This window comes from Oncorhynchus tshawytscha, linkage group LG03, assembly GCF_018296145.1.
Source record: "Oncorhynchus tshawytscha isolate Ot180627B linkage group LG03, Otsh_v2.0, whole genome shotgun sequence".
Lineage (NCBI taxonomy): Eukaryota > Metazoa > Chordata > Actinopteri > Salmoniformes > Salmonidae > Oncorhynchus > Oncorhynchus tshawytscha.
Window position 1 is genome coordinate 48,800,296 of NC_056431.1, and position 268,630 is coordinate 49,068,925.

The window sequence follows — 268,630 nt, forward strand, 5'->3', positions numbered from 1 at the left end:
CAATATACTTCGATAATATGCTAAAATACTTATTGTCATGAATTATAGGATCAAATGTAGGCCCACGGTAGATGTTTTAACTTGGTTTGAGAATAGCTATGGGATGGTTAAAATAATGCTGAGTTATTTGCAAATATCAGATTTGACATTAAAACCACTTTAAATCCACTCCACAGTTGCCTATCAACTTAAAACATATCAGCGCTATCATGGACGTCCCTAAAATGAACCACACTGAATATGGTATTGATATCTAAAAAAACAAGGAAACTATAAAGCACTCATTCTTTGCATATTTAACGCTAATGGTCAAAATCATCTTCTCCTCATGAACCATACATCATATTCACTCCAGATGTTGTATTTAGACTCATGATTGCACATAAAGAAGATAGTTCCTACATGATAGAGCGCTTGCTTTGATATCCAACTGATCTTGTGTCCTTTATGTCATCCTGTGAACCCCGTTCATTGCTTCTCACAGCTATATTTTTAAATACCATTTTCTGCATTCTCCAACAACACCATTGAAATGTAATAACAGTTTGTAGGCATTTTGACACGTTTTGAGCTCTTCCAGGGAGCACATCATTACAGCTCAGGGCCTGAATCCCCATTCCTACACTAATCAATGTTTTTCTGTCAGTAATAATGCATGAGAAGAGTGATATACACACCATAATTACCCAAAAGTCTTATGCTGGTGAAACCCCAGATTTTTTTTGGAGCGCAGGCCAGTAATCCAGCATTCTCTATCCATCACATTCACAATGACAGGTTTATACATTTTCTCTGCAGTTCACGTGCACTTAAGGACACACACACACACACACACACACACACACACACACGCACAGGTTTATACATTTTCTCTGCAGTTCACGTGCATTCAAGGATGACACACACACACTCTCTCACACACACACACACACACACACACACACACACACACACACACACACACACACACACACACACACACACACACACACACACACACTTCAATAAAGACTTCAGCCCCCATGCCATTGACTGTTCTCGGTGCTACTGTCAGGTAAGCGATACAGCATCAGGTCTCGGACCAACAGGCTCCGAGACAACTTCTGTCTCTAAGAAATTAGACTTTTGAATAGCTAATCAACGGACTATCTGTGCAGACTATCTGACTATCTGAGATCAATGTACACTCACAGCAGGTCTCTATCAACACACACACGCGCACACGCGCACACACACACCCATCACGTATCGCTGCACATTGATATGGTTTTGGTAGTGCCTGAGGCAGACTCTGTGTCTGCGCTCTGCGCTCTGTGCATAGGACCCCACAGCCACTAGGGGGACCCACCCAGTCGTAAATCAGTCGGGGTCTCAACTTAATTTAGAAATTTGCTAGTGCATCAGCAGTTTTTCTCTTGTTATGTCAGTCACTGACAGTCACATAATTAGCCCATGTCAGCTAACATTTGATAAGATTGGTAGGTAAGTCAGTATAGCCAGCTATCTAAACCTTGGATGGCTGAATTAGCTATCGGGCACGAAGGGCATGTGCCCAAATCTCTCTTAGGGCCCCGAAAGGCTAGAGGTAGGTCTGGTTATTGGTACCCCTTGTATATGGCTTAGTTATTGTGTGTTCGTGTATGTTTTGTTACTCTTATAATTAATTTTTTAAAATCTGCATCGTTGGGAAAGAGCTGATAAGGTCACCTGTTGTGTTTGATTTGATTTTGACACACACACACACACACACACACACACACACACACACACACACACACACACACACAGTAATATGTCTAATTTATAACAGGCCCTATTAGAATACTTAACAAATGCAACTCTCCTTCCTTGAGGGTGAGATCACTGATCGGGTTTTACTGGGTAATAACTGCTTTTACTTACTGGTCTTTGAGGCTGGTAATTTTGCTTTTCACTTACTGCACTTAATGCAGAGGTAGAGGCAAAGTATGCCTCCTCGTGGTGAAGTTTGTTAGCTCGACCCGTATAAAAAAATATTCCAGCAGACTATGATAACAAACGTGAATTATAAAAAAATAGGCTATTTTACCCCTATGCAGTGTTTGATATTCTTACAGCTTTAACACACTACTGCATTTAGTAAATTAGTGATTAGGTATTAACGTAAAACTGTCGTAAAACGTGCTGCAAACTGCTTTACTTCGTTTTGCTAACTTTGGTCCTGCAGCCCTTGCATAGATCTATATGGCATGTGAGTTATCTTGTGAAAGCTTTATAAAATGTAACATTGTCTGTTAATATCAGTATATTTGTCAGTATATTTGAGTTCATATAAAAGAGTGTGTTGTACTGTTACAAATTCCTCACTTGACTGTCTGGCAGTCATCCACTACTATCGTCCTTCATTGAGTGCTAGCCATACTAGCTAACCAACCATTTAGCTAATCGACGAATTACACACCTGGATTGCATTTTGGGTTTGACCAACAGTGATACAAAATAGTGCATATTTTTGCCAATTGCAGTATTATCGCGCGACAATTTCTTCTGACATAACGGGTACAGTATATTACCACCCATGCACACAGTGTTGTTGTCTCAAGATGATTGACAATTTCATAATAGCAAGTCCAGAGGTGATCCGGATGGGGACTCGGACCTCATACTGTACATAGAATCCTTAAACCATCATGTGTAATGCCATGAATCAAAAAGAGGATGTATTCATAAGACGAGTTGGTCTACACTTTTTGGGTCTTATTTCAACTTTAATTCACCAGTCAGCCGGGTCAAACCTCTTGCGTTTGATTTTCTGTTTCTAGTTAGATCAATCCCTCTGAGGTCTGTAGCTAACAACCAAACCAACTGATGCCATGGCGTCTCCGTTTCTGAAGTATGCTGTGATGGTACAGAAGTATCCCCGCCGCACCCGAGTACTTACAGGAAGCTGTACCAGGCCTGGAACAAAGGAGAACCAGCCAGAATCTCTGACAAACTGGAGAGTGTCTTCCAGCAGGTCCTGTAGGAATCTGATGTGGGCTCCCCGGGCGGCTACAGTGCCTTTGCCTCATTTGGCTTCCACCCGGTCGGGCTGGCATGCCCTGGCTTCCCTCTTGTGCCCAGATTGGCATCGCTGCCAACTTTAACAGCACGCTAGACGACCCGGCTGGCATTACCAACAGCACCATTCTCATCAACGGCAAGGAGGTGGAGTGGAACAGTGACATTGGCACTGCCCTCAAGGACGCGCTGGTGTTCTCTCCAGAGGCTCAGAAGTTTGCCATGGTACGGGCCATTCTGCTTGGCAGGGGTGATGGTCTACAGGGTGACCCTGAAGCAGATCTTCAGGCTGCACACTGGGCTTGTGGTCTTCAGGGGCGTAGTTAACATAGTGGCATTAGAAGCATGCTCCCTACACCTCCAGGAGGGATGACATTGTGGGTCAACTCAAGGAAGAGAATAGCTCAAGTGGACATTGGAAGCCCACTAATTTCTGCACAAAGAACCAAATATCACGTGAGCTTTGGCCTCTCGAGTTACTTGTAAAGTCTGACACGAGACTAGAAGCCCACTGCTGTTTGTACTAGTTTTTAAACAGGTAGTATTTATGCAATCACAATTACAGTAAGAAAAAGTGAATTTCAACCACATGTGACATTGCCTGAATAATGGCAGTCATCCCTAAACTTGAATGCTTCCTTTCCTCTTAACAGTGACCTCAATTTTACCTTTGCCTAAAATGAATGTGAACATTGGTTTGGATGTTATACATGTGATAGGTGGTCTATATGTGCACCTGGAATTTTTGTGCTGTTGTAAAACACATCAGGGCAAGGTACAATAAAAAGCTTTCATAAAAAGCCACATTTAACAAAGTCTGTTATAATGTTAAACATGTACAGCTGACTTGTGTAAGATGGAAATGTGTTGTGATTGTTTTAACCAAAACAAATAAAAAAAGACAGCGAGGTGTGGGAATCAAGAATCTGTTTGGTTTAAAGAAAGTAATCTTTTTAAAGTTGGTTGCTGGTGAGAATGATTTTAATATACAGCATTGAATCTCCTGAGTCTACACGTTTAGTTGGTGGCCATTTAGGTTGTCTGCATATTAAATGGACAACTTAATTAATAAAGTACTTTAATCACATCGCACACGTATCAAAAAAAGAAACAAGTAATTAACGCTTTGACAGCTTATGTTGAGAAAAACTGAAGCTAGAGACTGTCATTCTCAAATAAAGGTGTATCTCAATGGCACATTATTCCTGGCAAAATCTTTGAGCCAGAACAAAATACACAGCATTGACAGCTTCTTTATAGTCTTGATAGAGAGGCTTTCCTGGGTTATAAGAGTGCTCTGTGTATGTGATTACAAACAACTCCCCTGATCTTTTTATGCAACGGAAAATAATAAATTGTAACTAATTACTGTACTGGGTAAACACCAATTGTACCCTCAGCCTGGGTGAAGACGACATGGGGTAATTTGACAATAGGCGTAACACACACTTCTGCAGCACCAAAGCTCAAGCTTTCTTAGCCTCATGGCAAAATGTGTGGAATAGCAGGAAATTAGCTGAGATTCTTGAAAGGTGGGACAATCCTTGTCTGACAGTGACACTTTTTAATTTTTAATGTTTATTTTTTTATAGTTGATCAAATTGATTATGTTGCATTATTTGAGCTTAAAATGTATATTTAGGGGAATCTTATAACTCCAAAAAACTATATTTTCCCTTTTCTAAATACTTTCAATATGAATTTCCATGTCAGCTCTATGCCTGGAAATGCCCTTGTCCTGAGCAAAGGATCACAATTTCAAACTCCCCAAAAATTCTAAACACAAATAATGGATATTAATTGAAAAATTATTGTATGTAGTTTCTTGCAATAGCCCTCTGACACTTTAAAAGATATTTCTATGTCCAGAGATTTGGTCAACTCTAAAATCTTAAATTAATCAAGAATGAGCAGGGTCAGCAATACCATAAGGATCCATTACTTCAGATTTTTATTGAACCTTTATTTACCTAGGCAAGTCAGGTAAGGACAAATTCTTATTTACAATGACGGCCTACCCCGGCAAACCCTAACCCGGATGACACTGTGCCAATTGTGCACTGCCCTATGGGACTTCCAATCAAGGCCGGTTGTGATACAGTCTGGAATCAAACCAGGGTCTGTAGTGACACCTCTGAGATGCAGTGCCTTAGACCGCTGCGCCACTCGGGAGTTACATTTTTATTGATTATTGTTCTAAATGTATTGTCAGTCTTTATTATACCACTTTGCCAGTGTCAGTAAAATATAGATTTTCATCATCCCTTCACATTATTGGACACAGTTGGGGGACGGACTATTCTTTTTTTTTTAACCACATGATGTCGCCACAGGCCATTTGTAAATTGTAATCTACAGTCCCATTGTCAGGCCTAATCTCCACTGGTATCGTATTGTTATAGTCACATTGACGGACCTAGGTATTTCCTGAATTTAGGGCAATGATAAACTAGTGTGAAGTAATTCTGACCAACAATGGAAATGTAATATCCAGTGGCAAAAAATACTTTAGGAAATGACTAATGACTCCTCGCCTAATGACTATTCTGCTCCACACGTACAAACGTGATGCCAAATGCAGTTTCCACACTAACCTACATTTTGTAGACCTACATTTTGTAGACCTATAAAACGGGCAAAATACCAATTACTATGGCATGACAAATATAGATTGCAGGATTGCTCACCCGCGACTTCACAAATGAAAACCACGCCTCCCTATCCTGTGACTCCACCCCCGTGCACTGATGGCGCTGCGAAGATTGCGCCATAACGTTGCTATGCTGTTGCCTCTGCTGCAGCGAGCGAGCCTTGACGACGGACTCTGCAGTCCGCTGAGAAGTCAGAGACCGAATAATCCAATCCCCCCCAACATTTATGTCGCTCATACCATCGCATTTACAAATCAAAGGAATTGTAAATATCATTCACTCGGTCTGAAATTACTGCTGGTTAGCTGTAGCCAATGGTTGCTGTGTCTTGCGTGTGGATTATTCGTTGCCGAGCTAGTCCGAGATTCGACCCAGGAGGGCCCGCATTTGAATGTGTATGAAGCTGAAGGCTCGGTGATAAAGATGAGGTTTTGTCGGAGTTCGCAGCGGGTGAACTGAACTTGGATTTTCAGTCCCTCACCCTAAACTAATTTCCCGCTATAAGAAAACCATATTACTTAAAAACTGGACCCCCCTGGAACTGTTTATGACGGTAAGATAATTTACCAACTAGCTAACAACCTTTTTACTGAAAAGTAATGCAGCTTGCTAGCGTAGCTACTGTAGCTAACTAGTTTGCTAGCTGGTTGTGCTAACTTTAGGTAACCTAGCTAGCTAAATTGCTAACAAGCTAGCTAGCTGTTTGCTCTGACGTTTGCTCTCCATAAACCTAACCAATACACCATTGTTTTGGTAACTACTTAGTTAAAAACATTTACTGTCCCATACTCAGGTCAATTAAACAATGTAGGCTATGCCTTTAAGTTATTACTGGAAATAAGCTGTACCCTGAATCCACTACTGCTATTTCAGTGTAACGGTAGTCACAAGATTTCAACCACACTTTTCTGTGTGGAAGCCTCTGAAGCTTGACAGATGATGGCAGGAGAAATATGATAACCGTATTTAGTAATCCAATTGTGGATGTTGTAGGTAGGCATTTAGCTAAATATTTAGATTTTAATTACGCAGTTAAGTTAATCCTTGCAGAAATAGCCTATAAAGTATCATAGGTGGTATCCAGTTACAGTATCCATGGCCCACAATATGAATGTACTGACAGCTGCATCAGTCTTGTAACTTGCTGGTCATTTTGAAACGGAATTAGGAATTACTTTAAGTCGAGGGTTTCCTTCTCTGTGATATTACTCAAGGTTGTTTTCAAGTGAGTAAATCGATAACTGATCTGTGCTTTCTGAATTTAGACAATCATTTAGCTAATGTGGTCAGTTTTAACAATGACGTAATCCTCAGACATCGTATTTGTGGTGGTGGAAGCCCATCGTTCGAGAGTAGCTACCTGGACTGATTTCAACCTGCGTACTCACTACGGGAAAGCAAATTCAATTACACATATTTTTTGGTGTCATGGCAGTAAACAAAAATGTTTTGGGTGGATACTTCCACTTTACTTCCACAACTCAATTCAGTTTTTTAAATTGAGTGTAGTTGCACTGAGCCTACATCACCACTCTCGTCTCCAAATTGTAGGCTTTCTCAGGTCCCCAAATCTCATTCAATCAAACCAACTAGGACGTTGAATGACCAGCTTCTGGTTAGACAGAAGAGGACCTCTGCACTTTCACATGTCCTCATTTCATTTACCTAATACGGCACCCATAGATAACTACTTTGCATCACATAGCCTAATCCTACTGGAGAGGGTCATGTCAGAATTGTGAGAAATCAGATTCATGCCTACGAGACTGTGGCTGTCTTTGCCAGGAGAGAGTCCTCTGTCTAAACTAGAATAAAACCTGTTTTAGGGGACTCAGCTGGTAAAGATGAAATGGCCTGTGGAGAGAGTCCTGGCTTAATGGGTTGTGCACCTGAGCCAGGCATCCCTGATTTTGAAGTGGAGTGTGGGTGGGGTTTTGGGAGAGGGGGGCTCAGGTGCTGGAATAATTGGGATAGACTGCACCTACTGACATGAGCATTGGTGAAGCCTGTCGAACATCTCATTCCAAAATCATGGGCATTAATATGGACTTGGTCCCCTTGCTGCTATAACAGCCTCCACTCTTCTGGGAAGTCTTTCCACTAGTTGTTGGAACATTGCATTGCGGACTTTCTTCCCTTCAGCCACAGTAGCATTAGTGAGGTCGGGCACTGATGTTGGGCGATTAGGCCTGTCTCGTAGTCGGCGTTCCAATTTATTCCAAAGGTGTTCGATGGGGTTGAGGACAGGGCTCTGTGCAGGCCAGTCAAGTTCTGCCACACTGATCTCGACAAACCAATTCTGTATGGACCTCGCTTTGTGCACTGGGTCATTATCATGCTGATATAGGGAGTGGCTGGAATTCCCTAAATGGTTTTCACAGTTGAAAGCACAGAATTATCGATAATGTCATTGTATGCTGTAGCGTTAAGATTTCCCTTCACTGGAACTAAGGGGCCTAGCCCAAACCATAAATCAGACCATTATTCCGCCACCAAATCTTCCAGTTGGCGTTATGCATTGGGGCAGGTAGCGCTCTCCTGGCATCTGCCAAACCCAGATTCGGACATCGGACTTCCAGACGGTTAAGCATGATTCATCACTCCAGAGAACGCGTTTCCACTGCTTCAGAGTCCAATGGCGGTGAGGTTTACATCACTCCAGTCGACTCTTGGCATTGTGCATGGTGATCTTAGGCTTGTGTGGGGCTGCTCGGCAATGGAAACCCTTTTCATGAAGCTCCCGACGAACAGTTCTTGTGCTGATGTTGCTTCCAGAGTCAGTTAGGTACTCTGTAGTGAGACAATATTTATGCACTTCAGCATTAGGCAGTCCCGTTTTGTGAGCTTGTGTGGTCTACCATTTCGTGGCTGAGCCGTTGTTGCTCCTAGACGTTTCCAATTCACAATAACGGTACTTACAGTTGACCGGGGCAGCTCTAGCAGGGCAGACATTTGACGACCTGACTTGTTGGAAAGATGGCATCCTATGACTGTGCCACTTTGAAAGTCACTGAGCTCTTCAGTAAGTCCATTCTAGTGCCAATGTTTGTCTATGGAGATTGAGTCAATCAGTCAATAAATGTGGCTACTCTGAGAGGGCAGCAGTTCCAAGATTGATGGCTGTGTTGACTTGGCTCAGGAGTACCTCAGACAGCTCTTAGCTTAGGAGTAACCGGAGACAGGTCTTAGCTTTTACAGTTTCTCTCTGGTTAGTAAACCCCTGCACTGAAAGCCACACACACACTGGGTGTTCCAACAGTGTTATGTGTGCAGGTCTAGGGCACCATGTCAGCACCCCTTGCAGAGACAGCATGTGGCAATCCATAAGAGTGCCGGTGGGCCAGCCTTGCGGATATCACATCCATTTAAGCAAAATTCCAAAAGTCTAAACACAGCTGTGTTTACTCTCCTATCTCTCCCAGCCTCACGACTCCGAACCAAAGGTGTTTTGGCTAATCTTTTAATTTCGTAATTCTGTTATTGCTGGCTTGCCAGTTAAGTGAGTGGTATTCATCAGCTAAGGCAACATGGTGCACAGAGGAATGAGTAGGGCTCTAAAGTGCAACCATTTTGATCGCATGTGCTCTAATTTGCTGTGCCACTTGTGCCACGTTTTATATTGAAAGTGTTTATTTTAAATTTTTCTTCAATAGTGATCAGGGATGTGCAACTAATAGTTTTATTTCACAGAAAATTTGTCAAACGCATTCGGCAGAAAATACATTAATTTTCATCAAATGACGACAAAGTGCAATGCTTTTTGGCGGGCACACACAAGTAAATTCTTTCAATGAAAAAGCAAGGTTTTTTGGCAAAAATTATGCATTGCCATCATATTTCAATTGTTTAGGCCTATAATTGAAAGAATTTAGCCTGCTACATTTCCTAATGTTTTGCTTAAAGTTAATCTTTCATTTTACCGGAGGCTGGATACACAGAGAAAAGTAGCTAAATATCACCTGTTCGTGAATTCTCATCCGAGTTTAGAAGTGCAGCTGAAGCACAAAATTAGTCTGATGCCGAGCAGAAATTACAATAAAAAGTATTTTAGATCAGGGTTTACGAAACACAGCAAATTAATCACATTATGTGGATATATTGAAGCAACATCTCAAGACGTTAGTCAGGAAGTTCAAGCTTGGTCGCAAATGGGTCTTCCAAATGGACAATGACCCCAAGCATACTTCCCAAATTGTGGCAAAATGGCTTAAGGACAACGAAGTCAAGGTATTGGAGTGTCCATCACGAAGCCCTGACCTCAATCCCGTAGAACATTTGTGTGTGAGCAAGGAGGCCTGCAAACCCGACTCAGTTACACCAGCTCTGTCTGGAGGAATGGGCCAAAATTCAACCAAGTATCTATAATAACACATTTACCTCTTACTTGTATAAATTTGTTTTATAAACAGTACAATGCGTGCTCATCCTTTTTATTTATTTTTTGTAGTTATGGCAAAAAAATAATTTGACTGGTAGATATTTTTTAAATCTACCTGCCACAGTGGCTGGTGGACCAAAAAGGTAATTTCCCACCCTGATCTCGATCAATAAAAAATATTGTGCTCCTAGATTTTATGCTGTTCGCCTAACTTTTTAAAGTTGTGCGCACCAGTGCTACTTGTTAATTTAAAGCCCCGGGGATGAGTGAGCTGTTTATTCACGCTCCTGTTTGTACTGGAATGTGCTTTGAAATGAAACATTTTGCACTACACAGTACAAGTTAAATTAAGTGCTTCGAAAGGCTTGTCATGGCTCACAACACTATCATCCCAGACACCCTGGACCCACTCAAAGTTATATACCGCCCCAACAGATCCACAAGCGGAATCTCAATTGCACCCCCCACTGCCTTCTCCCACCTAGAAAATAATACCAGTGAGGATGTTCATCGACTACAGCTCAGCGTTCAACACCGTAGTCTCCTCCAAGCTCAGTACCCTGGGACGGAACACTTCCCTCTGCAACTGGATCCTAGACTTCCTGGCGGATCGACCCCAGGTGGTGAGGGTAGGCATAAACACCTCCACCACACTGGCCCTAATCACGGGGACCCCCTAGCGTTGCGTGTTTCGCCCCCTCCTGTGTACTCCCTGTTTACCCACGACTGTGTGGCCATGCACAACTCCAAGTTTGACAACGGTGTTTAGCCTGATCACTGACAGGATGGAGGTCAGAGAGATGGGAGTGTTGTATCAGGACAACGATCTCTCCCTTATCAGCAGCAACACTAGGGTTGCACATTTTGGGGAATATTCAGCGGTGGAAACTTTCCATGGGAATTAATGGAAATATATGCAAATTAATATTAATACCATTTAAAATGTAATGTTTTTTTGCATTGTGATTAACGTCCTTTGGAAAATTTGCGTAAATCTTCCAGAAAGTTTCTGACCCTTTGCAAGACCAAGAAGCTGATCGTGGACTACAGGAAATAGGGGGAGGTTGCACATCTGAACACCCCATCCATATGGACGGGGCCGCAGTGGAGAGGGTCAATCACTTTAAGTTCCTCAGCATCCACATCACTGAGGACAACATGGTCCTCTCACACCAGCGTAGTTGTGAAGAAGGAACAAGAGCTTTCCCCCTCCCCATGGCCCTTTAGATTGTTAGATGTACAGTCGTGGCCAAAAGTTTTGAGAATGACACAAATATTAATTTCCACAAAGTTTGCAGCTTCAGTGTCTTTAGATATTTTTGTCAGATGTTACTATGGAATACTGAAGTATAATTACAAGCATTTCATAAGTGTCAAAGGCTTTTATTGAAATTTACATGAAGTTGATGCAAAGAGTCAATATTTGCAGCGTTTACCCTTCTTTTTCAAGACCTCTGCAAGCCGCCCTGGCATGCTGTCAATTAACTTCTGGGCCACATCCTGTCTGACGGCAGCCCATTCTTGCTTAAAAATTTAAAAAAAAATGTATTTAACCAGGTAAGCTTGTTGAACAAGTTCTCATTTACAACTGCGACCTGGCCAAGATAAAGCAAAGCAGTGCGACAGAAACAACAGAGTTACGTATGGAATAAACAAACGTACAGCCAATAACACAATAGAAAAAGTCTATATACAGTGTGTGCAAATGGCATGAGGTGGTAAGGCAATAAATAGGCCGTAGTAGCAAAGTAATTACAATTTAGCAGATTAACACTGGAGTGATAGATGAGCAGATGATGGTGTGTAAGTAGTGATACTGGTGTGCAAAAGAGCAGCAAAGTAAATAAAAACAATATGGGGATGAGGTCGGTAGATTGTGTGGGCTATTTACAGATGGGATATGTACAGCTGCAGCGATCGGTTAGCTGCTCAGATAGCTGATGTTTAAAGTTAGCGAAATGTAAGTCTCCAGCTTCAGCGATTTTTGCAGTGCTTTCCAGTCACTGGCAGCAGAGAACTGCAAGGAAAGCTGGCCAAAGGAGGTGTTGGTTTTTGGGGATGACCAGTGAGATATACCTGCTGGAGCGCGTGCTTCGGGTGGGTGTTATCGTGACCAGTGAGCTGAGATAAGGCGGCGCTTTACCTAGCATGGACTTATAGATGACCTGAAGCCAGTGGGTCTGGCGACGAATATGTACCGAGGGCCAGCCGATTTAGAGCATACAGGTCGCAGTAGTGGGTGGTATAAGGCTATTTGGTAACAAAACGGATGACACTGTGATAGACTGCATCCAATTTGCTTAGTAGAGTATTGAAAGCCATTTTGTAGATGACATCGCCAAAGTTGAGGATCGGTAGGATAGTCAGTTTTACTAGGTTAAGTTTGGCTGTGTGAGTGAAGTAGGCTTTGTTGCGAAATAGGAAGCCGATTCTAGATTTGATTTTGGATTGGAGATGCTTAATGTTAGTCTGGAAGGAGAGTTTACAGTCTTGCCAGACACCTAGGTATTTGTAGTTGTCCATGTATTCGAGGTCAGAACCGTCTAGAGTTGTGATGCTAGTCGGGCAGGTGGGTGAGGGCAGCGAACGGTTGAAAAGCATGCTTTTGGTTTTGCTAGTGTTTAAAAGCAGTTGGAGGCCACGAAAGGAGTGTTTTATGGCATTTAAGCTCGTTTGGAGGTTAGTTAACACAGTGTCCGAAGAAGGGCCAGATATATACAGAATGGTGTCGTTTGCGTAAAGATGGATCTGGGAATCACCCGCAGCAAGAAAGACATCGTTGATATATACAGAGAAAAGAGTCGGCCCGAGAAATGAACCCAGTGGTACCCCCATAGACTGCCAGAGGTCCGGACAACAAACAGGCCTCCGATTAGACACACTGAACCCTGTTTGCGATGTAGTTGGTGCTCCAGGCGAGGCAGCCATTTGAGAAACCAAGGCTGTTGAGTCTGCCGATAAGAATACAGTGATTGACAGACTCTAAAGCCTTGCCCAGGTTGATGAAGACTGCTGCACAGTACTGTCTCTAATCGATGGCGGTTATGTCATTTAGTACCTTGAGTTTGGCTGAGGTGCACCCGTGACCAGCTCGTAAACCGGATTGCACAGTGGAGGTACGGTGGGATTCAAAATGGTCAGTGATCTGTTTATTAACTTGGCTTTTAAGGACGTTAGAAAGGCAGGGCAGGATGTATATAGGTCTATAACAGTTTGGGTCTAGAGTAGAGTTCGACCGATTAACTTCTTGACGCACCCATCCCTTTAGCGGGATCATTTTCATCAACACCCGCTGAATTGCAGGGCGCCAAATTCAAATTAAATTACTAAAAATATTTAATTTTCATGAAATCACAAGTGCAATATAGCAAAACACAGCGTAGCTTGTTAATCCACCTGGCATGTCAGATTTCAATACAGCTTTTCGGCGAAAGCATAACAAGTGTTTATGTAAGAACATCTCTCTCAGTAGACAAAATATTACAAACACTAGCAGCCAAGTAGATTGGTCACGAAAGTCTTCTGACTTATAGATTTACTCGCTTACCTTTGATGATCTTTGGATGTTTGCACTCATGAGACTCCCAGTTCCACAATAAATGTTCCTTTTGTTCCATAAAGATTATTTTTATATCCAAAATACCTCCATTTGTTTGGCGTGTTATGTTCAGAAATCCACAGGCTCGAGTGGTCACGACGTCGCAGACAAATTCCAAATAGTATCCATAATGTCCACAGAAACATGTCAAACGTTTTTTATAATCAATCCTCAGGTTGTTTTTAAAATACATTATCGATAATATATCAACCGGGACTGTCGCTTTTTCAATAGGAGAGGGAGAGACAATGGCTACCACACTCTGTTGCTCAAGCAAAACTCTGCTAACACCCAGCTATCCACTGACGCAATGTGATCTTTCTCGCTCATTTTTCAAAATAAAAGCCTGAAACTATATCTAAAGAAGCCATAGGAAAAGGAATCTGGTTGATATCCCTTTAAATGGAGTCAAGGCATCCAATGGAACAGAGAGCTTTCAGGAAAAACAGCACTTCCTGGTTTGATTTTCCTCAGGTTTTCGCCTGCAATATCAGTTCTGTTATACTCACAGACAATATTGACATATTTGGAAACTTTTAGAGTTTTCTATCCTGATCTGACAATTATATACATATTCTAGTTTTGGGCCTGAGAAATAGGCAGTTTCAAATGGGTACTTTTTTTTTAGCCAAAAAACGAAAATCTTGCCTCCTACACTCAAGAAGTTAATCGGAATGGCCGATTTTTAATTAGGGCCGATTTCAAGTTTTCATAACAATCGGAAATCGGTATTTATACCGTTTATTTAACTAGGCAAGTCCGTTAACCTCTTGCTCCTACTTGAGACACAGACGTCCCAACTAGAGCTCTGGAAATGCAAATGCGCTACGCTAAACGCTAATAGTATTAGTTAAAACACAAACGTTCATTAAAATACACATGCTTGGTATTGAATTAAAGCTACACTCGTTTTGAATCCAGGCACCAAGTCAGATTTTTAAAATGCTTTTCGGCGAAAGCATGAGAAGCTATTATCTGATAGCATGTAACACCCCAAAAGACCCGTAGGGGATGTAAACAAAATAATTAGCATAGTCGGCGCTACACAAACCGCACAATAAAATATAAAACATTCATTACCTTTGACCATCTTCTTTGTTGGCACTCCTTGATGTCCCATAATCAATACTGGGTCTTTTTTTCGATTAAATCGGTCCATATATAGCCTAGATATCGATCTATGAAGACTGTGATAAACGGAACAAAACAGCGTTTCATAACGTAACGTCATTTTTAAAAGTTAAAAAGTCGACGATAAACTTTCACAAAACACTTCGAAATACTTTTCTAATGCAACTTTAGGTATTAGTACACATTAATAAGCGATAAAAATCATCAGGAGGCGATGTAAATTCGATAGGTGGTCGTCTGGAAAAAATGTCCGGAAAAAACTCAGCCAATACATCAAGTTGGAGGTCGGAGGGAATCGGTTCCCTTGGGTCGGTTCTACCAAGAATCAAATCCGAAGCAAATGAGAAGACTCTATACATCCTGTGGAAGCTGTAGGTACTGCAACCTCGGCCTCATTTAATACGGTTCACCTTTAACAATGGGTTGAAGTGGCGCATGGATATTTTTTTCCACTTTCAGTGATCAGATTTTCCTGCGCTTTTCGATGAAACAGACGTTCTGTTATAGTCACAGCCGTGATTTAACCAGTTTTGGAAACGTGAGAGTGTTTTCTATACACACATACTAATCATATGCATATACTATATTCCTGGCATGAGTAGCAGGATGCCAAAATGTTGCGCGATTTTTAACAATGTTTGAAAAAGTAGGGGGTAGGCTTAAGAGGATTTATGTACATAAGGATATATGAATGAGTGATGGTACAGAGCAGCATAGGCAAGATACAGTAGATGGTATCGAGTACAGTATATACATGAGATGAGTATGTAAACAAAGTGGCATAGTTAAAGTGGCTAGTGATACATGTATTACATAAGGATGCAGTCGATGATATAGAGTACAGTGTATCCGTATGCATATGAGATGAATAATGTAGGGTAAGTAACATTATATAAGGTAGCATTGTTTAAAGTGGCTAGTGATATATTTACATCATTTCCCATCAATTCCCATTATTAAAGTGGCTGGAGTTGAGTCAGTGTCATTGTCAGTGTGTTGGCAGCAGCCACTCAATGTTAGTGGTGGCTGTTTAACAGTCTGATGGCCTTGAGATAGAAGCTGTTTTTCAGTCTCTCGGTCCCAGCTTTGATGCACCTGTACTGACCTCGCCTTCTGGATGATAGCGGGGTGAACAGGCAGTGGCTCGGGTGGTTGATGTCCTTGATGATCTTTATGGCCTTCCTGTAACATCGGGTGGTGTAGGTGTCCTGGAGGGCAGGTAGTTTGCCCCCGGTGATGCTTTGTGCAGACCTCACTACCCTCTGGAGAGCCTTACGGTTGAGGGCGGAGCAGTTGCCGTACCAGGCGGTGATACAGCCGCCAGGATGCTCTCGATTGTGCATCTGTAGAAGTTTGTGAGTGCTTTTGGTGACAAGCCAAATTTCTTCAGCCTCCTGAGGTTGAAGAGGCGCTGCTGCGCCTTCTTCACGATGTTGTCTGTGTGAGTGGACCAATTCAGTTTGTCTGTGATGTGTATGCCGAGGAACTTAAAACTTGCTACCCTCTCCACTACTGTTCCATCGATGTGGATAGGGGGGTGTTCCCTCTGCTGTTTCCTGAAGTCCACAATCATCTCCTTAGTTTTGTTGACGTTGAGTGTGAGGTTATTTTCCTGACACCACACTCCGAGGGCCCTCACCTCCTCCCTGTAGGCCGTCTCGTCATTGTTGGTAATCAAGCCTACCACTGTTGTGTCGTCCGCAAACTTGATGATTGAGTTGGAGGCGTGCGTGGCCACACAGTCGTGGGTGAACAGGGAGTACAGGAGAGGGCTCAGAACGCACCCTTGTGGGGCCCCAGTGTTGAGGATCAGCGGGGAGGAGATGTTGTTGCCTACCCTCACCACCTGGGGGCGGCCCGTCAGGAAGTCCAGTAATCTGAGATGACAGTGTTGTTAACAAAAGGCTAAGCTTGAGAGCTAGCATATTAATTTCATTTCATTTGCGATTTTCATGAATAGTTAACGTTGCGTTATGGTAATGAGCTTGAGGCTGTATTCATGATCCCGGATCCGGGATGGCTCGACGCAACAGGTTAAAAGGAACCACCAACTTTCATATGTTCTCATGTTCTGAGCAAGGAACTTATACGTTAATTAAATGAAAGCAATATATTCACTCACAAGCTTAGCCTTTTTGTTAACAACACTGTCATCTCAGATTTTCAAAATATGCTTTTCAACCATAGCTACACAAGCATTTGTGTAAGAGTATTGATAGCTAGCATAGCATTAAGCCTAGCATTCAGCAGGCAACATTTTCACAAAAACAAGAAAAGCATTTAAATAAAATCATTTACCTTTGAAGAACATCGGATGTTTTCAATGAGGAGACTCTCAGTTAGATAGCAAATGTTCATTTTTTCCAAAAATATGATTTATGTAGGAGAAATCGCCCCGTTTTGTTCATCACGTTTGGCTAAGAAAAAAACAAACAAATTCAGTCATTACAACGCCAAACTTTTTTCCAAATGAACTCCATAATATCGACAGAAACATGGCAAACGTTGTTTAGAATCAATCCTCAAGGTGTTTTTCACATATCTATTCGATAATAAATCATTCGTGGCAGTTGGGTTTCTCCTCGGAAGCAAATGGGGAAAAATACACGCAGCTGGAGATTACGCAATAATTGCGACGGAGGACACCAAGCGAGCACCTGGTAGATGTAGTGTAAAATGGTCAATCTTCCAATGATATGCCTACAAATACGTCACAATGCTGCAGACACCTTGGGGAAACGACAGAAAGTGTAAGCTCATTCCTGGCCCATTCACAGCCATATAAGGAGACATTGGAACACAGCGCCTTCAAAATTGGTGGGCACTTCCTGTTTGAAATTTCATCTTTGTTTCGCCTGTAGCATCAGTTCTGTGGCACTCACAGACAATATCTTTGCAGTTTTGGAAACGTCAGTGTTTTCTTTCCAAAGCGGTCAATTATATGCATAGTCGCATCTTTTCGTGACAAAATATCTTGTTTAAAACGGGAATGTTTTTTTTATCCAAAAATTAAAAGAGCGCCCCCTATATCCAAGAAGTTAAAATAAGTGTTCATTCAGTATTGTAATTGTCATTGTTACAAATAAATGTAAAAAATCTGCCCGATTTATAATCGGTATCGGCGTTGAAAAATCATTATCGGTCGACCTCTAGTCTAGAGTGTCACCACCTTTTGAAGAGGGGCATGACCGCGGCAGCTTTCCAATCTTTAGGGATCTTGGATGAAACGAAAGAGGTTGAACAGACTGGTAATAGGGGTTGCAACAATGGCGGTGGATAATTTTCAAAAGAGAGGGTTGAGATTGGCTAGCCCAGCTGTTTTGTATGGGTCCAGGTTTTGCAGCTCTTTCAATACATCTGCTCTCTGGATTTGGGTGAAGGAGAAGCTGGGGAGGCTTGGGCAAGTAGCTGCGAGGGGTACGGAGCTGTTTGCTGGGGTTGGGAAAGCATGGCCAGCCGTAGAGAAATGCTTATTGATATTTTCGATTATCGTGGATTTATCGGTGGTGACCGTGTCGCCTAGCCTCAGTGCAGTGGGCAGCTGGGAGGAGGTGCTCTTGTTTTCCATGCACTTTATTGTCCCAAAACCTTTTGGAGTTGCAAATTTCTGTTAGGAAAGCCAAGGCTAGCTGAACAGTTGCATATTGCGGGGACTCTTCGATGCTATTGCAGTCCACCACAGGTTGTTTTTGTGCTGGTCAAGGGCAGTCAGGTCTGGAGTGAACCAAGGGCTATATCTGTTATTACATTTTTGAAAGGGGCATGCTTATTTAAGATGGTGAGAGAATTACTTTTAAAGAATGACCAGGCATCCTCGACTGACGGGATGAATTCAATATCCTTCCAGGATACCTGTGCCAGGTCGATTAGAAAGGCCTGCTCACAGAAGTGTTTTAGGGAGCGTTTGACAGTGATGAGGGCTGGTCGTTTGACCGCGGACCCATAGCGGATGCAGGCAGTGATCGCTGAGATCCTGATTGAAATCAGCAGAGGTGTATTTGGAGGGCAAATTGGTCAGAATATTATCTATGAGGGTGCCCATGTTTACTGATTTTTTTTATTTTTTAAGGTTGTAACTGGTAGGTTCCTTGATTATTTATGTGCGATTGAGGGCATCTAGCTTAGACTGTAGGACTGCTGGGGTGTTAAGCATATCCCAGTTTATGTCACCTAACAGAACAAACTCTGAAGATAATTGGGGGACAATTAATTCACTTATGGTGTCCAGGGCACAGCTGGGAGCTGAGGGGGTCTATAACAGGCGGCAACAGTGAGGGACTTATTTCTGGTAGAAGCTCGAACTGTTTGTGCATAGACCTGGAAAGTATGACAGAACTTTGCAAGCTATCTCTGCAGTAGATTGAAACTCCTCCCCCTTTGGCAGTTCTATCTTGATGGAAAATGTTGTAGTTTGGTCAGGTTTTTTTTTTTTTTGGAGAAGTCCAGCAGGCATCAGCTATGTAGCCAAGCGATTACAGGGTCCAGTCTGGTGCCTGAGCAGAGGGTAAAGGCTGCTAGCAGTGACTAACAATGACAAAATAGCTAGTAACTTAGCTAATTAGCTGGCTACCTTCTGATTGAAAGTTTTGGCTAAAGTTTGAGGCGGGTTACTGGAAGGCATATTTAATTGAAAAATAAATTGGAATATATACAAAAAGTAAACGAGAGGACAACACCATGTCTGCACTGCTACGCCATCTTGGCGTAGCTACACCATCTAATCAATGCTAAGAGTTTGTCAGAATTTGTGGGTATTTGTTTGTCCATCCGCCTCTTGAGGATTGACCTCAAGTTCTCAATGGGATTAAGGTCTGGGGGTTTCCTGGCCATGGACCCAAAATATTGATGTTTTTTCCCCCGAACCACTTAGTTATCACTTTTGCCTTACAGCAAGTTGCTCCATCATGCTGGGAAAGGCATTGTTTTTCATCAAACTGTTCCTGGATGGTTGGGAGAAGTTGCTCTCGGAGGATGTGTTGGTACCATTCTTTATTCATGGCTGTGTTCTTAGGCAAAATTGTGAGTGAGCCCACTCCCTTGGCTGAGAAGCAACCCTACACATGAATGGTCTCAGGATGCTTTACTGTTGGCATGACACAGGACTGATGGTAGCGCTCACCTTGTCTTCTCCGGACGCCCCAAACAATCGGAAAGGGGATTCATCAGAGAAAATAACTTTACCCCAGTCCTCAGCAGTCCAATCCCTGAACCTTTTTACAGAATATCAGTCTGTCCCTGATGTTTTTCCTGGAGAGAAGTGGCTTCTTTGCTGCCCTTCTTGACACAAGGCCATCCTCCTAAAGTCTTTGCCTCGCTGTGCGTGCAGATGCACTCACACCTGCCTGCTGCCATTCCTGAGCAAGCTCTGTACTGGTGGTGCCCCGATCCCGCAGCTGAATCAACTTTAGGAGACGGTCCTGGTGCTTGCTGGACTTTATTGGGCGCTCTGAAGCCACAACAGTTGAATCGCTCTCCTTGAAGTTCTTGATGATAAATGGTTGATTTAGGTGCAATCTTACTCGCTGCAATATCCTTGCCTGTGAAGCACTTTTTGAGCAAAGCAATGATGACGGCACGTGTTTCCTTGCAGGTCACCATGATTGACAGAGGAAGAACAATGATTACAAGCACCGCCCTCCTTTTGAAGCTTCCAGTCTGTTATTCAAACTCAATCAGCATTACAGAGTGATCTCCAGCCTTGTCCTCATCAACACTCACACCTGTGTTAACGAGAGAATCACTGACATGATGTCAGCTGGTCCTTTTGTGGCAGGGCTGAAATACAGTGGAAATGTTTTTTGTACTATCACCATCTGTAAATGGCAACTGCTCCACCAGTGACTGCAAGGCCCTACACAGGGTGGCCCAAAAGGCCCAGAGCATCACTGGGGTAGAGCTTCCAGTCATCTTAAACATTCATGCCAGGCTGTGTCTGAGAAAGGGCAGAAAAACTAACAAGACTCCAGCCACCTGAGCCATGGACTGTTCTCTCTGCTCCCATCTGGCAGGCCGTACCGGAGCATCGGGTCGCGGACCAACAGGCTCCGAAAAAGCTTATTTCCCCAGGCTTTTAGACTGAATAGTTAACAACCTCTGCCCTGCCTCTCTCCCACAGACTAGTTCCACTTATTACCTGCACAAACTCTATGCCCATCCTCGGGTCTCCACCACTCAGCCACACATGGATACACTGACACTCTTCACATTCTTACACCAATGCACCCATGCTCACTACTGGCACCTCACATTGATTTATATTACCATTCGTTGCTGCTATATTGTTTATGATTATTATTACTGTGTAGTATTTATCCTGCTACCAGCCACTTTTACCCCTCTTCTTCAATCACTCCAATCCCTCTGCACATTTTAGTAACAGTACCGGCACTGCAATGACCTGTATACCATATAACTTCAATGAAACAAGTCTCAAATAGCTGCCTGTCCCTTTATTAATAGCTGTGCAACGGTACACATTTCAGCAAATGAACGCCTGTTTCAAATAACCGCTGGTTCTAAATGAATGTTTGCTTGTTTTACTGTTTGATTTGATGCATTAAATAATTGCCATCAAGTTCTCGTTAATACTCAATCATTTGTTTTCATCGCCAGTAAGAAACTGCTAGCCATTGGCAGCTAACAGCTGAGAACTGCTAAGTTGCAAGCACATAAACAGTCAACATCTTTGGGAGGTCAGACCCCCAGAAATCCCTTTCTAGCGGCGAAAGTAAGCACTGCCCAAAATCTACAGTCAGAGAAGAATACTTATTCTATCAAATAGAGGCATACTAAAACAAAAGAAATGTGACTGTGTAAATGATAACACTTTAGTGCTGGAAGTGAAGAAATGTATTAAAATGCTGGAAGGGAATACTGGAATTCAACAATTAACTATGCATAAGAGCAAAAGCTGTGTGTATTAAGGGAATCGACGCCTGGCTCAAATAGAAACCGGTCTCTAGTAAGCTTCTGTTGTGTAAAGTGATTTTAGCAAATAAACGCCCAGGATATTAATTGAAGTTTTACAGTATCTGCGTTCTCCGTGTTTTGTTTTATTTCCCCCACATTTCATGGATTATTTCTTATCTATATTACTTCCTCGTGAGCTCTATTCCAATAACGCACAAAAGTTAAACATTTCACTAATGTTTTACACCTGTATCATGAGTATTTGACAAATTTAAATCCACAACTTGCTTGGACTATTTTGCCATTCTTACGTCCCAAAATCAACTAATGTACTTCATTCAAGGCAGAAAGACCCAGAAAATGTCTCCTTAACCTCTCTGCACTCAGTGATATCCAATTCACAGAACCACATTTACCCAGGGCCAATGATGACGGGCTTCACATTTAATCTAAGTTCCTAATTGGAACTATTATGGCCTTTGAAATGTTAGCTATTAAAATCACATCCAACAATATCAAGGGGCTAGAAATCTAGGGCTTACAAACAAAGATGTCATTGTACGTTGATGATTCGTGTTTTCTTTTAAATCCACGATTTGGATCCCTCCATAACCTCAGAGGATTTAGAAATTTGTTTCTAACCTCTCTGGATTTACAATCAAATTATGTTAAGTGTGCTATTACATATTGGATCATAAAAAACATTACTTTTACGTTACTGAGATTATCACTACAATTAAATAGATAAGATCTTGCTACCATGGAAAGGAAAATACCTATTTGTGGAAAAATCTCCCTGATAAACTCTTTAGTCATATCCCAGTTTACCTATTGGTTTATGGCTCTGCCTACACCTAATGATATGAGCAAAACATATTCCTTTTTATTTGGAATTAAATGAGCATTTTTATGAGTATAAATTCAGAGGGCAGAAATAATAAAATTATTAAAGCATTAGACCTCTAACTAAAGGCTACAATCATACTAAAGCTGTACTTAAGTCCGAACTTGTTCTTTAGCAGATTAGTAAAAATGGCTCACCTCCGTGTTCAGGAATGGCCTTTTACCCTTTATTCCGATTTTATAACCTCTCACTTTATTTGAACATTAAATCTCATATCACTATTTTAAAACAAGCCATAGAAAGTTAGTTGCAAATTCAGTTTAATCTACCAGAAAACACAAAACAAATATTAGGGTTTAACTCAAAGATACTAATTGATAAAATAAAAAAAGTTTTGGAGGGGATTTTTTAAAAACCCTATAATCTTTGTAAATTATATCATTAAATGGGGCTGGGGGAGATATGTCACAAAGAACTAGCAGACATTTCCATATATTTTTGTGAATTACTGTAAAAATGGACACTGCAAGTGGAAGGGGGAGAAAGTAAGGAACTTGATCGACCAAAATTGACTAAAGAAAATTGTGATAAAAAAAAAAAAGTATACGTGTTTCATTTAAGGACCAAACTGACCTCTGTACCATACATATTACAAAATAGTTGAGATTTTTGATGTACCGATTCCATGGCACATGGTTTATGAACTGATGCACAAAACGCCAGATTGAAGTCGGAAGTTTACATACACATAGGGTGGAGTCATTAACTTGTTTTTCAACCACTCCACAAATTTCTTGTTCACAAACTATAGTTTTGGCAAGTCTGTTAGGACATCTACTTTGCATGACACAAGTCATTTTTCTAACAATTGTTTGAGAGATTATTTAATTTATTATTCACTGTATCACAATTCCAGTGGGTCGGGGGTTTACATACACTAAGTTGACTGTGCCTTTAAACAGCTTGGAAAATTCCAGAAAATGATGTCATGGCTTTAGAAGCTTCTGATAGGCTAATTGACATAATTTGAGTCAATTGGAGGTGTACCTGTGTGTATATTTCAAGGCCTTACCTTCAAACTAAGTGCCTCTTTGCTTAACATCATGGGGATAATTAAATCAGCCAAGACCTCAGAAAATAAATTGTAGACATCTACAAGTCTGGGTCATCCTTGAGAGCAATTTCCAAATGCCAGAATGTACCACATTTATCTGTACAAACAATAGTACGCAAGTATAAACACCATGGGACCATGCAGCCATCATACAGCTCAGGAAGGAGATGCCTTCTGTCTCTGAGAGATGAACGTACTTTGATGCTAAAAGTGCAAATCAATCCCAGAACAACCGCAAAGGACCTTGTGAAGATGCTGGAGGAAACGGGTACAAAAGTATCTATATCCACAGTAAAACGAGTCCTATATCGACATAACCTGAAAGGCCTCTCTGCAAGGAAGAAGCCAATACTCCAAAACCGCCATTAAAAGAGCCAGACTACGATTTGCAACTGCATGTGGACAAATCACATTTATTTATATAGCCCTTCTTACATCAGCTGATATCTCAGTGCTGTACAGAAACCCAGCCTAAAACCCCAAACAGTAAGCAATGCAGGTGTAGAAGCACGGTGGCTAGGAAAAACACTCTAAAGTCCAAAACCTAGGAAGAAACCTAGAGAAGAACCAGGCTGAGGGGTGGCCAGTCCTCTTCTGGCGGTGCCGGGTGGAGATTATAACAGAACATGGCCAAGATATTCAAATGTTCATAAATGACCAGCATGGTCAAATAATAATAACAGTAGTTGTCGAGGTTGCAGCAAGTCAGCACCTCAGGAGTAAATGTCAGTTGGCTTTTCATAGCCGATCATTCAGAGTATCTCTACCGCTCCTGCTGTCTCTAGAGAGTTGAAAACAGCAGGTCTGGGACAGGTAGCACGTCCAGTGAACAGGTCCGGGTTCCAAAGCCGTAGGCAGAACAGTTGAAACTGGAGCAGCAGCATGGCCAGGTGGACTGAGGACAGCATGTAGTCATCATGCCAGGTAGTCCTGAGGCATGGTCCTAGGGCTCAGGTCCTCCGAGAGAGAGAGAAGGAAACAGAATTAGAGAGAGCATACTTAAATTCACACAGGACACCGGATAAGACAGGAGAAGTACTCCAGATATAACAGAATGACCCAAGCCCCCCGACACATCAACTACTGCAGCATAAATACTGGAAGCTGAGACGGGAAGGGTCAGGAGACACTGTGGCCCCATCCGAGGACACCCCCGGACAGGGCCAAACAGGAAGGATATAACCCCACCCACTTTGCCAAAGCACAGCCCCCACACCACTAGAGGGATATCTTCAACCACCAACTTACCATCCTGAGACGAGGCTGAGTATAGCCCACAAAGATCTCCGCCATGGCACAACCCAAGGGGGAGGCACCAACCCAGACAGGAAGATCACATCAGTGACTCAACCCACTCAAGTGACGCACCCCTCCTAGGGACGGCATGAAAGAGCACCAGTAAGCCAGTGACTCAGCCCATGTAATAGGGTTAGAGGTAGAGAATCCCAGTGGAGAGGGGGGAACGGGCCAGGCAGAGACAGCAAGGGCGATTTGTTACTCCAGAGCCTTTCCGTTCACCTTCACACTCCTGGACCAGACTACACTCAATCATATGACCCACTGAAGAGATGAGTCTTCAATAAAGTCTTAAAGGTTGAGACCAAGTCTGCGTCTCTCACATGGGTAGGCAGACCATTCCATAAAAATGGACCCATAGGAGAAAGCCCTGCCTCCAGCTGTTTGCTTAGAAATTCTATGGACAATTAGGAGGCCTGCGTCTTGTGACCATAGCGTACGTGTAGGTATGTACGGCAGGACCAAATAGGAAAGATCGGTAGGAGCAAGCCCATGTAATGCTTTGTAGGTTGGCAGTAAAACCTTGAAATCAGCCCTTGCCTTAACAGGAAGCCAGTGTAGGGAGGCTAGCACTGGAGTAATATGATCAAATTCTTTGGTTCTAGTCAGGATTCTATCAGCCGTATTTAGCAGTAACTGAAGTTTATTTAGTGCTTAACCAGGTAACTGGAAAGTAGAGCATTGCCCGAGTCTAACCTAGAAGTAACAAAAGCATGGATTAATTTTTCTGCATCATTTTTGGACAGAACGTTTCTGATTTTTGCAATGTTACGTAGATGGAAAAAGGCTGTCCTTGAAACAGTCTTGATATGTTCGTAAAAAGAGAGATCAGGGTCCAGAGTAACGCCGAGGTCCTTCAGTTTTACTTGAGACGACTGTACAACCATCAAGATTGTCAGATTCAACAGAAGTTCTCATTGTTTCTTGGGACCTAGAACAAGCATCTCTGTTTTGTCCGAGTTTAAAAGTAGAAAGTTTGCAGCCATCCACTTCCTTATATCTTAAACACAGGCTTCTAGCGAGGGCAATTTTGGGGCTTCACCATGTTTCATTGAAATGTAAAGCTGTGTGTCATCCGCATAGCAGTGAAAGTTAACTTTATGTTTTTGAATGACATCCCCAATAGGTAAAATATATAGTGAAAACAATAGTGGTCCTAAAACGGAACCTTGAACACCGAAATGTACAGTTGATTTGTCAGAGAACAAACCATCCACAGAGACAAACTGATATCTTTCTGACAGATAATATCTAAACCAGGCTGAAACTTGTCCGTGTAGACCAATTTGGGTTTCCAATGTCTCCAAAAGAATGTGGTGATCGATGGTATCAAAAGCAGCACTAAGGTCTAAGGAGCACGAGGACAGATGTAGAGCCTCGGTCTGACGCCATTAACCTCTCTGAACTACCGATACCGGATCCGGGAGTGTGACTACACCCTCAGGCTCATTACCATAACGCAACGTTAACGATTTCTAAAAATCGCAAATGAAATGAAATAAATATGCCTGCTCTCAAGCTTAGCCTTTTCTTAACAACACTGTCATCTCAGATTTTCAAAATATGCTTTTGAACCATAGAAAATCAATCATTTGTGTAAGAGTGTTGATGGCTAGCTTAGCATTTAGCGTAGCATTTAGCACATAACATTTTCACAAAAACCAGCAAAGGAATCAAATAAAATAATTTACCTTTGAAGAACTTCAGATGTTTCAATGAGGAGACTCTCAGTTACATAGCAGATGTCCAGTTTTTCCTGAAAGATTATTTGTGTAGGACAAATCGCTCCGTTTTGTTACTACACATTTGGCTACCGAAACAAACCGAAAACTCAGTCACCAAAACGTCGAACTTTTTTCCGAATTAACTCCATAATATCGACCGAAACATGGCAAACGTTGTTTGAATCAATCCTCAAGGTGTTTTTTCACATATCTCTTCATTGATATGCCGTTCGTGGAAGCATGGTTTTTTTCTCAGAATCCCATGGAAAAATAGCAGCACCTGAGTTTTGCGCACCAATTTCCACGCAGGACACCGTGCGGACACTTGGAAAATGTAGTCTCTTATGGTCAATCTTCCAATGATATGCCTGCAAATACGTCACAATGCTCCAGACCCCTTGGGGAAACGATAGAAAGGGTAGGCTCATTCCTGTCGCATTCACAGCCATATAAGGAGATGATGCAAATCGGAGCCTCAGAAATCCTGTTCATTTCCTGGTTGCAGAAACATCTTGGTTTCGCCTGTAGCATGAGTTCTGGGGCACTCACAGTGAAAATCTTTGCAGTTCTGGAAACGTCAGAGTGTCTTCTTTCCAAAGCTACCAATTCCATGCATAGTCGAGCATCTTTTTGTGACAAAATATTGCGCTTAAAACGGGAACGTCTTTTTATCCAAAAATGGAATAGCGCCCCCATAGGCTCAAGAGGTTAAAAGGTAATTTACCACCTTCACAAGTGCAGTCTCAGTGCTATGATGGGGTCTAAAACCAGACTGAAGCATTTCGTATACATTGTTCATCTGCAGGAAGGCAGTGAGTTACTGCGCAACAGCCTTTTCTAATATTTTTGAGAGGAATGGAAGATTCAATATAGGCCAATTCGTTTTTTATATTTTCTGGGTCAAGGTTAGGCTTTTTCAAGAGGCTTTATTACTGCCACTTTTAGTGAGTTTGGTACACATCCGGTGTATAGAGAGCTGTTTATTTTGTTCAACATAGGAGGGCGAAGCACAGGAAGCAGCTCTTTCAGTAGTTTAGTTGGAATAGGGTCCAGTATGCAGCTTGACGATTTAGATGCCACGATTATTTTCATTAATGTCTCGAGATGTAGTACTAAACTTGAGTATCTCCCTTGATCCTAGGTCCTGGCAGAGTTGTGCAGACTCAGGACAACTAAGCTTTGGAGGAATACGCAGATTTAAAGAGGAGTCCGTAATTTGCTTTCTATTGATCATGCTCTTTTCCTCAATGAAGTTCATGAATTTATCACTGCTGAAGTGAAAGCCATCCTCTCTTGGGGAATGCTGCTTTTAAGTTAGCTTTGTAAAAGTATCAATAATACATTTTGGATTGTTCTTATTTTCCTCAATTAAGGTGGAAAAATAGGATGATCAAGCAGCAGTGAGGGCTCTTCGATATTGCCTGGTACGGTCTTTCCAAGCTAGTCGGAAGACTTCCAGTTTGGTGTGGTGCCATTTCCGTTCCAATTTTCTGGAAGCTTGCTTCAGAGCTCGGGTATTTTCTGTATACCAGGGAGCTAGTTTCTTATGACAAATGTTTTTTGTTTTTATGGGTGCAACTGCATCTAGGGTATTGCACAAGGTTAAATTGAGTTCCTCAGTTAGTTGGTTAACTTTTTGGCGCACCTCTCTTTAGCGGGATCATTTTCATCAACATCCGCTGAATTGCAGAGCGCCAAATTCAAATTAAATTACTAAAAATATTTATTTTTTGGAATCATATGTGCAATATAGCAAAACACAGCTTAGTTTGTTAATCCACCTGGCGTTTCAGATTTCCAAAAATCTTTTCAGCGAAAGCTATCCAAGCGCTTATGTTAGGACATCTCTCTCGGCAGACAAAACATTACAAACAGCTAGCAGCAAAGTACATTGGTCACAAGTCAGAAAAGCAATAAAATGAATCGCTTACCTTTTGATGATCTAAGGATGTTTGCACTCACGAGACTCCCAGTTACACAAATGATCCTTTTGTTCAATAAAGATTATTTTTAAATCCAAAAACCTCCATTTGGTTGGTGCGTTATGTTCAGAAATCCACAGGCTCGAGCGGTCACGACGGGGCAGACAAATTCCAAATAGTATCCTTAAAGTTCGTAGAAACATGTCAAATGTTTTTTTTAATCATCAATCCTCAGGTTGTTTTTAGAATAAATAATCAATAATATTTCAACGGGGCAGTAGCTTTTTCAATAGGAGTGAGAGAGAAAATGTCTGCTCCAAGCTGCTCACGCATGCAAAACTCTGCTGGTACCCAGCCATCCAATGACGCGATGTGATCTTTCTCGCTCATTTTTCAGAATAAAAGCCTGAAACTGTCTAAAGACTGTTCAAACCATGTGGAAGCCATAGGAAAAGGAATCTGGTTGATATCCCTTTAAATGGAGGGAAGGCATGCAATGGAACAGAGATTTCAGGAGAAACAGCACTTCCTCGTTGGATTTTCCTCAGGTTTTCGCCTGCAATATCAGTTCTGTTATGTCAAAATATTGTCTGTGTATATTTGGAAACTTTTAGTGTTTTCTATCCTGATCTGACAATTATATGCATATTCTAGTTTCTGGGCCTGAGAAATAGGCAGTTTCATTTGGTTATGTATTTCATACAAACATCTAAATACTGCCCCCTACACTCAGGTTAACTGATTTTTGTCCTCTGACGCCCTTTGGTAGGCAGACTGAGTCTGGAAGGGCATCAAGGAATCTTTCTGTTTGTCTGAGAATTTATAGCATGACTTTTGATGCTCCTTGGTTGGGGTCTGAGCAGATTATTTGTTGCAATTGCAAACGTAATAAAATGGTGGTCCGATAGTCCAGGATTATGAGGAAAAACATTAAGATCCACAACATTTATTCCATACGACAAAACTAGGTCCAGAGTATGACTGTGACAGTGAGTAGGCCCAGAGACTCCGAAAGCCTTTTGGAGTGGGTCTGTTGACTTTTCCATGTGAATATTAAAATCACCAAAAATGAGAATATTATCTTCTATGAATACAAGGTCCGAAAGGAATTCAGGGAACTCAGTGAGGAATGCTGTATATGGCCCAGGAGGCCTGTAAACAGTAGCTATAAAAAGTGATTGAGTAGGCTGCATAGATTTCAGGACTTGAAGCTCAAAATACGAAAATGTATTTTTTTTTGTGTAAATTGAAATTTGCTATCGCAAATGTTAGCAACACCCCCGCCTTTGCGGGATGCACGGGGAATATGGTCACTAGTGTAACCAGGAGGTGAGGCCTCATTTAACACAGTAAATTCATCAGGCTTAAGCCATGTTTCAGTCAGGCCAATCACATCAAGATTATGATCAGTGATTAGTTAATTGACTATAACTGCCTTTGAAGTGAGGGATCTAACATTAAGTAGCCCTATTTTGAGATGTATCACGATCTCTTTCAATAATGGCAGGAATGGAGGTCTTTATCCTATTTATATTGCTAAGGCGAACACCACCATGTTTAGTTTTGCCCAACCTAGGTCGCGGCACAGACAGTCACAATGGGGATAGCTGAGCTGACTACACTGACTGTGCTAGTGGCAGACTCTACTAAGCTGGCAGGCTGGCCTGCACCGTATTTCATTGTGGAGCTAGAGGAGTTGGAGCCCTGTCTATGTTGGTAGGTAAGATGAGCACACCCCTCCAGCTAGGATGGAGTCCGTCACTCCTCAACAGGCCAGGCTTAGTCCTGTTTGTGGGTGAGTCCCAGAAAGAGGGACAATTATCTACAAATGCTATCTTTTGGGAGGGGCAGAAAACAGTTTTCAACCAGCGACTGAGTTGTGAGACTCTGCTGTTGAGCTCATCACTCCCCCTAACTGGGAGGTGGCCAGAGACTATTACTAGATGCCGACACATTTTTTTAGCTGTTACACGCTGAAGCTATGTTGTGCTTGGGGACCTCTGACTGTTTCATCCTAACATCGTTGGTGCCAACATGGATAACAATATCTCTATACACTCGCCAGTTTTAGCTTTAGCCAGCACCATCTTCAGATTAGACTTAGTGTTGGTTGCCCCCTGGTAAACAGTGTATGATCACTGGATGATTCGTTTTAAGTCTAATACAGATGCCACCAGTATGCTACACTGAAATTACCCTTGCCTAATGATTGCGTATGAAGCTGGGCTTGCAGCACAGCTATCCTCGCTGTACGGCGATCGTGCTCCTGTATATTATGAGTACAGCGACTGCAATTAGAAGGCATCATGTTAATGTTACTACTTAGCTTCGGCTGTTGAAGGTTCTGACGAACCATGTCCAGATAAAGCGTCCGGAGTGAAAACGTTGAATGAAAAAAAGTTGAGTGAGGGAAAATTATAAACCGTAATTAAAAAGTAAACCTTAAAGTTGTCAGGTAGCAAAGTAAGGTTGGCAACCAAATGCACAGCAACACGTAAACAAGACAAAGATTGTGATTTTTGGAGAAATGCCCTCTGCTCTGATGAAACACACATTTTATGCATTTTATGAAGGAACATCTCAAGACATAATCAGGAAGTTAAAGCTTGGTTGCAAATGTGTCTTCCAAATGGACAATGACCCCAAGCATACTTCCAAAATGGTTGTACTTAAGCCATTTTGCCACAAAGTCAAGGTATTGGAGTGGCCATCACAAAGCCCTGACCTCAATCCTATAGAAAATTTGTGGGCAGAACTGAAAAAGTGTGTGAGCAAGGAGGCCTACAAACCTGACTCAGTTACACCAGCTCTGTCAGGAGGAATGGGCCAAAATTCACCCAACTTATTGTGGGAAGCTTGTGGAAGGCTACCCAAAACATTTGACACAAGTTAAACAATTTAAAGGCAGTACTACCAAATACTAATTGAGTGTATGTAAACTTCTGACCCACTGGGAATGTGGTGAAAGAAATAATAGCTGAGATATAATTATTTCTACTGTTATTCTGACGTTTCACATTCTTAACATAAAGTGGGGATCCTAACTGACCTTTTTACGAGGATGAAATGTCAGGAATTGTGAAACTGAGTTTAAATGTATTTGGCTAAGGTGTATGTCAACTTCTGACTTCAACTGTCATTTTTCAATTTAAATGATCATACAAAATTCTTGCAACCACTAGAATGTTCCAGTGCATTCAGAAAGTATTCAGACCCCTGGACTTTCCACATTTTGTTACAGTAAAGCCTTATTCTAAAATGCATTTAAGAAAACTCAGTCTGCACACAATACCCCACAATGACAAAGCAAAAACAGGTTTTTAGACATTTTCTTTCTCCAAAATAAATAATGAAATGTCACATTTACATAAGTATTCATACACTTTACTCAGTACTTTGTTGAATCACCTTTGGCAGCAATTACAACATTCTTGGCGATGACACTACAAGCTTGGCACACATGTTTGGGAAGTTATTCCCTTTCTTTTCTGCAGATCCTCTCAAGCTCTCAGGTTGGAGGGGGATTGTCACTGCACACCTATTTTCAGATCTCCGGAGATGTTCGATCAGGTTCAAGTCTGGGCTCTGGCTGGGCCAATCAAGGACATTCAGAGACTTGTCCCGAAGCCACTCCTGCTTTGTCTTGGCTGTGTTCTTAGTTGTTGTCCTGTTGGAAGGTGAACCTTCGCCCAAGTCTGATAACCTGCTTCAGAGCGCTCAGGACATCATCAAGGATCTCTTTTGTACTTTGCTCTGTTCATCTTTGCCTCGATCTTGACTTGTCTCCTAGTCCCTGCTGCTGAAAAACATCCCCACAGCATGATGCTGCCACCACTATGCTTCACCGTAGGTATGATGACAGCTTTCCTCCAGATGTGGTGCCTGGCATTTAGGCCAAAGAGTTCAGTCTTGTTTCTCATGGTCTGAGAGTCCTTTAGGTGCCTTTTGGCAAACTCCAAGCAGGCAAGTCAGTTAAGAACATTCTTATTTACAATGACGGCCTATCCCTGCCAAACCCAAACAATGCTGGGCCAAATGTGTTCGCCACCCTATGGGACTCCCAATCACGGCCCGATGTGATACAGCCTGGAATCGAACCAGGGACTGTAGCAATGCCTCATGTACTGAGATGCTGTGCCTTAGACCACTCCCCCACTCTGGAGCCGAATTTCCAGTCGTGGGCAAATTTGATGTGGCCTGTGATCGTGAAGGTACAGACTAGTGGAGCTTATGCATGGTCCGCCAGGCCCAATACCAGTCCACATACCAAGTGTTGTCATCGATCCTTGTTGAGACGCCACACTGCTGCTTTTGTCACATGGGATGGCAGCAGCTTTCCACCAAAGTGTTTGTCCTGGTAATACTATTGAGTTATCCTCTGCGTAGTTGTTGATCATGATCACCACTCGCTGCAAGTCCTCATGCTTCAGTTGTAACCTGTGCTTGCTTGGGCCAGCTCTCTTTTTGATGGGAGGCATGATTAGACCATTCTCCTTGTATGACTGGTGGAGTTGATTCAGGCGTGATCTACTGATGCCGAAAGACAAATTCTGGATACATATATTTGAGCGTTATTATACAATAGATGCAAAATGGCATTCTGAGAACATCACTACACACTTCGTACACAATGTTAGCTAGCTAGCCAGCCGTCTCATGTCCACTGGCTAGCTAACAGCAAGCTTTAACTAGCAATACAAACTGATTGTCATAGCTAGCTAAAGTTAACCAAATAGGTTCCATGTTAGCTAGTTAGGCTATAACTAGCAATGCGAAATGGCATTCTGAGTGAACATCACGAACGTTACACACGCTTCATACATGTAAGTTAAATGTTAGCTAGCAAGCCTGCCATCTAAGCTCCACTGACGTTAGCTAGCTAACAGCAAGCTTTAATTTGGTCTTTTGTTTAGACATGTAACGTTAGCTACCTAACAAATGAAATAAAATCCCAATCCATATAGTAACGTTACTAGCAATACAAACCGATTGTCATAGCTAGCTAAAGTTAAGCAAATAGATTCAATGTTAGCTAGCAAGCCAGCCATCAATCTCCAACTGGCTATCTAACAGCAAGCTTTAACTTGCAATGGAAACAACTTTCTGACAAAATTAAACTTATATCTGAAACTGTTGTTAGATTCTTACCTGTATACATGGATGAAAGCTTCACGGTTGACTGCAGCCTTTTTTAAATTACATTTTCATAGTCCACATGATACAATCGTCCTACAGAAAGTAGTCCAACTTTCTCCCCACTGACCTTTGTCGATAGCTCCTGATAAATTCAGGGCAGCAATGGTATTGAGAGCAGTAGCAACATATTTGCACTTCTCCATGGCTAACGTTATATATTTTGAAAAAACTACAGTAGAAAGGATTATCTAAGCATAACGACCAGCTCATTTTAGAGACACAAGATTCTACACCGCAGACCAATCCAAACTCATCTCTCGGCATGTTCAGCCCATCTCATTATCTCAGCCAATCATGGCTAGCGGGAAGGTTGATGTCTTTCTGTAGCTAAACCAACTAGGCTCATAATTTTAACTATTTTATTCGTATTTACAGATTACATACAAGCTTGTTATTAAGGCATGTACATGTTAGAGAAGGCATTTCTGCCAAAAAGCGCATTTTGATCATTACATTTTCTTTTACAGTAACTGCTCTCCTGTGAAGTCGTGACTTGCGACATATGCCTAGTTTGCTGAATCGGGCCACACTTATGATTTCAGAACAATCTAAGATGGTGGGTGTCAATCCTCTTTCTTGGGCTTTTTCAGGTGGAATGGCCCCAATAGTGATAAAGGGCTTGCAACTATTTTTCTTCACACAAAATTAATGAATGCAACACATTCGGACAAAAAATAGCTTGATTTACATCAAATGATTTCTCATGTTTATCATAGGAAATGTAGCTGACAACTATTTCTAATGTTCTGCTTGAAGTTAATCTGGCATTTTAAGTTGCTGCCAGAGAAACGACACCAGAGAGAAGTACACATCAGTCAGAGCACTGTCTGCTGATCATGCCTGTTGGTGAATGCTATATTTTGATTGGTCAAGATGAGAGCAAAGATATATTTTGAGTGAAGTGCAACTGAAGCACAACATTTTTATTTTTACATTTATGATTTGGAGCGAACTGTGACTGAAGCTGAGCAGAAATTCTAAGAAGCATTTGTTTTTAATCATCATTTAGAAAGCAAGATTTATTTCCTCTGCAATTTGTTTGAGGAAGTGGATAGCCAGGCCCCCCCCATACCAGTTTTTATTTATTTTTTAAATATTTTTTAAATATAAATTTGGTTGGTTGAAGTGAGCACGATCAGATTAATCAGTGATTTTGATATCATTTTGAGGGGAAATGGTGGAGTAGCTCAGTGGCAGGGCCGCCAAGCAGGAGCTTGGGGACCTGCCATTCCTACATTATATCAGAAGGTCACAGCAGTCATCAGCAAAATGTGCTGCTGAGTCTATTAGATCATATTCTCAGCCCACTCACTCACGTGTGTGTACAGTGTTTTTTTTTGTATGACACCCTGAAAGCATTGTTGTTGCCTACAGTACAATTACAATAAGAACATGCTAAAGGCACTCCATCTCCAAGGTGAACATGTGCGTACAAGACAATTCATTTTTATGCCTTCTATGAGCAAATGTTGTGTGTGTTTGTTTGCGTGTGCACTCAGTTGACGGTTTTAGATGTTTCGAGGCAGAAAAAGGCCCCTTTTTATAATGGAAAAAGATTCAAGTTGGCCTGTGTGGTTTCTCAGAATGTTTGTCTGTTCTGTGACTCTCCATTTCCTCTGAGGCAGAGAGAGGACTCCACACTGAAACCATTAACCTGACTGTCCTGCCACTTATGCACCCCTTTTTAATTTCCCCTCTTCTCTCTTCATGGGTCAGAGCATAATTAGCAAAAGGACTGGGCAGATTAACAATAATCTTCAATTAAAAGCTAATGGCACAAATCTGAATGTGATAGAAGGATTAGGCAGAATCAAAATTGTGGGCAGTTTCCTTTTAATAATATTGGTATTTCCCTTCTCGAGGATCATCTCCACCTCTGATCCACCACCTACTGTGATTCTAGGAAATAAGCATGTCACAACTGACCGACATGCACCCAATTGACTGACAGCAGTTGCTGGTCAGCTCCTGTCCACATGCCAATAGCCCAATAGTATTCTAACACTCAGTGGTTGCATTAGTTTTCAGAAATCTACATTTTCAAAATGCAGACGGACAGAAAATCTGTTGTAAACCATTTCACCTGTGTTTTATATTGAAAGTTTGTAGCCAGCTACATTTCCTAAGTTTTGCTTGAAGTTAATCTTGCATTTTAACTTGCTACCAGAGGAAAAACTACACTGGAGGAAAGTACTGGAAAAAAGTAGCCTACACCAGTCAGAGCGCTGTCTGGTGATCTAATGACCAGCAACGATGGGCTATTGCATCTGATTGGAGAAGTGCAACTGAAGCACGAAATTAGTCCTTTTACATTCATGATTTGGAGTGAACCCTGACTGACACCAAGCAAATTGTACAGTAAGAAGCATTTTAGATGTGTTTACAAAACGCAGCAAGATATTTGTCTGCGGTTTTATCTTTTCTGCATGAAAAATGCAGAATCCTGCATTAATGCGACCCCTGGCTGACTGAAGTCTATACCATTTTCCAAGACAATTCAATGTCTGGTTGTGAGTTAGGACTTACTGACACATGCTTTGACTGTGTTCTTAGAAACACAGCCTGAAGAACAGAGGGTCAGTTGTGTGTCAGTAATTCACTCTACCCACACCTCCCAGGATTCTCTCAATTTTAGAACCTGGCAGTCATGGAGCCCACAGAGGATGTTTTTGTCCAAATCAAAGCAATGCATCGGCCAGACTTAACTAGTAGCTACCTCCAGCAGCCTGAGCACCTCCTGGGGCCTTTTACAGCTCCTCTAATGAAGAGGCTGATTCACTTACAGCCTATCGATTTCCCTGGAACTCCCTGGCTTGTTCCCCCTGCCTGCTGCCACACCTCTCCTCTGGAGCTAGCGGACTGTGAGCTGCCCGGCTGTTAGCTGCCTATCAGGCCAGGCGTGAGGCATGCTGCCTTGGCTTTAGTTGGCTGCAGTGTTAACCGTCAACGCGTTGCAGGAGCAGCAGGGGGTCTACTCCATGGCGCACCTGGCCTCCCCACTGCGACAGCTGCCAGGCAGGAATGTGCAAGGTCGAGGTGGATGTGGGTGGAAATTCGCAGCGTGATCAGAACACGACCCCCTAACATTTAAACCTGCTAATGTAAGCGCCAAAGAAATCAGGGGAATGTGCTGCTTTAATCAAATGTATGTTTCTCTTTCTGGAAGTCCTGAGTCTAGTGTGATGGGAGACTAAGTGTCTCCTGTTTTGAACTGCTCCTCCTGAATGATGTGTAACCAGTTTCCACTTTGACTCACATCACTGGATGACTGATCTGTTAATCATGCCAGACTTGGAAATTTAGTGGTTTTAATAAATTAATCATAATGTATTTTTAATTGACCAAGAACCTGTAATAGACTGTAGCCTTGGCCGTTCTGTACCACAATATTTAAGCAGATTTAGTTGCAGTGCACGATTACAATGACCGTTGAATAGTTACTGCAGTATGCTGTTAAAATGATGAACTCGGCCCAGAACTAGCATCTTGCTGTCCCATTTGATAGTTAAGTCGGTGTAGAATAATGAATGTTTTATGAGTGTACATGTTTACCAACTATTACTAGCGAATGCATTCTTAGTCTTGTTTTGCTAGTGAGCTGGTTAAAAATAGACAAGCCGTGTGTGTTTCTCAAGCCTGTGGTGTGTGTGAAGTAGAGCCATGATCCCAGGCAGAGGTCACAACAGTCAGTCATGTCATAAGACCTCATGAGGACACTGACCTTCCTAATGCTTTAAGTTGAGGAAATAAGTCTGGTGTCACTCAGTCTCAGCTGAGATTCATAGACTTCCTGATGTTAACATCATTTCAACACACTTTTATGATCATGGGATATTGATGGCTCCAACTGTAACACATATCAATGTAAAGGGGTAAAGGCTTCACATATTCATCCTCAACCTTATTTTAATCAATTTACAAGTTAATGTAAACCTTTTGAAATGCCCAGCATGCTCATGCTTTGACAGCTGCACAGTTCATACAGTAGCTTAACAGAAGCGCAGTGTGCTTTCAATTAACTCTGGACTGAGCTGATGGCAAAGCAAATTTTGCCCCTACCGGGAAACACACCAGTCTTAAAAACCTTCACAGCCGGAGCCCTGTAAGCGTCTGGAAATTAAACGGGTGGGGGTCAAAGTTGTTTTGGCCAGAGGAGGAAAGTGTACAATCCTGTGTGCATTAATTTGACAGCTCAACCCCAGGAAGCAGGCCTGTAAAGGTCATGGGTGTTGAGGCTGGCCGGGCAGTGCGACAACGCCATGGCCGCCGCTGGGCTCAGCTAACTGACCTTTGAGCAATGTTTGTGCTCAGAATACGTTAAAGCTGATGTTCTTGGAAAGGAATGGAGTTCTCTTGCGTAAAACCCTAAGTTGTAAACTGCACCTTCCCCTCCCCTGTTCTCTCCCCTCTACACTATCCCCTAGCCTCCACCTCCTGTGGGCTACTGGCCACTCAGCTGTAAGCTAGCCACTGACTCTCACACAGGTTCCAGTGAACTCTAGAAACATGTATTACTACAGAAACGTAAGAAATCAAGTTTTTCCAATACAAGCAGTAGACCTCCATCAGGGAACAAACCTCAGACACCACTCCTTAGAGAGCGACCTGAAATACAGTTGAGATACAATTTATTTTCTAAGTGTTTATCTGAGGTAGGGGTGTGAATGTTTTAAGTGTTTCAACGAAATTGGTATCTTCAACGTTTTTGAAGAAAATCCATGTTAACTGCACTGTGGAAAAACAGTTTTAGTTTTTATCGCAAAACTACCACTAACAGGTCCCCATCATAAATGGAACAATACAAATTGTACAAATACCTAACGCAACAATGCTTTAACTTTCGTAGGAGGAGATATGCATCTTTCAAATGATTTGCCACAGCGCTCCACACATCGTCATTAACTGTTGGAAAAATGGCAGGGTGAGACATACGACAGCAGTGAAAGTCCTGTATGGCAATACTTTAAATGAGAATGTGATGAAATGAAAACTTTGCTTGGTGAAATTAAGCTACAGTGGCAGTACAGGTGATGCTTAACCATCTGAAAGGGAGGCACCGTGAGACCCAAACTGTTGCTGGCAGCGGGCGCAGGTCCGCAACAGACGCTAGACAGGCTTTTCACGCGAAAGTGCGTTAAGGGACGTAGTGATGAAATGCCACCTGATTTTAGAAATGATTGCGGTTGATTTGCAGCCATTGTCAATGGTGGAGGATGTCGGCTTCAATGCGCGCTGATGGCATATCTAGAACCAGACTACAAGATTCCGTGTCCCATGTCGAACAACAGTGACTGCCTGGATGGAGAAGTTGTACTCTGCAAGTACAACGCATGAGCTCTCAAAAACCCGATACGTGGTGTTAAGATTTTTGGACGTCTATGAACAAGCTGTTATATACGGGTCGCGTTAGAGTACTGAAATGTTTAAGTGGACCATGATAATCTGCTTTTTAAACTTGCGTTTTATATTTAAAGTCAAGTGTTTTCTTTGCTTCAGTAGAGTAATCAGGGGTGTGCAACTATAGTTGTCCTTCACAGAAAATAGCCAACCTTATTAGTGCAACATAGTCTGCAGAAAATAACTTAATGTAATTTGGTAAAAATGAAGTGCAACGGTATTTGGCTAGCAGCGACAAGTAAATGATCTTCAAATGAAGAAGCAAGATCTTTATTTCTGTTTAGGATAAGTAGCTTGCTACATTCTATGATGTTTTGCTTGAAGTTACCTAATGGAGAAAAGTAAGCTACACTGAGAAGAGAAGTACCGGAGAAATGCTACAGATCAGTCCGAGCACTGTCTGCTGATAGAATGCCCTTCTGTGAATTCTCATCCTGAGTGGAGGAGTGCAACTGAAGCCAAACGTGAGTCTGATGTCAAGCAGAAATGACAATAAGAAGCATTTTCTTATGAGTTTTATATTTTTCTCTCCCCCAAATGAAAAACACAGAATTCTGCGTTAACGCAACCCCTGCATAGTGGTTCCTCCTTTTAAAAGTTGCGAGCTTACGCCGCGGGACTTAAAGGTAATTTGTGGTTTTGTACGGTACCCTGTGTCACCACCTCATTGCTCCAGACCAGACTAGACCTTGAGGTTCAAGGCAGGAGGACAGGGGGCACGGGATGGGCCGCAGAGCCGGCACAGAAGACAGACTTGGCCCATGGAAGGGAGGAAGGGAGTTGAACCCCACCACGACACACTGGCAACACTTTAATGGGCGTTGCACTAATAATGGCGCTGACTAGGGAAACGTTCCCTCTGTTCTGTTCTTAGTCAAACTAAAAAATGTAACTAATAATGGGTTCTTTATGCTTTCATTAATAAAATAATGATAAAAATAGTCTGTTTATTTAGCTATGGACCCATAACGAATTACAATGGGAATAAATATCACTGAATTACAGAAATATCCTCAATGTAATTATTGGCGGAGAGTCACTTCATATTTTTCAATATACTGTAGGCCTACCATAGGCGACATGAGTCTCTCTAGTGTTGAGTAATGTGCTGTTAATAGTGGTGTAGGTCTTATTTAAAGAGCATATTGAAGTGAGCAGCAGTAGGCATTTGCTTCAAATCCTATAACTATTTTAGCATTGTTTCGTGCTTCTCTGAGACAAGCATGGGGACTGGCCTTGACAAATCAATGAGGTTTTTATTTTCACTTAATTTCCATTTGTGTATTAGACTAGAATTAGAAAATTAGGGTGTAGAAATGTTATGCTCATATACCCTGATTAAGACAGCTAGTCGGTCAACGTTGGTTATTAAATTATTGCCTCTGAGCTCCTAGAGCGGGCGGCTCTCCTTTAATTTTTCAAGTGTTCCACTCCTCTAGCCAAAATTGGTGTGCGTTTCTTTCGCCTCTAGATACCCTTAGTGTGATCTTTATTTAACTAAGCAAGTCAGTTAAGAACAAATTCTTATTTACAAGGACAGCCTACTCCTTCCTCCCCGTCGGGGAATTGAACCCCGGGCTTCTGCATGCCCGCATTCTCTAGTACAGCCACTATTGAAGGCTATCAAATGCTTCTCAAAGATGCCCTCTGGTGGTCAAACTAGCACTAACTAGCATTAATGGTACCAGTGGTTCACACTCAAATAACGTGCCATAGAATTCTGCGGCACCATGCAAGCTGCCCGCAGTACTCAGCAGAGAATCTAAAAACAGCATTAATTACCATAGTTGCTGAGTGGGTGGGGGACAGCATTAAGGTGAGCGCCGTTTGGTAACCAGCTGCGGTAGATGGAATTGCATTGCCACCTAGGGGTTATACGCAGGAAAATATCTGCACTGTGAATTCACATGCAATTGTATTTTTTTATCATTTAAATGCAACAAAACACATCTGTTAAACATTTAAGGAACATTTTACATTTGTCACAGCCCTACTTTGAGGAGTTGATGATTTGCATAATGGCCTTGCTTGGGAGTGATGGGCTGAATTTATTCTAAAAGAGTAACATAAACAAACCAAACATTTACCCACAATGGGAGGAGTGGAGACTGGGAGAGCACGACACAACTCTGTGCTATTCGTGTGATTGTAAAAATGTATATTTTTATGAAGGTCTGAGATGATAGCTGTCCGGAACACGAAGTACCTGCTCACTAAGTCAGAAATGGATTCATTGTAGCTTATGTGCTGTCACAATGCCTTCACTGATCTTATTCTGATTGTATAAATAAAACATTTACAAGTGTTTTTTTTCAGTTGCTGGTGTCCTGTTACAAATGCCAGCTGGGATATTTGTTTCCATTGCAAGGTGTTTGGTAAAATGATGACACCAGCTCAATATGTTTAAGGTCAATAGTGCAACAGTGTTGAATGTCCTCCAAAAACAATGACCAGAAAACAAACTGCTTACCTTCATCATAAATATGGCTATCCTGGGACTAGGATTTGTAGTGTTGTCCTTTTTGCTGAAATGAAATGAGGCGTAACAGTGCTCTCCAGTTTGGTGTTGCTGTTGTGTTGAATGTGGTTGTTTTACACCAGCCTATAGAATAGGCCTAACCTATGGATTGGACATGGGAACAGACCTTAAGTGATATTCATCAGTCAAGGATAATTTATTCACTATGCGGCCAGTGGAAGTGTCACCAGGAGTCCAGGGAAGCTTGTGGTAGAGTGAGGGTATGGGTATTGTCCTCATAGCTACAAACAGTGGCATTTCCCTACTAACATTGTATGGTTTTACCCCAGGCATCCAACATAATAGGTAGTGTCTGGCTATCCAGAAAGTCAATGGTCAAATGCTACCTACAACCCCTGAACACCCTTTCTATGAAACAAGCATTCTTCCCACTCTGTTGTCTGTGAGCCCATTCTCTGTGCTGTCCTAGATACTAGTACAGCAAACCTGTAGTGTTGTTTTTTCTTGTACTCAACCAAGGGAGGGTAGTCCCATGCTGTTTTCTCAAACAAGCCTCTATTCTTAATTGTATTGTCATCCTTGAGTTGTCACATAGCTGGCGATCTTGGCAGGAATTCTCTTCTAACACCACTCTCCAACTGTCTTTTGATATCACCCCACATGAAGATGAAACGCAAGTCTCTACATCTGTAATTGACCACCTGTTTCTCTGTGGCCCAATTTTGGCGAACAGTGTACAGTATACTACTACACGTTACTGTAGCAGGGAGGAAAGGATATCTTCAGATTCCTCTTCGCTTTTCTACTATCCTCTGGTCTGCATTGTGGCTGACCTAAGCTTTGGGATGCATCCCAAATGGTAACCAATTTCCTATATAGTGCACTACTTTTGACCAAAGCCCACAGGCCTCTGTTCAAAAGTAGTCCACTATAAAGGGAAAGGGTTGCCATTTGGGACGCAACCTGAGTATTTGTTGTGAGGACACATACTGTACATTTCCAATGGGTGTAACTGTGGAGAGGGGTTTGGCCGGTGGAGGATTGGGAAGATGGGGGACAGAGACGGGAGCTGCTGGGACGTCTGTTTGTTATAAGCCGAGAGCATCGGAGGAGCCCGCTGGGGTCATTAGGCTTGACACACACACACACACACACACACACACACACACACACACACACGTCAGCCTAGGCCCAGTGTTTGGAAGCTCTGCTGACTGGAGGAAGCAATAATGGAAGCATTCTTGCGGAGTGATCCCGGCTGAGCGGCCAGCCGACCTGCTGGATCGCTAACTCACTGGCTTTGTTCTCCTCTCATTGGGATGGGATATGGAGACTAATTACACTTATTATATACACACACACTGCTTTTGATTTAGAACTGAAATCGTTTGTGAGAAGTGTGTGATGTATTTGGTATACAGTTTTTATATTGTCATCGTGAGTAGTTTTAATCTCTTATTACAGCTGGTAACCTTTGCGTCCGTTGAATGATAAAAAAACAACAAAAAGCCTTTTGGCTCATGGTTGTCTTAGTCTCCACAGCCTAGCTGAGAGGCTGAAGGGAACAGCTCGCAGCTGTGTGTCACTGAGCTGCGGTGAAGGTGCTTCCTCATGACTTCACCTCATCGCTGCCCGGCGTACCCGCTCCATCCACTCGATGTAGAGCCCCACATGTATGACACCAGGGTTGTGAGGGCAAACACAGCCGCTGCATGCCTGGGAGTCTGCCGGTTACAGAGATGACATGTTTTCACATTGCTGACACTGCTCGTTTGATGTCAACTACAGTGAACATGATTCAACTTGACTCTGGGAGATATTGAAGATGTGATGTTTGGAAGGTATTCTTAAAAAATATATATTATTGTACATGTGCATCTTATCAGATTCCTCTTCCCATACCGTATGCGTGACTAGTGAGCTGTAAGTAATCGCCCCCCCAGGGCCTTTCTTAAACACTAAGATAATATTTTCCAAGTACTGTATCTCCTGTCCTAAGAGCACTTTTGCCATCACTGCATTAGCATACGCCTGAAGACATTCATTTTGCATTTGTCATTTTAGCAGGCTCTCTTATCCATAGCGACTTAGTTATTCATCAACTACCCATCAGACAATACCCAGAACCTCTATATGACAGGTTAAAGACATATCTGGGAGTTGTAGAAAGAGATGGACAATGTGGTATTTATCCGGGAGAGCTGGTACCCCCTTATAGGAGATTTTACATTCCCAGAAATACTAAGTACATTAGGGCAGCAGGCAACGTATGTTCGTGGAACAAGTGCTCTCGTGACTCTCCACGGCACACTTGATTTGGTCCCTGGGGTCCCCTGCTATGTCTGTTCAACTCAGCACTTCTGCACACACAGGCAATCTCCTCCCATTCAAATTCATCATCGGTGATGCCTCCTGATATTTTGTGACAACCACTCAAAGGCAAGGAAAAGCCTTCCATATGGATCCATCAGGTTTAAATGAAGGTGCCTTGACCTCCGTTGCTGCAGTGTAGCCGATCCCTAGAGGTGCAATTCTGTCAGAGTTCACATGGAGTTATACTCAGCATGTAGGCTGCTATACTCCCTATTCATTTGAATTCTTGTCAGATGGAGCACTTGTTGCCCCCTCTGCGTGTGAAGGCTTGTTAGCGTAGTGCTGATGTCAGTAGTACTGTATGATAGACTTTGCGGCCCTCTAACTCATTCCCAAAAGAATGCATTTCAGAACTGTCATTCTGTATGAGTGTTGCCAGACCGACTTGACAAGAAAAGTGTACCTGTCAACTCTACAGTAATCTGTGCATTGGCCAGGTTGTCAATGTCCGCTTCCTTAGTCTCTCTGTCTCTGTTGCAGACCCTGGTTGGACCGTAATGACCGCACGCTTCCGGTTGCCTGCTGGCAGATCTTACAATGTCCGGGCGTCGGAGCTGGCACGCGACAGCCAGCACACGGAGGTGGTCTGCAACATACTTCTCTTGGACAACACCGTCCAATCCTTCAAAGTTAACGTAAGTATCACAACAAACTCTAGTATATTCATGTTTGTGTACAGTATGTTCCTGATCCACTGTAATGTGTTAACCATGTTGAAAGCACTAAATGGCCATGTCCCAGAGTAGTACAGTATTGCAGCCCTACTCTACACACAAACTGGCTCTCCAACTATCGAACACTGTCCTCTTGCGGTGGTAGATCTTTCAGGGCTATTTTGGCGCCAAGATTGTGCAACTCTCCCCTATAAAATGTCCAGGACTGTTAGACCACAACATGTTCTTAATCTAAGATGAAAATGACCCCCAGCTGTTCCTGACACCCTCTGCAGGGTGGAGAAGGATGGGGGTTTAGGCCAGGGCTGCAGCCCTAGCTCCTCTCACCATGAAATGCCTGACATTCCTACTCAGAGGAGCCTCCCCAAGTGCTGCCCATTTCAAGTACATACTCGCTCACAGGCAGCATCTTTCTAGCTACACATACACACTACACACACTGGGTGCCAATCAGGGACAGTAAATCATAGTGTTCACTGTCTTGATTGCAACACTATTGTTTTCCCTCCTGATAGAGAGCAGTTGCTGCTGCTGCTGCTAGGTTATTTGAGCGCGGCAGCCAGCCACAGAGAAAATGTTCACCGCGGGACATTTCTCTCGATGTTGTCATTGTTCAGAAAGATGGCCACAGAATCATATTTAATGTCAGGGGGAATATAAAAGCGGTTGCACAAAGTCACAAACTGTCCCCACATGTTATATAATAGTTATTATGGAACTTCTGAGTTGTGTTTTTATTTTATTTTTATAATCTCCAGCTGTTTCCCCGGTAGCCCAGCTTTAACAGGAGCTCATGACTGGTCTTGGCCGAGCAGCTTAATGAATCAAACTCAACTTTCCTGATTTCCTCCCTCAGTTTCACAGCGATTTGTACTATACGGTTCCTGGAAACCCAGCCGTCCCTGGCGTAACGAGTTGAATTGATCAGATTTAACCAAGCCTTGTTATGACTTACATAGATCTTTTGAATGTGAGTGGAAATTCATAATCCAAGATGGAGAGTTGAGAGCAAGAGAAGGGAGGAGGAGAGAGGGGGATGAAGGGGATAGTGAGGAAGGGCCTGAGTGATTGTTGGTGTCAGACAGGTCAATGTAAATATTCTCATTCCTGGTTGTCTGGGTGGGTGTAAAGTGGGGAAAGGTAGGGCATGTGCTTAACTATACGCTCATGCATGCATACATTGTGAGGTGCTTTCTGGACAAGCTTAAAAGGGTGTGCGAGCATGGTGTTGTGTATCGGGTGTGAGTGTGACGCTCGACTGTGTGTGTAGCCCCATGCCATATCCTCAGCCCCTGGCCTCCCACTTTAGAACTCCCCACCCAGGGGACCACTCAGAGACTCCTCTCCCTGCCTGCCCCCTTCTCTCCCTGCCGGCCTGTGTCCAGGTTTAAAGTTCTGTCACTGCGACGGATTTCCGTCCTATGAATTCTGGAGAGTTCGTTTAAAAATGCTGCTTTGGAGATGAGACTGATACAGAATTGTCTGTTCTATGAAATACATTCCCAAATAATTGTTTTTACAAATAGACTTACGCTGTGTGCACTGAACTGACAGTGATGTTGAGATGAAGGGATTTAAATTAGAGGTTGACCGATTAATCGGAATGGCCGATTTAATTAGGGCCGATTTCAAGTTTTCATAACATTCGGAAATCGGTATTTTTGGGTGGCGATTTATTTTTTAAATATTATTTTTTATTTTCTAAATATTTTTTATACTTTTTTATTTAATTAGGCAAGTCAGTTAAGAACACATTCTTATTTTAAATGACGGCCTAGGAACGGTGGGTTAACTGCCTCGTTCAGGCGCAGAACGACAGATTTTCACCTTGTCAGCTCGGGGGACCCAATCTTGCAACCTTACAGTTAACTAGTCCAGCGCAGTAACAACCTGCCTCTCTCTCGTTGCACTCCACAAGGAGACTGCCTGTTACCTTGGCTTACTGCATTTGCGTAAGTTGCTAGCTAGCATTAAACTTATCTTATCAAAAACAATCGATCATAATCACTAGTTAACTACACATGGTTCACAATATTACTAGATATTATCTAGCGTATCCTGCGTTGCATATAATCTGACTGAGCATACAAGTATCTAAGTATCTGACTGAGCGGTGGTAGGCAGAAGCAGGCGCGTAAACATTCATTCAAACAGCACTTTAGTGCGTTTTGCCAGCAGCTCTTTGTTGTGCGTCAAGCATTGCGCTGTTTATGACTTCAAGCCTATCAACTCCCGAGATGATGCTTGTGTAACTGAAGTGAAATGGCTAGCTAGTTAGCGCGCTAATAGCGTTTCAAACATCACTCGCTCTGAGCCTGCTTGTAGTTGTTCCCCTTGCTCTGCATGGGTAACGCTGCTTCGATGGTGGCTGTTGTCGTTGTGTTGCTGGTTCAAGCCCAGTGAGGAGCGAGGAGAGGGACGGAAGCTATACTGTTACACTGGCAATACTAAAGTGCCTATAAGAACATCCAATAGTGAAAGGTTAATGAAATACAATGCTACAATTCACTCATGCTGCCAAACATGCCCTTGTAAAACTGACCATCCTACCGATCCTCGACTTCGGCGACATCATTTACAAAATAGCCTCCAATACCCTACTCAATCAATTGGATGCAGTCTATCACAAGCCATCCGTTTTGTCACCAAAGCCCCATATACTACCCACCACTGCGACCTGTACGCTCTCGTTGGCTGGGCCTCGCTTCATACTCGTCGCCAAACCCACTGGCTCCATATCATCTACAAGACCCTGCTAGGTAAAGTCCCCCCTTATCTCAGCTCGCTGGTCACCATAGCATCACCCACCTGTAGCACGCGCTCCAGCAGGTATATCTCTCTGGTCACCCCCAAAACCAATTCTTACTTTGGCCGCCTCGCCTTCCAGTTCTCTGCTGCCAATGACTGGAACGAACTGCAACAATCTTTGAAACTGGAAACACTTATCCCACTCACTAGCTTTAAGCACCAGCTGTCAGAACGGCTCACAGCTCACAGATTACTGCACCTGTACATAGCCCATCTATGATTTAGCCCAAACTACCCCTCCCCCCACTGTATTTATTTATTTATTTTGCTCCTTTGCACCCCATTATTTCTCTCTACTTTGCACATTCTTCCACTGCAAATCTACCATTCCAGTGTTTTACTTGCTATATTGTATTTACTTTGCCACCATGGCCTCTTTTGCCTTTACCTCATCTCACCTCATTCGCTCACATCGTATATAGACTTATTTTTCTACTGTATTATTGACTGCATGTTTGTTTTACTCCATGTGTAACTCTGTGTCGTTGTATGTGCTTTATCTTGGCCAGGTCGCAATTGTAAATGAGAACTTGTTCTCAACTTGCCTACCTGGTTAAATAAAGATTAAATAAATAAATCAATTTTAAAAAGTAGAGCAAAACACAATTTTGTGTAACTCAAAATGGGTCAAAAGTCTACAAAGATCTAGAATAAAGGTGTTGTGCATTTCAGTTAAAATAACTCCCATGTTTATATCCCAGGACAAATTAGCTAGCAACAAACAGCAAGCTAGCTAAATGTCCATGAATGTTTTTGTGTATTTTTACCTGTCCCCACATTTTAATATGGTTGGTTCAGAGTTGGTTTTGTGATATTTCAACCAACGTGTCCTAATTGTCTCTGGTGTGGATGGACAAAATCAGTATGTGGACACATTCACATGCCTGGTTTTGTCAGCATGTAAGGCTGTACCTGCTTTACGTTAGTTTTAAGTGGCCAAGTAGGCACTGTGGCTTTTTGATCATAATGTAGGCCTACCAGAGTGGTCAACCATCAAAAACTTTGAGTACATCCATCCTATAACATTTTAACATAGAACAGCTATTTCCATCATTCAGCCGACAGTGGTGTTCAATGTAGGCATACATACCATGAGACTTTTGAAATTAACCTGTTTATCCACTTGTTCCTCAGTCATGGTGACTGAAAATGTTTGATGCAAAATACGATTCATTATTATTCCCATACCATTATTAGAGAATCAGACAAATTATGCTACGCTCTGCCTATTAGCTACTTAGCTTATTCAAGACGTATCAAAATACAACACTGTCCCTTTTAAAACAAACTTGACTTGCTTTTCAAAGTTGGCTAGAAATGCATACATTTTGTGCTCTTTTTGGAAGCAACCACTCAACCATTTGACTAGAAATGAGCTATAACATGGTTAATAACGCACTAACTAGCAAATTTTATGAACAAATATGCACATGTGGCTACATGTAGCTTTCGCTTTGATCTCAAAACATCTATTCGCAACTGCTCATACTGTAGCCTTAACACAGTCTAGTTCAAGATGAATGGCATAGATCCATTTGGCAGTGGCTATTCCCATATAGGCCTACTTCAGCTCTGTTTGGTTATGGGGCACCGGTCTATGGAGAGTGTGGGCCTGAGTCGTGCCTGTCCTACTCCGATGCGCTCTGCCTACAACAAAATCTCTGGCAAAGTTAGTTTTGTATATTATGTCTTGCATAGTTTTTGTTAAGGTATGCTACATTGAAAGTGGCTAATGCGTTGATTCGATCACAATTCCCACAGCAGAGTGAAATGTTGCTAGTGTTAACTAAAGGGGAAAACTAGAAAATTGAGTGAAGTTCAATCTAGTGCTTCTCTGCAAGGCAGTTTAGAGAGAACATTGTCCAAAAGTTCATCTGACTTGGTAAGTAGTTAAAGGGCCTCTTTGACAAAATCCCAAACTAATTATGATTTCCCCTTAAAAGCATGGTCATTACTTTTTTACATGAAAGGTGAGGTTAACTTGGCCCCCGACAATAGATCAGAGAGCGACAATCAAGCTGATTTTATTTTCTACATTTTCTATTTTCTTTCTGTATCTGTTTTCTGCTGCTCCTGGACAAGCTGCCTCATGTCTTTCCACATTTCCCTCATTCCTCCAGGCTTAGGCTCTAGCAGTGCCCCAAGCCTCTTTTTAAAGACTTTACTAGAGATCCGTCTAGCTTTATGTCTTATGATTGCAACCATGTACACAGTATGTTTAAATGTGAATACTATATTGTGTGTTTATGTTCATACTTGTTTTCTCACACAGACTTCTGTGCATAGACACCACATCTACTTTAGAGATCTTTCATTCAGACCCCTGGCCTGCATTGACTCTAACATTCCCCCTCTCCTCCCTCGCTAGTCCAGTCCTCACCATCTCAGGCGCTGGCTCACAGATAGAAGTGTGACGATTGAAGATCAGCACAAGACTGGTTGTTTGGCCCTGCCTTCCGAGTCATTCACCCCCCCACTCACCCAGTCTTCAGTGGGGATCTCAGAATAGGCCTATTGCCATTCTCCTCCACAGATGGGCTAGCCCTCTAGTCAAGTTCTCTCAAGTTGCCTCCCAGATAACTGAAGTATCTTTCAAGACATGTGTTAATCTAACTTTCCCATTCATTCTAATTACCTCAGTGTCCACCCAGTCTTAAGATAACAACATTGAGACAAACGTCAGCAAGTTAACTAGCATGCAGTGAGAAGATAAGAGTCGTGTAAATTAACCTCCTTCCCATGCTTCAGAGTGCTGTCCTATCAATGTGTGAGTGTGCGTTTGTTTGGCTGCATTTGCACATTTGTCCTGAGGCTTTTAGAAAGCCAGCGAGGAGGAGACGGCAGCCTGAGATCTTGCTAGAGTAACACAAAAGAAAGGGCCCACATCCAGTCAGAACAACCACTTCAGACAGTCAAGGAGCAGCAAATAACACAGAAGTAAAGCATTGGAATAGATTAGGAAATGTCACAATTCCATGCTGGCTGAAAATTATTTTCGTGATGTGAAATTTAGGCTCCAAAATCCACAGTCCTCTACTCTCGGCAGTGGGTACTTTTTTTAAAAGAATAACCGACAATGACCTGCCTTATTATTATTATTCGACCATGCTGGTCATTTATGAACATTTGAACATCTTGGCCATGTTCTGTTATAATCTCCACCCGGCACAGCCAGAAGAGGACTGGCCACCCCACATAGCCTGGTTCCTCTCTAGGTTTCTTCCTAGGTTTTGGCCTTTCTAGGGAGTTTTTCCTAGCCACCGTGCTTCTACACCTGCATTGCTTGCTGTTTGGGGTTTTAGGCTGGGTTTCTGTACAGCACTTTGAGATATCAGCTGATGTACGAAGGGCTATATAAATAAATTTGTTTTGATTTTTTTACCAACTTTTTGACTTGGCGCAACTAGCCTACAGCTGAACATTTTGGTTTTCTGTAAGCCTGTGAGAGACCATTTCTGTGGTGCCTAGCCTATTGGTTGTAAAGCACAACAACCACACAGTTAATTGGTCTCCATACTACACACCGAGCATTGAATCAGCTGTGTGAATGTTGAATTCCATGCTGCTACAGTACCCAAGATATATGTCAGAGACACAGTCACATCCCCCAGGGTGACGTGGAGATGGTGTGTGACTGTTTGCCCTCCATGCGACGTCTGGCTCAGGTTTCCATGCATAACTTTACCAGTGTTTTGTTCTCAACAGAGACATCTGATTGGCCCACTGGCGAGGGTACCAGGGCACAGGCCCCAGGGGAATCCTAGACTGTCAGGTGGCGCTCCTCACCGCCGCCGCTGCTCCTCTCCTCCGCCGCTGCTCCTCTCCTCCTTCTCCCACTACACCTCCCACTACCTTTATTATGAATCATCTTCGTATTAACTCTCATATCACCTCTAGAAGCAACGGCAGCGTTATCTTTCTTGGGAATTTGAAGAGCTCCTTGTTTGGCTTGTTTTCCGCCTAGATTAGAACATGAGAGGAGTAGAGATGCTGAGTAAGGGTTGACGGGTTCACATACCAGTACTCTTTATTGAAAGTATTTAGACCATGATTTATCATCACTTAGTTGAAGGGAAAAGTATTTTATATCATATTGTACAACAGCTGATAAAACGAACACTGTAAAAGTGATTAGTATTCTTTCCTGTTACTTGCTGGTTGAAAATACAATCTTCGCAGGACTTTCTAATCAGCAGGGTTGCATGGGTGTGAATTTTGGCTTTTCGTTGTGATACACCGATGCGGTAAATTTGTTAATAGACCAATAGGAAAGCGTTCCAGGTTGGATAAATTAAATATTTAAGGGGACTATAAAAAGTCACCATCACTCTGTGGTCTGTCTCCCTCTCATTCAGATCACTTGATTATATTGACCTGGTGATTTAGAAAGCTGAAGTCACCCCCAGCTCACAGGGACCTACTAATCCTGCAGTGGCTAACACTGCAGGGTCAGTGCCAGCCAGAGGGAGAGAGGGGTGTCGCCCTCTGGTATCCTCTAGCCAGGGTTGAGCGCGTAATTGACAGTCAACAGCCAAGAGCTGCCAGTCTGCTGCCTGGGACTGGGGCTGTGACATGGACCCAACAGACACTGCACTCTCAGCTGAGACTGCAGCTCTGTGTCAACACCACCACCATCCACTCACTGGCACAACACTGCTGTGATGTGAGTCTCAGGCGAAGCAGGGGGAGGAGAGGGCAGAAGGGAGACAAGTGGTTGTCACTGTCCCTAATGGGACTGAGCCAAGGTAGACAGACAGTGCAACCACTCCGGCCTGGCTGTCATGGAGACTTGTGGCATGTGGATTTAACTTCGAGACGCGAACACAGTCTGACCCCCCCCCCCACAAATCTATGCATAGTCACTTTACCCCTACCTACATGTACTAATTACCTCGACTAACCCGTACCCCTGTATATAGCCTTTGTTATTTTGTTACTTTATTTTTTTACTTTTAATTTATTTGATAAATGTTTTTTTTTAAACTTGAACTGCATTGTCGGTTAAGAGCTTGTAACTAAGAATTTCATGGTATGGTCTACCTACACCTGTTGTATTTGGCACGTGACAAATAAAATTTGATTTGACATACACTACCGGTCCAAGGTTTTCTAAAACCTACTCATTCAAGGAGTTTTCTTTATTTGTACTATTTTCTACATTGTAGAATAGTAGTGAAGACATCACAAATATGAAATAACACATGTAATCATGTAGTAACCAAAACTGTTAACCTCTAGTGACACCCCATCCCGTGAACAGGACCGTTGTCATCTGACACTAATTAGCATAACGCAACGCACATCTTCCTAGAAAATATTCCTATTCATGAAAATCACAAGTGAAATATATTGGAACACGGCTTAGCCTTTTGTTAATCACCCTGTCATCTCAGATTTTCAAAATATGCTTTACAGCCAACGCTAGACAAGCATTTGTGTAAGTTTATCATAGCCTAGCATAGCATTATGCCTTGCTAGCAGCAGGCAACCTTGTCACGGAAATCAGAAAAGCAATCAAATTAAATTGTTTACCTTTGATGAACTTCGGATGGTTTCACTCACGAGACTCCCAGGTAGACAGCCAAAGTTGATTTTTTCCCAAAAGATTATTTTTGTAGGCGAAATAGCTCCGTTTGTTCTTCACGTTTGGAAATCGCCCGGAAATTGAGGTCACCACAACGCCGAAATAATATATTCCAAATTAGCTCCACAATATCGACAGAAACATGGCAAACGTTGTTTAGAATCCATCCTCAAGGTGTTTTTCTCATATCTATTCGATAATATATCCGTCGGGACAATTCATTTTTCCCCTGGAACGATTGGAGTAATGGCTACCTCCTGTATTTTACGCGAGAATCTCTCTCTAAGAGCCACCATGTGACCACTTACGCAATGTGGCCGCCTACGGCTATTCTTCAACAGAAATGCGTAAAACTACGTCACAATGCTGTAGACACCTTGGGGAATACGTAGAAAGCGTAAGCTCGTTGATGGTACATTCACAGCTGAGTAGGGAGTCATTGGAACGCAGCGCTTTCACTTCCGGATTGGATTTCTCAGGCTTTCGCCTGCAACATCAGTTCTGTTATACTCACAGACAATATCTGTACAGTTTTGGAAACGTTAGTGTTTTCTATCCAAAGCTGTCAATTATATGCATATTCTAGCATCTTTTCCTGACAAAATATCCCATCAAAAACAAAATTTTTTTCCAAAAATGAAAATACTGCCCCCTAACACCAACAGGTTAAACAAATCTAAATATATTTGAGAATCTTTAAATATCCACCCTTTGCCATGATGACAGCTTTGCACACTCTTGGCCTTCTCTCAACCAGCTTCATGATGTAGTCACCTGGAATACATTTCAATTAACAGATGTGCCTTGATAAAAGTTAATTGGTGGAATTTCTTTCCTTCATGCGTTTGAACCAAGCACTTGTGTTGTGATGACAAGGTAGGGGTGGTATACAGACGATAGCCCTATTTGGTAGAAGACCAAGTCCATATTATGGCAAAAACCACTCAAATAAGCGACAGTCCATTTACTTTAAGACATGAAGGTTAGTCAATGCGGAAAATTTCATTTACTTTGAAAGTTTCTTCAAGTGCAGTCGCATAAACCATCAAGCGCTATGATGAAACTGGCTCTCATGAGGACCGCCTAAGGAATGGAAGACCCAGAGTTACCTCTGCTGCAGGGGATAAGTTCATTAGAGTTACCAGCCTCAGAAATTTCAGCCCAAATAAATGCTTCACAGAGTTCAAGTAACAGACGCATTTCAACATCAATTGTTCAGAGGGGACTGTGTGAATCAGGACTTCATGCTCGAATTGCTGGAAAGAAACCACTACTAAAGGACACCAATAAGAAGAAGACTTGCTTGGGTCAAGAAACACGAGCAATGGACATCAGACCTGTGGAAATTTGTGCTTTGGTCTGGACTCCAAATTGGACATTTTTGGTTCCAACCACTGTGTCTTTGTGAGATGTGGTGTGGGTGAACGTTTGATCTCTGCATGTGTATTTCCCACCATAAAGCATGGAAGAGGTGTTGGGGGTGCTTTGCTGGTGACACTGTCGTGATTTATTTAGAATTCAAGGCACACTTAACCAGCATGGCTACCACAGCATTCTGCAGCGATACGCCATCCCATCAGGTTTGGGCTTAGTGGGACTCATTTTGTTTTTCAACAAGACAATGACCCAACACACCACCAGGTTGTGTAAGGGCTATTTTACTAAGAAGGAGAGGGATTGAGTGCTGCATTAGATGACCTGGCCTCCACAATCACCTGACCTCAACCAAATTATGATGGTTTGGGATGAGTCGGACCGCAGAGTGAAGGAAAAGCAGCCAACAAGTGCTCAGCATATTTGGGAACTCCTTCAAGACTGTTGGAAAAGCATTCCAGGTGAAGCTGGTTGAGAGAATGGCAACAGTGCGCAATTCTGTCCTCAAGGCAGAGAGTGGCTATTTGAAGAATCTCAAATATAAAATATATTTGGATTTGTTTTACACTTTTTTGCTTACTACATGATTCCATGTGTGCTCATAGTTTTGATGTCTTCACTTATTCTACAATGTAGAAAATAGTAAAAGTAAAGAAAAACCCTTGAAAGAGTAGGTGTTCTAAAACTTTTGACTGGTAGTGTGTGCACACACACACACACACACACACACACACACACACAATCAGATGTTTCCCATGAGTAATTATGTTTCTCCTTCCCCGCCTCTCTCCCCCTCTACAGAAACACGACCAGGGTCATGTCTTACTGGATGTAGTGTTTAAGCACCTGGAGCTGACAGAAAGGGACTACTTCGGCCTGCATCTGGCCGACGACTCCTCAGACAGCCCGGTAGGTGCCAAGGTCAGACTCTTAGTGTTGACTGAAGTTGTTTCATCAATCACTCTCATTTCCTACAGTCTCCAAGTGTCACTGATTGTAGCTTTTTCTGCTCACACCTACATGTAATTGTCTGTGCCTTTTTGGACATCTAGTAGTATAACAGTCATGGGTAAATGTAGTCTGTAGACTATTGTGTTGTGGTGAGATGGAGATGAATTAATACGGCTAAGATGGGGAGGGTTGGAGTGAGTCAATTATGTTTAGAACCAATTCTTCTACATACAGTGCCCTTGGAAAGTATTCAGACACCCTTGACTTTTTCCACATTTTAAGTTACAGCCTTATTCTAAAATGGAAAAAAATGTTTTTTTCCCTCATCAATCTACACACAATACCCCATAATGACAAAGCAAAAAATGTTTTTTAGAAATGTTTGCTAATTTATAAAAAATATATATTATATTTACATAACTATTCAGACCCTTTGCTCAGTATTTTGTTGAAGCACCTCTGGCAGCGATTACAGCCTAGTCTTCTTGGGTATGATGCTACAAGCTCAGCAAACTATATTTGTAGAGTTTCTCCCATTCTTCTTTGCAGATCCTCTCAAGCTCTGTCAGGTTGGATGGGGAGCGTTGCTGCACAGCTATTTTCAGGTCTCTACAGAGATATTTGATCAGGTTCAAGTTCGGGCTCTGGCTGGGCCACTCAAGAACATTCAAAGACTTGTCCCAAAGCCACTCATGCGTTGTCCTGGCAGTTTGCTTAGGGTTGTTGTCCTGTTGGAAGTTGAAACTTTGCCCCAGTCTGAGGTCTTAACCTGCTCCATAGCGCTCTTCATCAAGGATCTCTCTGTACTTTGCTTCCCTACTGACAATTTCTTCGACCTCATGGCTTGGTTTTTGCTCAAACAAGCACTTTCAGTGGTGGGACCTTATATAGACAGATGTGTGTGCCTTTCCAAATTATGTCAAATCAATCGAATTTACCACAGGTGGACTCCAAGTTTTATAAACATCAAGGATGATCAATGGAAAAAGGATGCACATGAGCTCAATTTCGAGTCTCATAGCAAAGGGTCTGAATACTTGTGTAAATAAGGGATTTCTGTTTTTATTTTTTAATACATTTGCAAACATTTCTAAAAACCCGGTCACTTTGTCATTATGGGGTATTTTGTGTAGATTGAGGATTTTTATTTATTTAACATTTTAGAATAAGACTAATGTAACAAAAGGGGTCTGAATACTTTCTGAAGGCAATATAATCCAATCTACAATTCATCTGTTAGCCTAAATCGTGTTGGAAGCCTGTATGTTAACGGGACACATTGCATGCCACTACACACTACTACACCACAGCTTGCTGCTCAATGACCCACACTGATGCAGTGTTAAGATCAACACGCGGTGTTGGCAGAGTCCTCATCACCCCTCCATAAATGCTGTGTACTGTCACTACGGTGTGGTCAATTTGTATTTAGCTAGTATCTAGCTACAGATCAACATGACCCTGCCTGCATTTACCTTATGGAAAGCAGAGGTGGGATGAGGTAAAGTGAGAGGTGGAGGGGGCTGACTAGTGAATAATTGAGTGAGCAGGGTTGCTGAGGAACTTGTCTGAGTTTCTCCTCATCTATATTTTACAGAGGTGGTTGGATCCAAACAAACCCATAAGGAAGCAGTTAAAAAGTAGGTGAACATTCAATCTACTGCTCAGAAATTGATGGATTAACAGGGAAGTGGTTGTTTTTAAAGTGGAAATACAATAATCTGTCTCATTGTACATTTTATAGGGGGATCGCCTTATAATCTGAGCTTCAGAGTGAAGTTCTTTGTGACAGACCCAAATAAACTTCAGGAAGAGTATACTAGGTAAGGATACTAATAAAGAGTACACTAGATAAGGACAACCTGCCATGTCATGCCCATATAAGGAGACAAATTACACAGGGTAACTGTTAAACTATAGGCCAGTATTACACTAACCAAAGCCCTAAACCGCTAATCGTACTAATGGGGCTGAATAGATTAAACTTGTTAGGAATAGGTCCTGCAGGGTTTTAGAGATTGCTACCAGTTAAAGACTAGAATCAACATGGTACATAGATTAGCCAAAAAAATGACAAATTGCACTGCTGGAAGCCTTTCACACAGCTAGTCATAAACAGGGGAGTAGCATGCCATGGATGCACCTTGCCTCTATTGCTGGGTATTCCATACATGGTCAATAGAAACAGAGTTACAGTCTGGATACTCCAGTGTTTAATCAATTTATGCTCTCAAGCATTTCCTTGCTCATCCAGCCTTATCAAGTGAGTGTACCACTTTGTTTATCTAAGATACAGAGAGGCATGGATCTGTTCTGGATGTACACTATTGATTCCAGACACCACACAACAATGCTGTTGAGCACTCACACTATGATGAGATGAATTCAGTATTAGTTACTCACAACACAGTCGACAAGTTAAGTCATAGAAATGTAGCCTAAGCAATAAGCATCAGAGAAGCTCCATGTGAGTGGGTCCTGTTCAGTCATTCTACTGTAATTGGATTGTGGATTATCCAAATGTGTTCTATTGCCCATAATCATAGAGACATCTTTATCACGTTGTTGGTGTAACTGCTCTCCTTACTTATTCCACTAGGTACCAGTATTTCCTCCAGCTCAAACAGGACATCCTGACAGGAAGGTGAGTTGGCTGTCCTTATTTACACTGATTCAGCAGCACGCTCGCACACTGCTCTAGTGACCTTACAGATTCTACCTGCCCAGCACTTTGACACGCTACTCTAATAGAGCTGCCATTGGTAAAAGCTTTGATTTTCATATTGATCCAAATTAATCAATGTCATGACTAGTGCGTTTGTGATTTGTGGCCCACAGACTGCCCTGCCCGCACAACACTGCCGCGCTCCTGGCGTCCTACTCTGTTCAATGTAAGTTCCAATCCCCAGGCGTGCTTCCAGAGATGCACACGATAAACATAAATAGAGATATGTAGCTACTGGTAGTTAGTTTACCCATTTGATCTCTGTTGTGTCATATGAGGCTGCACAGTGTTTGGCCACTAAGTGACTCAAATGCTTTTAGTGTGAGGGGGCTAGTAAGATTTGTGTTGAAAGCTTTTAGCTGAGGGTCAGTGAACTCAGCAGGACTTTCCAATAGTCACTTGTCGTGTGCCAACTTGCATAACATTTTACGGCGTCAAATGTATTATTTAATTATCTCGCCTAAGGCTGTGGCGGGCATGAAATTTCGTCAGCCGGTGATTGTCAAGCAAATAACTGTCGCTCTCACGATAATTGACCGTTAATTAACATAAACACATTTAGCATCTCCTGGCTTCCACACACAGCCTACAAGCCAAGAAGTCTAGTAGGGAGGGAGTGCGCACATGCGGCTATTCTGTGTTGAGCGGTTAACAAAGAAACAGTTACTCCTATATGCTTTGTTTAGAGGTTATGGAGCTTTAGTTCTACAAACGTTGGGCAATATGTTTAGATTTTTAATATATTGTAAGGCTGCATGATGAGAATCTAATGATTTGAAAAGGCAGAGCTCTGCTTTGTCTTTTGCGCAGGCTGTTGTCTCTCAAATCAAATGCTATTGGTCACATACACACGTTTTGCGAAATGCTTGTTCCTAGCTCCGATAGTGCAGTAGTATCTAATAATTCAATACACACACACACACACACACACACACACACACACACACACACACACACATATCTAAAAGTAAAAGAATGTAATTAAGAAATATATAAATTTTAGATTGAGCAATGTCGGAGTGGCATTGACTAAAATAGAGTAGAATATAATACATATGAGATGAGTAAAGCACTATGTAAACATTATTAAAGTGATTATGGTTCCATTATTAAAGTGACCTGTGATTCCATGTCTATAAGACAGCAGCCTCAAAGGTGCAGTGCTGTGTAACCGGGTGGAAGCCGGCTAGTGATGGCTATTTACAGTGCCTTGCGAAAGTATTTGGCCCCCTTGAACTTTTGCCACATTTCAGGCTTCAAACATAAAGATATAAAATGTATTTTTTTGTGAAGAATCAACAAGTGGGACACAATCATGAAGTGGAAAGACATTTATTGGATATTTCAAACTTTTTTAACAAATCAAAAACTGAAAAATTGGGCGTGCAAAATTATTCAGCCCCTTTACTTTCAGTGCAGCAAACTCTCTCCAGAAGTTCAGTGAGGATCTCTGAATGATCCAATGTTGACCTAAATGACTAATGATGATAAATACAATCCACCTGTGTGTAATCAAGTCTCCGTATAAATGCACCTGCACTGTGATAGTCTCAGAGGTCCGTTAAAAGCGCAGAGAGCATCATGAAGAACAAGGAACACACCAGGCAGGTTCGAGATACTGTTGTGAAGAAGTTTAAAGCCGGATTTGGATACAAAAAGATTTCCCAAGCTTTAAACATCCCAAGGAGCACTGTGCAAGCGATAATATTGAAATGGAAGGAGTATCAGACCACTGCAAATCTACCAAGACCTGGCCGTCCCTCTAAACATTCAGCTCATACAAGGAGAAGACTGATCAGAGATGCAGCCAAGAGGCCCATGATCACTCTGGATGAACTGCAGAGATCTACAGCTGAGGTGGGAGACTCTGTCCATAGGACAACAATCAGTCGTATATTGCACAAATCTGGCCTTTATGGAAGAGTGGCAAGAAGAAAGCCATTTCTTAAAGATATCCATAAAAAGTGTCATTTAAAGTTTGCCACAAGCCACCTGGGAGACACACCAAACATGTGGAAGAAGGTGCTCTGGTCAGATGAAACCAAAATTGAACTTTTTGGCAACAATGCAAAACATTATGTTTGGCGTAAAAGCAACACAGCTCATCACCCTGAACACACCATCCCCACTGTCAAACATGGTGGTGGCAGCATCATGGTTTGGGCCTGCTTTTCTTCAGCAGGGACAGGGAAGATGGTTAAAATTGATGGGAAGATGGATGGAGCCAAATACAGGACCATTCTGGAAGAAAACCTGATGGAGTCTGCAAAAGACCTGAGACTGGGACGGAGATTTGTCTTCCAACAAGACAATGATCCAAAACATAAAGCAAAATCTACAATGGAATGGTTCAAAAATAAACATATCCAGGTGTTAGAATGGCCAAGTCAAAGTCCAGACCTGAATCCAATCGAGAATCTGTGGAAAGAACTGAAAACTGCTGTTCACAAATGCTCTCCATCCAACCTCACTGAGCTCGAGCTGTTTTGCAAGGAGGAATGGGAAAAAATTTCAGTCTCTCGATGTGCAAAACTGATAGAGACATACCCCAAGCGACTTACAGCTGTAATCGCAGCAAAAGGTGGCGCTACAAAGTATTAACTTAAGGGGGCTGAATAATTTTGCACGGCCAATTTTTCAGTTTTTGATTTGTTAAAAAAGTTTGAAATATCCAATAAATGTCGTTCCACTTCATGATTGTGTCCCACTTGTTGTTGATTCTTCACACAAAAATACAGTTTTATATCTTTATGTTTGAAGCCTGAAATGTGTCAAAAGGTCGCAAAGATCAAGGGGGCCGAATACTTTCGCAAGGCACTGTAACAGTCTGATGGCCTTGAGATAGAAGCTGTTTTTCAGTCTCTCTGTCCCTGCTTTGATGCACCTGTACTGACCTCTCCTTCTGGACGATTGCGGGGTGAGCAGGCCATGACTTGGGTGGTTGATGTCCTTGATGATCTTTTTGGCCTTCCTGTGACATCGGGTGCTGTTGAGGTCCTGGAGGGCAGGTAGTTTGCCCCTGGTGATGTGTTGGGCAGACCGCAACGCCTTTTGGAGAGCCCTGCGATTACGGGAGGTGCAGTTGCTGTACTAGGCGGTGATACAGCCCAACAGGATGCTTTCAATTGTGAATCTGTAAAAGTTTGAGGGTTTAAGGTGGGACCACGAATTCACAATTTTGCAAGCACTTGATAATGCCTCGAATTTCACGGCGGCATCCCCTTTGTGTCACTGCGACAACTGTCAAAAGACGTATCTAGTAAATTCACTCTGACTATCTACTCCGATTTCAGAGCGCTCTCGTCTGAGTGTGCCAGAGCGCAGAATAACTGATGAATTTACGAACACTCAACACCCGTTGAATATGGCCGGTGTCAGTAAACGTTGGCAAAAAGTGTAATTAAATTGCCAGCAGCACAGTTGCAGTCACCAACGCTAACATAAACGGCCTAACCAGCTCTACTAGGGTGAGTAAAATGGTCAGAGTGAGCTGTTCTCTCATTTTTGTCTGGAAGTAGCTAGCCAATGTTAGCTAGTTAGTTTGGGTGCTTGACTACTGCTGTTTAGTCAGAACGCTCGGATTAACACTACTCCTCGGCCAGAGCGTCCAGTAGTGTGTGCGCTGAACGCTCTGAGTGTGAAATGCTCTGAATTTACGAACGGACAATCTTAACAACACTGAGTTTACGAACACCCAGAGCACAATCTGGCACTCCAGATTCAATTACGAACAGACCATAGTATAAACCAGCCTTTAGTCTTAATCTTTGGTCGTTTAGTACATAGCTTCACATGTTAATCCTTAAAGAGATGGGTGGGGCTAAAGCTTAAGAGGGTGTGAAAGATGCTAAATGGGTGTAGACAAAGTAGAGCTCTCCAGTAGGTCTACCAAATTATTCAATGGCCATTTTCTCAAAAGTGAGGTTCCAAGTTTATCAACTTTCAAAGCAGAATTATTTTCCCATTGTTCCTCAACTGTAGTGTATGATATACCATTTTCTAGCTCTGAGTCGCTACTTTTATCCAATGTTTTTATTGGACTGTTGTGAGTATCTGTCAGCTCTGTGGCTTGTCAACTCCTGTCACTGATGGCTAAACCCCCTTTAGATACATTTTTTTTTGTCAAACCCCCCCAAATGTAATCACTGTTCTGCAACATAGCAAGCACTTGAATTGTTTAAGCATATTAGACCTAAGGGATAATGTTGGCTTTATAAATGTTGTTTTATGTACTAAATTTAGAAGAACATACCATGCTTAAGAAATTAGCCCTGGAGATTTGAATTGTGCATTAAAACAAAACAAAAAGAAGTTAGGAGATTTGTATTACATATTTGATTAATCAAATGTTAGAATTAAACAATCAAGGCCTTTTTACACACTTGGACAATTGTAAGAACTAAATGGCCTTTATTGGGTCAGATTGAGTTTACAACAATCAAGTTAGTTGCATTTGATAAAAAATAAATAAATAGGTTCCTTTGCATGGTGTCAGCTGATACTTTAGTCTACCAAATAGATATTTCAAATGTTAATCTTTCAAGAATCCCTGAGCTCTAAAACTGCAACATTTTCTCTCATCCTCATGACAAAGTGTAAAAAAAAGCATGAGATTATCTATAAAACTGCACATTTCCTCTGCTTGGACCTTGAGGGGGGCCCTAGGAAACTGTGCTACGCCACTGAAGTAGATAAAATGCTATGTTGCAGAGTACTGCTGCTGCTCAGCCTTGAACAGACATGTCCAGAATACTGTAGCACAATATAGCCTTTTCAGCTCAGCTCAACTCTTCATGGGAAAGAATAGCCGAGTCGCCCAGCAGCTCAACTCCGTAACCAACATGCTATCTACATGTTAGCCTAGCCTAGTGGTCTACAGCTAGCACAGAGCCACATTCTCCAATTGTAGTGGGCCGTTAGCCTGAGGAGTGCATCTTGTCAACTTTTCATCAGATTGACCTTAATAATGACTCCTGACGGATTGCAGGGGAGAGGGTTAGGGGTATGTTCCTCATTGTCTGTCCCATTTCCACTGCAGCGGCCCGCTGAGGCTTGCCTCACTCTCCAGGGCTTTTCATTGGGAGTCTCACTGCTATATAGGTCACTGGAGGGATTTGAACTGCACCGCCATGTAACACAACCATTCCATGTCCAGACACTTACTTAGGCCTATATTAGCTCAATGTCTCTACTCATGAGAAGGGTTTCATGCTATTTTAACCATGGGGTTAAGGGTATGAAACATGATGGAATGCTGCTGTTAATTTGGGTTAGTTTTGCGAAATCGGTGAGGCTGATCAAATTCGATCAAGAAATGCACTCCTGCTGAAGCCTCTGGCGTTAGTGCTGTGTAGATATTTCTTTGCATAAATCCATAGGCAATTTACTGTTTAGTTTGAAGGTTGTGCTTTTTTCTTTCTGGTGATTACATCAATAACTGTGTATTGAATTGATGTGTTTGTCAGTGATAGTCGTGAGCCAGTGGTTTAGAGGTCCACTCATATGAATTGAGGCCCTTTCGCACACGACCGCAAGCTAATTGATCTAAGGTACTTAGCTACTGTAGAGGTGGTTGGAGCACCAAAGGCTACTCAACCACTTGTCTCTTTCATTAATAGACATCATAACCAGGCTTTTGAGGTTGTCTTCTATTCGTTACTGTATTGATAGGCAATGGTTTATCTTTCATATACAATATAAGCCTGCTGTTTTCTGCGTCATATAGGGAGTTGACTTGACTGTCTCTACTATTTGAATTTATTTGAGACTCTCTCTGCACTGTGTAGCTGAGCTGGGGGACTACAGTGATTCGGAGCATGCTCCTGGTTACCTCTCACAGTTCTGCTTCATCCCCAACCCACCCCAAGGCTTCGACAAGGAGGTTACCAAACACCACCAACAGCACAGGTAGGGGCCCATCTTCACAAGACCATGCATACTCTTTCTGATCCAAGAAACAAAAGATGGCGCCGACCAACAGTCACCCTGTTTCTAGCTCCTAGTCAACTTTGCAGTATTTTTTATTTATTTGCTCAGAACAGTTCTAGTACTATTACCTACATCCAAAAATAACTTGTCTACTGCTGTACTAAGTTTGTATTGTGTAGTTTAACATTTACAGCATTGATTGATAGGAACTAGGAAGATGAGCCTTTCGCTGCACTCACCACACCTGCTAAACTGTGTACGCGACCAATACAATTTGTTTGATTTTGATGTTCATACACAGCTGTATACTCGTTTTACTTGTCTGCACCAGCTTTCATAGCAGAGAAGGTTTCCATGGTTTTATTGAGTGAATTTCCGAGGAAAAGCGTGGCCTCACTGTACAGCTCCATTTTCTGTGCATGGGTTACTAGCTGTGGAGTTTGAGGCACCTTCCCTCTCTCATGCATTTCTCGGTCTTCCTCCTCAGTGGCCTGTCTCCGGCCCAGTCAGAGTTTAATTACCTGAACACAGCAAGGACACTGGAGCTGTACGGAGTGGAATTGCACTATGCAAGGGTAAGGCTATTCCCCTGTGTGTGTCTGTGTGTGTGTCACTGCTACCGCATAAAGGCACTTTTCATAGCACCACTGACACCAATGTTTCATACAGCTGTGCCTTAGATCTAGAAAAGCCTGTGCTTTCTAACCCAGCAGGTAGAAATGTATCGAGGCAGATTGAAGGTTGAAATATGCGTGTACAGTAGTATATCATTCTAATGTACCGTCAGCGTGTTCCTCTGGCCCGTGCCGCCAGGGCCTCATGAAGTTAATGCTTTGGATTCCTGTACAGCTGAGGAACAGCAGAACCACTGAGCCTCGACGAGCCGTCTGTCTGTGTGTGTGTGTCTCTGTGAAGAAAGAAAGACTAGCAGGGCAGAGCACTCCAGTGTCAAAAGGCCTTAAACTAATCCGCAATTGTACAGAGATTTCCCTCATTGTCCGATTAGACAGGCTTTTCTCTTTGCCCCAGAATGTGTCTGTCTGCATGCTTTTATGTGCTAGTTTGGGTGTCTTGGTGTGTGTCTGTCTGACTGTCTAGGTTTGCTTGTTTTTGTCTGGATAATAGTTTGGTTCATAAGACAGAGCAGGTCACGTAGACAGTCCTGGTACAATGAGTCAAAGGCAGATCTAAAAAGAGGCCCCAGCCGCCATTGTCCATCCAGCAATTTTTTTTCTCTAGAATGATCACCACACTTTGACAATTACAGTGGAGAGTATCAAGTTTTATATATACAGCACATTTCAGACATGGAATGTAACACAATGTGCTTTACAGGAAAACAAGAATAAAAAACAATGTAAATAAAAATGGAACTATTTACTACACAACAAACATAAGATACATTTTTTTTTTTTTAAGAATGACACAAAAGAGTGGTTGTGCCCCATTTTTAAGCTGCAGACAATGCCCGCTCCCCCCTACTGATATCCGTCCCTAGCCACTAAGCGACCACTAGCGCGTGGGGGGGGGGTCCCCCCAACCAAAATGTAGCTTAGGGCTACCAAAAGGCGGCACTCCCCCCACCCCTGCATTAGGGGGAAAGGGTCTGTATACCAGCTCCCACCAGGCTTTGCCCACTGTCAGGGTACTTAGACTCTTAAGCCACCAATGTTTCTTGTTGATTTCCTTCCTTCCGGTGTTTCTTCATCCCAATCTTCCTGTCTCGCTCTCTGTTCCAGGATCAAAGCAACACTGAGATTTTAATTGGGGTGATGTCCACAGGGATCGTGGTTTACAAGAACAGGGTACGAATCAACTGCTTTCCCTGGTGAGTGACAAACTGAAGACTTGATTCTGATACAAGATGAGGCGATTTGTGAATCAGAGAATGAATTGGATCGCAGCTACAAGAGGATTGTTTGTGATCACAAATAGCATCCACTTTTGTAGATTGTGTTAGAAATTGAAATGTTCACTGTTTGTGTGTGAGAGTAGGAAGAGGATATGTTTTGTGTTTTTTCAGCTATATATCATCGACTTCAATCATCCAGGTTGCAGAAGCATTCAGAAAAGTGTTGAATAGGATTCTTCTTAGCACCTCACATGAGTGCTTTACATATTAATCTGTAAACCGCACATGATCATTTCTAGGATCTCCTCTGAGAGCGGACTCCGAGCGGTTTAGGCTTTCATGTGAATTGTCTGAGGCCCAAAGCTTTAATTCTTATAAATTCAGCCCTGTTGGTGGGGCTTCTGGAAGTGTGTGCCAGGGGTGGGATAGCATAGCCCAAATCCTGACCAGACGAGTGATAATCCAACACACGGACACACACTTCCCAACCCCCACCCCCTACAAGCTCCTCACAGCACACACATCCCCATTCTTAAAAGCCAGCTGCTTGATGTAGCACATACAGCTCATTTGAAAATATATGGGCTCAGATGCTTTCCAGTCCGGGTCAATTTAGGGCTGCTAACAGTGGCACGTTTCACAACAGCTGTCGGCAACTGTCACGCAAAAAGACTTTCTCCTATCGGCCACTCCCTCTCTGTTTGGCTCGCCTGCCCCTACTAGTAATAGGTGATGCATAACGTTACTCCTCTCAGAGAGCAGATCAGAAAGCATAGCAATCCAGTCACTCGGAACAGAGATGGATCAGAGAGTGAGTCGTGTGGATTCTAGCCTCGCTCCTATTTCTGTCTACAACGGGCTGACAAATTAGCTTTGCTTAGATGGGGCATGACTCACTGCCTTGGAGAGAGAAAAAGAGTGTATGTGTGTGTGTGTGTGTGTGTGTGTGTAAGAATGTAAAATATATTTAGTTGAGCTGTGAGTCATGTAGAAGTGGGAAAAGGGCTGAAGGGGGAAGGGAGGGTGAGGGAAGAGTGAGGATGGGAGGAGGGAGGGAGGGGATTAGTCTTGATAGGGAGACATTTTAGTCAGCTTCTCTCTGCAGTGGCTCTAATTTGAGCCATGAAAGAAGAGGACCCTCAGCAGTGACACACATTGACGCATTTCTGTGGGTTTCTCTCCCCTCAGGTTGAAGATTGTGAAAATATCGTTCAAGTGCAAACAGTTTTTCGTTCAGCTCAGGAGAGAAGTGGTAAGTATTCAAGCCGTTGTTTCCACTGTCCTTCTTTTGACAGTAAAATGTGAGATTGGATCTACCAGCAGCAATGTGTGTGGAGTCAGCGGAGTCTTTTACCCAGTGGACCACACTTTGTACTGAATGCAGCCCCTAGGTTCCTATAAGCATGTGTGACCATGTTTCCCTGTCATAAGTGTCACCAGACCGGACCCAGTTCTCTGGCTCATCAGGGTGGAAACTGGATTGACTAGAGTTTGACTAGACTAGCTAATACTGCTAATGGACTTAATGACCATCTACCACTGATCCAGGCCCTCCCCACACCATACCACAGGCATCCATATCAATCTGAAACAACTTCGCTTAGACATTAACAACACACTGCTACCTTCACCCAAACCCAGAGTCCATATTTGTTTATTTGACTAACTCGCATGCTGGCATAATCACCGGCCTGCTCCGCCACTGACTGTCTCTGGAATCTGGGCCAGCGAGACAGGAAGAGCTTGTTAAATGCTTATTAATTATGAAGAATAGATTTGTGGCAGTGGGAGGCGGTGAGCGTGATCTAAAACTGATTCGAAAGCTGCTGGCTCCCTCTCCATCTCCCTCCTCTCCTCTCTGTTCCGTTAAGCCCCATGATGGAACCATGGAATCCCAGGAAAAGATCCCCATCCACTCCCTCTATTTCCCCATCCACTCCCCTCTTCCCTGGTTCAATAATGGATGTGGTGTATTTCCAGAGCAGTTGAACTAAAAGCACTGCGGCCGTCAGCCAGCCTCCATGGTGTCACTCAGGCTGTATAATTCATGGGTACATCCCAAATGGCACCCAATTCCATATTTAGTGCACTACTTTTGGCCAGGGCTCTTCCCAAAATAGTGCAGTATATAGGGAATAGGGTGCCATTTGGGATGCGCCCATGGACAGATGGGTAAGGCTGTTCACGGCCGGTCATGTGAGCACGGGTCACAGCACACCCTTTAAAAAGCAACAACAAACCAGGAAATTAAATTGCCCCTTTTTTTTTCTTCTCCTGGACTAGTGAGTTGTCTCCAGTGAGCAAGAGAGTAACCCTACTTTATCTGACCTCACGGCGAGGCTAGGTGACCTCTAGTCTAATGTACATGATGATGGGGTTGTTCAGAGAACCTGCTCTTCCTTGAAGTTGTTTCAAGATGCAAGTGTGGATGGTCAGCAAACTCGCCTTTTCTGTTAGTACCCAAGTAGGACCACCATGTCTTCATGGCTAGTGGTGTGTGACATCAGGAGACCCTCTGGCGGCTGAGGGAGGGGTATGGTGATGTTTTGGCAGCAGTCAAGGATTAACCCCCTGCTGCCTGTCTCCCCCCTTCTGTGACCAAGACCTTGACTCAACACCTCCTCACTTCTGCTACTTGAGTCTCAGGCATGCTAAACACACAAATACAGACTCCAACCCTAGGTCTCAACGAACAAGGAGAATCATAGTACACAGTAAAGCCTATGGACTGAAAAAAATGTAATGATCTGTGGGATGGCGGTTACATACCAGCAGCTCAAACTGTATCTCATTTGTCATTATTGTTGTCACTCACTGTCATTCTCTTTCCCTCCCTCCCTTTACAGAATGAGACCAGGGAGACGTTGCTGGGGTTTAACATGGTAAACTACAGAGCCTGTAAGAACTTATGGAAGACCTGTGTAGAACACCACACCTTCTTCCGTCTGGACCGGCCCGTTCCCCCCCAGAAGAACTTCTTTGCCCACTACTTTACCCTGGGCTCCAAGTTCCGTTACTGGTAGGCGAAAATCCCCATTTCCACCCATGAGCATCTGCGTACACACACACACACCCTTGCCAGCCGCAAAACACTGTAATTGAAATGTCAACACAGGTTTGCTAGGTCACAATGACAAGTTCCATCAATCATCAGTGTTTGGGGAGTTACATTAGCTGTTGGCTATCGTGCTCTCATCTTGGAGAAAAGTAGTTGAATTATTAACCATGCCCCAGAACTGAGCTTGTTTTTCAAAATGCTTTTTATTTTGGGGGGAAAAGGGAGTTCTTCTATTATTCATTATGGACTCATTTCTCAGATGTAGTTTAGAAATGGTACAAACAAATGTAAACTGTTCACTGTTGAAATTTAAATACTTGAGTATTTGCTCTGAGCTGTGCTGTGAGTGGAGGTGATGAGGGGGCTAAAACTTCTGAGTTTCATCGTTCTAGATTGTGCTGTGACAAATCGGTTTTGGAGAAAAGTCTGAGACATGGTTGAAACAGAAACATGAAGTGGAGCGGAGTTTATGCATTATTGAAGCGCATGTTGGGAAATAAGGTGCAGCACAGCAGTTTGTAATATGAGGCTGAATGGTATTAAATGATCGTTGGATGTTGTTTGAACGTTGTCTCTGCAGCGGGAGGACAGAGGTGCAGTCGGTGCAGTATGGCAAAGAGAAGGGGATCAAGGACCGGGTGTTCGCCAGGTACGTAATGCACCACAGCACTGTACTGTCTGTACATGTATATGAACAGATGCATTCTGAATGTATGTTAGGCCGCGTTACTGCTGGTAGGTCGTATAAGAGTAAGACAGCCCTAAATCTGTAATGCCCAAAGTCAATATAGGAAGTGATGGTGAACGAGCACCAACCTAATTAGTGTTCATTTACTGCCTTATTATTGCCCCTCTACCCAGAGATGATGTAGGATGAATTAGTGGTGTTGATGGGCCAAACATAACATCCTAGTCTCACAGCTTATATCTTTATTTCTGAGCTGGGGCCTCAGTCAGCATCATCTGGGCTTAAGTCTGGATTGTTTCATATCTCTGGCTGTGTCTAAGATGGCATCCTATTCCCTATTTAGTGCACTCTATGTCGGACATGGTTAAAGGTAGTGCACTAGTAGTAAATAGGGTGTATTTTTTTCCCCATCTCCTTTACCACGCAGTCCTCCATCCCATTGGTCAGCAGTATCACTTTCTCCTTGGCTCGGTCATGTGATTGATTGTGTTTCCTTTCTGAGTAGGTCTCCCAGTAAGCCCCTGGCCAGGAAGTTGATGGGCGGCACAGACTGGGAGGCTGTGAGCCGGAACAGCTTATCAGACGAGAGGCTGGAGACCCAGAGCCTGCCCACACGCTCCCCACCCGGAACCCCTAACCAGTAAGTTCCTGACAGCATGTCCTAATATAATGCCCACATATCATGACCTTCGAGAGGGCGAGACAAACTGTGCATTTGGGAAGTATTTAGACCCCTTCCCTTTGACCTAATTTTGTTGTTACAATTTTATTCTAAAATTGATTAAATTAATTGTTTTACTCATCAATCTACACACATTACCCTATAATGAGAAAGCAAAAACAGGTTTTTAGAAATTTTTACAAATGTATTACAGTAATACCTTATTTACGTATGTAGTCAGACCCTTTGCTGTAAGACTCGAAATTGAGCTCCAGTGCATCCTGTTTCCATTGAGCATCCTTGATGTTTCTACAACTTGATTGAAGTCCACCTGTGGTCAATTCAATTGATTGATTTGGAAAGGCACACACCTGTCTATATAAGGTCACACACTTGACGGTGCATGTCAGAGAAAAAACCAAGCCTTGAGTTCAAAGGAATTGTCCGTAGACCAGCAGCTCAGTGATGTTGATGGTGCTTTGTGAATGTTGACCTGTTTTAAAGGTCTTGCTCACATCAGCTACGGAGAGTGTGATCAGTCGTCCGGAACAGCTGGTGCTCTCATGCATGCTTCAGTGTTGCTTGCCTCTAAGTGAGCATAAAAGGCATTTAGCTCATCTGTTAGCTCACGTCACTGGGCAGATCGTGGCTGCGTTTCCCTTTGTAGTCTGATTTTTTTTTTTTTCAAGCCCTGCCACATCCGACGAACATCAGAGCTGGTTTAATAGGATTCAATCTTAGTCCTGTATTGACACTTTACCTGTTTGATGGTTCGTCTGAGGGCATAGCAGGATTTCTTATGAGCTTCTGGATTAGGGTCCTGCTCCTTGAAAGCAGCGCTAGCCTTTAGCTTGGTGTGGATGTTGCCTGTAGTACATGGCTTCTGGTTGGGAAATGTATGTACGGTAACTGTTGGGACGTTGTCGATGCACTTATTGATGAAGCCAGTGACTGAGGTGGTATACTCCTCAATGCCATTGGATGAATCCCGGAAGTCTGTGCAAGCAAAACAGTCCTGTAGTATAGCATCTGTAGTATAGCATCAGTGTTTTCTGACCATATCTTTGAGTGAGTCACTGGTACTTCCTGCTTTAGTTTTTGCTTGTAAGCAGGAATCAGGAGGATAGAATTATGGTCAGATTTGCCAAATGGAGGGTGGGGAAGAGCTTTGTCTGCATCTCGGTGTGTGGAGTAAAGGTGGTCTAGAGTTGTTTTTCCCTCTGGTTGCAAATGTGACATGCTGGTAGAAATGAGGGAAAACGTAGTTAAATTTGCCTGCATTAAAGTCCCCGGCCACTAGGAGCGCCGCTTCTGGATGGACATTTTCTTGTTTGCGTATAGTCTTATACAGCTCGTTGTGTGCGGTATTAGTGCCAGCATCGGTTTGTGGTGATAAATAGATGGCTATGAATAATATGGATGAGAACTCTGTTGGTAGATAGTGTGGTCTACAGCTTATCATGAGGTATTCTACCTCAGGTGAGCAATACCTTGAGATTTCTTTCATTTTATACATTGCACACCAGCAGTTATTGACCAATACACAACCCCACCCCGTGTCTTACCAGAAGTAGCTGCTCTGTCCTGACGATACACGGAGAATCCAGCCAACTCTATATTATCCGTGTCGTCGTTCAGCCACGTCTCAGTGAAACATAAGATATTACAGTTTTTAATGTCCCATTGGTAGGATAGTCTTAATTGTAGACTAATCAGTTGGTTTTCCCGTGATTGCACTTTGGCCAATAATATGGAGGGAAGTGGTGGTTTACCTACTCGTCGACACCTCATCCAGGAATACGTCTTTCCCGAATTGAATCCTTTGTTCGTACCCCCGAGGGCAATTGAACTTATTCCAGCGGCTGCTCCAAAACATCGCCGGTGGAGAAGAGGTATTTGGAGTGGACTTGTAGTCCGACTCGGGAGGCGTGCATACTATCGAGTATATTACTTGCTAATGTACAGTCTCTGGATAATAAAGTATACGAGTTCAGGGTGTATATCTCCTTCCAGAAAGACATCAGGGATTGTAACATACTCTGTTTCACAGAAACATGGCTCTCTCGGGATATACTGTCCCCGTCCATACAGCCGTCTGAGTTCTCAGTACATCGCGCAGACAGGAATAAAGAACTCTCCGGGAAGAAGAGGGCGTGTATGTTTCATGATTAACTTCTCATGGTGTCATTATGGTAACATACAGAAACTCAAGTCCTTTTGTTCAACCGACCTAGAATACCTCAATCAAATGCTGACCGTATTTCCTCCACAAGAGAATTCTCTTCGGTTATAGTCACAGCCATGTGTACGCCCCCTCAAGCCGATACCACGACGGCCCTCAAAGAACTACACTGGACTTTATTCAAACTGGAAACAACATATCCTGAGGCCACATTTATTGTACCTGGGGATTTTTAACAAAGCAAATTTGAGGAAAAGTGTACCAGCGTTCTACCATCACATCGACGGTTACGGTTCAACAGGAAGTGTATAGGAGATTTTGTACCCAATGTGACTTTTAAAAACATACCCAAACCATAAACTGTGGATAGATGGCAGCATTCGTACAAGAACCACTGCATTCATCATTGGCAAGGTGACTGGGTATATGTCCGAATACAAACAGTGTAGTTATTTCCTCCATATATCAATCACAGGAAAAACATCAGTACAGAGACCAAGTGGAGTCACAATTCAACAGCTCCGACACGAGACGTATGTGGCAGGGTCTACAGACAATTACGGACTACAAAGGGTGTCCGCGACGTGGCTGGTTTTCCGTCTTGCTTCACCCGCTTTGAGGGTAACACAGTGCCACCGACGAGGCCAGCTTCTAAGAACTGTGGGGGCTCATTCTCCATGGCCGAAATGAGTAAGACATTTAAGCATGTTAACCCTCGCAAGGCTGCCGGCCCAGATGGTATCCATAGCCGCTTCCTCAGAGCATGCACAGATCAGCTGGCTGGAGTGTTTACGGACATATTCAATCTCTCCCTATCCCAGTCTGCTGTCCCCACTTGCTTCAAGATTTCCGGTATTGTTCCCATGAAAGCAAAGGTAACGGAACTAAATGACTATCACCCCGAAGCACTCATTTCTGTCATCATGAAGTGCTTTGGGGGGCTAGTTAAGGATCATATCACCTCCTACTTTACCTGACACCCCAATCGATTCACAGACGATGCAATCGCCTGCACACTGCCCTATTCCATCTGGACAAGAGGAATGCCTATGTAAGAATGCTGTTCATTGACTATAGCTCAGCATTCAACACCATAGTTCCCTCCAAGCTCATCGTTATGCTCGGGGCCCTTGATCTGAACCCCGCCCTGTGCAACTGCGTCCTGGACTTTCTGACGGGCCGCCCAAGGTAGGAAAACGCACATCTGCTTTGCTGATCCTCAACACAGGGGCTCCACAAGGGTGCGTGCTCAGCCCCCTCCTGTACTCCTTGTTTACACATGATTGTGTGGCCACTCATGCCTCCAACTCAGTCATGAAGTTTATAGACGACACAACAGTACTAGGCCTGATTACCAACAATGAGGTGGCGAGTGCCCTGGGAGAGTGGTGCCAGGAAAATAACCTCTCAACCAACCTCAACAAAGCAACGTAGCTGATTGTGGACTTCAGGAAACAGCAGAAGGAGCACACTCCTATCCACATCGACAGGACCGCAGTGGAGAAGGTGGAAAGCTTAAAGTTCTTCGTCAGTGATGTGTACACCGATCTGAAATGGTCCACCCACACAGACAGTGTGGTGAAGGTGCAACAGCGCCGCTTCAACCTCAGGAGGCTGAAGAAATTTGGCTTGTCACCTAAAACCCTCACAAACATTTACAGATGCCCAATTGAGAGCATTCTGTTGGGCAAAATCACCACCTGGTACCGAAACTGCACAGCCCGCAAGGTTGGTGCGGTCTGCTCAACGCGTCACCGGGGGCAATCTACCTACCCTTCAAGACACCTAAAGCACCCAATGTCACAGGAAGGCCAAAAAGATCGTCAAGGACATCAACCACCCGAGCCACGGCCTGTTCACGCCACTATCATCCAGAAGGCGAGGTCAGTACAGGTGCATCAAAGCAGGGACAGAGAGACTGAAAAACAGCTATCTCAAGGCCATCACACTGTTAAATAGCCAGCTTCCACCCGCTTACACAACACTGCACCGTTTCTGCCCTATATACAGTTGAAGTCGGAAGTTTACATACACCTTAGCCAAATACATTTAAACTTAGTTTTTCAAAATTCCTGACATTTATTCCTAGTTAAAATTCCCTGTCTTAGGTCAGTTAGGATCAAATCAAATGTATTTATATAGCCCTTCGTACATCAGCTGATATCTCAAGGTGCTGTACAGAAACCCAGCCTAAAACCCCAAACAGCAAGCAATGCAAGTGTAGAAGCACGGTGGTTAGGAAAAATTCCTTTGAAAGGCCGAAACCTAGAGAGGAACCAGGCTATGAGGGGTGGCCAGTCCTCTTCTGGCTGTGCCGGGTGGAGATTATAACAGAACATGGTCAAGATGTTCAAATGTTCATAAATGACCAGCATGGTCAAATAATAACAGTAGTTGTTGAGGGTGCAGCAAGTCAGCACCTCAGGAGTAAATGTCAGTTGGCTTTTCATAGCCGATCATTCAGAGTATCTCTACCGCTCCTGCTGTCTCTAGAGAGTTGAAAACAGCAGGTCTGGGACAGGTAGTACGTCCGGTGGATCGCCACTTTATTTTAAGAATGTGAAATGTCAAAATAATAATCTAGATTGATTTCAGTTTTTATTTCTTTCATCACATTCCCAGTTGGTCAGAGGTTAACAATACACTCATTTGGTATTTGGTAGCATTGCCTTTAAATTGTTTAACTTGGGTCAAATGTTTCGGGTAGCCTTCCACAAGCTTCCCACAATAAGTTGGGTGAATTTTGGCCCATTCCTCCTGACAAAGCTGGTGTAACTGAGTCTGATTTGTAAGGCCTCCTTGCTCGCACATGCTTTTTCAGTTCTGCCCACAAATTTTCTATAGGATTGAGGTCAGGGCTTTGTGATGGCCACTCCAATATCTTGACTTTGTTGTCCTTAAATCATTTTGCCACAACTTTGGAAGTATGCTTGGGGTCATTGTCCTTTTGGAAGACCCATTTGCGACCAAGCTTTAAGTCCTTCGTACATCAGCTGATATCTCAAAGTGCTGTACAGAAACCCAGCCTAAAACCCCAAACCGCAAGCAATGCAGGTGTAGAAGCACGGTGGCTAGGAAAAACTCCCTAGAAAGGCCAAAACCTAGGAAGAAACCTAGAGAGGAACCAGGCTATGTGGGGTGGCCAGTCCTCTTCTGGCTGTGCCGGGTGGAGATTATAACAGAACATGGCCAAGATGTTCAAATGTTCATAAATGATCAGCATGTTCGAATAATAAGAAGGCAGAACAGTTGAAACTGGAGCAGCAGCACAACCAGGTGGACTGGGGACAGCAAGGAGTCATCATGTCAGGTAATCCTGGGGCATGGTCCTAGGGCTCAGGTCCTCCGAGAGAGAGAAGGAGAGAATTAGAGAACGCACACTTAGATTCACACAGGACACCGAATAGGACAGAAGTACTCCAGATATAACAAACTGACCCTAGCCCCCTGACACACAAACTACTGCAGCATAAATACTGGAGGCTGAGACAGGAGGGGTCAGGAGACACTGTGGACCCATCCGAGGACACCCCCTTTACTCACCTCATATGTAAATACTGTATTCGATTCTGCTGTATTTTAGTCAATGGCTATATTTGATATATTTCTTACTTACATTCTTTTACTTGTAGATATGTTTGTTGTTGTGAATTGATAGATACTACTGCACTGTTGGAGCATTTTGCTACACCCGCAATAACATGTGTATGTGACCAATACAATTTGATTTGATTTAGAGCCCTGAGACAGGATTGTGTTGAGGCACAGATCTGAGGAAGGGTACAAAAAAGTTTCTGCAGCATTGAATCCCCGAGAACACAGTGGCCTCCATTTTTAAATTGAAGTTTGGAACCACCTAGAATCTTCCTAGAGTTAGCTTCATGGCCGATCTGAGAAATCGGGGGAGAAGGCCCTTTGACAGAGGTCCAGAGTTCCTCTGTGGAGATGAGGAACCTTCCAGAAGGACAACTGTCTCTGCAGCACTCCACCAATCAGGCTTTTATGGGAGAGTGGCCAGACAGAAGCCACTCCTCAGTAAAAGGCACATGACAGCCCACTTGGAGTATGCCAAAAGGCACCTAATGATTCTCAGACCATGAGAAACAAGATTCTCTGGTCTGATGAAACCAAGATTGAACTCTTTGGCCTGAATGCTCAGCGTCACGTCTGGAAGAAACCTGGCACCATCCCTAAGGTGAAACGTGGTTGCAGCAACATGCTGTGGGGATGTTTTTCAGTGGCAGGGACTGGGAGACTAGTCAGGATCGAGGGAAAGATGAACGGAGCAAAGTACAGAAAGATCCTTGATGAAAACCTGCTCCAGAGCGCTCAGGACCTCAGACTGGGGTGAAGGTTCACCTTCCAACAGGACAACGACCCAAAGCACACAGCCAAGACAACACAGGAGTGGCTTCCCATCCAACCTGACAGAGCTTGAGAGGATCTGCCAAAGGTGCATCAACAAAGTATTAAGTAAAGGGTCTGAATACTTGTGAAAATGTGATTTTTATTTTGAATACATTTGCAAAAACCTGTTTTAGCTTTGTCATTATGGGGTATTGTGTGTAGATTGAGGGGATTTAATCCATTTTTGAATAAGGCTGTAACGTAATGCGGATGAAGTCAAGGGGACTGAATACTTCCCCGCTGTACATTGAGGGAATTCTAGTTCCAATACCTTCGCTAATGGTACTGACACATTTCATTGCATGAGTGAAAGGAATTATACACATTTAAGTGTTTCAGAGAGCCGGACAGAACATCATACAATCCAAATAAAATAGAAGTTTTCCAACTGTGGATAGCGTACATTAATTTGCTTTGATTACACACAATCTTCCTAACCACTAATTTGTGTGTGTGCGTGCAGCCGGAACTCGTTTGTACAGGAAGGGACGAGGATGCGGCCGTCGTCGGTTGGGCACCTGGTGGACCATGTGATTCACGCCTCGCCCAGCCTCCCTGTCTTCTCCAATCACAAATCCGCGTCCTCTACCCAGGCCAACTCCATCAGCCTCGACTCTTCCCCGTAAGTCTGCTGCCACACTCTCACTCCAATCACGAGTCAGCCTCATCAGACTGGACTCCACTCGTAAGTCTGACCCCTTGTGGACACTGGACACACTGCAGTAGTGAGGAAGATGAGAGAGGTGGTTATGAGTAGCCCTGTTGACATGACTGCATGATCTGACCAGGAACAACTCTGGCCCCTAGTTATAGCCCGGTACAAGTGACTAGGCCTACACTGAAACAATATGTTTGTGCTCAGAGAAAGACTGTCAAACATTATAATGGAAGATCTCTCACCAGCTCACTCCCAAAAGAACACCACTATATAGTTGTTAATGAGGATGAAAGTTGGTGACGGTGCATAGATTCCACTGTTAAAGTCCCCACTAAAGCCGCTGTCGAAAAAGTCTATGGGAGCCACATTAAATTGGACTTGACAGTTCCAGTGCCATGCTGTCTACGCCGACTGCTGAAACAGCTGATTTTTAACGGTTAGCCTGTGGTCTGTGGCTTACAATTACAGTTCACACCCTTTCCCAAATGTCATTTAATGTTCTTCAATGGAAACAGAGACTTTGAACACGGGCTGTAAAAAAAAAAAAGTGAAGTGTTTACAGCTCTGGGGGCATGGAGGGGGTTCGGCAGGGCTGGGATGGAGCAGGATGGGGGTGGGGGGTGATCAACACAGTACTAGTAACAATAATAATGCCTTTGTCCTGTCTGACTGGGATCCGTATCACCCTATTAGGTCAAAATGCCCGTGGCTCTAGTCTACTGCAGTGTTGGTCCACTGATATCTGAGAGTAGCCTAACCCCTAGTGTCTTTGACTTAGAGCCATATACCCCTCTTAGGTCAAATTGTCCTAATGGTTCTGTTAATGCAGTAGTGGTTCACTGACATCTGAGAGTAGCCTAACGCCTGGCCTACTAGGGTTGGGTTGCCCTGATGGGTGGGGCTATGTTCAACTTGTAAACCCAGCTCTGGCCTCACCCTGTCCCGCTCCCACCCTCTGTCGTCCCTCTGCTCGACATCCCAACCTTCAGCCATCCTGTACTCCAGTTCCTTTGGCTGTTATGTTCTTCGAGATGCCTTTCAGAGTTCCAGTAACTGTTTATTATTAGGCCAGATTGGGTAAGTGCCACTAGGAGTGGAGGACGATTAATAGCCTGTGTCGGAGTCTCTCCATATGTTACTGTCTTATCTTAGAGCAGGAATGTTTTTTTATATGTTCTGCTGTGTTATCTTACCAAGAACTATGTCACCAGCATTAGTACAGATACTGCACCTGTACTGGGAATGGAGGGAATAGTTCTGACATGTACATAATCCCTATTTAAGCTATGCATATGCACACAAACATGCCTGCACTCACCATATATACTTTCCCTTCCCATTTCACTCTCATTTCACTTCTGCATTCACACACAAGCACACACGTACATGCACACTTGCACGCACCCACATTCCGTGCCAAGCCATTTGCTCATCTCTTTTGTCACTGACCCAGAAGATGACATAACCACCTGCTCACTATTCCTGAGAGATCACACATCATTGCTATATCCAGTGACACACACACACACACACACACGCGCACATAGATTCTCTCTCCTGCTCTCTCAAAAATAAACATAAAAACAACCATATTCCCTGTCACGTAGCCTTAGCTCAGTGAGGATAAGGTTTCAGGCGGTTGAAACCAAAGCATAGCAACCAGGTCATGTAATACCTCCCCTTCTACAACCTGATCTGTAAACCAGGAAAACATCCCACTACACTGTCACTTGAAAGGCGGCTGACCCTAGACTGTCCTTTAAAGAATAAAGAGAATATTGAACTTTCCCTGACTTTATAGTCATTGTGAAAAAGGTCCGCAATTGTAGCGCGTTATATCTTATAGTCTTGATGTAATTAGCAGAATACACCAATCTGTTTTTGTAAAGCTAACTATCCAGCATTTCAGACCAAAATACTCTAGCTTAAACTACTATTTGATAGTGTGTTACGTTGCGTCTCCCTGTGGTCAGTGAGCAGTAGTCCTGCCCGTCTCTCCCTCCCCCCAGCCCTGTGGCTGATGTCAGCATAGTGTCTGTTTATGTTGGAGAGGCCTGTCTGTCCTTCCTGCAGGGTCCCCCTCCGGACCAGGCCAGTGTCTCCTGTGTTGTGACACCAGCCCGGCATACAGGACGCTAAACAAAGACAATGTGCTGTGACTGGCCATGACTAGCCTCTACTCCCTCTGGGCCTCCTGCGAATTCTGTGGTTGAATGACTAGGATGGTTAGGTACACTATAACACACCCCCACTGTGACTAGGTGGGTTAGGCACACAAAGAGCCATATACTGTATATAGAGTTCAGCCAGGTTTTAGCACGGCTGCCATGTTGGAGGCTTTATTCTTTAAATGTTTGTGGTGAAATTCTGTGGTTACCCGCTTTAAACAAGCACAACATAGCAGCGTATTTAAGACATTTTTATTGCGTTGCTTTTGGGATAATGTGCATCCTAGTCTGTACTGTGTTGTGGTGTCAACAAATTGCATATCTGCATTTAATGGACATCTTCATAGGTTTTGAAAACGATAAGAAATAACACCAACGTGGAAGCGGCAATTATCACTTAGCAACGACTATCGAGAAAGTGGAGGACAGAAACCGCATTGGACCAACTCTGTGTGTGTGTGTGTACAGTTGAAGTCGGAAGTTTACATACACCTTAGCCAAATGCATTTAAACTCAGTTTTTCACTATTCCTGACATTTAATCCTAGTAAAAATTCCCTGTTTTAGGTCAGTTAGGATCACCACTTCATTTAAAGAATGTGAAATGTCAGAATAATAGTAGTGATTTATTTCAGCTTTGATTTCTTTCATCACATTCCCAGTTGGTCAGAGCTTTACATACACTCAATTAGTGTTTGGTAGCATTGCCTTTAAATGGTTTAACTTGGGTCAAATGTTTTGTGGAGCCTTCCACAAGTTTCCCACAATAAGTTGGGTGAATTTTGGCCCATTCCTCCTGACAGAGCTGGTGTAACTGAGTCAGGTTTGTAGGCCTCCTTGCTCACACACGCTTTTTCAGTTCTGCCCACAAATTTTCTATAGGATTGAGGTCAGGGCTTTGTGACGGCCATTCCAATACCTTGACTTTGTTGTACTTAAGTCATTTTGCCACAACTTTGGAAGTATGCTTGGGGTCATTGTCCATTTGGAAGACCCATTTGCGACCAAGCTTTAACTTCTCGACTGATGTCTTGATGTTGCTTCAATATCCACATTTTCTTCCCTCATGAAGCCATCTATTTTGTGAAGTGCACCAGTTCCTCCTGCAGCAAAGCACCCCCACAACATGATGCTGCCACCCCTTTGCTTCACGGTTGGGATGGTGTTCTTCGGCTTGCAAGCCTCCCCCTTTTTCCTCCCCCTTTTTCCTCAAACATAACCATGGTCATTATGGCTAAACAGTTCTATTTTTGTTTCATCAGACCAGAGGACATTTCTCCAAAACTTAAGATCTTTGTCCCCATGTGCAATTGCAAACCGTTTGCTGCTGTTCTGAGATTGATTTGCACTTTTTCGCACCAAAGTACGTTCATCTCTAGGAGACAGAACGCTTCTCCTTCCTGAGCGGTATGACGGCTGCGTGTTCCCATCGTGTTAATAGTTGCGTACTATTGTTTGTACAGATGAACGTCGTACCTTCAGGCGTTTGGAAATTGCTCCTAAGGATGAACCAGACTTGTGGAGGTCTACAATTTTTTTCTGAGGTCTTGGCTGATTTATTTAGATTTTCCCATGATGTCAAGCAAAGAGGCACTGAGTTTGAAGGTAGGCCTTGAAATACATCCACCGGTACACCTCCAATTGACTCAAATGATGTCAATTAGCCTATCAGAAGCTTCTAAAGCCATGACATAATTTTCTGGAATTTTCCAAGCTGTTTAAAGGCACAGTCAACTTAGTGTATGTAAACTTCTGTCCCACTGGAATTATGATAAAGTGAATTATAAGTGAAATAATATGTCTGTAAACAATTGGGGAAATTACTTGTGTCATGCACAAATTAATGTCCTAACCGACTTGCCAAAACTATAGTTTGTTTAACAAGAATTTTATGGAGTGGTTGAAAAATGAGCTTTAATGACTCCAACCTAAGTGTATGTTAACTTCCATCTTCAACTGTATGTATGCATGTATGACTCTGGGTACACAGAATAACACACACCCACTGTGTCTCCCTGTTGGAGAATGTACTGTAGCAGCTCTGCTTTGCTATTGGCCAATGGCCACAGGGGCAACTGGCGTCTCAGCTAAACCAAAAAACTCTGATTCGCTCAATGGCTTACTGAGTTCTGTTGGATTTTAGGAAATGGAACATGTCTTGTCTTGAAAAAGGATCAATGACTTCACTGACTGACAGACAGAAGGTACGGTACCATTAGCTAACACTGTCTCTCTCTACAGATCCCCAGAGACAGTAGATGGTCAGCCCCCGGCCCTGCCTCCCAAACAGTCCAGGAAGAACCTGAGCCAGATCATCCAGGACCACTCCCAGCAGAGTCTCCTTGACAACCACATCAATGAGATGTATGACATCCCCATGGCATCCGACAAATCCACGGTAAGACCACCCATACATAGACTTACAGGTAACTGCCAAAATAAAGGTAATGCCAACATAGGGCCACCACAACCCAGAACAGCTTCAATGCACCTTGACATAGATTCCACAAGTGTCTGGAACTCTCTTGGAGGAATGCGACAGCCTTCCACATGAAATTCCATAATTTTGTGTGTTGATGGTGGTGGAAAACGTTGTCTCAGGCGCTGCTCCAGAGTCTCCCATAAGTGTTCAATTGGGTTGAGATCTGGTGACTAAGAGAGCCATGGATTTCCGGTTTACATCGTTTTCATGCTCATCAAACCATTCAGTGACCGCTCGTTAGTACCGAGCGATAATAAAAAATAAAAAAAACGTATTAACTAACTATTAACCAGCTAACCAATTTTTTTTGTGTTGAAACAACTAATTGACCAACGTCCGTTCAATTATTTGAATTCCATTTCGTTAGATTTTTCTCTGTGAGCTCGATGTGCAGTTTCTGTAGCGATAAGTCGAATGAAGCCTGAACTGTGCAATGTAGTTGGGAATTCCAACAGGCCAATATTCTACAGTTTTGTGCAGAAAACTTGGTAATTAACTATAATGACCATGATCCATTGCGCGTCTGCTTAAACTTATCTGGTCTGTGCGGAGTAGAAAGAGAGACGAAAGAACGCTTGATCGAGAGGGATAGAAAGCAGTTGCTTTGAGCTTGAAAGTACATGATCTAATTGATTTGATAGTTTGTATTCAGCAGTCATAAAAGTATGCCTTATTTGAAGAACTACTGAAATAGTGATTTTTGTCAGACATCATAGGCAGCAACTCTATAGAGATGACTGGGAATGAAATAAGTCATCAAATAATCAAGTATTTTATTAAAGTGTATAAGTCATGTAAATAAATAATGGTTAAGTGATGAGCAGTAATAGGCAGTCACTACCATCATGGGACTTTTAGTAATTGTTTTATTCAGTGTTACAGCATTCAATCCACATAATGCAGTGCATTTAAAGTGGAACTGACAGCGTTGAAATATTTTGCAGATATAAAAGACAATCATAATATCAAGTCAAAAAGATCAAATTCCCAGTTTGTGGTACTAAACTACCTGAGGTTTTTAAAATCAGTTTAATAAGACTCAATGCTCCACCTTCCAGAAGGACAACTGTCTCTGCAGCACTCCACCAATCAGGCTTTTATGGGAGAGTGGCCAGACAGAAGCCACTCCTCAGTAAAAGGTAAATGACAGCCTGCTTGGAGTTTGTCAAAAGGCACCTAAAGACTCTGAGAACATGAGAAACAAGATTCTCTGGTCTGATGAAACCAAGATTGATCTCTTTGACCTGAATGCCAAGTGTCATGTCTGGAGGAAACATGGCACCATCTCTACGGTGAAGCATGGTGGTGGCAGCATCATGCTGTGGGGATGTTTTTCAGCGGCAGGGACTGGGAGACAAGTCAGGATCGAGGGAAAGATGAACTGAGTAAAGTACAGAGATACTTGATTAAAAACCTGCTCCAGAGTGCTCAGGACTTCAGAATGGGGCGAAGGTTTACCTTCCAACAGGACAACAACCCTAAGCAGACAGCCAAGACAATGCAGGAGTGGCTTCGGCACAAGTCTCAATGTCCTTGAGTGGCCCAGCCAGAGCTCGGACTTGAACCCGATTGAACATCTTTTGAGAGACCTGACAATAGCTGTGCAGGGATGCTTCCCATCCAACCTGACAGAGCTTGAGAGGATCTGCAGAGAAGAATGGGAGAAACTCCCCAAATAGAGATGTGCCACAAGCTTGTAGTGTCATACTGTTACGGTTGTATTTTCTTTCCGTCTGCCCTAGTCACAGGTGTCACTCATCAGAAGACACACCTGCTTTCCCATACCCAATCACATCCCCTTTCTCTTGGTTTAAAATAATCCCAATCAGTTGTCTCTGCAGCTACTTCTCTTTTTGTTTTTGCACCTACATGTCACATTTGTCCATTATTATGTGAGTATGTATTGTTATGGTGTATGACTGTTCGTTTGTTGGTGGGAAAAGGGGGTACAAATCCAAGTCGCCCATGGGCATACATTACCCGTAGGAAAACTTTGTCTTAGAACCCTAGTTAGAACTGGTTGGACCGCCCACTGTATTTTATTGGTTAGTTAGCTAGCGATTATTTAAGCAAGTAAGACTAGCTTAGGGGTTTTTGGATATTTATTAATTATTTTCTTGGGTCCAGCTCAGCCCTCCCATTACCATGTGTTTAAACAATCAACCTTAAGTGTTTGACTGTAGATTTAGGTTTTCTGTTGTTTTTAGTTCTCACTTTTCCTTTTCACTGTTATGATTTGCATGAGATATGTTACGGGTCTCGTTTCCATCCCCCCTAGACTGCAGGGCCAAAGGGTTCGTAACACATACCCAAGAAGACTCAAGGCTGTAATCGCTGCCAAAGGTGCTTAAACAAAGTACTGAGTAAAGAGTCTGAATACTTATGTAAATGTGATATTTCAGTTTTTTTTATACATTTGCAAAACTTTCCAAACCTATATTTGCTTTGTCTTTATGGGGTATTGTTTGTAGATTGAAGGGGGGGGGGGTGTATTTAATACATTTTTGAATAAGGCTGTAATGTAACAAAATGTGGAAAGTCATGGTCTGAATACTTTCCAAATGCAATTCCCAAATATTTAAGAGTTTATGATGATGTGAATTACCGTATTTAAGAATTCAGAATTCTTTTGACAGTGTTATTCTTCCTGGGGGTGTATATGAACTGATTTTAGTCAGATTTATTGTGGTTAAAATGCTGTACATTCCACTTTAATGTATTTTTTTAAATCAAAACCAAAATCGAAACCCGCGATAATTTAAAAAAAATACTCGATCCGAAACCAAGCCGACCTTACAAAAGCACTAATCGCTCAGCACTACCACTCGTTCCCTCTTGATGTGGGCATTTTCATCCTATGGGGGCGTTGCCATGGTAGACAAAATAATGGTCTGCCCACCATTTTTTTCATGACCCTAAGCATGATGTAATGTTAATTGCTTAATTAACTCAGGAACCACACCTGTGGAGTGTAGACCCTGCTTTCAATATACTTCTCATATTTCATTATTTTCTATTATTCAGCAGTTAACTGTAGATATGTCTCATCATTATGTGATCCTTAACCCATAGCAATTCCCACCCACTTGACTACTTCAAAATGGTGATAGTCCTCAATGGTGCTACCCATGCTAAAACAGGCTTTTGGGCTGTAAGCCTATGAACCACCCTGACTGTCTGCCACTTTTACGCTTCATGGTTTTCATGATGTTCCACAATGGGTTAATTCAGTTGTACGGAAATGATTTAAAACTATGGCCAGGAGGCTTTTGTGACCTCTGAAGAACTCTAGGCCCTTCAGAAGCTCTTTGGGCTGTGATAGCCTTTCCAATGTAGACATGTATTAACGCATCTCTGTCTCTTCCTCTACAGCTGAACGGTGTTGTCTCTCACGACAATCTGGTTTTGCTCAAGATGAGGCCGGATGACACTGGACGATTTGGCTTCAATGTCAAGGTGAGACCTCTGCCTACAGTAGATCAAATCAAATCAAATCAAATTTATTTATATAGCCCTTCGTACATCAGCTGATATCTCAAAGTGCTGTACAGAAACCCAGCCTAAAACCCCAAACAGCAAGCAATGCAGGTGTAGAAGCACGGTGGCTAGGAAAAACTCCCTAGAAAGGCCAAAACCTAGGAAGAAACCTAGGTTGCCCTTAGTAGATGCCCTTATATAAAATTATATGCTGTAACATGCTCCCAGAGGGTAATCTCCTGGCCCTACTAATACTGATCCTATATAGGGCGGCAGGTAGCTTAGCGTTTAAGAGTGTTTGGCCATTAACCTTAAGGTTTCTGGTTCGAATCCCGAGCCGACTAGGTGAAAAAACTGTTGTGCTCTTGAGCAATACACTGAACCCAAATTGCTCCTGTAAATCACTCCGGATAATAGGCAGATTATTTACCTCTCTCCATTTCCTTGGTTTTAGGGTGGAGCTGATCAGAAGATGCCTGTCATTGTATCTCGTGTGGCCCCTGGGACATCCGTATGTTAACCACCCATCACTAGCAACACCCCATATATTTACAGTACACATACTCATGTTGTACTCTCTGAGATAATCAAACAACCTCTCACTTGTTCTATCACTTCCGCCCTCTCACTCACACTGAATTTCTCACATTTCTTTCTCTATTTCTCGCTCTCTGTATATCTGCCCCTCATCTCACTCTCTTGCTATTTCTCTTTCTCCTCCCTCTCGCTCTCTCTTCCCCCACTCACTCTCATTCTGACTCTCACACACAGCATATGAAACATTCCATTGTTTGGAGTAAACTCACACTTGTGCTGTAGCTCAGTAAATGAACTGGTCTGATTTGACGTCACTTAGCAGCAGTCCATTCACAGCTCCGCTAACAAGGCTTCAGGATGTTACTCTGGTGTTGATGAAGTCAAAGTGATCCAACAACAGTTAGTCCTCTTTGTTGTAATTTACCACAAGCTATTGCTACGGGCCCCATATTCACAAAGGGTCACAGAGACCGAGTAGGACTGCTGATACAGGATCAGCTTTGTCTTTTAGTTCATAATAAAGGTTGATATGGACAGGGCAAACCTGATCCTTGATCAGTACTCTTACTCTGAGACACTTACTCTATGAATGCAGGCCTAGTATTGTAGTCTATCCTCCCCAATATGTCTAACCACTTGACCCAACTGTGTTCTGACTGCATTCTTCTCCAACCCTCTACAGGCTGACCTGTGTGTCCCTCGTTTGAACGAAGGTGACCAGGTGGTTTTGATCAACGGTCGTGATATCTCAGAGCACACCCACGACCAGGTGGTCATGTTCATCAAGGCCAGTTGTGAGAGCCACTCAGGAGAGCTCATCCTATTGGTCAGGCCCAATGGTGAGGAGAGGATTTGTTTTGTTAAATTTTTACACTTACATTACTAAGTCATCTCCTTGGGTTTATTATTACAATGCTCAGGTTAAAACAGGCCAAATCTTCCCAGTACAGGTTCGAAGAACCGGTGACCCCAAACAAAAGTTAGGCTACCTTCCAATATCAACACTATAGATTTCCAATTAGAAAAATGCGTACCTTATAAATTGCTTACTACGTGGTTTGCAGGTATGAATATTAAAACTGAGCCGAGCCATAGACTTGTACATTAATAATATAGGATGCCGTTCTTCTCTTGACACTGTTCTAAACTAACCGTGTTGCTTCCCTATGTCCCCAGCCATCTATGATGTGGTGGAGGAGAAGCAGGAGACTGAGCCAGACTTTCAGTACATCCCAGAGAAGTCTCCCCAGGACCCCTCTCAGCTGGACCAGGATGCCTGGAGGGATTCCATTAACACCCTGAAGGAGGGTCTGATCAGCGGGGGAGTACTCACCCAGTTTGATGTGAGTCCTCCCCTCACCTACATATTAAAAGCTTTTGTTAGCAATACTCGTATAAATTTTTCCTAATATTATTGTGATTTTTGGTTGCACCTCGATTCATATTGGTCTTGTTCACTGCTCTTTTGTCTTTCTGAGGTGACTGGATGTGTGATGAGAGCAATAGCACCCCCTAGTTTCTGCTCTATTGTTTTGACCTCGAGGGCACAAGGGAGGTTACCACTTTCTGGAGGGAAATTCAGCGTATGACTGTTACACAAGTTTTACAATATCAACTTTATTGATGTTTTACTTTATTTCAAGGCACAGAAGAAAATTACTTATGCTATCACTGTGTGAGGAATAATCGCCAAGTGAAGTAGTTTACAACAAAATGCTAATTCAATGATGCGTCGACTGCTCGTTTAATGTGGTGTGGAACACCAGTTGTTTAATTTCTTCTCTGTATTCCGATAACTTCCTCTCTTTCATCAGGCCCACTTAACAGCTTCCTTTTTCTCTTGCCTTTTGAGTTATTACACTATAATAATGTAAATAATGTGTGGGGGGGCAAGGGAAATGCGCACACGCACACAGACCGAATATACCGGCATGCACTGAGAAAATGTGTGGGTTTATCCACATATTTTTGTTTTGGTCTTTATCTGCTATTGCACTTCACATACAATGTATCAATGTATGTTCATTTGAAAGATTAGCGGCATCTTATGAATTCCACACACAGCAGGTGGAAGCAGCCTCTGCAAAGATGTGGGCCTATAAGACATAGCAAGCATTCTCAGACCATTTTTGTTGGACAAGTTCGCTCACAACCAACAGAAAGTAACTTCCATCTCACAACATGATCAATTTTGTTATGTTCCCATGCAAGAAAACAAAAAATGGAAGCTCAAACAAAAAAGGGAACTAACAAAGAGTCACTAACAGCCAAAACAAAACAGGTGGGGTTTTAGGATAGGTTCTGAAAGACACTCATGGGGTGTTCACTGAAAGTTGACCAGCAACATCAATTGGGACCTAAAAGACAACTAAAGGTGTTAACCCTCCACATCTCTCAAGACAATTGGTGCACTGGGCCAGCCACTCTTAAATATCACCTGCGCCAGCACAAATGAAACACTTTCCCACTAACAAGATGACAAACCAGTACCGGTGTAACATACTGACTAAAGGGGTTGACACCAATAGGTACGTCCCACGTTCTAACGTCCAACCACGAAATATGAAATAGGAAAACCAAAATCTGTAACAACATAAAAATAAGCCCGGTAGTAGCCTGCCATTCCCAAGAATCGGTGCAGTTCCTGGTGAGGAGCTGGCACTGGAAGATTTGATGGCCTCCACTTTTGCCAGGACTGGTCGGACTTCCCCTTGCCCCACCACCTTCCCGAGATCACGATAAAAAAATATATATATGATCATATATATTCTTTTCTCACAGCAACTTTACCGGAAGAGGCCTGGAATGACAATGTTGTGTGCCAAATTACCTCAGAACATTTCCAAAAACCGCTACAGAGACATCTCACCTTGTGAGTATCAAACACACAGTTCACTCTACTTTTCTTAGTTAATCTGTGTTAAGACTGTTAACCCACCATTTCACACTCCACTCCTTCTTTCTCTCTCCCCTCTCCTCTTCTGTTTATAGACGACGCAACGCGGGTCATTCTGAAAAACACAGATGACTACATTAATGCAAATTATATCAACGTGAGTGCTGTTCGCCTCAGTCCACCCACACCAATCATGCCCTTTTTGTTCAGCAGGTCTATAATAGGCTTTCTATCGGCCAAGATGTTGTAGTCTCCACTCCAAAGACTGAACATGGACACATGCTTGCATACCCACACACTCTTGGATTTATTAACACACAACAACACACACCACAGAACACTCACCCAACATACACCCCTACACACAGGTTTTATTCTTCTCTACTCCTCTCTGTACTCTAGATGGAGATCCCGGCGTCGAGCCTGATCAACCGGTACATTGCGTGCCAGGGCCCGTTGCCCAACACTTGCCCAGACTTCTGGCAGATGACCTGGGAGCAGGGCTCCTCCGTGGTGGTCATGCTCACCACTCAGGTGGAGAGGGGACGGGTACGTGTCATACAAACGACTTTGCGATTGAGAGACAGCTGTTTCTCTGTATGTTTGATTATATTTTTGGATAAAGACGTATGTATTTATCCTCTTTTCTCCCATTGCTGATGCTCCTAAGCTGAGGCTAAAGGCTTATGTTGCTCTATACCAACAGGTGAAGTGTCATCAGTACTGGCCCAACACTGACAGCACTGCTACGTACGGCCACTTCCAGGTGGCCTGTCTCACTGAGGAGGGCAACTCTGCTTTCCTGGTCCGAGACATGACCCTTACACACTTCGAGGTAACAGTATGCTCACAAGTCATTGTTTTTTCCCAATGACCAGTGCTAATGTAATCAACGTAAACATACAGAAATGGTTGTTCACAGCTAGTCCTCCTCAATACAGTAGGCTATCTTCCAGGTACTAAAATTATTAAAAGCATTACAAACACACAGTGGGACTATCGCTTTAAGCGTTTAAAAGATGAGAGCGGCAGCACTGAGTTGCCATGGTGACTTGTGTGGGCTGTTCTCTTTTCAGTCTCATGTGATGGATGTAGCATGTTGCCATGGTGACTGGCCTCTACAGCCATGATGCTTCCAGTATTAACATGTAGCCTGTGTGTTACCATGGTCTCACTGATAGATGTTAAAGGGGAAAACACATTTTGTTTTACGCCATGTAACGAGATCACGCATTTTTCTCCCCTGTTGTCATGGTAATGTTGCACTGACTTTACTGTGTGTTGCCATGGTGACAGAGCGAGGAGGTCCGGGAGTTGACCCAGATCCAGTATGTGGCCTGGCCGGACCACGGCGTCCCAGACGACTCATCAGACTTCCTGGACTTTGTCAACCTGGTGCGGAGCAAACGAACCGGCAAAGATGAGCCCATGGTGGTCCACTGCAGGTAGGGAGCATAATGCCTGACACACATCTAAGACACACACATCATTTGATACAGCAAGAAACACTCAAGGAAATCAAGATGAAAATGTAATATTTTTTTCACTAAACCACTCTGTGTTCATTGCAGTGTCCCTCTATCTGACTGTAGACCCAGTCTCGCTCTCCCTCAAATTATGCAACTCCTCTCCTGCTTTGTGGATCTGTTTGTCCTACTATACTGCTACATAGTGTTTCCTCTGGCAAAATTTGTAGCAGTGGTGAAGTTTCTGGAAGAGGGGCCCCTCCCCTGGACAATTCATGTAGGACTGAGAAGCTCAATTCTGGTGACTTTTTGAAAGCACATTCTACTCCAAAATGAGTGAGAACTTGGGTAACTTGGTGATTCTCCACCTGGGGTAACACCCCCTGCCCGTACTTCTTACAGAAACCACTTCATGGCAAAAAAAAATGTTGCCCCAACACTTTCCCTGGTTGCCCCTTCTCTGTTCAACTAAAACGTTTGTCTGCTTCATCACAATTTTAAGTCACTCAAAAAGTGGTAGGTAACGTACTTCTGCTAAAAACTCTGAGTTTAAAACTTCTGTCTTCCCCGCGATTGCAAGAATTATTGTGCTTTGACTGCTTGTCAGAATGCATGTTTCCCTCCCTATGGCACTCGTAACTTGACAGAAATATTTGAGGCGCATTCATCTCGCGAGGAACGCGCACAGCAAGCCTACTAGGTAAATAGATCAACTGTTCTACTATGGGGTTTAATGACTGAAGCGGAAACACTACACCTACACACTGCTGTAGTGCACAGAACGCTCCGCATAGAACACCTACACGCCTTCATAAATCCACATCTCAGGCCTTTACTCAAGCCAAGTTATCGGACTCAGCCAAGACATGCCCCAACAACACACTGGAATGAATGCAGTACTGTATAGCACCCAGGGATAGGGATATTTCTGTATTCTAATCTAGCTTTAATTCCATAAACATATCGTTATGTGTGTTGCTATGTGCAAGGGAAATATTTTCCATTGTTTTAAAAGGTAGAAATGATGTCATGAGTTTATGTAGAAACTTCTTCTGCCCCTTCCTGCCCCCCCCCCCCCCCCCTGCTGTGTCATCCTGCAGCGCGGGATTGGCCGAACAGGAGTTCTCATCACCATGGAAACAGCGTTGTGCCTGATGGAGTGCAGTCAGCCCGTCTATCCATTAGACATAGTCAGAACCATGAGAGACCAGAGAGCCATGATGATTCAGACACCTGTAAGTCCTGCACTCTTCTCCACGTCCTCTTCCATCCCTCTCTTTATCCTCATCTCTCTCTTCCTCTCCCGTCTGTCTGTTTCTCTTTTTCTCTTATCTTCCTCCTCTTCATCTTCTCTAGGCTAACTAGCCTCCATCGCCTTATCCAGAATGGCGAGGTAGAATAGAAGGAGCACAGTGTAGTCTTGTACGGTGTTACTAATTGAAAGGAGAGGATAATCCTACTGGTATGATGCCTCTTATTCATCCCTGTTGTACTGTCCGTGGTAGACTTTCCATTGTTACAGTCTACCAGTGATAACCTTTTGTGCCATGACAATGCTGTTGTCTCTCCAGATTCCCATTTTTAGGGTAGGTGTAAGGGTTTTGTACACTTGTTGAGATTTACTTGTCTGGGCTACAGTATATACAGTGGGGTCTGAAATTGACCCCCTTAATAAAGATGAGCTATAAAGACTATTAAATAAGTAATTTAAATGCTGCGCTATATTGTGTGCAATTAAAGGGAAATTATTTTATACAAATACAATTGCTCTGAGAAAGAGTGAAACTTTTTTCTGAAAAACTGTTGACATCCCTAAAGATATGTAAAAATAGAGTAGTCAAACATTTATTATTGGTCCCATATTCCTAGCACCCAATGATTACATCAAGCTTGTGACTCTACAAACGTGTTAGTTGCATTTACATTTGGTTGTTTTTCAGATTTGTTTGTGTCCAATGAATGGTAGATAATGCATTGCAATTTCAGTCATTGCACTTTTATTGCAATTAAGAATAGAATGTTTCTAAACACAATGTGGATGCTACCATGATAATGTATGATCCTGAATTAGTTGTGAATACTGATAAATTATAAAGTTGAAAGGTGAAAGATCACACCACCAAGACATGCTAACCTCCCCTGTTATTGGACATGGTCAGTATTTACATTATTACATGTTCATGCATTTTGGAGTAGAATGTCCTTTAAAGTCACCAGAAGTGGCCTAACAGTCATTCAACAACAACAAAATCATAGAACACTGGAGAACATTACAAAATCATGGGCATTAATATGGAGTTGGTCCCCCCCTTTGCTGCCATATCAGCCTCTACGCTTTCCACTAGATGTTGAAACATTGCTGCGGGGACTTGCTTCCATTCAGCCACAATCATTAGTGAGGTCGAGCACTGATGTTGGGCAATTAGGCCTGGCTCGCAGCCGGCGTTCCAATTTATCCCAAAGGCGTTCGATGGGGTTGAGGTCAGGGCTCTGTACAGGCCAGTCAAGTTCTTCCACAATGATCTTGACAAACCACTTCTGTATTGACCTCGCTTTGTGCACGTGGGCATTGTCATGCTGAATCGGGAAAGGGCCTTCCCTTAACGGTTACCACAAAGTTGGAAGCACAGAATCATGTAGAATGTCATTGTATGCTGCAGTGTTAAGACTTCCCTTCACTGGAACTTAGGGGCCTAGCCCAAACAATGAAAATCAGCCCAAGACCATTATTCCTCCTCCACCAAAGTTTACAGTTGGCACTATGCATTTGGGCAGGTCGTCAAACCCAGATTCGTCCGCCAGACTGCCAGATGGTGAAGTGTGATTCATCACTCCAGAGAAGATGTTTCCACTGCTCCAAAGTTCCATGCCGGGGAGCTTTACACCACTGCAGCCAACGCTTGGCATTGCGCATGGTGATACTTGGGCTTCAATTTCATGAATCTCCGGACGAACAGTTCTTGCGCTGACGTTGTTTCCAGAGGAAGTTTGGAACTCGGTAGTGAGTGTTGCAACCGAGGACCGATGATTTTTATGCACTTCAGCACTCGACCGAGGGGGGGGACCAGGCCGTATATAACCCCACCCACTTTGCGAAGCACAGCCCCCACACCACCAAAGGGATATGAACAGACCACTAACTTACTACCCTGAGACACGAAGATCTCCATCGCCACATGAGCCAGAGGCAGCACAAGACCGGACAGGAAGATCGTGTCAAGGCTCTGAAGGCGAATAATGCCTGAAACGTAAGCCGATTTGTTTACTTGTTCTGTCAATAAATCTATCAAATGTATGCAGCAGCAGTGCTTCTTTTTCTTTGTTCTCCCAGTTCGTCACCAGTTTAAGTATCTTGGGGTAAGGAATGTTTTTGGGGATTTTCAATTCCCTCAGTCGAGCACCGGATTTCCCCTTTTTCATTTTAGCTTTGCTGTAGCGCCTTTGTGTATACCTTCTTTCCGTCACGTCAGTGACTTAACCCACTCAAGTAGAGTATAGCGAAAAAAGCCAGGCATGACGTGATGCACCCCTCCGAGGGACTGCATGGGAGAGCATGAGCAAGCCAGTGACTCAGCCCCCATAATCGGGTTAGAGGCAGAGAATCCCAATAGAGACAGGGGAGCTGGCCAGGCAGAGGCAGCAAGGGTGGTCACTCCCAGAGCCTTGCCTTTCTCCTTTGCTCCCCTGGGCCAGACTACACTCAATCATAGGACCTACTGAAGTGATGAGTCTTCAATAAAGACTTTTGAGACCGAAAGCCTTGCCCATTCCATAAAATGGTGCCCGATAGGAGAAATCCCTGCCTCCAGCTGTTTGCTTAGAAGTTCAAGGAACAATAAGGAGACCTGCGTCTTGTGACCATAGCACACGTGTAGGTATATACAGCAGGACCAAATCGGAGAGGTGGGTAGGAGAAATGATTTATAGGTTAACAGTAAAACCTTAATCAGCCCTAGCCTTAACAGTAATCCAAGGTAGGTAGGTTAGCACTGGAAGTAATATGATCAAATTTGTCAAGATTCTAACAGATGTATTTAGCACTACCTGAAGTTTATTTAGTGCCTCATCTGGGTAGCCAGAGAAGAGACAAAAACATGGGAAGTTTCAGATTTTTGCAATATTACGAAGATGGAAAAAAGGTGCTCTTGAAATATTTTGCATTTGTTCGTCAGCCATCCACTTTTGTCTAAAACACAGACTACCATTCATCAATATGTACAGATGTGTCGTCTACATAGCAGTGAAAGTTGAGTGTTTCCGAATGACATCACCAAGAGGTAGCATACACTGTCGTCAGGTACACCCATCTAGTACTGGGTCGGACCCCCTGAATTCCTCGGGATGGATTCTACAAGATGTGGTATTCAAATGTTGCTCAATTGGTATAAAGGGACCTAGTGTGTGCCAGGAAAACATTCCCACACCATTACACCGCCACCAGCTTGCACAATTCTTGCAATTCTCCTTCAACCTCTCGTCAACTAGCTGTTTTCACCCCCCCTAGACACAGTCAAGCATGAAAAGCCCAGGAGGCCGGCATTTCTGGAACCGGCGTGCCTGGCACCGATGATCATACCACACTCAACGTAGCGTAGGTTACTCGTTTTGACCATTCTAATGTCCAATCGAACAGTATCTGAATGCCTGGCTGCCTGCTTTATATAGCAAACCACGGCGTGACCCGCTGTCTGTAGGAGCTAACCATTTTCCTGAACGGGGTGGTGTACCAAATTAACTGGCTGAGTGTGTGTATATAGTGAAAACAATAGTACTTGAACGGAACATTGGGGACACCGAAATTGACCATTGATTTGTCAGATGACAAACCATCCACAGACAAACTATCTTTCTGATAGATAATGTCTATACCAGGCAAGAACTTGTCTGCGTAGACCAATTAGGGTTTTCAATTTCTCCCCAAAAAATGTGGTGGTTGACAGTGCAGATTTTGACAAAGGTCTAGGAGCACAAGGACAGACGCAGAGCCTTGGTCTGACGCCATTTAAAGGTAATTTACCACCTTCACGAGTGCAGTCTTAGTACTATAATGGGGGTCTAAAACCAGACTGCAGCGTTTTGCGTCCATAACGGAAGACAGTGTATGGCTGAGCTACAGCTTTTTCAGTTTTCTTTTCTAAATGAATGGGAGATTCAGTATTGGCCGATTTTAGTTTTAAAATAATTCCGGGTCAAGTTTTGGCTTTATCAGGAGAGGCTTTATTACTGCACCGTTAGGGAGTTTGGTACACATTCGAAGGACAGGTAGCCGTTTATGTTCAACATAGGAGGGCCAAGCACAGAAAGTAGGTCATTCAGTATTTTAGTTGGAATAGGGTCCAGTAGACAGCTGGAAGGTTTAGAGACCATGACTATGAAAAAAGGGTACTGTTACATCGCTCCTTTGTGTTCCATTTTAATCCTCTGAATTTTTTTGTTTAGCTCAACATTAAATTACTTCATCAATCGTGCAGTCCGTCATTGAAAATAAGAATTTGTTCTTAACTGACTTGCCTAGTTAAATAAAGGTAAAATTAAAAAATGCAATGCGGATAGAGCAGCTTGCTATAGAGCGGGCAAGCTATAGCTCAGTGAGTTGTTTACATGTGTGATGAAGGGCAAGTGTAGGGCACGAGATGCAACTGAAATTTTGCGGTGTGGAGAAGGAGAGAGAGAGAAAGAGAGGATGGATGAGGCTTGGCTTGGAGCGCTGGGCATCTTGTGATGACATGCATTATCTGAATTAGGACCACAGAATTATACCTACAAAGGAGTGGCTTTTATGGAGGAACTTCAAAGTTGGCGTAACTTTGGACCAGAGAAGCTAGATAGCTAACAAGCTTGTGTGTGCAGTGTGGAATGCTGTATAGGTCCAGGAGGCCTGTAAACAGTAGCTATAAAAAGTGATTGAGCAGGCAGCATAGATTTCATATTTTGACTAGAGCCTCAAAATACCAGTGTGCAGTCTTTTTTTTTTTTTTTTAAATTGACCTTTTCCTTTGTGGGATCCGCGGGGGAAATATGGTCACTAGTGTAACCAGGAGGAGAGGCCTCATTTAGCGCAGTAAATTAATCGGGTTTATGATCAGGGATTAGTTCATTGACTGACTGCCTTGGAAGTGAGGGATCTACATTAACATTAAGTAGTCCCATTTTGAGATGTGAGGCGTTATCACAATCTCTTTGATTAATGACCGGAATGGAGTTTTTTTTATTCCAGTGAGATTGCTAAGGCGAACACCACCATGTTAAATTTAGCATGACCTAGATCAAGGCACAGACCGTTCTCAATGGGGAAAACTGAGCTGACTGTGCTAGGGGCAGTCTCCACTAAGCTTGCAGGCAGGCTAACAGCATGCTGCCCGGCCTGCATCCTAGCTCATTGTGGTGCTAGAAGAGTTTGAGCTTGTCTATGTTGATAGATAAAATGAGAGCACCCCTCCATCTAGAATGGAGTCCATCCTTCTTCAGCAGGCCAGGCTTGGACCCATTTGTGGGTGAGTCCAGGAATGACCAATTATCTACAAATTATATATTTTGGGAGGGGCAGGAAACAGATTACAAATTGCGATTTGAGTTTTACAATTTGGCTGTAGAGCTCATCATCCCGCTAACTGGGAGAGGGCCAGAGACAATTACTTATGCCAACATCTTTCTAGCTAAGTTAAACGCTGAAACTGTTGCGCTTGGTGACCTTTGACTGTTTCATCCTAATATCGTTGGTTCCTACATGATAACAATATCCCTCTACTCTACACTTGCCAGTTCTGGCAATATTCAGATTAGCCCCTACATCGGCAGCCCTGTCCCCTGGTAAACAATGTATGATTGCTGGGAGATTATTTTTAAGTCTAATATTGCGGGTAATGAAGTCGCCAATTACTAGGGTTTTAAATTTGTCTGAGCTAATGGTGGGAGGATTCGGCGGCTCATACCCCGTAACGGGTGGGGGAGAGACCTGCGAAGGCTCAGACTCTGACCAGTTGCTTGTGGTGAAAACCAGTTGAAAGTTTCTATCGGCTGAATGAGTAACGCCGGTTGAGCATGCCGACAGCATTTCTTTCCAGAAGCCATGAGAAAATTGTCAGGTTGTGGGGACTGTGCGGGGGGATTAACACTACTAACTGTACAGTCGTGGCCAAAAGTTTTGAGAATGACACAAATATTCATTTTCACAGTCTGTTACCTCAGTTTGTATGATGGCAATTTGCATATACTCCAGAATGTTATGAAGAGTTAACAGATGAATTGCAATTAATTTCAAAGTTCCTCTTTGCCATGCAAATGACCTGAATCCCCAAAAAAACATTTCCGGTGCGTTTCAGCCCTGCCACAAAAAGACCAGCTGACATGTCAGTTATTCTCTCGTTAACACAGGTGTGAGTGTTGACGAGGACAAGGCTGGAGATCCACTCTGTCATGCTGATTGAGTTTGAATAACAGACTGGAAGCTTCAAAAGGAGGGCGGTGCTTGTAATCATTGTTCTTCCTCTGTCAAACATGGTTACCTGCAAGGGAACACGTGCTGTCATCATTGCTTTGCACAAAAAGAGCTTCACAGGCAAGGATATTGCTGCCAGTAAGATTGTACCTAAATCAACCATTTATTGGATCATCAAGAACTTCAAGGAGAGCGGTTCAATTGTTGTGAAGAAGGCTTCAGGGCGCCCAAGAAAGTCCAGCAAGCGCCAGGACCATCTCCTAAAGTTGATTCAGCTGCGGGATCGGGGCACCACCAGTACAGTGCTTGCTCAGGAATGGCAGCAGGCAGGTGTGAGTGCATCTGCATGCACAGTGAGGCGAAGACTTTTGGAGGATGGCCTGGTGTCAAGAAGGGCAGCAAAGAAGCCACTTCTCTCCAGGAAAAACATCAGGGACAGACTGATATTCTGTAAAAAGTACAGCGATTGGACTGCTGAGGACTGGGGTAAAGTCATTTTCTCTGAATCCCCTTTCCGATTGTTTGGGACATCTGGAAAAAAAGCTTGTCCGGAGAAGACAAGGTGAGCGCTACCATCAGTCCTGTGTCATGCCAACAGTAAAGCATCCTGAGACCATTCATGTGTGGTTGCTTCTCAGCCAAGGGAGTGGGCTCACTCAAATTTTTCCTAAGAACACAGCCATGAATAAAGAATGGTACCAACACATCCTCCGAGAGCAACTTCTCCCAACCATCCAGGAACAGTTTGGTGACAAACAATGCCTTTTCCAGCATGATGGGGCACCTTGCCATAAGGCAAAAGTGACAACTAAGTGGCTTGGGGAACAAAACATCGATATTTTGGTGGGTGGGTGGACACACAAACCCACAAATTATGACAAACTCCAAGCATTGATTATGCAAGAATGGGCTGCCGTCAGTAAGGATGTGGCCCAGAAGTTAATTGACAGCATGTCAGGGCGGATTGCAGAGGTCTTGAAAAAGAAGGGTCAATGCTGCAAATATTGACTCTTTGCATAATTTCATGTAATTGTGAATAAAAGCCTTTGACACTTATGAAATGCTTGTAATTATACTTCAGTGTTCCATAGTAACATCTGACAAAAAATATCTAAACACACTGAAGCAGCAAACTTTGTGTAAATTAATATTTGTGTCATTCTCAACTTTTGGCCACGACTGTACTTACTGGTGGCACAGACGTGGTTTCATCCTTTCCTACACCTTGCGTACGGATTTTGTCTGAAGCCAACTCTGCTATTCTCACCATAATTATTGTCTAGAATATTATGAGAGCAGCAACTGCAATGAGAAGGTACAATGGTAATTAGTTTCAGCTGGTGGAGGTCCTCCAGATCCATTTCCAGATAAAGCGTCCATAGGTGAACATTTGATTAAAAAAAGTGAAGACAAAACTAAGATGTTAGTAAACGTATGAAATACAGAGTTTGATTAAACTGTTATTAAAAGTAAAAAGCAGGTAGCAAGTAGCAATAAAAAGGCACAGCAGCACAGACTAGAGGCTATACTGTATAATGTATTCCCTGCTCCATCCTAACCAGCTATAATTTATAATATACGGTGCATTCGGAAAGTATTCAGACCCCTTTACTTTTTCCACATTTTGTTACGTTACAGCCTTCTAAAATGAATTCAATAGTTTTTTGCTTCCTCAACCTACACACAATACCCAATAATGACAAAGCAAAAACATGTTTTTATAAATTTTTGCAAAAAAATAATAATATAAAAACTGACATTTCACATTTACATAAGTATTTCGACCCTTTACTCAGTACTTTATTGTAACACCTTCGGCAGCGATTACAGCCTTGAGTCTTCTTGGGTATGACGCTATAAACTTTGCACACCTGTATTTATGGGAGTTTCTCCATTTCTTCTCTGCAGATTCTCTCAAGCTCTGTCAGGTTGGATGTGGAATGTCAATGCACGGCTCTTCTCCAGAGATGTTCGATCGAGTTCATGTCTGGGCTCTGGCTTGGCCACTCATGGATATTTGGAGACTTGTCTCGAAACCACTCCTGCGTTGTCTTGGTTGTGTGCTTAGGGTTGTTGTCCTGATGACAGGTGAACCGTCACCCCAGTCTGAGGCCCTGAGTATTTTCATCAAGGATCTCTCTGTACTTTGCTCCGTTCATCTTTCCCTCAATCCTGATTAGTCTCCCTGTCGCTGGGAAATATCCCCACAGCGTGATACTGCCACCACCCTGCGTCACTGTAGGGATGGTGCCAGGTTCCATCTTGGTGTCATCAGACCAGAGAATTTTGTTTCTCAAGGTCTGAGAGTGTTTAGGTGCCTTTTGGCAAACTCCAAGCGGGCTGTCATGTGCCGTTTACTGAGGAGTGGCTTCCATCTGGCCACTCTCCCATTTTAGAATGTAGGAGGCCACTGTGTTCTTGTGGACCCTCATTGCTGCAGACATTTTTGGGTAACCTTCTCCAGATATGTGCCATGACACTTGGCATTCAGGTCAAAGAGATCAATCTTAGTTTCATCAGACCAGAGAATCTTGTTTCATGTTCTCAGAGTCTTTCCACATCCAACCTGACAGACAGTTGTCCTTCTTGAAGGTACTCATAGGGGGAACTATAGAGCTCTGTCAGTGACCATAGGGTTCTTGGTCACCTCCCTCACCAAGGACTTTCTGCCTTGATTTCTCAAGCGGCCAGCTCTAGGAAGAGTCTTGGTGGCTCAAAACTTCTTCCATTTAAGAATGATGGAGGCCACTGTGTTCTTGGGCACCTTCAATGCCGAAGACATTTTTTGGTAACCTTACCCAGATCTGTGCCTCGACACAATCCTGTCTCGTAGCTCTACGGACAATTCCTTCGACCTCATGGCTTGGTTTTTGTTCTGATATGCACTGTCAACTGTGGGATCTTATATAGACAGGTGTGCCTTTCCAAATCGTGTCCAATCAATTGAATTTACAACAGGTGTACTCCAGTCTAGTTGTAGAAACATCTCAAGGATGATCAATGCAAACAGGATGCACTGGAGCTCAATTTAGAGTATCATAGCAAAGGCTCTGAATACTTATGTAAATTGGGGGGTTTTTTCATACTTTTTTTTATAAATTAGCAACAAAATAAATAAACATTTTAGAATAAGGCTGTAACAATGTGGAAAGTCAAGGGGTCTGAATACTTTCCGAATGCACTGTATATCCAGGTACAGGGTTGTATCTGGAACTGCATGTTGAAGATGGAAATAAAATGAATAGCAAACACAATGTCTTATACTATTCCAATCTATCTGACAGTCATATTTTATCTACACAATACATTTGTGTGAACATTCTGTAAATATCCATTGTCCTAATTGTCCATTGCCTCAGGTGTACATAATCAAGACAAACCAATTAACAAATATTGTTTTAAGATACTGTATGACTCTTTCAAAATGCCACTGAAAGGTTCAAAAGCTGCAATTAATTTAATGATACCTGAAAATACTGCAGAGAAATTCAAATCCATTTGCAAGCATTGTGAAAAGCAAGTTGGATGCTTAGCAATAACTACTTCGGGCCTCTGTCCATCTGAAGGCAGAGTTTTTGGTTTCAAACACACAAGCATCTTTTAAAGGGATAGTTTAGTCAGAATACAAACAAACATGATTTTCCAACTCCATTGGCTGTAGTTGATTCAAGAAGGCAGTTTTGGGATATTTATTTTCCTTTCGACACTTAATATCCATATTTTGTTGCTGTTAGCATTTTCAGTAACACTTAACATTAAACTTCTTGTGCCTATGTAATAAAACTTGAATTAATTTTGGAGCAACTTTTTTATTAGTATGTTACTTAATACTTTGGTAAGTGCATTCGAATTGCATAATGAGCTGAGTATTTAAGTACTGTACACAAGGAATAGTGACTTCCTTATTCCATTTACGTGAACTTCATTATTATGTAAATCAATTTCCAAAGTCCTATATAACAACGTTGCTATTGTAATAATCACAAAGTTACTACACAAGAACTTGATGTCAAGTGTATGCCTCACTCATTATGAAAATATATATGTTAGTTGTTTTGAAGCTGCAAATGTGGTCCACTCTAGTTTTGAAGTGATTCCATGTCCCTCATGTATTTAATTCTAGGCTATATTAAGATTCATATCTGAGAGCCCTCCAAACCATGTGCTAATCGTAGTTTTAGACTAATTCAACTGTTTTTGGTTCTTCATCAAATATTTGGCAGCCATCAAATAAATGTTTTTTTGTTTTCAAATAACGTGTGTATGTGTGTAGTATGAAGTTTACATACACTTAGGTTGGAGTCATAAACTCGTTTTTCAACCCCTCACAAATTTCTTGTTAACAAACTAGTTTTGGCAAGTCGGTTAGGACATCTACTCTTTGCATGACATAAGTAATATTTCCAACAATTGGTTACAGACAGATTATTTCACTTATAATTCACTGTATCACAATTCCAGTGGGTCAGAAGTATACATACACTAAGTTGACTGTGCCTTTTAAACAGCTAAGAAAATTCAAGAAAATGTCATGGCTTTAGAAGCATCTGATAGGATAGTTGACATCATTTGAGTCATTGAAGGTGTACCTGTGGATGTATTTCAAGGTCTACCTTCAAACGCAGTGCCTCTTTTCTTGACGACATGGGAAAATCTAAATAAATCAGCCAAGACCTCAGGAAAAATAATTGTAGACCTCCACAAGTCTGGTACATCCTTGGGAGCAATTTCCAAACGCCTGAAGGTACCACGTTCATCTGTACAAACAATAGTACACAAGTATAAACACCATACCGCTCAGGAAGGAGACGCGTTCTGTGTCCTAGAGATGAACGTACTTTGGTGCAAAAGGTGCAAATCAATCCCAGAACAACGGCAAAAGACCTTGTGAAGATGCTGGAGGAAACGGATACAAAAGTATCTATATCCACAGTAAAACGAGTCCTATTGTCATAATCTGAAAGGCCGCTCAGCAAGGAAGAAGCCACTGCTCCAAAACCGCCATAAAAAAGCCAGACTACGGTTTGCAACTGCACATGGGGACGAAGATCGTACTTGTTGGAGAAATGTTCTTTGGTCTGATGAAACAGAAATAGAACTGTTTGGCCATAATGACCACTGTTATGTTTGGAGAAAAAAGGGGGAGGCTTGCAAGCCGAAGATTACCATCCCAACCGTGAAGCACGGGGGTGGCAGCATCATGTTGTGGGGGTGCTTTGCTGCAGGAGGGACTGGTGCACTTCACAAAATAGATGACATGAGGGAGGAAAATTATGTGGATATATTGAAGCAACATCTCAAGACATCAGTCAGGAAGTTCAAGCTTGGTCGCAAATGGGTCTTCCAAATGGACAATGACCCCAAGTATACTTCCAAAGTCGAGGCAAAATGGCTTAGACAACAAAGTCAAGGTATTGGAGTGGCCATCACAAAGCCCTGACCTCAATCCCATAGAACATGTGTGGGCAGAACTGAAAAGCGTGTGCCAGCAAGGCGGCCTACAAACCTGACTCAATTACACCAGCTCTGTCAGGAGGAATGGGCCAAAATTCACCCAACTTATTGTGGTAAACTTGTGAAAGGCTATACAAAACGTTTGACCCAAGTTAAACAATTTAAAGGCAATGCTACCAAATACTAATTGAGTGTATGTAAACCTCTGACCAACTGGGAATGTGATGAAAGAAATAAAAGCTGATATACAACATTCTCTCTACTATTATTCTGACATTTCACATTCTTAAAATAAAGTGGTGATCCTAACTGACCTAAGATGGTATTTTAACTAGGATTAAATGTCAGGAATGATGAAAAACTGAGTTTAAATGTATTTGGCTAAGGTGTATATAAACTTCTGACTTTAACTGTGTGTGTTTGTGTGTGTATATGTATATAGCAGATGCTTTTATCGAAAGCAACTTAGTCATCAATCATACATTTTACATGTAGGTGGCCCCGGGAATCAAACCCACAACCCTGGCGGTGCAAGCGACATGCTGTACCAATTGAGCCATACAGGTGCAAATACCTTCAAATATTATTTGGTTTTCTGAGAACCCTATTTGAATATCAAAGTAAATGTGCTTTTTAACTAAAAACTCTATAGAAAATATATTTGACTACCTCTGGTATTAACTACAAAATACAACTATTTTCTGCCCAGGTCTGGCAATTTCTCATCTAGACCCAGAGCCCAATTGGCCCTGTTCAAGTGTAGTGTACTATATAGGGAATACGTGTCATTTGGGAAGCACACTTTATTCTCTCTCTAGAGAACACTGCATGAGTGCCATTTGGCCCCGTGCTCAGCCCAGAAACCCAGGCTAAAGGAGGTAGAGATGATGATGCAGCTGTAATTTCATTAGGATGTGCTGAGCTCTAATGAGGCTAGCACACCCTCAGGGTCTGGGGGGATAGGGGAAGGATGTGGGGGAGGAATGGTGGAAGATGAGGGGGTTGTTAGAGACCATGCTAATGAGACTAGGGAAAAATCAAAAAGTGGCTTTCATGCATTTCCTTCCTCCAGTCATACATGCTGAACTAAGTGTGTGCATACACAATAATCTAAGTACACATGTTCTCACTCACTCACCCCCTTTCCCTAATGCAAATACACACGCATTCAGTGGGTACACACATACAGTGCATTAGGAAATTATTCAGACCCCTTGACATTTTCTGCATTTTGTTACGTTACAGCCATTATTCTGAAATGGATACCATTGCAATTTTTTTTACATACAATACCCCATAATGACAAAACAAAAACACTGAAATATCACATTTAGATAAGTATTCACACCCTTTACTCAGTACTTTGTTGAAGCACCTATGGCAGTGGTTACAGCCTCGAGTCTTCTTGGGTATGACGCTACAAGCTTGGCACACCTGTATTTTTTGGGAGGTTCACCCATCCTTCTCTGCAGATCCTCTCAAGCTCTGTCAGGTTGGATGGGGAGCATCGCTTTACTGCTATTTTCAGATCTCTCCAGAGATGTTTGATCGGGATCAAGTCTGGGCTCTGGCTTGGCCACTCAAGGACATTCAGACTTGTCTCGAAGCCACTCTTGCGTTGTCTTGGCTGTGTGCTTCTTGTCGTTGTCCTGATGGAAGTTGAACCTTTGCCCCAGTCTGAGGTCCTGAGTGTTCTGGAGTAGGTTTTCATCAAGGATCTCTGTACTTTGCTTCTGTAATCTTTCCCTCGATCCTGACTAGTCTCCCAGTCCCTGCCACTGAAAAACACCCCCACAGCATGATGCTGCTACCACCATGCTTCACCGTAGGGATGGTGCCAGGTTTCCTCCAGATATGACACTTGGCATTCAGCCAAAGAGTCCAATCTTGCTTTCATCAGACCAGAGAATCTTGTTTCTCATTGTAAAAGAGTCCTTTAGGTGCCTGTGGCAAACACCAAGTGGGCTGTCGTGTGCCTTTTTAACTGAGGAGTTGCTTCCATCTGGCCATTCTAGCATGAAGGCTAGAATGCTGCAGAGATGGTTGCTGCAGAGATGGTTGTCCTTCTGGAAGGTTCTGCCATCTCCACAGATTAACTCTAGAGCTCTGTCAGTGACCATTGGGTTCTTGGTTATCACCCTGACCAAGGCCCTTCTCCCCAATTGCTCAGTTTGGCCTGGTAGCCAGCTCCAAGAAGAGTATTGGTGGTTCCAAACTTCTTCCATTTAAGAATGATGGGGGCCACTGTGTTCTTGGGGACCTTCAATGCTGCAGAAATGTTTTGGTACACTTCCCCAGATCTGTGCCTCAACACAATCCTGTCTTGGAGCTCTATGGACAATTCCTTCGACCTCATGGTTTGGTTTTTGCTCTGACATGCACTGTGAACTGTGGGACCTTATATAGAGTTGTGACTTTCCAAATCATGTCCAATCAATTGAATTTACCACAGGTGAACTGGATCAAGTTGTAGAAACATCTCAAGGATGATAATTGGAATCAGAATGTACCTGAGCTCAATTTCGAGTCTAGCAAAGGGTCTGAATACGCATGTTAAAAAAGGTATTTCTGTTTTTATTAAAACATTTGCTAAAAATTCTAAACCTGTTTTTGCTTTGTCATTATGGGATATTGTGTGGAGATTAATTTTAAAATAAAGCTGTAAAGTAACAAAGTGGAAAACGTATGGGGTCTGAATACTTTCCAAATGCACTCACCACTGCTTCCCACCTCAGAGAAGTTGGCTTTTCATGTTTATTCATCCCTGGCTGCCTCTATCCCAATCACTGGCTGCTCTGGCTTGTTTACTCATGTCTTGCCATTAGCTCCTACTGTTACTGATGTTCTCTTCCTTCCCCTCTTTCTCTTCTGTGTCCTCAGAGCCAGTACAAGTTTGTGTGTGAAGCCATCTTGAGGGTCTATGAGGAAGGCATGGTCAAACCCCTGAAGTCCAACCTATACCAGAGAGAAGTAGAAGAAAATGGAGAAGAGGAAGATGAAGATGTTAGCATTAGCATTAGCGCTAGTGTGACCAGTGTGACAAGTGAGACCAGCGTGACCAGCGAATGCCCTGAAACCTAACCTCTAATCCCTTGGACCTGACCTGGGTTTGTAGTGAGATGCCCAGCACCATGGAGGAAGAGCCCTGGCTACCATGGGTACTGCCGTGGGCCAAGGAGAGAACAAAGCACTGTTGCACTTTATGCCGACAAAAAACTGAAAATCATTGACAAATGAATCCATTTATGTTATGTAGACGGACATGCCTTTTCTTCAATGTCCCTTCGGCCGATCGAGAGACACCGTATCTTTTTCAAGTAGTATTTATTGTGTTTTAGTTTGTCAAACCCTGTCCACTGAACAAACGTTACTGCGAGTCCTAGCTTCATGCTTCCCAAATGAAATCATAGGTAGTAAAAAGTAGTGAGGATTTTACTTTATAGTGAGTGGTTTTTATTTATTATATTCTTTGCTTTTCTTGTCAAGTTATGACAATAGACACACATCGGAGCACTTTGTCTAACCCTAGCTAACCGTGTGGCTGTCGTGTCACTATGCCTTGGTTTTTGCATAGAACGAACGAGTCATTGACTGACGTTGATTGGCATGTTAAATTGTCCAATTTGGCAGGGTGTGGATCTACTCTAAGCTACAGTATTTCATAGAATCCCCAGTCACAACATGGCAAATAAAGCTATCAAATGGGAGACCTTAAAACAACCTTTTTAAGTTACATTTCTCGCTGTCTTTGTGTGTCTGTCGAGATTTTAAGCCAACAATACTAAGATCATTCAAATATTCGTAATTATATACCCCCACATTTAAAAATATATATTTAAATGGTACTTAGAGGCTTTAAGGCACGTTCTTTTTATTGGAAATGATAATCACTTAAGGGTGTTTTAGGTGCACATTGCTGGGCATTTGTTGTAGCCAACACAGTTATAACATGTTTTGTAAAAAAAAAAATCAGGGTGCACGAGGTGTCCTTTTCAAACTGGTTCAACTGTATTGTCATTTTCAGCAGTTCTTGTATTGGAGTTATCAGCTTCTTTATAGTTTTAGCTACTCTTCTCATGGAAGAGGCTGTTTCTTGCTTTGTTTCATTGGTTGCTGCCATCTTGGCACTGCAGGTAGTGGCACCTTCTCCGATGCACTATTCTGCACAACCATGTGTATGTTTAGAGTGGATGTGTGTGGGACCGTCAGTGTAGTTATGTGGTGTGTCTCTGTGACTCAGCAATTTTTCTTGTGTGTGTATATTATGTCCTGTCTCTGGTGCTGCTGTGGCTCTGTCTCATGGCGTCATGCCGTGTAACCATTTGCTAACCCCTTGCCATTTCACCATAACCTGGCTGACACTCATTACTAACTCAATGTTAGATGTCTGGGGTGAAGCCTGCTTGTAAACTTATTTGCCATAGTTTTTTCCATCTTCTTGACCTGAGGTGACTGTGTGATGCATCTATAGCAATTACATTGGAAATAAATACATTATGACCACGCTGTGAGAAGCCCATGAAGTAAATTGCTCCCTTTCACCTGGCTTGCACACAGTCCCCAATGGTCGATCATCAACCCACTGTGTGGAATCCACAAAACTGTCATTTTGATTATTTTAATTTTATGAAATCATACATGGAATCCGGCTCATTCTGTTATGCCTGAGAATATTATGATGACGGATCATAGGAGCAAGACTACAGAATGCCACATTTTCACAAATATCCAGAATTGAGCTTTGTTCAAAGTGTTATGATAGCGTATCAGGGTACTGTGGGGTGCTGTTTGGAGGCAGGAGGGGAGGGAAGCAGGGTGGGGTAGGTATGGGAGGGTGGCCGTGTTGTAGTTTTGTGAAAGAAACGGTTCATGCTTCTTGAGAATAGACAGCACTTTGCAGATGACTGGGTAGCCATGCCTGCTACTGAATATGTCAGAAACATAAAATGGTGTTTACTTTTTATTTATCATTTTATTTGTTTTTAGACACCTGTAGGGAACAAAAACTCAAACCTACAGTGATGCTTATTTTTTTTTGTAAATATACTCGACCATGTAAATACAATGTTGTATATTTAAAAAAAATCTTTAAAATAAAAGGGAAAACCATTTGTGAGTTAAAATGTTTTTATATAGAGAATGACATGTGACAACTTGTGTTTAAAAATAGAAGAAAAATTGAAAGCTTACATTTCTTTCAACTCTCACTCCATTAAGTTGATTTTACTTCTGTTTCAAACACTTGTTTTCAGTTGCTCTGTGCATTGTGCTTTGTTTTTTCTTTCTGATATTGTCATTTGACAGTGCTTTGAATATGTTTATAAGATTTATTAAAAACGATTAAAACTTGTCTGAAAGCATGAAAAAATTGCTTCATTTCACGTTGCTTTTCCACACTGCAAAAGTGAGGTCAATGCAATGTTTTGATAATATTGTCATGGTACATATGGATTTCCTCAACCACTCTTCTGTCTTAATTCACACACATACCTGTATTCCAAGTTCTACATTCCAGAAATACGACTGATGCTTAAAATTATTTAGAAAGTAGCATCAATGTAAGAAGCCTAAAACATAGCATTTCTGCTCGTATGTAATCAACCTTGCAAGTTCCAACAGCCTGAGTTAGACTCCATGCAAACAATGACATCTGTCCAAGAGGCTCTCTTTAAGTAGCAAGTATGTTTGAAAGAAGTGCACAGGTACGGACGGTCTGGTCTCATCCCTGTCAATCAATGGCAGGAAATACTATAATGACATCATCAAGACCAGACAGGTGCCATCTACATGACCAGTGAGTGGCGCTGTTGCTAAATGGAGAAGATTCAGTAGTTCATACAGTAGATCTTTCGTCTGATTGAAAAAAAAATTACACTGACTACCATAATGCCGTTTAAAAATGTACCGTAATCTATTACTGAATGTACCGACTCGAAAGTATCTACTTGTTTGTTCAGTCCTTATATCGGCATAATATGACACTATGATAATACATACTTGGGTATATTTATTTGTTATATTTCAAGTAATGCTTTTCATAATTGGCTACATTGTAATCTCATGATTACTACTACAGAAACACCCAACAATATAAATATAATTATATTTCTATGCACCCAACCAATGACCGCACTCAACACCCTAATGTCTCTTTAAATACAAATAGCTGTGTGTTTGGGATTTATTTTGACGTCATTTCCTGCGGGAAATCTTGCCTCCCTCTTTTCTTGGGACTTGTGGAAATTATCTCGTTAGGGTATCGATCGAATAGGAAATACAGTAGAATACTTATCAACCATGGAAACATTCGTTTTCATTTGTTTGTAAAGTGAACAATGCACGTGGATTGGTTGTTATTTTAGCCAAGTCTTTCGTGAGTTGCTATTCCTTTAGGACTTTCGGATCTACAAGTGGCCATCGGCGACAGCAGCAGCAAGTGTATGTCGCCTGATTTCTTTCATCTGTTGCTTCAGTAACGCGTCGTTATCACAAGAGGTAGCTTGCCTGCTAAACCTGTTGCTCTCGCTCATGATGTGACTAGTCAAAGCCAATTTTGTCGAGTTATTCTTCAATAGTTAATACTTGAATGAAATGAAATTAAGATCGAAATTAATACAATATTTATTCGGGCAAAGCTTCTAGCTAAGTATCTAGTTGGTTGGTTAGTTAACGTTACCAGGTAGCTAACTAGCCAGCAAATTAACTAGCATAACCTATTATCTGGTACCGCATAGCTAGCTAATAGCATAGTCTGTACTATCTGATAGGAGCAGTCCAAATGTTCAGTCTAAATTGCTCTGTAAAATTGTTATCATTAACTACAGCCCTAATGTATGTAACAAATGGCTAATAATACACTACCCAATTTAGCTAACTACAGTGTAACGTTATGGTTAATACAGCAAGTGTTTATTCACAACTTCATTGCTAGCCGTTTCGTTTGGAACAACCATTGGATTATTGTGGGGAGTCTACAAACATTAGCGGACTAAAACTCCACTCCATAGTGAAGAAAGTTAATGAACTTCTTTCACCAACAAGTTAAATTCATCATAACCTTCCTTCACCATGGATTGAAGTTTAGTCCACTACAAACATTGTACACACAGAAAAGCCCAAAAGTAATACCTAGGCAGATAAGAGCACTTAGGTTAGATGTGGTGATAAGTCACACCATTTTGATTTGCATACTAATATGGCTTGTCACAGCACATTATTTAATAGATTGTTTTAACATCACAGCCCTCTGATTGAGGAACACGACAGATTGTATCAGTAATCCTTCCTCGCACATGTGCAGTTAGTGTTCACTAGGCCCCCACCATGCTGAGTTTCCTCCGCCGGACGCTGGGCCGGCGGTCCGTCCGTAAGCATGCTGAGAAGGCCCGGCTGAGAGAGGCCCAGCGGGCCACCACACACATCCCTGCTGCCGGGGAGGCCAAGTCTGTCATCACCTGTCGTGTGTCACTGCTGGACGGCACTGATGTCAGTGTGGACCTACCGGTGAGACTTTACACACAAAAACATTATTTCAACTATTATCAAGGCATGCCTCATGAGAAAGTAACAGGTGGCTGTTTTGTATAGGGTCATCAAAAGATATTTCAAAAGGAAGGAGGACAGAGGTAGGAGCATTTTTGGCATGGCAGGTGCCCTGAGGCTGAATATCTCTCTCTCTCTCTGTGTCTGTGTTGGTTGATTCCCACATATAAGGTTCTGCTGTATAGTACTTGCTGACTAGCTCCCACAATTTCATTTTTTTCCATTTAACCAGGTAAGCTAGTTGAGAACAAGTTCTCATTTACAACTGCGACCTGGCCAAGATAAAGCAAAGCAATGCGACACAAACAAAAGAGTTAGACATGGAATAAGCAAGTGTACAGTCAATAACACAATACAAGAAAAAAAGTCTAAATACAGTGTGTGCAAATGGCGTGAGGTGTTAAGGCAATAAATAGGCCGTAGTAGCGAAGTAATTACAGTTTAGCAAATTAACACTGGAGTGATAGATGTGCAAGTAGAAATACTGGTGTGCAAAAGAGCAGAAAATTACATTAAAAACAATATGGGGATGAGGTAGGTAGATTGTGTGGGCTATTTACAGATGGGCTATGTACAGCTGCAGCGATCGGTTAGCTGATCACATAGCTGATGTTTAAAGTTAGTGAGGGCAATTTTACGTCTCCAGCTTCAGCGAGTTTTGTAATTCGTTTGTAATTCGATCCAGTCATTGGCAGCAGGGAACTGGAAGAAAAGGCGGCCAAAGCAGGTGTTGGCTTTGGGGGTGACCAGTGAGATATACATGCGGGAGCGCGTGCTACTGGTGGGTGTTGTTATCGTGAGCTGAGATAAGGCGGAGCTTTACCTAGCATAGACTTATAAATGACCTGGAGCCAGTGGGTCTGGCGACGAATATGTAGTGAGGGCCAGAGCATACAGGTTGCAGTGGTGGGTAATATTTGGGGCTTTGGTGACAAAACAGATGGCACTGTGATAACTGCATCCAGTTTGCTGAGTATAGTATTGGAAGCTACTTTGTAAATGACATCGCCAAAGTTGAGGATCGGTAGGATAGTCAGTTTTACGAGGGTATGTTTGGCAGCGTGAGTGAAGGAGGCTTTGTTGCGAAATAGGAAGTCAATTCTAGATTTAATTTTGGATTGGAGATGCTTAATGTGATTCTGGAAGGAGAGTTTTACAGTCTAGCCAGACACCAAGGTATTTGTAGTTGTCCACATATTCAAAGTCAGAATCGTCCAGAGTCGTGATGCTAGTCGGTTGCGTGCAGCGAACGGTTGAAAAGCATGCATTTGGTTTTACTAGCGTTTAAGAGCAGTTGGAGGCCACAGAAGGAGTTGTATGGCTAGTTAACAGTGTCCAAAGATGGGCCAGATGTATACAGAATGGTGTCGTTTGCGTAAAGATAGATCAGGGAATCACCCGCAGCAAGAGCGACATCATTGATATATACAGAGAAAAGATTCTTGAAGAATTGAACCCTGTGGCACCCCAATAGACTGCCAGAGGTCAGGACAACAGGCCCTCCGATTTGACACACTGAACTCTGTCTGAGAAGTAGTTGGTGAACCAGGCGAGGCAGTCATTTGAGAAACCAAGGCTGTCGAGTCTGCCGATAAGAATACGGTGATTGACAGACTCAAAAGCCTTGCCCAGGTTGATGAAGACGGCTGCACAGTACTGTCTTTTATCTATGGGGGTTATGATATCGTTTAGTACCTTGAGCGTGGCAGAGGTGCGCCCGTGAAAAGCTCGGAAACCGGATTGCACAGCGGAGAAGGTACAGTGGGATTCGAAATGGTCAGTGATCTGTTTATTAACTTGGCTTTTGAAGACTTTAGAAAGGCAGGGCAGGATTGATATAGGTATATAACAGTTTGGGTCTAGAGTGTCACCCCCTTTTAAAGAGGGGCATGACTGCGGCAGCTTTCCAATCTTTAGGGATTTCGGACGATACGGAAGATGGGTTGAACAGACTGGTAATAGGGGTTGGAATAATTTTAGAAAGAGAGGGTCTAGATTGTCTAGCCCAGCTGATTTGTACGGGTCCAGGTTTTGCAGCTCTTTCAGAACATCAGCTATCTGGATTTGGGTGAAGGAGAAGCTGGTGAGGCTCGGCATGTTGCTGCGAGGGGTGAGGAGCTGTTTGTTGGGATTACAGGTCGACCGATTATGATTTTTCAACGCCGGTACCGATTACTGGAGGACAAAAAAAGCTGATGCCGATTAATCGGCCGATTTAATAAAAATAAATTGCATTTGTAATAATGACAATTACAACAATACTGAATGAACACTTATTTTAACTTAATATAATACATCAATAAAATCAATTTAGCCTCAAGTAAATAATGAAACATGTTCAATTTGGTTTAAATAATGCAAAATCAAAGTGTTGGAGAAGAACGTAAAAGTGCAATATGTGCTATGTAAGAAAGCTAACGTTTCAGTTCCTTGCTCAGAACATGAGAACATATGAAAGCTGGGGGTTCCTTTTAACATGAGTCTTCAATATTCCCAGGTAAGAGGTTTTAGGTTGTAGTTATTATAGGACTATTTCCCTCTATACCATTTGTATTTCATTAACCTTTCACTATTGGATGTTCTTATAGGCACTTTAGTATTGCTAGTGTAACAGTATAGCCTCTGTCCCTCTCCTCGCTCCTCCTTGGGCTCGAACCAGCAGCACAACGACAACAGCCACCACATCGAAGCAGCGTTACCCATGCAGAGCAAGGGAAACAACCACCCCAAGGCTCAGAGCGAGTGAAGTTTGAAACACTATTAGCGCGCGCTAACTAGCCAGCCATTTCACTTCGGTCACACCAGCCTCATCTCTGGAGTTGATAGGTTTGAAGTTATAAACAGCGCAATGCTTGATGCACAACGAAGAGCAGCTCGCAAAAAGCAGGAAAGTGCTGTTTGAATGAATGTTTATGCGCCTGCTTTTGCCTACCACCGCTCAGTCAGATACTTAGATACTTGTATGCTTGTATGCTCAGTCAGATTATATGCAACACAGGACACGCTAGATAATATCTAGTAATATCATCAACCATGTGTAGTTAACTAGTGATTATGATTGATTGTTTTTTGTAAGTTAAGTTTAATGCTAGCTAGCAATTTACCTTGGCTTACTGCATTTGCGTAACAGGCAATCTCCTTGTGGAGTGCAACGAGAGAGAGGCAGGTCATTATTGCGTTGGACTAGTTAACTGTAAGGTTGCAGGATTGGATCCCCGAGCTGACATGGTGAAAATCTGTCTTTCTGCCCCTGAACGAGGCAGTTAACCCACCGTTCCTAGGCCGTCATTGAAAATAAAAATGTGTTCTTAACTGACTTGCCTAGTTAAATAAAGATTAAATAAAGGTGTAAAAAAAAAAAGATTGGCAAATCGGCGCCCAAAAATACAGATTTCCGATTGTTATGAAAACTTGAAATCGGCCCTAATTAATCGGCCATTCCGATTAATTGGTCGACCTCTAGTTGGGCTAGCCAGGAGGAAAGCATGGCCAGCCGTGGAGAAAAATGTTTATTGATATTCTCGATTATCGTGGATTTATCGGTGGTGACAGTCTTACCTAGCCTCAGTGCAGTGGGCAGTTTGGAGGAAGTGCTCTTATTCTCCAAGGACTTTACAGTGTCCCAAAACGTTTTGGAGTTAGAGCTACAGCATGCAAATCAGTTTGAAAAAGCTAGCCTTTGCTTTCCTGGCTGACTGCGTGTATTGCTCCGAGACCCTAATCATGTTGTGGGCCTGTTCTTAGGTAGCTTGTTGCCCTCTTGCTGTGCTGTTAATGAGTTACTGAGAGTGTCACAGTCAGGTCTTGACTCACTGAGGTGTGACTTGGCCACATGAGAGGTGCGTGCCAGTGTGTTTATGTGTAGTTCACTGTTGTATTGAATGCTGCTGATCACCTGTAATTCCATGATCCCTCTACAGCACACCTGGTCACATGACCCACCCACAGCCAGGAGCCAAGTGAGTGGAGATGGTCTTCTCGAATGGGAAGACTTGCTCTTGGCCCACAATGTCCTCTTTGATTTATCAGGGTTGGCATTTCTAAGGCATTCCAGCTGTCCAACCAGTTGATGACACTCTGGTATTAAAGTCAAATGAAAATGTTCACATGCACCAAATACAACAGGTGTAGGTAGACCTTAGAGTGAAACGCTTATTTACAAACCCTTAACCAACAATGCTTTAAGAAGTTTTAAGAAAAACTAGGTGTTAAGTAGATAATAAAGTAACAAATAATTAAACGGCAGCAGTAAAATAACAATAGCGAGGCAATATACAGGGGGTACCGGTTAGTCGAGGTACTTGAGGTGTATTCCACTGTAAATGCTATAGGTCTATTGTCACAGAGCTTCTCCAGTAGTTTTTTTTTCTCTTTTTTTGGCAATGCCTCTGAATGCAATGCTAGTGGGAGTTATTACAACATGGGATAGGCCGTCCATGTTTATGTCTGAAGAGTTTGTGGAGTTCAGGACATGAGCCTGCGTGCAGTTTTCTAATAGCTTTGTCATAGTCATGTGAAAATCCATTTGGAAGGAACATTGTGAACTGTTAGGCTAGCTGTAACTCTGGATCTATAGCTCTGCTATGTAAGAGTTCTAGGCTAGTTGATATAGTCTGACCATTTATTCACTTAAGTGTTACGAAGCAGAACTGCTGGGTTGCGTAATAACGTCACTGTTTAGGCTGCCAATGGGCTTCCCAGGCAATAACTCATTTTGATCATCAAGGCCTTGTGTTTTCTTTGTGTTCTTCTGAGACCGCTTTGGCCCTAATGGTCTGTCCCTTAGTTTAGATATTTTGTGTGATATCTGACATGCATGTTGCTACTGTAGAGCAGCCATACTCGGGACTAACTGTAATAGTGAATAATAGTGAATAAACATGTTGACATACAGTGCCTTGCGAAAGTATTCGGCCCCCTTGAACTTTGCGACCTTTTGCCACATTTCAGGCTTCAAACATAAAGATATAAAACTGTATTTTTTTTGTGAAGAATCAACAAGTGGGACACAATCATGAAGTGGAACGACATTTATTGGATAATTCAAACTTTTTTTTAACAAATCAAAAACTGAAAAATTATACTTTGTAGCGCCACCTTTTGCTGCGATTACAGCTGTAAGTCGCTTGGGGTATGTCTCTCAGTTTTGCACATCGAGAGACTGAATTTTTTTCCTATTCCTCCTTGCAAAACAGCTCGAGCTCAGTGAGGTTGGATGGAGAGCATTTGTGAACAGCAGTTTTCAGTTCTTTCCACAGATTCTCGACTGGATTCAGGTCTGGACTTTGACTTGGCCATTCTAACACCTGGATATGTTTATTTTTGAACCATTCCATTGTAGATTTTGCTTTATGTTTTGGATCATTGTCTTGTTGGAAGACAAATCTCCGTCCCAGTCTCAGGTCTTTTGCAGACTCCATCAGGTTTTCTTCCAGAATGGTCCTGTATTTGGCTCCATCCATCTTCCCATCAATTTTAACCATCTTCCCTGTCCCTGCTGAAGAAAAGCAGGCCCAAACCATGATGCTGCCACCACCATGTTTGACAGTGGGGATGGTGTGTTCTAGGTGATGAGCTGTGTTGCTTTTACGCCAAACATAACGTTTTGTATTGTTGCCAAAAAGTTCAATTTTGGTTTCATCTGACCAGAGCACCTTCTTCCACATGTTTGGTGTGTCTCCCAGGTGGCTTGTGGCAAACTTTCAACAACACTTTTTATGGATATCTTTAAGAAATGGCTTTCTTCTTGCCACTCTTCCATAAAGGCCAGATTTGTGCAATATACGACTGATTGTTGTCCTATGGACAGAGTCTCCCACCTCAGCGGGAGATCTCTGCAGTTCATCCAGAGTGATCATGGGCCTCTTGGCTGCATCTCTGATCAGTCTTCTCCTTGTATGAGCTGAAAGTTTAGAGGGACGGCCAGGTCTTGGTAGATTTGCAGTGGTCTGATACTCCTTCCATTTCAATATTATCGCTTGCACAGTGCTCCTTGGGATGTTTAAAGCTTGGGAAATCTTTTTGTATCCAAATCCGGCTTTAAACTTCTTCACAACAATATCTCGGACCTGCCTGGTGTGTTCCTTGTTCTTCATGATGCTCTCTGCGCTTTTAACGGACCTCTGAGACTATCACAGTGCAGGTGCATTTATACGGAGACTTGATTACACACAGGTGGATTGTATTTATCATCATTAGTCATTTAGGTCAACATTGGATCATTCAGAGATCCTCACTGAACTTCTGGAGAGAGTTTGCTGCACTGAAAGTAAAGGGGCTGAATAATTTTGCACGCCCAATTTTTCAGTTTTTGATTTGTTAAAAAAGTTTGAAATATCCAATAAATGTCGTTCCACTTCATGATTGTGTCCCACTTGTTGTTGATTCTTCACAAAAAAATACAGTTTTATATCTTTATGTTTGAAGCCTGAAATGTGGCAAAAGGTTGCAAAGTTCAAGGGGGCCGAATACTTTCGCAAGGCACTGTAGGTCTAGTACAAGATGCTAGGTTTGTATTGGTGAAATCTAACACCTTTGGCTTATTTCAGTAAAGTAGTACAGTAGTCTTTAAAAAAAAAAATTTAAATCCCTTTTTCTCCCCAATTTCGTGGTATCCAATTGTTTAGTAGCGGTTAGACAAGATAGTAGCTACAACTCCCGTACGGGCTCGGGAGAGACAAAGGTTGAAAGTCATGCGTCCTCCGATACACAACCCAACCAAGCCGCACTGCTTCTTAACACAGCGCCATCCAACACGGAAGCCAGCCGCACCAATGTGTCGGCGGAAACACCGTGCACCTGGCAACCTTGGTTAGCGCGCACTGCCCCCGGCCCGCCACAGGAGTCGCTGGTGCGCGGTGTTTCCTCCGACATCACACCCGTTGGCTATGCTGCTCATGCATTGAATTTGCTCCTCAAGGACATCATGGCACTGAAAACAATGGATACACTCTACAAGAGAGCCAAGGAAATGGTTATGTATGTGAAGGGTCATCAAGTTATAGCTGCAGTCTACCTCACCAAGCAAAGTGAGAAGAATAAGAGCACCACTTTAAAGCTGCCCAGCAACACACATTGGGGTGGTGTTGTCATCATGTTTGAAAGTCTCCTGGAGGGGAAGAACTACAACAAATGGCCATACCACACTCTGCCGATATGGACAACCCCATCAAGAGGATTCTCCTGGATGATGTATTTTGGGAGAGAGTGGTAAGCAGCCTGAAACCTATAGCAGTAGCCATTGCACAGATTGAGGGTGACAATGCCATCCTGTCTGATGTGCAGACTCTGCTTGCACATATAATAGAATACTTTTGTACTGCCCTGTCCACTTTGCTGTTGCTCCAAGCAGAGGACACTGCAGTTCTGAAATACATCAAAAAGTGTGAAGACTTTTGCCTGAAGCCCATACACTCAGCAGCGTACATGATGGACCCCAAATATGATGGCAAGAGCATCCTGTTTGGAGCAGAGACAAAAAAGGCCTATGGTGTCATCACTACAGTGTCTCGCCACCTTGGCCTGGTTATTGGCATTCTGACGAAGTACACTTCCAAGCAAGGGCTTTGGGATGGAGATGCAATATGGCAGTCCTGCCAGCATATCTCATCAGCCACCTGCTGGGAGGGACTTTGTGGATCTGAGCCTCTTTCCCCTGTTGCCTCCATCCTTCAAATCCCACCAACATCAGCGACCTCAGAGCGCAACTGGTACTTGTTTGGGAACACACAAACCAAAGCGCACAACAGGCTGACCATTGAAAAATTGGTGGCCATCTGGTCAAATTTGAGGCTTTTTGAGCCTGACAACGAGCCATCCTCAACAAGGTTGGAAAGTGACAGTGAAGATGAGGCCTCAGTCTGATTTTCAAGAGGTGGACATTGAGGAGGTCCAGGGAGAAGACATGGAAGCCTGAGGAAGACAGTCTAGAAACTAAAGCTTTGGTTATGATTTTACAGATGTATGTTGAAATGTTTTTGGGAGATGCGATGGATCATTGGGGACCATTATATATTCCCTTTTGTTGTTCAGTGAAAGTCAACTCATTTAATTAAAGTTCAATTCGTAACAAAACAAAAAACGTTTTTTTTTTTTGAAGGATTTAATCATTTGCAATTATGTCTACTTATGAAAAGGCAAAGGTCTCTGTCTCTATGATATGGTAATTATATCCAATGCAAAAAGAAAATCTACATTTAAATGGTATTATATTCCTGTTAATTCCCATGGAATGTTTCCACCTCTGAATATTCCCCAAAATGTGCAACCCTGGGTGCTGGTCAGTAAACTGTCCAGAATGACATTTGAAGAAAGTGTGTGGCGTAGCTTATTGCTCTTACCAACATGGCTGAATGCTTATGTCAACCCAAAGGGTTTCCTGGGGTTACATCTCTAAAGCAGCAGCTATCCCTTTTGACACAAACGGCACAGTAAATAGTCTAATGATTCGTCTCTTCTCTGACACCTCCAGCTCCAGAACTCAGTCCAGTCTGAATAAGGGAGCCTCAAGCTTTTAAGACAATTGGTGGGAAGAAGGAGGGGGGCTGACATATTTCTTCCGCAGTCCTCACTCAGTGGCTCTAATTTGCGTAGGGTGGGGAGGCCGATTTTAATTTAATTTTGTACCCCTCCCTCAGTGGCAGTCCTCTGACTTGCATGCAGGGGAGTAGCCTTAGGAATGTAACTGTGCCTCCAAAGGCAGATGGTTGGTCGGGCAGACTGGAAACCTCTGGTGAACAATGCGACAGCGAGGCCTGGGGTTCACTGGAGCGCACAATGGCTCCTTTGTGTCCATTCTCCCTGGCCGAAGGGGCGCTTTGTGAGCTATGCCAACTCTATGGGGCCTGCGTGAGCGTCCGGCAAGCTTGGATTAACACTGAGGACTGTTCAATGGCAGCATCCTCTCCTCTCTACCCATCACGACCACTCCCCCTGTATAATGTACCCGACCAGAGCATGGCAGTGCAGGCCTGAGTCCTCACTGCACATGTCAATGTTTGTTCCCCTGCAGGGGATTGTGTGTGTGTTGCTGTATGCACACAGCAGTGTCACAACCAGTAATATGCTTGTTAGGTTTCAGCAATGTTGTTGCAGACTTTACTGCATGTTCTGATTTTGTGTGCTTTAAGCTACATCTTTAGTGTTGTGCGTTTCCATTGTTTGTGCACCTCTCTGTGTCCTCTCTGTTGGTGGACTTGGTCTAACGTTGCTTGTATTCATCTGAGAAACTCGAGGCAAAGAAAGCTCTGCAGAATGGCAGTGAACTCTGAAAAGTACTCTTTTCACCCCTTCTATAAGATTTGACCATTCAGTCACCTTGAACACAAATGACCTCAATGTCATTCAGCGCAGTGGAGTGATCGACCGACCAACCACATCTTTTATTTTTTCCATGTCTCGCTCTCTGGTGGTGTGTGGCAGGACAAAGGTAGTGGGAGCGTTTTGTTTTCATAGGCTGGCCTGTAGATCACTCATTAGCTGAGACTTCACTACAGGGCTACAGACTGTGTACTGTGTTGTCTGGCTACTGTGTGTGGTTAGTCAGTCAGACTGCTGGGCAGAGAGTAAAGACTGACTGGGGTCACGCTGACTCGCTGTGTTGCAGCCTACTAACAGGTTGCCATGGTGACCCCAGTGCTGCCATTCTTCCTGCCGTTTTGAAGTTGGCCGTGTACTGAACTAGCTAGTACAGCAGCAGGCTACAGGAGTTGGGCAGCTAACACCCCGTCTGAGCAGTGCAGACTGGAGACTGGTACGACCTGTCAGACTGACTGCAGGAAACACTCTATCATAGAGTTCAAACTGCTCACCAGAACAGAAGGGAAAGACCTAAACATGTGGCAGTGTGCCTGATTTTAAAGTAGGCGAAGCCAGCTAAATAATATCTTCTATTTGGCCCTCGTCTCTTTTTTTACGTGTTTTCTAATCAGTTATAGAGGCAATGAAATCAACAGTGTGCCTGGGGAGTGGAGTATCAGGGAAGAATACACGAACCCTTAAAACAGCTCTATAACTTTTCCACCAGTAGTGACTTAGCGAAACTTCTCCACTTGCTCGTTCCACTTGTATTGTGTTAACCATAATAAATAACATTGAGCAACAGTTTAAAAATATTTGAAATATGAAACTATTATTAAAATGCTAAAGAGAACAAGGTGAAAAGTCTAGACCTAGTCTGTTGAATGATTGATGACATTGCTTCCAGATTAATGACTGTGTGACCTCTGACATCTCTCTTGCTCTGTCAGAAAAAAGCCAAAGGTGAGGAGCTGTTTGACCAGATCATGTATCATCTGGACATCGTAGAGAAGGACTACTTCGGACTACGCTTCATGGACTCTGCACAAGTACCGGTAAGACCAGAGTAGCAGACAATCCTAGAGACTCACTTTTACTACCACCCACCCAACCTTGTTCTAAGAATTAGGAAGGGGTTTGTTATGGTTAGATTTATCCACTGAACTTGTTGGAAGGTTCAAGTACAGTTTGTCGCAGAAAGTAAAAATTAAGTTCAGTGTCTATCAAAGACCCAGCAGCCAGGGCAAGCTGATATGGTGTGACGGGCATAGAAGGAAGGAGAGGAGAGAGGTAGTAGGGAGGGAGATCTGGAGAGAGGAATGTGGGGGAGAGAAGTGTGAAATAGGGCTGTGGCAGAGACCTTCCGTTCCCTCATCAGCTTGAGTAGCACCCCCTACCCCACCCCCCTACTCACACACCCTCCTAAACCCCTGCCCCTCCATCATATAATTGTTCATGCCTCAGTCTCCCAACTCTCAGACGAGTTACAAATCAGAAATTCCCTTTCTAGTGACACAATCATACTGTGTGTGGTATCCTAGGTGAGGCTGCTGTCGAACACATGTGTTTTTGGTCTTGCCCATGCCATGGATTCTCTTGAGTCTAGATGGTTGATTCTTTCCTGTCATTGAAATGTGTTCTTTTCTCATCTCTTTTGCAGCATTGGCTTGATGTTACAAAAAGCATTAAAAAACAAGTCAAAAGTAAGTATATGTCTTGACCTCACAATCATTGGAGATACACAAGCTATAGCCCTTTTATTGCCTCTCTTCTGTACCAATGTAGCTCTAGAGATGTATAATGGATGGGTATGTTGATGGAACAGCCAGAGACAGATGGATTTAATTAATGCCATTCTCATTTCAAACCTCTTTCTTTCCTTCCTCTCTGCCGTTCCTCCCCTACCTCTGTGCAGTCGGACCCCCATACTGCCTTCACATGAGGGTCAAATTCTACTCCTCAGAACCCAACAACCTGCATGAGGAGTTGACCAGGTCACCTTGTCGTCGTCTTATTTACTATTCAATAATCACCAATTGTTTTTAGAACATTTGTATTTATTGGGGACATTAATCTGGACTTTTTATGAACAAATGACCCTTTTATTCTCGCAGATATCTATTTGTATTGCAACTAAAACAAGATATCCTCAGTGGCAAGTAAGTAACCTCCATCACCCACTGTTTTGCTCTTCCTATATTAGATGTACAGTATATTACATTAGTGTATACTTCATGTGCTTCAATATATTTAACATGGCTGATGTAATGATGTACTTGGCCTATAGACATGTTAGCTATATCTGTTCTGTTGCATCATGATACAGATGCTAAGAGGCTTAGCTACAGTAGTGGATTACACACGTGATGTTGGAAGGAAACTATTTACATCAATAAGTAGATTGTGAATATTAGTATCCATTTTCGCTTACATGGGGATTAGTGTTCATGTTTGTCCGGCAATCCAATAACACTGGGTTGTTGTGTATTAGCTCTGGAGCGAGAAACGGGCTGTTAGATGCAGTAGTTCCCTGCTGTAACAGCTGTGACTGATCTCTTCAGACAGTATCCTTGCCTAGTGTGTACTGTACCTTGTTGAAAGCAACAGCACTCAGACCACAGCATTTTATTTCTCCTACTGAACACTCGTCCTTGTATCACAGGTTAGAATGTCCTTTCGACACAGCAGTGGAGCTGGCGGCCTTCTCTTTGCAAGGTAAGAACAACGATGGCCCAATGTCTAGGTGTGGTTGTCATAACTCTTCTTGAATGAAAGCCACCGAGTTGCAGTTTTCTGAGGGGGTGGAATCTTTGCTATCAGCAGGGAGAGACCATAGCGCCACAGTAGCCTTCCAGAGCCTATTAACATGGTGGAGTATTTGTGGAAATAGAAGATAATTTGGTCTTATCGCTACCCTCTCTTGAAGAATGTGTGCTGCTGCCGCAGCACTGCCCAGAGGAGTTGGCCCAAATGCTGAGGCTGCAGTCCTTGCTCAGTGTTCCAACTGTAAATGGGCACTCCAGGGTTGTTCTGAATGGAAGTGAGCCCCCTCCCTCTCTTCCAGCTCCTCTGTGGGGGTAAATGCAAGCTCATTAGAGCCCAGCTCTCTGCAAAGGCCCCCTAATCCAGCCCTCTCCCTCGTCCCCTCTCACTATCCCCTCTCTCTCGCTCTCTCTCAAGTCATCCACACCATCACAGCCCCTTTATTTACAGCAAAACCACTTTTTGTTTCTCAAAACTCACTCTTTAGCCAGAACTCTGAATGGCCCTTCCCAAATAAAACGCTCATGCTTTTAGGTAGAATAGATATCAGGATTTCAGATTGTATTCTGTTCTGCTTGATGCCTGCTAGCTAAATGTCCAGCAAGTCAAATAATGGACCCTCAAGCAGTTAGTCAAAGCCTCAGATTTCAATGTAACCTACTGAATGTCCGGTCGGTAGCTCGACTCCATTCTGTTTGGCAGCTAGGCTGGACGTCTGTCCATATTTCCCACATTTGATTTGTTGACCAATGACCAGGAGGAGGTGAGGCATTCCCTTCTCTACCCTGTCAGCAACATCCATCCCTGTCATGGCCCCGACCCCTGACCCTTAGCCCCACGTTGAGCTCTGACACATCACTACACTGCCTTGGTTTGCAGCAAATCACTGATAACAAAGAGCCTCTCCTCACCTCCATTACCCAGATAGCATACTGTTGTCCTATTTATACCCCTGCCTGCAGTCAGACAGGGTTATCTCCATGATGCTATGTAAGGAAAGAGGGGAGTGAGGCATCATTGGATGTCTGTTGCTCCACTTAAATATGATTTGGATGTATTTTAATGTTCGTGTCCTAGTTGGTTTGAGAAATTGAAGCAGGCAACTTTAAAGGAATTATTCAAAATAACAAATGTCATTAATAGCTAACGGGTCATCTATAAATCCTAAATCAGGGACCCAAATGATGGTGATAGACGAATACATACAGCTTCTTATTAGCATCTCTTTCATTGATAAACAATCCCAGACAGCATGCCTTAACCAACCTTCTAGAGTGATTCAGAGAACCCATGTCTGGTTGTGTTCCAGCTGAGCTGGGAGACTATGACCCTGGGGAGCATGCCCTGGATCTGGTGTCTGAGTTGGGCTTAAAGTACTCAGTATGTTACCTGTTGTGTTCCAGCTGAGCTGGGAGACTGTGACCCTGGGGAGCATGCCCTGGATCTGGTGTCAGAGTTCCGCTTCATGCCAGAACAGACTGAGGCCATGGAGCTGGCCATCTTCAACACCTGGAAGGAGTGCAGGTAAAACAATGATATCACAGAAAATGTCTGAATAACAATTTATGATATCTCCATAATATAGCATATTATAAAGCATTTTTTAATGGTAAGGTATTGTAAAGTGTCACCAATGTCTAGAGGTTGTATAGCCGGTCATATACAGCCTTTACATTACTGTGTATACGATGGTTACAGCCAGGAGTTTCTCCTGTATTTCACTGCCTATAGGGTTAGGCTACTTAAGCTTCTCAATTATTTACCTTTCCTTGGGGAGTGTAGATCATCCACCCGCTATATTATTTGATCACCCTTGATGTACTGGGGCTGGGGTATTTCCAAGTATGATTAGGTTTGCTTATTTTTAGAAATGGATTTAAATCATGTCTCAGTGTGGGCCGATCTTGACCCCAGGTTACCCTGACTCATGTACTATAGGGGATGTAACAGATGCTAAATCTTGTCAGTGGGTGTTTAAAAAAAAACTGGAACACATGCATGAGCTACCTGTGATGTATGACTTCGTCATGGTTGAGATTTTAATGTCACTTATGATTTAGTATCATCAGTCGTGGTTCATCCCAAGAGTCAACATTCTTTGCATGTGACCTTCATCACCCACCAACCTTATCCCCTGTTTAACCTAGTATTCTGCTTGTTCTCCCGCCGCTCCATCCCAGGGGCCAGATGCCATCGCAGGCGGAGATTAACTATCTGAACAAGGCCAAGTGGCTGGAGATGTATGGGGTGGACATGCACATGGTCAAGGTGAGGACACCAGGATGGGGGTCTCTCTTATCTCTCTTGCTCTCTCTTTGTCTCGCTCTACTGGTATAAAAACAAGACTCTAGTGGAGATTAAGGAAGGTAAGTAAACTGTAACACTGTGCTGAATGGCTGTGTCTGTCCCTTCAGGCTCGAGATGGAAATGACTACCAGCTAGGACTGACCCCCACTGGAGTGCTGGTGTTTGAGGGAGAGACCAAGATAGGCCTGTTCTTCTGGTAAAGACCTGTGGCCATACTTGATCTCTACCTGTGTCTCTACTAGTTCAAGGACTTGTGGGTCTTGATCACTATCTCTCGTTTAATTGTGTGCTTTTCCGTGTGTGTCCCAGGCCCAAGATCACCCGTCTAGACTTTAAGAAGAGCACGCTGACCCTGGTGGTGGTGGAGGATGACAGAGAAGAAGCTCAGGAGACCGAGGAGGTAATGAACCAACCCTCTGCCATACACACACACAGTGTGGGCAGCCATGATCCCTGCTCTTACCCCCTACTCTTTTCTACTGGGCAATCTTCCCATACACTTATCCTTACACTCAACCTCTCTGAGGGCCCTGGTGTAGCTGGGGATAGTTGTTTCCACCTGGGTCTGAGTCTGAAGTATCCATGCTCACATCCTGTTCTGTTTATCATGCTGCATTAATCTTTCTCTTCCATCATGTTGTTCTATTGTGTGCTGCCCTAGTTGAATTATAGTAGCTGGTGTTGAAATGTCCGTTTTCTACCACTACTTTTCAATACAATCCGAAGCCCCTGTACTTTTCTGTAAAGCTCCTGTCATTGCAGAGAGAGCCCTGCAGTTTTCCAGTCTCCTCATGAATGGTCCTAATGTCACCTGTTACCTAGGCTGAAAACTGAAAATGATGTCTATGACTAAGGAGAGTTGATTAGTCATGCTCTCTTTATGTTGTGGTAGTACTATTTGAAATGTGTAGGCTATACTTTCTGACCACATAATATCAGTAAAGGCAGTTACTTTGTTCCAGTCCAATAAAAGGGCTTTGTATTGAACTGAAATTGAAAACCGCCTTGTTACAGTATACCACCGGAGGCTGGAGCAGAGCTCTACAAAGCTGCTTTTATAACCATGTGCTGCAGGGGGAGACGGGGAGGGGGGGGAGAGAAGACAGGCAGGCAGACTGATCTTCAACCGATCGCTGCCCACACCTGCCCGCCCGTCCAGCATCACTACTCTGGACGGTTCTGACTTAGAATATGTTGACAACTACAAATACCTAGGTGTCTGGTTGGACTGTAAACTCTCCTTCCAGACTCACATTAAGCATCTCCAATCCAAAATTAAATCTAGAATTGGCTTCCTATTTTGCAACAAAGCATCTTTCACTCATGCTGCCAAACATACCCTCGTAAAACTGACCATCCTACCGATGCTCGACTTCAGCGATGTCAATTACAACACTCTACTCAACAAATTGGATGCAGTCTATCACAGTGCCATCCGTTTAGTCACCAAAGCCCCATATACTACCCACCACTGCGACCTGTATGCTCTTGTTGGCTGTGCCTCGCTTCATATTTGTCGCCAAAACCACTGGCTCCAGGTCATCTACAAGTCTTTGCCAGGTAAAGCTCCGCCTTATCTCAGCTCACTGGTCACGATAACAACATCCACCCGTATCACGCGCTCCAGCAGGTATATTTCACTGGTCACCCCCAAAGCCAATTCCTCCTTTGGCCACATTTCCTTCCAGTTCTCTGCTGCCAATGACTGGAACGAACTGCAGAAATCACTGAAGCTGGAGACTCATATCTCCCCCACTAACTTTAAGCACCAGCTGTCAGAGCCGCTCACAGATCACTGCACCTGTACATAGCCCATCTGTAAATCGCCCATCCAACTACCTCATCCCCATACGTTATTTATTTTGCTCCTTTGCACCCCAGTATCTCTACTTGCACACTCATCTTCTGCACATCTATCGCTCCAGTGTTTAGTTGCTATATTGTAATTATTTCACCACTATGGCCTATTTATTGCCTTAGCTCCCTTATCCTACCACATTTGCACACACTGTATGTAGACATTTTCTATTGGCTTGTTGACTTTCTTTGTTTATTCCATGTGTAACTCTCTTCTTGTGTGTGGCACTGCTTTGCTTTATCTTGGCCAAGTCGCAGTTATAAATGAGGACTTGTTCTCAACTAGCCTACCTGCTTAAATAAAGGTGAAATAAATCAAATATGGAGGGAGACGGGCAGCAGCTCAAGCAGCCATGTAGTGTAGGACATTTCCAATCAGCTGGTTGGCTGCCTGCCTATACCCAGGAATCAAGATGTGTTCATTGGACTAGGATGTTTGCGTATCTGTGAGGGGGTGTGTATGGAGATCAGTACAGTTCTGAAGCAGAGGCATATCTTTGGGTAGGTTTGTTGTTCCCTATTTTGTGTGAGGGAGGTTTCTGTGTGTGGGAATGAATTTGTGGATTTCCACACACCTAGGAGGACATGTCCTGTCTCTCTCTGAGGCTGCCTGGCCGGGCTGGCTCATCTCAGGGAGTCCATTAAAGCATCACCTCTTTCCCTCCGGCATCTGTGGCATCCACAGCCTTTACAGCAGCTCCTAGCACTCCTTTAGACCAGGCTGTCGAGCTGTTAATGTTGAAATCCCCCCCCGCCCAGCTGGGCCGTCACTAGACGGGCTAACGAGGCTTTGGTACTGGTTGTCTTTCTGTCTGTCAACTACACATTGCTGAACACCTGGAAGTGGGAGTTCACTCTATGGTCAAAGATACTTCACCTACCTCGTCAAGATGTTTTCAGACATCTGAAGTAATTTGTTGTGTAGATGCAGTTATACGCTATGCCTCAAACCCAAACCCAAATGACTACTGCTTCAAATAAACCTCATTCAGTTGGGAAAGAACTGAATGAGGTTTATTTGAAGCAGTAGTCAAAGGAATCCTGCAATACACAGTAGATGGATGTGACTCCTAATATTCTGTAGTGGTGCGACATGTACAGTATGTAGATGTGATGCCCTCAGGTAGAGAGGAGGAAAGGCTAGACAGTGTTGTAATGGGGGACATTAGACTAATTAAAATCATTACTAGTAGTTGATGGGGACTGCTGCTCAGCCAATTTGACAGCTGACCACTTGGAATGTGTTGCACCATCGCAATGTGGCCCGGGTCTTTACTTTGGGACCACTAATCTCTGGTGTGTGTGTGTCCAACACTGGACTGCACATTCTCGCTCTCAAAGGTATTCTGGTTCTCATCTCCCGAGGTCTTTGTTTTGACGTCTTAATCCGCCCTGTGAATGTATTCTTTTGTGACCCTGTTCCTGTCTGAATTAATGAAGCACTATTAGCAGAGCACTGAATAGGGCTGGTTAGCAGCAGAGCACTGAATAGGGCTGGTTAGCAGCAGAGTAGAGAACTGAATAGGGCTGGTTAGCAGCAGAGTAGAGCACTGAATAGGGCTGGTTAGCAGCAGAGCAGAGCACTGAATAGGGCTGGTTAGCAACAGAGCAGAGCACTGAATAGGGCTGGTTAGCAGCAGAGCAGAGCACTGAATAGGGCTGGTTAGCAGCAGAGCAGAGCACTGCTGAGAAAGTTGCTACTCTGCCATAACTGATTAGGACACGAGAAGGAGTTTAATGTGCCTCGTCGAGGCCTGGTGGAAAATTGCGATAATGAGGAAGTTATTGGGAACTGCAGGGCAAGCAGCCTTTCTCTGCATGGCCATGAGCTGATTCAAATGAGGGAAACACAGGGAATAGGGTTGTTGTATATTGTCAAGTTCATCCATATCGGCGGGAAAGAGGAGACCTACCGTACTAACCAGTTCTTATTGCACACTCAGGTTGTCTGGAACCATAACCAATCAGGTAACTTCTTATGGCGGTATTGAGTAGCTTGGATGAATAAGGTGCCCAGAGTAAACTACCGGCTACTCAGTCCCAGAAGCTGCGATATGCATATTATTAGTAGATTTGGATAGAAAACACTCTAAAACTGTTTCTAAAACTGTTTGAATGATGATTGTGAGAACTCATATGGCAGGCAAAGACCTGAGAAAAAATTCAACCATGAAGTGGTATATCTGAGGTTTGTAGTTTTTCAACTCTTTGCCTATCCAAGATAGTGTAAATTTGGTCCGATTGCACTTCATAAGGCTTCCACTAGATGTCAAGTCTTTAGAACCTTGTTTGATGCTTCTACTGTGAAGGAGGAGAGAATGAGAGCTGATTGAGTAAGAGGTCAAGAAGGCCATGAGCTCATTCAGGCACGCTCCTGTGAGAGGTAGCTGCGTTCCATTGCATTTCAATTCTCCGGTTGAAATATTATTGAAGATTTATGTTAGAAACATGCTAAAGATTGATTCTATGCATCGTTTGACATGTTTTACGAACTCTAATGGAATTTTTTTAGTTTTCGTCTGGCCTGCGCGTCGTGAATTTGGATTTGTGAACTCAAGGCGTGAACAAAAAGGAGGTATTTGGACATAAATTATGGACTTTATCGAACAAAACAAACATTTACTGTGGAACTGGGATTCCTGGGAGTGCATTCTGATGATCATCAAAGGTAAGTGAATATTTATAATGCTATTTCTGACTTTTGTTGACTCCAACATGGCAGATATCTATGTGGCTTGTTTTGGTCTCTGAGCGCTGTACTCAGATTATAGCATGGTGTTCTTTTTCGGTAAAGCTTTTTTGAAATCTGACGAAGCGTTTGCATTAAGGAGACGTTTATCTAAAGTTCCATGCATAACTCTTGTATCAATGTTTATTATGAGTATTTCTGTAAGTTGATGTGGCTCTGCAAAATCACCGGATGTTTTGGAAGCAAAACATTACTGAATGTAACGCACCAATGTAAACTGAGATTTTTGGATATAAATATGAACTTTATCGAACAAAGCATACATGTATTGTGTAACATGAAGTCCTATGAGTGTCATCTGATGAAGATAATCAAAGGTTAGTGATTAATTTGTTCTATATTTCTGCTTTTTGTTACTCCTGTGTTTCTCTGTGACTAGGTACTGACCTAACATAATCAGACGGTGTGCTTTCGTCGTAAAGCCTTTTTGAAATCGGACACTGTGGTGGGATAAACAACAAGTATATCTTTAAAATGGTGTAAAATACTTGTATGTTTGAGGAATTTTAATTATGAGATTTCTGTTTGAATTTGGCGCCCTGCACTTTCACTGGCTGTTGTCATATCGATCTCGTTAACGGGATCTCAGCCATAAGAACTTAAAACATGTCTACAACCAGGCTCATTTTTCCCGTCCACCATATGCTGTTTTGGGGCTCTGTTTTTTCTTCAGGAATAAACTTTAGGCCCTATTTATAACATGTGTGTCCTACCAGTGCTTCATGTCAGTGTGTTTCCTCTGTCTCCTGTTGCTGTGACACAGTAGAGTTTTGCTAATGCTATGTTCCTGTCTGTCACCTTCTCAGGGTAAAGAGCAGGAGCACACGTTTGTGTTCCGTATGGACCACCCCAAGGCCTGTAAGCACCTGTGGAAGTGTGCTGTGGAACACCATGCTTTCTTCCGGCTCCGCGGCCCGGTCCAGAAAGGATCAGCACGCTCCGGGTTCATACGCATGGGATCACGCTTCCGCTACAGGTAGCTACTGAACAGCGTGTGTGCGCTCTGCTTAGCGTTTGCTCTGCTTAGCGTTTGCTCTGCTTAGCGTTTGCTCTGCTTAGCGTGCGCTCTGCTTAGCGTGCGCTCTGCTTAGCGTTTGCTCTGCTTAGCGTTTGCTCTGCTTAGCGTTTGCTCTGCTTAGCATTTGCTCTGCTTAGCGTGCGCTCTGCTTAGCATTTGCTCTGCTTAGCGTTCGCTCTGCTTAGCGTTCGCTCTGCTTAGCGTTCGCTCTGCTTAGCGTTCGCTCTGCTTAGCGTTCGCTCTGCTTAGCGTTCGCTCTGCTTAGCGTTCGCTCTGCTTAGCGTTCGCTCTGCTTAGCGTTCGCTCTGCTTAGCGCGTGCTCTGCTTAGCGTTTGCTCTGCTAGCGTTTGCTCTGCTTAGCGTTTGCTCTGCTTCGCGTACGTCTAACTGGATTCAGTCCACACTGCACAAGTCACCACACAATTTTTATAATGCATGTTTCATCAGTTTATTAAAATTCCAACAATTTGCACACACGACAAATCCTCAGATTATAATTTTAATAGGACTAAACCCACCATATGCTCTCATTAAGCTGACTGTGCCTAATGAAACTCGCAAAACGTCCAACATTCACCTTGGTCCGTTGTGTAATAATAGCTTGTCTTGCTGCAGTGTAAACTACGCACTGCTAAAGCAGCAACTGCAGGCTCTCTCTGGGGCCTTGTTATTTCAAGGTGGGGTGTTTCTAGTTGGATGGTTACAGAGTTCAGCAGGGGTCAGTCCCGTGTCACAACACCTTGTCGAGGAGTTGAGATCTGAATGCCACCCTGGGGGTATGAGGGAGGGGACTGGTGCACCCTCTGTTTATTTTTCTTCTGGAGTACCCCAGCAGTGGTTACAACAACACTGATTCTCTGTCTACTCAACTCTAGTACTTGGCTATATTCCATATGGCCTGGTGTGTTTCCATCCTGACCATGTGGCCTGACCAGTCAAAACTCTGGACTCAACGTAAACCATTCTCATCGATTTAAGGAATCTTATCACTTGCTGTTTTCATGTAGTCTTTTCTGCCTCTATCTGAAGTTTCTTCCACAACTGAACCTGACTCCAATAACCCTCTTTTTCCTCATTACTACAATTACATGTGTTTGATGCTTTCTCTTCAGCTGGATCTAGCTTAGGCTTTTCATTATGTTATTCCCTTTGTGGATCCTGAGCCCCAACAGAAGTTCCAATCGTTATCTGAATCAGTCCTGGTGGTCTGATTGCAAGGGAGGTCTAACCTCCCTATCTCTGCCTGTTTTCAGTTTACGCTGGGCACTCACTGCCTGACTGTCCCCTGCCTGCTGGTGGGTTGGTTGGGTTCGCTCTCATTCCCCCTCCCTGTGTATTGTTCTGGGTTGTATTCACTAGGAAAGAAACCAAATGAAATGGGGAGGGGACTACCTGAACTTGTCCAAAATTAAAGGCTTGTTTACCTCTTCCCTTTGCAAACCATCTTGCTATGGTGTGCACTAATGAATATGACCCTGTTGTCCCCAGTGGGAAGACTGAGTACCAGACCACCAAGGGCAACAAAGCCAGGAGGTCTGCATCGTTTGAGAGGAGGCCCAGCCGACGCTACTCCAGGAGGACCATGATGAACAGGGGTGGGTGGAAACATGTTTTATACAGTACACAGTATAATATACTGCTTATGGGTCTTTCTATAAGCTAGTGAGGATTTCCTACACCGGACAACTTGTTACAACTGTTGATAAGTCATTTATAATAATTAGCCAATACTTCTTAAGGTCATTCCATGAATATATAAGAGGGGCTCATTACTATATTCTATACAATTCAAGAGTGGATTTAAAGCCTGTTTAACCCTTTTGTCATGGTTGGTGTCTTGATGGATTTGTATGACATAAAACATTACTTTTCTGTCCTTGCATTTATGGCAGTGTAAGTTAAATCATATATTAAGCATTACTCAGCTAAATTAGACATTGACCCAGTAAGAATCCTGAATCTAGCTGTCGGACAGTTTTTTTTGGGGGGTTGTGGAGATCTTAGAAATGCAGTGTAACTACATTTTGTATCTCCTTATGTTTTGGGGGGGGGAAACTGTTTTCATTGGCTCACAAATCCAAAATGATGTTTGCGATTGTAAAATCGAATGCTTCTAACTGAAAGTCGCCTTACCTTGATACTTAACCTAGATACTGGCATTAACTTGGTTCTTCAATAATGATGCATAATACTTATTGGATGCGCATTTGGTGTCCAGCTATTTTTTTGAATGACAGTCAAATGATGAACTGATTTTGTGATAGCGCTGATATTTTGGTATCATTCGTTATGCAGGTGAAGACAGTTGTGCCTGGATCCCTAGAGAATTGATGTTGATCATCTGTTGTCTGCTTGATTTACAGCAGGGTCTCGTTAGATTTGACAGAGAAAACCGCAAGTTAATTACTTAATATTTTCATATATTTTTGTCCCTCGGATTGGACACCGAGGCTACTGTGCGCAATTGGGTAGGATAGACTGCTTTTCCTATTAATTATTGGGGATATAATGACGACCAATTACATCGCCTAGTGGGCTTATTCACATGACCTGGTAATAAATAACAAATGCATGTTTTCCATGTTACACCTGCAATTTTAAACAAGGGGCTTGAAGTAGCCTACTTGAATTTGGAGCTCAGAAATTCAATTATTGGAAAAAGCCTACCTTGATTTCAAGCACTAAATTGAGGAAAAGTAATTTTCGTAGCCAATTTATAAGTTCTTCTGCTCCCTCATAATTATCTGTGATTTCATTGCTGATCGTATTTTGTGAGAGATGTGGCCACTTGTTTGTTTCCTGCCACTTCAATTGAATGGTTTTGCTCTACTCTGTTGCGGTTAAACCGCTAAGTACACGTGGAACTGCATGAAAATCCTTTTGATTTTGTTACGAACTTTTTTGAAACGTTTATCCCAGTGTTACACTTCGGCTACATTATTTATAGAAAGACCCTTATACATCATACCTGACTAATTTTGATGTTCTTTCTCATATTATTTCCCAGGAGCCAACAAGCCCCAAGAGTAAGTACTTTTATTTTTTCAAGAACTGGATATTTGGAATGGGCACTGATCAGTGAGTAATCTCTTCCTCTAGCTGTTTGTTATGAATATCTCTCCTCTGTCGTTGTAAGACTTGACTCATCTCAGTGTGATTAACATGACACACACACACACAGAGTGAGAGATGCGCGCACACACAAACTATATCAGAGTTCTTCACACACAGTCTGTACCCCTCTGGTGTGTAACCTCCTCCAGACTTGCCTTGCGTTGGGAGTCTTTATCTCTCCTGTGTGCTGGGGGAGGCGAGCACTGGTTATCATCACAACCACACATAGTATAGAGTGAGGACTGCGAGAGCTGTCTGCCACAAGAAGCTCTTGCTCTATGTACAGTGTGTGATCAGTGTGCATTGTTTTATTCCCAAGATTTCTTTGTGTGTGTGTGTGCTGCTGTTACCTTTTTAACATAGCAACAGCAATAAAGCATTGTGAGTGAAATGTGTACATGTAGAAGCCTAAGTCTTTTTGTCTTAGTTTTACTCCAATTTTATTCATTTATTTAACTCTTATTTAACTAGGCAAGTCAGTTAAGAACAAATTCTTATTTACAAAGATGGCCAAACCCGGACAACGCTGGGTCAATTGTGCTCCGCCCTATGGGACTCCCAATCACGGCCAGTTGTGATACAGCCTGGAATCGAACCAGGGTCTGTAATGAGATGCACTGCCTGTGCTACTCGGGAACACCCAAATTATTACTATTAGGGAAGGGTGGTAGGGTTAGTGGGAAATAATAAAGGAAAATATATATAATATAGTTATATAGTTGACATTTACATACACTTAGGTTGGAGTCAAGTAATTATTCCAACAATTGTTTACAGACAGTGAAATATAAGTTAAATAATCTATCACAATTCCAGTGGGTCGGAAGTTTACATACACTCAGTTGAATGTGCCTTCAAACAGCTTGGAAAATTCCAGAAAATGTCATGGCTTTAGAAGCTTCTGATAGGCTAATTGACATAATTTTAGTCAAATGGAGGTGTACCTGTGGATGTATTTCAAATCCAACCTTCAAACTCAGTGCCTCTTTGCTTGACATCATGGGAAAATCAAAAGAAATCAGCCAAGACCTCAGAAAAAAAATTGTAGACCTCCACCAGTCTGGTTCATCCTTGGGAGCAATTGCCTGAAGGTACGACGTTCATCTGTACAAACAATAGTGCGCAAGTATAAACACGATGGGAACACGCAGCCGTCATACCGCTCAGGAAGGAGACAAGTTCTGTCTCCTAGAGATGAACGTACTTTGGTGCGTAAAAGTGCAAATCAATCTCAGAACAGCAGCAATGACCTTGTGAAGATGCTGGAGGAAACCGGTACAAAAGTATCTATATCCACAGTAAAACGAGTCCTATATTGACAACCTGAAAGGCCGCTTAGCAAGGAAGAAGCCACTGCTCCAAAACAGTTTGTAATTGCTCATGGGGACAAAGATCATACTTTTTGGACAAATATCAGAAGACCATCCCAACTGTGAAGCACAGGGGTGGCAGCATCATGTTGTGGGGGTGCTTTGCTGCAGGAGGGACTGGTGCACTTCACAAAATAGATGGCATCATGAGGATTTGAAAATTATGTGAATATATTGAAGCCACATCTCAAGACATCAGTCAGGAAGTTAAAGCTTGGTTGCAAATGGGTCTTCAAAATGGACAATGACCCCTCAAAATGGACAATGACCCCAAGTATGACCCCAAATTTGTGGCAAAATGGCTTAAGGACAACAAAGTCAAGGTATTGGAGTGGCCATCACAAACCCCTGACCATCACAAAGCCATGACCTCAATCCTATAGACAATTTGTGGGCAGAACTGAAAAAGCGTGTGTGGCAAGGAGGCCTACAAACCTGACTCAGTTACACCACCTCTGTCAGGAGGAATGGGCCAAAATTCATCCGACTTATTGCGGGAAGCTTGTGGAAGGCTACCTGAAATGTTTGACCCAAGTTAAACAATTTAAAGGCAATGCTACCAAATACTAATTGAGTGTACGTATGTATACTTCTGACCCACTGGGAATGTGATGAAATAAATAATTCTCTCTACTATTATTTATATATATATATATATATGGGGGATTGGAAATGATGCAGACAATTACATTCATAGAAGCCACCATCTATATGCAGTGTTGAAAGTCGATGTCACCCCCACCCCACCAAAGAAAAGCATTGGGAATATGTCATGGAGGGAAGTGGTAGGCCTAATTTATAGAACACAATGAGCCTGACATCCTCTTCTCACCAATCGTCATGTTATCATGCATCAGGGTTATACAGTGCCTTCAGAAATTATTCAGACCCCTTGACTTTTTCCACATTTTGTTAAGTTACAGCCTTATTCTGAGATGGATGAAATAAAAACAATTCCTCAGCAATCCACACACAATTCCCCATAATGACTAACTAAAAAAGTTTTTTTTTTAAATGTTGCACATTAAAAAATATATAATTATTCTGACCCTTTGATATGAGACTTGAAATTGAGCTCAGGTGCATCCTGTTTTCATTGTTCAAACTTGAAATGTTTCTGCAACTTGATTGGAGTCCACCTGTGGTAAATTAAATTGATTGGACATGATTTGGAAAGGCACACACCTGTCTATGTAAGGTCCAATAGTTGACAGTGTATGTCAGAGCAAAAACCAAGAGGTCTAAGGAGTTGTCCGTAGAGCCCCGAGACAGGATTGTGTCAAGGCACAAATCTGGGGAAGTGTACCAGCAAGGAAGGTCCCCAAGAAAAGTGACCTCCATCATTCTTAAATGGAAGAAGTTTGGATCCACCAAGACTCTTCCTTGAGCTGGCCGCCAGGCCAAACTGAACAATCGGGGGAGAAGGGCCTTGGTCAGGGAACCCGATGGTCACTCTGACAGAGCTCCAGAGAACCTTCCAGAAGGACAATCAATCAGGCCTTTATGGTAGAGTGGCCAGACGGACGCCGCCACTCAGTTAAAGAAACATTATAGCCCACTTGGAGTATGCCAAAAGGCACCTAAAGGACTCTGACCATAAAAAAACAAGATTCTCTGGTCTGATGACACCAAGATTGAACTCTTTGGCCTGAATTCCAAGTGTCACGTCTGGAGGAAACTATCTTGCATTACTCATCTCGTATGCGTATACTGTATCTTATACCATCTATTGTGTCTTGCCTTTGCCTCTCGGTCATCGCTCATCTTTATATGTACATATTCTTATTCCATCCCTTTGGATGTTTGTGTAGCTGTTGTGGAATTGATATTACTACACTGTTAGAGTTAGAAGCACAAGCATTTTGCTACACCCGCACTAATATCTGCTAACCAAATTTGTGACCTATGAATTTGATTAGATTTTTTTTTTTTTTTTACCTGGCACCATCTCTACGGTGACGCATGGTGGTGGCAGCATCATGCTGTGGGGATGTTTTTCAGCGGCAGGGACTGGGAGACCAGTCAAGATTGCGTCAAATATGAATGGAGCAATGTACAGAGTGATCCTTGATGAAAACCAGCTCCAGAGTGCTCGGGACCTCAGACTGGGGCGAAGGTTCACCTTCCAGCAGGACAAGACCCGAAGCAAACAGCCAGGACAACGCAGGAGTAGCTTCGGGACAAGTCTCAATGTCCTTGTGTCCCAGCCAGAGCACCGACTTGACCTGATCGAACATCTCTGGAGAGACCTGAAAATAGCTGTGCAGAGGCCCTCCCAATCCAACCTGACAGAGTTTAAGAAGGTCTGCAGAGAAGAATGGGAGAAAATCCCCAAATACAGGTGTGCTAAGCTTGTAGCGTCATACCCAAGAAGACTCGAGGCTTTAATCACTGCCAAAGGTGCATAAACAAAGTACTGAGTAAGGGGTCTGAATACTTATGTAAATGTGATTTATTTTTTATAAATTAGCAAACATTCTAGCAACCTGTTTTTGCTTCGGCATTATGGGGTATTGGGGGGGGCAATTTAATCAATTTTAGAATGCTGTAACCTAATTGTTCAAAAAGTCATGTAGTCAATACTTTCCGAAGGCATTGTCATGTGACAATTACATAGTCATGACATCATTGCTAACTAAATACTGTGATTGATAATGCTCACTTCACGTTGATTGTCATGGCGACGAGTGATTAATCAAAGGCATAGCGCTCTGCGACATTGCATGCCAAAAACATGGGTCCTCTATAGCAGCCTTGACATGGCAGCCATGTCTTATAGTGAAAGAAAAGTGTGATGTGATATGCTTCAAGGTTATCAACATAAGCTCTTAAGTCTGAAAGGTTAAAGGGTTACGCTGTTAAAACAATATGACCATTTACTGTTTTAGTGAATGCTCTCTCTCGTCTCCCACCTCTCTCCTCTCTTTACCAGTCACAACAATGGAGTGAACCCCAACAAAGACACTAAGGTATGTTGCGTTTCTTGAACCCGACTGAGACTAGTTTCCCAAACACATTAAGCCTGGTCTTGGACTGGGAAGTACTTTCTATGGAGAACTTTAAATTGAAAATGCTTTTTATTCTAGAACAAGGCATAATCTGTGTTTGGGAAATTGTCCTTTGGACTCCCACCCATGATCCAATGTCCTAACCCCTGTCCCTCTGTTTCTCCCCCAGCCACTCCACATCAGAAGCCCCTGGTCTCTTCCTGTGGTCAACCCTGCTCCCTCAGTCTCCACCAGCAGCCCCATGGAAATCGAAACCCTCCCGAGGAGTCCTGGCGGTGGCCAATCAGAGAAGAGGTGAGCCACTCGCTGTTCTAATGCCATAAGAGCGTTACGCTGCCTAATCTGTCCATCCTGCTGTCACTTGGTAGTGCGTGGTTGACAAGGAGCTTGCATCCCAAATCACACCCTGTTCCTATATAGTGCACTACTTTTCATCTGGGTCCTTTTTTTTTTTTTTTTGTCACATACACTGGAAAGGTGCAATGAAATGTTGTTTTACTGGGTCAGCCATAGTAGTATGGTGCCCCTGGAGAAAATGTGGGTTTTAAGTGCCTTGCTCAAAGGCACATCAATAGGTTTTTCACCTTATCGGCTCATTTATTCGAACCAGCGACCTTTCGGTTACTGTCCCAACGCTCTGAACTCTAGGCTATCTGCATGCCCAAAAGTAGAGGGAATAGGGTGCCATTTGGGATGCACATAAAGGCTATGCCTAGTGCCTGCTCTGCTCTGGGACAGCTAGTGACCAGACAGATACCTGGGCCGTGTTCATTCGGCAACAATTGGAGGAAATTGGACTGCAACAGGAGTGGGACTACCTGGACTTGTTCAATAAGAAACACACATTTTTGTTTTCACTTGAAAAATGTTTTGAAACGTTTTTAATTGCATGCCCTAATGAACATGACCATGGCCACATTATGCACATCCTGGAGCTCTCAGGAAGTAGGGTGGTGGTGGTTTTGTGTGATTGTCTGTGTATATATGGGGTACAGTGAGTGACTAGAATGTGAATGGTGTGCATGTTTGGCAGTTTGCTCTGACACTGAGCAGATGGCTAGTGGTGGTAGTCCTGCTACTGCTGCATTGCTGGTGGCCGTGGCCCCCGCTGGCTTGGCAACAACAAACTCTCTCTTCCAAGAAATACCTCATCCCTTTCCTCAACCCCCCTCTCTCTTCTCTTCTAAATGTTATCCCCAGAGGATTACTGTGCAATGAAAGGGGGTCTGCTTTAACTTCCTGAAATGTCTGCATTTCCTGTATTTGGTTGACTTTGAAGCTGTTCTCTTTTACGTAAAATCAACATTTTAAAGCTCTACTTTTTGTTCTAGTATGATGATGTACTGAAACCAAACAGGCCTTTTCTTAAGGCAAGGTATGTACCCTCCAAGTTATCTGCAGATTTGCTTCATCCAATCAATTTCTCTGGGCATTCTGGGTCCTATGATTCAGGACTGGTGACTGTCTCTCCTGCGGTAAACAAATAATCTTCCATCCATGGTAATGGTTGCTCTCTCTGCATTGATCCTCTCTTCAATACCAACCCAATCAGTGTGGACATCAGCTATATGCCAATACTCTGGTGGGCTTTTTCCATGACCACCACTTGTTGTGGTCTACTAATGCTACTTCTACTCCCTTTTTGTAAGTGAAATTACATTTTGCTCCCTGTTATTGTCTCAGTACCTGGCTGGGATGCACTACATGACCAGAAATATGTGGATACCTGCTCAAACATGTAATTCCAAAATCATAGGCATTAGTGGAGTTGTTTAGTGAGTCCGCCAGATCAGAGGCAGTAGGGATGAACAGGGAGGTTCGGTTGATAAGTGTTTGAATTTGACTATTTTCCTGTCCTGCTAAGCATTCAAAATGTTACGAGTACTTTTGGATGTCAAGGAAAATGTATGGAGTAAAAAGACAATATTTTCTTAAGGAATATAGTCAAAAATATAAAAAGTACAGATACCAAAAAAATACTTTAAAGTAATAACTTAAGGACTTTGCACCACTGCTCTTCTGGGAAGGCTTTCCACTAGATGTTGGAAGAGTGTTGCGGGGAGTTGCATCCATTCAGCCACGAGCATTAGTGAGATCCGCACTGATGTTGTGGGAGATTAGGCCTGGCTCATTGTCGGCGTTCCAGATTCATCCGTCGGACTGCCAGATGGTGAAGCGTGATTCATCACTCCAGAGAACGCGTTTCCACTGCTCCAGAGTCCAATGGCGGCGAGCTTTACACCATTCCAGCCGACACTTGGCAGGGTGCATGGTGATCTTAGGCTTGTGTACGACTGCTCTAAGATTGTAATATAGCAATGACTGAGGAAAGATAAATGTCAGCCCCGGCCTATAATAGCTTAATTCAATCTTTGTGCATATTTCATGACTCCGACCAAACAAGCGTGAATCGCTCGATGTCAACAGGCGATTAGAATTTAAAGTTTACTGAAGGCCTGGAGATCTCTTCAGAATTCACTTCCAAGGCACTGAGGCGATCAGGTCAGGTGGTGGAAACTGAAATCCTCCTGTGATCTAGGCTAATTCACCATCAGTGGTAACTAGCAGGCCTAACGTCAGTTCTGTGTACATGCATGTAGCCTAAAGTGCCTTAGGAAAGTATTCCGACCCCTTGAATTTTTCCACATTTTATGTTTCAGCCTTTATTTTAAAATTGATTTTTTTTTATATTTTTTTTAAAGTTGTTTTCCCCCTCATCAATCTACACACAATACCCCATAATTTTAATTTTATTTTACCTATATTTAACTAGGCAAGTCAGTATAGAACAAATTCTTATTTTCAATGACTGCCTAGGAACCGTGGGTTAACTCCCTGTTCAGGGGCAGAACGACAGATTTGTACCTTGTCAGCTCGGGGGCTTGAACTTGCAACCTTCCGGTTACTAGTCCAACCTCTAGGCTACCCTGCCGCCCCTGAGCGTTCAGAACCTTTACTGAGTACTTTGTTGAAGCACCTTTGGCAGCAATTACAGCATTGAGTCTTCTTGAGTATGACACTACAAGCTTTTCACACCTATATTTGAGGAGTTTCACCCATTCCTCTCTGCAGATCCTCTCAAGCTCTGTCAGGTTGGCATGAGAGTGTTGCTGCACAGCTATTTTCAGGTCTCTCCACAGATGTTCGGGCTCTGGCAGGGCTACTCAAGGACATGCAGAGACTTGTCCCGAAAGCCACTACAATCGTTGTCTTGGCTGTGTGCTTGAGGTCGTTATCCTGTTGGAATGTGAACCTTCACCCTAGTCTGAGGTCCTGAGCACTCTGGAGCAGATTTCATCAAGGATCTCTCTCTACTTTGTTTCGTTCATCTTTGCCTCGATCCTGACTAGTCTCCCAGTCCCTGCCTCTGAAAAACATCCCCACAGCATTATGCTGACACTTGGCATTCAGGCCAAAGAGTTCAATCTTGGTGTCATCAGACCAGAGAATCTTATTTCTCATGGTCAGTCTTTAGGTGCCTTTTGGCAAACTCCAAGCGGGCTGTTATGTGCCTTTTTACTGAGGAGTGGCTTCTGTCTGGCAACTCTACCATAAATGCCTGATTGATTGTCCTTCTGGGAGGTTCTCCCATCTCCACGTAGGCATTCTGGAGCTCTGTCAGAGTGACGATCGGGGTTCACCTCCCTGACCATGTCCCTTCTCTCCCGATTGCTCAGTTTGGCCAGACAGCCAGCTCTAGGAAGAGTCTAGGTGGTTCCAAACTTCTTCCATTTAAGAACGATGAGGCCACTGTGTTCTTGGGGACCTTCAATGCTGCATAAATGTTTTGGTACCCTTCCATGCCCTGACGAATTGAGGCTGTTCTGAGGGCAAAATAACTCAATATTAGGAAGGGGTTCTTAATGTTTTATATACTCAGTGTATCTATATGTCGCCTATTATACCTCTGAATGAAGCAAGGTTTTCAAGGGGATTGTACAGTAAGGAGATTCAGAAATGCTTTTTAATGGCGACTAAGTAGTAGAATTTCAGTATTTTAGATCCGTCAGTGAAATGATTTACTGGTAAATGCTATACCTTCAATTTAATGTGTTCTAACAGCAGCTGTGGCCACAGCACAGTGGAAGGTGGGGAATTCAAATGAATAAATGAGGCAGTGATTTGGCTGGAGCTCTGACGTAACAAAGCATCTGATCATGTTTTTCGACCAGGACCGGAGCACAGCCTTTAAGGACTAGTATCATGACTAATGTTTAACGATAAGGGTTTCAGAGGTTCGAATTTGTTTTAGGGGGTTTTGTTCCTTCCTGTAATTTCGATAATCTCTTGTATTGATTCATATTGAGAATTTGTTTGTTCACTTACTGGCAATTAAGTCGACCTGCTAGACACATTCTTTAAGTTCTTTGCTGACTGCTTGGTGCTCCTGGCTTTACTTTGGAAGATATTCAAGATAATGTTGTTGAGGATTCACAAGTAAGTAATTAGATGTAGGAAAGGGCCTGTGTTAAGTTTTCAAGCCCTAAGAAATGGAGTCTTACAGAAGCATAGGAGTTGCAATGAATTTGGTCATTAGGTTAAATCCCCCTCACCCCAACCGGTGGTTGATTCTGCATACTACCCTCAATTGACCCTCTTCTCTCACCCTCAATTCACCTGCACCGCCCACTCACTCATCTGCCTGCTTTTCCACTAACCTAACCAATGCATGACAACGCTTCTGCATGCCAACACAGCAAGCACATTTGTAGCTCGCTAGCTACAGTAGCTCCATGTTTGCTTCAGCCTGGTTTTAGTTTATTTAATGTCAAACTGTCCAACATGTCTCTGTTTGACGTGTTATGTCACCTGACTCCCCTTCTGTTTTCCTGTTACCTCTTTGACCTCAGTTTCCCACTCAATTATACACCTCATCCACCTTCTATAGTACTGGAAACATGTTATGAATTGACACCCCTAACATAAGCCGGGTTAATATAGCATCACCGGCATGCAATTATTTAGCTTCTCTAGAGGTTAGCCTAATGTCTGGGTATTAAGAATGTAGTATTTCCCCATTTTTGAGTTGACTGAAGTGCTTGTTATGCGGCATGAGAAACGCTGTTCACTCACATTGAGTTTGTAAGACTGTCCACATTGGTAGATGTATTCTGTCATTTGCTATGCAGTGCTTCCATTCCACTGACCTAGTTATGAAGGTAACACGCACTCTAAAGAATGAGTAGATTAATCATATCTCCTTTAGATCGTAATGGAGTGATATGTCACAATATCATGGTTGTGAAGGATTTCGGTCTTTTCAACAGCAATAGTGAGGGTGTCATTGTTTCCAAACTCATTCTCGACGCTGTCGTAATACTATCATGTCTAGAAAGGCTAGCTTCAGGACATCCAGTTGACCTCTGTCTTGTACTTCATCACATAGTTTGCAGAAAGACTAGTCACACACAGGGGATAGTCACTGAACACCTAATACACCAAGGCAGGTTAAGTCCTATTCTGTACGTTCTGCTATATTTCTCCTCTCCCTCTCTATTCCACACTCCTCTTTTTGACTTTTACAATCCTCCCATCTTGTTAACCGTGCTATACCTCCTCACCCTCTTTTCCTTCAACTTTCTGTCCAGGCCGCTCCCCCCTCTCACCACCCAATGCTGACCCTCTCCTTCTCCTCCTGGAGGTGGGTGGGCGGACACCACTGGACCTTGTCACAACCTTTCCCCTGTCTCACCCACATGTCTCACTAGGACCCTAGCCTAATCTTCAACAAGAAACAGACCAGACAGAGCTCTCTGGCTCTGCGCTCGGGTGACGCCACACTACCTGGATTTGTTTACTCCCTCGTATACCACCTCCTCACTCAACCACTGAAACGTATCACACCCCTCCCCAGTGACACTGTCCAGGGCTGGCAAGAAAGATTGACAATAACCAGCCTGTTGACAAGAGGCAAGAGGAGAGAGCATGAACCCACTGGACCACTGTTCTGTTCCATTATAGACAGACATCCATCTCTCTGAAGAATGACTTTATTATCCAGGGATATTAAATGTTCATTTTTGGCCTTCACTACCCCAAGCAGTTGGTTTTATCTGTTTTATTTCATTTGGCTGTCTTTGTCTAGTCTTAATCAGCCAAATATTTGATTTAACCCACATTTTATGAGTGATTTTTATCTATGTTGGTACGTTTTATGGATCTGCACACATTTCTAATGTCTAAATCTTGCCTTTTCTGTGTTGAATTAATGCACAAATTATGAATACAGATAGATGGAATAAAAACTTCTAACAGTGTGTTGTTAGTTCCTAGCTGGTTAATTTGAATGTTCTCTAGTATTTCTATATGTTGACACTACTGGTACTTTCACAGCTCTACCAATGAAGATTTATTTTAAATTAGCTTCCTGTTTACATTGTCATGTGACCAAATATTGTCTCTGTATTGTACTTTGAGACCTTTGATAATGAATAGCATTTTTTTTCTTTTAAGAGCCCAAGTCCTTGTTAGTAGGCAGTTTATGGTTTCAGTGTACTCATTGCTTTTTTAATAATTTTTCTAGAGGCAGTGAGTGTTGTTTGGCTGAAATATGGTCACGCTGATCCCTGTGGGCTAATTATTAGCAGCAGACAGCATGTTCTTTACCATGAGGGAGGGAGCGAATGTGTCTCTAAGAAAACTGAAACCAGTTCTATCAAAACCTCTTCCAGCCTGTAATCTCACTGCAGTCACTTATGGAATGTGACTCACTAGCTAGTACACCTCCCCCACTCTATACTCCCTCTACCCCTCCAACACTCCTCTCATTCCTGTCTCCCTTTCCCTCCCAAACTGTGAGAGAGATTTGTATGAATGAGGCCCATGTCATCTAACATGATGCCTGGTGTGTCAGGTCTACATGTGTTAAGGCAGTATGTGTGGTAATATTCTTCTCAGCATTCATCAGGTCTTTGTCCTCCGGCTGCAGCCCAAGTGTAAGCTACAGTCTACCCTGCCGGAGTTTAGCAACAAAAGTTTCATGTCACAATTCCAGGTCCTCTTTGATGGAAGAAACATGCTATTTTGTCATTCCCATACAGTGTATTCTTACTTGCGATAATTTGAGGTCTGATCAAGCAACTGTTGAGTTACAATCGTAGTTATGGATATGGGGGCATTTCTTTCATCCATTTTTAGTTGAGTAGGATCCAGGGTGCTGAGCCTCATGCACTGTCAGTATGACAAACTCTTCAGTCTTTGTCTTCCAGAGTGTTCAGGTAAGTCATTCTCATGTTAAGGCCCTGACTTTTTCCTGCTCAGTCACATGGCCAGGAAAAACCTCTGTCCCCTATATGTTGGTGAATCAATGTGTGTTTCTGTCTATCCTCATGTCCTGTCCTCTCCCCCCTGCAGCATGCCACTGCCCCTCGTAGCTGATCTGCTGGAGACGTGCGTCGATGATGTCATCCGGACGCCTGTTCCCATGGCGACAGCAGGCCTGCCTGAGGAGGCGGGGCCAAGCATGGCAGCCTCCGCCTCCAGCCTCACGGCAGACGACACAGTCTCTCTTGCTGGTGAGCTTACACACACACACACCAACAATAGTCATGCAAATACTAAGCTTATTGTAGGTAACCGTAGTAGTTACAACCTCCATTAAAAAGTACTCTCCCTTGCAAATGAAGTTGTTCGGTAAGGTTGTATAATGTTAAAAAGAAGAGAACTGCCTTACAAATATCCCGCCTACCAAAGGCATCTTTTGTAATTGGAGGCTAAGTACACCAGAAACCGTTAAAAAATATGTATATATATTGAAAGTTACGAATGGAACTATGAAATGTTTTCAATAGTTAGATTTTCTCTGTGTGCTCCACAAGGATTGGTGTTGGTATGTGTGCTGTGAGTAAAGACTGTTTGTGTTTCTCCCACAGAGGCGGCAGCGCGGCTGAAGCAGCTGGAACTGGACAGTGCCCCACTCCCTGTCCCTTCCAGAGCTAACGTCAATCTCAACATGAACAACCAGGTCAGTGCACTGAGCTGGGTGTGGGAGAGGAAAAGAACAAATGGAAGGGCGGATATATTCTGCATACCCTCTGTGCTCAAATACACAGCGACATGCATACTGGGTACATACACTCTTGGACTCATGCACACATTACCGGGAACACACACACACCACACTCTAAAGGGGACAAAGCCTGCTTAATATCACTCACGCGAGCAGCGCTGCATTGTAACGTATGGGAAAGGGAGCCGAGAGCTGCATGGACAGTCTCTGGTGGGAGTGGGACAGTTTGTCAAAACAAAAGCATATGTGTGATATTTGATTTCGTAGGTAAGGGCAGGGGGTTTGCCACTAGTTTTAGGGTCCCATATGCTGAGGCAAACAGTAGGTCACTATGACAGGCTAATGTATAGACACAATGGCAGACAGGGAGCGGGTGGGGCTGGGGTGACGAGCCATTGTATGCTAAGGGGGGCACAGTGTATCTGACTGCTCATAACAAAGCTATTGGTAATTTAAAGATGTTTACTAAAGCGTGACACTTCCTCGTGTGTGTATATTAGGAAGGTATGGCTAGTTTTAGGTACTCGTTTTCGGCTCAGGTTCGCAAATAAGCATTTTCGGAAATAGTTGCGCCCCAATGTGGAAGGTCAGACGAGATGTGAAGCTCAACTTCCTGCCTCCTCTCAGCCTATCTGACCTCTCGTCTGTACGGTTACTATGTTTATTTATCCAGAGGGAGGTGGAAGGCAAAGGAGACCTTTTATTTAACTAGGCAAGTCAGTTAAGAACAAATTCTTATTTACAATGACAGCCTAGGAACAGTGGGTTAACTGCCTTGTTCAGGGGCAGAACAACAGATTTTTACCTTGTCAGCTCGGGGATTCGATCTAGCAACCTTCCGGTCACCGGCCCAACACTCGAACCACTAGGCTACCTGCCGACATAACTACAACCTTTCCATTGTCCGTCTGTGTGTTTGTCTGCGCGTTTTGTGTGCATGTGAAATCCCCCCCCCACACACACACATACACACACAGGAGGACGTGGTGAAGCTCACAGAGAAGTGTCTGAACAGTGTAGGCAGCAGCCCTGTGCTCGCTCCACTGCGCCCCCCAGAGGACCTGAAGAGCAACATCCTTAAAGCTCAGGCAGAGGCTGCTCTCAAGGTACTTTACTGGACTCTAGCACTCCGTCTGTGGACATTATCTTGGGTCAACATCGAAATTGCATAGGGATGCTTTGGATTCTTAGATGTAAATGGGGGTGTGTTGTATAAGTGCTGTAAACCCTTGGATTTTGAATACTGCTGCAATTTTATCTTTGAAGGACAAGCAACCAGGCATATTGATTCTTGTAGCCCTCTCCTCGATGTACTGATGTTCTGTATGTTATAGGGATCACTGGAGGAGCACGTTGTGATCGGGGACAAGAACACCAACCTACAGGAAGCATCAGCCAGGTGAGTGAGGTCACAAAGACAGTATGGTTGTGTTCCTAGTGTCTACCCTTCACGCAGAAATGTGCAGTGTTTCACTCCACCTCATGCATTAAGAGCATTGGACGACCAGACTTTATTGTACATTATTTGATGAGAAAGGAAACACCCATCTTGGAATGATGGGTGCAGGTAGCCCAGCAGGAACTTTGGGCCAGTATGAAAAGTCACTGGTTCGAATTCCAGAGCCGGCCAGGGGGAAAATCTGTGCCCTTGAGCAAAGCACTTTACCCTCATCACTCTGTATAAGAGACTCTGCTAAATGGGATGTCCCTGAGCTACCCCAACACTCCACAGCCAGCCTCAGCCGATCAGAACCTCCCTGCCGCTCAAGTCCATTAGCGGCTAGAATATTAATGAGGACTCTTAGCATAATTCTGTTATGACAATAATCCCTGAATCAACAGCTCATTCCCCGGGGATGACAATTTATCTGTGGGGCGGGACTCTTGTGGTTGATACAGTACTGGTTCTTCCAGAAGCTATTCTAAAGTGATTTTGTATGGAGGTGAAGAATATAGGCTGACCACACCGCTCGTGTCGCGTGCGTTGTAAAATACATTTAGAAATCTGTTATTCAATTATTGCATGTTATTCAATTATCGCGAGCGTCTGCGTTGCCAAGGGCTAAAATAGAACTCCTTTCTATTTCTGACGCAGATCGCGCTGCAAGTCCTGCCTCTCCTATCCTCCTCATTGGTTTATAGAAGCAGGTACCTACGTGCCATCTCCTCATTGGTTATACCCACATGGGTGATTGAAAGACGAACTATGTTGCCGGTCAGTGTAGTAATACTATGAAAGTTTAGATGCCAATCATCATATAAGTTCAAAGATGAAAAAGCCTGGAAGGAGGAGAGATGACTAGAAACGATTCGGTTGGCCGTTTTATGTGTGGATTAATTGGTGGAGTAGAGGACCTTGTGCATTTCAGGTAAAATAACAACTCAATGTTTATATCCCAGGACAAATTAGCTAGCAACAGCAAGCTAGCTAAATAGGACAAATTAGCTAGCAAGTGCAAGCTAACGAGCTAAATTGCCATAAATGTTTAATGCTTTTCGACCAGTTCCCAAATTAATGTAATTGGTTCAGAGTTTATTTTGATATTTTAACCTGCGTGTCGTGATCACGTTTGGTGTAGGGGGACAAAATAAACGTATGCACGATGGCGCACGCGCGCAGCCAGGTTTGGGTTCCGTGTTAGTCTGAAAGAGCTCAAACTTAACACTTCAAAGCAAACAATGTGCACAACAACAAGAATCGATGCAGCTTGTGTGTCCAGTGTGACTCGCCAAACTGAAACTGTGACTCGCATTGAAAATCTCAAATAGCCTATACAATCAGGGAATGTTGAATGTTAGGCTGAGTGTTGGTGTGGTATAGATCTGTCCAAATGTCCACTGCTCGTCTGTCCCAGGCTGAAGGTGCGTAGTGGGCGTATGGGCAGCAACTCGTCCCTGTCTCTGACTGGACGTCCTGAGAGACATGAGTCATGGGACCTGCTCAAACCCACACTGCTGACCAATGCTGGGCCCAGGTGAGACTGCCATTTGAAAGTTTTGTAGGGTTTTTTTGGGGTGGGGGGAGGATCAATGTGTTCTTGCTTAATTCTTCTTGAAGTGCCTTTGATGGTTCCTATGGGATGCTTATCGCCCTGTGTAAAATGATGTATGCATAGGAGATGGAGGGAGGGAGTGGGCCACACCCAGATTAGAGGGGGCCACCTGTCCTGTGTTCTCCCGGCCATAAGGTACCACAAGGCAGCCTCAGGACAACAGCTCCATCTGAGAGAATCATTTGAGGAGATATACTGTATATTACCTCGTAGTTTCTAGTAGTGTAAAGGGGAACTCTAGGACTGGAGTGGGAAAACACGGTGGTAAGCTACTAGGCTATAAGTCGCAGAACTCAAGACAAAGCTGTTGTTTTTACACAGCTCTCTGCTGCCTTCTGGAGGAGCATGGGAGTCATGTGTGCCCATGTCACATGACTAAATTCTGCCTTGATACATGTCTTAGTGGTGTGCATCTTTCCCTTGTCAAGACGATTCGATTTGTATGTAGATACATGGGCTCCGATACATGTTAGTTTGTAACCATCGTGTTTGTGAGAGTCATTTTTCCATGGAGGGGTCATAATGGTATCTAGGCCAAACCGTTCGATTATGTGAGAACGATTTTCAGGATGTCTCATGGTCCGACAAACACTCTAGCTTTGTCACCTTTCACTGCAGATGCGGAATTCCGACATCGACCGATGCAGTGGATTGAGAACCATCCAATGCAACAACCATTTTTTTTACCTCTAGTTTAAACTGCCAGATTTGAATGGGGATTGTTTAATATGATTATTAGATTTCCGCGGGGCATGGACAAATCGACTCTAGGAGGTTAAGTGTTTGAGCTAGTAATGTATCCATATTTAATTGTTTACAAATTAGCTATGACATAGCTAGGGTTGCAAAATTAGCAGTACATTTTCAAAGTTACTGGTATCAGTCGTTTTTGTAATTAACAACAAATATTTGGCAGTTATGAATACTTTGGTAAGTTATACTTGAATAACTTTAAAATGTAGTATTACATTTGTATACATGTCCATGAGTTTCTAGTAGATAGAAAATAGCCTACCAGTAATTAATGACTAAAGCATTTAATCAACAATGGCATTATTTTCTATTACTCTGCAACTCTTCCAACTATTGACTTTTTCACAACTGCCACCAGTTTGACGCCAAAACATTGACAGCACATACATACACTGCTCAAAAAAATAAAGGGAACACTAAAATAAGATCTGAATGAATGAAATATTCTTATTAAATACTTTTTTCTTTACATAGTTGAATGTGCTGACAACAAAATCACACAAAAATTATCAATGGAAATCAAATTTATCAACCCATGGAGGTCTGGATTTGGAGGGACACTCAAAATTAAAGTGGAAAACCACACTACAGGCTGATCCAACTTTGATGTAATGTCCTTAAAACAAGTCAAAATGAGGCTCAGTAGTGTGTGTGTGGCCTCCATGTGCCTGTATGACCTCCCTACAACGCCTGGGCATGCTCCTGATGAGGTGGTGGATGGTCTCCTGAGGGATCTCCTCCCAGACCTGGACTAAAGCATCCGCCAACTCCTGGACAGTCTGTGGTGCAACGTGGCGTTGGTGGATGGAGCGAGACATGATGTCCCAGATGTGCTCAATTGGATTCAGGTCTGCGGAATGGGCGGGCCAGTCCATAGCATCAATGCCTTCCTCTGGCAGGAACTGCTGACACACTCCAGCCACATGAGGTCTAGCATTGTCTTGCATTAGGAGGAACCCAGGGCCAACTGCACCAGCATATGGTCTCACAAGGGGTCTGAGGATCTCATCTCGGTACCTAATGGCAGTCAGGCTACCTCTGATGAGCACATGGAGGGCTGTGCGGCCCCCCAAAGAAATGCCACCCCATACCATGACTGACCCACCGCCAAACCGGTCATGCTGGAGGATGTTGCAGGCAGCAGAACGTTCTCCACGGCGTCTCCAGACTGTCACGTCTGTCACATGTGCTCAGTGTGAACCTGCTTTCGTCTGTGAAGAGCAAAGGGCGCCAGTGGCGAATTTGCCAATCTTGGTGTTCTCTGGCAAATGCCAAACGTCCTGCATGGTGTTGGGCTGTAAGCACAACCCCCACCTGTGGACGTCGGGCCCTCATACCACCCTCATGGAGTCTGTTTCTGACCGTTTGAGCAGACACATGCACATTTGTGGCCTGCTGGAGGTAATTTTGCAGGGCTCTGTCAGTGCTCCTCCTTGCACAAAGGTGGAGGTAGCGGTCCTGCTGCTGGGTTGTTGCCCTCCTACGGCCTCCTCCACGTCTCCTGATGTACTGGCCTGTCTCCTGGTAGTGCCTCCATGCTCTGGACACTACGCTGACAGACACAGCAAACCTTGCCACAGCTCGCATTGATGTGCCATCCTGGATGAGCTGCACTACCTGAGCCACTTGTGTGGGTTGTAGACTCCGTCTCATGCTACCACTAGAGTGAAAGCACCGCCAGCATTCAAAAGTGACCAAAACATCAGCCAGGAAGCATAGGAACTGAGAAGTGGTCTGGTCCCCACCTGCAGAACCACTCCTTTATTGGGGGTATCTTGCTAATTGCCTATAATTTCCACCTGTTGTCTATTCCATTTGCACAACAGCATGTGAAATTGATTGTCAATCAGTGTTGCTTCCTAAGTGGACAGTTTGATTTCACAGTGTGATTGACTTGGAGTTACATTGTGTTGTTTAAGTGTTCCCTTTATTTTTTTGAGCAGTGTATAAACGTAAAATAAATGTGTACTATATATATATATATGGATATTTTATGCTGAAACCCTCATATTAAACACCAATGGTATTCACGAAGATCGTTTATTTGTTTTACAGCTTTGTCATTCTGTTTTATTTCCATAATCTTATTTAATTATTTCATATATTTTACACACAGAGAGCCAGAGATAATTAGACACCTGTGATAATCTGTAGTATCCAAAAAGGCCACTATATGTCATTTTATGAACTTCTAAATAAACATGTAAAGTTACCAGAAATCTGAACGTTTCCAGTTATACCCTCCTTTTGCAACGCTAGACATAGCCAATGAATATATAGCAAAACTTTGGATTTCACACACATCTCAAAATTAAATGCTATTGACCGTTTGGAAGTTTTTTTACTGAGCTTATTTTCTCCTTCCGCAATGCAGTGTGCCTCGCAAAACCGAATTGATGTCCTCGTTATGAAATTATTAACTTGACCCTGTGTATCTAATAATGACCATATACACTGACTGTTTAAAGCAAAACTACCAGAAATATTGCTGATGGTGAACCTGAACAATCACAAAATCAATTGTAAGCCCCGTTCAGCAGGTATAGCAAGATGAGTCGTCTCCAGCAGCTTGCTTTTATTTATTTTCAACAGCAGATAGTTTAACAAAAACCTAGCAAATTACAGGTTGTCATTACTAATAAAGCCTAATATCGCGCAAACCATTTTAGCATATGAATGTTGGAAGTGCCATGCAGACGTGCAAGATCATGAACAGGCCACCTAGCTCGTATTGGTCAGCGCGTGAAGCTGTTTGACCAGGCTACTGATATTGCCCGGGGTTGTTCGTCATGCAAAAGGACTTGCAGATCAGTGACTGTCAACACAGTTGCATGCTTAGTTTGACGCTGAAGGAGAGGATGCATCAGTTGTCACAAAAGATGATGTAATTTTCAAAAGGTAGAAAGAATGTAATATGAGCAAAACACATTGATTCGTTAAGTTTTGATTCAATTTTCTAACAGACGCCTGCTACATTTTTGATCAGTTTGGGGTTCACGGACCGATGCACGCATGTCTTAAAGATTTGAATTGTGGACGGATGCGTATTGGTGAATTGTTACATCCATATCTTTGCATATTAAGCACATGTCTAGGATTTCATTTCCATTGAAAATGTGCACGTTAGCCTTGCAATTTCAGTACCTCATCAGACTCTAAAGAAATGAAAAACACTTATCCATCTCTTGTTTCTCTGTTGTCTTCAGTGTTGAGATGGTGACTGCGGATCTCATGCCATCAGCAACCATGATGGCTGCTGAAATACTTAACGAAGGACTGCCGTCGAAGGTTTCAAATTTAAGCTGTGTTTTCCTTTACCAGTTTCTCGCTTGCGTTGCATATATTAAAACACATCTGAATGCACAGAAATAATTGTATGTCATTTGTGTGAATGTGTGAGCTGTTAACATAGCCGTTGGCTTGTCGCTACGCAGGCCAAACCAGAGGAGCTGGAGATGCCCACCCTGCCGCCGCTGCCAGTCCCGCTGAGTGTTAACCTGATAGATTTCTCAGATCCAACCCCAGTAGTAAGTCTCTAGACCCCATCTGCCATAAAATAACCCTCACTGACTCATGTTTTAGCTACTGTAGCTGAATGCGGTTGTCCACAACAGTCAAGACCGAATAATAAACCAGTGTCTTGAAATTTCTATCACAATTGAGTTCATAGGCCTGCAGTATGTTGACAGGTGTGGCTCTGTGAGTATAACTCTTGAACGTGGATCTCTTGTAGTTACCACCAGCACCAGTGCAATCTAAGTCCATGATATCACCTCGTTGGATCGTCCCTGCTGCAGTGAGTACTGGTGTCTTCTGGGCTTTAGTGCTCCTGTCTGTCTTTAGTCTGTTCATGATGGACTGACCTCGGGGCCTAAGTATGTCTGTCTTTTAGTCTGTCTGTCCATAGTTCATCCCTCATAGAGACTGATCCAGTCCACTTTCCTTCTCCTCCCATTCTAATGCAGCTGCCCACTGCCATCTTTACTAACGGCCTCCTTGACCCCTCTGCCAAGACCGCCGCCCCTCTCCAACCTGAAGGGGGGGCTATTGCCCCAACCCTGCATCCCCATCTGTTCTCTCAAACTCACAATGTGATTGCCACAAGGTAAATCAGTCATGACACATCATCATCGCTGCCTTGTCCTAGTGCTGTTTTGATCATCTCATCTGTACATTGTGTTCATGGCAGCTAGTCTTAGTTGCTATGCGCTTTTCGCACCATGTCATATACTATGTTTAGTATGCTGTGTAGAGAGTAGACCAAATAATTCCCCTTGTTATTAATGGAAGCTTGTTGTGTTTAACATCCCCATTTCCTTAATTATGTTCCTGATGAGCTTCCATATCTTGTTCTAATAACATGGTGAAGAGCTTGATTTTTGACTTTATATTGCTTCTCTGCACAAGTTATGAAGTTTGGTTATACTGCTGAATGAACTATGTTAGTTAGGATTAATGTTGTGGACTCTAGAAGGTAGTAGGCTTTCTGGGTTTGCCATTTTTACAATTACAAAAAAGCAGCGCTCGCGTCAAGTAAGTTGTAGCATTTCACTGTTAGGTCTACTACAGCTGTTGTATTCGGCGCATTTGACAAATACAGTGTGATTTGATTTCTGCTGCAGCCAGGTCTCCTGAAACAATATACGTAGGATGATGGATATGCACTTTCTCATTTTGGTTTCTCATTACGTTGTGTTCTCTTGCATCCCATTATACTGGTTAGCAATACAATATTACTGTTCCACTAGAATATTACTATTATACATGACTGTATGTTGTGCACACTGAAAGGTAGGAGTTCCGGGCTTTTCATTGTGTTCTCCTCTCACCAGCATTGCTGCCCAGGTACCCAAGAAGGACGGCACAAAGCCCAAAGGTCTGTTGACCACTGAGCTCTGAGAGGGAATCAGGGGGGCTAGCTTCTGCCCTGCTCACAATTATGTCCTATTCCTGGCATTCCCAAACTAGTGGGCTACTTCCCACCCTTAACACAAGATTAATATTTTACTACATTTCCAAAACTGGGGAAAGTTCCTGCCCTAGTTACAACCAGCAACTCCTATGGTATTCCCAAACCATTCCCAAACCAGCTGCAATCATGAAATTGGATTATTGGAATTCTTTCTTACTACAGTCCAGTTTGGAGAAGTATTTATTTTATTTTATTTTTTTCTATTTTAGTAGTTTAGTTGTGTCACTGGTTCTCTCTTAAGCATTCCTAATTACCTACACAGTGCACACACCGTTCTTTTAGATATGTTTATAGCAGGAAGGGACTGCAATAAATGCTGAGCGCTAAGGAAGAGGACAAAGCAAAGATGACCATGTCTGACTGGACTCTTTGAGACAATTTTTTGACACCCTTTGGCATTGGGTACATTCCTGTGTTCAGCACACCACCTCCACACAGCCCATTCAGGGAGATGATCTGTCAACCTGAGGCTGCCTACCTGGATGAAGAACCACTGTATCAAAGAACCTAGCCTCATCACTGTACCTCATACCGCTGAATTAAATTGGAGCACTGGACCTGGACTCTTGATAGGATGGGCAATGACGTTCTACTGACATTTTACTCTCTTTTTTTTTTTTTTTTGTCCTGTTTTTTCCTCTTTTGCTTTTTTTTAAGTGAGTTGTATTGATCAAGTGCCAGCATTTAGTGTTCAGTTAGGACCTGGCTTTCACTAGAATGTTCTGATCCAGATTATGACTCGATCATCTGAGGATGACAACGGCAATCTGTAGCATGCAGGTATGAATTGAACCACGAACAAGTAATATCTAAAACGTTATACCTTTTCTATCTCCATATAAAAACACTAGCTACGACCTGCCTTACTTAGCTAGCTCAATGTGAAATTCTGATTGTAACGTTATACAACAAGGAACTACTAATACTTCTATTATTACTCCTGTGTCTAGGCCTATACTTACTGTACTTTTTATTTTTTGTGTTACTATATACTGTATGTGATGGTAATTTCTCATCATGTTGTCTTGACACTGTTTCTGGCTGTGGTCATCGATGACTCTCAGGCTTGACACGGGAAATAGGCCTATCACATACTGGCACCCCATTGGTTCTTCTCCAGACTAACCCAATCACATCTAGGATCTCTGGCGGTACGAATGAGTCGGTCAACTGTATTATTGACTCACATAAATGTATTTCAGGTATCAGACTTTATATGTTGCCTCTGCGGACGGTAGATCAGAAGTAGATATTTTGCGAGGCTGTGTGCAGTAGAGGTAAAAGCAGAAGGAATTATTTTAAATACTGCTCATTTGAATAAGTAAACTGTGAGCTATTAACACCCATCTCACCAGAAAAGTCTTAAACATCACATTTATTTCATTTTTTGTGAAGTTTCAGAATAATTGATGGTTTCTTGATTTATGTTTTCGCTGGACGACTTAAAAGAACGGCCAAGCTTTGTAGTACTATCTCTCTTTCTCAACTGGCTGTATCATGAGTTATCTAAACTGATTTGCCTGGCAAGAACAATTCTGTGTCATATAAATGATTTATATCTGCATCAGAAATTGTAGAGAGAGTGATTGACCAACATGAGTGCTCTGTGTACCTACCTAATAACTTTTCTTTTTGCCTCTGTATCTGAGATGAGACTTCTCTTGGTTAGAAATTATACTTTACCATGTAAGTGCAATTTCGCTGTAGCTCTTCTACGTTAATTTATTCCTCTTTTTGTAAGAGCACCCTTATTCACGCTGTATTTAAGTTGTTTGTAGATGTAAAAAATTGCTCTAGGTATTGTCACCACACCAATTTGTATCATGTACATTGATCATCATTTACTTTTGAAGGATATGTAGACTATTAAGCCAGTAGCAATTTTGTACAATGTAGTAAATTCTTCAAGTAAAAAGTATTCAAAGAAAAAACAAGTGTGAGTTCTTCCAATTAATATATCTGGGCCTTGTCTCTACTCCGACAAATAAATCAAAAACGTGAATCCTATGTCCATCAGCATCAATTGGAACTGTTTATTGGTGCTGCAGGAGCTGTAATTCTGTGTTAGCACGTGCTAACACTAGAGGGCAGCATTAGGTGATGTTGGACTCTGCCGTTTTATTATCAACCCTGTCTGTTTAGTGCTCTGGTTTAACACTACACTTCATTTGACCCATGGGATTGGTCTCAATTATTATTATTATTTTTATATACTTAATTGTAATTTTGTCATGTGAAGACATTGCCTATTTCTTAACATGTAGGCTAAAATGTATATTGATACCATGTACCTTTTATGTAGTAGTTGTGTTGTCTAATATAGTATCAGGTTAAAAATCACACCAGGCAGATACTGAGCACTTCACTTTTTATTTTACGTCATGTTCATTTGAATGCATAAAAGGTCAAATATTGTCACTTTTTTCCTGTACAGTACTGAGCATAATAATGAAGTCCTTCCAACAATAGTCGCCCACTTCCTTATCCCCAGACCCCAGAATAGCCTGCATTCTGTTTAGGCTCCCGTGGCTCTCTGTTGGTATACTGTCAAGAGAATTTACGCTCGAGACCCACCAGTTCACTGGTGGCGCAGGCTCTGTTCTGGCTCAGTGCGTCTCGTACGCGCAGTGGTTTGTTGGAGTTGCCAAGTACCTCGTAGTGAACACGAATCTTGCGCCAGGTTTTTGGACTGTTTTATGGACTTGGTCAAATTTGACTTGTCCAGTCGCGATTTTGGCTTAATGTATTTCAATGATAACGAATCTATTTCGTAAAGACAACTGACGGGATAGGCTACTCGGAAAGGGAACTCCCGACAACCCGAAGCATGTGTACCTCTCCAGAGTTATTTTTTTGCGCAAGGTGATAGTGACGGTGAAGACAGTTGAGCTGCCTTTTCTAGTTGGCTAAGAGGAACGAGTCAAATACTTATGGATTACTACCCGATGGTTCTTTGATAGGGTCGCCTCGATCTTAAAGTGGAACATTAGGGAGGACACTTGTGAGGCTTTATCGTCTGTTTAACACATCTTAACGCTTTTCCAACTTCTGGTATTGGACAACAGTTTTGAAGGAAGACCATGGCATCGGAAACCACTCCAGTGTTGTCGAAACAGGTGTTACTTTGGCTGGTTGTAGGTGAGTTTTGGAGAAACGCAAGAGCGTAGCTCAGGGCATCGCTATCCCTCAAGGCTTTTGTTCCTTTTCTACAGATGGCCGGACATGAAAGAGAATTTATGAACGATGTCCAAAACATCCGATAGAAACTGCAAAAGTGATTATCATAAAGTATTGAAATAACCCTTTCCAGGTGGGTTAACAATATATACAATCGATTAATATTATTCAAAAAGAGATCTTATATTCAAGAATAATGTAAAAATAACGATTAGGACCACACGTGCTTGTCTGATGCCATATGGTTGGTTTATATGTGTGTGTGTGTGTGTGTGTGTGTGTGTGTGTGTGTGTGTAAACTCAGCAAAAAAAAATAAACGTCCTCACTGTCAACTGCATTTATTTTCAGCGAACTTAACGTGTATATATTTGTATGAACATAAGATTCAACAACAGACATAAACTGAAAAAGTTCCACAGATGTGACTAACAGCAATGGAATAATGTGTCCCTGAACAAAAGGGGGTCAACATCAAAAGTAAATCTAGTCCCAGACCTGTTAGATTGGCCATGGCAGAACACTGACATTTCAGTCTTGCAGGAAATCATGCACACAACGAGCAGTATGGCTGGTGGCATTATCATGCTCGGGGGTCATGTCAGGGTGAGCCTGCATGAAGGGGATCACATGAGGGAGGAGGATGTCTTCCCTGTAACGCACAGCGTTGACATTGCCATATATATATGTGTGTGTATATATATATATATATATATATATATATATATATATATATATATATATATGGAAAGTTATTCATGAAGCCTAATTTAAAAAATATCATATGGGTATTTGCATAACATTTTGTGAAAGGAGGATGATCCAGGAGGATGATCTTGTCAACATGATGCAATTTTGACAAGTCATAAAGCCTGTCTTTGAATAGGACAACATTTTGACTTAACAGCAAGGTGAAGGTGCTCAAAACAGACCCATCCACACAGGTCAATTTCATCTAATGCATGGGGCCCTCCTGCTGTAGGGAAATAGTGCACACATCTAAACCAGTCTACTGTGCTGAAGTCTGAGAAGGTGTGCTGCTGTCTGTACACACCTAAGGGTCCAACTCAAGGTGTCATAACAAATCATACCGACTTTGGGAGCATCAATATCATGGTTTGCGTTATCAATAACACAATAAATAGACTGCCAATCTCGACTGAAAAGAATGCATCGCTCCCTACCTTGTAGGCATACCCAGTATCGACAGTTTGGCAATCTCCGAATGTCATTCAACTTTGGGGCGTTTGGTAATAGATGCCTCTTTCCATTCATCAAATGCCCACTGCACAGTTTGGATTGATATATGGATTTTATTTGACAGTTTACAAAAAACCTATATATACATACAGTACCAGTCAAAAGTTTGGACACTTACTCATTCAAGGGTTTTTCTTTATTTGTACTATTTTCTACATTGTAGAATGAAGACAAACTATGAAATAACACATTTCAGTCTCCTCTGAACAGTTGATGTTCAGATGTCTCTGTTACTTGACCTCTGTGAAGCATTTATTTGGGCTGCAATTTCTGAGGTTGGTAACTCTAATGACCTTATCCTCTGCGGCAGAGGTAACTTTGGATCTTCCTTTCCTGTGGCAGTCCTCATGAGAGCCAGTTTCATGATAGTGCTTGATGTTTTTTGCGACTGCACTTGAAGAAACTTTCAAAGTTCTCTAAATTTAGCAGATTCTGACCTTCATGTCTTAAAGTAATGAAGGACTGTCGTTTCTCTTTGCTTATTTGAGCTGTTCTTGCCATAATATGGACTTGGTCTTTTATCAAATAGGGCTATCTTCTGTATACCACCCCTACCTTGTCACAACACCACTGATTGGCTCAAACGCATTAAGAAGGAAGGAAATACCTCAAATTAACTTTTAACAAGGCACACCTGTTAATTGAAATCCATTCCAGGTGAATGCCTTATGAAGCTGGTTGAGAGAAGAGATGTTATCAAGGCAAGGGGTTGTTACTTAGAAGAATCTCATATAAAATATATTTTGATTTGTTTAACAGTTTTGGTAACTACATGATTCCATATGTGTTATTTCGTAGTTTGTTTTCAATATTATTCTACAATGTAGAAAATGGTAAACATAAAGAAAGTCTTGACTGGTACCGTGTGTGTATGTGTGTGTGTATGTGTATATATATATATATATATATACACAGTGCCTTGCGAAAGTATTCGGCCCCCTTGAACTTTGCGACCTTTTGCCACATTTCAGGCTTCAAACATAAAGATATAAAACTGTATTTTTTTGTGAAGAATCAACAACAAGTGGGACACAATCATGAAGTGGAACGACATTTATTGGATATTTCAAACTTTTTTAACAAATCAAAAACTGAAAAATTGGGCGTGCAAAATTATTCAGCCCCTTTACTTTCAGTGCAGCAAACTCTCTCCAGAAGTTCAGTGAGGATCTCTGAATGATCCAATGTTGACCTAAATGACTAATGATGATAAATACAATCCACCTGTGTGTAATCAAGTCTCCGTATAAATGCACCTGCACTGTGATAGTCTCAGAGGTCCGTTAAAAGCACAGAGAGCATCATGAAGAACAAGGAACACACCAGGCAGGTCCGAGATACTGTTGTGAAGAAGTTTAAAGCCGGATTTGGATACAAAAATATTTCCCAAGCATTAAACATCCCAAGGAGCACTGTGCAAGCGATAATATTGAAATGGAAGGAGTATCAGACCACTGCAAATCTACCAAGACCTGGCCGTCCCTCTAAACTTTCAGCTCATACAAGGAGAAGACTGATCAGAGATGCAGCCAAGAGGCCCATGATCACTCTGGATGAACTGCAGAGATCTACAGCTGAGGTGGGAGACTCTGTCCATAGGACAACAATCAGTCGTATATTGCACAAATCTGGCCTTTATGGAAGAGTGACAAGAAGAAAGCCATTTCTTAAAGATATCCATAAAAAGTGTCATTTAAAGTTTGCCACAAGCCACCTGGGAGACACACCAAACATGTGGAAGAAGGTGCTCTGGTCAGATGAAACCAAAATTGAACTTTTTGGCAACAATGCAAAACGTTATGTTTGGCGTAAAAGCAACACAGCTCATCACCCTGAACACACCATCCCCACTGTCAAACATGGTGGTGGCAGCATCATGGTTTGGGCCTGCTTTTCTTCAGCAGGGACAGGGAAGATGGTTAAAATTGATGGGAAGATGGATGGAGCCAAATACAGGACCATTCTGGAAGAGAACCTGATGGAGTCTGCAAAAGACCTGAGACTGGGACGGAGATTTGTCTTCCAACAAGACAATGATCCAAAACATAAAGCAAAATTTACAATGGAATGGTTCAAAAATAAACATATCCAGGTGTTAGAATGGCCAAGTCAAAGTCCAGACCTGAATCCAATCGAGAATCTGTGGAAAGAACTGAAAACTGCTGTTCACAAATGCTCTCCATCCAACCTCACTGAGCTCGAGCTGTTTTGCAAGGAGGAATGGGAAAAAATGTCAGTCTCTCGATGTGCAAAACTGATAGAGACATACCCCAAGCGACTTACAGCTGTAATCGCAGCAAAAGGTGACGCTACAAAGTATTAACTTAAGGGTGCTGAATAATTTTGCACGCCCAATTTTTCAGTTTTTGATTTGTTAAAAAAGTTTGAAATATCCAATAAATGTCGTTCCACTTCATGATTGTGTCCCACTTGTTGATTCTTCACAAAAAAATACAGTTTTATATCTTTATGTTTGACGCCTGAAATGTGGCAAAAGGTCGCAAAGTTCAAGGGGGCCGAATACTTTCGCAAGGCACTGTATGTATATATGTGTGTGTGTGTGTGTATATATATATATATGTGTATATATATATATATTTGTACAAAGATTTTAAAACGTTACCAGGATTGAGCAATAAAGTTGGATTTATTTCTATTCTGGTCCCTATTTTTATTTATTTTTTTGCTTAAATAGGCCCCTTTTTTTACATATGTAGACACAGTTCAGAGAGAGAGACAAAAAAAAGTTTATACTGTTCACACCTTAGCCAGCTTTTGACATTCTTTTTAAAGTGGTTATGGTCGGTATGTCTTTGAGTTGCTGTGTTAGCATGTTCAACTTAACAGCTCAGGTATATAAACATGTGTTATCAGATAGACTTATATTTAAAACTGTGAATGTTAGACTCTGGCTCTGGTGTTATACTGGTTGACATCTCTAACAAATTAAAAATAGTTGGGTAGGTACTTGGGGGCTGAGTCCGTGATAATTATGTGGACCAGACCAAGTTGTATTAATACTACTCGTTTTTCCACAGATATCCAGCCTAGCTGCTTAAAATGCTCGACATCCAAATGAGTATGAGGGGGAGTTTAAGTACAATTCTTACAAGCTTGTTTTGACTCGTCTGTTAAAAAGGGTTCCAAAAGGGTTCTTCAGCTGTCTCCATAGGAGAACCCTTTTTGGTTCCAGGTAGAACCCTCTGTAGAAAGGGTTTTACATTCAGAAAATGTAGAACTAGGAATAGATATAGCCCTTGGTTCACTCCAGACCTGTCTGCCCTTGAACAGCACAAAAACATCCTGTGGCGTTTTGCATTGGCATCGAATAGCCCCCGTGATATGCAACTTTTTAGGGAAGTTAGGAACCAATATACACAGGCAGTTAGGAAAGCTAATATAAATTTGCATCCTGTAGTACAAACTCAAAAAAGTTATGGTACACTGTAAAGTCCATGGAGAACAAGAGCACCTCCTCCCAGCTGCTCACTGCACTGAGGCTTGGAAACACTGTCCCTACCGATAAATCCACAATAATTGAGAATTTCAATAAGCATTTTTCTACGGCTGGCCATGCTTTCCACCTGGCTACCCCTACCCCGGTCAACAGCCCTGCGCTCCCCACAGCAACACGCCCAAACCTCCCCCACTTCTCCTTCACCCAAATCCAGATAGCTGATGTTCTGAAAGAGTTGCAAAATCTGGACCCCTACAAATCAGCCGGGCTAGACAATCTGGGCCCTCTCTTTCTAAAATTATCTGCCGAAATTATTGCAACCCCTATTACTAGCCTGTTCAACCTCTCTTTCATATCGTCTGAGATTCCCATAGATTGAAAAGCTGCCGCAGTCATCCCCCTCTTCAAAGGGGGAGACACTCTAGACCCAAACTGCTACAGACCTATATCTATTCTACCTGCCTTTCTAAGGTCTTTTGAAAGCCAAGTTAACAAACAGATTACCGACCATTTCGAATCTCACCGTACCTTCTCCACTATGCAATCTGGTTTCAGAGCTGGTCATGGGTGCACCTCAGCCACCCTCAAGGTCCTTAACGATATCATAACCGCCATCTATGAGACATTACTGTGCAGCCGTATTCATCGACCTGGCTAAGGCTTTCGACTCTGTCAATCACAACATTCGTATTGGCGGACTCAACAGCCTTGGTTTCTCAAATGATTGCCTCGCTTGGTTCATCAACTACTTCTCCGATAGAGTTCAGTATGTCAAATCGGAGGGCCTGTTGTCCGGACCTCTGGCAGTCTCTATGGGGGTGCTACAGGGTTCAATTCTCGGGCCGACTCTTTTCTCTGTGTACATCAATGATGTCGTTCTCTCTGCTGGTGATTATTTGATCCACCTCTACGCAGACGACACCATTCTGTATACCGCCGGCCCTTCGTTGGACACTGTGTTAACTAACCTCCAGACGAGCTTCAATGCCATACAACTCTCCTTCCATGGCCTCCAACTGCTCTTAAATGCAAGTAAAACTAAATGCATGCTCTTCAACAGATCGCTGCCCGCACCTGCCTGCCCATCCAGCATCACTACTCTTGACAGTTCTTAGAATATGTAGACAACTACAAATACCTAGGTCTCTGGTTAGACTGTAAACTCTCCTTCCAGACTCACATGAAACATCTTAAAATCTAGAATTGGCTTCCTATTTCGCAACAAAGCATCCTTCACTCATGCTGCCAAACATACCCTCGTAAAACTGACCATCCTACCAATCCTCGACTTCAGCGGTCATTTACAAAATAGCCTCCAACACTCTACTCAGCAAAATGGATGCAGTCTATCACAGTGCCATCTGTTATGTCATCAAAGCCCCATATATTACCCACCATTGTGACCTGTATGATCTCATTTGCTGGCCCTCGCCTCATACTCATCACCAAACCCACTGGCTCCAGGTCATCTACAAGTCTCTGCTAGGTAACGCCTGCCTTATTTCAGCTCACTGGTCACCATAGCAGCACCCACCCGTAGCACACGCTCCAGCAGGTATATCTCACTGGTCACCCCCAAAGCCAATTCTTCCTTTGGCTGCCTCTCCTCCCAGTTCTCTGCTGCCAATGATGGGAACGAACTGCAAAAATCACTGAAGCTGGAGACTCTTACCTCCCTCACTAGCTTTAAGCACCAGCTGTCAGAGCAGCTCACAGATCACTGCACCTGTACATATCTCATCTGTAAATAGCCCATCCAATCTATCTTATCCCCATACTGTATTTATTTATTTATCTTGCTCCTTTGCACCCCAGTATCTCTACTTGCACATCCTACCATTCCAGTGTTTAATTGCTATATTGTAATTACTTTGCCACCATGGCCTATTTATTGCCTTACCTCTCTTATCCTACCTCATTTCCACACACTGTATATAGATTTTTTTTACTGTATTATTGATTGTATGTTTGTTTTTTCCATGTGTAACTCTGTGTTGTTGTATGTGTCGAACTGCTTTGCTTTATCTTGGCCAGGTCGCAGTTGCAAATGAGAACTTGTTCTCAACTAGCCTACCTGGATAAATCAAGGTAAAATAAAAAACCTACAACAAAGGTTTCTTCCATGGGGACAGCCGAAGAACCCTTTAAGGTTCTAGATAGCACCTTTTCTTCCAAGAGTGTAGCTTATTCTTTAGATGTGTGGGGCTTGCAAGAGTCTTTAGGGTGTCTATAGCTAGGTGTCCATCCAATTGGTGACAGATTTTCATGTGAATATTCTAAAATGCACATTTTCCCATCAGACTTATGGTTCCATCTAATGGACTTGTTGCAGATAAGTCTGAGCATAAATTGCTTTTGCTGTTAAATTTTCATGTACCAAATAAAAAATACAAGAAGTCTATTGATACATCGGTGCGTCAATCTAATTAAAAAAAAATGTAAATCCCAATTTTTTAAATCATCAGTTTAAGCTAGAGATATGTTTTTGTATGGGATGCATCTAAATCCACCCTATCAGCCTGTGTCGGCCTTCCACATCTGCGGTGGAAAGTGCTGAGCTACAGCGCTGTTTGTCAGACCCGGGATGCGGTCCAAACACTTAACACACACCCTATCCCCTCAGCCCTCAAATTAAGTGGACACTTCTGAAGGCGTCTCATGACGTCTGATGGGTATACACTTGCAGGGCAAGGGAGGAAGGAATGATTTTTAAATGGACCTCCGTTTGCCGGAAATTCGTCACTCGTTCATTTTGCGATGATTGTTTTTCAGCCACGGGTAGCTTGTGGGTGCTTTATATGCGCTACAGTCAATTATGAGAGCATGTTTACTGATATTAAATATATCATTATTAATATACGCCTACTGTATGATAACTAGCAAATTAACTAACGTTAGCTTGCCTAGCTGAAACTTCTGAAGAAGGAAAAAGTTTTATTTCTACAATTTCCAAAAGATAACCAAACAAAAACGGATTTACTTTTTACAACACGTGTTTGTGCATAAGTAGCACAATTTCGAACTTATTTGTTTTTATTTACACTTGTATGTTGACTTCTCCATTTATGTTGTTTTTATGTTTTCGCTGACTTTTCTTAGCGGATGTACATTCGTTTCGAATTGAAGTATGGGGAGTTTCAGGCCCCGGAGTGAACATAATTGTACACTCGCAAAGCCAACTAAAAACGAGGGCTGAGGGGCTTACAATGAAAAATTCCCTTGCTTGGCTAATCATTTGGACCATCCTCCAAGATGGCGACGGGGATTCCCCCAAGGGCAATAGTCGAGGGTAAGTGGACGAGGGTGTGTCTTTTAAATGTTTGGACCGCAGCCCAGGAGACATCCCGAAAATCGGTCTTCTCACGAAAACTGTAGCATACGAACGGTATGTTCTACTAACTAATATGAGCCCACTATGGAAAGATGAGACTCTCACGAAAACGATGGTGTTCAACGATGGTGTTCTGACTCTCACAAAGACTTGTCTGAAGGTGGTTAAATCTGGTTAAATATGAGTACAAAAACCGAAATATTTCCTGAGCTTTCTTATAGCTCCTAGATATAGGTCAGACACTTTAAAACCTTATTCCTTATGATTTCTGTTACTTTATTTATAGACCTGATAAACTGTGGAGAGTAGAACCACAACTAGTCCAAGTGGAATTGAACATTCAAATCACAGGCCTTTTGCGCCGTAATTCAAATTACATTTTCACTGCTGCCTGGAGTATAATTTTGTACTCACTTGAAAACAATAATATAATGATTTATTGCATTGTGGTGTTCTAGGCTAGTCTAGGTAGGATAATTGTGTTGTCCCTAAACGAGATCGAAAGGGAAGCTTTTTGAGCTGAGTCTCTCATGTCTTCACTGTTCTTTCATGCGCAACCTTCTTGTGGATTCATATTGAAAATTGATGCAGCTTTGAATGCTTTTATGTGTGGTATGATTGCTAGTTAGTATATTGCCGATCTGGACAAACAAACCACCTACCCCTATTGTCACTGAATGGTGGATGGAGGGCAGGATAGACAGTTATATCGGCTGGTAGACTATATTCACCTGTGATAAAGTGAAAGTTAGTGCGTATGGGAAGTACCGAAACACTTTGATATAGGGGAGGTGCATGCAAGCAGATGAGACAATTTGTCTAGGATGGAAGAAATTATGTAGTAAAACCAACAAAAGAGTGAATGTAAACCAGGGAAAAAACTACTACTTTCCCCTGTGCCCCGTTAAAAAACATACACAACCCTCCCCAAAGCAAAAATCAAGGTTGACAACTGTGTATGCCTCATATGGTACTGTAATGGTCCGTAATGTTTAGTTGTGTGTGACAGTCATAACAGTAGGCCACTGTGTGATATGACCCATACCACAGCTCCTACCTTTAAATGAGGCCTGTCTCACAAGTCTCATTTAAACTCTCAGGACTGAGTGTGTAGAAATGGGAAGTCTCATGCCAAAACATTCTTCCCTTGTGTTTTGTTCATTATAGAACCTCAATCAATACCCATGACCTTTTGTGTTAAATGCTGTGTCCACACACGACGAGTCTCATTTAAACTCTCAGGACTGAGTGTGTAGAAATGGGAACGTTTCATGCCAAAACATTCCTCCCTAGTGTTTTGTTCATTACAGAACCTCAATCAATACACATGACATTTTGTGCTAAATGCTGTGTCCACACACTACTGTACTCAGAGTCCTGGCTGAACATCCCAAGAAAATCATATTAAAAACAAGCTCAGAGTATTTCAATGGCCTGTCTCGGTCTCTATCATTCCCCTGTTGTCTAAATAATGCTTAAACAATTACCTGAGGGTGGAATTCCACTCTCCTTAAAAAATGGAAGTTAGCAGTGTGTTTTTTTTAATTGTTTGTGTTATCTGTCCTGAACTCAGTTTGATCCATGCTTATATTTTAGCTACAGTGTGGTTGTAATTAAAAATGTAGAAATACCGAAAGGGCTTCTGCTCCTGAATAATGAGTAACTGAGGGCCGTTGCTGGATTAGAACTAGCATTCTTGGGTGACGCAAACACTTCAAATAAGAAACAGTTTAATGCATCTGTAAACCCAGATTGCGCTGCTTTCTCCCCATGAAGCACACCAGCATTTCTTTCCCATTTGAGGTTATGCTCTGGCAAGGACTAAAATCTCAAATTGAACTAAGTTTATATGCATGTTGGCATGTTGCAAAGCCGTGTCTTCTGTTATTTCTCAGTTCTGTTCCATTGGAACTCAGACCTTTTTGAATCCTGTTTTTCATCATTCCGTGACATCACTGAGTTTATCAAGCGTTCAATCAGAGATGCTGACAGGGCTGAGGTATGGACTTGGAGTGGAACATTGGAGCAGGAGGATGAGAAGGAAGAGGGAGGAGAAGGGGGTGAAGCTAAGTAGCTTAGGAGACAGAGCGTCTACCGCTGGTAGGGAATAAAACCATGACCCCATGGGGATGATGACAGCAGGGAAGAGAAATGTCAAGTGTTCCTCTCCTCCCTTTCAGAGCTGGCTTTGTGTGGCAGTCACCGCTGAGTCTCTCTTAGATTTATTACCCTCACAGGAGAAGCAAGTGGGCTCCCCGCTACTCTCTCTGGCCCTCTACCTAACACACATGGACATACAGTTTAAGTCAGTCTTCTGTATCCACTAGTGTGGGGTTCTTTACATTTGTTTTGTACACACTTTGCCCCACTCCAACAAGGCATACATCATTATTCCTGGGAGAAGGAATCAGATGACGTGCAAGAACCTGAATAAATCTCCCTGTTTGGCAAAGGAGAATTCCTCTTAACGGGAGAGAATAATGAGAAATGGTGGAGGCGGGGACCGAGGTAGGCAGGATGAACAAGTGGAGATTGATGTTTTGCTTGTTTATAACTTTACAGTTGGCAGCTTTGCTTTGTACTCACATCCAGTTGGACTCGTGAGACAGGTCCACCCACTTGTCATTGGACTGATGGGATTATTCTGGGGTAAGCTAAAGTATGTGTGGAGGGATCAGAAACAAAACCATGCCTTTTATGTAGTTGAGCTCAAGTGTAACATGATCAATACCTGCCTTTCTCTTTAAAAATGACTATCTACAACTCTTTGTATGGTTAGTCTTCCATATCGATAAGTCCATATTTTAAGATTGTGGGGCCCCACAATAACAGCAGCATTATTTATTTCACTCACTCAGTGAGCAGCAAAGCTGATTTTACAGCCCATTGGCTTTAATGCCTGTGTTATAAATCACATATGACCTTATATAACAAAAAGCACAGCAGCACTTTTCGCTGCAGACAGACAGCCAATGGCTTCTCATTAGTGACCCAAAGTCGCCCAGGTAGAGAAGTAACGAAAAGAGACTCCTCTCTTCCATCACCACCTCTGTATTTAGATACAGCATACTGCAGCCTAAATGACTCCCTATCCCTAGTTATAGTGCGCTACTTTTGACCAGTGCACTACATAGGGAATAGGGACACATGCTATATCTCTTCACAGTTGAACTACTGGTCACAGCTGTTTGGGAGAGAGAGTTAGGACAATACTTTCAGAGTCCAGTCATTCAGTGAGCAGCCAGCCACATATCTGGGCCTTAATGGTAATGAAGTGTAGTTGTGGAGCCTGGCTGCTTGGCTGTTTCCCGTTGAAGCCATGCTTCAACTCTCTCTGAAGCCCCCTATGTGTGCATATAGCAGCACTGCTTCAAGCACTTAGCTGGTCGACTCATTGGGTACCGCTTGCTCTCTGATCTAAGTGAGCTGCGTATTAAGAGAGTGCACACAGCTCACCAAAGTATGCGTACACACAGACACAACTGTCAATTTGTGACTTTGTTCTGCTTTTACCTAATTGCTCAGGTCAGTTTTTTTCCTGTACTGTTATAATTGATATCAAGTTGAGTACCTTGGCACATGAAGGTTGACTGTCTTTGTAAATTCTCACTGAGTGAACTGTAGTTTATGCCAGTAAAATACCGCTATGAATGACATTGGCACCTGTTTCAATGGCTGAGTACGACAGGTAGCAATGAGAACCTGTTCACTGAAGTCTCATTGGAACTCCTGAAAGATTCAGGATGGGGCTTGTGACTATCATTTAGCTGCTTTAAGGGACAGGTGTAAAGCTTAGCGGCTGGTGAATATTTTATCCCCCTATGGGCCCTGTTCAAAAGTAGTGCACTATAGGTAATAGGGTGCCATTTGGTACACAGCAGAGCATCGTTCAGTGGGCTTGACAGCTCCCTGCATTAGCTTATTATTCATTATGCAGATCTGGGCTCACTCATTCTCCTGTCTGCCCAGCGCTGCTGCAGCACACTGTTCATTTATTGAGGACAGAAAACAAGGAGAGGCAGGATTTCTCTCTCAAAAGTTTGGACACACACCTACTCATTCAACATTTTTTCTTTTATGTTTTACTATTTTCTACATTGTAGAATATTAGTGAAGACATCAAAACTATGAAATAACATATGGAATCATGTAGTAACCAAAGAAGTGTTCAAACAAACTATTTAGATTCTTCAAACTAACCACCCTTTGCCTTTATGACAGCTTTGCACAATTTTGGCATTCTCTCAAACAGCTTCCCACTAAGCACAAACCAGATGGAATGCCATATCGCTGCAGAATGCTATGGGAGCCATGCTGGTTGAGTGTGCCTTCAATTCTAAATAAATCAATGACAGTGTCACCAGCAAAGCATCATCACACCACCTCCTCCATGCTTCACAGTGGGAACTACACTTGCAGAGATCATCCGTTCACCTACTCTGCGTCTCACAAAGACACTTGGAACCAAAAATCTCACATTTGGGCTCATCAGACTTAAGGACAGATTTCCACAGGTCTAATGTCCATTGCTCATGTTTCTTGGCCCATTTTGCCATAATTTGGACATGGTCAAATATTAGGCCAAATAGGGCCATCTTCTGTATACCACCCCTGCCTTGTCACAACACAACTGATTGGCTCAAATGCAGTAAGAAGGAAAGAAATTCCACAAATTAGCTTTTAAAAAGGCACACCTGTTAATTGAAATGCATTCCAGGTGACTACCTCAGGATGCTGGTTGAGAGAATGCAAAGAGTGTGCAAAGCTGTCATCAAGGCAAAGGGTGGTTACTTTGGAGAATCTCAAATATAAAATATATTATAATTTGCTTAACACTTTTGATTACTACATGATTCTAATGTGCTATTTCAACAAGTTGAGGTCTTCACTATTATTCTACAATGTAGAAGATAGTAAAAATAAAGAAAAACCCTTGAATGAGTAGGTGTGTCAACTTTTGACTGGTACTGATATATGCACTACATGGCCAAAAGGATGTGGACACCCATTCAAATTAGTGGATTCAGATTTTTCAGCCACACCCATTTCTGACAGGTGTATAAAATCGAGCACACAGCCATGCAATCTCCATAGACAAACATTGGCAGTAGAATGGACTTACTGAAGAGTTCAGTGACTTTCAAAGTGGCACAGTCATAGGATGCCACCTTTCCAACAAGTCAGTCAAATTTCTGTACCTGCTAGAGCTGCCCCAATCAACTGTAAGTGCTGTTATTGTGAAGTGGAAACATCTACAGCTCAGCCATGAAGTGGTAGGACACACAAACTCACAAAACGGCACCGCCAATTGCTGAAGCGTGTAGTGAGTAAAAATCGTCTGTCATCTGTTTCAACACTCACTACCGAGTTCCAAACTGCCTCTGGCAGCATCATCAGCACATGGACTGTTCGTCGGGCTTCATGAAATGGGTTTACATGCCCGAGCAGCCGCACACAAGCCTAAAATCACCATGCGCAACGCCAAGCGTCGGCTGGAGTGGTGTAAAGCTCGCCGCCATTGGACTCTGGAGCAGTGGAAACGCGTTCTCTGGAGTGATGAATCACACTTCAACATCAGGACCGGAGTTGGGAAACACTGCTCTAGTCTATTGCCCGCAAGTGTTTATTCAGACACCTGGACATGGGACCAATACAGGTGTATTTATTTCTCCCTGGGTTGTACTAGGCAGGAAACATGAACACAAATGTTCTGTCAGTCAGGGTAATTCAGTGGTCTGTCCACCAAGCTGAATTTTCAACAAAGCTTTGTGATTCACTCTACCTTGAATTGATCTGGCACCCACCCCTCAAAAGTGCCTTGTGTGAGCAAATTGTAGTGTCATCTTAATTAATGTGTAGGTGTATTCATGTAGGGACCATAAAAATGTACTGAAAATGAAAGCCTAATTTCTCGCAGGACTCCAAAGCTTATGAATATATATGTCTGTGAATGTTGCAAATTTTCTGTTGACAGCTCGTATCAAATAAAGAGATCTTTAAAGAGGAGCACAGACAGGGCTCCTGGCAGCTAGGGACCGGGAACATTGTGTAATTGTATTCTTCCACCGTCATCCACCTCTCCTTCTCCTCTGTGTCTCTCTCTGTTGTGTGTTTGTGTCGTGAGGTGTCTCATCCAGTGGTGGGAACAACCCCATTTCTCAGTCTGTCTCTCTGTACTCATCATGTAATGTAGCATGATGCAGCCAAGAAAGCAAATCTCAGACTGACAGCTCTTTTATTTTTTTACTCTGAATCTTAATCTATTGTGTACAGCAGAGAGTGGCTGCAGGCTTCTGTTCAGTCAAACGTCTGCCACTGTCGTGTTGAAACAATTACATTTGCCTGATGCTGTTATGAATTTAATCACTTCCAAGTGTCATCGTAAAATGTTGCAGTAGTCACAACATTATTATGTAGGCTACCTGCTCACTTCTCTGAAATGGGCACAGAAGCTTTATAGAGGCTGTGGGTGGGTTGCATGCATAGGTAGTCGGGTGTCCGTTGTCCATCCCCCAACAAATTGTGCGCAATTAGAATGGCGAGAGGGGCAAGCAGTCTGTTTAACTGCTTGCTGCTGCAGGCATATTGGGGATGTGGAAGGTGTAATGGATGTCAGTGATCTATCATCAGCAATGCACAGAGAGGTGACAGATCAGTGCCACGTTAATTACCATAACACATAGGGTAGACATCACAGAGATCTAATTTGTGCTGTGTGTGAGAGAGAGGGAGAGAGAGAGGCGTTAATGGGGTCATTAACTTCGTCATTGTGCAGTTTTTATGACCTCTTCATAACGGCAGGCCTATAAAATGTAAAACCAATTAAAATGGATTAGAATGTATTTTCTCGCATATAAATGGCAGCTCTCAAGCAGTCATATGTTTGCCATTTGACTCTTGGAATTACCTCATTTGAAAGACAATATCTCATTCAAATGACTTAGTATCGAGTTTGAATACTTTTTAACTATGCCATTCAAGCGAAATACTAAGTTGTTTTAACGAGATGCTATGTCGTTTAAACAAGATAATTGTTATTTTGTCTAATATGGCCTAATTTGTTAAGCAGCTTGTCAGACCAAGCAACTATTCATTCACTGATTCCATCCATTGATATGATTGACAGTTCTTTGATAGACTAAAGCAGGGCTGTTGAATACCAGAGCATGTAAGTGGGCGAGTGTGGATCGAGGATCAGTGCTAATTGAGCAGATTTTAAATGTGTATTGTGCTATTTTGGGGTGGAATTGGAAAAAGAAAACAAGTAGACTGCCAGTACAGTGCAATAAACCTTAGTGAACTATTTACAGAAAATATATACAAAATAATCCATATAGGAGCAAATCAACCTAAATATCAGGACGCACAAACTGCAAAGTGTTTCGACTATTAATTCATATGCACGTTGCATCTGAAACTTTAGAGATTGCAACCCCTCTGCACACACAGTGTGTTTAGGGTTCCATCTATGTTCATTATACCTGCGCTTATTGACTCAGTTGTGGATACGTATAGTACTACAGACTAGTGCATAGACATATCCAAGTTAAAGGCAGTCGAAAATGTCAGGAATAACGTTACCCGCACTGAGAAACAAGCCCTTAAATCTCCCAAATAATACATCTGTAGTCGTCCTCCTAGCATACAAGGGAGGCGCTGTTACTGTACTGTACATGACTACGCTGTCTATAATACTGAAGTACTCAGGCAACTGATTGATCAGAAGTTTTATAAGAGACTAACTACAAACCCCACAAAACAGCTTTTGGCTGTAATCAAACAGACTGTCATCAAGGGCATGCACAATGGCGATATCACCAAAAGAAAACATATATACATTATATACATTATTGGTGTATATAAACCGCTCTATGCCGGTCATTTGCGATATCAGATTAGGCAGAAGGCATGAAGATCTCTGCTCAGCTTCAAATGCCCTGATTGATAAATATGTTCCTGTGTATTGTGACACTTGTTTACCAAAGACACAGTTAGACATTACTTAAACTTCTTCTTGCTCATAACTCCACACAACATTGTCCAAATAATCTGTGTGCACCTCAGAATCTTTTGTCCTGTAGGTGACGTTTACTATAGCTTGAAGTATTTGAAATGGCCTAATCGGCCCGTGTCAGCCTGCTCAGAATTTTAAGGTAGTAATAGTTTAATAGGGCTCCTGAGTGGCGCAGCGGTCTAAGGCACTGCATCTTAGTGCTAGAGGCGTCACTACAGAACCTGGTTCAATTCCAGGCTGTATCACAACTGGCCGTGATTGGGAGTGCCATAGGGCGGTGCACAATTGGCCCAGTGTCTTCTGGGTTAGGGTTTGAACGGGGTAGACTGTCATTGTAAATAAGAATTTGTTCTTAACTGACTTGCCTAGATAAACAAATGCAAATATTATTTATTATAACTGCTACTACTGCATGAGGCTATAAAACTGCATGCCACAGCAAGTTGATCATGGCAATGGGAGGATTTATGTTACAACCCGTCTGCCAAATCCATCCATTACGCACGGTTCACCCTTATCAAATTAGGCATTTCTCATCGGCGCTATTGAAAATCAGATAGCTTCCTTACATTTCAGTAAACCATTAGCCAACACTTCAATGATTAAACAAAGTGTCTTCAGGAAAGTTGACTCTTCATTTTGTCATCTTAAATTCATTTTTTCCTGTTAATGTGAACTGTAGGCTATAAAAAGTTGAACCTTTTAATTGAAGGCTTATCACAAACCTCTTTGTAGGTGATTCTGGTAGGCTAATAAAAGCATGTTGTTAACAGCATAAATCAGCCTATTATCTCTGAAGTACATTCATTTATTGGTGATTGATACTTTAACTGTACATTTAAGCTACTGTTAGAGCTCACATAGGCTACTTTTCTGCAAGAGCGTGTGAGATAACTAGTCCTACTGTTAAGTGTGGACTAAGCAATTCCCTTATGATATCACGTTCCCTAACTACACAGGCCGTAAGGCTAAGGTAAATTTAAATATTTGCCAAAATTATATAGCCCAATCCTGTCTATACAAAAATAAGATCATGCTTTAGTAGTCTATTTTGAATGATTTGGTGTCACGTGTAAATTGGAGACAGGCCTAGGAATGGCCAGGCTGTGAGGGGTGGCCAGTCCTCTTCTGGCTGTACGGGGTGGAGATTATAAAAGCACATGCCCATTTAAGGCCAGATTGTTCTTCAAGATGTTCAAATGTTTATAGATGTCCAGCAGGGTCAAATAATAATCACAGTGGTTGTAGAAAAATTAGGATTCAGAGGTTGAGACGGCAGGTGTGGTAGAGAGAGAGCAAGTCGAAAATAGCAGGTCTGGGATGAGGTAGCACGTCCAGTGAACAGGTCAGGGTTCCCTAGTCGCAGGTAGAACAGTTTAAACTGGCGCAGCAGAACGACCAGGTGGACTGGGGACAGCTAGGAGTCCTGATGCCAGGTAGTCCTGAGGCATGATCCTATGGCTTAGGTCCTCCGGGAGGGAGAGGGGGAGAGAGAGAGAATTAGAGGTAGCATACTTATATTCACACAGGACACCAGATAAAACAGGAGAATTACACCAGATATAACAAACTGACCCTATTCCCCTGGCACATAGACTATTGCAGCATAGATACTGGAGGCTGAGACAGGGGTGGGTAGGGGGACACTGTGGCTCCTCCGGACAGGATCAACAAGGCAGGATATAAAACCACCCACTTTGCCAAAGCAAGCCCCACACCATTAGAGGGATATCAGCACACCACCAACTTACTACCTACCCTGAGACAAGGCTGAGAATAACCCAGGAAGATCTCCACCGCACAAGTCCGAGAGGGTGTAAAACCAGACAGGAAGATCACGTCAGTGACTCAACCCACTCAAGTGACACACCCCTTCAAGTGATGGCATGGAAGAGCACTAGTAAGCCAGTGACTCAGCCCCCGTAATAGGGTCAGAGGCAGAGAATCCCAGTGGAGAGACCAGGTAGCACGGCCAGGCAGAGGCAGCAAGGGCAGTTCGTTGCTCCAGTGCCTTGCCGTTCACCTTCACACCCCTGGGCCAGACTACACTCAATCATAGCACCTACTGGAGAGATGAGTCTTCAGTAAAGACTAAAAGGTTGAGACCGAGTCTGCATCTCTCATGTGGATAGGCAGATCATTCCATAAAATGGAGCTCTAAATCAAATCAAATTTATTTGTCACATACACATGGTTAGCAGATGTTAATGCGAGTGTATCGAAATGCTTGTGCTTCTAGTTCCGACAAGGCAGTAATAACTAACGAGTAATCTAACCTAACAATTCCACAACTACTACCTTATACACACAAGTGTAAAGGTATGACTGAGTGATGGTACAGAACGGCATAGGCAAGATGCAGTAGATGGTATAGAGTACAGTATATACATATGAGATGAGTAATGTAGGGTATATAAACAAACATATAGTTTAAAGTGGCTAGTGATACATGTATTACATAAAGATGGCAAGATGCAGTAGATGATATAGAGTACAGTATATACATATGAGATGAGTTATGTAGGGTCTGTAAACATTATATTAAGTGGCATTGTTTAAAGTGGCTAGTGATACATTTTTTTACATCAATTCCATCAATTTCCATTATTAAAGTGGCTGGAGTTGAGTCAGTATGTTGGCAGCAGCCACTCAATGTTAGTGTTGGCTGTTTAACAGTCTGATGGCCTTGAGATAGAAGCTGTTTTTCAGTCTCTCGGTCCCTGCTTTGATGCACCTGTACTGACCTCGCCTTCTGGATGATATCGGGGTGAACAGGCAGTGGCTCGGGTGGTTGTTGTCCTTGATGATCTTTATGGCCTTCCTGTGACATCGGGTGGTGTAGGTGTCCTGGAGGGCAGGTAGTTTGCCCCCGGTGATGCGTTGTTCAGACCTCTGTAGAAGTTTGAGTGCTTTTGGTGACAAGCCAAATTTCTTCAGCCTCCTGAGGTTGAAGAGGCACTCCTTCGCCTTCTTCACAACGCTGTCTGTGTGGGTGGACCAATTCAGTTTGTCCGTGATGTGTACGCCGAGGAACTTGAAACTTACTACTCTCTCCACTACTGTCCCGTCAATGTGGATAGGGGGGTGCTCCCTCTGCTGTTTCCTGAAGTCCACAATCATCTCCTTTTGTTTTGTTGACGTTGAGTGTGAGGTTATTTTCCTGACACCACACTCCGAGGGCCCTCACCTCCTCCCTGTAGGCCGTCTCGTCGTTGTTGGTAATCAAGCCTACCACTGTAGTGTCGTCCACAAACTTGATGATTGAGTTGGAGGCGTGCATGGCCAATCAGTCGTGGGTGAACAGGGAGTACAGGAGAGGACTCAGAACGCACCCTTGTGGGGCCCCAGTGTTGAGGGGTGGAGATGTTGTTACCTACCCTCATCACCTGGGGGCAGCCCGTCAGGAAGTCCAGTACCCAGTTGCACAGGGCGGGGTCGAGACCCAGGGTCTCGAGTTTGATGACAAGTTTGGAGGGTACTATGGTGTTAAATGCTGAGCTGTAGTCGATGAACAGCATTCTTACATAGGTATTCCTCTTGTCCAGATGGGTTAGGGCAGTGTGCAGTGTGGTTGCGATTGCGTCGTCTGTGGATCTATTGGGGCGGTAAGCAAATTGGAGTGGGTCTAGGGTGTCAGGTAGGGTGGAGGTGATATGGTCCTTGACTAGTCTCTCAAAGCACTTCATGATGACGGATGTGAGTGCTACGGGGCGGTTGTCATTTAGCTCAGTTAACTTAGCTTTCTTGGGAACAGGAACAATGGTGGCCCTCTTGAAGCATGTTGGAACAGCAGACTGGGATAAGGATGGATGGAATATGTCCGTAAACACACCAGCCAGCTAGTCTGCGCATGCTCTGAGGACGCGGCTGGGGATCCCGTCTGGGCCTGCAGCCTTGCGAGGGTTAACACGTTTAAATGTTTTACTCACATCGGCTGCAGTGAAGGAGAGCCCGCAGGTTTTGGTAGCGGGCCATGACAGTGGCACTGTATTGTCCTCAAAGCGAGCAAAAAAGTTATTTAGTCTGTCTGGGAGAAAGACATCCTGGTCTGCGACGGGGCTGGTTTTCTTTTTGTAATCCGTGATTGACTGTAGACCCTGCCACATACCTCTTGTGTCTGAGCCATTAAATTGCGAATCTACTTTGTCTCTATACTGACACTTAGCTTGTTTGATTGCCTTGCGGAGGGAATAGCTACACTGTTTGTATTAGGTCATGTTTCCTGTCACCTTGCCCTGGTTAAAAGCAGTTGTTCGTGCTTTCAGTTTCGCTCAAATGCTGCCATCAATCCACGGTTTCTGGTTTGGGAATGTTTTAATCGTTGCTGTGGGTATAACATCGCCAAGGCATCACCGATCTCTCTATAGGAGAAAGCCTCCAGCTGTTTGCTTAGAAATTCTAGGGACAGTAAGGAGGCCTGTGTCTTGTGACCGTAGCATATGTGTAGGTATGTACGGCAGGACCAAATTGGAGAGATGGGTAGGAGCAAGCCCATGTAATGCTTTGTAGGTTAGCAGTAAAACCGTGAAATCAGCCCAATCCTTAACAGGAAGCCAATTTAGAGAGGCTAGCACTGGAGTAATATGATCACATTTTTTCTAGCAGCCATGTTTAGCACTAACTTAAGTTTATTTAGTGCTTTATCCACATAGCTGGAGAGTAGAGTATTTCAGTAGTCTAATCTAAAAGTGACATGGATGAGCTTTTCTGCATAATTCTTGGACAAAACATTTCGGAGTTTTGCAACGTTACGAAGATGGAAAAAAGCTGTCCTTGAAATATTCTTGATATGTTCGTCAAAAGAGAGATCAGGGTCCAGAGTAACGCCGAGGTCCTTCACAGTTTTATTTGAGACGACTGTACAACCATCAAGATGAATTGTCAGATCCAACAGCAGATCTCTTTGTTTCTTGGGACCTAGAACAAGCATCTCTGTTTTGTTCGAGTTTAAAAGTAAAACATTTGTCTCCATCCACTTCCTTATGTCTGAAACACATACATCCAGGGAGGGCAATTTTGGAGCTTCACCATGTTTCATCGAAATGTGTTGTCCACATAGCAGTGAAAGCTGACATTGTGTTTTCGAATGACATCACCAAGAGGTAGAATATATAGTGAAAACAATGAAAAATGGAACCTTGAGGAACGCCAAAACCTACAATTGATTTGTCAGAGGACAAAACATCCACAGACAAAACATCCACTGATATGTTTCAGGCAGATAAGATCTATACCAGGTAAGACCTTGTACGTGTAGACCAATTAGGGTTTCTAATCTCTCCAAAAGAATGTGGTGGTCTATGGTGTCAAAAGCATGGCGATAAAAGACACATTTTTTCTTGTGCAAAGAAAGAAGAAACATATCTAATAGAGGCTAGCCTATAGCTTAGGCCTACTCTACGCTATTTGTGCTCAGCCATGCAGTGAACGGCAAGGTGTGAATTACGGGGGAGCTAGCGGGGCTCAGCCTCCCTGAATAAGACTCCCCCAAATACAATGAAAGTCAAACTTGGGTGAATGGGGGGGGTCTCTAAATAATGCAAATTTAACCATCCTATTTTTTTTTTTTATGTAATGGTAAATCTGTTTTTATAGTGGTAAATGTGAAGATAAAAGCTTCCAAATGAAACCAACCCCCACCTCTCTGTCATGGTTTAAACCATTTCTTTCTACAGTATCTGGTGGGTGCTGTCTAACTGCTGAATTTCGGCCTCAGCTGAGCTCCTTTACTCATAGATTTTCCTTCGTACTTCCACATTTTAGCCATTTGTTTGCCATGCATCAAATTCATCCGTTGATTTATCATTGCTTGCTTTTGTCAATTAGCTGTTTAGAGCGCTGATTGCATTGCTTTTCAGGTGCACGTGGGTACTTGTGTTCGCCGTGCCATCCTTTGGCAGAAATAGTAAACCATTTATTTAGCTTTAATTTTCTATCAATATTTCTTTTAATTCCTGGATTAGCTGATAATGGTCGACAATATCACTAGACAACTAGCCTACAGCTAAACACCAATGTGCATCCAATCCATCCAACAAGTAGGCTATACATTAATGACAGTAGGCCTATAAGGTGACTCTTTCGATTAGAGTTTTTAGCATCCGGTTAGAAGCATTCGATTTGGCAAAGGCAGAGGATTTGTGTGCCCATGAGAACTGTTTTCATGGCGAAACATACTTAAATGTTACCTAGGCAATAATTACACTAACATTGCATTTTCCGAGATCTCCAAGATTCATGATTCGTACAAGGTTTAAGTTCAATGTTTTAATTCAATTGTTAAATGCTTAATAATTACAAATAACACTGTCATAAATGTCATTAATGTAAGGAAAGAAAGGTAGTGCTTTATGTCACACGATTTGTGAAGACTCCAAGCATTGACTCATTAATTATTTGACAACTCATGAACTAGGGTGTAAAACATGTTTTGATTCATCTCATATTAAAATGTGGCTACCCGTCCTGCATGTATTCATGTGTGTAAAATTGACTCGGCTGAGAGAGTAGGCTACCAGCAGTGGTGTTTTCTTAGTGGAGGGTTAACACAAGTAAACACAGTTTACCAACCTTTTTCAGAAAAAGGCATTGAATAGGGAGCGCTATGTTTTTTTTTACTGCGATGGCAATCAGAGTTTACCCACCATTATTTTTTTACCACTACATCACATTACGGGTTGGTCTCCTATTTATTTTCATCAAACATGCAGTTTGGATGCTGGAATTAATTTTGGAGTGGACAAACATGCACAGGTAGCCTACTTTTTGAAGTGATTTGTTTGACAATGAGATGAAAATATCACGACTGGTTGTATTCATGGCACAGTAAAAGGGCATTCATTTCAACCATTTAATTGACATCTTTATTATTAGGCCCATAATCTTTTTTGGAGACCCCTAAATGTCATGGTGTAATTCAGACTCTGTTGAATGGTCTTTTTTGTCAACGGTGATGGAGTTATATTATTAGCCTAAATTATGACTATCCAATCTACTCATCACATTACGAAGGTGTAATGCTGTTCATTGACTACAGCTCAGCGTTCAAAACCAGAGTGCCCACAAAGCTCATCACTAAGCTAAGGACCCTGGGACTAAATACCTCCCTCTGCAACTGGATCCTGGACTTCCTGAAAGGCTACTCCCAGCTGGTGTGGGTAGGTAACAACACATCTGCCACGCTGATCCTCAACACTGAGGCCCCTCAGGGGTGCGTGCTTAGTGCCCTCCTGTACTCCCTGTTCACCCACGACTGAGTGGCCAAGCACGACTCCAACACCATCATTAAGTTTGCTGACGACACAACAGTGGTTGGCCTGATCACCGACAACGATGAGACAACCTGTAGGGAGGAGGTCAGAGACCTGGCAGTGTGGTGCCAGGACAACAACCTCTCCCTCAATGTGAGCAAGACCAAAGAGCTGATCGTGGACTACAGGAAAAGGAGGTCCGAACAGGCCCCCATTGACAGGGCTGTATTGGAGCGGGTCGAGAGTTACAGTCAAGGACAGCTGTGTATTCCCTCCAGCAGGTGTGAAGTGTAGGCCTATGACTATGTAGCGTTGTGACGCTGTCCTACTGCCAGTCCCTACTTAAATGTAATAGATTTGAGAGAAATAGCATCCACACACTGCGGTCTCAATGTATTTTAAAATGTTTGGCTTTGAATTCAATTCTCCTGTTATGGCTATATTCCCACTAATAGTATGGTATTTATCTAAGCTTTTACTTGTGTATTTTTCTGTCTTTATAATAATATTTAATTTGTAGAGCACATTTCCCAGGCACATATGAAGCTTGTTGGGGCTTCTGTGCGCAAACATTTCACGTATGCAGTTTGATCTTCTTTCATCACTTTTATTTATGAAAAGAAGCTGATATGGCCTTTATTATTTCTGATTTATTTCTGATATTTTAGCTTAAATGCATTTATATTATGGTGTTCCAAGAAAAACAAAAATACATTTTACAGTAGTCTATGTATTGCCTGCCTAAAACATCCATTAATACAAGTCGTTGAAAATAGAAACTCCATATCCTAATGTTAGAAAGTAGAATATAATCTAGATATAATAATTACAACTGAATAGGCCTAATTAAAAGAATAGTGATAACGGAAATGAAATATTCTAGGCAGATTATGCCCAAAAGCTTGTGGCTGAGCATTACCATTCTCATTTGAACGACTTAGTAAACACATTTAAGTCTTTAAACGTGATACTAAATCCTTCAAACGAGATACTAAGTCATTTGAATGAGATACTAAGTCGTTCAAACAAGATAAATCCAAGAGTGAATTTTAGAAGATTGTTTTGCCTTGGGCTTCAGGGCTTCCGTAGCCATATCATGCTGTCAGTCAGACTACTGTTTTTCCCCCTGAGTAATTCCTCATAATATGTTTCAATGTTTATGCACTGTGTAATGTTGAGATGAGTAGATCAATATTGCACAGAGTAAACAATATTACTCTACCTGTGTCTGGCAGACTCTATTTGCTCTAGCACACACAGGATGTGTGGGGAGGTGGTGGTGACGGGGATATCAACACCGGTGACAGTTCTTCCACCAATTGTTTGGATGTTACTTACCCCCAGAGCATGATTGCTTGTCCAGGTGACAAAAACCAATGTGACGGTATCTTGATGAGTCGGAGCACATTGTGTTATGCATAGAACTCTTTTTTTCCTTCATCGCAATTGTGGTGGCTTGTTGCTGAATGTAATGGGTAAAACAAGGACCAATTAATTTCTGTGAAGGTTGAGATAAAGATGCGAATGGAAGTGAAATACTTGTGTTCTTATTGAGTCGAAGCGACAGGCTTTTCCCTCATCTCAACCCACTGAACAAAACCACTATACCATTTCTCAATATCGTATTGAGTAGAAATAGACCGATGGAATTGTGAACAATATACTATACTCTGTTTGTGTGATGCAGACATGAGTTTGAATCTCTTTTACGCCTAAATAAAGAATTTGGACAGTCCAGAATACATGAAGTTGAACAGATAACCAGTCCTTTCTATAAACAACAGGTTTTGAAGGAAAATACAAGATCATGGTGCTCTGCAAGGCATCTCTCTGGGTAATTTTGGTCTGAGTTGGTCTGGCTCTGCTGGGTTGCTAATGAGTAATAGCTTGTTCATAGGGGAACCAGTTATAGTGGTTGTATATTCTGTAGGACACTTGTGACGTATACATTCATGTAAATGTTTGGATTATTTTTCTAAATTGACATTCTGTTTAAATGTTTAACACTGTAAACACATTTAAACTCACTCTAAGCATGGTACTTGTCTGGTGTGACAGTGTCTCTCCATTCAAACACAATGGATGTTTAAAGAGCCGACAGAGATGGTCGCCTCGCTTCAGGTCCTTAGGAAACTATGCAGTTATTTGTTTTATTTATGTATTATATCTTAGATTGTTAGCCCAGAAAATATCAAGTGTTATTACATACAGCCGGGAAACACTATTGGATATAAATGCGATGTCAACTTACCAACATTACGACCAGGAACACGTCTTTCCCAAAGTGGATCATTTGTTCGGACATCAACCCTGGACATGGAATCTTATCCCAGAGGCCGACCCAAAACAACGCGGAGAGGCAGACGGAGCGGTGTCAAAATCAGGACGAAAAACGAGTGAACGAGTTTATTAGAAAGTGCATCGGAGATGTCGTACCCACTGTTACTATTAAAACCTTTCCTAACCAAAAACCGTGGATTGATGGCAGCATTTGTGCAAAACTCAATGTGCTATCCACAACTTTTAATCATGGCAAGGCGACTGGAAACATGATCAAACACAAACAGTGCAGCTATTCCCTATCAGCTATCACACTGCATACTGCCCTATCCCATCTGGACAAGAGGAATACCTATGTAAGAATGCTGTTCATTGACTAAAGCTCACCATTTAACATAGTAGTACCCTCCAAACTCATCGTTAAGTTCGAGTGTGCAACTGGGTCCTGGACTTTCTGACGGGTCGCCCCCAGGTGGGGAAGGTAGGAAACAATATCTTCACCCCACTGATCCTCAACACTGGGGCCCCACAATGGGTGCGTTCTCAGCCCTCTCCTGTACTCCCTGTTCACCCATGACTGCATGGCCATGCATGCTTCCAACTCAGTCATTAAGTTTGCAGACGATACTACAGTGGTAGGCTTGATTACCAACAATGACGAAACAGCCTCCAGGGAGGAGGTGAGGGCCCTCAGCGTGTGGTGTCAGGAAATAACCTCTCACTCAGCGTCAATAAAACAAAGGAGATGACCGTGGACTTCAGCAGAGGAAACAGCAGAGGGAGCATGCCCCCATCCACATCAACGGGACAGTAGTGGAGAAGGTGGAAAGTTTTAATTTCCTCAGCGTACACGTCACAGACACACTGAAATGGTCCACCCACACAGACAACGTGGTGAAGGGGCAACAGCGCCTCTTAAACCTCAGGAGGCTGAAGAAATTTGGCTTGTCACCTAAAACACACACAAACTTTTACAGATGCACAATCAAGAGCTTCCTGTTGCGCTGTATCACTGCCTGGTACGGCAACTGCACCACCCACAACCGCAAGGCTCTCCAGAGGGTAGTGTGGTCAGTACAGGTGAATCAAAGCTGGGACCGAGAGACAGAAGCTGTTTTTCAATCTCAAGGCCACCAGACTGTTAAACAGCCATCACTAACATAGAGAGGCTGCTGTCAACATACAGACTCAAATCTCATTTTAATAAATGGACTTAATAAAGGCATCACTAGTCACCTTAAATAATGCCACTTTAATAATGTTTACATATCCTACATTACTCATCTCATGTATATACTGTATTCTATACCATCTACTGCGTCTTGCCAATGCCGCACGGCCGTTGCTCATCCATATACTTATATGTACATATTCTTATTCATCCCTTTACATTTGTGTGTATAAGGTAGTTGTTGTGAATTTGTTAGATTACTTGTTAGATATTGTCGGAACTAGAAGCACAAGCATTTCGCTACCCTTTCATTAACATCCTGCTAACCATATGTATGTGACCAATACAATTTGATTTGATTGAAGCGTGTCTCCCTTTGCAACAGTGAATATCCTGTACTGTACATTTCAGCCCTGTGTACTGTACATGCTTTCTGCGCTTTTTTAAATTCACTGGCTTGTTTGTGTGCTTTATGTAACTGTTAAAGAGCCCTGAGAGAGAGAGAAATAGAGAGAAAAAGAGAGAGAGGTGATTTCATGTGCATCCCACACATTGCAGTCCTGATGAATAATAGATGTTGGCCTACTAATAGTAAGAGTTTTAGGGATCAATTTTTTATTTTGAAGCAAGCCAGAGATACTCTCCCTCTTACTCTTGCTCTTATTCAATGTCTCTGACTGGCTGTATGAAATATAAGGATGTAAAAATGAATTCTAAGTCAGAAGTGGTGTTCCCATCAGACCCATCTGTCTGTTTGGAAGTAAAGCAGTTCTTAATGGGATATAGTGGGGAATATTTCCAATACTGTGCATTCGGATAGTATTCAGACCACTTCCCTTTTCCACATTTTGTTACGTTACAGTCTTATTCTAAAATGGATTAAATTAAATGTTTTCCTCTTTAATCTACACATAATACACCATAATGACAAAGCTAAAATAGTTTTTTCAAAATGTTAGCAAATGTATATAAAAAAACTGAAGTACCTTAACATAAGTATTCAACCCCTTTGCTAAGAGACTCAAAATTGAACTCTGGAGCATCCTGTTTCCATTGATTATCCTTGAAATGTTTCTACAATTAGATTGGAGTCCACCTGTGGTAAATTCAATTGATTGGACATGTTTTGGAAAGGCACACATTTGTCTATAAAAGGTCCCACAGTTGACAGTGCTTGTCAGAGCAAAAACCAAGCCATGAGGTCGAAGGAATTGTCCGTAGAGCTACGAGACAGGATTGTGTCGAGGCAGAGATCTGGGGAAGGGTACCAAAAAAGTCTGCAGTATTGAAGGTCCCTAAGAATATCATCATTCTTAAATGGAAGAAGTTTGGAACCACCAAGACTCTTCCAAGAGCTGGCCACCGAGCCAAACTGAGTAATCGGGGGAGAAGGGCCTTGGTCAGGAAGGTTACCAAGAACACGATGGTCACTCTGACAGAGCTTCAGAGTTCCTCTGTGGAGATGGGAGAACCTTCCAGAGGGACAATCAATCAGGCCTTTATGGGAGAGTGGCCAGACGGAAGCCACTCTTTAGTAAAAGGCACATGACAGCCCACTTGGAGTTTGCCAAAAGTCACCTAAAGGACTTTCAGACGAGGAGAAACAAGATTCTCTGGTCTGATGAAACCAAGATTGGACTCTTTGGCCTGAATGCCAAGCATCACATCTGGAGGAAACCTGGCACCATACCTATGATGAAGCATGGTGGTGGCAGCATCATGCTGTGGGGATGTTTTTCAGTGGCAGGGAATGGGAGACTAGTCAGGACCGAGGGAAAGATTACAGATGCAAAGAACAGAGAGATCCTTGATGTAAACCTGCTCCATAGCGCTCAAGACCTCAGACTGGGGCAAAGGTTCAACTTCCAACAGGACAACAACACTAAGCACACAGCCAGGACAACGCATGAGTGGCTTGGGGACTCAATGTCCTTGTGGGACCTAGACAGAGCCAGAACTTGAACCCGAACAAACATCTCTGGAGAGACCTGAAAATAGCTGTGTAGCAACGTTCCCCATCCAACCTGGCAGAGCTTGAGAGGATCTGCAGAGAAGAATGGGAGAAATTGTCCAAATACAGATGTGCCAAGTTTGTAGCCTTATACCCAAGAAGACTCGAGGCTGTAATTGCTGCCAAAAGTGCCTCAACAAAGTACTGAGTAAAGGGTCTGAATATTTATGTAAATGTAATATTTCAATGTATTTATATGTGTACAGTGGGGAGAACAAGTATTTGATACACTGCCGATTTAGCAGGTTTTCCTACTTACAAAGCATATAGAGGTCTGTCATTTTTTTATCATAGGTACACTTCAACTGTGAGAGACAGAATCTAAAACAAAAATGCAGAAAATCACATTGTATGATTTTTAAGAAATGAATTTGCATTTTATTGCATGACATAAGTATTTGATCACCTACCAACCAGTAAGAATTCTGGCTCTTACAGACCTGTTAGTTTTTCTTCATGAAGCCCTCCTGTTCTCCCTCAACGTCAGTAAGAACAAGGAGCTAATCGTGGACTATAGGAGAATGAGGAAAGAGCACGCCTCCATCCACATCGACGTGGCTGCTGTGGAGCGGGTCGAGAGCTGCAAGTTCCTTGAAGCTCTCGAGGACTTAACATGGTCCACACACACCCGCACAGTCATGAAGAGCGCATGTCAGGAGGTTGAACAGATTCAGCATGGGCCCTCGGATCCTCAAAAAGCTCTATAGCTGCAGCATTGAGAGCATCTTGACTGGCTGCATCACCGCCTGGTATGCCAAATGCACAACCCTTGACCACAAAGCGCTACAGAGGGTGGTGCAGACAGCCCAATACATCATTGGGGTCAAGCTCCCTGCCATCTAGGATCACTATATCATGCGATATCAGAGGAAGCCCTGAAAAATTGCCAAAGACTCCAGCCACCCGAGCCATAGACTGTTCACTCTGCTTCCGTCTGACTAACAGTACTGGAGCACCAGCTCTCTGACCGAGACAGCTACCCCCAAGCCATAAGACTGCTAAATAGCTAGACAGCTAAATAGTAAATTAATGGTACTCTAACTATCTGCACTGACTCTATCCTTTACTGACCCTACGCATACTTACTAGACTGTACAGTATATACACACTATATACTCACTCACTCACTCACTCACTCACTCACTCACTCACTCACTCACTCACTCACTCACTCACTCACTCACTCACTCACTCACTCACTCACTCACTCTCTCGCACACAATACCCACAAACATTCACATACAGTACATACGCACACACACACATAGCACACACACGCATACCGACACAACACAAACACACATACATACACATTACACACACACACACTCACAATTTTACACATCATTTGCTGCTTCTACTCTGTTCTTTATTTTACTCTTATTTTTATCTATCCTGATGCTTAGTCACTTTACCCTGCCTTCATACAGTACAAACTGTATGTACTTCAAATACCTCTTACCCCTGAACATTGATCTGGTATACTGCCTGTATATAGCTCCATTCTTGTTAATTTATTTTATTCCTCTTGTGTTACTACTATTACTTACAAACTCATAACAAGCATTTCATGGTAAATAAAGTTTACACCAGTTTTATTCAGCACGTGTGACAAATAATATTTGATTTGATTTAGATTTCAATTGATTTGACTGTGACGTATGTACCAATGTAACAACAAATGACCTTTTCCCTTTTATTTGGTTTAATTGCCAATTGGGTAATTGTATGTTCCTGGGAGGGGCCAAGTGCTTATATGTACCTGGTTTAGCTCTTGTTAGACAGATTTGATTTGGTTGGCGTTGTTATTCAAATGACTTGTCTCGTAGCCTCAATAGACAAAGATTTGCAGTTGAACAAGTCTTTGCATGTCTAGATTTTTTTAAACTTGACTTACTCTTAGAATGCACAATTTGGACTTGACTTGAGACTCGACCCGTTTTACTTGGGACTCAACTTTTGACTCTAAAATAGTGACTTGGTCCCACCTCTGGAAATGTAATGTGAAATCATGTGAAAACGTGTTTCAGGAACACTTCACACATGATCATATTTTCACGTGTAGTCTCATGTCATCACATGTTGCTTAAGATGTTGACACATATCACATTAACTTCACATAAGATCACGTGATCACATGAAAACATGTATTTTCGGAACACTTAATATATGTTAAAATTCATGTTTTTTTTTCGTAAGGGTAATGCACTACTGAAAACGATCTACGGCTTTATCAGTGCAGTAAAAAGAGTCATCCATCTGCACTGATTGGCCAGCCCAGCTGTATTCGGTCATTTCACTACCCTCTTATGGCACTTCAGCAAGCACTGGTTGAAGAGAGAGAACCAGACTTAACATCTCTCTCCTAGCTCCTCTCCAGTGTTAGTGCACAATATGTCTGAGAAACTCACCGAGGGCGAAAATGACTCTCTGGAGCGCAACACATTCAAAGACCCAGGAACATTATGTTGCCCTCAAGGATTCATTAAAGTCCCAGTCATATTAAGGACAGAGTTATAGCTGGAATGCGTCCCAATTTGACCAGCGCCCAAAAGTAGTGCATTATGTAGGGAATAGGATGCCATTTGAGATGCAGGGGGGCTCTCCTCTTCAGGTTCAGGTTACACATTCTAAGCACCTGGGTCTCTGTGCACCTTGCTGCAATGTCCAGGTCCTATTATCCCTGGGCAGCCTCAGGGTGATGTAGAAGAGACAGGACACACTGACAGTCAGACAACTTCTGCATAAAGTATGCGCAGGCTGTTCTTACTGTGGGTAATATTATCTTACTCTAAGCCTACATTCTATCCCCATCATCATACCAGTGTTATAAACCCCCCTAAGGACTGAGAGTGGTAGACGTTCTGGTAGCTTTAAAGTGTTTTTAGGGGAATTCTGAATACCATTTAACACAAGTCTGGATGGCTTTAAAGTTTTTGATTGATTGATCTACACAGCTGTGGACATTGGAAGTTGAACTACTTATGGACAGGGAATGTTCACAGAAAATGTTTTAGGTGCTCTGACTTTTCCTCTAATCTTAGTGCAGGAGTTTCTTTCCGCTGATAACAGTGAATGTTTTCCAAGCTGCTGAAAGTCAGGCAAAATGCACTTGACAGTCTAAGTTTGTGCTTTGCCAACATCCACCAAATGTTTGTATTTCAACAACACGTGTCATCTCCATCAATTAGTAAAGTCAACCATATTGGACAGATTGGGTTGATTGTGCACAGAAGGGTTTGATTGTGAATTAAATGTTTACGTATGAAGCTTATCTGCCACCAAATTGAAAACAGCGCAGGACATTTTCCTTGAAGATACTGAGTGGAAATGAACAATGTTGGCTATGATCAGTTTTATTCCAAAAACTTTTCTTCTACTCTAATATTTTGTGTATGAGTGAACCAGATGTTCTTTCTTCGTTGCTACTCCGTTTCTTCTTTCTCCAATCTCTCCTCAAGCCGCTCTCACAAATCTCAGCTTGGGATCTTTTTATGAAAAAAAATATTTTCCTGTTTTTATATTTTTATTTCGTCGGCATGCATCCTCCCTTGGCAAAGTACCAACACAGATCAAATGGAAGAAGCGTAGCACTCAATCGTTTTTGATCAATTCTAGGGCCTCTATATGCAGTGGGCATTCTGAAGCCTTTGAGTATGCAATACGCTTTTAAGAAATCAAAAGGTCTGGGTCAGAGGAAGAGGATGGATGAGATTTGATATTTGTTGCCAGATACAGATTTAACACACTCCTGATTCACCGATTTCTGAGTCTTACACTACACTACAGTGTAAGTTAGCTGCCAGCAGGGTCTGTTCTTATATAAAAGAGCAATCAATGTTGAGACATCGTTCTGTTCGTCCTAATAGTGAGAGGTGAAGAAAGAAGACCTTTTGTCTCTCTCATGGCCATGCCTTCCACAGACAGATGTTCAATGTTTATTTTATTTTTATTTATTTTACCTTTATTTAACCAGGTAGGCAAGTTGAGAACAAGTTCTCATTTACAATTGCGACCTGGCCAAGATAAAGCAAAGCAGTTCGACAGATACAACGACACAGAGTTACACATGGAGTAAAACAAACATACAGTCAATAATACAGTATAAACAAGTCTATATACAATGTGAGCAAATGAGGTGAGAAGGGAGGTAAAGGCAAAAAAGGCCATGGTGGCAAAGTAAATACAATATAGCAAGTAAAACACTGGAATGGTAGTTTTGCAATGGAAGAATGTGCAAAGTAGAAATAAAAATAATGGGGTGCAAAGGAGCAAAATAAATATATAAATAAAAATTAAATACAGTTGGGAAAGAGGTAGTTGTTTGGGCTAAATTACAGGTGGGCTATGTACAGGTGCAGTCATCTGTGAGCTGCTCTGACAGTTGGTGCTTAAAGCTAGTGAGGGAGATAAGTGTTTCCAGTTTCAGAGATTTTTGTAGTTCGTTCCAGTCATTGGCAGCAGAGAACTGGAAGGAGAGGCGGCCAAAGAAAGAATTGGTTTTGGGGGTGACTAGAGAGATATACCTGCTGGAGCGTGTGCTACAGGTGGGAGATGCTATGGTGACCAGCGAGCTGAGATAAGGGGGACTTTACCTAGCAGGGTCTTGTAGATGACATGGAGCCAGTGGGTTTGGCGACGAGTATGAAGCGAGGGCCAGCCAACGAGAGCGTACAGGTCGCAATGGTGGGTAGTATATGGGGCTTTGGTGATAAAACGGATTGCACTGTGATAGACTGCATCCAATTTGTTGAGTAGGGTATTGGAGGCTATTTTGTAAATGACATCGCCAAAGTCGAGGACTGGTAGGATGGTCAGTTTTACAAGGGTATGTTTGGCAGCATGAGTGAAGGATGCTTTGTTGCGAAATAGGAAGCCAATTCTAGATTTAACTTTGGATTGGAGATGTTTGATATGGGTCTGGAAGGAGAGTTTACAGTCTAACCAGACACCTAAGTATTTGTAGTTGTCCACGTATTCTAAGTCAGAGCCGTCCAGAGTAGTGATGTTGGACAGGCTGGTAGGTGCAGGTAGCGATCGGTTGAAGAGCATGCATTTAGTTTTACTTGTATTTAAGAGCAATTGGAGGCCACGGAAGGAGAGTTGTATGGCATTGAAGCTTGCCTGGAGGGTTGTTAACACAGTGTCCAAAGAAGGGCCGGAAGTATACAGAATGGTGTCGTCTGCGTAGAGGTGGATCAGGGACTCACCAGCAGCAAGAGCGACCTCATTGATGTATACAGAGAAGAGAGTCGGTCCAAGAATTGAACCCTGTGGCACCCCCATAGAGACTGCCAGAGGTCCGGACAGCAGACCCTCCGATTTGACACACTGAACTCTATCAGAGAAGTAGTTGGTGAATCAGGCGAGGCAATTATTTGAGAAACCAAGGCTGTCGAGTCTGCCGATGAGGATGTGGTGATTGACAGAGTCGAAAGCCTTGGCCAGATCAATGAATACGGCTGCACAGTAATGTTTCTTATCGATGGCGGTTATGATATCGTTTAGGACCTTGAGCGTGGCTGAGGTGCACCCATGACCAGCTCTGAAACCAGATTGCATAGCAGAGAAGGTATGGTGAGATTCGAAATGGTCGGTAATCTGTTTGTTGACTTGGCTTTCGAAGACCTTAGAAAGGCACGGTAGGATAGATATAGGTCTGTAGCAGTTTGGGTCAAGAGTGTACCCCCCTTTGAAGAGGGGGATGACCGCAGCTGCTTTCCAATCTTTGGGAATCTCAGACGACACGAAAGAGAGGTTGAACAGGCTAGTAATAGGGGTGGCAACAATTTCGGCAGATAATTTTAGAAAGAAAGGGTCCAGATTGTCTAGCCCGGCTGATTTGTAGGGGTCCAGATTTTGCAGCTCTTTCAGAACATCAGCTGAATGGATTTGGGAGAAGGAGAAATGGGGAAGGCTTGGGCGAGTTGCTGTTGGGGGTGCAGTGCTGTTGTCCGGGGTAGGAGTAGCCAGGTGGAAAGCATGGCCAGCCGTAGAAAAATGCTTATTGAAATTCTCAATTATGGTGGATTTATCATTGGTGACAGTGTTTCCTATCTTCAGTGCAGTGGGCAGCTGGGAGGAGGTGTTCTTATTCTCCATGGACTTTACAGTGTCCCAGAACTTTTTGAGTTAGTGTTGCAGGAAGCAAATTTCTGCTTGAAAAAGCTAGCCTTGGCTTTTCTAACTGCCTGTGTATAATGGTTTCTAGCTTCCCTGAACAGCTGCATATCACGGGGCTGTTCGATGCTAATGCAGAACGCCATAGGATGTTTTTGTGTTGGTTAAGGGCAGTCAGGTCTGGGGAGAACCAAGGGCTATATCTGTTCCTGGTTCTAAATTTCTTGAATGGGGCATGTTTATTTAAGATGGTTAGGAAGGCATTTTTAAAAAATATCCAGGCATCCTCTACTGACGGGATGAGATCAATATCCTTCCAGGATACCCCGGCCAGGTCGATTAGAAAGGCCTGCTCGCAGAAGTGTTTCAGGGAGCGTTTTACAGTGATGAGTGGAGGTCGTTTGACCGCTGACCCATTACGGATGCAGGCAATGAGGCAGTGATCGCTGAGATCTTGGTTGAAGACAGCAGAGGTGTATTTAGAGGGGAAGTTGGTTAGGATGATATCTATGAGGGTGCCCGTGTTTAAGGCTTTGGGGAGGTACCTGGTAGGTTCATTGATAATTTGTGTGAGATTGAGGGCATCAAGTTTAGATTGTAGGATGGCTGGGGTGTTAAGCATGTTCCAGTTTAGGTCACCTAGCAGCACGAACTCTGAAGATAGATGGGGGGCAATCAGTTCACATATGGTGTCCAGAGCACAGCTGGGGGCAGAGGGTGGTCTATAGCAGGTGGCAACGGTGAGAGACTTGTTTTTAGAGAGGTGGATTTTTAAAAGTAGAAGTTCAAATTGTTTGGGTACAGACCTGGATAGTAGGACAGAACTCTGCAGGCTATCTTTGCAGTAGATTGCAACACCGCCCCCTTTGGCAGTTCTATCTTGTCTGAAAATGTTGTAGTTTGGAATTAAAATTTCTGAATTTTTGGTGGTCTTCCTAAGCCAGGATTCAGACACAGCTAGAACATCCGGGTTGGCTGAGTATGCTAAAGCAGTGAATAGAACAAACTTAGGGAGGAGGCTTCTAATGTTAACATGCATGAAACCAAGGCTATTACGGTCACAGAAGTCATCAAAAGAGAGCGCCTGGGGAATAGGAGTGGAGCTAGGCACTGCAGGGCCTGGATTCACCTCTACATCGCCAGAGGAACATAGGAGGAGTAGAATAAGGGTACGGCTAAAAGCTATGAGAATTGGTCGTCTAGAACGTCTGGAACATAGAGTAAAAGGAGGTTTCTGGGGGCGATAAAATAGCATCAAGGTATAATGTACAGACAAATGTATGGTAGGATGTGAATACAGTGGAGGTAAACCTAGGTATTGAGTGATGAAGAGAGAGATATTGTCTCTAGAAACATCATTGAAACCAGGAGATGTCATTGCATGTGTGGGTGGTGGAACTAATAGGTTGGATAAGGTATAGTAAGCAGGACTAGAGGCTCTACAGTGAAATAAGCCAATAAACACTAACCAGAACAGCAATGGACAAGACATATTGACATTAAGGAGAGGCATGCTTAGTCGAGTGATCAAAAGGGTCCAGTGAGTGGAGAGGTTGGTTGGTGATTTAGACAGCTTGCCAGGCCATTGGTAGCAAGCTAGCATAGGATGGAGGTCTGTTGTTAGCCACCTCTTGCGTTCCGTCAGTAGATTAGTGGGGTTCCGTGTGGTAGAGGGGATTAATCCAAATCACACAACAACAACAAAAATAAAAACAATAGATATAGTTATAGAGGCCCAAGAAGAAAACATAATAATAATAAAAATAAATAAATTGTCCGATTGTCTATTCAGATAGCAGCCGGTAAGACAGCTAACGGTTAGCAGGCCGCAGATGGGCGTTCAGGTAACGTCGCGACAGAGGTGCCAGCCGGATCTCCTTCGGGTAGATAACGTCGGCAGTCCAGTTGTGAAGGCCCGGTGGGGCTCCGCGTAGGCAGTAAAACGGGTCCGGATAGGTGACTGCAGCCCAGGAGTGATTGATGGAACTCAGGAGTGATTGACGGAGCTGGCTAGCTCCGGAATAATTTATGTTTGCTCCGGAATCGACGAAGGCCGATAGTCACACGGATAGCAGCTAGCTAGCTGTGAGATCCGGGTATGAATGTCCAGAGAGCAGTCGAAATCCAGGGACATGGAGAGAAAAATTGGTCCGGTATGTTCCGTTCCGAGCCGCGCTGCGCCGTACAGAACTGGCGATAGATTTTCGAGCTAAAGGATAGCTGATGACCACAAACCGTGGTTAGCTGAATACTAACGATTTGCCAGTAAAGGAGCTAACTAGCTTCTGAACTAGCTTCTGGATTAGCTTCTGGCTAGTTTCAGGCTAGCTTCTTGGAGTTTCTGGCTAGCTTCTTGGAGGATTACAGATTTGAGGTAAATAATACTTTTTTTATAAATATAAATTGGTGAGGCGGGTTGCAGGAGAGTGTTTTGAAGATGAGTTGATGGAAAATAAAAATAAAATGTATGTGAAAAAAAGTTGTAAATATATATATATACAGGACACGACAAGACGAGGACAAAAGACGTCTGAACTGCTATGCCACCTTGGAGCAGGATAAGGATAATGTGTTCTTACAGATGTGTTCTTTCAAACTTGCAGTGAATTTAAGATTTAAAAAGGCTTCTAAAGTTTGTAATTTCCACTTTAAAATGTCAGACTTTATTTGCCATAACAAAAAATGTATCAACCCCGAAAAAAATTCCATTAATTATAATCCACTTAATAATTAAAGTTGTATGTTGCTGCAGAATGATTTTCCTGCTGTAGAAAACTGGCTTAAATTAAAATCCTACATCTGTAGAGCACTGTTCTTCCTAGAATATCCATTCAGTGAGTTCACTTTGTCATTATGGGGTATTGTGTGTAGATGGGTGGAGAATTTGTATTTTTTAATCCATTTTGAATTCCGGCTATAGCACAACAAAATGTGGAATTAGTTTAGGGGTGTGAATACTTTCTGAAAACCCTGTAGCTAGAGACGGGTAGAGATGGAAGGAAGGAAGGAAGGAAGGAAGGAAGGAAGGGAGCGAGAGAGAGAAGGGCGAGATGGGAGGAAGAAGACAGGGAGAGAGAGAAAAAAGATGTGATAATAGAGTTGGCTGGCGAGTCAAACCGTCAAAAGCCATTTGAAAAGGTAATCCACTTCTGTCAGAGTTAATTAGATAAGTCTGTTGTTCGCCCTCTCCACTCTTACTCACCCTCAATTTTTATTTCTTATTCCTTTCTTCTGTACAGACTATGCTATACCAGCTCTGCGCACTGCTCTCTGTACCTCCATCTTCTGTCAATGCTTTTCACCATTAGCTGCAGGAATTTACACGAACAAATTTGTATGCAGTGTAGTTCACACAATGTACTTATTCGCTTAAGTTGTCATGTACTGAATAAAAATCTAAAGTTCAATGCGTTTCCATCGCATTTTGTGTTAAATAGCAAATGTGTCTACTCTGGTCTTGGTACCTGCGCTCTAGCCAACAGCTCACAGATACAGTGTGGGTAGGCTATGCGGGTAGACTAGTCTACATGATGAGATGATTATCCATATGAGTACAAATATTTTTTATTTGTCAAACGGCAGTCAATTATTGATCAGCATGTCACCAGAATCAGACCCTCAATATTTATTGGAAAGGAGCTTCAAGATAACCGTGTACTTTCACCACCCTGTGAAGTTCATCATTAATTATTTCATCTGTAGCCTAATAAACTGCATGGTTTCCCGAGTCATAGTGGGAGGACCGCACAGCATATCATCGTGCGACTCCAAGTTTACTTTGATATGATGGCTATTATATTAATATTTGCTCATAAAGGCGTTTCCATAATGAATTTTACTTACAGTTTGGACACACCTACTCATTCAAGGTTTTTCTTTTTCTTTATTTTTCTTTATTCTTTCTTTTTACTCATTTCTACATTGTAGAATAATAGTGAAGACATCAAAACTATCAAATAACACATATGGAATCATGTAGTAACCAAAAAAGTGTTAAACAAATGTAATATTTGAGATTCTTCAAAGTAGCCACCTTTTGCCTTGATGACAGCCTTGCACACTCTTGGCATTTACCTAAGGGAGAGAGCGAGAGACAAAGTCTTCTGTGAACTGGCCAGTGTGTCATGAAGGAGTAAATGGGAGACCTAATTAATCTTTTTAGCCTAAAGCCATCTTTTTGCCCTATGATTCCTCCCTCTGTTTCTACTCCTCTCAGAAGTTCAGTTTGGGCTGACCCTGAACTGGCCAATTTGTACATTTCTCCCCTACCTTACTCCCCTCCTGTACTCCCTGTCATCCACAACTGCGAGGCCAAGAATGACTCCAACACCATCATTAAGTTTGCTGACGGCACAACCGACAACGATGAGACTGCATATAGGGAGGAGGTCAGAGACCTGGCTGTGTAGTGCCAGGACAACAACCTCTCCTTCAATGTGAGCAAGACAAAGGAGATGACCGTGGATTACAGGAAAAGGAGGGCCGAACAGGACCCCATTAACTTTGGGCAGTAGTGGAGCAGGTCGAGAGTTTCAAGTTCCTTGGTGTCCACATCACCAACAAACTATCATGGTCCAAACATACCAAGACAGTTTTGAAGAGGGCAAAACAACACCTTTTCCCCCTCAGAAGACTGAAAAGATTTAGCATGGGTCCTCAGATCCTCCAAACGTTCTACAGCTGCACCATCGAGAGCATCCTGACCGGTTGCATCACCTCCTGCAATGGAAACTGCTCAGCTTCCGATCTTAAGGCGCTACAGAGGGTAGTGCGTACGGCACAGTACATCACTGGGGCCATGTTTCCTGCCATCCAAGACCTCTATACCAGGCTGTGTCAGAGGAAGGCAAAAAAATTGTCAAAGACTCCAGCCATCCTAGTCATAGACTGTTCTCTCTGCTACCGCGTGGCAAGCGGTACAGTAGCTCCAAGTCTAGGACCAAAAGGTTCCTTAACAGCATCTACCCCCAAGCCTTAAGACTGATGAACAATTAATGAAACGGACAAACGGACAACCAGACTATTTTCATTGACCCCCCTTTGTTTTTACACTGCTGCTACTCACTGTTTATTATCTATGCATAGTCACTTTACACCTACCTAAATGTACAAATTACTTCTACTAACCTGTACCCCCGCACATTGACTTGATACCGGTACCCCCTGTAGCCTCGTTATTGTTATGTCATCTTATTGTGTTACTTTTTATTTGATTTTTCACTTTAGTTTATTTAGCAAACATTTTATCAACTCTATTTCTTGAACTGCATTGTTGGTTAACGGCTTGTAAGTAAGCATTTCACATTTCACAGCACTGTTGTATTCGGGCGCATGTGACAAATACATTTGATCTGATTTGATATCTCTAACACGGAGTGCTTTTCTCAGCTCTGAGCCCTGGGGCAGTGATGCTCTGTGATGCTCTGTTCCTTGGAGTTGAGAGCGTGTTTGTGCCCTTTTAACAGTTTAAAGCAATCTCCCAGTCCAGTCAGCCTTGTCAAACAGTGAGAAACTGCTACCACATGGTGTAGTGTAGACAGCACTTAGAAAGCTTCTCAAAGCCAGAGAATTTTCTACAGGAACTCCAGGTATGAGGTTTTACCCTGTCAGCACTGTCAGGTGAGATCTTTCCAGAGCTCTGTTGGATCTCAGAGATAAAATGTTAAGCAGTACCCTCTACTTAATATAGAACTGATAGATCCCCATACCTCTGCTCATCAATGTGAAACATCTGTGAATGAGAGTTACACTGGCTCAGACCCGTACCATGTGATTATCCCCAGGCTATTGAGTTGGAAGTCTATGGCGTGAGACTACCATGTAGTTAAAGACAATAAAAAACAAGACATTTATCTGAGTCTCTACACTACATCTCTGTTCTAACCCTCTCTCTCTCTCTCTCTCTCTCTCTCTCTCTCTCTCTCTCTCTCTCGCTCTTGCTTGCTCTCTGTTCCCTCAGTGGGTTATGCTGTGTTGTTCTACAGTACATCTCTGTTCTGACCGTCTGTCCTCTCTCTCTCTCTGTTCCCTCAGTGGGTTATGCTGTGTTGGTCTACAGTACATCTCTGTTCTGACCCTGTCCTCTCTCTCTCTCTGTTCCCTCAGTGGGTTATGCTGTGTTGGTCTACAGTACATCTCTGTTCTGACCGTCTGTCCTCTCTCTCTCTCTGTTCCCTCAGTGGGTTATGCTGTGTTGGTCTACAGTACATCTCTGTTCTGACCCTCTGTTCTGACCCTCTGTCCTCTCTCTCTCTGTTCTCTCAGTGGGATATGCTGTGTTGGTCTACAGTACATCTCTGTTCTGACCCTGTCCTCTCTCTCTCTCTCTGTTCCCTCAGTGGGTTATGCTGTGTTGGTCTACAGTACATCTCTGTTCTGACCGTCTGTCCTCTCTCTCTCTCTGTTCCCTCAGTGGGTTATGCTGTGTTGGTCTACAGTACATCTCTGTTCTGACCCTCTGTTCTGACCCTCTGTCCTCTCTCTCTCTGTTCTCTCAGTGGGTTATGCTGTGTTGGTCTACAGTACATCTCTGTTCTGACCCTCTGTTCTCTCTCTCTCTCTGTTCCCTCAGTGGGTTATGCTGTGTTGGTCTACAGTACATCTCTGTTCTGACCCTCTGTCCTCTCTCTCTCTGTTCTCTCAGTGGGTTATGCTGTGTTGGTCTACAGTACATCTCTGTTCTGACCCTCTGTTCTCTCTCTCTTCCCCAGCATGCCAGTCTGTGTCGGTGATGGCTTGTGGCGGGACCTATGAGTACGCCATCGAGGAGTTCTGCCTGGGGAAATTCAGACTGGACATGGAGGAACTTGACCAGCATCACTGGTGCAGCTGGGAGGATACAGTGGAGTGAGTATCCTATGTAGCACTAATGTAGTCTCTTAGTAGTATTCTATATAGCACCTATGAAGTATTCTCATATTCTACAGATGTAGGATCTTCACTTGATCACCCTGTTGCAGGAGAAATGTCAAACTTGTAGTGTATTTTAGTTTTTGAAAAGGCTCCTGAAGTTTGCAATTTCTACTCTGAAATTTTAGATTTGATTTTCCCTTACGAAAAATGTATAAACCCCAACAAAAATGTTCATTAATTATAATCTCCATAATAATTCACATTTCCTGTTGCTGCAGGATTATCTTCCTGCTGTAGCAAACTGTCTCAAATTAAAATCTTACATCTGTATAGCATTCGATGTAATGTAGCACCTCCATGTCATTAACATTACAGTCACTCCTCAACTGGTCGGGAGGTAATAGAGATATGTAACGTTTATTTAATCAGCGTGTGCACAAACCTTTGGCCTGGCAATACTTTTTGAATATTTAAATATGCTGGCAATATTAATCCAAATGTAACAGGCCCAGCCAGTCCCACAGGCTCTTAACTCTAGGAGTAGCATCTTAAATGTAGACTGGGGCTAGGTCCCAAATGGCACCCTATTTCTATTTCCCTGGGTACCACATAGTATGCTAGTATACACCACTACGATGGTCATCAGTCCAGTCTAATGTCCTCCCACCAGGAACCAGGAATGCTGGGTTGACAGGGTGTTTGTTGCCTGTTTGTCTGCCCCCATTGCTGGGGTTTTGTTTTTCCTCTTTGGCTGTAATGTTAGTCTGAATTTGTCAATCGGAGGCTTGTGGAAGGTGACACTGGTGTCCCAGCTGTCAGAACAGTGCCAGGACACTCAGCCCTTTCCTGTCATCGACAGAACAGTCACCTGTCCCCCTCCACCCTGCCACAGGGAGGGACAGTCTGTGTACTTACATAAAAATGACTCTTCACTATTTCTCTTCCTCTATCTTTCATTCTCAACATCCCTCCATCATTGTGGCTGGAAATGTTGATTTCTCACGAGGGGAATTATCTCTGAAGGTGTTTGTTTTTCCTAATTATTTGTGAATGTCTGCACTGACACAGTGCTCTGGGGATATGCAGCTTAGAGAGTATCTCATTTGGAACAGCTAAGCAACATCCCCAGTTCAGTTACTTGTCTTGGACATGCACACCAGAACAGTACCATTGTCTGTAGTAAGGCAAGTCAGACCACCCAGTGTTCACCACGGGAACGATGGGGAGCAGTCTCCTGATCCAGATGCAGTAAGGGCTACAGTAACCTTTCACTGCCCATATCACATCTTGGCAGGCCCTTTTTAAATGTATTATTTTAGTTCAATCTAGAGTCAGGTTCTGGCTTAGTGGGGGAGATAAACCCACACTGGGTAAGGAAATAAACTAGTTTCAAGCAGTATTTGTATATGTTTTCAGGGCAACGAAGACCCCCTTGGTGTGTGTTCTGATGTACGCAGGGAGAAATGACCCCTGTCAATGCCTCTCAGTTTCAAACCGACAGATTGAGTCTCTGCTTATAGTTTCGTGAGCTCACAGACACGTTCATTCCTGTCTTTCTGCAGACATAATTAAGACATAATTAAAAGTTTGTTCTGTTTAGCAGCACGTGTGTGTGTGTGTGTGTGTGTGTGCGTGCGCGTGTGTGCATGCGCATCCACCCCCTACACCCTACACCAGAGTTGACCTTGATAGTGATGGAATGTTAATGTTGTATTATGTTAGCATTACCAACACTGCTGTAGAACAAACACAAGAGAGCAGGGTGAAAGGAACAAATCAAATGTTATTTTTCACATTTGCCGAATACAACAGGTGTTGAAATGCTTACAAGCCCTTAACCAACAATGCCGTTTTAATTTTAAGTTATTAATAAACAAATTAGGAACATTTGAGCAGTCTTGATACAACATTTTGAACAGAAATGCAATGGTTCAATGGATCAGTCTAAAACTTTGCACATACACTGATGTCATCTAGTGGCCAAAATCTAAATTGCACTTGGGCTGGAATAATATATTATGGCCTTTCTCTTGCATTTCTCAAAGATGATGGTACAAAAAAAATACAAAAGATCGGTTAGCTTTTTCTTCTATTATCTTTTACCAGATCTATTGTGTTATATTCTCCTACATTCCTTTCACATTTCCACAAACTTCAAAGTCATTTCCTTTCAAATGGTACCAAGAATATGCATATCCTTGCTTCAGGGCCTGAGCTACAGGCAGCTAGATTTGGGTATGTCATTTTAGGTGAAAATTGAAAAAAAGGGACGGTTCCTTGTTAAGACAAATAAGTGTTAAAGTATTTACTAAAGTAAACTGAAGTAAAAAAATAAAGAAAAAATAAAATAGAAAAATAACAAATAATTGAAGAGCAACAATAAAATAACAGTAACAAGGCTATATACAAGGGGTACCGGTACAGAGTCAATGTGCAGGGGCACAGTTTAGTCGAGGTAATTGAGGTAATATGTACATGTAGGTAGAGGTAAAGTGACTATGCATACAAATAGTCCGGGTAGCCATTTGATTAGCTGTTCCAGGAGTCTTATGGCTTGGAGGTAGAAGCTGTTAAGAGCCTGGCACTAGACTAGGTGCTCCGGTACCGCTTGCCATGTGGTAGCAGAGTGAACAGTCTACGACTAGTGTGGCTGCAGTCTTTGGCCATTTTAGGACCTTCCTCTGACACCGCCGGTGATGCAACCAGTCAGAATGCTCTTGATGGTGCAGCTGTATAACTTTCTGAGGACCCATGCCAAATAGGCATTGTCGTGCCCTATTCACGACTGTCTTAGTGTGTTTGGACAATGATAGTTTGTTGGTGATGTGGACACCAAAGAACTTAAAGCTTTCAACCTGCTCCACTACAGGCCCGTCGATGGGAATGGGGGCATGCTCGGCTCTCCTTTTCCTGTAGTCCACGATCATCTCATTTGTCTTCCTCATGTTGATGGAGAGGTTGTTATCCTGGCACCACACTGCCAGGTCTCTGACCTCCTCTCTATTGGCTGTCTCATCGTTGTCGAAGATCAGGCTGTTGTGTCATCGCCAAACTTAATGATGGTGTTGGAGTAGTGCTTGGCCATGCAGTCATGGGTGAACAGGGGGAGGGGGGACTGAGCACGCACTCCTGAGGGGCCCTCGTGTTCAGGATCAACGTGGCAGATGTGTTCTTACCTACCCTTACCACCTGGGGTCGGCCCATCAGGAAGTCCAGGATCCAGTTGCAGAGTGAGGTGTTTAGTCCCAGGGTCCTTAGCTTAGCGATGAGCTTTGAGGGCACTATGGTGTTGAACGCTGAGCTACAGTCAATGAATAGCATTCTCACTTAGATTTTCCTTTTGTTCAGGTGGGAAAGGGCAGTGTGGAGTGCAATAGAGATTGTATCATCTGTGGATCTGTTGGGGCGGTATGCAAATTGGATTGGGTATAGAGTTTCTGGGATAATGGTGTTGATGTGAGCCATGACCAGCCTTTTAAAGCACTTCATGGCTACACTTGCCAGTTGGTCAGCGCATGCTCGGAGTACACGTCCTGGTAATCCGCCTGGCCCTGCGGCCTTGTGAATGTTGACTTGTTTAAAGGTCTTACTCACATCGGTTACGGAAACAGTGATCACACAGTCGTCCAGAACAGCTGGTGTTCTCATGCATGCTTCAGTGTTGCTTGCCTCAAAGCGTGCGTAGAAGTAATTTAGCTCGTCTGGTAGGCTTGTGTCACTGGGCAGCTCGTGGCTGTGCTTCCTTTTGTAGTCCATAATAGTTTGTACGCCCTGCCACATCCAATGAGAGTTTGAGCCAGTGTCGTAGCCTCCTTAGTGATGATATATCTTTGTTGTAAAAATTTTATTTAATTTCCTCACACTTTGACAGGCATATACGGATCTCATTTTATGATCTTGTCCATACAATTTTTTTCTCCATACAGTAACGTAATACAGTATTTTGCCGAATGTATTCTATATATTTAAAACATTGTCATGGGTCTTTTAGCATACAGTAGGTGTTATGCTCAGACTGGCAAAAGCAGTAGGGAAAGCAACAAGCCACAAAGCCTGTATGGCTATGAACAGATTCCCAAATAGTACCCCTTTACACTCCCGCCCCATTTCCAAACTATGTTTATACATTCTCCTCTCATCAACAATGTTACCAAAAAGGGCTATTATAGATGAGTAGTTAGCGTGTCATGCCTGGCCTGTCTGTGTGTGGTCCTTTGAGGTGAGGTGGTTATGCTTGGCTTGTGTTCTAGTCCCACTTGGTCTCTCAGCCGTGAAAGGACTCATTAAAGTATGCATAGCCCCCCGGCTGCCTCAGCTCCTCCATAATATACACTGCACAGTTAGCACTGTTTTCAGGACAATCAACCTGTCACTGTTCTGAGTGGACTGCCTAGCAGGTTTAGTTAGCATTGGTGACTTAGCATAGACTGTCAAACCCCTTAGCAAACCCGCACCAATGTAACTTGACGATTGAGCCTCAGACACAGAACTTCACTTGTTGTGAGAGTACAGAGGGCAGGCAAGATGGGATCCTTTTCTATGTTGTAGTGTTTCTGCAGTCTCAGTCCCAACAATACAGACTGTGAAACCCATTCACTATCACAGAAAAACAAATCTATCAGAGGGCTGCACACCACTCCACTAGCATCATTTTAGAGACAACCCGCTGGCCACTGTGTAGAATACTTCACACATTCTGCAGAGTCTAGCAGCAAGCATAGAGCTGCACTGCTCTAAAGGTCCCATCGCGTGTGAACTACATGGGGCCATGTTACCTGCCCCAGGCCTGAGCTCTGTAGACTCCACTCTGTCTTCTCTTGGCAGGTGGCATCTCTCTCTCTCTCTCTCTCTCTCTCTCTCTCTCTCTTTCTCTTAGCACGCTATGATGACCAATCGGCTAAACAATCTCCCTCTGCTGTTAAATCACACAAAACCCGCAGGACCAGAGGTGAGGATAGGACAGCGTTAAGCGCCCACGCTCTGTGTCACACTTTTAAAAATTGTCTACATGTGCTGTGTGTTACAGGACCCACAAATAGCAAAAGAGGTGCATTTTTTTAAATCTTGACCCAGTCTCCCTTGACATCAAAGTTTGGTCTTAGTTCCTGAGGTAGAGGATGTGTTCTCGGTGACCTACATGTGTGGTCAAAGAACACTGTCATTTAACTAACGAACGGGAGGACGGGCAGAAGGACTATCTAACTAACTAACTTAGATATTTTCCTTGATCCATTCTTCCCTTTCCTTCTCACTCTCTCCATTTAGCTCTAAGTTCATGTTTTATATAGCTTATGATCTACTCTCTGTGATCAGTCTGTTGAACGCTGTGGTAGTCGGTCATGCCTGTTTGGGAATCATTAATGATGTAGACATGCCTGTATGAGTTTACTGGCCAATAAGCTTCATCATATCCGCGCCAAATCTTATGACCTCAGGCGTTTGGAAATAACTGCGGTTCTTGAACCACTATGATTGCATCGCTAATTACACTGTAATCAGAGGAATTGGATTGTGTTTTTACATAGCTCTCCAGATGGCTGCTAGCCAGAGACTTAGCCTAATGCTCTAAAATAAGGCGGCCAGGAGGTTTGTTCTGTGGTTGCGTCCCAAATGGCACCCTATTCCCTATATAGTGCAATGCTGTTGACTAAGGCCCATATGCACTATATAGGGAATATCGTGCAATTTGCAGCTCTTAATCCAAGCAACTCCTTTTTTGTGCTCTCCTGATCAATAGCCAGAATGTTCACCTTGGGACCTAATGTTTCCACTGGTATTTCGTTCAGGGAGAGAAGGTAAAGTCGGATGCTATTGCCAGGGATATCAGATACTTGTCTGTCTCCACATCCCCTGCCAGCCTTTAGTTGAAATCAGTCAGTTTGGTTTGGCTGGAGGAGCGTCTCCATCCGGATCTGAAGACTCCGCTTCGATCACCCTGTTTTTGGTTGAACATTCTCTGAGTGTTTTCTGTTCTGGGGGAGGGGGGGTGGGGGGGTCATGACTTGTGACTTGATTTCATTTTGTGACAGTTGAGGGAATCATTTATAAACCTTTATACCATGGCATTATTGAATACTAATTTCTGATTGGCTTGAAGGAAGGGCATTCTAGAGCGTACATTATTTAAGTGATAAGGCCAGAGAAGCCGGTGTTTGGAGGATATATTGGCATGGGTGTTGCCAAACCGTGCCAATATATCCTCCAAACACTGGCTTCAAGAGCATTATCACTTCAATACAATGTGTTACCAAATCAACATAATCAAATAATGATTGACATATTTTCATTAAAAACATTATTTTGATTAATGGGACTATTTCATCCTTCCACAAGATATAATACCCAAGCCAGTTGGTCGTTCGTTCTATCGGTTCGGTTGTCAGAGACGTGACTCAGTCGTTCAGTCTTTTTGTTCTGTAACTCCAGTGTTAATCTGCTAATTTGTAATTATTCGCCTACCTCCTCATGCCTTTTGCACACAATGTATATAGACTTTCTTTTTTTTCTACTGTGTTATTGACTTGTTTATTGTTTACTCCATGTGTAACTCTGTGTTGTTGTCTGTTCACACTGCTATGCTTTATCTTGGCCAGGTCGCAGATGTAAATGAGAACTTGTTCTCAACTAGCCTACCTGGTGAATTAAATAAATAAAAATGTCAAATCTATAGATGTGACCCAGTCGTTCATTCTAAATGTTCCATTGCATACTGGCTGTCAATGTTCTTACCCCTTGCTTCCTAGCTAGCCAGCCAACTATGGCTAATTTAACATTGCGTTAAAAAGTGCAGCCAGAATAAGAGCAAAGTAGCAGCATTTGCATTTGTTTGAGCTGTTTTCTGTTGACATTTATTTGGATAATTCATAACAATATAGAAAATGCGCTCACTCGTCAGGACACTGTTGTTCAGAGGAGCTAGCTAACAACACAGCTAACACAATCACTTCAAACTGAAGCTAGAATAACTGCAAACTAGCTGTACTTTGTTTCGTTTGACCTTTTTTCAATTGACATTTCTTTGTACATATTCATAAAAATTATGACAGCTGATTCATGATTTTGACTGGCTGAGAAACGCTGCCTGCCTGCCTGACGTCTGACATGTTCATTACTCTGGGACAACTGGAGATCGAATTTGAATATTAAAACAATGTTGCAAAGGTCGGAGAGACAGACAGCAAGGTTTATACAAATATATGCTGTTGAAAACTAAATGTCAGTTTAAAAGAAATGTGAGGTAATGTCTGCATGCTTTTAATAGTGGAGATTAAGTTTATAAATTGCCTGGCTGGGCTGATGAGACTGGGGATTGCACAGTCAGATGGAACAGAGTAAATATGCATTTTAACATCATAGATTTAGCCAATGGTAACGTGTGGAATAGACACTGGCTGGAATGCATTTTTAACGCATCAGCATTCAGGAGTAGACCCACTTGTTGTATAATTCTCTTTTACGCACAGTATATTTGCACGTAGATTTCAATGGCTATGGTTCATTCATACATGTTTTAAGTTTGAGCTGCTTTTGAAAGTCGAATTGAAACCATTGTTGAATTCGATTTTCATAATGGCAAGCTAGGACGATGATTTGGTTAGCTAAACTAGCAAGTCTGTTTAGCTACTTCAGTGGATGTTGAACACGTTTCTAGCGGCAAATTTGTTAAATTGTAGCCATGGTATAAAATGGATAATCAACTCATGGCTCTATGCATTCTCTGGAAAATAATGCAACTCTGTGGAAGGTTAGTTATGGGGAACAGAGGAGTAAAAGTCCTTAAACTGTCATTTTTTCTTGCTTTTTTTCATGAATTTATATGTATATGTTCTTCCTATTGCAGTGCATTTATTTCCATTCAAATATTTGCTTAAAACAGACAATAAAGAAATATCTAATCAACTCTATTCTGGCAATATAGAATGTCGAACAACCTTGAGATACAAATTGTGCATGTTTGAGATACACAGGTTGTGTGTAGGTCTGCACAGATCAACAGATATTTACAATGCCTGGAGAAACATCCTATCAAGTACCACAATAATCATATATTTTATGTATCGCCTGGAGAAACATCCTATCAAGTACCACAATAATCATATATTTTATGTATCGCTATATACACCCCCCCACACACACACACAAGCTATCGAGTAAATGTTCTAGCTACTTCAGTGGATGTTGAACACGTTTCTAGCGGCATAGAGGGACCAAGTGCTGCTGGGGTTGTTTCCATGTGCTCCTCTCCAAGTGGAATGCTTCTGACCGTTGTGGAGAGCTTCTAAAAACATAATCCACCCCAACCAAAAAGTACCCAAAAGCCATAATTGAGTAACAGTAAAGATACCTTACTGGAAAATGACTCAAGTAAACGTCACCCATTAGAATACTACTTGAGTAAAAGTCTTAAAGTACCTGATATTAAATGTCCTTAAGTTTCAAAAGTAAAAGTATGAAACGTAAGAGCCACAAATCCAAAAAGCAAAACAGCCAGACCTTTTATTTGATTAGAGCTTGAGTTTTTCTGAAAGGTAACAGTCTTACAGTCTCATCTGGTGAACTTGTGCCATCGCCTAGCTGCAGCAAGGATTCTTCCATGTGGTCCTTGATGTAGTTCATTCCTGAAATACAAGGGAGATAACAATATAAATCATGCAGTTATGTTTTTAGTGAGCCTACATTAATCCATTCCCCATCTATATACAGTTGAAGTCTAAAGTTTACATACACTTAGGTTGGAGTCATTAAAACTAGTTTTTCAACCACTCCACAAATTTCTTGTTAACAAACTATTGTTCTGGCAAGTCGGTTAGGACATCTACTTTGTGCATGACACAAGTAATTTTTCCAACAATTGTTTACAGACAGATTATTTAACTTATAATTCACTGCATCACAATTCCAGTGGGTCAGAAGAATACATACACTAAGTTGACTGTGCCTTTCAACAGCATGGAAAATTCCAGAAAATTGTCATGGTTTTAGAAGCTTCTGATATGATAGTTGACATCATTTGAGTAAATTGGAGGTGTACCTGTGGATGTATTTCAAGGCCTACATTCAAACTCAGTGCCTCTTTGCTTGACATCAGGGGAAAATCTAAAGAATTCAGCCAAGACCTCAGAAAAATAATTGTAGACCTCCACAAGTCTGGTACATCCTTGGGAGCAATTTCCAAACGCCTGAAGGTACCACGTTCATCTGTACAAACAATAGTACGCAAGTATAAACACCATGAGACCACGCAGCCGTCATACCCCTCAGAAAGGAGACGCGTTCTGTCTCCTAGAGATGAATGTACTTGGTGCAAAAAGTGCAAATAAATCCCAGAACAACAGCAAAGGACCTTGTGAAGATGCTGTAGGAAACAGGTACAAAAGTATCTATATCCACAGTAAAACGAGTCCTATGTCGACATAACCTGAAAGGCCGCTCAGCAAGGAAGAAGCCACTGCTCCAAAACCACCATAAAAAAGCCAGACTACAGTTTGCAACTGCACATGGGGACAAAGATTGTACTTTTTGGAGAATTGTCCTCTGGTCTGATGAAACAAAAATAGAACTGATGGCCATAATGACCATCGATATGTTTGGAGGAAAAAGGGGGATGCTTGCAAGCCGAAGAACACCATCCCAACCGTGAGCACGGGGTAGCAGCAGCATGTTGTGGGGGTGCTTTGCTGCAGGAGGGACTGGTGCACTTCACAAAATAGATGGCATCATGAAGAGGGAAAATCATGTGGATATATTGAAGCAACATCTCAAGACAACAGTCAGGAAGTTAAAGCTTTGGTCGCAAATGGGTCTTCCAACTGGACAATGACCCCAAGCATACTTCCAAATTTGTGGCAAAATGGCTTAAGGACAACAGAGTCAAGGTATTTGAGTGGCCATCACAAAGCCCTGAACTCAATCCTATAGAAAATGTGTATGCAAAACTGAAAAAGCATGTGCGAGCAAGGAGGCCTACAAACCTGACTCAGTTACCACCAGCTCTGTCAGAAGGAATGGGCCAAAATTCACCCAACTTATTGTGGGAAGCTTGTGGAAGGCTACCCAAAATGTTTGACCCAAATTAAACAATTTAAAGGCAATGCTACCAAATACTAATTGAGTGTATGTTTTTTTATTTATTTTTTTATTTTTTATTTCACCTTTATTTAACCAGGTAGGCCAGTTGAGAACAAGTTCTCATTTGCAACTGCGACCTGGCCAAGATATAGCATAGCAGTGTGAGCAGACAACACAGAGTTACACATGGAATAAACAATTAACAAGTCAATAACACAGTAGAAAACAAAGGGGGGAGTCTATATACAATGTGTGCAAAAGGCATGAGGAGGTAGGCGAATAATTACAATTTTGCAGATTAACACTGGAGTGATAAATGATCAGATGGTCATGTACAGGTAGAGATATTGGTGTGCAAAAGAGCAAGTAAATAAATAAAAACAGTATGGGGATGAGGTAGGTGAAAATGGGTGGGCTATTTACCAATAGACTATGTACAGCAGCAGCGATCGGTTAGCTGCTCAGATAGCTGATGTTTGAAGTTGGTGAGGGAGATAAAAGTCTCCAACTTCAGCGATTTTTGCAATTCGTTCCAGTCACAGGCAGCAGAGTACTGGAACGAAAGGCGGCCAAATGAGGTGTTGGCTTTAGGGATGATCAGTGAGATACACCTGCTGGAGCGCGTGCTACGGATGGGTGTTGCCATCGTGACCAGTGAACTGAGATAAGGCGGAGCTTTACCTAGCATGGACTTGTAGATGACCTGGAGCCAGTGGGTCTGGCGACGAATATGTAATGAGGGCCAGCCGACTAGAGCATACAGGTCGCAGTGGTGGGTGGTATAAGGTGCTTTAGTGACAAAACGGATGGCACTGTGATAGACTGCATCCAGTTTGCTGAGTAGAGTGTTGGAAGCCATTTTGTAGATGACATCGCCGAAGTCGAGGATCGGAAGGATAGTCAGTTTTACTAGGGTAAGCTTGGCGGCGTGAGTGAAGGAGGCTTTGTTGCGGAATAGAAAGCCGACTCTTGATTTGATTTTCGATTGGAGATGTTTGATATGAGTCTGGAAGGAGAGTTTGCAGTCTAGCCAGACACCTAGGTACTTATAGATGTCCACATATTCAAGGTCGGAACCATCCAGGGTGGTGATGCTAGTCGGGCATGCGGGTGCAGGCAGCGATCGGTTGAAAAGCATGCATTTGGTTTTACTAGCGTTTAAGAGCAGTTGGAGGCCACGGAAGGAGTGTTGTATGGCATTGAAGCTTGTTTGGAGGTTAGATAGCACAGTGTCCAATGACGGGCCGAAAGTATATAGAATGGTGTCGTCTGCGTAGAGGTGGATCAGGGAATTGCCCGCAGCAAGAGCAACATCATTGATATATACAGAGAAAAGAGTCGGCCCGAGAATTGAACCCTGTGGCACCCCCATAGAGACTGCCAGAGGACCGGACAGCATGCCCTACGATTTGACACACTGAACTCTGTCTGCAAAGTAATTGGTGAACCAGGCAAGGCAGTCATCCGAAAAACCGAGGCTACTGAGTCTGCCGATAAGAATATGGTGATTGACAGAGTCGAAAGCCTTGGCAAGGTCAATGAAGACGGCTGCACAGTACTGTCTTTTATCGATGGCGGTTATGATATCGTTTAGTACCTTGAGTGTTGCTGAGGTGCACCCGTGACCGGCTCGGAAACCAGATTGCACAGCGGAGAAGGTACGGTGGGATTCGAGATGGTCAGTGACCTGTTTGTTGACTTGGCTTTCGAAGACCTTAGATAGGCAGGGCAGGATGGATATAGGTCTGTAACAGTTTGGGTCCAGGGTGTCTCCCCTTTGAAGAGGGGGATGACTGCGGCAGCTTTCAATCCTTGGGGATCTCAGACGATATGAAAGAGAGGTTGAACAGGCTGGTAATAGGGGTTGCGACAATGGCGGCGGAAAGTTTCAGAAATAGGGGGTCCAGATTGTCAAGCCCAGCTGATTTGTACGGGTCCAGGTTTTGCAGCTCTTTCAGAACATCTGCTATCTGGATTTGGGTAAAGGAGAACCTGGAGAGGCTTGGGCGAGGAGCTGCCGGGGGCAGAGCTGTTGGCCGAGGTTGGAGTAGCCAGGCGGAAGGCATGGCCAGCCGTTGAGAAATGCTTATTGAAGTTTTCGATAATCATGGATTTATCGGTGGTGACCGTGTTACCTAGCCTCAGTGCAGTGGGCAGCTGGGAGGAGGTGCTCTTGTTCTCCATGGACTTCACAGTGTCCCAGAACTTTTTGGAGTTGGAGCTACAGGATGCAAACTTCTGCCTGAAGAAGCTGGCCTTAGCTTTCCTGACTGACTGCGTGTATTGGTTCCGGACTTCCCTGAACAGTTGCATATCCCGGGGACTATTCGATGCTATTGCAGTCCGCCACAGGATGTTTTTGTGCTGGTCGAGGGCAGTCAGGTCTGGGGTGAACCAAGGACTGTATCTGTTCTTAGTTCTGCATTTTTTGAACGGAGCATGCTTATCTAAAATGGTGAGGAAGTTACTTTTAAAGAATGACCAGGCATCCTCAACTGACGGGATGAGGTCAATGTCCTTCCAGGATACCCGGGCCAGGTCGATTAGAAAGGCCTGCTCACAGAAGTGTTTTAGGGAGCGTTTGACAGTGATGAGGGGTGGTCGTTTGACTGCGGCTCCGTAGCGGATACAGGCAATGAGGCAGTGATCGCTGAGATCCTGGTTGAAGACAGCGGAGGTGTATTTGGAGGGCCAGTTGGTCAGGATGACGTCTATGAGGGTGCCCTTGTTTACAGAGTTAGGGTTGTACCTGGTGCCAAATACAGTAAACTTCAGTAAACTTCTGACCCACTGGAAATGTGATGAAAGAAATAAAAGCTGAAATAAATCATTTTCTCTACTATTATTCTGATATTTCACATTCTTAAAATAAAGTGATGATCCTAACTGACCTAAGATCGGGAATTTTTACTAGGATTAAATGTCAGGAATTGTGAAAAACTGAGTTTAAATGCATTTGGCTAAGGTGTATGTAAACTTCCTACTTCAACTGTAAACCAAGCAACCGGGCTAAGTAGGTTACCCATTGGACTGAACCACAAAGTCAGGATTGTAGTTCACATGGCTGGTTCTCAAATCTATGAAGTGTCAAAATGTACACTATACAAAAGTTGTTTATGAATAATAAAATATTGTTAATTAGCCACATTTTGTCTTACTCATTTTGATGGTGGTGTCATCCTTGATTCGGTCAACTTTTGTGATCAGCAGGTTGATAGTTGGAAGTAGCCACCGCATCTGGAAATTGGTTTCAGCCTGCAGATGTTGATGACCTTTACGACTGGGCTCATTGTGGCAACATCTTCTGTGAGGCAGGGGAGTTCAGCTGGATTGAACCAGAGAAAAAAAAAACACTAATAATAATAATGCGTTTCCCATCCTACAAAGGGGACCACTAACCATTTCACCTGATTTAACAACAGGAATCAATGAGTAGTTGACTAAATGATAGTGTATGGCTACAATATGTGAAACAGTTATTAGTCAACATATTTAGACGATATTCAAGACCTTACATAACGATAAAATAATACATAATCCTTACTTACATTGGAACCTTGAAGTCTGTGCAGAGACCTCTGACGGCCGCCTCTCCTTTGTCTTTGACGATCCTCAGGGGTCTTTCTACAGCCATGAACCAGGAGTTGCACCTTGTAGCATTCAGACGCAGCAGCTGGAGGTTCCAAGTATCTTCAATGGTTTCGGCTGCAAGTGTGGATCTCCCGCGTTTGTTCCAAAGTGCTTGGCACTTGCCAGATGTTGAACAGGACACTTTTTTGTAAGCCTCGCTGGATGTTACTTTTAGGGAATTGCCTTTAGATGCTAAGTTGAGTAAGTGGCAAGCACAACGCTGGTGCTTCGGCAGCTGGTACTCAAAACCATCACCTTCATTCAGGATCGTTGCCACATCAACAAACTTCACTTCTTCAATCTCCTATTGTTCCTCTTCACCATCGTCCTGTCCTGGCTGAGCTGCTTCACCCCCACCACCCACTGCTTCGACTGCCTCGTTATTTTCATCTGCTCCATAAACTTGGAAAGCTTTCAAGAAGTTAGAGCCATTGTCTGTTCTTGTTCTTACAATCTTACTCCGGATTTCAAACTCAGAATGTATGTCATTTAGGGCACCTGACAACACATCAAATGTTTGCGATCCTCTCAACTGTTTGCAGGCCAGGGATACAGAGCATCTGTTGAGACTGTCAGGGTCTATCCAATGGGCTGTAACAACAATGAAACTTCTTGCAGACCAACAGTCGGTGGTGATGGCGATGTGGTCAACTCCTCATGGCCTCAGTCACCTTCTTCTTCATTTCCTTGGATGCTTCATCAATCCTGGAGCGCAGTGTGGGCCTTGATATTATCTTTGAGTTAGGCTGCAGATCCTGCACTAACTCTCTGAACAGTTTTTGTTCTACAACAGCAAATGGTTGGAGACCTTGGACCACATACTTCACCACAGCTTTGCCAATGGATTTTTGAGACACTGCCTTCAGTAATGTGCTCTGCTTGATGGTGGAGGGAGTGTCAGGGGTATGTTTTCTCTTCAGTGTGTTTGCTGTCAGTTCTCCATACTTCTTAAGATGGTGTACCTGCTTTCTCTGAAATAATAATAAAAGAATGACAATAGTTAATTAGCTAGATAACTACCATCACCAAATACTTAAGGTATAGGATCCTAATTTTAAAGCTATAAACAACATTAGTTAAGTGAGTTTTTTGTGAGCATTTAATATTACTTTGACAAAAAACAATGTTAATTGATTTAGCTAGTAGGTGATGTCAATAAGTCTACAGTAATTAACTAGGTAAGAAGAACAACTTTATCAACTAACACATGGGGTGGCAGGTAGCCTAGTGGCTGGACTAGTAACTGAAAGGTTGCAAGATCGAATCCCCGAGCTGACAAGGTAGAAATCTGATGTTCTGCCCTTGAACAAGGCAGTTAACCCGCTGTTCTTAGGCCGTCATTGATAATAAGAATTTGTTCTTAACTGACTTGCCTAATTAAATAAAGAAAAAATAAAGAAAATAAAATGTCTAGCTAAACTAGTGGGTGTTAGCTAAAATGTGAAACCTAATGTTAGCTAGCTAACTTAGCTTGACATGGGGTGTTTAGAGAAAAGGGTATTTGGCTAGACTAACGTTAGCTGACACAAATGGGCCAAGATTTGTAATGTACTAGTTAACTCATGTCAGTTTAGTTAGATTGCGTTAATTAACAAAGATTCCGAATCTGGGCACATTTTAACCAGCTAAAGTAGGTAATGTTAGTTACTAAACTATTTAGGTATAGGATTAAGCAAACACGGGCTGGTTAGCTAATGTTAGATAGCATGCTAATATAAGTATCATTAGCTAGCATGCTAATGTTATTCTAGCTAGCTAGCAAGCTAACAGTAGGCCTACATCAATGTGTTTTTTTAGATTTGACTGTGAGTTCTTGAACGCTAGTATTTCCTGAACTTTTGGTAAACATAACAGACATTTAATCCGGTAGGATGAATCCTTCATTCAGAGAAAAGAAAACATACAGCCAAGGATGTTTGTCCTCATCAGGAGGTGGTGGTAGAGCGATGACGGACATGATTGTGCGATTGAGTGGTGGTGGGGGGGGGTTACACTTTAGGGCTCTTGGATTTGCCCAAATGTGAGGATTGGCTCAACTCTGCTTGCATGACGTCGCTTGCTGCCTAGCAAAAGAAGTTCACCCATCAGTGCGTATTTCTACTTCAGTACTTTACACAACTGCGTGTGCACGCACGCACGCACAGACACACACATGCACATTGCTCTACTCCCCTCTGCCTCAACCTCCCTTCATCTATATTATATGAGAACCCACGGTGATATTAAAGACTTTGAGCAAACAGACAGAGAGACAGAAGGGTGAACAGACAGACAGAGAGACAGAAGGGTGAACAGACAGACAGAGAGACAGAAGGGTGAACAGACAGAGAGAACATTTCAATACTATGAGGCCTCTTCAATAACAATAGGGTTGTCGTGCACTACCTACCTCCTTGAATCACTTTGCTGATTGCTGATTGTTGTGGTGAGTTGAAGATGAAAGAGAGATGACAAATGCTCAAGACCCTCTGAGTTTCTCCCTGTATAATTCATAAAATTATTTTTAAAAATTGTGCGATCTAGAACCTACAGAGGTTCTTTGACTGTACCATAGAAGAACCATTTGAAGAAACCTTTTGGGTGTCAGGCAGAACCCCGTTGGGTTCTATGTAGAGCCCTTTTTACAGAGGGTTCTACATGGAACCCAAAAGTGTTCTGCCTGAAACCAAAAAGGGTTCTACCTTGAGCCAAAAAGGATTCTCATATGGGGACAGCCGAAGAACCCTTTTGGAAAGTTGTTTTCAAAGAGTGAAGGAATGAGGGAGCATCAGCAGCAACTCCTGCTTAGACTGAGAGTACTAACAGAGAATATTCCTTTAAGCTAACTCATGTGCCATACTGTCAAAAGATATATTTATTCTAAGAAGTACTTGTATTTCTGAATATCTGAATAATTCCATTGGCATTACAGTAACTGATTCTATAGGAAGTCTTTGGCATAATTCACTTGGATCTATGTCAATGTGATCATATACAGAAGTATCTTTGAAGAGCTGGCACTAAGCAGCTGCAGGAGAATTCACTGCTATGCAGACCAGGTTCAGACCAGAACAGAGCAGAGCTGAAGAACTACAGCAGAACAGAACATGTGTAGAGCTTCCGCAGGTCAGCAGAACTTTTCTATGAACATTGAACATCTATGAACTTATAGATTTAGAAGTACAGAAGACAGTGGAGCTGGCTGTAGAAATATAGAACAGTTGAACTCTATAACTTTAGAAATAGAGATTAAAGTTGCATAACTTTTGTACAGAGCACTAGTAGAACTAGAGAGGTGGGTTAGCTGTTGCTGCTCCACACATAGACAAGAGAGGGACAAAGCCAGGATACTGTTTCTCCCATCAACTGCTACAGAGATACAGTGAGCTGTATCTTGATGAAACAATTTCACAGAGCGGTCTGTTTGGGATACTGAGGTTTGCAAAGAGGACGAGAAGTAATTTGGCATTCTCTGTGCTGCTGCCTCCAAAGAGAGGAGTGTGGCAAAGTTTGTGGTGAGTGGTGACACAAATCCATTTAAGTTCTGACGCTGAATCAAATAAAGTGCTTTGAGAGGTGGCTTTGACGGGAGAAGACTCTCCTGTCATCACACAGTTCCAGTTGAAAGACTGCACTCAAAGTACTTCAATACCACAGATAAAATAAGAAATTCAGGGTTGTGAAAAACCGGTTGTAAAAGATTTCCCCTAATCAACAGAAATGTCCATGTGCATATCAGAAGTACATCAAAAACCAGGCCCAGATGATATCTCTGTTTCCTCTGACTTTTCTGTACAGTTGGTACGATGTAGACTCAAACAAACGCTGAGGGAAGAACACTTCAGAAAGGAAGAAGTTCATGCAGATGTTAGATGAAAGAAAATGAACATGGAAAACTATTGATCTGCAAACTGTACTGAGTTGCAGGTACAAGGTGTTGTCCCCTCTTTCTAGTTGAGAGTGGAAGTATCTTGCTGGTAAGCTAAAGTCACATCCCTCTGTGTGTTGACGTTAGTCCCTGTCCCTCCACCCAGTTATATTTAGTGGTGTTAAACCCAACTGAAATTCAATCTGGTGACAAAATGTGCTGTAGGATTTTCCCACCCCATGTCCATCTGAATAGAGAGAGTTGGAGCATATCCTGGACCTCTCTGCTTTATACACAGGAGAATCTAAACTGGTCACAGGGAATCTGAACTAGTTGCTGTGTTGTCCTGACTCATTTCAACAGCTACACAGCTGAGGCTCACAAAGTCAGCTTTGGAATGTTTCGAGGTTAAAAACGACAGTTGAAAAAGTTAGTTAGTAGCACACACTACCGGTCAAAAGTTTAAGAACACCTACTCATTCAAGGGTTTGTCTTTTTATTTTTTACTATTTTCTACATTGTAGAATAATAGTGAAGACATCAAAACTATCAAATAACACATATGGAATCATGTAGTAACCAAAAAAGTGTTAAACAAAACAAGCCCAAACTTGAATCCGTGAAAATAATTTAAGATTGCTGTTCCAGCCCGCTCCCCATCTAACTTGGGAGAAAATCCCCAAATCCAAATGTGCAAAGCTGGTACAGACATACCCAAGACGACTCAAAGCTGTAATCGCCGCCAAAGGTGCTTCTTCAAGTATTGACTCAGGTGTAAATACTTATGTAGATAAGATATTGCTGTATTTCATTTGTAAATGAATTGCCAAAATTTGTAAAAAATAAAATAAAAAAATTAAAAACTATTTTTCACTTTATCATTATGGGATATTATGTGTTGATGTGTGTGACATTTTTTTAAATCGTTTTGGAATTCAGGCTGTAACACAACAAAATTGAATAAATCAAGGGGTATGAATACTTTCTGAAGGCACTGTAGTGAGGTTTTTGACATTGTGCCATATATATTGGCTGTTATGTCTTAGTTCTCAGTACTGAATAGGTTCCAGTCAGCAGGCCCTTAGGAGGAAATATACTGTACCAGAGATGTTTTGGAAGAACGTACAGGGAGAGAAAAGGGACTGTCTAGGAACGATCCATTTCCTCCGATTATGAAATGTTGCAGATGACGTGACTTTGGCAAGCGTCCCATTTTCAGTAAAGCAGCGGTAATATAAAGGTAATCAATTCTGTCATGTAAACAATGGTTATCTGGAGTAATAACATTGGCCATGGCCGTAAGTCTGTCATGGATAAATGTCAGAGGAGAGAATAGGGGGTTGCTCATATTTCTATTCCCTGTAGAAGATCTAATTTTACACTCCTTCCTGCCTCTCAACCCTACCTCTCTCTCCCCCACTTTCCTTCACTGTGTATGTACCTCTCTCTCTTCCTCCCAGTCTCTCTCTCTCATCTCCCTGCTCTCTGTTGCCCCTATCTATACTTTTGTCTTGCTGTCCAATTTTCTTTTTTAGGAATGAATTTATTTGTGCCTAGATATTGTTTATTCCTGTCCATATGTCTGCTGCCACTGTACTGTTGTATCCTTTTTGCCAAGTCATTATTGCAAAATAGAAAGTATTCTCATCTTAATAACCTATCTGGTTAAATAGAGGTCATATGTTATCAGTGGTGGAAAAAGTACTCAATTTTCATACTTGAGTAAAAGTAAAGATGCCTTAATAGAAAATGACTCAAGAAAAAGTGAAAGTCACCCAGTAAAATATTACTAGAGTAAAAGTCTAAAAGTATTTGGTTTTAAATATACTATATATTAAATATAATAGATAAGTATAAAAAGTAAATGGAATTGCTAAAATGTAATTAAGTTTCAAAATTAAAAGTATAAACCATTTCAAATTCCTTATATTAAGCATACCAGACGGCACAATTTTATTTTTAGATTTTTATTGACGGATAGCCAGGGGCAGGCACACTCCAACACTCAGACATCATTTACAAACCAAGCATTTGTGTTTTGTGAGTCCGCCAGATCAGAGGCAGTAGGGATGACCAGGGATGTTCTCTTGATAAGTGTGTGAATTGGACCATTTTTCTATCAAAATGTAACATACTTTTGGCTGTCAGGGAAAATGTAAAAGTTAAAAGTACATTATTTTCTTTAGGAATGTGGAGAAGTAAAAGTTGGCAAAAATATAAATAAAGTAAAGTACAGATACACCAAAAAAACATATTTGAGTAAAAATGTAGTATTTTTACTTAAGTACTTTAAACCACTGTATGTTATTGATGATAGCGTTTCCACCAGCTGTACATCTGAAGGTGATTAGCATGCATGGATATAATGTATGTCTGGCTTGGAAGATGAGCCAGATGGTCTGCCTTTACCCGATGTATCACTCTCCCACTGGGGGAAAGTTCTATCTGGGACTGGGGGGTTGGTGGGGGAGCAAGGCGGGGACAAAAGGGGGTTGGGGGGGAACAGGACCCATTAGTTGTGTAAGGGAAACCTGGGGTTTATAAAAAGGTTCTAGCTATGCCAGACGTTCCATGCCAGGGAGGATGTGGGTATAAATAATAGGCCATGTGGCGGGCATGCTCTGAGGAAAGGGGGAGAGGGGACCCTTCAATCAGAGACCTGTCAGGAAGAGGGGAGGGTCTGTGTGCGCTTTTGAGAGTATGTTTTTATGTATGGAGTGGACCCTCTGTCATTACCATGAATCATTACTCTCAATCATGACAGGACTGTACAAATTTGGTGAAGGAGCCCTCTCTCTCTCTCTTTCTCTCTCACACACATTTTCCCTAACCTTAACCCGTTACCCTGACCCTAACCATATATAATTTGCATTTAGAACCCACACTTCAGAGCCCCTTACCTTCCTATATGTCTATTCAAATATGTAGGCTATAATTTACCCTCATTATGAAATACATTTTAGTCATTCAGCAGATGCTCTTATCCAGAGCGACTTACAGGAGAAATTAGGGTTAAGTGCCTTGCTCAAGGGCACATTGAAATATGTTTCACCTAGTCGGCTCTGGGATTCAAACCAGCAACCTTTTGGTTACCGGCTCAATGCTCTTAACTGCTAGGCTACCTGCCGCCCAACACTATGAACCTTGTCCGCATTCGTTTGATTTTACCTCCCTCTCTCTCTTTGTCTCTCCCTACAGACCTTATGGTGAGCTCACCAACTGCACCTACCTGATTGCCCTGAAGATGGACTGTTTCTGGCCCAACCGGCAGGTGGACGAGTTCTTCATCCGCATCCACAAGCACTACTTCCACGACTGCTCCCTGTCGGGACGGCAGCTGCGTGATCCGCCCAACCATATCCTTGGGCCATTCATTGTGGTGCCCATCCTTGTCACGCTGCTCATGACTGCCCTAGTGGTGTGGAGGAGCAAACGCAGCGAAGGCATTGTGTAACCCAGGCCAACCCCAAGCTCCAGGCCCCCAGCCAGGGGAGAAGAGGTCTAGAGGAGGCCCCCTTCACCCTCCACCCAGGACGGAGACAGGTATACATAACGCTGCTGCTTCTACAGAACAGACATCATGGACCAGGCAAGGGACTGGGAGGACTATCAAAGCCTGTATCAAGGACAACATTATAGACCATCTATGTTACTGTCACTCTGTTGGGAGTTGACACTGAGCTACAGCCACAGGATATAGGAAAGGACACAGACTACAAGATGAGGATTTACAGAACTACACTGATTATAACCTGCAGGAGGATTTGTTTAAAAATGGAGTGTCTGCTTTCATTACCCTTTATCTGCAAATCCAATCTAGATGGAGAATCACAAGCTGTTAGCCATGAAGGACAGATGGTGTCTGATTGGTTTGAAGGACTTCCTGGGCACATGAGGTAATTTCCTGTGCAGTGAGTTGGGATACTTTGGCACAACTCCTGAAGTGGACTTTTGACAGTCAGTCACTGATTGGTTGATAGATAGGATGATGCTAGGATGATGCTATCATCTCTGTGCTTTATGGATAATGTCTGTGCACTCTATACTCACCTCATAAACACTGTCTGGATCCAACATCCCCTGTACCTGCACCTGTCCCTATCCTTGCTGCTGTCCCTGCCCTGTCCCTGTTCCTGTCTCTAACAGTCAGAACCAACATATTTCTACAATCGCCCTTCAAATCCTTACTTTGGCATTGTGCCAAATCGCTGTAAGATATCAAAATAATATAATAAAATCGAATTTGCCATGAATAGAAAGTGAATATGAAAAAGAGATGATTAAAAATGACTGATGTGTGTGAGACGACATACTGTGCAAATGCTGATTAGGGGGGCGTGGTATGATTGCTAGTCAGCCTATTGCAGATCTGGACAAATGATCCACCAACCACTATTATCCCTATGAATGGTTGATACAGGGCAGGAAAGGTCTACCCCCCTTGCAAATTTTGAATGTGTACAACAAACTTGGATGAAAACAAAGACGTGTCATTGTAAATCAGTTGCTTTGTAAAAACAGTCTCCGGAACTTTGATGTCTTTTTTTTTTTTTACTCACACTTTTGGCTGGATATGTCAATGTGTAGTTCATACATGCATAATCTATGAGCAGAATTACTGTCTTACCTCAATTAGCCACGGAATCCCTAGTTTGAAAGCAAATGTTTTATGGAAGATGTGTGGAGCCATTTTCCCTGCATTTTCCCCCACGTAGGCCAGCCCCCTAGCAATTACAGTTCTAGCCAGTGTGCTTCAGCCCCTCACCATTTGAGTGACAGCTGCACACACAGCAGAGTGAGGGCGAAAGCAATGACGTGGTGCACATATCTGCACATATGTGACACAGTACGCAATTTTCAGGGACCACTTTTGGCTCGTGAGTGCTATTTTCAGAACTGCTTGCTAAAAAGTACACAAAGTACAGGAGAATCTCTAAACAGTGATTTTGTATGATGACTCTTCTCTGTGTAGCCACACTAGGCTTAAGGTTAGTAGATTGTTTAGTAAGTTACTGACAAACTGTCATGTCTGTGTAACAGCAGTGTTGAAGATTGGTCCCTTTATTGGGTCCTTAGCAAGGCTAATGACATCATCACCCGATAGGGACATAACCTTTAAGAGCAGAGTATCCTGCTTATGGAATTTTCTGACATACTCTTTAACTTATAAGTACTGAATGGTAAAGTGTCTGTGTGTCCAGCTGCTTTTCTAATTGCCTTTATATTACCATGGCTGAGACCCGGCTTTGCCGTCTGCAAGACCTGAACTCCCATAGCTACCAGTTTACTCATATTCACAGGGAAATACTCTCTCATCTCAGCGACCTTTCAACACAGACAAGCAATTTGATTTGCTTTAAGAGATTTAATAACTTTATTGGTCCTCTGCTCAGCTCCCGTATTCAAAACCCCCCCTTCATTATGAGTCTTGTCAAGCTTGTATGTAGAACATAGTGTACTCTGGGAAACACGGTAAGAGGGTTTAGGGTTTCCCAGGATGATGGTGTTGATGTGAGACATGACCTGCCTTTCAAGTCACTTTGTGGCTACCAACATGAGTGCTACAGGGCGGTAGTCATTTAGGCAGGTTACCTTTGCTTTCTTGGGCACAGGGACTATGGTGGTCTGCTTGAAACATGTAGGTATTATAGACTCGGTCAGGGAGAGGTGGAAAATGTCAGTGAAGACACTTGCCAGTTGGTCAGCGCATGCTCGAAGTACACGTCCTGGTAATCCGTCTGGCCCTGCGACCTTGTGAATGTTGAACTGTTTAAAGGTCTTGTTCACATCGGGTATGGAGAGCGTGATCACAAACTCATCCGGAACAGCTGGTGCTCTCATGCATGCTTCAGTGTTGCTTGCCTCGAAGCGAGCATAAAAGGCATTTAGCTTGTCTGGTAGGTTTGTGTTACTGGGCCGCTCGCATCTGGGTTTCCCTTTTGTAGTCTGTAATAGTTTTCAAGCCCTGCCACATCCGACGAGCGTCAGAGCCGATGTAGTAGGATTCAGTCTTAGTCCTGTATTGAGGCTTTGCCTGTTTGATGATGTCTGAGGGCATAGCGGGATTTCTTATAAGCATCCGGATTAGTGTCCCACTCCTTGAAAGCGGCAGCTGTAGCCTTTAGCTCGGTGCGGGTGTTACCTGTAATTCATGGCTTCTGGTTGGGATTTGTACACACTGTCACTGTGGGGGTGACGTCATCGATGCACTTCTTGATAAAGCAGGTGACTGAGGTGGCATACTCCTCAATGCCATTGGATGAATCCCGGAACATATTCCAGTCTGTGCTAGCAAAACAGTCCTGTAGAGTAGCATCCACATCATCTGACAACTTCTGTATTGAGCAAGTCACTGGTACTTTCTGCTTTAGTTTTTGCTTGTAAGCAGGATTTACTAAATGGAGGGCGAGGGAGAGCTTTGTATGTGTCTCTGTGTCTGGAGTAAAAATGGCCTAGAGTTTTTTTTTGTCCTCTGGTGACACATGTGACATGCTGGTAGAAATGAGGTACCTTAGCTGAATTAAACATGGCAGATTCTCATGCATATATTATGTAATTTACAACTGATCAATAAAACAAAGAAAGCTTGAGGAAAGGACTATGGGAAGTCCTGTGGGTTGGGATTGAGGTTAGTAGTGTAAATGCAATTACATTTACAGAATGTTAAACAGTGCAGTGTCTCATGACAGAGCTGGTACAGAGCTGACAGGAATGTGGGGTTTCAGTGTGCTTTATTTTCCCTGCTTGTGGCGTGTTCCTCGTTTCCCCACAGTAGTTCTGAAACCAGGGCAAACCTCCATCTCTTCCTCTTTCCTCTCCATCTCTCTGTTCTCTTCTCCCTCTCCCCTTCTCTCCCTTCTCTTTCTCCTCTCTTTTCCCTCCCTCTCTCTCTCCTCTATCTCTCCCTCCTCTCCCTTGTCTCTTTCTTCATATCTCCCTTAGAGTTTCATGAACTTGTCAGGTCTCCCTTGTTGTGCTAGCCAGAAGGACAAAGTCATAATATCATAATGGCACACACCAGCTACTGTTGTTTGATCGCTAACACTGAACCGGTTATGAAATCATTAAAAAAGGATAGGTGAGCAATGGAACATATGGTGGTAGGCTATGTCCAGAGTTGGGTTGGTTACTTTCTAAATGTAATCCATTACAGTTATTAGTTATCTGTCCAAAATTGTAATCAGTAACGTTTGGATTACTTAAACTCAGTAACGTAATCAGATTACCTCCCCTTAAGAGGCGCAGGTTAGTTGCTGGCACAGTCACAAAGTCATAAAATCAGATTTTAAACCTAAACCTAACCTTAAATTAAGACCAAAAATATTTTGGGGGTTTTCAATTTTGACTTTGCAGTTGGCCCATCTAGTGGAAATCATCAGTTCTCCCTCAAGGACAAGACTCATCCCAAAAAAATGTCAATCTGCTTAATAAGAGGCATTAGAAGCAGATAAAAATGAATATTTCTGAACAATTATTGAACGACATCTATTGCAGAATAGATCAATGTTAGAATTTACATAGCTGGCCATAAATGGATGTTGCATTTTACTTTGTGGGTTGGTTTTGTAGGATTATTCTAACCCATTGCTTCCTACTACAGATAATAATACAATTAGGATATATCTTTATATAAGAAAAAAAAACAGTCTGTCAAATTTCCAGTCATTTCAATTAATGTAATACACCTTGATCTGAAAGAATAGTACTCGGAAATATGGAAATATAGATTAATAAATTAGTTTTACTTGAGTATAACAACTAAGGACTAATTATCCTACTCTGTTGTTTATGATTTTGTTGTCATGGAGGACTGATTGGGTTCATTGCTTCTAGTTGAAAAATGCTGCTCTCGGGATATCCTGCACTGAGCACTACCCAAAAGTGCTATTTGCCTGTAAAAAATGTATTCCATATGCTGAATTTCGGACTATTGTTTGCGTTTCTGTTGGTGACACTGATCATTTGAAGCTGTAAAGTGTGTGTGTTTGAGCACCTGTCGTTAGGCCTATGGACTTTTTCAAAAAATCAGCATGAATTAGATTGACCAATAAAAGCCCCACTTGTGGTCTTCTTAAATGAAACTCGTTTTGACAGTATGGAGCACAATACCACAGAGGAGGTTAGAAGGGAGGAACTTTTATTCCATAGACTGGGATCCGCATTCTGCAGCTGTTGCAAAAGCACATTTTTCCCTGGTTGTCCACTGGCCTGGGGCATACTCATGCCGATTCTGTTGCAAAACGTTTCTTAAACGGAACAAAGCGTTTGCTCTGTTTGCTTCCATTTGGTTCTTAAACGGTACACGGTTTCCGTAATGAATACACCCTTGGTCGCAAAACCAATTATAATAGGTAGCTTAAACTTCTTCAATTCAACCATTATTGGTTTAAAATACACATATACATTTGAACAGTCATCCACACCAACCACAATCCATAAAAGTCTAAATAGCTAAATGAGAGAGCAGCAGTGTGATTCACATCAATGCGCTATGTAGCCTAGATATTAATAATAAGTGACATCGGTATCGCCCTTTTAGGCTACAAAACTGCTGTCATCCTTACCTCCAGGTAGAGGTCTGTGCAGGACTCCTTTATTCATCCCGTCCCCAACCGCAGCAGTACCAGGCTTTCTGCACGAATCCCACCCGCAAGAACTGGTCAAGAAACCCAACCGCAGTCCCACATTGTTATTGTAGCGCATGGGATGACGCAGCTCACTTGCCAGCCTTGGTCGTAGCAATTTTGACAGAGATTCTCACGTGGATCATTATATTAGGCTATAGGAATTACTGCGCCATATCAGCAAATGGGCTAGACATAGTTTGGAGACAGCTGAGTTGAAGAGACATATTCTCTTGAGCTATCTTTTATAGCCTTCAGAAGTCAGGGCATTCATACTTATTGCGCTTTGCCGAGCAGCACAGAGCTGTTGTGAAGGAAGTTGTCAAGGAAGTGAGTTCTGTGTTTATATAGGGACCTCCTGCCCTCACCTACCAACAACAAATCATGTCAACGTAGAGCTATACCGAGTCCTCTGCATTGCAACATTTGAGATGTGCACAGCTATGTGGCATGGAGCTCAATTTGGCCTCTGCATGTCTCCAGAGGCACTGCAGTTTCTTCACACCATCCATAAGGCGCCTTCGACCACATTTTCGGGTTAAGCATAAATTGGCTCTTAGGAGTGGGACGTTTTTCAGAAGGAGACAAATATGGGTGATCAATATTTATTTATTTATTCTAGGCAATGTAGAAATAGCCTAATTATTTAGGAAGTACATTCCCTTGGAAAGATAAATGCCCCATGCTTCTCCGCACATGCATAGGCAGCCTAGTCTATTCAGTGGCAACCCTCATTCAGGCCCCACGTTTTTTTTGAGGGGGGGGGGGGCTTGCCTGTTTTGCATGTTATTTTGGCATTAATAGGTGTCACATCAGTTTGCAAACAATGTAAAAATAATATATATCATTGTGTTAATAAAGCCACATACAAACATGGTCTTTTTATTGTTTTCTTGAGTAAGGCAACTCCAAAATGCAGGTGTTTCAGCCTAGCTCAGTGCTTTCTGTGGTGGTGGGACAAGCCTGCAGAAAATACGGAGCGTTGCACTGTTATTTTCTCAGTGTTCTGTCACTCATGGGGACACTACGTCACCACAAAGTCTAAGAGGAGACCTTGAAAATTCTAACCTTTTTGGTGCTGCCATAAAGTTACATTAGAAGTGCCCCTCCAAGAAGGCTCAAGGTCATTGGTCACAGATAAAATGAAGTCAAATCACGTTATATGTACAGTAGCTTTGATTGGACTGATCATGTTAACATCATACTTTCAAAATCTTCATGAATCATCATGAATCATCATGAATCAAGTTGACAATCTACTGGCAAATCCTTTTTAATCTTTGTCATATGAAGATAAATAATGGAGAAATTATAGATAAAATGTATCGGTGCTAATCGGCCTTTGGACATAAACAACAAGTTGGAAATCACAAATTCAATGAGTGGCTTGGAAGGAATCAGTGACAGTGGCTGCCTGGTCCCAAATCTGGGATTAAGGAGCTCTTTTCCAAATGTAAAATGATAAACATTCAACATTGTCTATAGAAAAGTTTGTGGTCATACGCACATCCTTAAAAACATAGGTGCTGCGCTAATAAAGAATACTGGTATAGAACAAGAAGGCCCGCACACTGTTAAAGCTCCCAATCTACCACTTTATTGACAACGTTTCCATCCAAAACAGATTTTCGTCTCGTCACACACTGAGTGTTCACATTACAAAATATACACATTTCACCTCACATGACCATTGCAGACATGACGCATGGTGAGCGCAAGATACTCTTGGATATCTCTAATAATGAAATAACAATGAGATGGGTGCATGTAATAGTTACAGAACATAATATATATTTACAAAATGACCAAGTGGGTAACCTGGAAGGCAAGACAAATCAAAGTGAAGTAACATATTCAGGTAAGAAATGGTCTGATATCAAACTCTTGATTCAGACCTCTAGGAGACATGGTACACGAACGGTGAATCCAATACAATTCTCCTCTCAATAATAGATTATCACTATCTCTGCCCCGCCTAGGATTCTTAACATGTGTGATGCCAATGTATCTCAAAGAGCTAATGTTGTGACGAGCCTCCATGAAATGCGCAGCCACAGGGCATGCTGTCAATGAAGCATGATTTGTGCTGCGCTCAAAACAACTGTTAACTCGGAACTGCAAAAACTTGACTTCAGTGAGTTCAAGACAACTGGGAAGTCGGGAATAAACAATGTCTGATTGGGAAAATACGTTTTGAATGGTCGTCCAACTCGGAATTGTAAATCCGGCCTCCAGTTGTTTTGAAAGCACCATAAATCCAGAGAATGCCAGAGATTGATGTGATGACAAAATTTGCCCATGATGGACCGCCGTGTCACCTTCCTTTTCAAGTGAGCACAGCATAACAAGATAAGTCCAAAAATGTTTTGTACAGTGGTTCCTCCTTTAAAAGTTGTCATACTGCGTCACACCTTGCGTGCTGCCGCAGCGTTCTGTGGCACGTCATTTAGTTGTCAGAAGTTTTTTATTGCTAGTTTAACCACCAGAGGTCATCTTTGAGAAGCATTTGATAGTATTCTGTATTGGCATTACCAGAGAATTTAAAACCTTTTTTTGTAATACATAGTATATGGAATTGATTTTAAGAAAGTTGGCTTAATTAATTTGATTAATTTTATGGTGTTTCTAAACGAAAAACAAAACACTCAGGGTTTCCATTAGGATGGAATGGAAAATATGGCGATGTACAACGTGACGGTTGGGAGTAGCCTACAGGATTGGAGGATTCTAAATGGTTTGCCTTCATTAGACAACTTTGTTCCAATATTTCTGTAAAACAGTGATATTTATTCCCATAGTAATTTGTTATGGATCCATAACTAAATCAACATTTGCATTTGGAAAGACTATTTTTTTAATCAATATTTTATGAACAAAATGTGTTTATTTGTTTATTAGGCTACTGTGCAGTCTACAATACCTACTGTAGTAAACATGGGAAAGTGCCTAATTCCTTACATAAGGGAGAGCAGGCCATTTGTGTACTACAGAATGCGGGGAACACGGGAGACCGGGGTTCAAATCCGCGTTGGGGTGGAAGGAGTAGGCTGTCCTTAAATACGAATTTGTTCTTAACTGATTCCATATGTGTTATTTCATAGTTGTGATGCCTTGACTGTTATTCTACAATGTAGAAAATAGTACAAATATAGAAAAATCCTGGAATGAGTAGGCGTGTCTAAATTTTTGACTGGTATTTGCTGCAATGGAAAATATGGTGCTGTGCAACGTGACGATTGGCAGTATAGTACTGGGCTATTTAGCTAAAGAATCCCCGCAGGGCAGGAGAAAGGAGTAGGCTGTCCTTGTAAATAAGAATTTGTTCTTAACTGATTATTTTCTGTTATGCCCCCCCCCCAGGAAGAAGTAAACATTTTGCGCCCCCAACTCTCCGCCGCGACTGTAAATAGTATCATTTGTCTATAAAATTGTTATAAGTACACCTCTGCATAACATAATTTCCTTATTAACATTAAAGAAAACAAAAAACTAAAAAGAAAGAAATATAGATCAACTTACAACAAAGAATAACTTTATTAACATTGTTTTTTAGTCTGTAACAGAAAAGACTTAAAGTGCATCAATTTGCCTGAAATTTAAAAAATAAATAAATCCTTATTTAAACTGTAATTTTTTTTGACCATTTGATACTGAAAAATAAAATAAAATATAATCAATAAATAATAATACATTTAAAATTGATCAGCAACATTAACTCAGGAGCACAATATATGAAACACTTTGACCTATAAAATGAATATAACAATTTGTGCGGATTTTAAAAAATCTAAATGAGGAAGCCAGGATTAATGGCTACAATGAGCATGTTTTGCAGAGCACAGCTCTTTCGAAGCGGGGTTTGAAGCTGGGACCTGTACTTGGTTTTCAGTGCATCAACAGCAGAGAAGCTGGGACCTGTACTTGGTCTTCAGTGCAGCAACAGCAGAGAAGCCAGTCTCACAAAGATAAGATGTTGCAAAAGGAAGAAGAATGCCCATGGCCCTCTGCCCTAAGAGTGGATACTGCCTCTACACTATACCAGAATTCACTCAGTGTCTGTGATGTGAACCTCAGTCTCAATGTGGAGTCAGACGTCATATCAATGAACTGGTCCTCCTCTGCAGAGCTGAAACCAGTTGGAGCTGGTGCATTGAAAGGATCTCTCACGCAGTCATATTGGGAACTGTTTTCAGGGAAGTACTTTTTAAAGAATCCCATCAGTGATGAAATATGCTCCTTAATATATGGAATCACTGAGGTGGCATCATAGTCAGTAGTGTCAACAAATTCATGCAGGTTCTCGAATGAATCAGTATTTCCTTCATCAAGTCGCCTGCCCCACATTGCAAGCATTCGAGTGAAAGAGCTGATCTTGTCTGTGACCTGAGGGAGGTGTTTATCTTTCCCTTGTGCTCCTGCTCTGAAAATATTCTAATCTGCTCTCTGAGCTCAAAAACTCAGGACAAAACTTTTCCTCGAGACAGTCACCTTGCTTCACTGTGAAACAGCACAGCTTGATGTTCAGCTCCCATCTCCTCACAGATAGCAGAGAAGACTCTTGTTTTTAGTGGTCTGGTCTTTATAAAATTGACTACACCTACAATGTCAGTCATAACCTCACTTAATTCAGAGGAAAGGTGCCTTGATGCCAGTGCTTCTCTGTGTATAACACAGTGTGTCCACTCAGCATTAGGTGAGGCCTTCTTGATGAGTGCCCAAAGTCCTTTTCTCATCCCTGCCATGGTCTGTGCACCATCACTGCAAACACCAATGCAGTTCTCCCACTTTAGCCCATTCTCAGTCAGGAAGCAGACCAGCATTTTGAATAGCTCTTCAGCTGTGGCTCTGTCTCTGACATATTTACAAAAAAGTAGATCCTCACACAGGAGTTTGTCATGTAAAAACGTACATAAGCGATAAACTGTCAGTTGCTTCATCGAACTGTAAGGCAAAACGTTTGTCTTTGAGTTTATCTACCAGCTGTTCTTTAAGATCGTTAGCAATGTCATTTATACGTCTGGCGATAGTGTCATTGGACAGAGGGATAGTTGTTATTTTTGTAGCACTTGCGTCATCCAGCATGACAGAGACCATATCTAATGCTGCAGGCAGTATCAGCTCCTCTGCTCCTCTGCTCCTCTGCTATGGAGTGGGGTTTTTTGCACTGAGCAATTTGGTATGCCACCTTATATGATGCTAACAGTGCTCGCTGGTTTACTGAAGTAGCATTCACAAAGCGGGACGATTGTTGGCAATATTTGGCACATTTTCGCTGAAAAAACTCAAGCGGCTTGATTGGGGTGTAATGTCTTTAAGTGACGTCTTCATTTATTTGGCTTCATGCTGTCCGCTGCCAACATTTTTAGACACAGTAAACATACCGGTCTTTCCTCGTCTCCCACCGTAGTCACAGTGAAGCCAAGCGCTACATACGCTTCGTCTTAGCTTTCGGGAGACTTACGTTTGTCTCATTATCTCCGTCTCTCCTCCTTTCTTTTTCATGTTAAATATTTTTCCATGCTGTCACTTAAGGATTTGTTATCTGCTCTTCATATCTCCTGTTCTGTGCTGTGTGCTCTTGTTCGGTGCAAAACAACCCTACTCCCTGCGGTAGAAAAAAGCATGTTCCCCGGGGTCACACGCGCTCCCCCTGGCATCGGTCCGAGCCCCCCCAGGGGGGCGCGCCCCACTATTTGAGAAGGACTGCACTAAGAGCATAACATTTCTGCACCCTAATTTTAAAATTCTTGTCTAACCAATACCCAAAATGAGATAAAGTGAAAATAAAAATCTCATTGATTTATCAAGACCAGTCCCCATACTTGCCTACAAATAATTGTAGGCTTTTGCTTCTAACTTTTCTATGCTCTTTAAATAAATATGACCTACACCATTTTTAACAGAACATTACTCAACACTAGTGAGACTCATTTCACCTATGGTAGGCCTACAGTATATCGAAAAAATAAAAAAAATTAAATGACGTGACTCTCCGCCAATAAATAAATTTAGAGGATTGGAGGACTCTAAATTAATATCTAAGGGGCATTTTCCATTCGATATTTTCAGATATTCTCACAGATCCTAAGGGGCTTTCATATCATTCTAAATTAATTAATTAATAATAATAATAATAGCTTTGTTTAAAAATGTAAGATATTTTGGAGATTTCATTTTCATTTAACCTAGAGTGAGCGAGAAAAAGGCCATTCTTGGACATGGGGTGAGACATTCTCACTAATTTGTAAATAAAGGCAGTTTGTTATTTAGAATGATTTATTTATGGGGAAATCTAAATTGAGTATTTAGCAGACATCACTTGCTTATATTCCATCAACACATATCTTATGAATATGATGGAATATTTGAACAAGTCATTTGTTATGGATCCGTAACTAAATAAACATCAGCATTTTGAAAGAGTATTTTTATCATGATTTTATCAACGAAAGAATAAAGATGTACTGTACAGTATATGCTTTAAATTTGGATAATAATGCATTTAAAGCATTTTGAAGAAGCTAATAATAAGCTAAAAACTAATAATACTTTTTCCCCTTTCCACAAGTTAAAGATTCAAATTGATAAAGTGTTTTTAGCCACAATCGGCCCCAACCCCAATTAATACATTTGGGCACCATTGATAGCGTGCTGGTCTTCGGGCTAGAATGTTGAGGGTTTGACCCTGCAAATAGCCTGGATTGTTACTCCCATCTCGTTCCTCGTGTCATTCAGCACGCTTGTGAGCATGCTGGCAGGATGTACTGTTTTTTATTCTGTATATATGAATTACAAATCAGCCTTTACTTAAATCATGTTTCTAGTCTATTGCATAGTTACATTGTATAATCATTGATGTCCCAGGAGAAGGAGTGGTAAACACTGTGTATAATTGTAATACATACATGCAGACACAGCATTATTCAAAGAATGGAGTTTGATACACCTGGTATTGGATATGACTGGGGGAAAAAAATAGAGATTTTTGTAAATTAACTTTATGACAACAAAATATGCACAATCATTTGTCTCTACATTAACTAACATATTCCTCTCAGTTGTACATTTTGCGTGACTTGTTTATGACGTTATAACTACTTATATTTGCTTCCCTCGTAATGTTTTGTCGCCCATCTTTGCTGAAGAAAGTCACCACGGACATGTGGTTCACGTCAAATTCATCATTGGAACCACTCAATATGATTGGTCATATAAAAACCTTGAGACCCAAATGCATAATGAGTGCTCTAACTCCTCCTTGTGGTGGTCTGGAGCAATGACGCCATGACGCTGGGTACCTCTAAGTCCCGCGGTGTAAGCTCACAACTTTTAAAGGAGGAACCACTGTATGCTGCTTCAAAAAAAATGTATATGCCAGGAAGATATGTATACTGTAGCTAAGAAAGTAATACTAAGTGTAAGTTGTGTGGTAAGATGTTAGTAGCCCAATTGCCTCACCCTAATAATTTGGTCTATTTACCCCTCTTAATTTCACCTACTGTTCTGACTTGGTGGTGCACATGTAGCCTATAACCTGTTTTTAGAGAAATGTAATCATTGAATATAGTCAGAGCTTTCATTGTCTGCTTATGTGCCTCCTTTATTTATCCTATGGTTCTGACTTGGTGTACAGGGAGACCACTGTAAGAACGGCACATGTTCTGAATTCTGTCGAGGTACATTTCAAAAGTGCTAAACAAATAGTTATATTGACTAACGTTACGTCCGTCCTAGCTCGCTCATTAATGTCTTAATCAAAATGACGGATTGCCTCTTATCCACTTGTCGTCCCTGTCATGACTCTCTGTCCTTGGGGAGGATCAATGGCTGACAGATAGCCAGACTCTCTCTCACAGGGCCGGTTTTATGACTTAATAGCCGGTCGTAAAATGTTTAGAGAACTATCTCTTTCATGGTGTGTAGCATGGGAAGCCTGGAAATCCTTTGTTACACAGAGAGACTATGATGCCAAAACTTCAACGTCAAACAATGGACATTTAAACAATATTTCTAACATAAAGAATGTTGAGAATGATGAGAGATGGAATATGGAAAATGCATGCATATTCTGTGGGGTCCTGAGTGGCGCAGTGGTCTAAGGCACTGCATTTCAGTGCAAGAGGTGTCACTACAGTAACTGGTTCAAATCCAGGCTACATCCAGATGTGATTGGGAGTCCCATAGGGCAGCTCACAATTGGCCCAGTGTTGTCCTGTTTTGGACTAGGTAGGCTGTCATAGTAAATAAGAATTTGTTCTTAACTGACTTGCCTAGTTAAATAAAAAATGGGGATGTCAAAAAAAATTATCAGAAGATGTTATAACAGAAACATTGTAACTTTGAGCTTCCACAATGTATATATCAGATTTACATCTAAATGTTGTAAAAATTATATGATTAAATATTATTATTATTTTTTTGATAATAGCTTTTCATATAAACATGGGCCCAGTCAGTAACCACGCCCATGTGAGCACAGAATTTGTGTCAACAGGATGGAACACCCTCCAAGGCCATAGTGCTTAAAAGGACTCGCTGAGAATGTAACCAGAGATGACCAGAGAATGTGAGGACATGTTCCACACGTTGAAATGGTTAAAACTACAAGTCCAGAAAGTGGTAAAACCTTCTGAAACTCTCAACGAGTGAAAAAGGTGAAGACTAGATCAAACATTAACAGTCTGCAGCTGCGTATGTGAAGTAGTCTAGGACAATTGACCAAAGACGGGAGGGAAGAACAGATCCCTCTCACCACCGTGTGGTACACCTGGAGGTAACCATTCTAAGAACACTCCAAGACAAAGAAGCATAAAACTAAGAAGGGCATTGTGACCTCTGCTGGACAACCAGAGACTTACATCGAACTACTCCCCATAGACTGATCGAGTGGTTTCAACAGAGAGATGACATCTACGCGTAAATATATGTTGCATTTCTTAGACAAATGAGCGGTTGTTAGGGTGCTAAATATTGATATTTAAGGTGGGAATATTTTCCAAATGTAGGTACGATAAGTTCACTCTCTTTGCCTCTCCCACTCTATCTTTCTGCACCCCTTTTCCATTGTGTAACAAGCCGTCATATTGTGTCAGTCCATTAGGGACCTGTTTTCATTGCATTATGTTAGTAATCAATAACCTATACCGTGTGTGTGTGTTTTATGTATTTCTTTGTGATTATTTAGTTAGTTAGTAAATAAATAATTACGCTAATTTGTGCATTGCTGAATCATCACTTAGGTTAGGGTTCGTGCAGTTTTACGAAGTCAACGATGTTCAGAATGAGACAAATATGAAGAAATAATTAATAATTGACTCTTATTGATCTAAGAGATATTTAGATCATCTTTAGAGTTTAAGTCAGGGGATAGTAACTCGGTAAACAACTTTTCCAGTGGTGCCCCAAATTCCTAATGAGATAATTATTACATGATGAATTTAATCAAGTAATAATTAAATGTAGTGGGTAATTATTCGATAAATAGCAGTCACCACATTAATGATAGTCACATCACAACATATTGGTGCCCCATGTGAGGAATCAGAGATAGAATGAGGCCTTCCTGTTGAATTCAGCCTATATGAAATTGGGCAGCAGATTACGTTATCCACCCAGATTACGTTATACACCATTAGAACTGTAGGCAGGAATTGTTGAGGTGTGTGTGTTTCCATTTGAACAAGATGCATAGACGTTGCCTCCACTGTTGTTTCTCTGATAAAGTCAGCATGTAAGGGTGAATTACTGAATACTACGAGCCAGGACATATATATGGGCTGGCCAGGTTTAGGTATTCTGAAAAATAGAAAAATAGGCCAAAACGTACTACTATTTCTGTCTCTCGTGTTTCAGAAGCGGGTAGACTTGGTCATTATTCATTTCATGAGCTGAGACATATGGGCCGGCCAATTAGAGAGATTTGAGTAGATATATTAGCCTGACCGAAGTGAGTAATCATCTCTCCATCTCTTGCGTTTCACTAGTGTGGGTAGAAAAACGGTGTATTTCTTTATTACCGCGCATTCTGGAAACATTGCGAAAAATAACACAGAAAGGGTTTGAATGTGAAACATCACTAGTAAACCCTTTCCCTTGTTGAAGGGGACCCTATTTTACTCGGAAGTGAGATTCCAGTACAAAGCAGAGTTAGCTTTAGCTAGATGCTAAGCTAACAAAGGGAGAGCAGCCATTTTTCCTTTGTTCACATGGCGACAACGCCTCTGCCATAGGAAACGGCAGTTACGCCTCCTTTGGCCTTTGATTTTAGCTTTCAGGTGGGGGTCAGGTGTGACAGCAACCGAATGCTCACGTCTGGTACAACGGGGTACACATATGATTTCCAGCCAATCTCAACTGATTGGATATCATTGTCTCATTTGATTTTAACTAGGAAGTTAAAATTGCCAAAACTTACCTTTTCAGGGTGATCATTTGGATAATATTCAAATTGATTTGTTTCAACAGAGGAGACATGTTAACCTCTCTGGCGCAGGCGTGACCCACCTCGACAACTTCTGGTGAAATTGCAGAGCGCCAAATTCAAAATACAGAAATATTCATAATAAACATTCATAAAAATACAAGTGTTATACATCAGCTTAAAGATTGACTTCTTGTTAATCTAGCCGCTGTGTCAGATTTTAAAAAGGCTTTACGGCGAAAGCATACAATGCGATTATCTGAGGAAAGCGCCTCGCATACAAACATTTTCCAACCAAGTAGAGGAGTCACGAAAGTCAGAAATAGCGATAAAATTAATCACTTACCTTTGAAGATCTTCATCTGGTTGCAGTCACAAGAGTTACACAATAAATGTTCATTTTGTTTGATAAAGTCCCTCTTTATATCCCAAAAACTCAGTTTTGTTGGCGCGTTTTGTTCAGTAATCCACTGGCTCAAAGGTGGTCAAAACATGCAGACGAATACATCCTAATACTACTGGTAAAGTTCTTCGAAACGTGTCAAACGATGTTTATAATTAATCCTCAAGTTGTCAATTGTCTAAATAATCGATAATATTTAAACCGTACAATAGTGTATTCAATAGAAAGGAAAAACAAAGAAGGGCGCACACACGGTCATGCGCCCATCACATGTGCAAACCAGTACTGCATGCTTCCTCAGTCCACTGACAGAAAGGTCTCATTCTTCTTCATTTTTCAGAAAACTAGTCTGAAACAATGTCTAAAGACTGTTGACCTCTAGGGGAAGCCATAGCAACTGCAATATGGGTCCTAACCCATTAGATACTCAATAGGCATTCAATTGAAAACCACCCACATCAAAAAAATCCCATTTCCTGGATGGATTTTCCTCAGGTTTTCGTCTGCCATATCAGTTCTGTTATACTCACTGACATTATTTTAAGTTTTGGAAACTGTTTTGGAAACTTTGGAGTGTTTTCTATCCAAATCTACCAATTATATGCATATATCTTCTTAGGGATAGGGGGCAGTATTTTCACGTCCGGATGAAAAGCATGCCCAAAGTAAACTGCCTGTAACTCCTATAATTCGTAGATTTGGATAGAAAACACTCTAAAGTTTCTAAAACTGTTAAAATAATGTCTGTGAGTATAACAGTACTGATTTGGCCCCGAGGACAAACCATCCAGGAATTTTGTTTATGAAGTCATAGTATTTCCGAATGGTTTTCTACGGGGAGCCCTATTTAATAGGAACCTGGTTGCAGTTCCTATGACTTCCACTAGATGTGGAAGTCTTTAGAAATTGTTCAATGTTTTTCTTTTGAGAAATGAAGAAGTATGGCTGTTCTTTGTAAGTGTCACTCCAGGTGGACTCTACTGTTTGGTGTGCGTGAACTGGAATGCGCTTCACGTTATTTTTATCCGGTATTGGAAACAGTTTATCCCGTCTTAAATGTTGTTGATTATTTACGTTTTAGGATACCTGAGGTTGGATTAGGAATGTTGTTTGAAATGTTTGGACCTAGGTAACTTATTAGATACTTTGTAGTCATGTTGGAACCGGTGTATTTCTGAATCAAACGCGACAAATAAATTGACATTTTGGGGATATAAAGAAGGAATTTATTGAACAAAACAACCATTCATTGTGTCACTGAGACATTTGGGATTGCAAAAAGAAGAAGATCTTCAAAGGTAAAGCATTTATTATATTGTTATTTCTGACTTTTGTGTCGCCACCGGCCTGGTTGAAAATTATTTTCATGTGTTCGTATGCGGGGCGCTGTCCTCAGATAATCACATGGTCTGCTTCTGCTGTAAAGCCTTTTTGACACTGACACTGCGGCTGGATTAATAAGAAGTTAAGCTTTATTTTGATGTATTACACTTATATTTTCGTGAATCTTGAATATTGATATTTCTGTAGTTTGGATTTGGTGCTCTGCAATTTCACTGGATGTTGTCAAATCAATCCTGCTAAAGGGATTTGTGCGCGAAGGGATCACTAACTTCTGGGCCTGAGTAACAGGCAGTTTCCTTTGGGCACGCTTGTCATCCAGACATCAAAATACTGCCCCCAAGCCCAAAGAAGAAACTTTTCCACATTAACCTAGATACAGTAACGCTTTCAGGTTAATTAAAGTTTAAATTCCCAGAAAGCCTATACAGGGATGACTAATCATTAACATTGATTAATCAATTGAATTAGCTTTTGCAAGCTCATTGAGGCCAACTCCCACAGTACTAATCCAGTATTGATGGAAGTCCTGCCTTCGTGGGAATCCCATTTGGTTTCAGCCCTCGGGTATAAGTGACTCCTGGTGGTAGAGAATCAACGATATATATATATATATATATTTTTTTTAAATTAAAATTCCATTGAGGCCCAATGTCATCTCACATTTGTAACAAGTGGTTAACTCTTCTGATATCCAGCCAATCTCAGCTGATTGGATATCGTTATCGCCATTTCCATTTAACAAGGATGTTAAAATTGCCAGACTACCTTTTCAAGTTGATCATTTGAATAACATTCAAATGGATTTGTTCCAACCAATGAGACATTTTAAACGTTTCCACATTAAACTTAGATATAGCAACACTTTCAGGTTAATTAAATTTAATTCCCAGATAGCCTATACAGGTATGATTAATTATTAACATTGATTAATCAATTAAATTAGCTTTTGCAAATTCATTCACGTCAAACTCCCACATGACTGATCCAGTACTGCTGGTTCATTAACGTATTTAAATAGATCAAAATAGTTTTTGCAGCTTCCAATGACTCTAAAAATGAAAACATGGAAAAAGTGTTTTAATAATATGCTAGCTATCAGAGGGGGTGGTCCCCAGTCCCCCGCTAATTAGTGAACCCTCACCCATAAAAGGATTGATCGCTGACCTCGGCAGCGATACAAACCCTAACTTTGCCATTAGGGGAAAAACAGCAGAAATTGCGACCAACACTCTCCAAAATCAGGCCTTGTAAAGGTTCTCTCCATTTTAACCCTGGTGTATCACCATCAGAGATTGGCATCGGTCCAGTATCGGTCAGGTTGATATGAAGGGACAGGTGGAGAGAACCGGGAAACTAATGGCAAAAGCAGAAAAGGAAAACATTCTGCGAGCCGAGGAAATGCGTTTGAAAACCGAACAATTAATTGAAAAAAATGATGATGATGAACGAGCACAAACTCTTCAACAAAATCGTATTCTACAGGAACAACTCGATTTAGCCAAAACTAAATATGACGAAGTCCACACCAAACTAGATAAATATGACAAGTTATCTACAAACAGGAGCAAGCAACAATGTTCTAGTCCAAATGCTGCAGACCTAAAATGATCAGTTAATGAACACAATGACCAAGTTGGATGACAGATCAGCGGAACTCATTGAAGTCGCTGACCTAAAGAATGATGAGAGAACTCAGGTGTTGAAGATGTAAATATTGATTTCTAAGCAAGTGGAGGAAATCTCATCACTGAATCTCTCGCACCGTACTCAGACCCCTACCTGCAATCCATGGCAGATAAGTATGAGGCCGAACGGAGCAAGTGCGACACTCAAGTGTCTGAAACAAGTACTCTTAGTGCCCAAGTCGACTCTGCTATGCAGCAAAATACCACCCTTATCTGGAGGAATTCCAGAACAGTCACGCAACCTAGACGTTCTACTACGTGAAGTACTAAAGCGAGAATAATTTGAGAAAAGGGAAAAAGATAAGTCACTAGGACTAGACGTGGAATTGTCGGACAACAGGTCTGCCGGAATTAACACCCTTAGCAAGGACGTTAATGATCAAATGACTCCCGCTCTCACTCAAGACCCTATCCAGGGCCTGCACGATCAAGACACAAGCCCTCAGGCTTTGTCTATAGACTCTGATACAAAGGTTGCGAAGAAAAAGGTCAAAAACTTTGCAAGAGCCAATCCCACTCAAAACCTGATAAGCCGATCTGTTTTGCGAACAACCACTCCACTTTGTGGGGAATATGACCACCAAACGCAACCCAAACAGCCCATACTTGGAAACAGTCCTGGAGGACTGCTTAACCTGTGATGCGCTAATTGATTCGGGCTTGACAATGCTCATCTCTTATACGTTGTTCAATGATCTCAAAAGGGCTCTGAAGCCAGCTAAATGTTGGTTAAAAACGGAACGATGCGACACTACACTTCGAGGTTTCACTCGGACTGCCTCGACACCTTGAGACTAATGCTGAAACTACACTTCCAGGACATATCGCTTGTTAACCCTGTGTATGTTACCAGCCTCAAATCTGAACCCCTGCTACTCGGAACAGACTTGATGGATCGTTTACTCTCACTGATGGATTCGAAAACAAAACAAGTATGGTCACAGTGCCGTCTCCAATGACCACACTGTCTTCTCCAGCTGCAACGCAGTCATCCATGAGGGGTATCTGTCGACAGCATCCCTTGAGAAAAATACGTTTCGAACCCTCTTTATCTCCGACCCAAGGAGATATTATGATATCTCGTCACATTCAATCAGCAAACCTGATTGACCATTATTTTCATGATTTTGAGCCAGCAATCTCTGTGAATGAGCAACTTCCCTCCTCCTTGGAATACTGTAGCTGAGATGAACTTCTCTTGTCCTTCGGACACTTCCGGAAGCACTGCGGTCGTCTCAGGAATAAAAGCATCAATGTGCAGTTTACTCTGCTTCCGATGATACATTTTTCGCATTGTGGGGGACTGAAACCCCTTACAATGACACCAACGGAGTCAGTCCCGCAACTGACCCGATGATTCCCACTGGTGTAACACTGTGTGATATCGCAGACAGATATCCTTGTCTCAGTTTCAGAATAATTTCTGAATAAATCGGTAGGATAACTGGTCCCCTTGAGTACCAGTACCAATGCCATCACAGTCAGTCCAGCCACAATCAGTAAGAAGGTTAGAGACCTCACAAGTCAAATTGCTATTGATAACAGCGACAGAGGAGTTAGTAGTCACTCAGATTCCAATACGGGAAAGGGAATATCCAAAACACTCTTCTGATGGTTAACATACATGCCACTAATATAAAAAAAACTGGTTCAGTGCTTATAGAGTACTTCCGTCGTGAGGTTAGCTCCTCCGTGGATTAACATAGCTATGAAATAGATTCCTTCATACATATTGCCATTACCATGGTGTAAGACACATTGACATGTAGTAAAACTACTACAGGTTCCCTAACATATGTCTTGAGGTCGACATCAATGCTTACTATTGTATAGTGTTGTGGCTTTGCTACATCAAGATTTACATGCTAAAATCGCCACTGAGTCTATTTAATTGAGACCACATTATAGGCCTTTTCGGCGTGCTTGATCTAGCATGCCCAACTAGGAGAGGAGAGGTAGTCTACTTAACTTGAAGTAGCGAATTCTGAGTGCGTGAATAATGCAACAAATATGTGCTTTTAATACAAGAGGTAGGCCCAGGCTAGCACATACAAAGTCATTTCCAAATAATCTGTAGGACAATTAAAATAGTTTCATCCCAAAGTTGTCTGATCTGACTGCTGCTTCCCAACTGCAGCTTTGAAATTCTGACTGCACCACAATGATATCTGTCGGACCCGCAGGTCCAGTGGGATGCGAAAGCAGCCCTCTTCCAAGCGTTTATTCAAGTTGGATAATCTTTGGATGCCGACAGCAGTCGCACCATTGTAAGAAAAAGCACGGACTGTGGCCTATTCATGCTCTTTTCCCGTGATACATCAAAGGCATTTGATGTGTTGGTCATCATAGTGGTCTCTGACATGTGGTTAGACTTGCTCAGGCGTAACAAACTAAAACTTGTGACTTTGTTCAGAAAGGTGTAAAAAAAACTACAACACAAACATCCTTAATGAATTTAAAAGTAATCCTAGAAGTAGGCCTAATCATCTAGGTTTTCAAAATTATCTGTAATCTGAGTAAAAATATTTTTGCAGGTAATTACATTGACAGTTTTTTGTCATTCTTATGTAGTCCATTACTCCCCAACCCTGCCCATGTCCACACTACCACAATACAAAACCACAATATTGCACATTCTAATCACAACTGCATGATTCTGTGTCAATACACACCTCAGGGGAGACAGTGTTTGACCATTCATGCTTCAATATGCTCTCTCTATCAGACGTCCAGTTTGCTATCTATAGTAACTCCTGTTGGACTTATCAGGACCGGTACAGTATGGCAGATCCAAGGCTGACTTCTCTTATGCCAGGTGGCCCAAGCATGTTGGATCTAAAATGAGCATATATGCTATGCTACTGTATAAACACACTATGTAGCAGTGTAACACTGATCTTGTTGTTCTAGCAACAGCGATACACATACAGTGCATTCAAAAAGTATTCAGACTCCTTGACTTTTTCCACATTTTGTTACGTTACAGCCTTATTCTAAACTGTATTAAATTGTTTTTTCGCCCCTCATCAATCTAAACACGATACCCCAAAGCAAAAACAGGTTTTTCGAAATGTTTGCAAATTTATTAAAAACAAACAAATAAAATATTGCATTTACGTAAGTATTCAGACCCTTTACTCAGTACTTTGTAAAAGCACCTTTGGCAGCGATTACAGCATAGAGTCTTCCTGGGCTTGACACACCTATATTTTGGAAATTTCTCCCATTCTTCTCTGCAGATCCTTTCAAGCTCTGTCAGGTTGGATTGTAAATCTTGGTGTAGCGTCGGTGCACAGCTATTTTCAGGTTTCTCCAGAGATGTTCGATCAAGTTCAAGTCCGGGCTCTGGCCGGGCCACTCAAGGACATTCAGAGGCTTCACCCGAAGCCACTCCTGCGTTGTCTTGGCTGTGTGCTTAGGGTCGTTGTCCTGTTGGAAGTTTAACCTTCACCCCAGTCTGAGGTCCTGAGCGCTCTGGAGCAGGTGTTCATCAAGGATTTCTCTGTACTTTGCTCCGTTCATCTTTCCCTCATTCCTGACTAGTCTCCCAGTCCCTGACACTGAAAAACACCCTCACAGCATGATGCTGCCACCACCCTGCTTCACCGTTCAACTTTAGAAAAAGGCTGTAACGTAACAAAATGGGGAAAAAGTCAAGGGGTCGGAATACTTCCCGAATTCACTGTATCCCCTGGTTTTAACTTATTAACACACCAAGTCTTCCACTGACACTGAGATATTTAAGGAATGCATGGTGACTGAAGGAATAGGCTGACCAAATCCATGGACAGCAGACTATAATTTCCTCTGTCAAACAGGTAGGCCTCCTTCTTATTTCTTGAATAGGAAGAAATAGGCTCCAACACAAATCCCTCGTTGTAAAATTAAAATACTGTTTAAATGAACAAGGCCTTCGTGAATTAGCCTACTTTCAGCACCCATGCGCTGTCCATCTTCACAGCTGCCGCCTCATAGTAGCGTAAGTTATGTCAATTACTCAAGTATGCCTTATTGTGATGTCAATAACTCAAATAAATAGCTTTATTATGGGCAACGAAACATAGTGTTCATTAATATCAATTATAGCAGTTGCAAGTTTACCTCCGGTTCCCCTTGTCATCTTCAGCGCTGTCCTTCTCAAACTGAACAGGATATGAGTAGGCTTAGTCCGCATGCACAGATATGCAGGGCACGGCTCATGATTGGGATATCCTATGATTTGCAGTCTGTAATGCAGTGTAGCCGAGTTTTATATACACCATCCTAGCAGCAGAAAACCTTGGGAAGGAAGTACATTTTCATAGAAATATAACCTTTGGGAGACCACACTAGGCACACTTTATATTGCACCCACAGCAGAGAATCAGGGATGAGGGGCAGCACCGGGCACACACAGAGATATAATAAGCAACTCAATCTCAAACACTGAGCAATATGACATTTAATCGATTACAAATTACATGACACTCCACTGGACTAAATCAGAAATGACTAAACCCCCCACACTACACTACAGTCAGAGACATCATAAAGATGAAAGACACATTCAGAATCATTTATAAAAGGCCGGAAAATGTCATCTCTCATCTCCTTGCTAATGATTCAAGGAGTCGTTAGTCAGTGAAGTGGCACGGGGCCTAATTGCAATCACACAGAAGTTGTTATTTTTGGGGTACACTGACATGAACAATTCTGGAGGGGACCCAGCAACTTACTAATTATCAAAGAGACAGTTTCACAGGGAGACAGACCGGGAGGAGGAGAGAGATGGAGAGGAAGAGAGAGAGACAGACCGGGATGAGGAGAGAGATGGAGTGAAAGAGGAAGAGCGAGAGAGAGACGGACCGGGACGATGAGAGAGATGGAGTGAAAGAGGAAGAGAGAGAGAGAGACGGACCGGGACGATGAGAGAGATGGAGTGAAAGAGGAAGAGAGAGAGAGAGACAGACAGGGACGATGAGAGAGATGGAGAAGAGAAGAGAGAGAGAGAGAGACCGGTGGAGAGAGATGGAGTGAAAGAGGAAGAGAGAGAGAGAGAGAGACCGGTACGAGGAGAGAGATGGAGTGAAAGAGGAAGAGAGAGAGAGAGAGAGACCGGTACGAGGAGAGAGATGGAGTGAAAGAGGAAGAGAGAGAGAGAGAGAGACCGGTATGAGGAGAGAGATGGAGTGAAAGAGGAAGAGAGAGAGAGAGAGAGACCGGTACGAGGAGAGAGATGGAGTGAAAGAGGAAGAGAGAGAGAGAGAGAGACCGGTACGAGGAGAGAGATGGAGTGAAAGAGGAAGAGAGAGAGAGACCGGTACGAGGAGAGAGATGGAGTGAAAGAGGAAGAGAGAGAGAGACCGAGAGGAGAGAGATGGAGTGAAAGAGGAAGAGAGAGAGAGAGAGAGACCGGTACGAGGAGAGAGATGGAGTGAAAGAGGAAGAGAGAGAGAGAGAGAGAGACTGGTACGAGGAGAGAGATGGAGTGAAAGAGGAAGAGAGAGAGAGACCGGTACGAGGAGAGAGATGGAGTGAAAGAGGAAGAGAGAGAGAGAGACCGGTACGAGGAGAGAGATGGAGTGAAAGAGGAAGAGAGAGAGAGAGACCGGTACGAGGAGAGAGATGGAGTGAAAGAGGAAGAGCGAGAGAGAGACGGACCGGGACGATGAGAGAGATGGAGTGAAAGAGGAAGAGAGAGAGAGAGACCGGTACGAGGAGAGAGATGGAGTGAAAGAGGAAGAGAGAGAGAGAGACAGACCGGGACGAGGAGAGAGATGGAGTGAAAGAGGGAAGAGAGAGAGACAGACAGGGACGAGGAGAGAGATGGAGTGAAAGAGGAGAGAGAGAGACAGACATGGATGAGGAGAGAGATGGAGTGAAAGAGGAAGAGAGAGAGAGAGAGACAGACAGGACGAGGAGAGAGATGGAGTGAAAGAGGAAGAGAGAGAGAGACCGGTACGAGGAGAGAGATGGAGTGAAAGAGGAAGAGAGAGAGAGACCGGTAGATGAGGAAAGAGAGATGGAGTGAAAGAGGAAGAGAGAGAGAGAGACCGGTACGAGGAGAGAGATGGAAAGAGGAAGAGAGGAAGAGAGAGAGAGAGAGAGACCGGTACGAGGAGAGAGATGGAGTGAAAGAGGAAGAGAGAGAGAGACCGGTACGAGGAGAGAGATGGAGTGAAAGAGGAAGAGAGAGAGAGAGACCGGTACGAGGAGAGAGATGGAGTGAAAGAGGAAGAGAGAGAGAGAGACCGGTACGAGGAGAGAGATGGAGTGAAAGAGGAAGAGCGAGAGAGAGACGGACCGGGACGAGGAGAGAGATGGAGTGAAAGAGGAAGAGAGAGAGAGAGACCGGTACGAGGAGAGAGATGGAGTGAAAGAGGAAGAGAGAGAGAGAGACCGGTACGAGGAGAGAGATGGAGTGAAAGAGGAAGAGAGAGAGAGACCGGTACGAGGAGAGAGATGGAGTGAAAGAGGAAGAGAGAGAGAGAGACCGGTACGAGGAGAGAGATGGAGTGAAAGAGGAAGAGAGAGAGAGAGACCGGTACGAGGAGAGAGATGGAGTGAAAGAGGAAGAGCGAGAGAGAGACGGACCGGGACGATGAGAGAGATGGAGTGAAAGAGGAAGAGAGAGAGAGACCGGTACGAGGAGAGAGATGGAGTGAAAGAGGAAGAGAGAGAGAGAGACCGGTACGAGGAGAGAGATGGAGTGAAAGAGGAAGAGAGAGAGAGAGACCGGTACGAGGAGAGAGATGGAGTGAAAGAGGAAGAGAGAGAGAGAGACCGGTACGAGGAGAGAGATGGAGTGAAAGAGGAAGAGAGAGAGAGAGACCGGTACGAGGAGAGAGATGGAGTGGAAAGAGGAAGAGCGAGAGAGAGACGGACCGGGACGAGGAGAGAGATGGAGTGAAAGAGGAAGAGAGAGAGAGAGGACCGGTACGAGAAGAGAGATGGAGTGAAAGAGGAAGAGAGAGAGAGAGACCGGTACGAGGAGAGAGATGGAGTGAAAGAGGAAGAGAGAGAGAGACCGGTACGAGGAGAGAGATGGAGTGAAAGAGGAAGAGAGAGAGAGAGACCGGTACGAGGAGAGAGATGGAGTGAAAGAGGAAGAGAGAGAGAGAGACCGGTACGAGGAGAGAGATGGAGTGAAAGAGGAAGAGAGAGAGAGACGACCGGGACGAGGAGAGAGATGGAGTGAAAGAGGAAGAGAGAGAGAGAGACCGGTACGAGGAGAGAGATGGAGTGAAAGAGGAAGAGAGAGAGAGACGACCGGTACGAGGAGAGAGATGGAGTGAAAGAGGAAGAGAGAGAGAGAGACCGGTACGAGGAGAGAGATGGAGTGAAAGAGGAAGAGAGAGAGAGAGACCGGTACGAGGAGAGAGATGGAGTGAAAGAGGAAGAGAGAGAGAGACCGGTACGAGGAGAGAGATGGAATGAAAGAGGAAGAGAGAGAGAGAGACCGGTACGAGGAGAGAGATGGAGTGAAAGAGGAAGAGAGAGAGAGAGACCGGTACGAGGAGAGAGATGGAGATGGAGAAAGAGGAAGAGCGAGAGAGAGACGGACCGGGACGATGAGAGAGATGGAGTGAAAGAGGAAGAGAGAGAGAGAGACCGGTACGAGGAGAGAGATGGAGTGAAAGAGGAAGAGAGAGAGAGAGAGAGACCGGTACGAGGAGAGAGATGGAGTGAAAGAGGAAGAGAGAGAGAGAGACCGGTACGAGGAGAGAGATGGAGTGAAAGAGGAAGAGAGAGAGAGACCGGTACGAGGAGAGAGATGGAGTGAAAGAGGAAGAGAGAGAGAGAGACCGGTACGAGGAGAGAGATGGAGTGAAAGAGGAAGAGAGAGAGAGAGACCGGTACGAGGAGAGAGATGGAGTGAAAGAGGAAGAGCGAGAGAGAGACGGACCGGGACGATGAGAGAGATGGAGTGAAAGAGGAAGAGAGAGAGAGAGACCGGTACGAGGAGAGAGATTGAGTGAAAGAGGAAGAGAGAGAGAGAGACAGACCGGGACGAGGAGAGAGATGGAGTGAAAGAGGGAGAGAGAGAGACAGACAGGGACGAGGAGAGAGATGGAGTGAAAGAGGAAGAGAGAGAGACAGACAGGGACGAGGAGAGAGATGGAGTGAAAGAGGAAGAGAGAGAGAGACCGGGACGAGGAGAGAGATGGAGTGAAAGAGGAAGAGAGAGAGACAGACAGGGACGAGGAGAGAGATGGAGTGAAAGAGGGAGAGAGAGAGAGACAGGCAGGGACGAGGAGAGAGATGGAGTGAAAGAGGGAGAGAGAGAGACAGACAGGGACGAGGAGAGAGATGGAGTGAAAGAGGAAGAGAGAGAGAGACCGGGACGAAGAGAGAGATGGAGTGAAAGAGGGAGAGAGAGAGAGACAGGCAGGGACGAGGAGAGAGATGGAGTGAAAGAGGAAGAGAGAGAGAGAGAGAGAGAGAGAGACAGACAGGGACGAGGAGAGAGATGGAGTGAAAGAGGAAGAGAGAGAGAGAGAGAGACAGACAGGGACGAGGAGAGAGATGGAGTGAAAGAGGAAGAGAGAGAGAGAGAGACAGACAGGGACGAGGAGAGAGATGGAGTGAAAGAGGAAGAGAGAGACAGACAGGGACGAGGAGAGAGATGGAGTGAAAGAGGAAGAGAGAAAGAGACAGACAGGGACGAGGAGAGAGATGGAGTGAAAGAGGGAGAGAGAAAGAGACAGACAGGGACGAGGAGAGAGATGGATTGAAAGAGGAAGAGAGAGAGAGACAGGGACGAGGAGAGAGATGGATTGAAAGAGGAAGAGAGAGAGAGAGAGGACAGGGACGAGGAGAGAGATGGAGTGAAAGAGGAAGATAGAGAGAGAGACAGACAGGGACGAGGAGAGAGATGGAGTGAAAGAGGAAGATAGAGAGAGAGAGACAGGGACGAGGAGAGAGATGGAGTGAAAGAGGGAGAGAGAGAGACAGACATGGATGATGAGAGAGATGGAGTGAAAGAGGAAGAGAGAGAGAGAGACAGACAGGGACGAGGAGAGAGATGGAGTGAAAGAGGAAGAGAGAGAGAGAGAGAGAGACCGGGACGATGAGAGAGATGGAGTGAAAGAGGAAGAGAGAGAGAGAGACAGACAGGGACGAGGAGAGAGATGGAGTGAAAGAGGAAGAGAGAGAGAGACAGACAGGGACGAGGAGAGAGATGGAGTGAAAGAGGAATAGAGAGAGAGAGACACAGGGACGAGGAGAGAGATGGAGTGAAAGAGAGAGAGAGAGACTGAAAGAAAGAGAGAGTGAGAGAGAGATGGAGTGGAAGAGGAAGAGAGAGAGAGACAGACAGACAGACAGACAGACAGACAGACAGACAGACAGACAGACAGACGAGGAGAGGACGAGGAGAGAGATGGAGTGAAAGAGGAAGAGAGAGAGAGACAGACAGGGAAGATGAAAGAGATGGAGTGGAAGAGAGAGAGAGAGGAAAAGAGAGAGAGAGAGAGAGGGGTCAGATGAGCTCCTGCATTTTTCAGCATGTTCTTAAGAAAATATAACATTTAGAGTTAGATAAACCTGGATCTATACAGGATTATATACAGGATTCTACCTTTCACAACATAACCTTCACTCCAAATCAAAACTCAAAACCTACAACCTGATTTTGGACGGAATTACAAAATTACCTGGAAGGCTTTCAACTACCAAAGATTATTATTCCCAAGCTATACAGCAAATGCTCTGACAAACAAACAGAAACCTGAAAACACCATCCAACCTGGAACTGAGTGATGCATTATAATGATACATTTTACTTTATAAGGACTGAATGCTAAATTAAGGCTACCAAGCTGCTAGGACAAAGAGATACAACTTCAATTAGCACTGACGTGTCAAGTGAGAGGTGTCAAAGTCCTTTAGCCCAACAATGGCAGGATAATCAAACAGGCTTCCCAACCAAATGCAGAGGGCTTTGAAGCTGCCTCACGCTGTTCAGAGGTAATTAAACTACAGTAGCCTGTGTATGTAAAAAATGATAAGGCATGAAAAGAGTACAAAAGGAAGCTCCTTATGGAAAATCAAGAGAGACATTTTGCTGACTGTTATAAAAATGGGAACATAAGCAACTTATTCTTCCACACAGACAATCCCCTGGCATGGCACAGTGCTATATTAATAAACTACTTCTCTGTTAAGATGGGGGGTGTTAGCGATGGGTGGAAACTCAGGATATTAGACAAGGAGGACCCTGAGTCAGCTAATATAAATCACTATAAGTCTGGAACAGTAATGGTACAGGGCAACCCCAAACAGTTTCAGCTGGACTTTCACCTAATCAAAGAATTAGCTCAGCAGGAGAAGCTCTCCCTTGAGAAAGACACCCCCACACCGAGCGGGTCAGACCAGACCTCTTCATTATATAATCCCACAGACGAGCAACCCCAAGCGGAAAGTCAACCTCCCAGCACAGAGTACTACTCCCTCATTGAAATGAAGGATAAATTCACCCAGCTGGAGGTAAGGCAGGTGAAGCTGGAACAGCAGGTGATTACACTCCAGTCAGTACAGACCCAGACAACAGTCCAGCACAACAACTTAACTCGACCTGGAGAGCTGGAGGTGGAGAGAGACATATATGCACTCTGGACTGTAGTGAGACAACATAAACAGGAGAAAGAGCAGTAGCAGGGGAAGAACAGAGCACTAGAGGAGAGGATCAGACTGCTGGAGGAGAAGGTGAGGGAGATGGCGTGTGACAGAGAACAACCTACTAGAGAGGTGGCCACCCCCACAGAGAAGCCAGCAGAACAGCCCACCTCAGCTCCCAACAAAAGTCTCATTATACCACAGCAGAACAATCCACCCCTGACCATAGCGTCGATATCACAGGGGCACAGATAAAGGAATAGAACCCCCAAGCCCAGGGGATCTCACCACCCTGTCAGCCACCCTGATAGCCCCCTGACAACCCCCCCACACCCACTGAGGACATACACAAGACACAGATTGTACTCCTTATGGACTCAAATGGGAAATACAGTGCCTTGCGAAAGTATTCGGCCCCCTTGAACTTTGCGACCTTTTGCCACATTTCAGGCTTCAAACATAAAGATATAAAACTGTATTTTTTTGTGAAGAATCAACAACAAGTGGGACACAATCATGAAGTGGAACGACATTTATTGGATATTTCAAACTTTTTTAACAAATCAAAAACTGAAAAATTGGGCGTGCAAAATTATTCAGCCCCTTTACTTTACCTTTACTATTTATGTTTAGCTGGGACCTGTACTTGGTCTTCAGTGCAGCAACAGCAGAGAAGCCAGTCTCACAAAGATAAGATGTTGCAAAAGGAAGAAGAATGCCCATGGCCCTCTGCCCTAAGAGTGGATACTGCCTCTCTACACTCTCTGCCAGAACTCACTCAGTGTCTGTGATGTGAACCCCAGTCTCAATGTGGAGTCAGACGTCATATCAATGAACTGGTCCTCCTCTGCAGAGCTGAAACCAGTTGGAGCTGGTGCATTGAAAGGATCTCTCACCCAGTCATATTGGGAACTGTTTTCAGGGAAGTACTTTTTAAAGAATCCCATCAGTGATGAAATATGCTCCTTAATATATGGAATCACTGAGGTGGCATCATAGTCAGTAGTGTCAACAAATTCATGCAGGTTCTCAAATGAATCAGTATTTCCTTCATCAAGTCGCCTGCCCCACATTGCAAGCTTTCGAGTGAAAGAGCTGATCTTGTCTGTGACCTGAGGGAGGTGTTTATCTTTCCCTTGAAGCTGTAGATTTAGTTCATTTAGCTTTCCAAATATGTCACTCAGGTAGGCCAGTTTTGCCCTGGAAGTTCTCATCACAAAATTTTTATGCGAGGTCATACTTGTGCTCCTGCTCTGAATACATTCTTATCTGCTCTCTGAGCTCAAAAACTCGGGACAAAACTTTTCCTTGTGACAGTCACCTTGCTTCACTGTGAAACAGCACAGCTTGATGTTCAGCTCCCATCTCCTCACAGATAGCAGAGAAGACTCTTGTTTTTAGTGGTCTGGTCTTTATAAAATTGACTACACCTACGATGTCAGTCATAACCTCACTTAATTCAGAGGAAAGGTACCTTGATGCCAGTGCTTCTCTGTGTATAACACAGTGTGTCCACTCAGCATTAGGTGAGGCCTTCTTGATGAGTGCCCAAAGTCCTTTTCTCATCCCTGCCATGGTCTGTGCACCATCACTGCAAACACCAATGCAGTTCTCCCACTTTAGCCCATTCTCAGTCAGGAAGCAGTCCAGCATTTTGAATAGCTCTTCAGCTGTGGCTCTGTCTCTGACATATTTACAAAAAAGTAGATCCTCACACAGGAGTTTGTCATGTCAAAACGTACATAAGCGATAAACTGTCAGTTGCTTCATCGAACTGTAAGGCAAAATGTTTGTCTTTGAGTTTATCTACCATCATTAGCGATGTCATTTATACGTCTGGCGACAGTGTCATTGGACAGAGGGATAGTTGTTATTTTTGCAGCACTTGCGTCATCCAGCATGACAGAGACCATATCTAATGCTGCAGGCAGTATCAGCTCCTCTGCTCCTCTGCTCCTCTGCTATGGAGTGGGGTTTTTTGCACTGAGCAATTTGGTATGCCACCTTATATGATGCTAACAGTGCTCGCTGGTTTACTGAAGGAGCATTCACAAAGCGGGACGATTGTTGGCAGTATTCGGCACATTTTTGCTGAAAAAACTCAAGCGGCTTGATTGGGGTGTAATGTCTTTAAGTGACGTCTTCATTTATTTGGCTTCATGCTGTCCGCTGCCAACATTCTTAGACACAGTAAACATACCGGTCTTTCCTCGTCTCCCACCGTAGTCACAGTGAAGCCAAGCGCTACATACGCTTCGTCTTAGCTTTCGGGAGACTTACGTTTGTCTCATTATCTCAGTCTCTCTCCTCCTTTCTTTTCATCCCTGTTAAATATTTTCCCATGGTCTCACTTAAGGGTTTGTTATCTGCACTTCATATCTCCTGCTCTGTGCTGTGTGCTCTTGTTCGGTGCAAAAAAAAACTACTCCCTGCAGCAAAAAAAGCATGTTCCCCGGGGTCACACACGCGCCCCCCCTGGCATCGCTCCGAGCCCCCCCAGGGGGCGTCGCCCACTATTTGAGAAGGACAGGACTACTGCAATGCTCTACTTTCCGGTTACATGGATAAAACACTAAATAAACTTCAGGTAGTGCAAAACAAGGCTGCTAGAATCTTGACTAGAACCCCAAAATGTGATCATATTACTCCAGTGCTAGCCTATACACTGGCTTCCTGTTAAGGCAAGGGCTGATTGCAAGGTTTTACTGCTAACCAACAAAGCATTACATGGACTTGCTCCTACCTATTTTTCCGATTTGTTCCTGCCGTTCATACCTACACGTACGCTACGGTCACAAGATGCAGGCCTCCTTACTGACCCCAGAATTTCTAAGCAAACAGCTGGAGGCAGGGCTTTCTCCTATAGAGCTCCATTTTTATAGAACGTTCTGCCTATCCATGTGAGAAACGCAGACTCAGTCTCAACCTTCAAATATTTATTGAAGACTCATCTCTTCAGTAGGTCCTATGATTGAGTGTTGTCTGGCCCAGGAGTGTGAAGGTGAACGGCAAGGCACTGGAGCAACGAGCCGCCCTTGCTGTCTCTGCCTGGCCGGTTCCCCTCTTTCCACTGGGATTCTCTGCCTCTAACCCTATTACAAGGGCTGAGTCACTGGCTTACTGGTGCTCTTCCATGCCATCCCTAGGAGGGGTGCGTCACTTGAGTGAGTTGAGTCACTGACGTGATCTCACTGTCTGGGTTGGTGCGCCCCCTTGGGTTGTGCCGTGGAGGAGATCTTCGTGGGCTATACTCGGCCTTGTCTCAGGATGGTAAGTTGGTGGTTGAAGATATCCTTCTAGTGGTGTGGGGGCTCTGCTTTGGCAAAGGGGGTGGGGTTATATCCTGCCTGTTTGGCCCTGTCTGGTGGTATCATTGGACGAGGCCACAGTGTCTCCCGACCCCTCCTGTCTCAGCCTCCAGTATTTATGCTGCAATAGTTTATGTGTCGGGGGGCTTGCGTCAGTCTGTTATATCTGGAGTATTTCTCCTGTCTATCTGATGTCCTGTGTGAATTTAAGTATGCTCTCTCTAACTCTCTCTCTCTCTCTCTTTCTCTCTCTCTCTCTCTTTCTTTCTTTCTTTCTTTCTTCTTTCTCTCTTTTCTTCTTTCTCTCTCTTGGAGAACCTGAGCCCTAGGACCATGTCTCAGGACTACCTGGCCTGATGACTCCTTGCTGTCCCCAGTCCACCTGGTCGTGCTGCTGCTCCAGTGTCAACTGTTCTGCCTGCGGCTATGGAACCCTGACCTCTTCACCAGACATGCTACCTGTCCCAGACCTGCTGTTTTCAACTCTCTAGAGACAGCATGAGCGGTAGAGATACTCTGAATGATCGGCTATGAAAAGCCAACTGACATTTACTCCTGACCCTGCTGGTCATCTATGAACATTTGAACATCATGGCCATGTTCTGTTATAACCTCCACCCGGCACAGCCAGAAGAGGACTGGCCACCCCTCATAGCCTGGTTCCTCTCTAGGTTTCTTCCTAGGTTTTGGCCTTTCTAGGGAGTTTTTCCTAGCCACCGTGCCTCTACACCTACATTGCTTGCTGTTTGGGGTTTTAGGCTGGGTTTCTGTACAGCACTTTGAGATATCAGCTGATGTACGAAGGGCTATATAAATAAATTTGATTTGATTTGATCTAGGTATTTATAGTTGTCAACATATTTTAAGTCAGAACCGTCCAGAGTAGAGATGCTAGTCGGGCGGGCGGGTGCTGGCAGCTGACATCAGCTGATGTGAGAAGGGCTTTATAAATAAATGTGATTGATTGATTGATTCTCCAATCTTTTTGGCTATATAACAAAGAACAAACAGCAAATACAATCTTAGAATCAACTATTAAAGACTACCAGAACCCACTGGTTTATTAAATGACCTTGAATGACCTACTGGACAAAATACAAACCCTCCAACCCAAAAAGGCCTGTGGTTTTGATCGTATTCTCAAGTAAATGATAAAATATACAGAAAACAAATTCCAATTGGCTATACTTAAACTCTTTAACTTCATCCTTAGCTCTGGCATATTCCCCAATATTTGCAACCAAGGACTGAACACCCCAATCCACAAAAGTGGAGCCAAATTTGACCCCAATAACTACCGTGGGATATGCGTCAACAGCAACCTAGGGAAAATCCTCTGCATTATCATTAACAGCAGACTCATACATTACCTCAGTGAAAACAACGTACTGAGCAAATGTTAAATTGGCTTTTTACCAAATTATCATACGACAGACCACGTATTCACCCTGCACACCCTTATTGACAAACAAACAAACCAAAACAAAGGCAAAGTCTTCCCATGCTTTGTTGATTTCAAAAAAGCCTTCGACTCAATTTGGCATGAGGGTCTGCTATACAAATTGATGGAAAGTGGTGTTGGGAGAAAAACATACAAAATTATAAAACCCATGTACACTAACAACAAATGTGTGGTTAAAATTGGCAAAAAACACACACATTTCTTCCCACGGGGCTGTGGGGTGAGGCAGGGATGCAGCTTAAGCCCCACCCTCTTCAACATTTATATATCAAGGAATTGCGAAGGGCACAAGAACAGTCTCCAGCATTTGGTCTCACCCTACTAGAATCTGAAGTCAAATGTCTACTGTTTGCTGATGATCTGGTGCTTCTGTCCAAAAAAGTTCCAGTTGCCAGGACCACAAATACAAGTTCCATCTAGACACCGTCGCCCTAGAGCATACAAAAAACTATACATACCTTGGCCTAAACATCAGTGCCACAGGTAACTTCCACAAAACTGTGAACGATCTGAGAGACAAGGCAAGAAGGGCCTTCTAAGCCATCAAAAGGAACATAAAATTTGACATACCAATTAGGATCTGGCTAAAAAAATACTTGAATCAGTTATAGAACCCATTGCCCTTCATGGTTGTGAGGTCTGGGGTCTGCTCACCAACCAAGAATTCACATTATGGGACAAACACAAAATTGAGACTCTGCATGCAAAACTCTCCGTGTACAACGTAAAACACCAAATAATGCATGCAGAGCAGAATTAGGCCGATACCCGCTAATGATCAAAATCCAGAAAAGAGACCTTAAATTCCCAAACCTTTCATAACAAAGCCATCACCTACAGAGAGATGAACCTGGAGAAGAGTCCACTAAGCAAGATGGTCCTACAAACACAAACACAAACAGACCCCACAGAGCCCCAGGACAGCAACACAATTAGACCCAACCAAATCATGAGAAAACAAAAAGATAATTACTTGACACATTGGAAAGTATTAACAAAAAAAACAGAGCAAACTAGAATGTTATTTGGCCCTAAGCAGAGAGTACACAGTGGCAGAATACCTGACCACTGTAACTGACCCATACCTCAGGAAAGCTTTGACTATGTACAGACTCAGTGAGCATAGCCTTGCTATTGAGAAAGGCTGCCATAGGCAGCCCTGGCTCTCAAGAGAAGACAGGCTATGTGCACACTGCCCACAAAATTAGGTGGAAACTGAGCTGCACTTCCTAACCTCCTGCCAAATGTATAACCATATTAGAGACACATATTTCCCTCAGATGACACAGATCCACAAAGAATTTGAAAACAAACCCGATTTTGATAAACTCCCATATCTACTGGGTGAAATAACACAGTGTGCCATCACAGCAGCAAGATTTGTGACCTGTTGCCACAAGAAATGGGAAACCAGTGAAGAACAAACACCATTGTAAATACAACCCATATTTATGTTTATTTATTTTCCCTTTTGTACTTTAACCAGTTGCACATCATTACTGTATATGTACATAATATGACATTTGAAATGTCTTTATTATTTTGGAACTTCTGTGAGTGTAATGTTTACTGTTAATTTTGATTGTTTATTACACTTTTGTATATTACCTACTTCACTTGCTTTGGCAATGTTAACATATGTTTCCCATGCCAATAAAGCCCCTTGAATTTAATTAGAGAGAGAGAGAGATGTGGAGGTGAGCAGAACTCATAATGAGAGTGTAATTAATCACTTTGATACATTATAAATCCGTAAGAACTGAACCCAGACCTGACCTTAGCTGATGACTTCAAAACGGTAATTGGAGACTGGAAATGGAGCTTCACACTGTTTAATAATTAATAATCAGATTTGGAACCAAAGGAAAAGGTAAGTTAGTCTGAGTATTTCACATAACACAGAACTCATAATCCACAACATATCTCATCATCATGGGATGAATGTTGACAGAAAATATACATATGAAATGGTCAAAGATGTAGTTTGACCCGGAGTTCCTTCTATCTTCAATAATAATATATACAATAATATACAATAATAACTAGCATATTAAAAAGTGATAAATAAAACTAAAATCAACCTTCTGGATCAAAGCCCTGGAAGAAGCATGAAGCATTATCTCTGTCTCCAGTAATATAATTTATCCCTCACACAGACAGCTCAGATTAGCTAGCAGAGGATGAGCACAAATTCAATTTTTCAATTGAGCACATTTGGATCCGGCCTTGCAGCTATGTCCAGTGGCCCAGATTCACAAGGCACGGACTGGGACTGCTGATATCACAAGAGACTCGAATCTGCGTCCCAAATGGCACCCTATTCCTTTTAAAGTGCATTATTTTGAACCATTGATCAAAAGTAATGCTAACAAGTAGTGCACTATTTAGGGAATAGGGTACCATTTGGGATGCTGACTCAGAGTCATAGACATTCATATTCATTGGAGAGGATGTACTTTCAAAGTACTATTGTAGGCATATTCATTGTCACATTTCACTTCTCTGGGTTTAACTTTTGAATCCCCTGTTGTTTCAGAGCAGTTATAATCATTTCAGCACTCCATCATTTCTTTGTGAATGGGGATTGTCTGATATAAAAACCATGGTATGGTAAAGACAAATTGATGGGAAGGTACAGTATATGAATATTAATGATTGAATTATGATTTTGGTTTGAAATAATACCTTTGCTACTTTTCAAAGTGAGTGTGAATGAGAGAGAGAGCGAAAGAGATCAAGAAAGAGAAAGGCAAAAAATAAGAGAATATTGAATAAAGTATTTTACCCAGTGACTTAATCCACATTCTGTTTTGTGTGACAGCGTGAATTCAAAATGGATTAAATACCCCATAATGACAAAGTGAAAAGTGAAAACATGTTTTTAGACATTTCTTTAAAATGTATTGAAAATTATATACAGAAATATATTTTACATAAGTATTCACAGCCCTGAGTCAATACTTTGTAGAAACTCCTCTGGCCTTTCTGGGTGTATTTAAGAACTTTCCACACCTGGATTGTGCAACATTTGTCCATTATTATTTTCAAAAAACTTTAAGATCTGTCAAATTGGTTGTTGATCATTGCTAGACAACCATTTTCAGGTCTTGCCATAGATCTTCAAATAGATTTAAATTCAGATCCAGTGTAGATTTGGCCTTTGGTTTAATCAGAAATACAGTGTAGACATTGTTAATGTTGTAAATGACTATTGTAGCTGAAAACGGATGATTTTTTATGGAATATCTACATAGGCATACAGAGGCCCATTATCAGCAACCATCACTACTATGCTCCAATGGCGCGTTGTGTAGCTAATCCAAGTTTATCATTTTATCATTTTATAAAACACTTTTGCAATTATGTTAGCACAGCTGAAAACTATTGTCCTGATTAAAGAAGCAATAAAACTGGCCTTCTTTAAACTAGTTGAGGATCTGGAGCATCAGCATTTGTGGATTTGATTACAGGCTCAAAATGGCCAGAAACAAAGAACTTTCTACTCAGCAGTCTATTCTTCTTCTGAGAAATGAAGGCTATTCCAATGTGAGAAATTGCCAAGAAACTGAAGATCTCGTACAACGCTGTATTATACTCCCTTCACAGAACAATGCAAACTGGCTCTAACCAGAATAGAAAGAGGAGTGGGAGGCCCCGGTGCACAACTGAGCAAGACGACAACTACATTAGAGTGTTGAGTTTGAGAAACAGACTCCTCACAAGTCCTCAACTGGCAGCTTCATTAAATAGTACCCGCAAAACACCAGTCTCAATGTCAACAGTGAAGAGGTGACTCCGGGATGCTGGCTTTCCAAGCAGAGTTCCTCTGTCCAGCGTCTGTGTTCTTTTGCCCATCTTAATCTTTTATTTTTATTGGCCAGTCTGCGATATGGCTTTTTCTTTAAAACTCTGTCTATGTGTTATTTTGTGGACAATATATGTGGCTCTTTGTTTACAATGCATTGTACGCTCACGCTTGAGGCTTTCCTAAGTTGATGCCCAAGAGACCAAACATCCTCAGAGCACGCGCTCAGATCATGTTCGAGCCTCGGATTGGACAGTGAAACACACACGCTGGCACCTGCAGGCGACGTGCAGAGGTTTCATTTCTCTCTCATGCAGTCATGGCTGAAGCCAGTGCAAATTCCTACCATTTATGTGTCCAGGTTAAACGTGGGACGTCCCTCATTATAAACAAACAGTCGGCTAAATTCATGGTTATTGCGTCATTTTCAGATCTATTAGAAGCGATTAATAGACGAAACAACAGTGTAATTGAACCAATTGACTGGCCACAGATCAGGGCATTCATCAGCAAAGACGCAGTGCAAGCTGATAGAACTTTGGACAACCAAATTGAAGTAAAAATGATTGATGAAATCAAAGTGTGTCGTCTGTATGGGGATTTGTGATTCACAACTTTTTCAGGTACTACCAGTAGTAGTAGGCCAACCGATAACACCAAGACAGAATGCATTTGAAGTGATGACGTGCCACCGAGAACAGTTAGCATGTCCAGCAAAGTACATCGCCAGTGGCACGCACACACTTCGTGCAGATCATCAGGTGGGGTTTTTTCGTGGCAGCCAGAAGAGACAATCGAAGGAGGATGTGGTAAGCAAAGTTACTGGGCTCGAATTTAGTCACTCTTGGTCTATATAGATTGTTGCTTCTAATTGTGCAAGTTATAAACAACATTTATTTTTGATGATTAAAGGTTCAATTCTATGGCTGGATTTATGTATTTTATCCAATGCTACATTAATTTAACTTGATTGAGCCTCTTTCTACAAGGCCTCCTCTATGAGAGGCCCAATCATATTTGTATGGATATTTTGTTAACTCTTAGGCTATAGAGATGCATTAAGGTAATGAACTCATTATTATACATCAACATTTTAATTTGATTACAATTATATATTTTTAATCATTCTTGAATTTCTATAGTTCAAATAACCAGCAAACTTAACAGTTTTGTACATTATTATTGGCAAATGTTTGGTAAGAGGAACGGCGTATGACAACAGTTCCCTTCTTCTAAAGGAGGGGGGAGGAGAGACATGCTAGTCCTGTTCAATGATGTCATACAATTAAGTAAGTAAATTAATGAACTGATAATACATTCATACATTACTTTTAAAAAAATCATTTTTGAATATGATAGAATACTGCATTCTATTATACATCCTATGTGAATAATGTTCATTAGTGTTCATTTGTGTATTAATAATAATAATCTGAAAATCAGTCTGAAATGGAATATTTCGCCTATTGTTCATGTCCATATAGCCTTGGACAATGTCATAAAGTACTGCTACTCCTTATCCACCTAATTATTATTATTTATTCATTTTCGCTCACCTCACTTTTCTGTGGGGAAATCCAAAGCATTTTTTGTTGTTGAAATGTTTGCAAATGTATTACAAATAAAAAACAGAAATACATAAGTATTCTACCCCTTTGCTTATGAGACTCGAAATTGAGCCCCAATGCATTATGTTTCCATTGATTTACATCTTGACTGAAGTCCATCTGTGGTAAATTCAATTGATTGGACATGATTTGGAAAGGCACACACCTGTCTACAGTTGAAGTCGGAAGTTTACATACACCTTAGCCAAATACATTTAAACTCAGTTTTTCACAATTACTGAGATTTAATCCTTCTAAAAATTCCCTGTCTTAGGTCAGTTAGGATCATCACTTTATTTTAAGAATTTGGAAAGGCACACAGCTGTCTACAGTTGAAGTCGGAAGTTTACATACACCTTAGCCAAATAAATGTAAACTCAGTTTTTACATTTCCTGACATTAAATTCTGACAGTAAAAAATCCCTGTTTTAGGTCAGTTAGGATCACCACTTTATTTTAAGAATGTGAAATGTCAGAATAATAGTAGAGAGAATTATTTATTTCAGCTTTTATTTCTTTCATCACATTCCCAGTGGGTCAGAAGTTTGCATACACTCAATTAGTACTTGGAAGCATTTCCTTTAAATTGTTCAACTTGGGTCAAACATTTCGGGTAGCCTTCCACAAGCTTCCCACAATAAGTTGGGTGATTTTTGTCCCATTCCTCCTGACAGAGCTGGTGTAACTGAGTCAGGTTTGTGGGCATCCTTGCTCGCACACACACTTTCAGTTCTGCCTACAAATTTTCTATCGGATTGAGGTCAGGGCTTTGTGATGGCCACTCCAATACCTTGACTTTGTTGTCCTTAAGCCATTTTGCCACAACTTTGTAAGTATGCTTGGGGTCATTGCTCATTTGGAAGACCCATTTGCAACCAAGCTTTAACTTCCTGAATGATGTCTTGAGATGTTGCTTCAATATATCCACATCATTTTCCTACCTCATGCCATCTATTTTGTGAACCATTCCCTCCTGCAGCAAAGCACCCCCACAACATGATGCTGCCACGACGGTTGGGATGGTGTTCTTTGGTGTTCATCGTTATGATGGTCATTATGGCCAAACAGTTCTATTTTTGTTTTGTCAGACCAGAGGACATTTCACCAAAAAGTACAATCCTTGTCCCCTTGTGCAGTTGCAAACCGTAGTCTGGCTTTTTTATGGTGGTTTTGGAGCAGTGGCTTCTTCCTTGCTGAGTGGCCTTTCAGGTTATGTCGACATAGGACTCATTTTACTGTGGATATAGATACTTTTGTACCTGTTTTCTCCAGCATCTTCACAAGGTCCTTTGCTGTTGTTCTGGGATTAATTTGTACTTTTCGCACCAAAGTACGTTCATCTCTAGAAGACAGAACACGTCTCCTTCCTGATCGGTATGACGGCTGCGTGGTCCCATGGTGTTTATACTTGCATACTATTGTTTGTACAGATGAACGTCGTACCTTCAGGCGTTTGGAAATTGCTTCCAAGGATGAATCAGACTTGTGGAGGTGTGTTTTGTGTTGTCTTGTGTTTTCCCATGATGGCAAGCGGCACTGAGTTTGAAGGTAGGCCTTGAAATACATCCACAGGTACACCTCCAATTGAGTCAAATGATGTCAATTAGCCAATCAGAAGCTTCTAAAGCCATGACACTGGACATTTTCCAAGCTGTTTAAAGGCACAGTCAATTTAGTGTATGTATACTTCTGACCCACTGGAATTGTGATACAGTGAATTATAAGTGAAATAATCTGTCTGTAAACAATTCTTGGGAAAATGACTTGTGTCATGCACAAGGTAGATGTCCTAACCAACTTGCCAAAACTATAGTTTGTAAACAAGAAATGTGTGGAGTGGTTGAAAAATAAGTTTTAATGACTCCAACCTAAGTGCATGTAAACGTCCGACTTCAACTGTATAAGGCATTATGTGTGTGCCTCAAAAAAGTTTCTTGTTTGCCCTAGACATGGTATGGCACACTGTCTCCTGTCAGTAAAAACAGTTTACACAGCTAGCTCCTGAAGATCTGTGATCCCTGCAAAACCATGGCTACTGCGTGACTGGGAATAACATGGGGCTTGTGAAAGCGGTGTTTCCTACACAAGAGAGGATCCAGATAAGTAAATCGTCACAACATTTTCTGTAAAACCCAAACCGTTTGAGCTAGCAACTTTACGGCAGTCGTCTGAACTTTCAGAAGGCCACATTTTAATTTCGAAGATGTCTTCTGACAAAACCAACTGCCCAGACTGAACAGTTTGAACTACAAATGAATACCGACATCGACACAAACATTTCGCGCTGCCCACGCACACAATCTTCAGGGGTTGTTGGAAGTTAATCCAGTACCGCAGTAAAAATGGCACAAAAGTGAATCGGATGTGAAAAGTGCTATAACTAAAGTGACTAAATATGGGTCTAAAAAATGTATCATCCCTGATTGAAAATCAAATATCCGCTAGATATAGGACAGACACTTCAAAACCTTATTCCTTATTATTTATTTTCCCATTCATTACTATTATATTCAATGTGTTTCTATGGCTATAGCAGTAAAATCCAAATGCAATATTTTATTAAACATTTGTTCTATACTTTTGTTTTATACCTACAAGGGTCTAAAAATGCCAAACGTAATAGCTAAACGATCCATGGTGTGATTATCTTAGAACAAACAATTCCATATGTAAGCTTACCAAGGGCTTAAACTTACAAGGGGTAAATGCATCAAGTTTTATTGGGGCATTTTCTTGCTGAAAGGTTAACCTGTGATCATAACCTTGCCCTAACTAAAAACTATGCTCTAAGAAAATTAGGAACATGACAAGAGAAAAAGGGAATCAAAGACTACAGAGACAATGCTACATAAAGACTTGAACATGACCACTTTCAATGCCTTCAATAGGTAAATTGTTTGATTAAAAACAAAGCAATGCTGTTTAAGTTCCAAGCAGTACAGATCCATGATTGAAGCAGACACCAGTGTTGAATGATGGAGGCGTTAAGGCAGGGATTCAGCTGCGCAACTAGAAGCTGGCCCATACGCCTACTGGGTCATTACACAACTAACAGAGAAAGAGAGAACAGAGAGAGAGAACAAAAACCAATGGAATAAAGAGAAGATGGGCTTGCTCCTACCTATCTGGGCTTGCTCCTACCTATCTTTCCGATTTGGTCCTGCCGTACATACCTACACGTACGCTACGGTCACAAGACGCAGGACTCCTTACTGTCCCTAGAATTTCTAAGCAAACAGCTGGAGGCCGGGCTTTCTCCTATAGAGCTCCATTTTTATGGAATGGTCTGCCTATCCATGTGAGAGACGCAGACTCGGTCTCAACCTTTGTCTTTATTGAAGACTCATCTCTTCAGTAGGTCCTATGATTGAGTGTAGTCTGGCCCAGGTGTGTGAAGGTGAATGGAAAGACACTGGAGCAACGAACCGCCCTTGCTCTGTCTGCCTGGCCGGTTCCCATACCTCCACTGGGATTCTCTGCCTCTAACCCTATTACAGAGGCTGAGTCACTGGCTTACTGGTGCTCTTCCATGCCATCCCTAGGAGGGGTGCGTCACTGACGTGGTCACCCTGTGGATTGTGCCTTGGGGGAGATCTTCGTGGGCTATACTCGACCTTGTCTCAGGATGGTAAGTTGGTGGTTGAATATATCTCTCTCGTAGTGTGGGGGCTGTGCTTTGGAAAAGTGGGTGGGGTTATATCCTTCCTGCTTGGCCCTGTCCGGGGTTATCGTCGGACGGGGCCACAGTGTCTCCCGACTCCTGTCTCAGCCTCCAGTATTTATGCTGCAATAGTTTATGTGTCGGGGGGCTAGCGTCAGTCTGTTATATCTGGAGTATTTCTCCTGTCTATCTGATGTCCTGTGTGAATTTAAGTATGCTCTCTCTAATTCTCTTTCTTTCTTTCTTTCTTTCACTTGCATTGCTTGCTGTTTGGGGTTTTAGGCTGGGTTTCTGTACAGCACTTTGTGACATCAGCTAATAAATACATTTGATTGAAGAATCGAGAGAGGGAGTCAGAAGCTGTTAAACCATACCTCTTTGTCTAGCTGGATGGTATGCTTACAACACCTCTACACAAACACCCCCCCTACACACACACACACACACACACACACACACACACACACACACACACACACACACACACACACACACACACACACACACACACACACACACACACACACACACACACACACACACACACACACACACACAGAGACTTAGCATTCTCATATCAAAATGCCCCCACCCCCTCACACACAAACACCCTGGCCCCCTAACCGACCTTCCACAGAAACAAAAAAAACCCTGTGATTGGTGAAGCAGTTAACTCAACCGCCAAGAAGTGTAAACAAATCAATCAATCATTCAAAACGCCTCTAACTGAAACAATACAATCTGCCAGCGCCTTTGAACAAGAAGCATGTCATCACTTCCATATTTGAAAGGAGGGAATTGTTGTTCTGCTCCTGCTCTGAAAAAATGACTGACTTCATCTGCCGTCCCATATCTGGGTTTGTGTGTGCGGGTAGATTATCATAAAAGACGATTCTTAAGTTTAGCATTTTTTTGTCATGAATCTTAAAATCTGATTTTAAACCCTAACCTTATCCACCATGCTAACACTAATGCCTAACCCTAAATGAAGATCAACATTTTTACAATATAGCAAATGTTTTCTTTGCAGCTGGCTTATCTAAGGGGAAATAGCTTTAACACTGTAAAACACTTAACACTTTAACAGTGTTTTAACACTCTAGGGTGTAAAGCTGTGTTTACATATTTCCCAGCATGACTTACAAGCTGGAATACTTTAGAAAAATTTAACTTTATTTTTGTATAGTATGAGACCAATTAATCAATCAATGTGCATGATGAAACATAGATATTAAAATAAACTATTCTAAAAATCAACCTGCAACACAGCATGCTGGGAAATATGATGAGGCCGCTTCCACGTCTTTTTCACTCTGAGAGAGTTAACGGAAATGAACTCAACACAGTCAAGTAACACCACCATCCGATTGAAAATATTTCTTGAATCAAATGACCTGTTCAGTTGTGCTGAAATTTAGGTAAGGTGAAAGACATTCCTAACACTGATATTAATAAAAGGCATGGAAAGTCACATCAATTTCTAATGACTAAATGCGTTATAAAACGGGACAATGGGGAAGTAAACAATAGTGTTTACAATCTGAACACTTAGGAGATATAGGTGTTCTCCTGGTTGGACTGGAAAAAGGTTGAACAGACTGGAAAAAGGTTGAACAGACTGGGAAAAAGGTTGAACAGACTGGGAAAAAGGTTGAACAGACTGGAAAAAGGTTGAACAGACTGGGAAAAAGGTTGAACAGACTGGGAAAAAGGTTGAACAGACTGGGAAAAAGGTTGAACAGACTGGGAAAAAGGTTGAACAGACTGGGAAAAAGGTTGAACAGACTGGAAAAAGGTTGAACAGACTGGGAAAAGGTTGAACAGACTGGGAAAAAGGTTGAACAGACTGGAAAAAGGTTGAACAGACTGGGAAAAAGGTTGAACAGACTGGGAAAAAGGTTGAACAGACTGGAAAAAGGTTGAACAGACTGGGAAAAGGTTGAACAGAATGGAAAAAGGTTGAACAGACTGGGAAAAGGTTGAACAGACTGGGAAAAAGGTTGAACAGACTGGAAAAAGCTGACTATCATGTTTAATCTTGCATTCTAAACGCTTGTGTTTACGATGAGAACACTTAATAACAAATCTACACTGACATTAAGGTTATAAACATGTCACGTTTTATGGTTTTACAGTGTAAATGGAACTCAAATGCTTTCTACCTGCAACCAAAAAACTAGACAGCACAATTTTTTAAAGAGTGCACCCACAGATTTGACTGGCCATATTTTTTTTAACATTTTTTTTTATTACACCTTCATTTAACCAGGTAGGCTAGATGAGAAGAAGTTCTCATTTACAACTTCGACCTGGCCAAGATAAAGCATAGCAGTTCGACACATACAACAACACAGAGTTACACATGGAATAAACACACATACAGTCAATAATACAGTAGAAAAAAAGAAAAGTCTATATACAGGCAATAAATAGGCCATGGTGGAGAAGTAACTACAATATAGCAATTAAACACTGGAATGGTAGATGTGCAGAAGATGAATGTGCAAGTAGAGATACTGGGGTGCAAAGGAGCAAGATAAATAAATAAATACAGTATGGGGATGAGGTAGTTGGATGGGCAGTTTCCAGATGGGATATGTACAGGTGCAGTGATCTGTAAGCACTGTGATAGAATGCATCCAATTTGTTGAGTAGAGTGTTGGAGGCTATTTTATAAATTACATCGCCGAAGTCGAGGATCGGTAGGATGGTCAGTTTTACGAGGGTATGTTTGGCAGCATTAGTGAAGGATGCTTCGTTGCGAAATAGGAAGCCGATACTAGATTTCGTTTTGGATTGGAGATGCTTAATGTGAGTCTGGAAGGAGAGTTTACAGTCTAGCCAGACACCTAGGTGTTTGTAGTTGTCCATATATTCTAAGTCAGAACTGTCCAGATGATGCTGGACGGTCAGGCAGGTTTGGGCAATGATCGGTTGAAGAGCATGCATTTGGTTTTACTTGCATTTAAGAGCAGTTGGAGGCCACGGAAGGAGAGTTGTATGGCATTGAAGCTCGTCTGGAGGTTAGTTAACACAGTGTCCAAAGAAGGGCCAGAAGTATACAGAATGATGTCGTCTGCGTAGAGGTGGATCAGAGAATCACCAGCCGCAAGAGCGACATCATTGATGTATACAGAGAAGAGAATCGGCCCGAGAATTGAACCCTGTGGCACCCCCATAGAGACTGCCAGAGGTCCAGACAACAGGCCCTCCGATTTGACATACTGAACTCTATCAGAGAAGTAGTTGGTGAACCAGGCATGGCAGTGATTTGAGAAACCAAGGCTGTTGAGTCTGCCAATAAGAATGTAGTGATTGACAGAGTCGAAAGCCTTGGCCAGGTCGATGAATACGGCTGCACAGTAATGTCTCTTATCGATAGCGGTTATGATATCGTTTAGGACCTTGAGCGTGTCTGAGGTGCACCCATGACCAGCTCTGAAACCAGATTACATAGCTGTACGGTTTTTAGAAACGGGAGAGTGAGGGAATGAGTGAGGAAGATGGGTTTCTATGGTTCTTTGTAGCTCAGTTGGTAGAGCAGGACACTTGTAACGCCAGGATAGTGGGTTTGACTCCTGGGACCACCCATATGTAAAATGTATGCATGCATGACTGTAAGTCTCTTTGGACAAAAGTGTCTGCTAAATGGTATATATTATTATGGATATAGGCACAATGAAAAACACTTTCTGGCAGGCTAACTGACTGATTTGGGGCTCCTGAGTAGCGCAGCCTTCTAAGGCACTGCATCGGTTCGAATCCAGGCTGCATCACATCCAGCCGTGATTGGGAGTCCCATAGGGCGGCGCACAATTTTCCCAGTGTTGTCCGGGTTTGGCTGGGGTAGGCCGTCATTGTAGATAAGAATTTGTTCTTAACTGACTTGCTAGTTAAATAAATAAAACATCTTATACCAT

General features: G+C 42.6%; 3 protein-coding genes, 1 long non-coding RNA gene and 1 pseudogene across 12 annotated transcripts; 4 read left to right on the plus strand and 1 right to left on the minus strand.

Moving 5' to 3' along the window:
- Positions 1-2,848: 2,848 nt before the first annotated feature.
- LOC112246683 lies at positions 2,849-3,949 on the plus strand (annotated as a pseudogene).
- A 1,850-nt stretch (positions 3,950-5,799) lies between these two features.
- On the plus strand, positions 5,800-108,868 carry LOC112246720 (tyrosine-protein phosphatase non-receptor type 4-like). 4 transcript variants are annotated; one of them, XM_042318660.1, is made up of 28 exons: positions 5,800-6,243; positions 44,532-44,686; positions 55,293-55,400; positions 57,040-57,082; positions 57,187-57,265; positions 58,042-58,086; positions 58,281-58,333; positions 63,954-64,074; positions 64,583-64,670; positions 65,835-65,923; positions 67,136-67,199; positions 68,794-68,966; positions 69,586-69,654; positions 70,199-70,333; positions 77,407-77,565; positions 82,010-82,166; positions 85,623-85,706; positions 86,182-86,238; positions 86,947-87,103; positions 87,441-87,607; positions 89,046-89,136; positions 89,256-89,317; positions 89,563-89,709; positions 89,867-89,995; positions 90,457-90,605; position 90,732; positions 91,727-91,861; positions 106,399-108,868. In XM_042318660.1, the coding sequence occupies exons 2-28, from the start codon at positions 44,549-44,551 to the stop codon at positions 106,597-106,599; spliced, it is 2,901 nt and encodes a 966-aa protein (XP_042174594.1). In that variant the 5' UTR covers positions 5,800-6,243; positions 44,532-44,548; the 3' UTR covers positions 106,600-108,868. The 4 variants fall into 4 exon arrangements, 1 of the variants encoding a protein (XP_042174594.1); XR_006082965.1 differs by lacking the exon at position 90,732 and having other exon boundaries at positions 5,802-6,243; positions 55,293-55,412; XR_006082967.1 differs by lacking the exon at position 90,732 and having other exon boundaries at positions 5,802-6,243.
- An 858-nt stretch (positions 108,869-109,726) lies between these two features.
- Positions 109,727-157,277, plus strand: LOC112246697 (band 4.1-like protein 5). Of its 6 annotated transcripts, none has more exons than XM_024415184.2 (26): positions 109,727-110,013; positions 110,819-111,021; positions 121,308-121,412; positions 122,018-122,060; positions 122,273-122,351; positions 122,472-122,516; positions 123,020-123,072; positions 124,524-124,644; positions 125,301-125,388; positions 125,535-125,623; positions 125,737-125,827; positions 130,840-131,009; positions 132,540-132,646; positions 134,059-134,077; positions 138,468-138,504; positions 138,713-138,837; positions 145,897-146,057; positions 146,415-146,506; positions 147,529-147,657; positions 147,886-147,950; positions 149,407-149,526; positions 153,564-153,645; positions 153,792-153,884; positions 154,091-154,153; positions 154,323-154,462; positions 155,190-157,276. In XM_024415184.2, exons 2-26 carry the CDS (start codon positions 110,842-110,844, stop codon positions 155,254-155,256), a joined length of 2,364 nt encoding a protein of 787 aa, XP_024270952.2. In that variant the 5' UTR covers positions 109,727-110,013; positions 110,819-110,841; the 3' UTR covers positions 155,257-157,276. The 6 variants fall into 6 exon arrangements, with proteins under 6 accessions (XP_024270952.2, XP_042174615.1, XP_042174630.1 ...); XM_042318681.1 differs by having other exon boundaries at positions 109,727-109,956; XM_042318700.1 differs by lacking the exon at positions 109,727-110,013 and adding an exon at positions 111,106-111,143 and having other exon boundaries at positions 110,889-111,021.
- Positions 157,278-157,856: 579 nt separating this feature from the next.
- Positions 157,857-223,445, plus strand: LOC112237873 (receptor activity-modifying protein 1-like). The gene is made up of 3 exons (XM_024406469.2): positions 157,857-158,467; positions 200,109-200,244; positions 220,994-223,445. Exons 1-3 carry the CDS (start codon positions 158,410-158,412, stop codon positions 221,247-221,249), a joined length of 450 nt encoding a protein of 149 aa, XP_024262237.1. The 5' UTR covers positions 157,857-158,409; the 3' UTR covers positions 221,250-223,445.
- Positions 208,721-216,617, minus strand: LOC112237882. Its single transcript, XR_002951502.1, has 5 exons — positions 216,338-216,617; positions 215,853-216,011; positions 213,867-214,919; positions 213,477-213,643; positions 208,721-208,868 (listed from the first exon to the last, which is right to left on the minus strand). It is a non-coding gene; the product is annotated as an uncharacterized LOC112237882 (long non-coding RNA).
- Positions 223,446-268,630: the final 45,185 nt, after the last annotated feature.

Coding starts and splice junctions, on each gene's coding strand:
- LOC112246720 (XM_042318660.1), top strand. CDS start 44,549: ATGACCGCACGCTTCCGGTTGCCTGCTGGCAGATCTTACAATGTCCGG. Junction 57,083..57,186: donor CATAAGGAAGCAGTTAAAAA/GTAGGTGAACAT, acceptor TACATTTTATAG/GGGGATCGCCTTATAATCTG. Junction 58,334..63,953: donor GGCGTCCTACTCTGTTCAAT/GTAAGTTCCAAT, acceptor TGCACTGTGTAG/CTGAGCTGGGGGACTACAGT.
- LOC112246697 (XM_024415184.2), top strand. CDS start 110,842: ATGCTGAGTTTCCTCCGCCGGACGCTGGGCCGGCGGTCCGTCCGTAAG. Junction 131,010..132,539: donor GGATCACGCTTCCGCTACAG/GTAGCTACTGAA, acceptor TGTTGTCCCCAG/TGGGAAGACTGAGTACCAGA. Junction 154,154..154,322: donor GTTGGATCGTCCCTGCTGCA/GTGAGTACTGGT, acceptor ATTCTAATGCAG/CTGCCCACTGCCATCTTTAC.
- LOC112237873 (XM_024406469.2), top strand. CDS start 158,410: ATGGCATCGGAAACCACTCCAGTGTTGTCGAAACAGGTGTTACTTTGG. Junction 158,468..200,108: donor GTTACTTTGGCTGGTTGTAG/GTGAGTTTTGGA, acceptor TCTCTTCCCCAG/CATGCCAGTCTGTGTCGGTG. Junction 200,245..220,993: donor AGCTGGGAGGATACAGTGGA/GTGAGTATCCTA, acceptor CTCTCCCTACAG/ACCTTATGGTGAGCTCACCA.